Here is a 243,793-nt window from a genome sequence, read left to right as displayed (position 1 = left end):
TAACACTTTCTCATTTCTATAACTTTAACTCCTGGTTACTTTAGAAAATAAACTCATGTTTTTACTAAGACTACTAAGTACAAAACTATTTCATTTGTAGATACAGAATCCTACAAACATCTGCAGCAAGCCCACAAAGCACTTCTACTGTCCATACTGATATCTCAGTATCTAATATATACAAAATAGGTTTCTATTAAACAAAGGTATTCACACGTAGCTGCAGAAAACTTCATGCCATTAACAAAGGCTGAAATTTATAAATTAAAAACATTATAATCTATACATAATGTACAAATAGTCGTGCATTTTAAAAAGTCGTGCATGTCTCATACGACTAAATTTTCACAAGCAAAAAAAAAAAAAAAAAAAAAAAAAAAAAAAAAAAAAAAATAAATAAATTTTCACAAGCAAATGCTGCTGCGCAAATATTTGCTAATGCAAATGAATGGAATAGTATTAAGTTCTGCTTTAATATTTTAACCCCAAAAGTTGCAACTTTTGGTATTTTTCTTCAAAGTTGTCCAAAGTTGACATCTGTGAAAACACATCTCCATTTTTTTGCATCTCACCTGAGGTGTTCTACTGAGAACAAATTTTTTAAGCCTCAGGCACAACAAATATAAATAAAAAAACCAAACAAACAAGTATAAACACCTTCATCAGTTCAGCAAAAACTTCTAATAGAAGTGTTCAACTTTGCTTACTTAAAATAAAGTATTTTTCATTTTTCATGAATGTTTCATCAGAGTACGTATGAGTTTAAAATGTGTGAAATAAAATGCTTTTGTTTCTGGTTTTTGCTTCACTATTTCAGTAGGATATTTAAATTTTTGGAAAAACTGCACATAGTAGCCAAGAAAATGTTGCATGAACAAAAATCTTACATAATGAACTTACAAAATTGAACTTACATAGTAAATCACAGCCCTTCAGGGTTTGAAATGTTACCAACTTTTCAAACATTCAGTCTGAAATTGTGCTATATTTCAGAACTTATTTTACGATCAACAAATCCAGTGATGTGAGGGGGGAAAAAATCTTCAATTTTCTCTTAAAATACTAAATGGAATTTTCATGAGTTGGTGACCTCCAACGTGACTGCAAATTTTTTATTATAGAGTTCGCCATGCTACCAAGTTTCTCATGCATTTCAAACAGCTGGCTTCCTGAATAATTATGGAGATCTTCTGAATCTAGCTGAAGAGCAAGTGCACTAATCTGCGCCAGAAGATTTTTAGGTAATGGAGTTTCTAAAGCAACAGGATCAATTAAATCTAAAAGAAAAAGAAAAAGAAAAAAAAAAAAAAGCACAATGAAGTCTACCAGATAAACTTAGGTTGTATATACCTCCTTTTAAGTTAAAAGCTTAAGTGCCCAGAATTTAGGTTGAGAACTGCAGGCTAAGGTTATCACTGTTCCTCAAGGGAAACAAAACAACAGAAAAATCTACACCATAACTTATTCAGTGCCATTAAAGAAATGGTCAGGCGACTTCATTTTTATTAACAGCATAACTGGAACATTGTTTAGTTTATATCCTTGAGACCTTGATGGAGCAGCAGCTGACAATTAGAGAAAAACAACTAGACATACTTGGAAGTCAAATTAGTTACTTTTTCATGCACTTGGCCACACACACACACACACACACACACACACACACACACAAGACCTGTCAAATTAAGAGTATGGTCAAATTAAAACGAGAAGCGCATAACAGAAGTATTTCTTCAAAGTCAGCTGATCCTGTAAATAAAACAATCCTGCTTTGCTAAAACATACCTGAGGCAAGTCTTTCTTCATCAGAAGGGACAGATTTAGTTTGTATTCCATTTACTGTTTTTTCAGTAATATCAAAAACTGGAATCTCCTCTAGTCCACGAGACTTTACCTTGATTATACATAGGCCAGTAAAACAAAAACAAAACCAACAAATTGAAAAGTTGCTTTTAAAAAGACGAACAAAAAAAACAAAAACAAAAAAAATAAATAAATAAATAAATAAAAATAAAAAAACGAACAAAACTAACACTGGAAAAGAATCTAACATACTATGCTTCCTAGTCCAAAACATGACTATTAGCTCAGCTAATCCTGCCAAGAAACTAAGTTCTATTAACGACACACAAAATGGGATTATAAAGCACTTTCCCACCAAAGAGCTGGTTATGACTTTGTAGTATTTTCTAGTGGACTTCTCAAGAAATAGCTATGGTAGTCAACAAAATTACACTGTATTTCCCAAGTTTAGAAGGTAAGAAAATACAAGGCAGAGAGAGTGCCAAGCTTAAAATCATATGGACTTCTTTAAAAAAGAATGCAACTTTGAAAGGTGTTCCCAGGATTACTGATTAGTGATTGAGAAAATTCAGAAAATCAGCTTCAGGTTAGAGTTACCATACTGATGGGTACATCAATTCAACTCCTATGTAGATACTTAGGAGAAAAGAAAAACACGTCTACACAAAAACTTGTATAGGAGTGTACATAAGACCAAAAGTAAAAACAACCCAAATGTTAAGCAACTGTTAAGCAACTACGTAATCCTGGGGACAGAAATCCTTTGGTTGAAGTGGTCATCTATGGATGACCTAGATGTTGTATATTCACACAAGGAATATTATTCAGCCATAAAGAGGAATGAAATACTGATATATGTGACCTTGAAAACATTATGCTCAAAGAAGCCCGTCACAAAGACCAAGCTTATATGATCCCACTTTTATGAAATGTCCACAGCAGGCAGAGGCTACAAACTACTAATGTAGTCTTTGGATTACTTAAAAGAGTTTTAAAGATCACAAATAAATCTTTAAATCAGAGACTTAAAAAAAAAAAAAAAAAAAAAACAGCACAAGTCTTCAGTAGTTAGCAAACTCCACTCTTAGAAATTCTAATATAAACACTGGTTTTCAAGTTTAACGTACTGTTTACACTTATTCATAATTCTGCATAATTTCAATGGACACAAAAAGGGTCTCTGCAAAGGTTTCAGTAGTCTGAATCCTTCTGAAGTGATATAGTTTTGCACATATATTCTTATGAGGAGTTGGGAAGTAGAGAATCTTGAAAAATGTCTATGACCCAAAATATTTAATGTCCAAAAAGTTGTTAAGAACAAGAAAAATTAGAGTTGTGTTGGACATCAAAACTGAAATACTGTTAACTACAAATTTGCAAGATTCTCATTACAATGTTTAGATTTGAACATCCAGGTTTTAGGAATAGTATCCATGGAATCAATCACCAATTTGGTGGAAATGAGTGAGACAAGGAAGTAGGAGGAGAAATTTTGAATAAAGAAATACATTACATAAAACTGTACAAAAATCAAGAAGCCAACTTATCTGTGGAATTATAAAGTGATCTTTTAAAGTTACTCTTGACTGTGGGGGAAGGGAAGAAAAGGTGGCATAAAATGAGTTTTTAAGCAAGACTATCTACTGAGGTATCATTTATTTATATTTGATTTAGAACATCTAAGTTTACCTGCTGCTCGTGATAGACTCTAAGAGCCTTTCTTACATTGGACACTTTTGGAGAACGGATAGGAAGAGTTTTTATTTCAGACGCTGTAAGAGTACTCAAATCACCAATCGTTTTTATGTTCTTAGCTCTAATGAGCTGTCCTAGTCCTCTTGCCCTGAAGAGGTTAAGAGAAAAAGGAAAAACATCATCATATCCTTTTACAATCTGAATTTGATGTGTTTGCCTGGCTTAAGCAATAGCGTTGGAAAGAGACTAAGCCCAGTATGTGTCTCAGACTTCACTTGTATTATGACTTAATGGCTGCATGACACTGCTGGATTAACCTTTCTGAACTTCAACTTGTAAGAGTGGAAAAAATAATCAGACTCCTTATGGGATGAGCACTGGGTGTTATTCTGTACGTTGGCAAATTGAACACCAATAAAAAATAAATTTATTATTAAAAAAAAAAAGGATTAAATAAGAAGAGAACACATGCAAAGAGCTCAGCACAGCACCTGGCAAAAATTAAGCACACAATTATCTTAGCCATTACTGTATTATTATAAGACACTTTTCTTCCCAAATGAATTATTTCTAAAATAAAATGTGTGAAAGTGCATAGGAATCAATTCTAAATCTAAGAAGCCCAATCATTTAAATATTCCTCTTAAACAAGTGGCATCGTTTAAGTATAAGCCAGCATAAACAACTACTTACCACATGTTTGATGTAATCTGAGGTAAAATGATATCAACTGGAGCCACGCAGTTCACCAAAGCTGGGTAAACACTTTCTGTTGGACATGGCATAGACTCTTTAACCATTTCTGTAATCTTAGAATAAATTTCAAATCGTTAAATAGAGGTCACCTGACTGAACATGAAAATATAAAGTTGCTTGAAAACTAAATCACTTCTTACTAAACACTTCTTTGAGCTCTTAAATTTAGGGCTACGTGATCCTGGGGACAGAAATCCTTTGGTTGAAGTGGCATTATGCTAGACAGAAGAAAGGAGAGAAAAAAAACTCACTCAGAACCCTAGAAAACTATAATTTTACAAACTTTATTTTCATTACTTAGATTGCACTAATTTCCTACAATTTTGAGAAAATGGAGTCAACTATTAACCTAATCAATTGCTTTTGGGATTATCGCTGCCTTTTCCACCTCTTCATACTTGTTTACCATGTTGCAGACAAAACAATGTATCCACACCAAAGAAGTTTATTAATTTTAAGACAAATTGTACTATGCAATTCTGTACCTGCATACATATACACGTATTTTAAAGCCTGCAGCTTACCTTAAAATGTGCAGTAGGTGAAGTTTTAACACTTTTTACTATGGGAGAACTATTTGAAGAATGGGACCTAACATTACAGCATCGTCTATCAATGTCATCTGCCAATCCTGCTTGGTATATCGGATCCGCAAAGGAGACACGGCGAACCTGAAAACACGGGTCATGTTTTTATTCAACAAATTAAAAAAAAAATCACATCATAAATTCTCATTATAAGGTCCCCCCAAAATAGCATGTAGGATTAGAAGCCAGTGCACACAGCTGCATTTCCAAATGGCTCTCACAGATACTACTTAATACCACTGGTCATTCCAATTATCCACGTACTAAATGGTCTATACATAAAATACCAACAAAGACAGTGGTAGAAAATGAAACTGCGTATAGCAGTTGAAATCGTTATCATCAAATTCTACTTACCCTGTAGGCTTACACAGTGACTTAAAAATACAAGGAAAAGAAGTAGAAATAGTACTAACTGGTCTCTGGTGTATCACGCTAGCCCGTATACCCTTTAGAGGGTACCAGAGTCACAGCAATTTTTCATTTTGGCCTCTTCTAAACTCTTATGATCTGTTCATTCATTCAGCTATTTTTGATATAAATATGCAATAAATAATTATGCAATAAGGCATAACCACTAACCACGTATATAAATGTCTCCTGGTCTTGATTCCCAAGAATGGACAGATTTATACTTTCCTCCTATGGAAAACTAAAATGTCTTGCTGTTGCCTAAATAAAAATTAAATATGAGGTACACTATCAAACAAAACATACTGAAGAGGGCACGTCTGAGTGACTCAGTCGGTTAAATGTCTGCTTTCAGCTCGGGTCATGATCTCAGGGTCCTGGGGACACCCGCATCAGGTTCCTTGCTCAGTGGAGGAGGCCTGCTTCTCCCTCTCCCTCTGTTCTCTCACTCTCTCAAATAAATAAAACCTTAATAAATAAAATATACTGAAGACCTCAACCCCAATACATTCTATCTTCAGGCTTTATAAAAACTTCTATATTAAATACATACATATATATATAAAACCCACACACCAAGAGCCTCAATATAAAAGCAAAGCAAAATAAAGCCAAAAAACTGAGTTCTCAGTGTAAGATTTTTTCATACATCTTGAGGAACTCTTCACAATGGTGCTTGTTAAAGGCAAAAGTCTCTCTTCTATCACGCATGTCTGTATACACAAACACAGGTTCAATTTCAAAGTTAAAGAATGTTCACATCATACCTTTTCAGAACATGTCCTTTACTAAGGAGATGACAAGCTGAGCTCTGTAAGCATACGTAACTGACTTTTTAAATTTATTCATTCAACAAATGATGTGCAAGTTAGAGGGTCAGGAGCTGGAGCTAAAGCAGGTACATAGAGGAAATCCATGTTTACAAGCTAAAGGAGTCAGTTTAGTAAAGATGGGGAAATAAAATTATGAATCAAATCACATCCAGAAACTGATAAAAGCACAGCCTGAGACTTTCCTCATTAGCTAAGGTCTGGAAATAATAGTTTATAGAAACACTTCAAGGTGACAGACTGCGTAATGTCCTAGCACACAGTGAGTGCCAACTAAAGCTTATCAGTTTCTAAATGTTTCCTCATGTTATGAGCAAAAAAAAAAACAAAAAAAAAAAAATCCTAGGAGAACCTCATTAATGTATGTGGTTAAAGATCTTTAGTGTCCTGAAGTAAAGGACTTCAAGCCCCTTTATCAACCCTTCTTCGTCTGCGTGCTCTCTTCCCTAGTCACTGTGGCTGTTACTCAAAATGAGTGGTCCCATCAGTCTAAAGTCTGTCATTCACCAGGTGTCACTGTACGGCCAAAACACTCAATTAAACATGGGCTAGTGGGATCCCTGGGTGGCGCAGCAGTTTGGCGCCTGCCTTTGGCCCAGGGCACGATCCTGGAGACCAGGGATCGAATCCCACGTCAGGTTCCCGGTGCATGGAGCCTGCTTCTCCCTCTGCCTGTGTCTCTGCCTCTCTCTCCCTCTCTCTGTGTGACTATCATAAATTAAAAAATAAATAAATAAATAAATAAATAAACATGGGCTAGTTAATGTGCAGCCTCGATTCTCCTACCTTGTGAACAGGTGACGATATTTCATCTTCCTGAGGTCTTTTTAGTCCTCTCTTTAAAATGCTGGTGGAGGGAGAAGCCAAAGGAGACCAGACACAGCGTGTCTGCATGCCACTAGGACTGCCATTTGCTGATATAAATAAAGGATCAAGTTCCCTTAATTTCTGAGGAGATGCATTATTGTCTTCTGTTACTAGATCAGAGATGGCTGTTTCAGATGTCCGAGACTGGGAGGTTTCCTCCACTTTCTCTGAAGTATGGTGAACTTCCTGTAAAACTTCATCATTTCCCTCAACCATTCGATTGTTCTCTAATATGGTTTCTTCAGACTTACTAAATTCAGTATTTGTTTCAGTTTTGTTAGAGTCAACAACCTTCCCTTCTTCAGTGCTTATCTCCAGTGTGTTGGGAACAAAATTGCTGATTTCGGTAGCTGATGTCTTTGTTTCGGCTTCTACAGGAATAGTAGAGATTTTGGTCGAGTCCCCGTCCTCTGTTTCCCTAACTTGGTCCGTTTCACTGCTCACCTCACCAATCACTGTCTCTTCACAATTTTCGGTTTCAGCATTCACTTCTTCAGATGAGCCTGGACCAGATTCGTCACTTCCTTCATCTAATTCCCCGGCGGCTGTTTGTTTAGGTATCTCCACCTGAGCGTTCACTTCTATAGGTGTGGTATTATCAGAATGACCAATATCAGATTTAAATTCTTCAGCCTCCAGTTCTTCAGCTGTCTCCGCTTCAGATTCATCACTTCTTTCACTCTTTATCTCCATTACCTCTTCTTCAAGAACATCAGTTTCAGTACTCTTTTGTTCAGAAAAGCTAGCTTCAGATTTATCACTTTCGATATCCAATTCAATAGCTTCTGCTTCTTCTGGATCGAATTCTGCTTTAATTTTACATGCATTTGTTTCAGCACTGACAATGTTCTCTAAACTTACTTCCTTTTCCAAGACAGACTCTGGCTTTTCTTCGTTGGTCTCCAAGGCAGAACAATGTTCCAGTGAATTATCTTTGGAATCACTTAAACATGGGCTAGCAGTTTTACATTTCTTATTGGCTGGCTCTTGGCTTTCAAGAGATGTTGCTTCTTCAGAATCCATATCACAGGTTTCTTCAACACTTACAACTTCGGAAGGAAGAGGGTTTTGAGTAGGATTTTCTTTCAACTCCGTTTCAGATATAACTAATGAATCATTAATAGCATCATTCTCCTCCTTGAGATCCAAATGAAAATTCACACTATGATGTTCATCATCTAAAAGTTTTACCTCAGAGCACAGATTAGAAGTTTCTGATACAGTTACAGGTGTTTGCGTATCTGTCTTTTTGGTTTCACTGACCTTTACATCATAATTTTCTGTACTCTTTAGCCCAATGAATGACTTTTCCTGAGGCTGTGATTTTTCTCCACAGCAATCACAACCTTTAGATCTCCTTACCCTCTTACTTCTCTTATGCTGGCATTCGAGCATTTGTAAAGTTTTTTCAGAAAGCAAAGAAACGTCTGATGTCCCTGTTTTTGAGGATTCTCCCACAGTGTTATTTTCTACAGAATCTCGTTTTTGTAATCTCTTGCTGGCATTTCTAGTCCTTAGATTTGATTCTGGCACAGAAGGGTTTGAAAAGGAATATTCTGCACATTTGTTGGTTTTACTTTTTCCCTCATAAGTATTTGGTACATCATCAGAAACCTGCGATAAATCTGAAGACGCCGTAGAATCTTCAATAGTTACATTATTTTCCTCTTTCTGTTCACAAATCTGAGATTTTAGGTCTCTCTCTACTTCAGAATTAGCTTTGGGATCAAGTGTCTGGTGTTGGATATTTATACATTCCTGTTTTATCACTTTCTCCTCTGGATCTTCAATGTCAACACTATCGTTGCTTTTGTTTTTCCATTTGCCAGATCTCTTCTTTTTGGGACCTTCTTCTTTTGCCTCAGAACTATCAGATTCTGAGTTCTCAATGCTGGAAAGTAAACCTTGGGATGCTCTTCTGGTTTGATACCGTGTTCGTCCACTTACTGGTTTTTCAGAAGGCTTATCTGCAATGTCCTGGGCACCATCTCCCTCAGATTTAATATTCTCAAGGTCTAGCTTTCTTTTACTTTCATCAATTTCATCAATAGTGCTGGTTTCCCCAAAAGTCTTCTCATGTAAATTATTTCCTTTCTCAATTATATTATCCTGCACACTTTGTTCAAAAATCACTTTTGGCTTAGGTATCGCATCATCTTTTACATGCAATGGACTTTTCTGAAGGGTCTTTTCTTCTTCCTTACGTCTTTCTTTTTTTTGAGGATTATTTTCCTTTTCTTGGCTGTCAGTGGTAGGCTCTATTTCTGAACGTCGCCTTGAGGATCGTCTAAGGGTTTTTTGATTTGGAGTGATCTGAACAGGACTATCCTCATCTACGATTTGGTCTGCTGGTATTACAGCTGGGGGTGTATTTTCTTTGGATTCCAAACTGATTCCTGTTTTCTCTTCTACAGTATTGTTTTCTAGTAATACTGCATTTTCTATTGTTGGTTTAAGCATTGTATCCTCATTCTCCACTGCAGATTCAGAAAGGTGAGCCAGATTATCTAACACACATTCTGTTTGATTAAGCAAACCAGGTGGGTTATTTTCTAAGACTACTGTGCCATCAATAGATTCCTGAGTATTTTTCTCCTGATCAGATCTCATTAAGAGCTTAGACCTTTTATTCCCTGTTTGTTCAGCTTTATTCGACCTTCTGCTTGATTTCTTAATCCCATGCACTATTTTTTCAGAATCAGATTTTACAAAAGCCATTTCTCTTTTTTTTGCCTTTGGTGGAATATCTGTTTTATTCATGACTTCCTGGTTATTTTTCACTGTAACAGTTGAGGACATATTACTTAAGGGGGACGGACTAAAAGGTCTATTTTCTGAACCATCAAACTTCTCCAAAGTAATAAAGGTTTGCCTCCGACTTGTAGGCTGTGGGGGAGTTCCAGAAATGACGGCATTAGAAAATGAACTACTGTTGACACCAGAAGTATTTTCTGCACTAGATGCACATTTGGTGGTTTTCTTTGATGAAATTAAAGCTTTCTTTCTGGCATCATTATTACTGCTCAGTATTTTTGGATTTGTGTCATTAGAAACACACTCATTCGAAAGGGAAGCCTTTCCAAGATGTTCATCCGTACCACAGTTTTCTGTGACATCTTGAGGAAAGACAATGTCACTCTCTGTTTGTCCGTCCTGCACAGAAACATACACATGTATATAGATTAATGAAAAACAAGTCTGACTTTCTAGGAGAAATCTTAGTATGAAACCTCATTCGTTCAAAAGGTAATCACTGACTTTCAGTATTTTGCAAATATTCCAAAGTTGGTGATAGATGCCCATTAGTTTCTACTTATGTAATTTAATGTATTTATATTTAATAAATCCTACTATATTTACATACATACAGATACACATCCACATCCTCACACAGACACACATCTACAAACACAATGACTACAATTCAACCAAAGTCTATTAGATAGAGTTGAAGGATTATGCAATGTATTTTCAAATTAATACAAGAGACTTCATAAAAGGATAATGATTCTAAAAACCCAAAATAGGAAATACCAAATATACCTTAAATATCACCTTAGAATCTTCCTTTGATTTTTCAGTTAAAGTAGGAATTTCCCTGAAACAAACATGTATAAATTAAAATACTGTTTATAATTAAAATTAGAAAACCAGTTACTTCAACAACTTCCATACTTACACGGACTCTTCTTGAGTATACTGAGAAAAAGTGTCTTGTGAAACATCCAGATTATTATACATGGCAGGAATATCATACCTGAAAAAGAACTTACGTAAGTAACTTCAAAATGTGGTATTCCTACAATTAGAAATTAAACTTAAAATTGTATATCGAGTTATCTTTTAAGAACAATGTAATATTAAGACTTAGAAGTTTATTTTCCATTAACCATCTTCTCTCTCTCCAACACTACCTCCATTAATGATTCAGCTCTAAATGCGTAAATATTTGGTCCGTTACTAAGTAACAACTGTATACATTATGAAATGCAGCCTGCATGGCATAGTTTTTTGACATTAAAATATACCATTATTATACCGAGTATACTTGGTTCTAAACACAAAGTTGTAGTTAATTGCATGAAATCTAAGTGTGAATATAGAATACCAATTCAATATAAAAGACTACAAAACCTCTTTGTTTTGAGTACTTCTTTCTGATGTTCAGTTAGTATTCTTTCCTTTGATTCTTTTCCTTCTGGCGGTATAAACACAAAGTCAGTAGACTTTTCTTCTTCCAAAGGCATTTCACTCTTTGTTTTTGAAGAAGACGATTCTAATTTCAACTGCAAATTTATAAAAGACAAATGTATATTTGAGTTTCCAAATTATCTTCCAATATTACAAATCAATCTCTATCCTAGGTTATCTTAGTCAAGTAAAGTTCTTCAATAATGACTAGTTAAGTTTAAAGTTCAAACCTACAGGATATCCTAGGTTAATAATTAGTACAGTGTCCCTTGCTTTCATTCTACTTCTAGAAAACATTCAGAAAATAAAAATTATCACTACTCTTCAAAAAGTAGACAACTTACTTATAAACAAAGCACAAATATGCTTTCAGGCCAACATATGGAAATTAAGTAGTTTGGCAAGAAGAGAGAACATCAGCAGCTCTGAAGCTGAAGCACAAATTAAGTTAAATAAAAGTTGCCGGGATCCCTGGGTGGCGCAGCGGTTTGGCGCCTGCCTTTGGCCCAGGGCGCGATCCTGGAGACCCAGGATCGAATCCCACATCGGGCTCCCGGTGCATGGAGCCTGCCTCTCCCTCTGCCTATGTCTCTGCCTCTCTCTCTCTCTCTCTCTATCATAAATAAATAAAAATTTAAAAAAATAAAAAATAAAAGTTGCCAAAATAATACTTTCCATACAGTAACACTGTGACTGTTATTTTTACAAATTTTCAGTGCACTGGTTTTCATTCTATTTTATAGTTGCTACCAGACTGTGTTGGGAGTCATTCTTTAAAAATAGTATTTTTCCTTTCATTTTGCCAGGACCACAGTTTCAAGATTCTAGAATACCCTTACTGGAAGTCACAGAAGAGAATTATTGTCTGAAATCAGTTAACTGTCAACTAGTAAGATTATGAGTTTTAAATGAGGCCAAAATCGATATCTCACCTAAGCATTCTTTCAATAACGGAAGTTCTACAATGTTCTCTTATATGCTACCTATGCTGTAACTACTCATACCTAGAGTTCATTCCACTTCAAAGGGGCTACTGTACTTAGTGGATGCTACATATTAAGCAGATGTAACTTTAATAAGAATGAATCAGGGATCCCTGGGTGGCGCAGCGGTTTGGTGCCTGCCTTTGGCCCAGGGCACGATCCTGAAGACCTGGGATCGAATCCCTCATCGGGATCCCGGTGCATGGAGCCTGCTTCTCCCTCTGCCTGCCTGTGTCTCTGCCTCTCTCTCTCTCTGTGACTATCATAAATAAATAAACAAACAAACAAACAAACAAACAAAAAGAATGAATCATCTCCCAAAGTTTTTCTAGAGTTCCACATTATCCTAACAATCTTTTTAGTCTAAGCTCTATTATTCCCCTTTAACCCTTTTATTTAGCCTTTAATTGCTTTTTCTTTCAATTAAAAGTTGTTATGTTCTCAAGCTACAATATATCTTAATTTTGTAAGTTCTATTTAAGTTTGGAAAAACATACTTTGACTGGTGGTTTCATGTTTTCTTTTGCATCTTTTGTTTGTGCCAAAAAAGAATCTCTTCTTCCACTTGATTTTCTTTCCATGCCACTTATCTTCATATTTAACTGTGAATATTCTGTCTGTTTTATTAAAAATGAAACAATTTTTAAAGTGCAAATGTTGTATTTCTCCTTTCATGCTTTGAATATTCCAGTATAAATTCTCATTTCAAATATCAAATTCCTTTTATTATTCAAATCTCTTAAAATCATGTCAAAGAAAAGAGCCATTGTCTAATTCATGAACAGCAAACAGGCTTGGGATCTCTAACTTATACAGTAGCTATTTTGCACCATTTTAATAAATTTTTAAGTTCTGAATATTTTGAGAATTTTACAAATTCTAAAAATAAGATACAGCAAATAAATACTAAAAATGAATTAAATTAATGGACTTCAAGGACCCTCTTATTACTAGGAATATATCTAAGAAAAAATCACAGCCATAAAACTTTAAATATCAAACAATGAAATATGCATGATAGAAAATATTAACTGTCATGTCCCTTTCAGGCTTTTTCAAGACAAATTACACCAAACAAGTCTCAAGTCTAATCACCTAACAAAGTTTTAGCCAAAAATGAAAACTAGAGTGCTTAGATAGCTGTTAACTTTTTTCTCTTTTAGGTTCTAAACAAAGAACAGCTAGGCTCCACTTGCTGTTGAATAGGAAAAAGTTGTCTAAGAATGTCCTACCTCATGGATATGCAGTACCCATGCCTTTCCTCCTTGATCCTCAGATAGTAATTAAGTATTATTAGCCAAAGTAACCTTGTTCCAAATGGGTTATATGATAGCAAAGATGTGTTTTTCTGACAGAAGGAATGAGAGATTCGATGGAAAGAACTGAGAAAATGAAGGGTAGCTCTTGCTTAGACACAGACCAGTACCTATTATTCTTGGTTTACCTAAAGCAACACTTAACCAAGTTATTTTAATAATTACATTTGTGAGGGTATACACACGAAATGCCACAGTTCAAAAAAGATTATTAATGAATAAGAATCAGACTATTTACATGAGATTCTATGGTGAAATTTACCCTCCTTAAATCAGAAAATTATTTTTAGTCAAAGGGCAACAAAAACTAAAATAAACAAATGAAATTACATCATGAAATTAAAAACCGCTGCACAGTGAAGGAAATCATAAACAAAATGAAAAAGGAAATCTATTGAATGGGAAAAAAATATTCACAGATCATAAATCTGGATAAGGGGTTAATATCCAAAATATGTAAAGAACTCTCATAACTTAATATTAAAAAAAATGATTAAAAAATGGGTAGAGAACTTGTATAGATGTTTTACCAAAGACATACAAATCTGGCCAACAGGCACATGAGAATATGTTCAACATCACTATCATAATCAAGGAAATGCAAATAATAAGAGTAACAATCATGGAAATGGGAAGAAAAAAAGGAAGTGCCAACAAAGATGTGATGGAAAGGGAACCCTCGTACACTGCTGGTGAAATGTAAATTGGTGTGGCTACTATGAAACACAGTACGGAGGTACTAAAAAATTCAAAGGAGAACTACAATACAATCCAGCAATTTTATTTCTGGGTATTTGTCCAAAAAAGCCCCAAAACATCAAATTTTTTCCCCCAAAAAACACCAATTTGAAAAGATGTTCACCCTCATGTTCACTGCAGCATTATTTACAATAACCAAGATATGGAATCAACCTAAGTATTTCCTTAAAGATGAATGGCTAAGGAAGATATACCCACACCACCACCATGGATTATCATTCCACCATAAAAAGGAATGAAATCTTGTCATTTGTGACAACATAGATCAACCTAGAGGGTATTAGGTTAAGTGACTGCCAGATGAAGACAAATACTGTACAATTCACGAACACGTAGAATTTAAACTATAACATGAGCAAACAAACAAAACAGAAACAGACTCAAAGACAGGAAAGCAAACTGTTGGTTACCAGAGGGGGGGGATTAGATGAGGGCAGATGAATCTGGTGAAGGGGATTAAGAAATACAAACTTCCTGTTATCATGAAGATCATTTCACCGTGTATAAAAATATCAAATCACTAGGATGTATACCTGAAACAGGATTACTGTAGGTCAATTATACTTCAATTAAAAAAAAAAAAAAAAAAAAAAAAAGCATTTAAAGCCAGACAGTGGATTTCATAGGAAAACCCTACATTATGATGCTCTCTTGTGCTCAAGTTTTACTTGTTTATCACATCAGTAAAACATTCTAAGTTTTTGTCTTTTAGAAAATTACACTGAAATCCAATAAACAAACTACTCACACATCATTCAAAAGTAAAGAAACCTCAACTTACTGCATCTGAATATGGTCCACTGGATTCCTCCATAATTTCAACATTTTCCAAACCAGGTAAGAGAAGCAGAAATTTCTGTTTGGCTTGTCTTAGTACTGGTCTTTTAAAAAGTACATAAACATATATACCTTGAGTCAAGCAGGACTGGTCAATACTGATGACATGTTAACAAGAACACTTTAATTTTAAAGTGGCAAAATACATCCACCTTAAAGACTGTTTCTCACACTATATACACAAAACTGGGACAAATGTAGAATATTCGGTTATTTGCTAAACAATTCAGTTCCCAAATTTTCTTCTTAAAAAAATTTCCCAATTTTTATCATGCAAAATTTCAAGCAAAAGTAGACTATTATATTAAATTTGCATGTACACATCACCTAATTTCTTACCCTTTATATTTCTTTTTAAGGAAAATTTAACACTGCTCTTTATGTTCCTAAAACCAAGGTTACTCTAAGGACCAAAGTAAAAGGTCAAGTTACGTTTAATTAAATTACCACGTACTCCAAATAACATTTCAACTGAGGAATGCTCTGCAATGATTCCTCATAAGAAAAATTCACGTTAAAACCAAAATCTCGATTTACATGATCATAGTAAGTATATAATTTTGTGGTTAGCATACTTTAACTCTTCAGGATAAGTCAACATCGTCGCTTTAGCAAACGTGGCATTCCAGAACTGAGCACTTTGTTTTCTAATGTGTTTATTCTTGTGCAAAAATATTATGCACAACAATGGAGAGATCTGTTCAAGAAGTTCGCTGTCATAAGTTCCAGTATAGTTGAAGTGTAGACAAGCAATTATCTCTCCTAGTAGCTTTTCTAACTAGGAAAAAGGAAAACTTTATTAGGATAACATATAGAAATGTTCTTTTAAAAGAGGAAAATATAAAAGCACAAAGCATACTAAATTAAATAACTCACAAGTTACGATTTTAATTTTTTAAATTCAAATGTTTTTTTAAAAGCTCCACCAGTCTTCTTAAATATATGATTATAAACTGACAAATTAACAGGTGAACTTAACTGTAATTACTGTTATAAGACCTTGATTTCAAACTTATTTTCAATTAACAGAAAAAATTACATTTTTCTCATGAACAGAGATTAATAGTTGGCGACACAGGTTTTACCTATAAAATATCGGAACTAATTACCCTCCTATATAAAAAGGATCAAGATAGGAGGTGGGGAGTTACTATAAATTTAAAGCAACATTATTCCATTCTTTAAGAACTATGTGCCCAATGTCATGTTACTAAATGTCCATTAAAACTGGATGTATAATGCTTTTAAAAATCAGAACTATTCATCAAAGTATGTTTTATAGACTATTGTCCATTTTTACCTTGTTGCTCATACAACTATACACTTTAGGAACTTCATCAAGCCTGGGAAGAAAAACACAAGAGTACCACTTTTATTTTAGAAAGTCAAACCCAAAAATATGTAATGCAGCCATAAAAATGAGATCTGTGTAGTGATATAAAAAGGTGCCCCAAGACTTAATTTTAAAAATGTCAAATTATCAAACATTGAACATGAAACAAACTTATTTTTAAAAGTGAACCATAAAAAAACATCTAGAATAGACCTCAAAGTACTAATACTAGTTACCTATTTCTGCACCTCTTTTAAAAATGCATAAATTATTTCTGATTAAGCTTAAAAACTAAAAGATGTTAAAAGTTAATATATTTAGGGTTCTACTTTGCACTTTATAAAATTTGTTCCTAAAACTTCCTCCATGAATTTAGTTTATAAAACACAAGACTATTATGTTTGAGCCACATAAGTCTGCTAGAAAAGGCATCCATGAATCCTTTCAAATTGCTCTTTAAAGAATGTTATTTGGGGGGGATCCCTGGGTGGCTCAGTGGTTTAGCGCCTGCCTTCGGCCCAGGGCGTGATCCTGGAGTCCCGGGATCGAGTCCCATATCGGGCTCCCTGCATAGAGCCTGCTTCTCCCTCTGCCTATGTCCTGCCTCCATCTCTCTGTGTCTCTCATGAATAAATAATTTTTAAAAAAAAGAACATAATATTTAATAAAATTTTTTTTAAAAGAATGTTATTTGTGATTTTTCAAGGTTTTTTATAAGGCATTGCTTCAATTCAAATTTAAAGAATAATATAAATTAAATTTTTACAGGTAATTCAGAAATTTCAATGTGTATACCTTTTGAAAAAACAATCTGACATCTAGGACCTCTTTCTGCAGTAGTGGCAAATGTGGACATCGATGTGTGTACAAATATGTCCAACTGTAGTGTTGTTAAGTAAGGAGGGAAAAGGCTAGAAAAACATGTCCACTAAAGAAACTTCAGTACAAAGTTTTATGGAACCCTCTGCAGACATCAAAGAGAATGAGATTATTCTTAGATGAATGGTGTAAGATGCATACAATATTTAAAGTGCATACCATATACTTCATTGCAAAGTAGAATATCAGGTAGGCCTCATATATATACATCATCTGTTTAAACAGGTGTGCTCATTTGTATTAACAAATCTAAAAACATATGTACTAAATTGAAAAGGCGGGTTGAACTAGCACACAAAATTTTAAAATTCCCGATTTCTACATTATATTTATGTACGATGTGAACTATCTTTTCAACAAAAGCAGTTCAATATATTATACCCTTTACTATATTGTAATTCATAACAACAAGCTGACAGGAAAATGACAAGTTTGCTACCTAGATCTAAAGACATTTAATTTAAAGCTTTTAAGTAGAAATTCTAAATACTTACTTTAAGTTTTCATAAAATAATGCCAGAGGTCTTGTTAAAGTTGCAAATATTTTTCGGATCATAGAAGGTAAAGAAATACGTCCAAGTACATTAGAAAGAATACTGGTGATTGAGTTGCCAACAGTGAGGAGAGTATCAGAATGTACTTCCTTGAGGCTCAGAGTGTGGAAAGAATAGATCACTCTCACAATAAGTTTAAATAAAGAAGCCAATTTCCCTAGAGGCTCTTTCTTCTTTTTGGACCAATCTGAAGGTCTCTGTGGTGCTAAGATAAAATTGAATTTATTAAAAACTCAAGTACTTTGAAAAGTGTTACTGTACATCTTTACAATTTATCTCATTTAAATGGCATACATCTAAAATATAATGAATGATACATCTAAAATATCTATTTCTGTAAAGAGATACCCACAAATCTTAAAATGATATGCCACTAGTGAATAAATAGATCACAACATTGTCTGTAAAACCAAAGCAGAGACAAAGAAAAACTATTTGGCAGATCTAGAATAATTTCAGAAAAATGAGTATTTCCTCTAAGAAATTATAAAATGCATTTCAAATTTTTATATTCTCTGAATTTCAACAGCTCATCTGAAAAAAGTACTAAATTATATAAGATCGGCTCCTGGGGTGCCTGGGGGCTCAGTCGCTTAAGTCTCCAACTCTTGGTTTCAGGTCACATTATGATCTCACGGGTCGTGGTGTCAAGCCCCAAGATGTGCTCTGCGATAGGGGAGAACTATGCCTGAAGATTCTCGCCCTCTGCCCCTCTCCCCACTCACATGCATGTTCTCTAAAATAAATAAATCTTTTTTTAAAGACAGGTCCAAGAATTAAATTTTAAAAGTTAATTTTTAAAATAAACAAAATTTCCCTTAGAAATTATTGCTTCCTGGCTCATCTATAATACACTGAACCCTACAAATAACACAAGTCACAGATCCAAATCCTCAGGAAAACAGGAAAAAAGCCTAACTTTGAAGAAAAAGATGTATCTTAAAAGCACTGACTTTCCTGTGTTCTATTCTTAGATCCTGTCTCTCATTCAGATATCTACCTCTAGAGATAAAGCCCCATCTGTCAAGAATGTCATATATATTCCAAAATTACCTTTCTTTCCCTAAAAGAATCCATTTTCTTAAGGTAAAATATCTCAGACTTAAGAGAAAATTCTAAGTAAGTGCTTGTTAATGAAAAATATGTGGTGAAATGAAAAACAAATGTTACTTACTAACAAAAGAAGTCTATCTTGTTCCCTGGAATCAGTTTCCCAGACACAAATATATATTGTAACGGCCACCCAAAAATTCCAGGTCAGGATGTTAAGGCTGAGAAGACAGCCCATGAGTCAGGTGACACCTATCCCACACCTGTCTATTTAAGAGGATCCAGGAGCAGTAATATCTTAATAATAATGAATAGATCTCATTTCTAAATGCCATCCATCCTCAGCAAAAAGAACCATGTTCCTTGTAAATATGGTTGGTTCCAGGTTGAAAGAGAAGTATAGGATGAGCCTGATTATATTGTACCAAAGGTCTCAAAAAATAATGGAAATAATGAATAATGAATGAATAAATGTCATACAGGCCAACACGAGCATAATAAGTATCAATAACAATTAATTATTAACCACTGAATAACAGCCATAGGGGTATAAATAAAATTGAGGAGGGGCACCTGGGTGGATCAGTTGGTGAAGTGGTAAACTCTGGATTTTGGCTCAGGTCATGATCTCAGGATCTTGAGATTGAACCCCAGTTCGGCTCCCTGCTCAGTGAGGAGTCTGCTTGAGATTCTCTCCGCCTGCCCCTCCCCTAGGGTCATGTTCCACAGCACTCACGTGCTCTCGCACTCTCAAATAAATAAATAAACCTTTGGGGGGGGTGGGAAACAAAGCTACATCTTACATTAAGACGTCATTTGCACCTGGAAATGACTGGTGCCCAGTAGTGCTCAACAACTATAGAATGATTTTTTTTTTAAGGCCCCAATGTGGGGCCTGAACTCACAACCCTCAGTGTAGAACAATTTACAATGAACATATAAGTAACAAGGACAGCTTTTAGAATTAATGTAATTAAAGACAGAGGAGATAAGCATCTTGATACATTTTAATATAATCATATGAACAATGTGAATCCAGTAATCATCTTAGTGCTTTAGGCAAGATGCATTGATGGATGATAAATTCATGGGTCAAAGTTTGCTAAGAACCTGCCACAAAACATTAGTTTATTAGTCATAGCTACTAACTTAAAATAGAAAACCTGGCAGATACTGTCTTAACACCAGTAATGGGACAAATAAGAACAGTTTAACAAACATCAAAGTTTCCTCCCCAGATAATCCTTTTCTAAGATGGAATAAGTAAAATCACTGTTAGGCAATCTCTAAACTGGATAATATTGATCTGTTTTACACAAGGAGGAAAGATGTTTTGTGTGTGTGTGGGACGAGAGATCATGAGCATGGTCCAAGAACACATGAGCTTGTAGCATACCAATGTTGTACAATATAGTTGTAGGACAACCACATGTGACATAGTTACATAACATCAAAAGCAGGTAAAATGAGGTCGGAAAAGATACTAGGATTTGTCTCGACCACAGTTGAAGACTGCTGTGTTTATAAAATATTGGGTGAACAAAGTAAAAAAGTACTTACGTTTAATTTTGGGCTGATACTTAATATTGTATGGTGAGAAGTCGATGCAATCAACCATTACAGTAATTATATGAATGATCCTATCCAAAAATAATACATTCTAGGGAAGAATAATGAAGTATCATATTAGAAACTTTCAACTATTGGCATGGTTTCCAAAAATACTAAGGATCAACAAAAAATATAAGACTTTCACTTCCATATGTAACATACAAGGTACATTAATCAAGTACTCAGTTATGAATACTTTCTGGTTAACTGCTGTGTGCCAAGTACCATAATTTTTGTTTCTCAACATTTAGGGAAAATAATTCAGTTTTAAGATGCCCATAAGACTCAGCATATAAACCAATAAAATGAGAATGAAAAGCAAGATTCTTAATTAGATTCCTTATCAGATTCTTCATGAAAATTGTAGGTGTTCATTAAACCCAGTGATTAAAAAAAAAAAAAAGCATTAGAAAATGCATTCCACCTCCCACTATCGACTTTGATCAACAAACATGCACCATCATGAAGGATACCAGTCCCATGAAAAAGGTGTGCTAAATACTAACAGAACTAATCCATGAAGAAAAATCTAGTAACAAACAGAAGAAAACTTCTATGTTCCGGAGGAAATATTGACTTAAAAACACAAATTGTAAAAACAAAACCATTATAAAACATTTTCAGCATTTAAACTGCAGATGAGGGATCCCTGGGTGGCGCAGCGGTTTGGCGCCTGCCTTTGGCCCAGGGAGCGATCCTGGAGACCCTGGATCGAATCCCACGTCGGGCTCCCGGTGCATGGAGCCTGCTTCTCCCTCCCTCTGCCTGTGTCTCTGCCTCTCTCTCTCTCTCTGTGACTATCATAAATAAATAAAAAAATTAAAAAAAAAAAAAAAACTGCAGATGAAGTTAGAAATACCAAGCTCCTAGAAAGCAGTACTAAAACAAGTCACAAACAGGTGTAGAGATAAAAAAAAAAGTAAGGGATACAGAAGATCCCTTACTCGAAAGATCTAAAACCACCTAAAATGGTACTCAAAAACAGAAGGGACAAGAAGCACACAATTAAAGCAAGGCAATTTTCCTGAGAGGAAGGCACAGCTCTTTATACCAAAAGGGTCTATATCAAGGACTGAAAAGAGTAATTTAAAAAGATGCCCCCAGAGACACCCTGGTGAAATGTCTATATTCCAAAGATTAGAAAAAACTTATTTTATAGAAAATGAAAGAAAAAAAATTTCTCTCAAACTATGCATTTGCAAAAAAATGAGCTATAATTAATTATTCAAAACTCTGTGATATAAATTCTCTGGAATCTAAAATTCCTAACTAATCAATTGATTATGTACTGAACAAGGAGGCATCAGTCATACATGATTGTTGAAAAGTGGCTTTTTTAATTGAAGAACAGAATACACTGAAGTAAAACAAGGGAAAATAATAGGATACAGGAAAATAAGCTGAGCAACAAAATACTCTCAAACTTTGAAAACCTATTTATTTTCCAAGTTTTAGATTTTCAACGAAACCTGAAAGGTGGTAAATTTAAAATTCTTGGGATCTTTGCTTGCTGAGGTAGAATGGATATTAAGTCTTCACATTTGACAGATGAATAGAAAGTTTTAAAAGTAGCATCTGAAAGAAGCTAAGAATTAAAACACTTCTTACTTAATAGATCAAATATGTTTACTAAAGACTCCCATACTTCCTTATATGCTACAAGACACAGAAAAGTTAAAACAGATTGAGAAATATCTACCAAGAAAATCCTGAATCTGTACAATGGAAAAATATATACTAATTACAGTCAATGAACTTAGTGAAATACAACATGGATGAACCTTCCAACTAAAACACTATGCCCAAAAGACACACAGTAGGACTTTAAAATTTAATAAAGAAGAATACTAAACAAATATAAGTGTGGGTGTATAGTAAAAATATTTTAATGAAACAAGTTTTCAAAAACATTAGGACAGTAACCTACTCTTCAGAGAGAGAAGGGCATAGATTCAAAACGGATAGGGGAGCATCTGAGATGCTAACAGTGCTCTAATAACGGACCTTGGTGAGGTCTACAGAAGTATTTGATAATTTGTCAAATTGTACTGTTAAACGCATTTTGCTAAATTTCTCAGGAAGTTTTTTTTTAAAAAAAGATAAATTCTCAAAAAGGTGTGAGCATATTAATATTAATTAATATCAGGTTGGTAAAATGCAAAAGGCAGTAGAGAATAATTACCATGAAGATATAAAGTTACAAACATTAAGTATGACGGTGTAGCATTAAAACGTAATAAACATTTTCAAATACATCAAATTCACAATCAGGGAGACACTTTATGAAGGCTCTCAGAAACAGCTGGTAGGTGAAGATAGCACACTGGAGGATCCTAAACTCACCTCATCCCGCAAATACACCTAAGATCACACCCACAGCATGTCAACCCAGAAAATGACACAGAAACCGGCAGAACATACTTTCTTGTGGCTCAAGGTAGAGAAGAGGCCACATGGACAAAGTAGGAAGGGTAGAGATGCAGGTGGGAACCAACCGGACTCACCCAACATCCCCAGTAGGGAGGCCATTGCAGACACAGGGAAGGAAGCAGAGCAGACCCCAGCCCAGGCACCACAAAGATAAATCACCCTAACATTCGGCTTTGAAAATCTGAAGGGCTTATTTTGAGAGATTTTTGTTTTCTTTTTAAGATTTTATTTATTCATGAGAGACACAGAGAGAGAGGCAGAGACACAGGCAGAGGGAGAAGCAGGCTCCGTGCAGGGAGCCCGATGTGGGACTCAATCCCAGGACCCTGAGATCACAGCCTGAGCCGAATGCAGCCGCTCCACCGCTGAGCCACCCAGGGGGTCCCTTATTTTGAGAGTTCTTAAAATCAGTGGGGCTCAACACCTAGAACTTTAAAAAAATCAGCTGGCTGGGCTGGGACTGCCAGCAGAAACTGAGTCCCCACACTTAAAGGGACAGCATAACAAACAACATCACTGAGATCTAGCACAGATACAGCAGTTTGAGAAATGCCTCGAGTACAAGGGAAAGATATTTAGAACGAATCTCCAAACAAGTGCTGGAGGGGCCGTGATCTTTAGGAGACTTATCCAAGAGAAAAAGAGCTGGCAGGGGCAATTTCGCCCCCCAACCCCCAGGTTAAATACATGGACCTACTTTTTTTTAAGTCTACAAACTTCCAAAGGATTGCCTTTAAAGATCTAAGAGGTAGGGGATCCCTGGGTGGCTCAGTGATTTGACGCCTGCCTTTGGCCCAGGGCACGATCCTGGAGACCCAGGATCGAGTCCCGCTTCAGGCTCCCGGTATGGAGCCTGCTTCTCCCTCTGCCTGTGTCTCTGCCTTGCTCTCTCTCTCTCTCTCTCTCTCTCTCTGTGTCTATCATGAATAAATAAATAAATCTTAAAAAAAAAAAAAGATCTAAGAGGCAGCTATGAGAAAGTTGGCTCTAGGATAAGATCCTCATATTGTTTGTTTTTAAGATTTTATTTATTTATTCATGAGAGACAGAGAGAGACAGAGAGAAAGGCAGAGACACAGGCAGAGGGAGAAGTAGGCTCCATGCAGGGAGCCTGACGTGGGACTCGATCCCAGGTCTCCAGGACCAGGCCCTGGGCTGAAGGCAGTGCTAAACCGCTGAGCCACCCGGGTTGCCCAAGATCCTCATATTGTTAATCTAGAATAGCATAGGCACTGAAGGTATGCAACATAGTAGTAAAAATGTACCACCACTGTTAAGGGTCCTGAAACATGGACCTCAGTCATGTAGACCAAAGACACCAAACTGTTTTGTCACACTTGCTTTAGATTAGTCACTTATAAACTAAAAGCATTGTAAATGACAGTTCACAGACATCTCAGTTTATTTGAAAAGTATTCTTTAAAAATAACCAAGGTCAGTACTGGAATAAACTCACTGAAAAGCCTGAATCTTCTAAACTGGACATCATCTTGGAACAAAGTTCCTCACAACACAAATTCTCTTCTGCAGTTGCCACCAAAGCAGCACAGCGGGCAAATGCTCTATATAATTCTGACCAAGTTTTAAGTAAGGTCTTCATGGTGGCCTAAAAGTAACAATATAAAAGAAAATTTAAAACTGTATATCTACATATCAAACACCTAACAGAATGTATACTAAAAAACCACTGGAACATTTAAGGTGTCACAGAAGACTAGCATATAGTAAATTTACCTCCCCCACAGAATTCTATTTGAACTGTAATAATGCCACAATACCAGCAATTATCAAAGGTCAAGAGGAATTTCTCTCTTCCTTCAAAATTTTTCTTTACCCTAAACTGATTAAGTCAAAGGAACTCTCATTGCAGGAAAAATTACTGTAGGAATTCATTATAAAGGGTGAAAGAGCATTTTCTAAAAAAAAAAAGTAAATTCCTTAGGTAAAAAATTTGCTATTGCCTTACCACTGGAAATTTCTGTACTGAAAAAATATGGTGTATTGGTAATGTCAATGCACCATATATGGCACTAAAATTATGTTCTAAGGCATCACCTTGATTCACTTCATTGGTCTGAAACAAGAAAAAAATGAAGTTAGACAAATTACCATCTAATTCTAATCCTATGTAGTATTTATTATTTATAGTGAGATAGAATATGTCCCCCAGTACAGAGATGTTCAAGAGGTGGTAAATTCTTAACTCCTATAATTGTGAATATGACCTTATTTGGAAACAGAGACTTTGCAGACGTAATCAGGTTAAAATAAAGGCATCCTGGATTAGGATGGGCCCTAATCCAATAATTGGTGTTCTTGTAAGAAAAATGGAATTTGGATAGACAAAATAGAGGTAAGAATACCATGGAAGATGGAGGGAGACTGTGTCTATAATCCTAGGAACAATCAAGAATTGCCAGAACAAAAGGAAGGTAAGCAAGAATTCTTGCTTCAAGGTCCACAAGAAACCAGGCCTGCCAATACACAGATTTTAGATTTCTGGGTTCCAAAGATACAAGAAAATAAATCCTTGTTGTTTTAAGCCTCCAGCTTGTGATAACCTGTTATAGCAACCCTGAGAAACAATGCATGGTGTTTAAGTCCTAAAAAAGACTCCTAGAGGGAACTCCAAAATCCTTTACTATACACAGAAGTTAGGATTCAAGCAAGGACTTATAAACCTCTGCTATCCTTCAAACAGTAGGAAAGTAGGATTGTAAACTTTTTTCTTTCAGAAGAATGTCTAAATGATGTAACTGAACTTAGTAGTGAAAATAACTGACTACACTATCATTAATAAACTCTGGAGTATTCGTTTCATTTGAGAATTACAGTGAAGTATTTCCCAGAAAATACTTCCATTTAAAGACTGATAAAGCAGCTGATGAACCATTCATTAATTCTGACAAAAAAAGTTGAGCTCCACACGCTGCCAAAAAATGTCAGTTTATTAAATATTTATACGCAAGGATTAGTCAACTCAACAGATTACAGTTTAGGGACTACCATATGGCTTTGAGGTATTCACCAACTGACTTGCCCATGGAAATCTTAAGAATATACAATCTAGTCAAGATGACCATTATTATTCCTCATAGTAAAATACTGAAAAGAACTCAAAATACAAATATGAGAAGTTAAATGTAACAACATATCTGAGTTCTGGCTTTATAATCACTACTGGAGAAAAGGGAGCTCATGTGTTCCCATTAAGTTATATTTTCTCAAGTAAGGCAGAAATGCAACGAAAAGAAATCAACTAATATAAAGAATAGGAATCCCACAGAAAAAAATACTTCACATTTTTTCTATTCAAATTCAAACTTCTATTTATTGCTCCATGTGCTGTTCCAACAAGAAAAAAAGGAAAATATTTCTTAAGCTTTAACGGAAACATGCAGCACTTACGACATACCTGATTAATCAATTCGATTAATGGAGTAACTATAATACTCCACATTCTCCAGAGATGCTCCTTGTTTTCCAACAGCTTTGCGTTTTGGTTAATAACATTCAAAACAGAGTCACTGAAAGCTAATGGTGAAGTTGGACCAGAAAGGACACAGACTACAAGTGTTTCCAGATTGAGAAAAAACCTGAAGAAAAAATTTCGAGCCATGCATTAACTAGTGCTTTTTGCCAGAATATATGTTACGCTACTACAAAATCCTAAAAACAACTGACAACGAAACAAGAAATGATAAATTCCAAGCCTCACTTTGATTTAATTTAAAAAGATGATATAGCATATAAACTCAAAAAAGAATCTCATTCATCAAATAACGACCTTTCCAAGATAAATAAAAAGACTAGTTTCAATTACCTCTCATCTTCTACACCATATTCCAGCAGATTATTGTTGAAAATTAACCGAATTAAGAACAAAGCAGGAGTTCCCTGAAGAAAGATGGGAGATTAGTCAATCTTCTTGTTATAAGTATAACCTTGTTACACTTGTTTTCTACAATTATGTAAAGCTAATTTTAATTTTAAGCTAAAGAAACTTAACTTTTAATATTACTTAGGATAGGATACAACAGTAGCAAAAATATTTCTAAACTGCAAACAAAAATCATTATATTGATAGCTGTATATTAATGATGAAAAGCTTTTTATTAACAGCTATTACATCTACATGAAAAATGGAGGAATGGTATATTCCAGATATAAAAAGAACATGAAGTTAAAACTTGTTGTACCAATAAATACCTAACATCCTGTAGATATTAAGTTTATTTCACCATAATTAAAGCCACTATTATTATGCTTCCAAATTTTAAAATAGCAACCACTAATTACTATGTATAAGCAAATAAAAACTTTATTTCTATGACTTTTTGTGTAAATCAGAAAATAGTTCCATTAATAGTGCCATATTTAATTTTTTACATTAATCTATTACTTTATCAGTTTTTCCTCTAACATAATCAGCAAACCCAAACCAAATTCTCTCAAACTTTTAATCTAAGTTTTACAATTTTAAGGAAAAAAAACTATCATGGAATTTAATCTTTTGGCTAATTTAATTGCATCACTGCACTTAAGATACTTGCATTAAGAATATCCATATTAGAAACCTGATATGCTGGTGAACCTAATACTTTCTGGGGCAGTCCTTTAATTGTAATTTCCATGAGGACCTAAGAGAGATAAAAAGTTGTGTTGCAAATTAGCCACATAAATATTTCGCTTAGTAAAAATCCAGTACTGTTAACTATATTTTTCATTTAATAGTTTACTGTTAAGTAATGTTCATTAATATAACAGATTCTCAGTGCAAGAAGTTCGAATACAATGTTTATATATTAATGTATGTATTTACATTAGTTTTAAAAGTTCAAATATAGAAACAAAAAATAAAATGACAAAGTCCTCCTTTATCTCCAGGGAAAATATCAATACTATGAGTTTGTGAAGTTTATTTTTCTAGACTTTCTAAATTTCCATATATTTAAATACACAGTGAAACCAAACTTCCCAGACTATCTCATATATATTCTTTTATACCATTAATAACATACTGTGAGATGCTCTGCAATAAACCTTTATCTGTTAGAATTTTCACATCAATATATATACATAGGCATTCTTGGGACGCCTGGGTGGCTCAGCGGTTAAACGTCTGCCCTCTGCCCAGGGTGTGGTCCTGGACTCCCAGGATCGAGTCCCATATCAGGCTCCTGCATGGAACCTGCTTCCCCCTCTGCCTCTCTCTTTCTGTCTCTCGTGAATAAATAAAATCTTAAAAAAAAAAAAAAAAATATATATATATATATACATATAGGCATTCTTAACTGCTACATGAATGTGCATAGTTTATTCATCAAAACATTTTTCTATTAATAGCCCTTGAGGCCTTTTTTTAATGCCACAAAAAAAGATCTTCTGTAATGAATTATGTATCCACTAGTGCCAGAAGCAAGTATTTCAAGACTATTAACTGGAAGCTGGGTCTGAAGACACATCTCTCAAATATGACAGGGCCTATCAAACTGCCACTCATAATTATTATTATACTGCTATTAATCTGAACTACATAACAAGTGACATAATGACTTCACATAAAGGGTTGTGTTAGTTAAAATGTGCTTTGTTTGACTCTCTCACTTGAATCAGACACTAATGATCATAATACTAAACAGCATTTGTAGACTCATTTATTTTGTTCCTGACCAATCATGTTCTGCATACATTACTTATAAAGCTATTACTGTATTTCCTTCACAAAAGGGAAGAGTAGAAAAACTGAGCAAGATTACTCAGCTAATAAATGGGCAGGGAGAGTCAACCTACACTGCTCCAGAGCCCGTGCTGTTAACCACTATGATCTACTACCTTCTGGAAGACCCAGAAGGAATTTAAGTAGGGTACACTTTACTCCATCTGCGGGTATCTTGGGATACTATTATAAAAAGTACACCCAGTTTGTTTTTTCCTTCTCTACTATATAGGATAAAAATGGTGTTTAACGTCAAAGACATTACCTCAGTTAAACAGAGGTAACTTAAATTGCCTAAGTTCCCCAAGATTACCAGGTATTTTCTTAAAAGTACAAAGTAACAATTAGTGGAGCTCAGCAATCTTATAAAATTAGTGTTCACCTGAGTTTCCTCAGTTCAAGTTTCATGTCCTTTACCCCGTTTCCTATGTATGGCTCATTCTTATGACACTGGAAGATTTTTGTATCACCAGTATACTCATTTACTTTATTGAGGTTTCCAATGACTGGAGTCAATAGAATAACATTTATTACAGGGCTAAATTACTGATAAATATTGATATAAAATGTCTTTTTAAAACTCGGTCAGGAGACACCTGGGTGGCTCAAATGGTTAAGGATCCAACTCTTGGTATCAACTCAGGTCATAAGCTCAAGACCTTCCTGGGGATTCACACTCAGTGCAGTCTGCTGGAGATTCTTTCCCACTCCTCCCCCTCTCTTATTTCTCTCACTTGTATGCAAAGATTTCTCTAAAAAAATTTTTAATCTTAAGGAAAAAAAAAACGTGGTCTATGTAAGTATCTTCAATAAAAAATTCTATTTCAGAGTATGACTTTTGAGTTCTAGCACATAATTATACTTACCAGTGTTTTTGATACAGGAAATACTTCTGACTTCACTATGCTTTCTAAAGATTTTAATAAGAGGGTCAAAACTTCAGAACCTGGTCTCTCTTTTTTGTTACCTATCAAAAAGCAAAAGGAAGAATGTAGTTCTAAATATGCAAGTATTTTTATGGGAAAAAATATAGTATTTTTGGGAATAATAACATATGCTTAGCTATGAAACATTGATTTTTAAAAAATATATCAAACAGCTTTATTTAAAAGTAAAGTCCGGGGCACATGGGTGGCTCAATCGGTTAACCACCTGCCTTCAGCTCCAGTCATAATCCCACGGTCCTGGAAGTAAGTCTCACATCAGGCTCCCTGATCCCATAGGGATCCTCCTTCCTGTCTCCCTCCCTTCTCTCATGAATAAATAATTCTTTAAAATAAGATGAAAGTCTAGAACCTATACACTTCAAAAATACACTCTAAAAAATAGTATTTACAAAAGCCAAACAAAAATTTAGTGCTATAAAAATCATTTGATCAGTTATAGTAGTTACCTGATTCAATAACTGACTTCATCAAGCTTATCAGCTCCTTCCAAATAGCATTGACAACTACATCTGCCAAACAAAACAAACTTTAGAATACAGTAGATAGGACTATAAAAGCTCACCTTTTTATCCTTACACCAAATAAATAAGTTGAGCAATACTTAGAATATACTTCTTATAATATTCAACCTTATAATCAGTTTATGAAACACTATCACAACAAAGAATTATTTCTGCAAACTCATCAATACTGGGTCATGTAACTTAATTAACAGTGATTATTTTCTCTTTTTTTCTATTATCTGCATTTTCTTTACTGAACACCTTTTGCTTCTGAGACAAGGAAAAAAAAATCGAAATTTCAAAAGAACACCTGAAACATCCTAGAAAGAAATCTCCCAGCCAGTTAAATAGCTAACTATTTCACTTTTGAAATTTCATCTTAATATCTGATAGACCATCAGGACGCCCAGGTGGCTCAGCAGTCAAGTGTCTGCCTTTGGCTTAGAGCCTGATCTCGGGATCGAGTCCCATACCTGGCTCCCTGCATGGAGCCTGCTTCTCTCTATGCCTATGTCTCTGTCTCTCTCATGAATAAAATAAATCTTTAAAAAAAAAAAAACAAACAAACCTCTGGGGCAGCCCGGGTGGCTCAGCGGTTTAGCGCCGCCTTCAGCCCAGGGCGTGGTCCTGGAGACCCAGGATCGAGTCCCATGTAGGGCTCCCTGCAGGAAGCCTGCTTCTCCCTCTGCCTCTCTATCTCTCTCATGATAAATAAATAAAATCTTAAAAGAAAATCTGATAGACTATCACACACAGGAGGAGTTTAAGTGTAGATACTGGGGCCATAGAGCCCAAGTCTGAATCACAGCTCCACCACTTACCACGTGACGTTATTTACTTCTCTACATAACACAATTTCCTCAGCTGAGAATTGGACTAAAAGAGAAGGTTACTGTGAGGATTTATATGTAAAGTTCTTGGAGCGCAATTTGGCCAAAATATGGCACTATATAAATATTTGTTATTTTACTTTCTTTGTAAACACAGGATTAAACAAATAAAAAAATCTTCTCTTAAATATTTACCAGAAGCATCTTTTCCAACCGCAACAAAGCTATCATGAACAGCAGTGATAAGTGTATTTGCATGTTTGGAAAAAAAAGAAGAGCTGCTGATTAACGGATGTTCAAGCGGCTCTAAAATATAAAAAAGAGAAAAAAACAATTATGCCAAACCAAAGTTTTATGAAATAAACATCGTAATATAAAATTTTAGGTGGTCTGACATGTGTTTTCTATTAAAAAGATTTAGACTTATTTCATACATGATTACAGAATATTTTGGCTTTGGGGAAAATAAACATCTTCCCGCCTTAAAGAACCATGCTCTGAACGGTTTTAAAAAAATACATACATACATACATAAATACCTAAACTCAGTACGAGTTTGTTTTGCTTAGCAAAACTCAAGACTTCTGGACCCAACAAAAAATGAAGCAGCATTTCAAGTCCCAAAAGTTGAATAGAGGGGATTGTGGCCATTCCACCTAAATTTGAACTTAAATTCATCCGGGGAGTTACAGTAGTTCCAAATGGGGAAGCACCTTAAAAAAAAAAAAAAAAAAAAAGTTATAGTTGCTTAAATTACCTACCCAAATGAATATATTGTTGACTTCATTTCAATGAAACGTATCTTTATAAATAAAAAGGTTCTCTCAAATGAAAGTTGAATTTTTGCTTAAAGCCCACAACAGAGTTCCTAATTATCTTACTAGGTGAAGAACAAGATTAGTGTTATACATCATTTAAATGCATACAATTATGAAGCATTAATCTATACTTTGAAAATTATGGAGGCATTCCTGCCACTTAAATATAAAAATCTGACTAGAAGAGCTAACATAAATAGCAAATCATATTCTTTCAATGAAGAACATGATATACATATATATATGTATATACACGCACACACACTAAGCCACTTTAAAAAAAAAGGTTTTTTTTTTTTTAATTTGTTTGTTGGGGGCGGGGTACAGGGAGAGAATCTCAAGCAGACATTGTGTGGAGCCCAACTTGGGGCTAAATCGCATGATCCTGAGAACATGACCAGAGCAGAAATCAAGAGTCAACACTTAATCAACTGGGCCATCCAGGCAACCCCTAGGCAAATTTTTTTTTTTTAAACATCTGTTAAAATCTGTTTTTAATATAAGCTGTAAGATTCTGGTTCTGAAACAAATACAAGAGTCACTGTAATACACATCTCCCATGTATAGTGGAAAAACGTTGATCTTTTCCCAATTACAACAATGCAATTACAACAGCAACACGTAAGAAAATAATTAGTACAGAACAAACTTTGTGATTAGGAGTCAAAATTATAAAGTCCTTCATTTTATGTGAATAACTGAGTAAAGGCTTCATTCAAGTCCTTTTTAAAAATAAAAAAGAGGGGCACCTGGATGGCTCAGTAGTTGAGCGTCTGCCTTCGGCTCAGGGCGTGATTCCGGGGTCCTGGGATCAAGTCCCATATCAGGCTCCCCACAGAAGGCTGCTTCTCCCTTTGTCTTTCCCTCTTTGTGTCTCTCATGAATAAATAAAATCTTAAGAAAAAAAAGAAAAGAAAAAACCCCAACTATGTCTACCTCTTACCTTTGTGTATAGGAGTCATAGGACTTAAACCTGGAGAAGCAGCTACACGAGACGAACTGCCTTGAGCTGAAGCATTAGAATCGATGCTTATTGTACTTTGAATCAGAGGCACGCACACCTATTGGGGTTAAAAGCAAAAAAAGGGAAACTATCTCTAAACTACCTAATTGCCATATATTTTTAAAGTCTTGCATGATTACAGTTAAATTTAAGAAGTAATCTGAATTCTTTTGATATGCTGAGTCCTAGCTGTTTGGATGCACTGGCTAAAAACTAAAATTGAAAAAGTAAAAATTTTTATTACAACTTTATTTGCCCAATAAATGGGTACTATCTATAAATTTCAGCTCTAAATTCCAGATGGGAGATCAGACACCTAAATAATGCCTGAGTTTTAATGCTATCGGTACACTCATTTTAAACTTTTAAAAAATGCACCATAAAAAAATTTGAACTGAGACAACTTCAAACTTGTTTCTAATTATTCCAGTACCAATCAAATCTAGTCAATGCATAAATTATACCGATGAATGTGTGGGACAACTGGGTAAGATTAGGCTACTTAGGACTTCATAATGGTAGAACTTGGAATAATTATGTTCCCATTACATATTATCATTAGTGTCCAATTCCAATTAATTCATGCTGTCAAGCTGAAAAGCCTTAACACACTAAATGTAATGATTACAAGTCTAAAAATTTGCCAAAAAACATAATTTTATTATAAACCCAATTTCCAATAACATATTCACTACCATGCAATTACGTATAGACCAGAAGGACTACAGATTTAAAAAGTAAGATACACTTCAAAATCCCAGATAAACAATAAAGAAATGAAGAAGATAAAAGAAGTTATCAGAGCCATCTTTTTTTACTTATTATACAAAAACACAGAAACCAAGGATGGGACTAACTGCAAAACGAGGACAGTATACTTAAGATTAATAAGTCTTATATCTAAATGCCAGCAAGGATATCAAAACCTAAAAAAAATGTGTAAAATCATTTATAATACTAAAAAGCTATGCTGGGATCAAATGATTTGTTACTATTAGGTGGCCTAGAAATAGGAGATACAAAAGATATCCAACTTATCAACCCAGTGTAGAACTTGATTCCTATTTCAGTAATACTGATTTTATTCTCAATTACATTCTAAATCCTTTGAAATTTCTTTTAAAAAATTCTCAAAATGGCTTTAGAATAAGAATAGATATTTGAGTGATTGTTGGTTGAGAAAGCTTTAGAGGCTCCATTTCACACAACTGCAGAGTATTTTCTGAGGAAACTAAACCCAAGTTCTGTGTTAGGAAAAAATAATCTGTTATATATATAGTGTGGTCTGCTAATACAGCAAACTTAACACTGAAAGATTAGACTGTTAAGAATTTAAGAATGCATTAAGACACACCACACATTTTAGTCAACACTTTTATTACCTGTTCAAAATTGGCAGGAAGATGAGGTCCAAGTCTCATCAGTAGATACCACCAGACTTCTAGTTTTGTTAGTGCTAGAGTTTCTGTTCTCACATGGATGGAACTCAAAGGCTGCATTAACAACTTGAGTCTTTTTGCACTGCATAGTATTTCTTAAAATAAGCACATGGGTTAAAACATGTGAGAGCTAAAGACTAAATTTCAGGAACAAGTCTCCTTTATCATTGCAAGAGAATGAATTAAAAAATTTTATCACCAGCTTGTTAGACCTCAAAATTTAACTTGGACAGAGTCTACTGCAACTAGACTACATACAATTAGGCCAAAGAAATGAGAGGAAAAGAAAAAAAAAAGTAATGTGTATTAGATATTGTGTGTGCCAAGGACGATTTTCCTACCAAGGGACATTTGGCAACGTCTACAGTATCTCTGGTTGTTAGACCCGGAAGGCAGGAGAACGGAAGATGCTGCTGGTCTACTAGGTTACACATCCAAGGATCCTGCTAGATGGACCTTGAACACACAGGGCAGTCCTCCACAACAACTGTCCAGCCCAATGTCCCATGTGAGTTCAACAACTCGGGTACATAAGACAAGACTTCTGTGCTCAAGTAACTTATCAAAAGGACTTAAATAGGATCTTGAAACGTGTCAAGCCACATATCTGATGGGATGGCATTCATGTTTCTGACAGCTATTTGGCCATTTGACTTTCACAATTAATATTTCTATAAAGAAAATAAGGTCAAATCACTATGGGAACAAATTCTCAAATCCTTAACTTGTATTCTACTTATGAGAGGAGCTCCACAATAATATCCCTATAGCAGAAATTGCCAATCGCCATTCATTTTTAGATACAAGACCTGATTCAATCAGAACACCCAATTTTTTATTTCTTTATCTAGTCTCCCATTCAGCCATTCTACCCAATGAGATTTAAGAGCAACTGTATATGGAATCTCTAGAAGGCTCCAGAGATACATGGCTCAGCTGAGAAGTTAATTTTTGCTCTTTTGCCTTCTCCCCTTCCCATAATCTACAACCAAGTAGACTGAAGATGACCGAACAGAAAAGACGGGCATCTGATTCCCTAAGATTTCCTGGATCCGTAATACTAGGGATGGACTCGAGCTCTGGACTTATTTCAAATGAATTAACGTTTTATTTATCTTAAGTCTTCTTATGTCTATTTTATGCTTTAACACTCAACCATACATAATTGCAACAGATTAGCCTAGAACAGTAACTTACATTACCAGTTCATAAAGAACAAAAAGGTAACATTTGCAATTAAAATTTCTGCCTGGCAACATACTTTTACCAATATTTTTAATAAAATTACAGTTAACAAAAATAATCACCTTACAGAAAACAACAAAACGAGGAAGAGAAAGGATTATTAATGGTCTTTGGCAGAGAAAAATATACGATGAAACCAGTATCATTTAGCTGATCTATAAACATACAATATTGATTATATTTAAGATTAACTACCTAGGGATCCCTGGGTGGCGCAGCTGTTTGGCGCCTGCCTTTGGCCCAGGGCGCGATCCTGGAGACCCGGGATCGAATCCCACATCGGGCTCCCAGTGCATGGAGCCTGCTTCTCCCTCTGCCTGTGTCTCTGCCTCTCTCTCTCTCTATCATAAATAAATAAAAATTAAAAAAATAAAATAAAATAAATAAATAAAAAAAAAAGATTAACTACCTGATTAAGTAGGTACTCCTACTGACCTATTCTTGGGCTATATACTCATTCTCATATATATAGGTGACCTCTGAACAAGGGTTTGAATTGCATGGGTCCACTTATACACAGACTTTTTTTTCTTTTTACAGTACAGTACTACAAATGTATTTTCTCTTATGATTTTCTTGTCATTTCTTTGCTCTAGCTTACTTTATTGTAAAGATTAGAGCATGTAATACACATAGCAGACAAGATACGGGTTAATGGACTATTTATGTTATTGGTAAGGCTTCTTTTTTTTTTTTTTTTTTTTTTTTTTTTTTGTTGTTATTGGTAAGGCTTCTATAGTCAACAGCAGGCTATTTGCAGTTAAATTTGAGGGAAAGTGAAAAGTTACACGCAGTGGGATGTTGGTATCCCCAACCTTCCCACTGCTCAAAGGTCAACTGTGTATCAAACACCTCCACTAGACAATAGGAGCTAAGGTAAACCAAAAGGAATCACTTGTATATATTAATAACCCACCATTAGGCACGTTTGAAAGGTACTGAAAGAAAAAAGTTTATTGATCATGTTTCACAGCAATCAAAATGGTTTCCTATCATCTATTGGCTTATGTGACCTTTGATAAACTATTTACTCTCTCTAAAAGAGTGATCATCATAATAGACTGGAGATACTAAGTATGATCAAATTAGAGGTACCTGAAGTGCTCAACTAAGTGTTGGAACATACTAAGAAAGTCACAAATGCTATCTGTCACTTTGTTCAGTTTTTGAAATAGCTTAAAACAAATTTTGTATCTGTGATTTTTCAATAATGCCTAAGCTTTTAAATTCTATTTAGCTACAAGCTTATTTTCTTAAAAAAAAAAAAAAAATTTTCAAAAGGTTAAGTTTCAATATAGACTCCAAGAAATCGAAAAGGAAAAAAAGGAAAAAAAAAAAAAAAAAAAAAAAGAAATCGAAAAGGCCTTGTTCATCTCACTTGAGTAAAATTCATTTAAAAAAAAAAAAAAAGTCAATTTTAAAATATTACTTACCTGGATTCAAAGCAAAATTATCTATTAGACTCTTCCAAGCAATAAAAGCTATTTTTTTAATCATGGGTGCCCCACTACGAAATCCTAGTTCTTCCAGCTGTAACAGAGAATTAATGAAACTCCCACTTCGATGCAAGGTCTAAAAATGAAAAATCATTACAAAGTTATTTATCTACCTAAAACAATATGTAGATATTATTATTATTCATTTATCTAAGTCATTATTAGCTATGTAAAATCTTAAAATTTTAACGTTTAAAATGTCCTGAATCCTATATATGCACATTCAAAACTCAAGATCACAGAATCTAATCCTCCATCAATTAGATAACGGATAAACATTAGAGAAAATTAGGAAGGTAAGAGAAATCCCAAATCTTACCAACATAGTATCAAAAAAATGGTGTCCCTTTGGGGGGGAAAAAAAAAATCAGAGTATTTAAAATTTAAGATAAAATAAGAAATGTTGAACCTTGAAACTAATAAAAATAGCTTTTCCAAATACACTGAAATAAACAGGAAAAAGTTAAAGGAAAAAAGGACAAATGACAAGTAAACAACGCATCACAAAGAAACACATACATTAAAAAAATGAAACAGCAATTGTAGCTATAAATCACATATAAACTGAATAGCACATAAACAAACAGAAAGTAACTTGCTAAGAAAATCAAAGAATTCATAAAAAAGCTACTAAAGCTAGTAAAATAAATTCAGCAGTTACAGAGTATACAAGATCAAGACACAAAAACTAGCTGTGGTTCTACACAACAGCAACAATCTGAAAAGGTAATTAGGTAAGGAATTCCATTTACAATAGCACTGAAAAGAATTAAATACTCAGGAATAAATCAAACCAAAGAAAAGACTTCTACGCTACAAGCTACAAAATATAGCTAGAAAACATTTAAATAGACCTAAATAAATGGAAAGCCATTCCACATTAAAGTACAAAGTTTTAATACCATTAAAATGTTAGTGTTATACAGAGCAATCTACAGATTCAACAAAATCTCTATTACAAGTCCAGCAGCCTTTTTCACAAAAAAGCTCATCTTCAAATTCCTTATGGAATTGCCAAGAGCCCCAAACAGCCAAATCAATTTTGAAAGAATAAATTTAAAAGAACTTACACTTGCCTTCCAAATTTACTTCAAAAGTGAAATAAAATTAAAACATATGGAAATGGCATAAGGGACCCCGGGTCTCAAAAAGTTAAGCACAGTACTACTATATGACCCAGCAATTCCACTCTTACACATATATCCAAAAGAATGAAAAGCAGAGAATCCAACATATATTTGTACATCAATGTTTATGGCAGCATTATTCACAGTAGCCAAAATGTAAAAACAAGCCAAGTGTCTGCCAACAAATTATAATAAAATGTAAATAAAATGTAATCTAAATAAAAATGTTATAGAGTAAAATATTATTCAGCCCTAAGAATGAAATTTATTAAATGCCTGCTACTACATGAATAGAACTTGAAAAAATTACATATAGAGACAGCAAATAGAACAGCAGCGACCAGATGTTGGTGGTAGGGCAGTAGAAGGAGTCATCGTTTAACATGTATAAAGTTGGGAGATGATGAAAACGTTCTGGGGGACGCTTGGGTGGCTCAGTGGTTGAGCACCTGCCTTCAGCCCAGGGCGTGATCCTGAAGTCCTGGGATCAAGTCCCATGTCGGGCTCCCTGCCTGGAGCTTGCTTCTCCCTCTGCCTGTGTCTCTGCCTCTTTCTCTGGGTCTCTCATGAATAAATACATAAATAAAAAATCTTTAAAAAAAGAAAATGTTCTGGGTATAGATAGTGATGTTTACACAACTTGTGTATGTGTTCAATGCACTCAACTGTATACGTACGATGGTATGATAAATGTTTATTCGCTACAATAAAAAAAAAAAAAAATCCCTTCCCCTCAAAAGAAACAAACAAACAACCTGGCTTAAAGGCAAAACATATAGTTGATCCTCACTAACCATCAATGTTAAGTTCTGTGAAGCCCACCACAGAACAAGTACTGAGCCACTGCTCCTAGGGAAGATGCAGGTTAGGTTCCTATGAGAACTTTTCTGTCAACCAAATGACCTTAACCTTGTTTCCTATTTATTTCTGTTTAAAGATACCATATGTATTGTTGATTCACTAACACTGAACTCTTAGCCAGTAACACTGTACCTCACGCCTGAAGAGTGTGTACATAATATGTGTAATCTCTCCCAGGGCACATCACAGTCTTCCTGTGCTTAGGAACCATGGACAACACTTTGGCACTAAGCTTGGGGGCCATTTAAAACTAAATTCACCAAGGTAAACCACAAAATGTGGAAAATGTGTCACTAAGATTATGAAAAGGACATGTGGGGTTTTTTTTGTTTTTTTGTTTTTTTAAGATTTTGAGAGAGCACTCACAAGCAGAGGGAAGGGCAGAGGGAGAAGCAGGCTCTCCACTGAACAGAGGGCCCTATGCGAGGATGGATCCCAGGACCATACACCCTGGGATCAAGAGCGGAGAAGGCAGACGCTTAAACAGAGCCACCCAGGCTCCCCAAAAAGGACATACGTTAAAAAAAAAAAAAAAAAAGGGATCCCTGGGTGGCACAGCGGTTTGGTGCCTGCCTTTGGCCCAGGGCACGATCCTGGAGACCCAGGATCGAATCCCACGTCGGGCTCCCGGTGCATGGAGCCTGCTTCTCTCTCTGCCTGTGTCTCAGCCTCTCTCCTCTCTCTGTGTGACCATCATAAATAAATAAAAATTATAAAAAAAAGAAAAAAAAAAACATTGAGAGTTCAAATAAAAAGGCAGAGTATAACCTTGCTCTACCTCTGCTAGGAACCTGCATGCTGGTGGGACTCAAATTTATGCTACTCTATAGGTTTACAACTGACTGAAAAAGCAGAAGTACTTATTGTGGGTTTGCAAACAAACTTCGGTGAGTAGCTACATCTTCCTATATGGTATTCATGAATAAGAAATGAAAGGGTCTCACAGGTATAAACTGTAGACTTACCTTCCCAAGAAGTTTAACAAACAAAGGCCACAATTTTAACACGTAAGTTTCATTCTTACTCATAAATAGCTTATGGAGTTCTGAAAGTAGTTTCTGCAAACAAAAGCAAAAATATTTACCAAAAACACTCTTGAGAATACACAACATGCGGTTCAAACTGTCTCAGCTGAATTAACTTTTCCCAATGTTTTATTAGAAAAACTTTCATATACATAGTAAAGCTAAAAGCTTTACAGTGTATGTCCAAATATAAATAGCATTACCATCTTACTATGCTTATCACAAATCTGGCCATTATTTCATTCATCAATTCAGCTTAATCGTTTTCTACCAATACCCTTTTCCCTGAAAACTTCAGCATGTGTATCTTTAGAGTTCAAATGATACTGTTTTAACTCTTTACTCTTTAAAATATATTAATAACTTCATGGATAACAGCTGAGAACATTTTCGTTGAAATTTATAAAAAAAAATTCTATATACGCTTAGAAAATTAATAAACTTAGCAAAATAAAAAAAAATTGCAAAGACCCTGGAGCTACTTTATTAGGCTCCAAACATTACCATGAGGCCTCCTAAATTTTAAAAAATAAACAAAACCCCAGGCTTTCAAATATGGAAAGCTCCCTCACTACACCTGGATTACTGAAGGTTACCTCTGAACTAGTTTCCCTTCTACTCAATTCCCGTAGAGTCTATTTTCAACACTGGCACAGTGATCCCTTTAAAGTCCAAGTCAGCACATATAACAATCCTAGACTCAAAATCTTCAAAAATGGTTTTCAACAGAAGCCAGAGTGAAAAACAAATGTCTCACAATACTGCCCAAGGCCCTATGTGATTTGGCCCTGTTTCTCTGACGTCATGTCCTATCCTCCAATCCTCATTCACTCTATCATACTGGCCCCCTTGCCCAGGGTTCACTGAACACCAACACAAAACCATCAGAGCAGGGCCTTTTGCTCTCACACAGTTCCTCCTGCCTGGAATGACCTTACATTCCCTATCATCCAAGTACCTAATTTTTATACACTTTCAAATCACTGTTTAAATACCTATTCTTTTCCTCCCTCTGTCCAAAACACTTCCTCTCCAATGGCACTCTCCATCTAGTCTCTACAGTTCTCCATTACGTTCTTCGCGGATTATACCATATATTCTTTATTGCCTCTCCCACTAGACAGTAAGTGCCAAAAGTTTCTTCTGTTCACTGCTATATTCAGTGTCTAAAACAAAGGCCAGCATATAAGTGCTAATAAATATTTGTTACGAGAACAATGGTAGAATAGCCTAAAACCTGGGGCAAGTAATAACTTTAGGAAGCTGTACACATTACAGGCACGTAGGTGCTTTAAATTTATACCTATTGGATTACGTTAAAGCAACCCAAATAGCACTGAAATCAGTTAACGTTCTCCCTTTTCCAGAAATGCAATCTCTTTCAATCACTATTCACTGGGGATGAAATAAAATGCCTGGATCTTACAAATACCAAATAGACTCCTTAAACTGGGAGTAGTGTACCTATACTAACATAAACAATTACTTATGTTTTATTAAAAGTGGAACTTCCCAGATCATAATGCAATTATACCACTATGAGCCCTAAGTTTGGGCCAGAAACTTACAATGCAGTACTCAAAAAATCCTTATACAAAATACTTACAGTAGTCATAAGCTGCTCTGTGATAGATGCTATTTCTTGTTGTTTCTGAAGCAACAATGGCATTCCCATCTCTAGAGCAGTTGCTCCCCGCAAATGCACCTTTTGGGCTGAATGAACCACTAAAGGTATCACCAGTTTTGCCCACCTAATGGACTCTTCTCCCATTTGAACTGGGGCTTGTTCAATTAGTCTGTAATAGAGAAATCAATAAATAAATTGGCTTGACCTCACCTTTTATTTCCAAACTACTAGGAAAATAAGCAGCACATAGAAATATACCTAGTAGTGTCCATTTGTTTTAGTATACATATATGCATATACACAAATATAATCTTACTTACTAATTTATAGATTTCTGTATTATTTTTTATGAATTTTTTAAAATAAAAAAACACACCACCTTTTCTTCAGATTAATATTTAAAATATTAGTTTTTTTATAAAGTAAACTCAACATTCTTTGAGGACAGCCAGAGAATTGTGACATGTTATCATGCAAGACATCAGAACACAAATTAGGTTAAGCAAATAGCTCAATTACGGAAAACTTTGAAAGAATGAAAAACAAGGTAAGATAAAGCACATCAACAAAGTTTGTATGCTGTCAGCATATCCTTTAAAGAGAAGGGATGTATAGGAAGAAGGTAGAGGATTTTGCTGTTTTCCCATCTGCTAATGGCTGTTAATGCCTTCTTATACTCCCTATGGCCTATTTGGGAGCCTATTATTATTTTTTAAACTCTTCCAAGTTTTAATGGAAATAATTCAAAAAATCAGAATCATGTTAGCAGCAGCAATATAATCAAGACTTTATTTTTATGTATGCTCTACAACATGGGGATTGGACTCAATACCCCGAGATCAAGAGTATCATGTTCTACCAAATGAAACAGTCAGGCATCCCAACCAAGACTTCATTTGTAAGACTCAGTAAAAATAAAAACAAGAAAGAAACCTAGTAATATAAACACATCTACTACTTTTTCCTGTTACCTTTATTCCTTGAGACTTTTAGAAGACATTTTGTTCTTTTCATGTCTAATTCATATTCAAGTCCCCAAAGTCCATTTCATGTAGTAAATTCTAAATTTACTGAAACTATTCTTCCAAAACAGCAAATTCATACCTTATGATGACATTTAACGCTTCATAATCAACAACAGCAGAATGCATCTCTCCTCTATTAAATACTATTTCTAAAGAATCAATTATAGTGGATACCTAAAAAACAGAACCAAAGAAATACAAATCAAATAAGCCTGAATTTTTAAAGTGGTATGTGTTGAAAAAACATACAAAAACCATACTCACTACTTTGCCAATGACTTCAGCAGGAAACGTCTGCTTGGATATCACCCAAAGTGCCCTAGTACGTACATTTTTGTCTGGGCTCTTAACACTATCATTCAATTTTAAAAGCAGTTCTTGAATATCTGTCTCTGAAAAACGAGCAGCTTTAATCATGTGAAAGTTTGCATGTTTTAAAATCTCAACTACAGACACGGAAAAACATCATACTCTTCACTGTGAAAAAATTAAATGCATATCCAGAGAGATGGATCAGCGAACCAATGCTAATATCAAACTTCATCCCAAAACACAAAACTTAGGACAGATGGGAAGGGATACTCAGAGAAAATAAGCAACATACTCAATTTTGTGCAACTGAGAATATTTCACTGGTATCATTATATGTTGATACCATATATATAACAATTATCATTTATTGTTTTATTTAAACATTTAAGACAAAGATGCTATAAATCCTCCACCTTTGCTCTAAAATGGACTTCTATTTTAGACTGGGAACATGTGTACATATAAAAAAGGGCATAAACTTTACCATCACAGAAAAAGATGGTAGTAACTTTCTGGCATTTCCTATTCCCTATCTTGGATTTCCCCCTTTCTAGAGGTCACTTCCTAAGGTTCCCATTAAAATGGCAAACTACAAAGGAATAATTAAGGTCACTTGAAAACTTAGCTACTTTGGGTTCCAAATTATCCTAATACTACTATGTAAAAGAACTTTTTAATTCCAACACATTCATTAGTGCATATGCTTGCTCTATACAATAACCATCTAACTGTCGTTAACTTCCTAAGCAGATATACTTCTTAAAGGAGAAGGTTCATTTTTTGTTACGATCATTTCAAAATAGGTTTATATTCTCTTTAGAGCAAGCGTTATGTTTATCAAGTTAAAGCTATGTCTAGAAAAAACGAGCTTTTAAAAAACGATAACCCAAAGATTATTTCTTTCTCAAAAGCAAATCCTAAACTACAATTTACAAAAGTAATACAAAAGTAACAGTATTTTTAACTTTATCAAACTAAATTTATAAACTCTAAAAATATTTTTTGTGTCAGTGTCAGACATTTCTCAACCAAGTGCTAAAACATAAACTCTAAAAATATTATGCCATAATAAATTTACCTGATAATCCCACAGTAATTTTGGGATTATATAAACAAAACCCCAAAGCCTGTAGAGCAGCACTACTGAGGTCTGAATTTTGACTGGAAATGTGAATCTACAAAAACAAAAGGTACATTATAAGCAATTATGGTTGTAAATATATTCTCAGGGAACAAAAGTCGCCCAGAAAATAAAATTGTTTTAATCCAATCAACCAACAAATGTTTGAGGAATAAAATCAGGAGGCCATCTATACAACTTGGCAAAGAAAGGAAGAGCACTAGAAAGGGATCACACTAAAAAAGAATGTTTCTCTTAAAAAAAAACAAAAACAAAACAAAACAGCTCCACACAGCTGAAAGCAATAAAAGAGCCAACAAACGGAAAATGCTAAAGACACCTCCACAAAAGGTAAGCAAGACACTCAAAAACACAATCTAGCATCCTAGCTCTAGAGTAGAGTGACACTTCTAAGACAGAGCGTGTTGGAATGTAACGTTTACGGAAGATCTAAAATGATAGGAGCTTTAAACATTATCTCAATGTTTTAAAAGAAATCCCTATTTTGTAGACTGGAAAATCTGAATGATCAAATGGATCTGAACGAAATCCATAAAATCCCAAACCTGTCAAAGGTATTGTTATATTCCCTAACCCTACATTTCTTTGTAACTTTTTCTTGGTACCATTTCCTATTTCCTATTCCATTTCCTATTCCAAATTGAGTTCTCTTTAAATCCCCTCACTGCTCTGAACCAGGTATCTTTTTTTTTTTTTTTTTTTAAGATTTTTTATTTATGATAGAGAGAGAGAGAAAGAGAGAGGCAGAGACACAGGCAGAGGGAGAGGGAGAAGCAGGCTCCATGCCAGGAGCCCAACGCGGGACTTGATCCCGGGACCCCAGGATCGTGCCCTGGGCCAAAGGCAGCCGCGAAACCGCTGAGCCACCCAGGGATCCCCCTGAACCAGATATCCAAGGAATACTCAGCTATTTGCTGCTCTCGAGCAGGAAAAATAAGTATATAGACACTTCCCTGAGGTACTCTTTTTATAATTAAATGAAACAATTCAAAAAAACAAGCACTGGAGCATAGGACATTAAAACAACCAGTCCTAGGGGCAGCCTGGGTGGCTCAGCAGTTTAGCACCTTTAGCCCAGGGCCTGATCCTGGAGACCCGGGATCCCAAGTCAGGCTCCCTGCATGGAGCCTGCTTCTCCCTCTACCTGTGTCTCTGTCTCTCCCCCCCCCCCCCCCCCCCCCCCCGTGTGCCTCATGAATAAGTCCTTAAAAAAAATAAATAAGTAAAACAACCAGTCCAGGGAAACCTTGTTGGGACTCCTCCTACTTCCCTAAGAACTTTTTCTGTAACCTCACTTAATAAAACTCTATGGCGGGCAGCCCCAGTGGCTTAGCGGTTTAGCGCTGCCTTCAGTCCAGATCGCGATCCTGGAGACCCAGGATTGAGTCCCACGTCGGGCTCCCTGCATGGAGCCTGCTTCTCCCTCTGCGTCTCTGCCTCTCTCTCTCTCTCATGAATAAATAAAATCTTAAAAAAAGATCTCTATTAAAAAAATAAAAATAAAACTCTATTGCTTATTCACAAAAAATAAATAAAACAATTCAGACAACCACAGAAAGACAGTATTAAACATCTTAGACTGAGGGCTACTACTGTTAGCTCTTGGAAAGTAAGCAGCTGTGATCAACTTTTAAATATATATACCTTTAACTGTGTTGCCTTCAAGATTGTCGTGGGTGGGGTGCCTAGGTGGTTCAGTCCTTTAAGTGACCGACTCTTGCTTTCAGCTCGGGTCATGATCTCAGGGTCCTGGGATTGAGTCCCAGTTCCCTCTTTCCCTCCCCCAAGCTCTTAGGTGCGCTCTCTCTCAAATAAATCTTAAAAAAAAAAAAAAAAAAAAGTCATGGGTTCCAGAGCACCTGGGTGATTTGGTTGGTTAAGCACCCAACTCTGGATTTTGGCCCAGGTCATGATCTCAGGGTCACGAGACGGAGCCCCATGTCGGGCTCTGTCTGGGTCAGCAGAGTCTGCTTTATATTCTTTTCCTCTGCCCCTCTCCCTCTCTCTAATAATAAATAAAGCTTAAAAAAAATGTTGTGGGTTCCTAGACTCAACACTAATAGAATTCTAAACAATACAGAAACATGCTACAGTTCACCTAACCTGGCTTTTGTTCTAAAGGAATTCAATTATCTTTGCAGTACTTAATAACTCACCTAGAAAGCTCTTGTTGATTGTCAAGTTTCTGTTGACTTTCCTATCTAACCACCCACAGGCTTCCAAATAATTATTCATCAGACATTTAAGTTACAAACTCTATTAATTAACAGTGCAAGCAATAGAGTTCCTGATCCTGCACTTTCTCAAATACCAAATTTATGAAAATGCATGCTTTCATCACATCCAATAAACAACTGGAATGCCGAATATGATAACGAAGAAAAATGGGATATTACAATTAACACTGTGTAATAATATTATTAATAAGTCCCAAAACACTACACAAAAAAGTTCTTGCTTTACACAAACAAAAAGCACTGCTAACTAACAGGAATACTTCTGGGCAGGCAGTACCTTAAATGCCTAACATTTAGCTGGAAATCGTGCTAAAATGTACATTAGATATCATGACAGACACTTCTGTTTAAAAGCAAGAAAGTCATAGAAATAAGAACTCTGTGGAGATGTAATTCATCTTCATTCTAAAAAGAAGGAATGAATTTAGGGATGGGGGGGCGGGGGCTCAGCGGGTGAGCGTCTGCCTTTGGCCCAGGGCATGATCCTGGCAACCTGGGAATGAGTCCCAGTCAGGCTCCCTACATTGTGTCTCTGCCTCTCTCTCTTTCTCTCGCTGTGTATCTCATGACTAAATAAAATATAGATATATCGATAAATGGACACAGAGAAGGAATTTAGAAGTGTTAAGGACCGTCCCAAAGCCACTGTGTACTTGAGGATCAGATGTCCTCAGTCTGATGTTAAACTACAACACCTCCCTGCAAACAAGCAAGATAACCATAATAACGGGTTTTTAACCAGACAAGAGTAGCAAAAACTGATGGTGAGTGAAGATTAAAAAAAAAAAAAGTCACCACAAAATTGATCAGACAAAATTAAAGAATCATTTACTTATCAGAAGTACATTCCTACAAAAAAACAAACATGAAATAATCCGATAACTGCTTTTAAAATTTGGAGGAGCCTGGCTTGCTCAGTGGGCAGGAGCGTAGATCTCTTGATCTCAAGGTGGATTTGGAGCCCCACATTAGATTTAGAGATTACTTAAAAATAAAATCTTTAAAAAAGAAAAAAAAAAGAAAAGCGGGAAGCCTGAAGCCCAGGTGGCTCAGTGGTTTAGCGCCACCTTCCGCCCAGGGCGTGACCCCGCGGTCCCGGGATCGAGTCCCGCCTCCGGCTCCCTGTTTGGAGCCTGCTTCTCCCTCTGCCTGTGTCTCTGCCTCTCTCTCTCTCATAAATAAATAACATTTTTTAAAGTAAGTAAATAAATAAAAATAAAATCAATAAAACAAAAGCATAGATTTTTGTATTCAAGTGGCCTTGGGCAACATAGGGCAGATTAAACCAATTTGTTCTACGCAGTGGGGGTTCAAGAGAACCCTTACAGGGAGATGGAGGGTTAAGGAAGAGAAAACACGCAAGGTGATCAAGAAAGTAATCGGCGGGGGCAGCCCGAGTGGCTCAGCGGTTGAGCCTCTGCCTTCAGCCCAGGGCGTGATCCTGAAGTCCCAGGATCGAGTCCCACATCGTGCTCCCTGCATGGAGCTTGCTTCTCTCTCTGCCTGTGTCTCTGCCTCTCTTTCTTATGAATAAACAAATAAAATCTTAAGAAAAAAAAAGGAGGGGGGCGGAAATCCCTGGGTGGCTCAGCGGTTTGGCGCCTGCCTTTGGCCCAGGGCGCGATCCTGGAGTCCCGGGATCGAGTCCCACATCAGGCTCCCGGCATGGAGCCTGCTTCTCCCCCGGCCTGTGTCTCTGCCCCCCCCCCTCTGTCATAAATAAATCTTTAAAAAAAAAAAAAAAAAAGGAAGTACTTGGCGCCTAATAAATCCACAAACGGCCCTGTAGGAATCGCACTCTTATACCAAGCCTTTTTTTTTTTGGAGTCAGCTTAGAACTTTCCACCACACACATATAGACCAAAAAAAAAAAAAAACAACTATTCAGTAAACGGATACATACTTTCAAAACTCTGAGGAGCTGGGGAAGCCTTTTCTCGATTTCCGTAACGACTTCTTTCCCATCTTCTCCAGTCATTCGACTTAAAATCAGAGAGGACACAAGCTCACCCACATGGCGCGCGGAGGGCACGGCGGGGCGCCCCGCACCCAGGCCTAAGGACCCCCCCCCCCCCGAGGGCAGCGCCACGGGGCACCGCGCGTGACACGAACGCGCAGGAACGGCCGCCGAGGGGGCTTCCGCACGCACGGGGCGGGGGGCGGGGGGCGGAGGGGGCCACGCGACGCCACACGCTACAGTGAGCGGCCGTGGTTTTCCAACAGTTGTTACCCGGCGGGCGTCGGCACCTGCAGGGCGCGGAGGCCGGGGTCGTCGGGGCCCAGAGCCGCCCGCCGCCGCGCCCGCCGGACACCGAACTTCCAGCCAACTTCCGCGGCGCGGCTCGGGCGGCGGGGCCCACGTGCGGGCTCCCCGCCCCCCCCCCCCCGCGGGGGACCCCCGCCCCCCGCAGCCTCACCTGCTCAGGGCCAGGTAAGCGTCGGCCTGCTCTCCGGGCGCGGCGGACGCGTCGTCGAGCGTCTCCAGCAGCGGCGCCAGGGGGCTCCCGGCCGGGGCCGTCATGTCGGCCGCCCTGCGCACGGACCGGAAGAGGACGCGACCCCTTGACCGCCCGGCCTCCCGCCCCCGCGTCCGGGCCGCTAACCGCCCCCCGCGCCCCCGCCCGGGCCGCCCCGCCGCCGCTCTCCCGGGCAGCTCCCCACGGGGGGGGGCGGGGCGGCGGGCCGAGGTCCGCCCGCGGGCCCGGCGCTTACCCCACGCACGCACAGCAGGGCCGTGTCCTCCCGCGGCGCCCGACCCCGCCGAACGCGACTCCCCGGCGCGGCCTGTTTACTCTCGCGTGCGGCCCGCTCCCGGCGGGACCAAGATGGCGGCGGGGGCGGGCCCGCGGGCGCGCGGGAGTCGGGCAGGCCTGGCCGCGGAGCCCCGAGCGAGTCCAACAGGGCGGCGGCGCGCCGACGTCATCGATGGCCCCGCCCATCGCGGGGCCCCTCCCGGGGGCGGGCTCTGGCTGCGGACTGCGCCTGCGCCTGCGCCTGCGCCTGCGCCTGCGCGGGCGGGGCCTCGGCGCTCGGGCGGGGGCGTGTCCTTTCCTCCACGTCACTTGGCGGGAGGAGGTGGCTGCAGGGGCGTGACCCCGGGTCCCCGATCCTGTCCCCAGCGGGCCCCCCGCAGGGCGCCTGCTGCTCCCCAGGCCTGGGTCTCCGCCCCCCAACTCTGTGTCTCTTCAATGCATAAATAAAATCTTTTAAAAAAAAGACTAGAGTTGCATTTAGATTGCTGTGGATTCCAACCCTGGCTCTGTGTGACTTCAGCAAATTAGCCAACCTTACTTTTTTTTTTTTTTTTTTTAAGGTTTTATTTATGCAGGGAGCCCCCTGCGGGACCCACCGCTGAGCTGCCCAGATGCCCCATGACCAACCTTTCTAGGCCTCCGTTTCCAACTCCGGAAAATAGGGATGGTCAAGGTAACCACGGCAGGTGAAAGTGAAGTGAGAACAAGTAGGAAAGGAGCCCTGGGTGTTAATTGAATTTAAATTTAAAAAAAAAAAATTTTTTTTTTTTTTTTTTAAGAAGCCTTTGGTTTTCACATTTTAAGTGTTCATAACAATGGCCTGGGGATATTTGTGGTTAAACTGCCAGATTTCTGGGCCCCACCCTTAGACCTTGTGATTCCGAGGATTCAGTAGGTAGCTCCCAAAGATCTGCATTCTTTAATGTAGGCCCCAGGTGTTGAAGGGTGGGACTTGGCGGGGACTTCAGGCGCGGAGAAAGGACTGTGTATACTCTTGACTATTAAAGTATCACCCTCCCTTTTCCTAGGCCTCAGACCTGCCCACATCGCGCAGGATCAGACCAACCTCACACTGGGCATCTTATTTTTTGTTGTTGTTGTTTGCTTTACTTTTTTCTTTTTTTCTTTCTGATGCCACTATTATTTTTATTTATTTTTATTTTGTTTTATTTTTATTGCAGTCCAATTTGCCAACATATAGCGTAACACCCGTGGCATCTTAGACTCAGCAGCAAGCGGTTCTTCCACATTGGCCTCACAGGTTTCAGATCCCCCACCTCTCCAGCCTCCACTTACAGACTCTACAACTCTCAGCTGCAGAGGTGGGTGCTGCATTTTGCCCTTCTCCGCCTCTAGCCAGGTGTCTGCCAAACTAAACGCTCAATACAGAACATGTTTCTTAAGAAAAAAAAATGGAGGAAGAGAGGGAAGGAGACACACCGATTTTGTGAGCCAAGCTATGGAAATTAAAGACTTAAAAAACAGTGAAGAGTTGTAAGTCTGGGTAAAATGTAGAGACACTGTAGAAGTAATCATACAGAAAATTTTCAGCACAGCCTGATAATGAGTTCTATAAGCTTCAGAGGGGAAAGGGCTCATTTTGTGGGGTTTGGCAAGACAAGATACTTAAGGTAAAGAAGTTATTACACAATAAATGAAATATGGACAAGTTGGCAACATAAGATTTCAGTAAAGTAGACCTGTTGTAGGTTGTAGACCTGTTACTGAAAGTAAGAGAGTATCTTAAAACCATAATATTAAAAAAAAACACATAATATTTTTATGGTGGCTATGAGATTACTGAAAACACTGAGCTTGCCTTAAGACAGTACCTCCGCCCAGTCCTTCTGTGCCTTCCTGTGCTTTATTCTTCCAACACTATCACTGATACTGCATTATATACCTAGATTTTATTGTGTCTCTATCCGTGAGAATGGAAATTCCTTGAGTATAGGGACTTTGTTTTATTCATTTTTTTCCCTATTTATATCCCATTTACAAAGAAGAGGTTGGGGTGGTCATGTTGCTTGTACCTCTTTCGAATGCATAGTCCTGTGATCTTCCTAAAATGTTTCATAGTATTATTGTCACTACTGAGACTGAAATCCTTCCCATCAATCATAGAATAAATTTCAAAACTTTTGATGTAACACGTAGGCCTGTGATGATTGGGCCACTGCTAACGTTTCATCTCCACCCTTATCCCCACCTCAGCCAAGTTTTGAACAGTCTACCACGATCTCTAACTCTTCTGTCGTTGAAGATCTGTGGTGTTCCTTGTGTATAGAACATTAACTCCCTTTTTCAAGTGTGATAAATCAGAGTAGATTAAAACCACGCCTTTTTATTAAGTCCTTCCCGTTTATTCTTTCCCCAAGGAAAATTATTTAATTTTTTAAAATATTTATTTATTTATATATTCATGAGAGACAGAGAGGCAGAGATCCAGACTGAGGGAGAAGCAGGCTCCCTATAGGGAGCCCCACCTGGGACTTCATATCAGGACCCCGGGGTCACGCCCCAGCCCGAAGGGAGGCGCTCAACCAGCCACCCAAGTGCCCCTCCCCAAGGAAATTAAATGCTTCTGCCTTCATGCTGACATAGTTCCTTTTTTTTTTTTTTTTGGAAACCTGTTAAATATCTCAGTAATTTATTGTTATTTACTTTTTTTTTAAAGATTTTAAGTAATCTCTGCACTCAAAAAAAAAAAAAAACGTAATCTCTACACCAAATGTATACCTCAAACTCAACAACCCCGAGATCAAGAGTTGCACACTCCACAGACTGAGTCAGCCCCACGTCCTATCATTGTTCAGTTCTGTATGTCTGAGCGGCCAAGTGCAGGGTTGGTCTGAGGAGAATTAGTTGTAGCCTGATATCAATCAGTGCCCCCAATCTTTTTTGGTATTTTCTCATCTAAGGTGCTAAGAGATTACACAGAGTCTAGACAAATCCTCTTCCCCACCCAGACCCTTCTCTCCACACCCTTCCAAAGAGATTGTTATCCCTTTTCTTTTAAAAAAAAGGATTTTATTTATTCACAAGAGACACACAGAGAGAGGCAGAGACGCAGACAGAGGGAGAAGCAAGCTCCCTGCAGGGAGCCCGTGGGACTCCATCCCAGGACCCCAGGGTCACACCCTGAACTAAAAGCAGACGCCCCACCCCTGAGCACCCCCCTTCCCCAGGCATCCCCTTAAGCTTCTCTTTTGTAGAAATTCTGGAACTACTACCATAGATCTTCTCTTACTAGGCAATAAATTCATAGTACCAGGCATTCATTAAGTACATTTTGTTGTTGTTGTTATTTTTCATAATTACATTTTTAAAAAGATTTTATTTATTCATGAGATACACAGAGGGAGAGGCAGAAACACAGGCAGAGGGAGAAGCAGGCTACATGCAGGGAGCCCGATGTGGGGTCATGCCCTGGGCTGAAGGCAGATGCTCAACCCCTGAGCCCCCAAGCGTACCATATAATTACATTTTTAATTAAATTTTTTATGTATTAATTCATCTGTCCTTTCATCTAATTATCCAACCAATATACAATTCCTGTCTCTCTGCCTCTTCAAACCGTAAATCTCTTTTTCTCCTCAGAACGTCATAAAAAGCCTTGCACCTTCAATCCAGTGTCACTTCTAACTTGCACATTTCTGTCTCTAACCACCACATTACTCAGCAAATATCAAGCCTATAATCTTAGGTCTCTCAATGACAACTTTCTCCTACTTGCCCCCAGTAGTCCTAATGATATTTTCTATCTAATAGGTGTTAGACCTGTCCACCTAATATCTACCTGGGATCCCAATCTGTGGCCTGAACATAATCATTTCAAGATTATAAAATTGCTTTTTTAACTGCTTTTCATTGAGTGCTAGATGTTGTGTGTACATTATCTCATTTACTCCTCACAGTGGTTCTAAAACAGTGAAGTACTCTTCCTGGATTTACAAATAAGCTAAAAGAGTTAAATAGAGAACTTTAATGTTTTCATACAGAACTCCAAAGCTAACTTATTTAAGTGACATTCATTCATCAGCATTTAACGAGCTCTACCCTGCATAAAGCACCGTGGTGGTATGGTTTCATAATAGATGTATTCTTTTTTTTTTTTTTTTTTTTTTTTTTTTTATGATAGTCACAGAGAGAGAGAGAGGCGCAGAGACACAGGCAGAGGGAGAAGCAGGCTCCATGCACCGGGAGCCCGACGTGGGATTCGATCCCGGGTCTCCAGGATCGCACCCTGGGCCAAAGACAGGCGCCAAACCGCTGCGCCACCCAGGGATCCCATAATAGATGTATTCTTGAACATGGTTTAGAAGAATTCAGTATAAAGAGTCCTATGGAAGCTCACTGTTTACAGGACTCCTGTAGTTATTCCTTTAGTAAAGTATCTATCTGTGATCCAAATTACTGGAGTTAATGTAATAGCCCAGCTTTGGAACCAAATAGATGAGGATTCAAATAGTGGCTCTGCCACTGTGTGACTTAAGATCTTCAAGTAAAATACTTAACTTCACCATGTCTTCAGCAAATAAATGGAAAGAGGGGCACCTGGGTGGCTCAGTTGGTTAAGCATCCAAGCATCCAACTCTTGGTTTCCGCTCAGGTCTTGATCTCAGGGTCGTGAGATCAAGAACCCTGAATAGAGCCCGGCATCAGTCTCCTAGCTGAGCATGGAGTCCACTTGGGATTCGCTCTCCTTCTCCCTTCAGGCTTGTGCATTCAGGCTTGTGCATTCTCTCTCTCTCTCTCTCTCTCTCTCTTAAATAAATAAATACATCTTTTTTAACAAACAGAAAAACACCAACATCAAAGTTCAGTAAACAGTAACTATTATTGCCCATTGTCTAGCACAAATCCTAGCACATGGTATTTAATAAGTGCTTATTATAGGATTATGTAAGTAAAGTATATTAATTGAAAAGTTTATAAATTTTTGCTGAAATGTATTAATTAAATTTTCATCATTTAAAAGTTGTGGAGAATAAGGGTTCTCAGAGACATCTGCAACATTACCCAACATGGTAACTATTTTACTGGATTTATTTAAACAAAGATCCAGGGCAGCCCAGGTGGCTCAGTGGTTTAGCGCCGCCTTCAGCCCAGGGCCAGAACCTGGAGACCCGGGATCAAGTCCCACATCGGGCTCCCTGCATGGAGCCTGCTTCTCCCTCTGCCTGCGTCTCTGCCTCTCTCTCTCCCTCTCTGTGTGTCTGTCATGAATAAATAAATAAAATCTTAAAAAAAATAAAATAAAGATCCACTTTGAGGATGGGGGGGTGCTTTTTAATTCTGTGTTGCTGATTTTTCAACAAGTAATATGTGAAAAAAAAGCTTTATAAAGATTATTTTATCTTAACATTAGTTTATATACAGTGAGTATACACAGCTAATAACACACTCTGACTAGCTACCCTTACATACTCCACAATGTCATCAAATTGTAATAACAAGAAGTGCTTCGTTTTCATCTTTCCACTGGGCTGGACAAAGAGTTCCTATTATTTATGAACAAAGCAACTCTTTTTTAGATGGGAAAATTTAGCCCTTTTGAGTTGAAATGAAGAGAGGCGACAAACTGAATGTAAGGGCTAAACCTGGAGTCCTACTGATACGGTTTGAATCCTTCTTAGCTGTATGACTTTGGCAAGTTACTCTCTTGTGCCTCAATTTCTTTATCTGTAAAACGAGAGTAATTACCTTTACGTCGTAGGTGTCTGAAGTATGTGTAAGTTCATATGCAGAAATTGCTTAAACAGTGACATGTTATAAATATTCAGAAGATGTTAGCCAGAGAGACTGGTTTCTCAGGTTCAAGTAAGCCAACATTTATAAAACCACAAATGCTTCCCTCCAAAAAAACCCAAGCCCTATTTTCATTTAAATTGGTTTTCTAGTCCACATTAAAATATGAGACTACAGCCATCAACAATAATTTATTGTTCTATATCTTAAAGTGTGATTCCAGAATCATTGCATCAGAATCACAGGGGAACTTCCTTATAAAGCAAGTATCTGGTCCAGACCTGGCAGGCCTACTGAACCAGGAGTTCCAAGACAGCCCTGTAATCTGCATTTTATTTTTTTAAAAGATTTTATTTATTAGAGAGAGAGAGAGAGAGAGAGAGAGCATGAGTGCAAGCAAACGTGAGCAGGGGGGAGGGGCAGAGGGAGAAGCAAACTTCCTGCTGATTAGGGAGCCCCACCCACACTGGATGTGGGCGGAAGCCAGCCAGGAACTTACTGAGCCAACCAGGCACCCTCCATAATCTGCATTTTAATATGCACACTAAATGATTCTTTTTAACACAAAATTGAGATTCCTACTGTGTACAAGTTATAAATGTTCTTTAACTCTTATGGGAGAGCTCTTAACTATTAATTTTATTTGTAATTGGAAAAATAAAACTATTTTTAAAAGAACCAACTTAATGTACAGCAGAAACCCTTTGCCTATATCTCAAAACATTCGTGGAGAGGACACAAAAGTCTTTTATGAGCTCAAAAACTACAAAAATAATTGATACTGACACAAGCCTTGAGGAACCAAAAGGGAAAGTGACTCACTGTCATGCTTCAGGCCTTTCTAGAGAAAGAACATAATCACAAATTTAGAAATTTAATGTAATTTGAATTCATCACAAAGGGTATTCAAGGCAGGATTAAATCTATTTTTCTTGATCACTGAGTTAAGTTAATTTTTCTTAGACTATCCTATTAACATAACTGAAAATTTTTAAGCCCCCAAGTATAGTATGGATAAAACAGAATTTTGAAATAAATTTGTAAACTTGGTTGTCTGCTCTCATATGATACTTGTAGAAATACAAATTGGTACAATCTCTACGAAGGACAATGTGCAATATTTTTCAAAATTTCAAAATCCCTAAGTTTTTGATGTTGAAATTCTACTTGTAGATGATTATCCTACAAATGTACTCATTCATGTGCAAAATGAAGTATGAAGACTTTTGTCAGTTGCAGAGTTGTTTGTAAAAAAAGAAAGAAAGAAAGAAAAAAAATTAAAAACAACCAAAGAGGACATGGTAAATAGATTATGGTACATCCAGACTGTAAAATACTATGCAGCTCTCTATGTACTAATTAATATATAGTGATATCCAAAGTATGTTTAATAGGAAAAAAGTTCCATTGAAAAGAACCAATGTTAAAGGAATAACTCATTCTAGAGCTGAGGCTGAAAAAAATATAAAAGCCTGCAACATTTTTTGGTGTCAGAAAGTAAACAAACTGCTTAGGGGCACCTGAGTGGCTCAGTTGGTTAAGCGTTTGCCTTGGGCTCAGGTCATGATCCCAGGGTCTTGGGATTGAGTCCCCCATGGAGCTCCTTGCTCAGTGGGGAGTTTGCTTCTCCCTCTACCCCTCCTCTCTGCTCTTGCGCACTCACTCTCTCCTTCTCTCAAATAAATAGACCAACTCTTAAAAAAAGAAACAAATGCTTTAAAAAATATGGGAACATGTTAAAAGGACTCAGGAGATAGCTTGAAGGGGTTCTCTTGGCTGAATCTGGAACAATGGATCATAAACCATCAAATAAGAAAAGAATCCATGAGCCCTTAATGATGCTAAAAATATAAGTAAATAAAGGTAAGGGAGGGAATGACAAGAGTTAGGAAATCACCATTTTGCAACCGCGGTAGTGATAAATGATTCAGGCAATAATCATCAGTAGGTTCTAAAACCACCAAGCAAAAATCTGAGGGCGAACAGAGTCTTGAAATATCTAAGATAGTCACCAACGAGGGGCGCCTGGGTGGCCGAGTCAGGTAAGCATCCCGCCCTTGGTTTCGGCTCAGGTCCTGATCTCATGGGCTCTGCCTTAGGATGAGCTGAGCCTGGAGCTTGCTTGGGATTTTCTCTCTCCTCACCCTCCGTCCCCCCCTCTCCCCGCCTCACACATGCGGTCTCTCTCCCAATGAACAAACAAAATTTTTACAAAAAGATACCTACCAAGTAAGAAGAGACAAATGGTAACTTTACAGCAGAGACACCCAGGAAAAGCATCGAAACCGGTGCCAACTGACACGGTATTGCGCCTGCCAAAAATCTATAACCTGAATCTATCCACGAGGGAAGAATCAGAAAAACCATAATGAGGGATATTCTTTAAAAACAAAACAAAACAAAAAAGCAAAAGCCAAACAAGAAACTACCCTGTGCTCTTCAAATGACAGTGTCAGGAGAAACAAAGGAAAGCAGAGGGACTGTTTCAGAATTAAGAGGATTCAAGAAACATGACCATCGCAGTGCAATCCCCAGGGGTGTTAGTTAAGCAGCGGCTCCCGATTTCTGCTCAGGTGATGACCTGGGGTCTGGGACTGAGCCCCCGCCGGGCTGTGCCGAGCCTGGAGTCAGCTCGAGGATTCTCTCCCTCTGCCCTTCCCCCTACTCACACACTTTCTCTGTCTCAAATACATTAAAAAAATAATAATAATAAAATGCAATATGTAATCCTGGACCAATGCATTGTGGAAACAATACATTTTGCTTCGAAAGGGTAGTGAAATTTGAAGAAAGATTGTAAATTTTCTATACTTGACAATTATGCTACGGTTATGTAAGAAAATCAGAATAAGAAATTCCAACAAGTTTAGGAAAAGATTGATAGTTCTGTAGCCATAGGACCAGAACGAGTTTTAAACACATTCAGTGGATAAACACAAATCATCTCGGTGAACGGGCTTCCGCAAGCCAAGCAGTCATCATCGCTTCGGAAAGTCGGTGGAGCCGGGCTGCTGAACTCACTCCCAAAAAGAAGCCGCAGAGCACCCAGCAATCCACACGGCCACGGAGTAACCAAGCTGCTAGGGATAGTGCCAAGCTGCACGTGCCTCTGCAGCCCGCCCACCTTGGCCTCCACGTTTCCCAGAGACCCAGCAGTTTGCTTTGCTCAATTTTGCCTGACCAGTATTCATCTTTTTATTTTAAAAATTGAGTGGTAGGGACGGCTGGGTGGCTCAGTGGTTGAGCATCTGCCTTCGGCCCAGGGTGTGATCCTGGGGACCCGGGATCGAGTTCCCACGTCGGACTCCCTGCATGGAGCCTGCTTCTCCCTCTGCCTGTGCCTCTTCGTCTCTCTCTCGGTGTCTCTCATGAATGAATAAATAAAATCTTAAAAAAAAAAATAAAAATTGAGTGGTAGTTTCATTATCTTGTAATTCTTGAAGTTCCCCCCAGGTCATTTTGAAAATTCTTTGTTGGCAGAATTCCAGGTAATTTTTGGGCCAACGGTTGTGCTTGACTGGGCCCCTTGTGTCCAAGCTTTGTCAGTCAAGGTCAGCTGCTAAATGAATCAGTTTCAATAACCATTTGATCTCTTTTTTCACTGAATTTTTGTTAGTGTATTTGTAACCAAGTAGGTCTTTACATAAGATCATGAGGCTTAGGTTTTTGTTCTAAGTAATCAGACCTTTAGGTTTAGAATAACACCACTTGGTAATTACACCAAAGTGTGTAATGAGGTTATTAGACCTTTTGCTTTCAAATTCTACCATTTGAAAATGTTTGCCATCAACCTGCTTATTCTCCTGCTGCATGCTTTGGTTTTGGGGATGTGTTGTTGTTGTTGTTGTTTTTCTTTTTTTTTTTTTTTTTTAAGATTTTACTTCTTTATTTGACAGAGAGAGAACCAGACATGGAGCTCAACCCCAGGCCCCTGGCACCATGACCTGAGCAGAAGGCAGACACAACTAACTGACCAATCCAGCCAGGTGCCCCATCTTTCATTTTGATTCAGTCTTTTGCTCATGCATGATTTTGTATTCGTATGCACTGGCCATTTGAAAAATATTAAGTCATTGAGTTTTATGGATCTTCCAAACGTTGACAATTTGATTATATGTTACCAAATATCACATTTGTTTAATACCACTGTCAGCATCAGAAAGGTCTTTCTATTGGTATATACTTAGCAGTTGAATTTCTGGGTCATAGGATATGAGAACATTCAATTTTATAAGGCTATGACAAATTATTTTCTAAAGTGGTGTTCCCAATTTATAATCGCACAAGCAATTTTATAAAAGATCTCATTGGGCAGCCCGGGTGGCTCAGCGGTTTAGTGCAGCCTTCAGCTCAGAGCATGATCCTGGAGTCCCACGTCGGGCTCCCTGCATGGGGCCTGCTTCTCCCTCTGCCTGTGTCTCTGCCTCTCTCTCTCTCTCTCTCTCTCATGAATAAATAAATAAAATCTTTAAAAAAAAAAATCTCATTGATCCACATTTTTTTCTGATACTTGATAGTTTTAATTTGTACCAGTCACACTGTGTAAAAAAGTATCTCACCGTGGTCTTGAGCTGCATTTTCCTGATAATGAATTTGAGCAACACTTTATATTATTCTCTTATGTGAGATAGATGACATACCTTTTATTCTTCTCTTTTTTCCTGTTTTATTGAGATAATTCCCATTCTGTACAATTTACCCTTTTAAAGTGTACGGTTGAGGGACTTTTGATATATTCACAGGAGTTGTACAGCCATCATTGAAATCCAGTTTAGAACATTTTTATCACCTCAAAAAAAAAAAATCTTGGGGCGCCCGAATGTCTCAATCAGTTGGGCATCTGTCTTCAGCTCAGGTCCTGGGATTGAGCCCCACATTGGGTTCCCTGCCCTCTCCCTATGCCCCTCTCCTCCACTCATTCTGTCTTTCTGAAATGAATAGATAAAATCTTTAAAAAAAAAAAATCTTTGTGCTTTCTAACTATCACCTCCTTTGCCACCTAAAACCAGCAACCCCATCCCCACACAACCACTAATCTACTTTCTGTCTCTATAGATTTGCCTGGACATTTTATATAGAATCACATAATATATGACCTCCTGTGACCAGCTTCTTGCACTTAGTATTTTGTTTTCTAGGTTTATCCATGTTGTATCATCCTTTTTAATGCTAAATATCCCATTTGAATGGATATACCACATTTTGTTATCCATTTACAAATTCATGCACATTCAGAGTTAAATTAAAATCCTGGTCTAGCCTGGGTGGCTCAGTGGTTGAGTATCTGCCTTTGGCTCAGGGCATGATCCCAGGGTCCTGGGATCAAGTCCCATATCGGGCTCCTTGCGGGGAGCCTGCTTCTCCCTCTGCCTCTGCCTCTCTCTCTCTCTCTCTCTCTCTCTCTCTCTCTCTCTCGTCTCTCATGAGCAAATAAATAAAATCTTCAAAAAAACAAAACAAAAAAAATCCTTGTCTAGAGTAAAGTTAAGGGCTATAATTAAAGCACCTCCTAATCTTCAGAATGGCACAAATTTTACTACAGAATCCGAGACTCTAAAGATCTTTATTATTCTGGACTGTAGATCCATCCCAACTAATTTAAAGGGAAAAATGTTTGAAATCAGCAAGACACGAAAGAAGAGATTTTAAAAATATAGCGGTGAAAAACTTCTAAATACAAGGGAAAAAATATACTACATAAAGCAATTATAAAAGCCTTTTTTTTTAAACATTTATTTATTTATTTATGATAGACATAGAGAGAGAGAGAGAAAGAGAGAGGCAGAGACACAGGAGGAGGGAGAAGCAGGCTCCATGCCGGGAGCCCGATGCGGGACTCGATCCCGGGACTCCAGGATTGCGCCCTGGGCCAAAGGCAGGCGCCAAACCGCTGAGCCACCCAGGGATCCCCTAAAAGCCTTTCTTTTAAGGGTAGACTATAGACAAAGATTCAAAACTGTAACATAAGTAAAAATACAAGACAGACTTTAGGAAACTTTCAAACGGTCCTCTTGATTAGATAGAGTACCTGAAGTGAAAGGAGCCTTGCCTTCTGTTTTTATAAATGGTTCACACCTAAATTAGGCAATTTAATTAAAAAATTAATTAAAAATGTGAGATTGCCAATTTAGAGGATATCTAATATGTTGCTCAACATTTCTAGATAGCTTTAAAAAGTAACAAGCTAGAAACCAATACATCTTGTGGCTCTCTTGGTGAAATAACCCAAAATGTCTCTTCTCTAAGATATGGGAGCCTGTAGATAAGGATATTTATAAATATAGTGAGCAGAAGGGCCGTTAAACAAACTGTGTACCACACGGCAACTATCCATCCATAAATCTACCCAGTGATGCAGCTCCAAGGTAGAAGAGGGCACCTAATAATCCCCAGTCCTTGTTCTAATTCCCTAGAGGAACAAAATTCCTGTGTATCAGTCTATCTAACATTAGCTTCACCTCTATCACAGAGCAAAAATTTTAAGTTGTCTAAAAGGAAGAAAAAAGACAAATTGACTTTTTATGAGAAAAGAAGAAGTTTTTTATTAATGTAAAAATGACGGAATCAGAACTGTTTTAGAAAAAAAAATGAACAAGATAAATTTGAGTATATAGAGTAAATTCTGAAAGGCTCAAAGAAAAATAAACTTCATTTTCTTTGGTTTAATAGAACCATGCAAGTCAAAACCTTTAACAATTCAATGTCTTGGCTATAATTGATATTTTGAGAGGATTGTCAGAAAAATATTCTTGCGGCACCCCCGTGGTGCAGTTGGTTAAGCATCCAAGTCTTGGTTTTGGCCCAGATCATGATCTCAGGGTTATGAGATTGAGCCCCACTTCGGGGAGCCTGCTCGGGATTCTCTCTCTTTTCCTTTCCTTCTCCCTCTGCCCCTCCCCACACCCGCACTCTCTCTCTTTCTCTCTCTCAAATAAATAAATAATTCTTAAAAAATAAAAGACGAGAAATATTCTTACTCTCTGTGATATAGTATTGTGCAGAAAACAGTCAAAATAGCGGAAACAGAGTGCTATCCTTGAAAAGGCCCATTTTCGAGGTCGGCTCTTGGCTGGCATCTGGGAACTTAGGTTTCAGGAGGGTTCCAACATCAAATGATGAGAATGACTCACTGAACTTTTTGTACAAACGATATGTTTTTTGCTAAATACTTGCTTTTCCTTTTGAGAGCCTGGAATTTGGGTACGTGCCAGGCAGGGGCTCCCTACACAATTAGCTCCTACTGGAAGCCCAGGCACTGAATCTTTTTTTTTTTTTTTTTTTTTTTAAGATTTTATTTATTTATTCATGATAGATACATAGAGAGAGAGAGAGGCAGAGACGACACAGGCAGAGGGAGAAGCAGGCTCCATGCTGGGAGCCCGACGTGGGCCTCGGGACTTGATCCGGGGACCCCAGGATCACGCCCTGGGCGGAAGTCACTAAACTGCTGAGCCACCCGAGGAGCCCCCAGCACTGAATCTTTGATGAGTTTCCAGGTTTGGCACCATTGCATACACGTTGCCACAACTCGTTGCTAGGAGAATTAAGCACGTCCTGTGTGACTTCCCTGGGCGAGGACCCCTGGAAGCCTGCCTAGTTTCTCCCAGACTGTGTTCAAGTGCTTTTTCCCCTCGTTGATTTTGCTCGGTATTATCTACACTCTTTAGCTATGAGGACTGCTGTATGCTGAGTCCTGTGAGCCTTCCTAGTGAATCACTGTCACCTGGGGGTGGTCTTGGGGGTCTCTGATCCTACAAATGTAGTAAGTGAGATCTAGTTTTAGAGAAGAATATACTGCAGCTCTTATACCTGGTCAGATTATAGTGCACCTTGATGTGAGAACTCATATACTATATATGATTTGGGCAACTACCCTCCCCAAATAGTTTCGGTTCCAGAATTCCTAGGGATGAAAGACAAGACCCCACAGACCGGAAATTTTAACTTGGAGCAGAGCCCATAAGCTTACAGTTTGATTTTTTTCCCCCTTAATTACTTAAATCTTTATTTTTGTACAAACATGAACATGTTAGGCCATGCTCTAGAGATTTTAACTCATTAAAAAAACATTGCCTATCAAGCCTATCCCTTAAAGAAGCAGCAAAATAGAGGGTGGATGGGTGGGGGGGAAAAAAGAAAAATAAACTTCCTTGCCTCAAGAGCAATTACAGGCATCAACACATAAGTCAAAATAGCCTCAGATCTCATACTAGCTGTCAAGTCTATGTTGCTACACATGATAAATCACTGTGACTAGCAGACTCCACTCAATATTTTTTACTTATTAAGTAATTATGAATTATCATTATTTTCTCCTTATATAACCAAATACTGCTGTAGCAACTCCATAACCTTACCCTGTGAAGGAGAGTCCCATACATGTATAATCCAAGAAAATTTCCATGATCAGAACACAACTTGTTGTTGTTTGCTTTTTTGTTGTTTTTAACAACAAACTTACCACTTTTTTAAAATGAGAGATTTTTCCCCAAACTGAAGAATAAGAAACCAATCCAGTGTCCGTGCACTCCCAACTGCAGTCTTGATTTTGGGATACCTACTTCACCCTCAGACCAAGTTGGCTCCCTAGGAATCCAGTGGTGGTCTGTCAGTTAAGGCTTCCTCCCTGCTGGGTTTTCACTGCACCTCCTCCGAGTCTTAGGGATGGATTCTGCTGGCTTTTTCATCGTGGACATGGTCCTCTTCCCCTTCTTCCATTGCCATGGAAACATGGAAAAAGTGATTTAAGAAGGAGGTTGAGGATTATATTAAAAGTATGAAAAGGGGCACCTGGGTGGCTTAGTCAGTTGAGCGACAGACTCTTGGTTTCGGCTGAGATCATGATCTCTGAGTAGGAAGAGTGAGCCCATGTTGGGCTCTGAAATCAGTGAGGAGTCTGCCTCTCGTCTCCCTTTGCCCCTCCTCCAATCACGCACCCTCTTTGAAATAAATCTTTAAAAAAATGGGGCACCTGGGTGACTCAGTGGTTGAGTGTCTGCCTTTGGTTCAGAGCGTGACCCCCCCAAGGTCCTGGGATCGAGTCCCACGTCGGGCTTCCTGCATGGAACCTGCTTCTCCCTCTGCCTATGTCTCTGCTTCTCTATGTGTCTCTCGTGAATAAATAAATAAAATCTTTAAAGAGAAAGAAATAAAAATAAAAACTTACTATGAAGCTACTGTAATCAAGAGAACGTGTTATGGGTGAAAGATAGAGCTGTAGATCAAAGGTGCAAAATCACAGTCCTGAAAGAGACCCACACACGCATGGCCCACTGACCCTCCATAAAGACACCTCCACGTGAGATGACCTCCTATGCTCACCTGAACCTCCAAAAAGATGCAATTCAGTGGAGAAAGGATGGCTTTCATTTTCTTTTGTACTTTTAAGAATTTATTTTTATTGAAATATAGTTGATACCCAATATTGCATTAGTTTCGGGTGTACAGCATAGTGATTCCACAAGACCACACGTTACTCTATGCTCACTACACGTGTAGCTACCATCTGTCACCATCTGACTCTACTATAACACCACTACCCTGTTGCTCATGCTGTATCTTTTATCCCCCTTACTGATTCATCCCATAACTGCAAGGCTGTGTTTCCCACTCCCCTTCATGCATTTTGCCTATTTCCCCACCCCCCTTCCCTCTGGCAACCAATGATTTAATTTATAGGTCTGATATATTTTTTAAAGATTTTATTTATTTATTCATGAGAGACACAGAGAGGGAGAAAGGGAGAGGCAGAGACACAGGCAGAGGGAGAAGCAGGCTCCTTGCAGGGAGCCCGACGTGGGACTCGATCCCGGGTCTCCAGGATCAGGCCCTGGGCTGAAGGTGGGGTAACCCGCTGAGCCACCTGGGCTGCCCCTATACGTCTGATATTATGACAACTTTTTAAGAATTTTTATTCCAGTGTGGTTAACATAGAGTGTTATATCAGTTACAGGTGTACAGTGTAGTGGTTCAATAATTCTACACCTTACTCAGTGTTCATTGTGATAAGTGTACTCTTAATCCTCTTCTTCTAGTTCACCCATCCCTGCCCCACCCCCATAACCGTTAGTTTGTTCTCTGTGGTTCAGAGTCTGTTTTGTTTCTCTATTTTTTTTTTTTTGCTTTGTTTGTTTTGTTTCTTAAATTTCACATATGAGTGAAATCATATGGTATTTGTCTTTCTCTGACTGACGTCACTAAGCATTACACTCTACATCCATGTTGTCGCAGATGGCAAGATTTCATTCTTTTTTATAGCTGCTGAGTAATATTCATGTACATCTATGATATAGATATTGATAAAGATATTGATATGGATATATACCACTTCTTCTTTATCCATTCATCTATGGATGGGCACTTGGGCTGCTTCCATAGCTTGATTACTATAAATAATGCTGCAGTAAACATAGGGGTGCATATATCTTTTTGAATTAGTGTTTTTGTATTCTTTGGGTAAATACCCAGTAGTGGAATTATTGGATCATATGGGAATTCTATTTTTAATTTTTTGAGGAATCTTCACACTCTTTTCCACAGTGGCTGCATGAGTGCACGTTCCTACCAACAGTACACGTGGGTTCCTTTTTCTCTACATCGTTGCCAAGACTTGTTTCTCATGTTTTTGACTTCAGCCATTCTGACAAACGTGAGGCGATCTCTCATTGTGCTATTGATTTGCATTTCCCTTATGAGTAGTGATGTAGAGCATAAATTCATGTGTCTGTTGGCCATCTGTATGTCTTCTTTGGAGAATGCTCATGTCTTCTGCCAATTTTTAAATTAGATTCTTTTTTTTTGGTGTTGAGTTTAAAAGCTCTTTATGGGCAGCCCGGGTGGCTCAGCGGTTGAGTGACTGCCTTTGACCCAGGGCCTGATCCTGGAGACCCGGGATCGAGTCCCATGTCGGGCTCTCTGCATGGAGCCTGTTTCTCCCTCTGCCTGTGTCTCTGCCTCTCTCTGTCTCTCTGTGTCTCTCATGAATAAATAAATAGAATCTTTAAAAAAAATAAAAATAAAAGCTCTTTATATATTTTGTATACTGACCCTTTATCAGATATGTCACTTGCAAGTATCTTCTCCCATTCAGTAGGTTGTCTCTTAGTTTTGTTGATTGTTCCTTTGCTGTGCAGAAGCTTCTTATTTTGAAGTAGTCTTGGTCATTTATTTTGATTTTGTTTTCCTTACCTCAGGAGACATATCTAGAAGAATGTTGCTATTGCCAATGTCAGAGAAATTACTGCCCGTGCTGTCTTCTAGGATGTTTATGGTTTCAGGTCTCACATTTGGGTCCTTAATCCCTTTTGAATATATATTTGATATGGTGTAAGAAAGTGGCACAGTAAACAAACAAAAAATAAACAACAACAAAAAAGAAAGTGGCACAGTTTCATGCCTCTGCAAGTAGCTGTTCAGTTTTCCCAACACCATTTGTTGAAGACACCAGCTTTTCCCTATTGCATATTCTTTCCTCCTTTGTTGAAGATCAATTGACCATATAATGATGGGTTTATTTCTGGGCTCTCTATTCTGTTCTGTTGATTTTATATGTCTGTTTTTGTTCTGGTACCATACCATTTGATTACTACAGCTTTGTAGTCTTAAAATCTGGAATTTGTGATACCACCAGTTTTTCTTCTTCTTTTTCAAGATTTGGCTCTTCAGGGTTTTTTTGTGATTCCATACAAATTTTAGGATTATTTGTTCCTAAATAATTGGTATTTTGATAAGCATTGGATGAAATGTGTAGATTGCTTTAGGTCATATGGACATTTTAACGGTATTTGTTCTTCCAATCCATGTGCATGGAATATCTTTCCACTTGTTTGTATCATCTTCAATTTCTTTCAACAATATTTTACAGTTTTTAGAGTACAGATCTTTGACCTCCTTGGGGAAATTTATTCCTAGGCATTTCATTACTTTTGGTACAATTGTACATGGATTGTTTCCTTAATTTAGCTTTCTACTACTCCATTATTAGTGTATGGAAATGTGACAGATTTCTTTTTTTTAAGATTTTATTTATTTATTTGAGAGACAGAGAGCAAGCAAGCACATGGATGGAGGAGGGACAGAGGGAGAAGCAAACTGCCTGTGAGGCAGGGAACCAGATGTGGGACTCAATCCCAGGACTCTGGGATCATGACCTGAGCTGAGGGCAAATGCTTAACTGACTGAGCCACCCAGGTGCCCTACAATGGATTTCCTAATATTGATTTTGTATCCTGCGACCTTACTGAATTTATTTATCAATTCTAGTAGTTTTTTGGCGGAGTCTTCAGGGTTTTTAATAGGTAGTATGTTATTAGCAAATAGTGAAAGTTTTACTACTTCCTTATCAATTTAGATGCCTTTTAGTTCTTTTTCTTCTGATTGCTGTGGCTCAGACTTCCAATACTATGTTGAGTAAAAGTGATGAGAATGGACATCCTTGTCATATTCCTGAAATTGAAGGAAAAGTTCTCAGTTTTTCCCCAATGAGTATGATGTACACTATGAGTTTTTTAGATATGGTCTGTATTATGTTGAGATATGTTTCCTCTAAACCTAATTTGTTAAGGATTTTTTTTCCCCAAGATTTATTTATTTATTTGAAGAAAGAGAGAGCAAGCATTGTGGGGTGAGGGGCGGAAGGCAGAAGGAGAAGGAAAGAGAGAATCCTGAAGTAGACATTCCACTGAGCAAGGAGTCTGATGCGGGGCTTGATCCCAGGATCTGAGATCATGACCTGAGGTGAAATCAAGGGTCAGATGCTTAACCGACTGAACCACCAGGTGCCCCTACAGTCTTTGTTTTAAAGTCTACTTTGCATAACATAAATATTGCTACCCCAGCATTGTTTTCACTGCCATTCACATGATAAATGGTATTCCAGCCTTTCACTTTTAATCTACATTTGTCTTCAGGTCCGAAATGAGTCTCTTGTAGTCAGCACACAGATGGGTCTTGCTTTTTAAATCTGTTCTGTCACCCTGTGTCTTTTCATTGGAGCTTTTAGTCCATTTAATGTTCAAAGTATTTATTGATAGGTATGTACGTATATCATTTTGTTATTTGTTTTGTGGTTGTTTTTGTAGTTCTCTGATTTTTTTCTTCTCTGGCTTTCTCATAGTTTTCTGGCTTTCTTCAGTCATATACTTGGATTCCTTTCTCTTTACATTTTTGTGTATCTTTTACTGGTTTTTAGTGTTTGGTTGCCATTAGGTTTATGTATGCCATCTTATGCATATAGCAGATAGCAACTTAATCTACATTAAGGTGATGGTTGCTCTAGCCCAACCATCTTTTTACTCCTCTCCTTGCCACATTTTAGGTATACGGTGTCATACTTTACATCCTTTTGTGAATCCTTTAATTCATTTTTATAGATCTCTTTAATTGAACTGTTTTCGTGCTTCCCACTTTTCTCACTCCTACTTTTGGTCTTTCCTTTGCACTGAGAGTCCCCATTAACATTTCTTGTAGGACTGGTTTATTGGTGATGAATTCCTTTAACTTTTATTTATCTGGGGAATTCTTTATCTCTCCTTCTGTCCTGAATGGTAGCCTTGCTGGATAGAGTATTCTTGGCTGCAGATGTTTTTCTTCCAGAACTTGGAATGTGTACTGCCACTCACTTCTGGCCTGCAAATTTTCTGCTGAAAAATCAGTTGGTAGCCTTATGCACTTTCTCTCCTATGTAACTGTTTTCTTTTGCTGCTGTTAATATCCTCTATTCCGACTTTTTGCCATTTTAATTACTACTGTGTGTCTTGTTGTGGACCTCCTTAGGTGGATTTTGTTGGGGGATCTTTATGCCTTCTGTATCTGGACTTCATTCCTCCCACCCCCCCAGATTTGGGAAGTTTTCAGCTATTAATTCTTCAAATACATTTTCTGTACCCTCTTCTCTCTTTTCCCCTAATGGGATCCCTATAATGTGAATGTTATTATGCTTGATGGTCACTGAGTTTCCTTAGTCTATTTTCATTTATTTTTATTGGTTTTCTCTTCTTTTCAGCTTGAGTGCTTTCTGTTACTCTGTCCTCCAGAGTAAAACTGATCTGTTTCTCTGCTTCATCTAATCTATTATTTATTCACTCTAGTATATTTTTTATTTCACTTATTGAATTCTTCATCTCTGATTGGTTTATGTTTTCTATTTGTTCAGGGTCTCACTGTGATCCTCCAGTCTTTTCTCAAGTCCAGCGAGTATCTTTATGACCATTACTTTAAATTTTCTATCAGGCATATTATTTATCTCTATGTCATTTACCTCTCTTGCTGTGGTTTTTCTGTTCTTTCATTTAAGACATATTCTTCTGTCACCTCATTTTGTCTAACTTTCTATGTCTGTTTCTTTGTGTTAGGAAAGTCAGCTACAACTTCTGCTCTTGAAAATACTGGACCTATGAAGAAGTCCTATGGTGTCCTGCAATGCAGTGTCCCCTCTTCCCTGAAGGCTCCAGGGGTGTCTCCTATGTGTATTGTGTGGGCCCTGCTAATGTAATTGGGTCTAGTCATCTGCAGTGTCTCTCTTTCCCTGTTGTGGGCAGAGTTTGGTCCCTGTATTAGTGGGTTAGTCTGGGGCTGTCTTGGGCTTAATTTGAGTCACACAAGGCATTTTCCAGAGATGTGGTAGCACTGAACTGCAGGTGAACATGAGCATGGGGTGTGCAGTGTTACCACCATAGGAGAACATGGAGAGTGGGGCTTACTGTTAGCAAGTTAGGTAGGAGTGTTGGTGCCAGGATAGTTCCTGCAGGTGCCCATGTGTTTATGGGGGAATGAAGGAGGCAAGGGAGGTAAATCCCAGCTCTTTTATCTCTAGAGAAGTCTCCCAATAATCCCTTCCCATCCAGCACAGGTTCTGAGATTAGAAAATACATCTCCTTCCTACATAACCCTAAAGGTTTTCAAAGTGCTACTTCTCTGCTATCCCTCTGCAGGCTCTTCATTGTGTTCTCTCCTTAAGGGCAAGGACTCAGCTTCCTCTCTCCCTCCTGGCTCTCCCATGACCCCAGTGATTTTCCAAGTTCCAGGTTTTAAGCCCTGCTGATTGCAGGGCTGAAATTCAGCCCTTCTGACTTTCAAATCCAAATGCTATGGAGATTCATGTTCCCCACGTGGGCTTCCTGGTGTTAAGAGTCTTTTTCCCTCCCTCTCTGTGCCCATGGCTCCCTTTCTTGCACAGACAGTCCTACAGATTCATGTAGCTCCCACCCTCCAATCTCTCCCCTTGCCACCTTTTTTGATGTGGCTTCTCTACATTTAGATGTGGAGAGTGTATTCTACTAGTCTTTGGGCTATTTCCTGGGTTATTTACACTGATGTGTTATCTAGTTCTATCAAAGGAATGAGGTGAACTTAGGGTCCTCTACTCCGCCATCTTCCTAGGAAGTCTTCATTGTAACACTTGAAGATAGAAAATGTGCCACTGTTCAGTTTATTGCTTCTCAGCTCCAAATGCTGCCTTTATTGTCTGAAAATTGAGATGAGCCCTTTATTTTTTATTTTATTTTATTTTTTTTTGAGATGAGCTCTTTAAAATGTATCCCTTATAGATCTTGGAAACTAGCCCTTTATCTGATACGTCTTTTGCAAATATCTCCTCCCATTCTGCAGGTTGTCTTTTAGTTTTGTTGACTGTATCCTTTGCTGTGCAAAAGCTTCTTATCTTGATGAAGTCCCAATAGTTCATTTTTGCTTTTGTTTCTTTTGCCTTCGTGGATGTATCTTGCAAGAAGTTACTGTGGCCAAGTTCAAAAAGGGTGTTGCCTGTGTTCTCCTCTAGGATTTTGATGGACTCTTGTCTCACATTTAGATCTTTCATCCATTTTGAGTTTCTCTTTGTGTCTGGTGAAAGAGAGTGGTCTAGTTTCATTCTTCTGCATGTGGATGTCCAGTTTTCCCAGCACCATTTATTGAAGAGACTGTCTTTCTTCCAATGGATAGTCTTTCCTCCTTTATCGAATATTAGTTGACCATAAAGTTCAGGGTCCACTCCTGGGTTCTCTATTCTGTTCCATTGATCTATGTGTCTGTTTTTGTGCCAGTACCACACTGTCTTGATGACCACAGCTTTGTGGCACAACCTGAAATCTGGCATTGTGATGCCCCCAGATATGGTTTTCTTTTTTAAAATTCCCCTGGCTGTTCGGGGTCTTTTCTGATTCCACACAAATCTTAAAATAATTTGTTCTAACTCTCTGAAGAAAGTCCATGGTATTTTGATAAGGATTGCATTAAACGTGTAAATTGCCCCAATGTTTCTACCAGCAACGTCCACAATAGCCAAACTGTGGAAGGAGCCTCGGTGTCCATCGAAAGATGAATGGATAAAGAAGCTGTGGTCTATGTGTACAATGGAATATTACTCAGTCATTAGAAATGACAAATACCCACCATTTGCTTCAATGTAGATGGAACTGGAGGGTATTATGCTGAGTGAAGTAAGTCAGTAGGAGAAGGACAAACATTATATGTTCTTATTCATTTGGGGAATATAAATAATAGTGAAAAGGAATAGAAGGGAAGGGAGAAGAAATGGGTAGGAAATATCAGAAAGGGAGACAGAACATGAAGACTCCTAACTCTGGGAAAGGAACTAGGGGTGGTGGAAGGGGAGGAGGGCAGGGGGTGGGGGTGAATGGGTGACGGGCACTGAGGGGGGCACTTGGGATGAGCACTGAGTGTTATTCTGTATGTTGGCAAATTGAACACCAATAAAAAATAAATTTATTATTAAAAAAATAAAAATAAAAAAAAAATGTATCCCTTATGCAGAGTTGCAGATTGTTAAGCTGTGTCAGTAGAGGGCACTGAAGATAGGAGAGGAAGGAGCTTCCGTCTGGTTGCAGTGAGCTTATTCAGCAAGTTCCTGCATTGTGCAAGGCTTTTTTAGCATCCGGTTTCTACAGTGCCACTAAGTCAGCACCAGCTTTTCCTGGCAACCACCTCAGATGATTTTACAGTGGGAGGTCTTCCTTGAGACACATCTTTATGAACAGGCTTCCTGGGCAGGATGCTTTCTAGAAAGTTCCACCAGCTCTGTACCAGAGTGACTTATTTTACAGTCAGGGACCATTGGAGTCATTCTCTCCAGCAAGGTCTGGTTATCAGGGGGGGGGCGGGGAGCGACCCTTCCTCAGGTTCTCTGTGTCAGCCATAGGGATTGTGGTAGCTCCATTCATCTGCTTCTATCTTCTTGTATATTTACTTTCCACTACCCAATCCCTGTTGCTGCAGTCCCCTGTAGTAGTTAATATTTTTTTATATTACAGGTATCTCATTGAAATTTCTTTATAGTTTCTGTCTCCTGATTGGGCCCTAACTGATACAAATATAAAACATACATTCTCTATCACTTAACTCTTGACATATAGTAAGAATATATATGATAGCCACCATCTTAAAATTCTCCGCTTGATTTTATTATTTTTTAGCTAATTATATTTCATATATCATATTTCATTCTAAATAAAAGGTGAATAGTAGTTCATTCCTTCATTTAATTAGGGATCTTCTATGTGTCAGTCTGCATTGAAAGGGCCTATAGATACAATAGGAGAAAAAAATCCAGCAAAAATCACTATTCTCATAGAGCTCACATTCTACTGGGGTACCAAATCCAGGTAAGCAATTAAAATATGTAGTGTGCTAAATAGTGATAAGTTCTAAGAATAAAAATAAAGTAAGAAAGGGATATGAAATTTTAGGGACGAGTTAGCTGAAATGAAAGGCCCAGGAAGACTTTACTGAAATTGTGACTTTTGAACGAAGATTTGCAGGCATGATTGAGTGGGCCCTGTGGCTTTCTGGAAAGAATACTCGAGGTAGAGGGAACAGCATGGATAAAGGCCCACATTAGTACGCTAATATGTCAAGGTATAATAAGGACACCAGCGTGGCTGGGGCACAGATAATGGTGTTGGACGGAGTAAGGGAAGAAATAGGAGATGAGCTGACAGAAGTTGCAAAAGAGGGCCAGATGACAATGGGACGATTGACTTGAGCTTTTCTTCTGAGACAGGAGGCTACCAACATTATCAACAATATAATGTTATTGTAAGAGTTCTTGTTTCTGCTTACAAAATATTGATTACAAAAATATTTGGTATTTTATAATAGAAAAACAAAAAGAACCCTGTAAGATTGTTTTGTAAGTGATACCCCATTTGCAGCAACAGGGATAGAATTTCAGAAAACAATGTGAAAAGTACTTTTATACTATGTTTTACATGTAATTTTAATTTAAATGAACATCTCGATTCAATGAAATCTAATACTGTGTAAGATTCCTTGGCATCTTGAGAATCACTGTGAGGTTACTGAGCCTTAGGCAGTAATAGTCCTATTTACAATTGTTTGGCAGTCAAATAAATGCTCAAAACTTTTTTTTTTTTTTTTTTTTTTTTGTATTTTATAAATACTATTAAGAATGTGATTCTTCCAGTGGTGGCCCAAGAGCCAGGGAGTTTACTTTTATACAATTTAGGCTTTGTGGTATGTGATGTCTTCTGGGGGTTTTCTTTGTTGGACATTTGATCAGAAGGAAATTAAATATCTCTGAATGTATGTTTTAGAAATTTTGAAAGCAACATAAAATGTGAAGACAACTTGCCTGCATACTAAGAGCCTAGGAAAAATTTTTTGAGGAAGACTAGTTGTAAAGTATACTCCCAAAAAAATTCCTTGTCAAAAAATTATCTTTCCAAAAATATGAATTTGAATATCATATTAAATAAAATACTGAATACATACATATATGAATATCAGTATATTTGTTTTATTCTCAGAGAATGACATTAATATAAAGATCACATTAAATTGAGAGTAAGCATTACTTAAAAAAGGAACCTCTCAAATCTAGACATAAACATCACAAAGAAAAAGACAGAGAAATATTAATTTTTTAATATTAATAATTATATTGAGCATGTATTAAATGGAAAACATTCAAATAAAGTAGAATTTTGTCTTTTTTTTAATTTAAATTCAATTAGCCAACCTATAGTACATACTCAGTTTCTGATGTAGTGTCCAATAATTCATCAGTTGCATATAACACCCGGTTCTCATCACATCACATGCCCCTTAATGCTCATCACCCAGGTACCCCATCTCCCACCTACCTCCCCTCCAGCACCTCTCATTTTGTTTCCTATAGTTAAGAATCTCTCATGGTTTTTCTCCCTTTCTGATGACTTCCCATTTAGTTTTTCCTCCCTTACTATAGGATCCTCTGTGCTGTTTCTTATATTCCACATATGATTGAAATCATATGGTAAGTGTCTTTCTCCAATTGGCTTATTTCATTCAGCATAAAGCCCTCCAGTTCCATCCACATCGATGTAAGTGGTAATTATCCTTTCTAATCATTAATATATATATATATCTTCTTTGTTCATCTGTTGATGAACATCTCAGCTCTTTTCACAGTTTGGCTACTGTAGACATTGCTGCTATGAACATTGGGGTGCAGGTGCCCTTTTGGATCACTATTTTTGTATCTTTGAGGTAAATACCTGGTAGTGCAATTCCTGGGTTGTAGGGTAGCTCTATTTTTGACTTCTTGAGGAAACTGCATACCATTTTCCAAAGTGGCTATACCAGCCTGCATTCCCAGAAACAGTGTACGAAGGGTCCCTTTTCTCCACATCCTCTCCAACATTTGTTGTTTCCTGTCTTGTTAATTATCACCCTTCTCACTGGTGTGAGGTGGGATCTCACTGTGGTTTTGATTTGTGTTTCCTGATGGCAAGTGATGCGGAGCATTTTCTCATGTGCTTGTTGGCCACGTGTAGGTCTTCTTTGGAGAAATGTCTGTTCACATCTTCTGCCCATTTCTTGACTGGATTGTTTGTTTTTTGGGTTTTGGATTTGCTAAGTTCTTTATAGATCTTGGACACTAGTCCTTTATCTGATGTGTCATTTTCAAACATCTCTCATTCTGTAGGTTGTCTTTTAGTTTGGTTCACTCTTTCCTTTGGTGTGCAGAAGCTTTTTATCTTGATGAAGTCCCAGTAGTTCATTTATGCTTTTGTTTCCATTGCCTTTGGAGACGTGTCTATCAAGAAGTTCCTGCCGCTGAGGTCTAAGAGGTTGCTGCCTATGTTCTCATCTAGGATTTTGATGGATTCCTTTCTCATACTTAGATCTTTCATCGATTTTAAGTGTATTGTGAATGGTGCAAGCAAATGGTCCACTTTCATTTTTCTACAGATAGCTGTATAATTTTCCTAACACTATTTATTGAAGAAACTGTCCTTTTTCCATGGATATTCATTTGTGTTTTGCCAAAGATTAGTTGACTATAGAGTTGAGGGTCCATTTCTGGGATCTCTATTCTGTTCCATTGATCTATGAGCCTTTATTTGTGCCAGTACCATACTGTCTTGATGATTATAGTTTTGTAATAGAGCTTGAAGTTTGGCTTTGTGATGCCACCAGCTTTGGTTTTCTTTTCTCTCTTTCTTTCTTTTTTTGTTTTTTAAGATTTTATTTATTCATTCATGAGCCAAACAGAGAAAAAGAGAGGCAGACACACAGGCAGAGGGAGAAGCAGGCTCCATGCAAGGAGCCTGATGTGGGACTCGATCCAGGATCTGGGGATCATGCCCCCAGCCAAAGGCAGACGCTCAACCAGTGAGCCACCCAGGCATCCCAATAATTATTCTTCTAATGCATGAGCATGGAATGGTTTTCCATTTCTTTGTGCCTTCCTCAATTTCTTTCATAACTGTTCTATAGTTATTAGAATATAGATCCTCTACTACTTTAGTTCGGTGTAGTCCTAGGTATCTTATAGTTTTTGATGCAATTGTAAATGGAATCAATTCCTTAATTTCTCTTTCTTCAGTCTCATTGTTAGTGTATAGAAATGCAATTGATGGGCAGCCTGGGTGGCTCAGTGGTTTAGCACCGCCTTAGGCCCAGGGCATGATCCTGGAGACCCGGGATTGAGTCCCATGTCGGGCTCCCTGCATGGAGCCTGCTTCTCCCTCTGCCTGTGTCTCTGCCTTTCTCGCTCTCTGTGTCTCTCATGAATAAATAAATAAAATCTTAAAAAAAGAAAAAAAGAAATGCAACTGATTTCTGTGCATTTTTTAAAGACTTTATTTATTTATGAGAGACACACAGACAGAGGCAGAGACACAGGCAGAGGGAGAAGAAGCAGGCTCCATGCAAGAAGCCCGATGCGGGACTCGATCCCAGGACTCCAGGATCAGGCCCTGAGCGAAAGGCAGACGCTCAACTGCTGAGCCACCCAGACATCCCTCTGTGCATTAATTTTGTTGCTGAATTGCTGTCTGAGTTCCAGCAGTTTTGGGGCGGAGTCTTTTGAGTTCTCCACATAAAGTATCATGTTTTCTGCAAAGAGTGAGAGTCTTCTTCTTTGCCAATTAGAATGCTTTTATTTCTTTTGTTGTCTGAGCCTAGGACCTCTAGTACTATGTTGAACAACAGCGGTAAGAGTGGGCATCCCTGTCATGTTCCTGACCTCAGGGGAACATCTCTCAGTTTTTCCCCCACTGAGAATGATATTCATTATGGGCTTTTCGTAGATGACTTTTATGATATTAAGTTATGTTCTCTCTATCCCTATGCTGTGGAGAATTTTAATCAAGAAAGGATGTTGTATTTTGTCAAATGCATCAAATGAGAGGGTCATATGATTCTTAGCTTTTATTAATGTGATGTATCACGCTGATTGATTTGTGAATGTTGAATTCAGGAATGTTTATTCCTTGCAGCCCAGGAATAAATCCCACTTAGTTGTAGTGAATAATCCTTTTTTTAAAAAATAATCCTTTTAATGTACTGTTGGATCCTATTGCCTGGTATCTTGGTGAGAATTTTGGCATCCATGTTCATCAGGGATATTGATCTGTAATTCTTTTTGATGAGATCTTCATCTGCTTTTGGGATCAAGGTAATGCTGGCCTCATAGAATGGATTTGGAAGTTTTCCTTTCATTTCTATGTTTTGAAACATTCAGAAGAATGACTATTCCCCTGGGAAGCCATCTGGCCCTGGACTCCTGTTTTTCTGGAGGTTTTTGATGACTGCTTCAATTTCCTTGCTGGTTTTGGGTCTGTTCAGGTTTCCTCTTTCTTCTTGTTTCAGTTTTGGTAGTTTGTAAATTTCGAGGATTGGATCTATTTCTTCCACATTGCCTAATTTGTTGGCATATAGTTGCTCATAATATGTTCTCAAAATTTAATTTCCTTGGTGTTAGTTGTGATCTCTCTTCTTTCATTCATACTTTTTAAAAATTTTTTATTTATTTATGATAGTCACAGAGAGAGAAAGAGAGAGAGAGAGGCAGAGACACAGGCAGAGGGAGAAGCAGGCTCCATGCACCGGGAGCCCGACGTGGGATTCGATCCTGGGTCTCCAGGATCGCGCCCTGGGCCAAAGGCAGGCGCCAAACCGCTGCGCCACCCAGGGATCCCTCTTTCATTCATACTTTTGTTAATTTGGGTCCTTCCTCTTTTCTTTTTAATAACTCTGGCTAGGGGTTTACCCATCTTATTAATTCTTTCAAAGAGCCAGCTTCTAGTGTCATTGATCTATTCTACTGTTCTAGTTTCCATTTCATTGAGTTCTGCTCTAATCTTTATTATTTCTCTTCTCCTTCTTGGTTAGGCTTTATTTGCTGTTCTATCTCCAGTTCCTTTAGGTATAAGGTTAGCTTGTGTATTTGAGATTTTTCTAATTTTTTGAGAGAGGCTTGTATTGAAATATACTTCCATCTTAGGGCTGCCTTTGCTGCATCCCAAAGCTTTTGAACAGTTATGTTTTCATTTTCTGTAGTTTCCCCTCTATTTTTTTAAAGACTTCTTAAATTTCCTGGTTGACCAATTCATTCTTTAGTAGGACCTCCATGTGTTTTAATTCTTTCCAAATTTCCTCTTGTGATTGAGTTCAAGTTTCAAAGCACTGTGGTCTGAAAATATGCAGAGAATAATCCTAATCTTTTGATATCAGCTGAGACCTGATTTGTGACCCAGTATGTGATCTATTCCGTGTGCACTTAGGAATGTGTATTCTGTTGTTTAGGATGTAATGCTCTGTACATATCTGTGAAGCTCATCTAGTCCAGTATGTCCTTCTAAGCCCTTGTTTCCTAATTGATCTTCTGCTTAGATGATCTGTCCATTGCCGTGAGTGGGGTTTTGAAGTGTCCTACTATTATCGTATTATTTTCAATGTGTTTCCTTAATTTAGTTATTAATTGGTTGATATAATTGGCTGCTCCCAAGTTAAGAGCATAAATACTTATGACTGTTAGATCTTCTTGTTGGCTAGACCCTTTAAGTATGATATAGTGTCCCTCTTCATCTCCTACTGTAGCCTTTGGTTTAAATTCTAATTTGTCTGATATGAGGATTGCTACCTCAGCTTTCTTTTAATGTCCATTAGCGTGATTAATGGTTCTCAACCCCCTTACTTTCCGCCTGGAAGTGTCTGTAGGTCTAAAATGAGTTTCTTGCATACAGCATATAGATAGGTCTTACTTTTTTATACAATCTGATACCCTATGTCTTTTGATTGTAGCATTTAGCCCATTTACATTCAGAGTGACTACTGAAATACATGAATTTAGTGCCATTTTATTACCTGTAAAGTCCCTGTTTCTGTAGATTGTGTCTGTTTCTTTCTGGCTTATGTTACTCTTTGGCTCTCTCTTCTTTTACAGGATTTCCTCTTAATAGTTCCTGCAAAGCTGGCTTGGCTCAGTTTCCGTCTGTCCTGGAAGCTCTTTATCTCTCCTTCTGTTCTAAATGACAGCCTTGCTGGATAAAGCATTCTTGGCTGCATGTTTTTCTCATTTAGTACCCTGAATACATCATGCCAGCCCTTTCTGGCCTGCTAGGTCTCTGGTGCCAGTCTAATGTCCTACCCTTGTAAGTTGGGAACCTCCTGTCTCAAGTTGCTTTCAGGATTTTCTTTTTATCTCTGAAATTTGCAAGCTTCACTATTGTATGTCATGGTGTTGATTCATTTTAACTGATTTTGGGAGGAGTCTTCTGTACCTCTTGGATGTGAATGCCTGTTTCCTTCCCCAGGTTAGAGAAGTTCTCAGCTATGATTTTCTCAAATATACCTCCTGATCCTCTCTTTCTTCTCCCTTGGGCACTTCAATAATTCTGACTTTGTTTCATTTTATGGCATCACTAATTTTTTGAAGCCTCCCCTCCTGGTCCATCAATCATTTTTCTCTTCCTCGGCTTCTGTCCTTTCCATCAACTTGTCTTCTATGTCACTTACCTCTCTTCTGCCTCATTTATCCTAGCTATTAGAGCATCCAATTCAGACTCCATCTCAGAGCACTTTTTATTTCAGCCTGATTAGATCTCATTTTAGCACTAAGAGATTCTCCAGTGTCTTATGCTTTTTTCAAGCCCAGCTAATAACTTTTAATTGTTATCCTGAATTCCATCTCCAACATTTTACTTATATCCATATCAATTAGATCTGTAGCAAAGAGTATCACCTCTGGTAGTTTCTTTTGTTGTGAATTCCTCTTTGCAGTCTTTTGCCTAGAGAAGAATGGATGAACAAGAGAGTACTATCAAAAATATCAAACATGACCCAAGTGAAATGCACACTAGCCAAATCTGAAGAGGTCAGAAACCAGAAAAGAAAAGGAAAAAAAAAAATAAGGAAAGGAAAAGGAGAGGGAGAGAACATAATCTCACAGGGTGGACAAAGCAGGGTGACCCACTTGGTCCTGAGTGTATTTTGGTCTGTGTGTTAAAAGACACTAAATCCCAAAATTGTAAAGAAAACAAAATTTATATATATACAAAAATGAAATTGAATAGAGTGAGAAGAAGCCAAAAATGAAGAATATATCTATAAAATGTAAATGCAAAAAAATGGAAGTTAAAAGAAATCTTAAATCAAGAGTTGATACATCAATAAACTAGTTGAAAAGGGAAAAAAAGAAATGGAAAATTTTAAACTGAAAGGTAAATGAATCACATGAAAAAAACTCATGTACTATTTTCCCCTAGCGTTGGAGTTTTGCAGTCCTGTGAGGTGTATAAACTTGCTATCCCCCTGTCCTCCCAGCTGACCTTCTGGGGGAGGAGCCTGCTGCACTGATGCTCAGGTGTTTGCCGGGGCAGAGTGGCACCGCCCCTTGCCAGGGGACTGGGCTCAGTGTCAGCTCTTTCTGGTTGCTCTGTGTATGTTTTGTTCTCTGAAGGCTTTCTGCACCTCCTTAGGGGGTCAAAATGAAAATGGCTGGGCCCGAATCTCCAGCCCCCAAAACAAAAGATCACTGTCCCCTCTCTTCTGTAAACCCTCAGGGATAAGCAGTCTTCACCTGTGTGTGTCAGGGTGTCACACCGGATCCTGCTGGGGGAAGGCTGAGGGTCATCCCGTTACTGTCCTTTGCAGGCTCCCTTCCCTGAGAGCGTCACCCAATCAGGCTGTGGCTCTCAGTTATGGGGAACTGAGCTGAGAGCCCCCGTCCTGAGCTTGCTGACCATAACCAGTTTCTCCTCTCCAGGGCTTGGGAATTCTCCTGCCTCCAAGGATCCTGAGACCACACTGTCCCAACTAGGATTCTGCTCCCATTCACCACCTGCGCACATTTCAGGCAGGGATGTCACTCCTGGAGCAGATTTCCAGGTGTTCTGATTTTGTGCCTGGGGCTATACCAGCCTCCCATTTTGGATTCACTTCTCTGCATCTATTACCTTGCAGAAAGTGGTCACTTTTCTATGTGTAGAGTTCTAGCAATTCTTTTCTTACATTTCAGGTTGAATTCATGGGTATTCAGAATGATTTGCCAGTTATCTAGCTAAATTCAAGGGACCAGATGAGACAAGGTCAACTATCCTTTGCCATCTTGCTCCTTCCCCCCTCAAATAAAGTAGAATTACTAAAACATAAAGAATACTAAATTAGACATGCAAAAGGATGCTAACTTGAGAAAATTAAGTTTAGAAATTTTTTTTTACAAAATCACTTAGCGATTTACTCAAGAAAAATCATCTATACATAGTATAACTCTTCCTGTCCAATTATTTTTGTAGATCTCAGAATATAACCATAATGTATCTTAAGCCTCGGTAGGAAGGTTTATAAATGATTTGGCCAAAATTCCAGAAGTCGTTATAACCTCTCTCTGACCCTGTGTATCCTCCTTTCACTATATTATTGAGGTACAGAACAGAACAATCTAGGTCAGTAGTAATAGATGGCATTTAATATTGTTCTAAATATTTCACACATCTGAGTATTATTTTCAGGAAAATCTTAAGAGAATTCATGTTAATCATCATCATCATCATCAATAATAATACCTTATATGCTGGAATACACATGCTTTTCAAATTTACTCACCGTCTTCAATTTCCTTTAAAAAAAAAGATTTTATTTATTTATTCATGAGTAACACAGAGACAGGCAGAAGGAGATAAGCAGGCTCCATGGAGGGAACCTGATGTGGGACTCGATCCCAGGACCCCGGGGTCATACCCTGGGCCAAAGGCAGACGCTCAAATGCTGAGCCACCCAGGTGTCCCTAGTCTTCAATTTCCTATTTAAATTCATTCATTGAGACTTCCAAAGGAAACAAACAAACAAACAGAAAAAAATGGGGATTCTGAAAAAAGACCAATAAAGCCTATGGAAGTGAGGAAAAGAGAGAAAAAGAAAGAAAAGAAAAGAAAACAAAAGATAAGAAAAGAAAGGAAAAGAAAAGAAAATAAAAGAAAAGAGAAAAAGGAAAGAAAAAAGAAAGAAAGAAAGAAAGAAAGAAAGAAAGAAAGAAAGAAAGAAAGAAAGAAAGATAGATTGATTTCACGAGCAAGGAAGTAAAAAGGTATTAGGTATAGGTAGGAAAACATAAGCATAAGTGTTATGCTAGCCTTAAATAGTATCCAGGGATCCCTGGGTGGCGCAGCGGTTTGGTGCCTGCCTTTGGCCCAGGGCGCGATCCTGGAGACCCGGGATCGAATCCCACGTCGGGCTCCCGGTGCATGGAGCCTGCTTCTCCCTCTGCCTGTGTCTCTGCCTCTCTCTCTCTCTCCTCTCTCTCTGTGACTATCATAAATAAATTTTAAAAAAAATTTAAAAAAAATCTATTAAATAGTATTCAACTAAGTTAATTTTTCTAGAAAAATGGTTGTCTTCTACTTACTGCTTCTTGTTTATGCTTTGTCACTTCGAATTATACTTTAATCTCTCAAAGTATAAGCTTGCATGAAACTGATTAAGAGGTATATTAGCTTTCAAACACAGCCATAAAAAAGTATAACACCCTTCGCGGCTCAAAACAACACAAGTTACTATATTATGACTTTGTAGTTCAGAAGTCCAACATGGGTCTTTTTGGGCCAAAATCAAGGTGTCAGCAGGAATGCATTCATTCTGGAAGTTCTAGGGAAGAATCTCTTTACTTGGCTTTTCCAGCTTCTAGAATCCACTCACACTCCTTGGCTCACGGCTCCTTTCTTCCATCTTTAAAGCCAGCGACATTGCATCTCTCTGACCCTACTTCTTTTGCGACATCTCTTTCTCTGATTCTCCTTTTCTCATGCCTCCCTCATCCACTTTTAAGAGTTCTTGTGATTACATTGGCCAACCTGGATAATCTGGGATAATCCCCCACTTTAAGGCCATTACTTTAATCCTAAGGGCAAAATCCTTTTTGCCACCTAAGGTGACATATTCATTGGTTCTGGAGATTAGGATATAGCATCTTGGGAAGGGAGCACTACTCTGCCTACAACAAAAGCTTATATTTAAAATCCCATTCTCTGACCACTACCTCCTGTCTCTCTGCTGCATCCCCTCTCATCCTGTGACTCTACAACCTCTGAGCCTACCACTCCTTCACTGTCTCTCGTTTTCTCAAAGTCCTCTCTTCCCTCCTTATTAAACTAAATTCCATGGGTTATCATCACTGTCCCTCCTTTAGGCACATCCCCTACTCCCTTGCCCATCTCTTGTTCCACTCACTCGGTGAAAACCCAACCCTGATGACTCCAGCTCTCCCCTAGTCTGTCGTTGTCTTTGTGTAGCTGAACATGACTGAAGGAAAACAGCCTTGCTGACCGGTGTCCTATTCAAATCCATACCACAAACTTGACGTGGGCTCTTGATTCTATCTGGTATTCACATGTGATTTCCCTGGTCCATTCTCCTTCCCACTTTCCTAAGGGCCCTGGCATGCCTTCTCCTGTCTTCTCAGACCTCATACATTTATTTCTCCATCCTCGTTCTTGGCGTATGACTTGACTCTTTCTTTACTGCAAAATGCAAAACAAGCAGAAGAAAGCCCTGCACATTCCCACATATCTCTATACAGGTCAGCTTCTGTCCTCACATCCTACTTCCTCCTAATGGAACTTGAACTTAATGCCATCGTGATCTTGCATGTGGAAATGCATCTTTATTTCTAATAACTGTTGAATCGAGTCATTTTTTTTAATGGGTGTAGTTAGTAAACCACAGTAGCAACACCTGTGCTTTTATCATGAGTAAACATCTTAAGGATTTTATACCATGAAACAGTTTTTGCATCTACATCAGAATATTATAACACAAACATATCGCTACTTTAAAATTATGGTAGTTATTAAGTGTACTACTAGATATTATTTATGGCATTAGTATAGAAACACATGCACTAAAGTATCACAGATTTGATTTTTAAAATGATTTCATAACTGTGTTCCAAAATAATTGGTTTTCTTTATGCTCCTATGTATTTTATGCATTTGAAAACATAACAATGAGGGGGATGCCTGTCTGGCTTATTTTGTAGGGTATGCAAATCTTGATCTCAGGGTTGTGTGTTCAAGCCTCATGTTGGGAGTGGACCACATGTAAAATAAAAATAATTTAATTTAATTTAATTTAATTTAAAAATAAATAAAAACATAACACTGATAAGTGTGAATAGGTTTCAACTGTTAAAGGATTCATGGCATAAAAGAGAGACCATAGAGGGACTGTACTTGCTGTTATCTAAAGCCAGTCCCTCCATTTGTGCACTGGAACTAGGCTCCTCTCACCCATGAGGACAGATGTCCTCTTTCAGGCCTCCAGATCTATGCTCTGACTTCCTGATTTGGACCTGGAGCAGATCTCTGTGGACAGCACCGACCAGGTTTCCTTGTATCCTGATTTCTGCTTGAGTTTGGACAGTAAAGCACCAGCAGGACATCAAAGTATGGGAGGAGGGAGAAATTGGGATTCAGCTTTGGTTGCGCACCTCTTTCCTCTCAAGGAAGCTGGCTCTCTGGATTCATACATAACTGCCCCTGATTTTTCTCCTCCAGGGAGTTCTCCTTCTGTGGTGAGCATCTAGTGATTTACCTACCATCCTTTGAGAGCCTCTATAAGTCAGTCCTCACCTCTGTGATAATCTCTTCAGTTTCCCTCTTTTGAGTGTGTCATTTGCTTCCTGCCAGGACCCTAACTACTGCTCAGACTCAGAAAAATGGCCCCAGCATCTCTCCTTTCTCCATCTCTCCTACGTTCATTCCCATCAAGAGAGCCTTCTTTCAACCCAGTTTTCCTGACAGCTGCATTTCCATGATAGCCAGACTTAGGGTCTCCAGTGGTCTCCTCTACTTCACTCTATAGGACACTCCGGGGGGCCTTTGCCTCCACCCCCAAGACTGTTCCTCAAGGTCACGAACAATCTTCATGTTGATAAACCCCATGGTTATGCTTAGCGCTCATCTTGGTAGATCTACTGGCAGCATTCAACACAGTCAGATGCTCCTCCTTGATATGTTTTCCACTAAGTGTCTAGAACCCCAGAGGATACTCGGATACTCCTTCTAATTCATCCTTGACTCCTGCTAAGTCTTCTCTGCCGATCTTGCTCTTCCACAGTTCTCAGCCTTTTTTTTTTTTTTTTTTTTTTAATCTATACTCATTCCATTAGTAATTTAGTTAGGAACTCCCTCTAACCTATTTCTAATATGTAGTTTACTAATTTATCATGTTTGATTATTGTCTCTCTCCTCCCACCAGAATATAAGCTCCCCAAGCCTGGGGATTTTTGTTCACTTGGTTCTTGAGTGTTTCCTAAGTGTCCAGAACAGTGCCAGGCACATACATTTTTGTTGAATTTAATTGGATAGTAACCATTACCCCCTCATATAAAGGGTAACAATTATGACTTTTAACTTCTATGAAAGCAAAGCCGTAAAACAACAAGAATAAAATATTAATGAATGACTATATCAACCCGTAATGAGAATATTCACTCTAAACAAAAAGACAAGAGACCCCAGCAAGATCAGTAAGTGTGACAGTAAATAAAATTAACCTTTAATAAAAATTGTAAGAATCAAACTTCACATAAAATGAAATTGCAACATATATGACAGACATGAAATTATATATCTGATATATACTGATTTCTTTTAAATTAATAAAAGATTGTATAAGTAAAAAGGTGAAAGACATGAAAAAATAATTCACAAAAGAAATAAAAATAAATAAACCAACCATCAATCTCACTGTAAATTCAAACCATAATGATAAGTCACTTTTGCCCGTAAAAAAAGGAAATTGTATTTTTTTTTTAAAGCTGTACATTTATTACTTTTTAAAAGTAAACTCCACCCCTCAATGTGGGGCTCAAACTCATGACTCTAAGATCAAAAATTGCATGCTCTACTGATTGAGCCAGCCAGAGACCCTAAGAAAATTCTATTTTAACTAATATCTAAGCCAATAATTCTACTTCAAGGACCCTATCCCAAATAATTAGAGAGCTGTACAAATACATATGTTCAAGGATATTTATTGCACAATATTTATGAAAGCAACATAAAATTCCTACAATAAAGTATGGAGCAATCATACCATGGAATATTTTACAGCTGTTCAAACTGTTTTGCAGAATACTCAATGATATGGGAAAATCCTCAAACCATAAAGTTCAAGGTTAAAAATACTAAGATATTAAACTGTTCATGGACCAGGATCCCCAAATTTCAAATACAAATACGTATAGATACATATACCACAAATTAAAAAATAACTAAAAGAAACAGATATATAAATGTTAATGCTTGTTATTTTTATGCAGTAGGATTATGAGAGATTTTGTTTTCTCATTTAAAGCTTTCTGTATTTTCCAATTTCCCCCAAAGTATCAGATATTGCCTTTCACATTTAGAAAAATAATAAATAAATGTTATTAATAATAATATAAAAGTGAGATCAAAGGGCTTCCAAAAGATGCAAACAGAAACACTGAGTGTCCTTTTTTGTTTTATAAATGGCTAAATCTTCCAGCTAAAAAGTTCTTATTTCCAGTAGAAGTAGTGCTTGTGTTTTTTCCTTGACTGGATTTGGATAGAGGATCCACTGCAATGTACTTGATTTGGAAACCTCCCGCTGTCACTGAAGCATCACTTAGAAACTTCAAGGTCATGACATTTCCTGGGGAGGAGAATGCAAAAAAACAAAGATGTTACTCTGCTTTGATTTAGCTGGCAGTTCAAAGACTCCTCATTCTTACAGGAGAATATAAAAATTCGTGAACCAGACTCCCGGAATTGAGAGCTGGATTCTCAAGCTGTAGAGTCAGTGCTTCCTCTGCCGCGTGTAGCAGGGGGAGAGACTGTCCTATTCTCTCCCCTGGCCCTTCAATCTGTCCTTCAGGAAATTTTGTCTATTCTGTTTTAAAAGATATTCTTTTAAAAAATGAAAAAAAAAAAAAAAGGTATTCTTTAGGGACACCTGGGTGGCTCAGCAGGTGAGCATCTGCCTTCAGCTCAGGGCATGACCCCGGGGTCCTGGGATCGAGTCCCGTGTAGGGCTCCCTGCATGGAGCCTGCTTCTCCCTCTGCCTGTGTCTCTGCCTCTCTCTCTGGGTCTCTCATGAATAAATAAATAAAATCTTAAAAAAAAAAAAAAGCTATTCCCTTATAGAAGGAATGGCCACTGAACTACAGGAGAATGTCAGGCAGTTTAAGCCAATGAGATATGGGTGGATTATTTATAAATGATGTTAGGGCAACAAGCTTTATGTTGCAAGAAACAAAGCCACAACCCTAAATCCCTACTTTACACAGAGTGCTTAAATGCATTTAACCTGTGTTAAAGACCAAGCTGTGCTTAAAAATAAAAAGGAAAATGTTATTATATAAAATAAAATATGAGAATATTTTTTCTTTTTCACCAGGGAAAGGTCTTCTTAATCCACATCACAGATCCAGAATTCATTACAAAAAACCCCCAAATAACCCAAAAAACCCCACCTACATTGAATGCTCATTTTTGCCAAGCACAGCTTTAAGTGCCTTTCATCTATTAAGTCATTTATTCCCCACAACACTATGAGGTGGATATTATTAAAATATTTATTTTATAGGTGAAATTGAGGCATAGAGAGCCCGGTTTGAGTAGCTAGCCCAAGGGTGCAAAGCTAACATGGTGGAACCAGATTTGAGCCTGGTGCAGTCCACTACTTGCTCTTATCCACTACACTTTCCTCAGACTTGGAAGAGTTGCCTAAATTAAAAACAAACAAAAAATAACATTTCATAGGTTACTCAATATATACAAAGTGGCACTGTAGGGCCAGTGCCAATTTGGCAGCATCTACTGACACTTAAAATGAAATCACTTGTGCTTTCAGAATTTCACTTCTAGGAATCTACTCTTAAAAAAAAAAAAAAAGGAGCACTGCAAAGTCGAGGTTTAAAAATATCTGGTGAAATGGCCCAAAAAAGGGAAATCAGAAAAACCATCTTTAGGACTTTAAATATTGGTACATCCGTACGGCAACCTGTAGGCAATCATTAAAATGAATTTGGTGATCTACATCCTGTATGCTGACTTGGAAATATGTCCATGATATCTGTGTAAATACTGTTTATATAGGAAAACACCTGGCAATGGCCACTCTGCAGTCACTCACTGCCTTTCTTGGGTGCAGAGAGATGAGAGTGGGCATATTCTTACTTTATATACCTTTTATTAAAGTGGTGTAGTTTATGGGTAGTTTTTAGTTCATTCATTTTCTGATTTTGTTTTTTAATATAAATCTCCTCGCGTGAATAAGCACATATTTAAAAAGAAAACTAGATCAAAATGTTAACAGTATATCCTTGACTGGATTATGCTTCAAATATATTTTAAAACTTTTTCTATTACTTGGTATCAATTCCCTCCTCTTGCTGTTTTGCTGAATCTTTGGCTATTTTAACTGTGTCCTGTTCTGTGTGTTGGTTTATCTCTCTGAATAATAAATTGTGTGGGTTTTTTTTTTTTTTTCAATTCCTTGCAGTTGTGTTAGAAAAACACTGATTTGATTACGCTTGCAGTAAGTTTTTTCTATTTTAGACAAAACAAGAAAAATGTCAAGTTTCAGGCTTTGATTTTCCCTGTTTCTTTCTTTTTTTTTAAATAGAATTCTCACCCCCTGAACTACCTCCTACAGCTCCTATCTTCCTGTAACTTTCTGTTAACGTAAAATATGCTCTCAAGAAAAGAATGAGATAAACAATTTAATAGGCTGTCCTCACTAGGAAGATGCTAACACAGAATGAATAGCTTTTTTAGCATTAATCATTCAAGGACTGAATAAGGAGTTCCATCTCTTGTAATAATGACGCATAAATGAGAATTTCATGAGAACTCCGTGCACCTCAGGGCTAGGGTGTGGGAGTAATTCAGCTAGTGGTATTTGAGCTTAAGGACTACTTAGAAATTGCAATGCAGTGTATTTTGTTGTTTTTAGTTGCAAAAACATTATGATCATTTTTTTTTTTTGACTTGGAGGAAAAAGAGCAAGTAAGAATGCCAACTACTAGTGCTGGGGGTGGAAATAAAAAGAAAAAAAAAAAAAAAACAAGAACACCCAAGAAAGTGAAGATTCTTAGCTAGAAAATATCCATATAGGCCAATGGCAGTAGTATTGCTTGTTGAAGTAAATATATTTGACTACCAGCTCATTGCTCCAGGCACATTGTATAGAACCAAGTCACAATGGGTCCCCTGGGGAGCTCAGTAGGTGGGTCTCTGCCTTTGGCTCAGGGCGTGACCCCGGGGTCCCTGGATCGAGTCCCACATCGGGCTCCCTGCAGGGAGCCTGCTTCTCCCTCTGCCTGGGTCTCTGCCTCTCTCCGTGTCTCTCATGAATAAATAAATAATATCTTTAAAAAAAAAAAAAAAGAACCAAATCACAAAATTCACAGGAGTTAAAAAGTTCTGGAGCTCATTGCCAACCATAACTGGCCTTTTGAGGTTTACTATGCATAATTAGCATATTAAAAGCTCCCTGACATCTTCCAATAAAGAGACCAGTTTATCATTGTTCAAACTCAGGTTTCCCAAATTCGCTTGACCTTAGAGTTCTTTTCTCATGCAACACCTATTCAAAATGTGTCCTGCAGCTGTGTTCTTCACAGCCTCTGGGGAGTGCTGTACTAAGATACAAATGCACTAAGTGTGATAGTAAAATTTTTTCAGTGACAGAAGGTATTTTTTAAACTTTTGATACTTTTGAAAATACTTTTCAAGCCTTTACTGATGAAACATTTGGTCTTTTATAACCACGTGTTACGGACGTCATAACCGACAGCAGTGTTCGGGGGTTTGCAGATTCCAGACCATCTCAGACTGTGTTCCTGCACCTGATAAGTTTACACATTTTTAGTGTAAGGAGTTGACATTAGTCTTTAAGTGGAAACACTGCATTTTACAAGCTGGTGAGCTACCTCTGTCCCAATGGTTCTCTCAACTTTAATAAAGGAAATAGTAATAACTACTGGGTTCTTCACTTTCAGTGACACTGGGAAAACAAATCCCAGTCCTACACCTCAATTTAGAGCCATTACCTGTACTAATGATGTCTTCTGGAAGCTCATCTCCACAGTACCTGAAAGGAAATTTTTTAAAAAGAGAAGTCACACAAAAGAATATTACACAGCTACTGGACATGGCTCTGACCTGTATTTAAAGTGCTTTATTTTCCTAAGCAATGGCTCCTTTTTCTATTGTTTGGGTTTTTTTTTTTTTAAACTTGAATTTGTAAGGGGAAAAGAGGGATTAAAACAAAGTTGGTTGTTTGAAATGACCTCAGTATAAATGAGATTCTTTTTTTTTTTTTATAAATGAGATTCTTAAAAAAGAATATGTGGCATTTCTACCTTGTGTACTTGCAAAACTATTTGTGTAGTAGACAATTTTAATATGTTTGGAAAAATTTTAAATTTGATTCTGATTAATCCCATAAGTTTTCTTCATGGTTAAAGAGGACTAGGTGGATGGCTGATGGTATTAATAATCTGAATTCTAGAGTAGACTGATCTAAATGTGGAAAATTTTATTGGACTTCACAAGAGGGATTGATTTTTATCTGAATCATGACTTGAAAGGAACTCCCTTGTACATTACATAAAAGGGACGAATTTATCACATAATATAAATCCAATAAATAACAAATCAGTCTATTGAAAACCTTTAAAAAAACAGTGTATGATTTTATCTAGGGCTATAACTGATTTCTGAAACTAGGTTTAGAATGAAAATGTCACCTTGATTCTCAAGGTAGGATGTCCATTCTTTCAATAAATACTTTGCTCTTAATTTCTCCAACCCTGTTTCATCTCTTCTTCAAACTATGTTTTAAAACTATTTGCACTTTTTTCCCATAGCAGCAAGATAAAACAAAACAAAGAACTTCCCTCCAAAAATCATTGTCTATTTATGCAAGAAGTGCCTTTGTTTCTCTTTGTAGTTAAGTTACACATTTTTTTTTTAAGTAATTTTTTTTTTTTTTAATTTACTTGTGATAGTCACAGAGAGAGAGAGAGAGAGAGAGGCAGAGACACAGGCAGAAGCAGGCTCCATGCACCGGGAGCCTGATGTGGGATTCGATCCCGGGTCTCCAGGATCGCGCCCTGGGCCAAAGGCAGGCGCTAAACCGCTGTGCCGCCCAGGGATCCCCTTCTTTTTTTTTTAAGTTACACGTTTCAAAGTCACAGCAAACTACTGAGTGTATCATTTTTAAGTGTCCTCACTACTATTTTCTTTCATTTAATTATTGTTATGGATAATAGAAAATTGATAACTGATAGTCTATTAATAATGGATAGTCTCAGATATGCGTTATTTGGTAGGGGGCTAAATAAATAAAACACATAATTATATGCTCTGATTTGTAATATTTTGTGAGATAAAGTTTAAACTACACTGAAGATCTGGGATGGCAACACAGAACTGTATCCCAGCGTGTTGAAAAACCAAGGTAGAAATATTGAGGAAAGGAGCACTTGTTTTTGTGGCAAAGAAAGCTATTTTAGGGGTGCCTGGGTGGCTCAGTCAGTTAAGCATCTGCCTTGGGCTCAGGTCATGATCTCAGGTCCTGGGATCGAGCCCCACATTGGGCTTGCTGCTCAGTGGGGAGCCTGCCTCTCCCTCCTGCTCTCCCTCACCATCTCTTGCTCGCTCTCTCCCTTTCAAACAAATAAACAAAATCTTAAAAAAAAAAAAAAAAAGAAAGTATTTTAAAGACAATGTCCATTGTACAGGTTTAGGTAAATTTTGTGAGAAGGGGCTATACTTTGCTTAATTCTTACATTTATTTTTTTTTTTTTTTTTTTTTTTTTTTTTTTTTTTAAATTTATTTATGATAGTCATACAGAGAGAGAGAGAGAGAGGCAGAGACACAACAGGCAGAGGGAGAAGCAGGCTCCATGCACCGGGAGCCTGATGTGGGATTCGATCCCGGGTCTCCAGGATCGCGCCCTGGGCCAAAGGCAGGCGCCAAACCGCTGCGCCACCCAGGGATCCCCTAATTCTTACATTTATAATGCTTTAACACAATGCTTTGTACACAGAAGAAAGGCAATCGTTACTGAATTTATAATTAATTTTAGGAGGTTGATAGTAATTACAATACTTAAAAACCCCAACAAACTTCTCAATTCACATGTCTTCGTCCTCCTTTTGTTAGTTGAATTCTGAGGTCTTTTAATTTTTTAATTTTTTTTTTGAAAGTTTTGTTTAAGTAATCTCTAGACCCCACATGGGGCTTGAACTCAAGACCCTGAGATGAAGAGTTGCACACTTTTCTGACTGAGACGCCCTGAGGTCCTTCTAAATAGACTATTTGATTCTTACAACTTAACAGTAATCAAAAGTCAGCTGTCACTGTTTTAGTTATAAGAGCATGCAGCAGCTGACTGGCATCACCTATGAAGAAAAATCTTTGCTAAAAGGGATATGGTGTTGCAGGGAAGTAGAAATACTAGATAATCAATAACTGTGGGGACCTTAAAGAAAATTAAATATCAAACAAAACGTTGGAGGTATTTTTAACTCCTTAATATGGGAAACACATACCTTCCCACAAAACCATGGACGTCATCGTAACTGTCATATATTTCAACATAGTCAGCCAAGCAGGCTGGGTCATCCTCAAGGTCAAAGTCCAGAAAGCTCAGGTGAACACGCTGACCATACTTTACTCTAATGTGCCAGTAGCAGATCTGGTTATCATCATACTCATTTGGGAAGCCTGGAGATTTAAAAATTCGCTTTGGATCTGTAAAGACTCCACCACACTCCTTTGCTGAAATGGATACAATGAAAAAAAAAAAAAAAGAAAAGAAAAGAAAGAAAGCATTAGAAGAAATATAACCTCTGTTTTAAGCTAATATGCACTTCTTAGCTCCTATTTATTACTTTTAATGATATATTAAATATGTATTCTTACAGCTAAAGAATGAATGTTTTCATTATTCATCACTAAATTCTTTCAAATGAATATAGACTGAATTAAAAGATAAAATAGCAAGAAAAAATAGCAATTTAACTAATTGGGCTCCTATTTACTTTTTTTGCTTTTTATCTTCTTAGCTTAGAATGCACAAATCTCAGGGCTCAGTGATCTCAGGGTTGTGGGGTCAAGCCCCACACTGGGTGTAGAGATTACTTAAAAATAAAAAACTTTTTAAAAGAATGCGTGTCTCATGTGTACATGCTCATGTATTTTGATGACTGTGTATACCCACGTTACCAACAGCCCAATCAAGACGGCTGGGATTTTGTCCTTTGTGTTGTTTTGTCAACACTGTATCTTCAGAGACTTGGGCACGTAGGATAATGAGTCAGAAAAATTCTGTTTGGAAAATCATGATAGAATTTCAGGATCACAAGGGACCTTGAAGGTCATTCTAATCCAGTTAAAAGGAATAATTTATGACCATTCTATATGTCTTTCACTGGTTTTAAATTATCGCCTTAATCCTAATATTTGAGGATTTGATGGAGATATTCATCTTTGGTTTTTTCTTTTTTTCTTTTTTTTCTTTCTCATGTTTGGTTTTTTAAAGTCATTTATCATTTTATAGATTTCTGTCCTGCCTTCTAACTTGGCATGAGAACAAACAATCAACCTCTGCCAGAACCTGTGATTATATAGTGTGACCTGGTGGGAAATGTATGGAGAAGCCCTGGTTAATTTCAATTTCAGATCAAGTAAGTGTCTAATGTCTTGAAAAAAAGATCAATCTGGAAACTCAAAAGTAATGTGAATGTTGGTGGTGATGGGGACTGTGGTAGCATTTGAAGACATTTTTCATTATATCAGAGGCTTTTTCCAAGAGTCTTATCCTTTCAAATAGCTATTAAAAAAATTGTGTTAGAATTCTTAATGCCATAGAAGTTAAGGAAGCTTATCTCCCCAAGGGCCGAACAGGATCTTAGAAAGATAGAGGACTGACTAAGGAAGGTCAGGGATCTAGTCTGAGCTCTGTGACTATTCTATACTTCAAGTTTTTCATTGGTAAAGTAAATATGATCATGCCTCTCCTATAACCTACCTCACAGGGCTATTAAAGGATAGCAACATCAAAGATAACTTAAGGGTGTTAAGTAAAACGTAAGCTGTTCTTATTGTATTCTTGAATATTATATAATACTTAGGTTATATGTGTACATAAGCATGTACAGTGCCAGCTTTTGCAGTGATTTGCTCTGTCCCATACCATCCTATCTCCGCTGTCTATCCCATAAGATAAGGACACAATTCAAATATTGAGCTATTTGGTTGTCTATTTAGCTATCCAGCTCTGTGTTTTATTGGTTAATTATAATCATTGGTTTCTTTTTATGATATCATTATGATTTTTTCATTCCAATTATTTTTCATTGAACTGTTTCTCTCCCAGGGCTAGCTCAGGCTCACCACATCCTAAAAAATCAGCATGTCACTGAATCCAAAAGTAAGCTGAGAATTGAGTAAGAACAAGTCTCCCAGGATTCGGTACAAATATTCCCAGAGTAAAAAAGGATTCAGCTTGTCTGAGAAGTAAAAGCAATTTATAAAAATGTGTCAGTTAAGGTGGCGCTCTTATAAAAGGGCAAGGAAATACTGTAAGGAACTTTCCACTAGCACTTCTTCATCTCCCCTAGATCTTGACCTGTGGAAATGACTGAATAGATGCTCAGGGATCCTAAAGTCTATCAAGCAAAGGAAGAATCAGAGAATATACTTGGAAATAAAAGTGACTCTTGAGAGTAAAAAGAAGCCTGCTTGTATAAATATACTGAAGAAAAAGGAAGAGGGAGGACGAGAAGATATGGGAACTATTAACAATAAATAGAGAACTAAATATAACAGGTTTAACGTATGTCAAGGTGATTTGAAAATTATAGTCCTGCACAAATGCACTATACATATTTATTCATATTTTGTCTTAAGTGGGCATAGATGATGGCTCTAGGTTAAATTCTTTTCTACTTAGAATACAGATTAATTTGAGATAAAGATTAGTTACAAGCATGAGAAATGGCTCTCCAATGGTTAATATCATTAAATAATAAATTCTATAGTAATATGCTAGACCTTCACTATAACTCGCTGTAACTTCACTATAGCGACTTTCTTATAAGGTAGATTGACACAGGACAACACCTGAGGATGCTTGGGATCATAAATGTGAGGAAGACTTGGTAACATATTGTAATTCTTTGTAGTATCCTCCTGGGGGAAATGTACCAAAAAAGAACAATCTATTTTTTCTCCAAGAATATGAACAAAGAATAGCTCTTTATGGTAATTATGTTGAATCAATTTTCTTTTTTTTTTTTTAAAGATTTTATTTATTTATTTATTTATTTATTCATGAGAGATACAGGCAGAGGGAAAAGCAGGCTCCCTGCAGGGAGCCCGATGTGGGACTCGATCCCAGATCCCAGGGTCACGCCTTGGGCTGGGCAGACACTCAACCCTTGAGCCACCCAGGCGTCCCTAATTTTCTTTTAAAAATTTTCCTAGCTACAATCAACCATGGGAAAATATAAATAAAAATATACTATATAATAAAACTAGTATATCCAGTATATCATTGTGAAAACAAACCACAGAGTGAGGGTTGCTTAGTTTGGAAGTTAAAGAATTTATACACAAAAAGAAATTAGGGGAAAAGTTTACTTGGTCTCTTTTTTTCCTCCATTCTATCAAAGGGGTAATTTTGAACAGTTAACATTTGGTAGTATCACTTTGTTGTTTGGGCTAATTAACCATGACAAGTTTATAAGCTGCTTTTTTTTTTTTCCTTTGTGGTCAGGAATAGAAAAAAGACCTGAATCTGGGATCCTGCCCTGCCTGCTAATTATTGGATATCTGATTTGGGGTAAGTTATTTAATTATCCAATTTCCTGACTTCTAAAATGGGTATAACAGGGACACCTGGGTGGCTCATCAGCTAAGCATCTACCTTCTGCCCAGGATGTGATCCTGGAGTCCTGGCTCCAGTCCCACATCGAGTCCTGCGTCTTGGGAGAAGGGAGCCTGCTTCTCCCCCTGCCTGTGTCTCTGCCTCTCTCTCTGTGTCTCTCATGAATAAATAAATAAAATCTTTAAAAAATAAAATAAAATTGGTAGAACGATAGCTCCTTGCAGAGTCATCACGAACGCTGACGGTGTAGATGAGGAGCATGAGGCAGTGTCTGGCCCAGCATAATCACTCTGTAAATGGTTGTTGTTATTAATAGTCATCATCACCAAGTTGATTTATCTCTGGGAGAAGGAGCCATTTGTTTTTATTAACCTCTTAGTAACATGTAATGGTTTTAGCAAAGTATAAAATTATAATTTTTAACAAACCATGTGGGTTGTAGCAATAGGCATCCCATCTTTCACTCCTATTAAGACGGACTCCATAATCAATAATACCAGTTTTTCCAAATCCACAGTTGGGCCCCGGTTTCACAATGGGGTATCCAACTCTGCCCTTGGCCATCCACCCAGCAGCGCAGACGTGAAATCCTGCAAGAGAAGGAAAGGATTATGGACTAACCAGTAAACCCCTCAGCTGAGTGAAGGTCATCTTAACAAAAGTGGCCCCTTCTCAACTGCCCAAAGCCAGGTAGGTAAAAGGAGAAAAATGGTTTTCTTTCTTTAATTTTTATTATTTTGGAAAACGGTTCTTAAAAAAAAATAAAATAAAATTTGAATACATATAAAATATAACATCTGACTTTTACTAGAAAATGATGTCTTACTTGAAAAAAAAAAAAGAGGCAGATGGACTGGAAATCAGAATCCCATGGATGCGAAAACAATCCAAGTTCAGAGCTGGCTCCGTTTCCTAAATGACCTATCTAGTGCCATGAAATAATTTTTGAAATTACCATCAGTCCTGGAAAATAATTTTTTTTCAAATGATAATTTAATTAATTTCTATTCCAGGACCAATTAAGATTTGCTAATATGTCTAAAAATTTGAATAGGGATAAACGTGCTCATTAATTCTGAACAAAGTGTCAGCCCTGTTTTCCCTGCCCAGCTTCAGAGGCTGTTTCAATGTTGGCCGCTGCCACCCAGGAGCGGTTCTACTACAGGTCCGGGAAGCCAGCAATGGCTCGGCCTTTGTGTCTGTCGTGCCAGGTACCGCAACCCCAACTGCTCTGTGGGTCTAGACTGAGCAAGGTGCTGGCCGGACTTTGCAGATTTTTAGAGAACAGTTTTATTTTTGTCCTGAGAAATACGTATAATAGCAGCATAAGCTTTGCCAGGTGTTTTTTTGTTTTTGTTTTTTATCAGCAAAGGGGTTTCTTCAGTGGAGAAGAGAGTTCCGAATGGGGGTGGCCTTTTGGATTCTCTTGTAAATCCACGTAAAACCACCAGGAGAGATGATCATGGTGCATTTTTTTTTCCCCTAAAAAGAAGGAACTAGCACTAGTTAATCACTGCCTTTGCACCAGGTCTCTGGTCATCATCGTCTCAGTTTCTTTTTCCTGCCGTCTTACAACCTGCTTATCTTTCTTTTGATCCTCAAGTACAACTGCATTCTCCCACTTACCCTACAGAAATCGGGGAAAAGGGGTACCCGGGGAGCACAGTCGGTTAAGCATCTGACTTTTGGTGTCAGCTGGGGTCGTGATCTCAGAGCAGTGATTTCAGCGTTGGGAGATGGAGGCCGGCCTGGGGCTCCTCGCTCAGTGCAGTCTGCTTGCGACTCTCCCTCTCCCACTGCCCCTCCAACTCCCTGTACCCCCCACCCAACATGGGCGCGCTCTCTCTCTCTCTCCTCTCTCTCTCTCTCTCTCAAAATACATAAATCTTAAAAAAATTTTTTTTGAAAAAAAAAAAGTCACCAAATTCAGTATTTCTTCTACCAAGCATCAGTAGAAATTTCTTTGAAAAACTCATCACGGTATAACATTTCACATCAAAGGAAACCCAGGCGGGTGTTAAGATAGAGCAGTGGTACAAATGAGTAGAAGTATTAAATCAGGAAGGAATTGGAGTGATGTTGGGATAATGAGCCTTTGTTCTCCTCTGACTTCTAATTCTATTAGGTCACAATGTTTTGTGACCCTGGGTAAGTGGTGAGCACTAAGAACTCCCCCTGGTTCTGGGCAGAGCAGGTGGGCCGAGCCAGAGAGCAGAGAGGTCACGGGGCTTCGAGAACTTCTGGAAGCCCCGGAGAGAGACCCTGTGAAGGGGCCACAGGAAGGTGGGATCCCACCCTCCCCGGGGGTGAAAAAGGAGAAAATCCGTAGGTCACACGCGTTACCGATTTTGCGGGCCGCCTCCAGCTGCTTGTAGGTGGCGAGCCGGCCGCCCTCGAACTCGCACACGGCCTTGGCCTCGGCGTACGTGAGCCTGTAGCGGCCCGAGCGAGCTTCCCGGTGGTACACGCCAGCTGCCTGTTCTGCGAATTCACAAAAGGCCGTGAACACACTAGGTAGGATCCATCCTGGCAGAGCATCCATCCATCCTGGTGGCCTCCCCAGGGGCCTGCGCAGCCCTGCTTCCTGCCAAGGAGTTTCCTGGGCCAGTGGCCTCGGGTGGGTACGTTTCATGGTTAGAAAGCTTTTTCGGGGAAAATATGAATGAGGGGAATTTTAGAGAAATTTGAGGACATGGAGGAAACTGGAGGCTAACTTATGTTTCTGAACTGATGCCCTGAAAGAAAGCTGCAAACCAACACTGGGTTTCTGCACTATTGAAAGGTGACAAAGTTTTGACTTTTTTGGCTTTCTTTTTGGTCAGTTGAGAACTTGGAAGGGTAAACAGTGGGGGGGGGGGAGGGAGGGCAAGAGAAACCAATGGAAATTGATCCGCTCTGTAGGCTCACAAAGGTGGAAGAAAATAACCCAAAATATCCGTTTGAGGGAAGTGACTAATGCGACATAACTGAGAATTTAGTAAACAAATCAAAAACTACGGGAAGGTGTAAAGGAATCCCAAGCAAATAAGGACAGCGTTAAGGAAAAAAAATATAGATTCAAACACAGCAAAGAAAAAGTTGGGCACGGCGAACTACCAGTTGCCAAATTCTTTATCTGGTTTGTCTTTTTTTTAGTTTACGTGCTGTTCCCAACATATTTTAGGGTGTAAGTCAGAATGGATTGTCTTCCAGGACATCACTGTTTAAATTGTTTTGAGTTTGGAGTGCACTTTGCCATAGAAACAACGTGAGACGTTTTCCAGGACAATAATCATAACACCAGCTCTAATGGTTCCGTGTAGACGACCAGATTGTGATGAAATCTTGGTGCTGTGACCCGTGGTTCCGTGTAGATGACCAGATTGTGATGAAATCTTGGTGCTGTGACCCGGACAGCCCACCACCCATAAGGTCACTCCTGAGGAAGACACAGGTCCCTGGGCCCGCAGCAAGACACGGGCCCCCAGGCCGAGGCCGACACCCGGCCGTTCACGGAGATGCTGCTGCCCCCTTGTCCTGCCCCTGCGGCCTGCGAGGTGTCCCCACATTTCACAGTAAAGTCCCGACACTTATGCACCGAAGACCACGGTCAATCGGAAGCTCAAGGCCAGGGGACGCAAGGAACATCAAAGCTCCCCCCGTCCTCCGAAGGTCGCCTCCTGCCCTAGAGCCCCTCGTGTGGTGAAGCCTCCTTCACCGAACTGTGGCTGGTTTCCAATCTGGTTATTTTGAAAATATGCCATGTGGTTTGCCAAGTGCTGAGGATCGAGTCCTGGTCTCAGGCGACCCGGACACGAGTGGGCAGGCCATGGAAGCGCCTTTATTTTGAAGTAAGAGTACCAAGAGTTTTGGTAGAAAAAGGGGATGTGTTGAGCTTTCTCCTGTATCATATCAGAGATGATCAAAAATGTTAAAATTGTGTATGTTCCCTGAGAATATAGGCTATCCGGTCTTTACCAGTAGGAATTAATTTAACGTCTACACATGTTTCTCAAACTAAGATTTCCTTGTGTTTTACTCCCTAATCAAAATGTGACGTTCATAGGGAGAAATTAATTAACAGAGAGGTTTTTGAAAAACAATTTTAAGCTTTCGTCCAGGTGATTTTTCTTAAATTTCGAGTCCTAGAACTCATCTAGTAGTAAGATAGTAATTTAAATGGTGGAAATGTAGCCTTTTAGCATGTTATTTATTTATTTATTCATTCATTTTAGCATTTTATGATAGCGTTTTAAATTCATTAAATCGTATTCTATATTTTTCCTGAAAGAGCAACAAACTTCCTATTATTTTGCCTTTGAACAGTTGAAATCTCGTATGTGTTTGACAATTTTAAGTACACATTTATTTGAAAGTATTCCTCAATTCAGAATTTTAAACTACTAAGCTGGTCCTTTGTCCAATGAGTCATAATTTTAAAAGTTTTACCTTTCAGAAGGAATAATTTATTCATTTTTATAGCCCACAGTCATTCATTCAAACTGAGTCTTTAACCAACCCTTGTTCTCCTGTTAGCATGGGACGACAGGGGCACGTTGGCTCTAGTTTCTCCTCCTGGTTCTGTGACCTTGTACAAACGACTGCCTACACCTCGGTGTCCTCATCTATCAAATGGGAATAATGATAGCTTTGGAATATGTAAATCATTAAAACCTACGAGCATGACTTCTGGATCCTAGTAGGAGCTCAAGATAATGTTACTTGTTCTTCTTTTTTAAGATTCAATACAATGGCTGAAAAGAAGTGCTTACCTGGGCAATTTTTATTTTCATAATCTATGTAAATTAGTTGAAGTGTCTTGTCCTTATCATTAAAACATTTACTATTTAAGGAATCATAATTGCCATTTAAGGAACTGGAAGATGCCACAGTTAAAAATGAACCTTAGCGGTCCCCTGCTTTGACTTTCTCATTTTACTAGTATAGAACTGAGGCCAAAAGCTTAAAGTGCTTTGTTTTGTGATAGTTACTAGCAGATTCCTACCTTCCTACCCAACTCTCTTCCTTCTCTAAATAGTTCTTAATACCATATTGACCTAACCAACTGTAAACAATTTGTGTTAGCCTGACTGGTCAATAATTTGTCCCAGATTGAAGCAATTTGCAATTACCCTGAGCCTCAGATTTGCAGCATACACTATTAACATTTGGGTGCGCTCCCCTCTACCTCTAGGACAGAACTTCTATTGTCCATGTTCACATTTTTGTAATATACAGCATCACTTAAAAAAATACAACAGCTCCAAATTGCTTGATCATTAGAGATTTTGACAGCGTTTCAAGGTTTGTGCATGTGGATTTACATCTTACCAGCTTTACGGCAGTTTTTTCCACTTGTAACAAATGTGTATATTTCTTAGGTTTGGGGATGTGCAAGGAAATAAACAAAGAGACTTGTTCACTCCTCGAGAAAGTCCCAGACCCCATCTTGGCCAAACGGATCGCACTGTTCAGCATGAAACTAGTTCACAGGCTCAAGCTGAAGGGGGCAAGGCTGTGCATTGCAAATCGAGCTTTTTAATGAAATCCGCATGGCTGCAGTTATTTCCAGAGAGACACATGCTGAAAGGGAAAATATTCCACAGCCATGTGCCTCCTGGCAAGCATAAAACCAAGATCTAGGTTAATTTTGGTTTCTCTGTATTTCTTTACTTTATACAAGAATTTGTCGCTTTTCTCCTTGAGCGATTAAAATTTTTTTCACAATCGCACACAGTGATGAACATAAAGCAATGTTAATTTGTGGCCTGAGAAAGCATAGTTTAGAGTGCCATACAGGGTATTTTGAGTTTTCCCTATTTAGCCTTTTTTGGTCTATTGTTTATATTCACAGGCGCTTGTCATTCCTTACATTTAACAAAACAAAACAACACAAGAAACTTTCCTTGTCTAACAAAAGGGGTAGAAAAGTATTTATATGGATAGCTCAAGCAAGAGGAATCAAAGTGGTGAGACTCCATTCAGAAATACAAGCTTTTCTTCATTTGTTCTGCATTACAAGGTGGCTTTGCATCAAACCAGTCCAAAGATGTTTGGAAAAAGCAAGATATCCATTACAGGTCAGAGAACACAGGCACATGATTATAAAATCATTGTATATCCCAATTTACCTGTGATGTTTCTGTTGTGGTTACCTGCTATGAAAGCTGAATGCAAATGCATTGAAGTAAATACAAAATACGGTGTTATTATTTTGCTCAACTTCCCATACTCTATACCATCACATCTGCTTTGAAAACTATTTTTTTCATATGGAATATAAATATTAACTTCTACTGAATAGTTCACTTTATAAAAAACTATTTTTTAACTTTAGAAAGCAAGAACAGTCATTTTTTTTAAGGCACGTGCATTCCAATAGCTGTTTTTCCTCAGCATTTTGTTTTAAAACAGCAGCCTTGAACAGAACAGAAAACTTTACTTTTCTCCTTCGACTCACTTCTCCACTAATTCAAAGAAGTAACGCCCCCAATAAGAAAGCTCATGAGTGAAGTTTCTTACCAAGCCATATAGAGTTATGAAAAATCCCATTGTTGAATCCCCATCCGTGCGCCTCTTCCCACAGCAAGACAAATAAGGAAATAAAGATGATCATATCTTAGTTTGTAGAGAAGCAATAGCCTGTTAGAGGCTGCTCAGGATAAGCTCTCCAAGCAGAGGCTGAAATGTGACTGAAACATCTGGTTTCCACATCTTTTAAATGGTTTTTTCAACTGTGAGGTCAGCAAGTACTCTCCAATGGGGTTTTTCACTGTAGCGTTACACAATTAACTCAGTGTCTGAAGCAAATCCTCTGACTCATTTGCATTGGCAACCAAAATTAAGGATATAGCATGATCATCTACACTTTAAAATTCATGTACTTGGAAAGTGGTTCGTTCAGTCTGTCTGTCACACACATTTTTCAATTAGGAAGTTTGTGTAACTCGCTGTAGATTCAGCAGTGATTAAAACAAAAACAGAAAACTTCGGTAGGAATTTTAAGAGAAAACCCTGAATGTCTTATTTGCAGTAAGTCCATTATAGAGCGTGGGGTTTAGAGTCAAGCACTCATCTTGAACTTGACACTGGTACTGTTACTGTAATTTTCATTAAATATTGCCAAGCTTGTAGAGGAAATTTAAAACAAAGGTGTACATAGTTTGGTAAATCCTAAGCTGTCTCCAGTGATGTCTTTACCCTCTGTCTGTGTGTGTCCTGGCGTGGATCTCTTGCAGACCTTGGTTTATTGTGGTCAGCAGGTCAACACATCAACTTCCAGAAAAGTAGCTCCATCTCTGAGCTTGAGGACACATCCCAGCAGCTCTGGGGTACCTTATTATATAACACAAATTTCTTGAAGATCGGGGGAAAGGGATTGAGGGGGGTAGATAGAGCTAATAAAGACATGACCCTAGCTTCCCCCCACTCTAACTTTGAAGGTGATCAAAATAAAAGGTGGTAATTAATAGTAGTAAAGTCAGCATACCTTAAAATAGCTCAAGCTTTCCACTCCTTTTGTGGAGGGTCCGTGGATCTAGGGATAGGCCCATTGCTCTGATGCTAGTGCCATTTCCCGTTGACTGACAGCCATCTGGGGGCAACGTTTTAGTTTTTCTACTCTTGCTGCCAAATCGCTTTCCATTTGTTTTTATATTCATTTCTCTCGTGCTTTCTTCGTCCCTCCAGTGACTTGGAATCCTTTGAAAATGCCAACTTTCTGGACTTGCCTGGTCTGAAGTTAGCCTGGAATCCCCTAGGTGTCTTTGCACTGAACATTGAAGGCTTGCTCTCATCTCTCCTGGAAAGAGCAGTTGTGAGGACGCAAAATTCACTGGATGCTCGCTGAGGTATGCATAAAATTATTAGGGTTCAAAATCTCTATTTTGGCCCCACAACAAATGAGAAATGAGGGAATTGTATCCCAGCTCACTGAGAGGGTTAGAGAGTTTGAGTTTGGTACAAAAAAGGATATAGTCTAGACCACGTGGGTGTGACTGTGAGGAACACAGCCGTGGTCAGAGAGAACAGGATGAATGGATAGTTGGAAGGAACAAACCATGACATTTTTCTGGAAAGTAGAATTATATGAGTATTTTAAGTTTGCGGTTTAGGAAGTAAATATAACACAAGGAAGGCTGCAGCACAACCATCACAGCTTCCTCTTCTTTGCCTGGTCACATATTTCCGGCTGTGCCCTTTCCACATTTCTTTGAAATACCCAATTTCCCCTGGCTCTCATTTATCAAAAGTCACTCTCAGGAAGGGGTTGGAAATTAATCTTTACTTAGGTCAAATAATTAACAACAACATCTTTGTTTATTTGCATTTTAATGAAGCCCCAAGTATAGGAAGGTATGAGCGGTGTTTTAACATGAAAATTTAATGATTGCTTTGATGGATTAACCCAATCCAGGTAGAGGACTTCATTTCCTCTCCCCCAACTCCCCAAAATACAAATATTTCCCCTTACCTCCATACAATGTTTGGAAACCCTACCCTCCCTTTCATCAAGCAAATTGAAAACCGTGCCTAATAGATGTGGTCTCTGGTTTTGAGAGAGTGTTCATTTCTATTGTCAGACTGTTCTTTTGTTCTATTTCTATTGTGGAAGAAAAGAAGTGGATGAGGATTTTCTTTCTTTTTTTTTAATAATAAATTTATTTTTTATTGGTGTTCAATTTGCCAACATACAGAATAACACCCAGTGCTCGGATGAGGATTTTCTATGGAAAAGATGCAGTGGGGGATCGCCTGGGTGGCTCAGCGGTTGAGCATCTGCCTTTGAGCCTGGGGTGTGATCCTGGAGATCCCGGATCGAGTCCCACATCGGGCTCCCTGCATGGAGCCTGCTTCTCCCTCTGCCTGTGTCTTTGCCTCTCTCTCTGTGTCTCTCATGAATAAATAAATAAAATCTTTAAAAAAAGAAAAGAAAAGAAAAGATGCAGTGGGTATGAGTGGGAACTAAGGGGAGGACAAGTGGGGGAAGAAGAGTAGCAAAGGGAGTGTGGCTTATGAACTTCCCTTGGAAGTTGCCTAAGATAAGTAGGTATTCTTTCCAACTCTTAGCACTACCCAGGACGTGTATGGGGAGCGGAGAGAAGACACACTTTTCTCTTTAAAAAGTTCCTTTCAGGGGCTCAACAGATTACCAGTCAAATGCTCTACCTTTGTAGACCAATGCTGTGCCACACCTGCCTGCCCCAATCTCTTGATTGGCCCGTCCCAAGGTGTGCAGTGTCTCCTCTTGCTCCTGTCAGTTACTGACAGCACAGCAACACTTTTTCTTTTTTCTTTTTCCTCTTCTTTCCTTCTTCTTTCTTTCTTTTTTCTTTTTTTTTTTTGCAGAGGCAGCTCCCCTTTTGGTAGCTTTTCCACAATGTTCCAATACCCATATATCAAAGCAGCTACCAGATACCTAAAAACAGGATGGAGAGACCTCCACATCTGATTTGGTCTAAGCCTGCACTGAACAAGCTTGAGATCTCCTAAGCCAGCACAGTGGTTTAGTGATGTCACTGTTACACAAACTTAAAAAAAAAAGACTCTAAAATAGAATTTTAGATATCTGTCAGAAGATAAGAGGAGGCATATTAAGATTTTATTTTTATAAGCTCAGTCTCAGCTGGTAGGAAAAGATAGGAAGAAATGTCAGGTGGATGTGGATGGAGGAAGACAAGGAAAAGAGGGAAGAGAAACAAATTCCAAGAGATCTCATACATATCTGATGATATACTTTTAAAAAGACTGGATTTGAATAGCAAAATGTTGTAGGAAAATGCAATTCTTTGGCCATAGTATGAAAGCTAAAACACAAATTATATCATTTATTGATTATATTTTGTAATCTTGGAAAGAAAAAGGAAAAACAAGAGGAAAAGGAAAGGGTGGAGCTCAGTGAATTACAAAATATGTTAGCGAAAGACATCTTTAAGAACATTTCCAGTAAAGCTGTGAAATTATGCTACAGGAATGCCTCACCCATCCTAAAATCTTCATATGGACTAGTGCGGGAATAAGGACAATAATGGAAATTAAGATCATTCTAATTTAAAACAACTGGAGAGAATTTTTTTTTTTTTTGAGAGAGAGAGAAATTCTGATGCATGACGTAGAACAAGGTTAAATAAATAAAATATGGGGGTTCCTGATGGCTCAGTCGGTTAAGCCTCTGACTCTTGATTTTGGCTCAGGTCATGATTTCAGGGTTATCAGATCAAGCCCTGTGTTGGGCTCTGCGCTGAGGATGGAGTCTGCTTAAGAGTCTCTCTTTCCCTCTCCCGTGGCCCCCTCTTTCCCCCCAGCTTGCATATGTGCTCTCTCTTCTCTTAAAAAAAAAATAGGGATGCCTGGGTGGCTCAGCAGTTGACCTGCCTTCGGTGCAGGTCATGATCCCGGGGATCTAGGATCGAGTCCCCCATCGGGGTCCCTGCGAGGAGCCTGCTTCTCCCTCTGCCTGTGTCTCTGCCTCTCTCTATCAGTCTGCGTCTCTCATGAATAAATAAATAAATCTTTAAAAATAAATAAAAATAAAATAAAATAATATATGTGGCATTCCACTCATTAATTCAATAAATACTTAAGAATCTTCAAGTGGAAGGCTGCCAACTTTTACAGGGCCAGTGAGCAGGATAGGGCCTCCATTGAACAATGGCAAATATATGGAAAAGTGAAAGATTTAATTATTTTATATCAAAAAGCTTTTAGAAAGTGAATATGACACTGAAAGAGACCTGACGTTGGATTTCCCATAGAGGTGTGATAGTCAGTAGTAATGCCCACTGAGTGTTTCTGGTTCTCCATCTTCTGGAGGCACGTACGTACTCTATGGCTTTCCAGGGTTTGGTGGGATCATGCAATTGTTCCTGGGCCAATAAAATATGATCAGAAATGATATATGTTATCTCAGAGCCAAACACTTGATTGCCGATGCTCCAGAACCCTTTCCCTTGGCCCACGTGGAAGAAAACATTTGGGATGGTGGCTATTCCATCACTTGGATCCCTGATTAACTCCTGATGTTATGTTATATAGCATGAATGAAATATGAACCTTTATTGTTTTTTTTTGGGGGGGGTTGTTCCTACTGTTAGCATGACTTGATCTTTCCTGATTTATAGGAAGAAGTGAGCTTATATGGGTACTAAAGCAAAGGATAATTTCGGAAGACTGGGGGTCTATGGACGTTCAGATGCAAATATTAAGACAAGGACAAAGAAGAAGAGGAGGAGAGAAGAACAAGGAGGTGGAGGTAAAATTTTATTTACTTAACATCCTTCTCCTCATCCTACCTCCTTACAAAACGCAGTTCCCCAAATCTGCCTATGATCTGCCTTCCAAGGTTATTTACAGGTGTTCCCCTATATGCATTTATTCCAGTCAAACTGCTCCCTATGCCTGATAAGACCTGGAAACTCTACCTCCTTCTCCCCATCCCGTTGTCTCCCCTGACTCAGTGAGACGACCACAGAACTCATTGTTGGAAACTCAGAGACCACCTGGTTGGCATTTTACCAGTGTTGTGAATCCTTGCTATGCTGTCCCCCTTGTGTTGACCTGAAATCTTTCAGGTAAGTGAAAGATTCACTGCACTTAGGTGAGTGCAGCCTTCTTCAAAGAGAAGGATCTGTATCATCAGGGACAGCTTCACTTTTGAAGGAGGAATCATTTCCTCCTCCTCTGCCTTTATGTTCTGTTCCGTTGCTATGGGCAAGATCTTTGTGTCTCCTTCCACTCATCATCCCTTCTTTTAGTACAACAGGTGGGGCTAAAGGAAGGAGAGGAATCCAGCATGTCTCCCAGATGTCCTTTCACCACAGTTACCAAGCATCACTAGTGAGAGAAGTCCAAGACTTCCTCCTTGATTCCTCTCTTCCTCCTTGATTCCTCTCTTGCTCCACTTCCATGTGGCAGAGATTGTTAGATGATAACCACACCAGGTTCCCTTTCTATCTGGGCACAGTCATAGGCTACATTTCTCTGCCCCCCTCGGCGGGTAGGTGCATGGAGTAGATGGCTAAGTTCTACTTAACAGAGTGTGGGTTAATTTGATGTATACTAGTTTCAGACCAGACCCGTAGGAATTTCCAGCAAGTAGTCACTCATTTGCATCTGATGACTAAATGAGGACTTCCATGGCCCTACCTGAAAGTATAGTTGGAAGGTAGAAGAGCCCAATGCTCTGTGTGACCAGATAGAGAGAAGTGCTCCAGTCAGGAGTATCAAGCACAAGTTTACTGTGTCAAGCTATAGAGATTGGGATGTACTTGTTATCTTAATCAATATAATACCATCATATTGTATTAGACCTTCTTCTATCTGTATCCACCCTAGTCCATGATCTCATAGTCTCTTGTGTGGACTGTTATAAAAAAAAAAATCTTATTTCTCTTCTTCCACTCTTGTTCCCTTATAAGTCATCCTCTGCATAGCAGCTTGAGTGGTCTTTTAAGAGCATAAATCAGGACTTGTAATTCCCCTGCTTACAAACCTATTTCCTGTGGCACTGAAAATAACATCAGGTCTCCTGATGTTGGTTTCTAACCCCACCCTGCTCTGGTTCTCATCCACATCTGCAGCCTCCCCCACCCAGCTGTAACTTGAACGTGCCAAGCTCATTCTCACCAAAGGGATTTTGCAGTTACTGTTTTCTTTCTCTGGAATGACCTCTCCATCTCTCTTGTGCTCAAATCTCATATTAATTACTACCCTCTTAGGGAGGCCTTTGTTGCTCAATCTAAAGTAGCCTCCTGTCACTTTTTGGGGAGGATCCTATTTTTTAAAGGTCAAGTTTATTGAGATATAATTTACATATGGCCAGTCACCCTTTATAAGGTATACCGTTCTATGAATTTTGACAAATGCGTGCAATTCTGTAACTACCACAATCAAGATATAGAGAATTTTGGTCACCTGAAAAATTTCCCTCCATACTATCCTATTTTAAGTCTCTTCATTAAATTTGTTGCAATCCGATATTCCTTCTTATTTATGTATTAATTTATAATTTCATTCATTTGTTTTGTTATTTGTCATGTTCTACTAGAATATAAGCTCACAAAAGCAGGGACCTTACCTCCATATCCACAGTGCCAGGAATAGTACCTGGTATGTCATACTGTGAACAAATATTTGTGGAAGGAAAAAAGAAAGGAAAGACCTCTTTGAGTCATTGTATTTTCATATGTCCAATGAGATATGGTAATACCACCCCCTTAAGTGTACTTGTGAGGACCACAGGAGGTATGGACTCTAGAATCCTCTAGCATCACTACATAGATTTCCTGTTGCATTTGAAGGCAGTCTTTCTTGGCCTATTTGACATTTTCAATAGGATTGGTCTTTTCATTTTTCCTTTTGCTATTTTCTTCTGTGGTGCCATCTTCCACTGGTCCAAGGCTTCTCTCTCACTAGTGTTGACTATTCAGGTCAATGATCTCCCTCAGCAGCTTCCGTACTAGCAGGAAAGAGAAGCTTCTAGGTTTCCTTTTGTTCTGGCCAGCGATTACTTGTGTTTCTTTCATAGACCCATACTATATACAGAGGAAAATAAGGGATTGTCTCTCATTTCCTGTCTTTATGGCTCCAGTGACTCAAGAAACCAAGTGGTCCCCCTTGCTATGAGGTCCTGGGGTTCTTAAAAGGATTCACTCCCCTCTCTAAGCCCCATTCAGTGCTTTGCCTTGGCCCAAACCTCAAGAGGGTCAGCCCCCTACATGTCCTGACATCCTTCTCTGAGGGACCACTACTGTAATTATGTCCATTTAGCTTTAGGTTGCAGTTGTCAGGTTTCTTATGATGTTCAAATGAAAACACGTTGTCACTATTCTCTAGGTCACTTCTAAGGGGACCTTTATCTACATACACAGGAGACCTTTGTTTTAGCCAATTTATGTTGAGGACAAAGTACAGAGTACAGACTTTTTGCTGTAAGCAAAGCAAAGATAACCTTAAAAAATATACACCATCTAACCAAGATGCTCACTCTAGCACTGTGTATAAGAAGACAAATTAGAAGCAAACATGATGTCCATAGACACAGGAATGATTAAATAACTAGTGGTTCAGTCATATCATGGAACACTGGGAAACAGTGGAAAGGATGAGAAGGAATAATTCCAAGATTCATGAGGGACATTGTTTTAAATCAGAATTTTTTGAGTATTTATGTGACAGTGTCATTGAGTAATTAAAATTAAATTAACCTAGAATTTTTTTAACAAGCCAAATTTACTGGCTCTGTTATCTAATTTGAAACCTGGCAGAGAGCTTAGGGAGCCTCTTTCTAGCACCTTTATGTAGAGGACACATTCCCAATGTAGAAACATAGGCCCAGGGACTTTAACTGTCTTGACTGTTCTATTTATCGGAATCTGGACTAAGATCTGAGTCTGTGGATTCTTGCTCACACATCATTAATAAAGTCAATAGTACTATCTTCTGGCGAGGGGAAAGGCCTTCTTTTTTTCTGGAGCCTTTATACCTATCTAATACCCTGTCACTGCCCGGCCAACACTCCGAGATATTGATGGCCTAGGACCAAGAGGAGGCTGGCACATATATCATGCTTGGAAGGGATGATAGTATTGCTTAGAATAGGATGAAACATGGTAGCTAATCACAATAAATGCACTACCAGTCCGATTCTTTAGACAAAGAATTAACTTTAAACAGCATTTGGATGAGAGAATGTTGCGAGGGCCAACGTGTTCCAAGCAAAGAGAAGCCTACATGTGGAAGCTCAGAAACTAAAACCGCGGACTCCTGTGGAGAGCAGCAAGTTCTTTAGTATAGTTGGGGAAGGGAGCATGATAGGATGGGGAAGTGGTCAAGAAGAGATTCTGAATGTTATTCTGGAAGCTAGAGGACAATTCTTAAGGGCCAAGAAACTGTCTACAATGTTTCTTAATTGCCTCAAAGTCCAAGACTCTGGGAGAGTCCCCTTGTTTGTAGACTTTTATGACTCCTTAGACCAATTAAGTGCGTTTACCTGAGTGATTTAAGAACTACAATCTGTTTGAAAGGAAGAGACTTTTTAATTCAATGGCAAAGTGTGTATGTGTGTGTGTGTATTACCATATAAGGTATATCTTGCTATCAGGTGTTATTAGGAGAATAAACATTTTAAAATAAATACACATAAGGGATGCCTGGTGGTTGAACGTCTGCCTTTGGCTCAGGGCAGGATCCGAGGTCCTGGGATCAAGTCCTGCATCAGGCTCCCTGCATGGAGCCTGCCTCTCCCTCTGCCTGTGTCTCTGCCTCTCTCTCTGTGTCTCTCATGAATAAATAAATAAAATCTTTTTAAAAAATACACACAAGCACTCAAACATATACATATTTTTATTTTTTTTGATATTTCTTTTTTAAATTATTTATTTATTTATTATAGTCACACAGAGAGAGAGAGAGAGAGAGGCAGAGACACAGGCAGAGGGAGAAGCAGGCTCCATGCAGGGAGCCCGACGTGGGATTCGGTCCCGGGTCTCCAGGATCGTGCCCTGGGCCAAAGGCAGGCGCTAAACCGCTGCGCCACCCAGGGATCCCCCATATTTTTAAAATGATTTTTTACCCATGTTTCAACCGTTCAATCCAATGCACACCATTAGATTTAAAAGTCTCCCCTATAGGGATGCCTGGGTGGCTCAGCAGTTGAGCCTCTGCCTTCGGCTCAGGGCGTGACCCCGGGGTCCTGGGATCGAGTCCCACATCAGGCTCCCCACACGGAGCCTGCTTCTCCCTCTGCCTGTGTCTCTGCCTCTTTCTCTCTCTCTGTGTCTCTCTCTCTTTAAAAAAAATTTTTAAAAAGAAATAAAAGTCTCCCCTGTAGAAACAGATTATAGCCCTTACATTTCCTCTTTCTAGAAATTCTGCAGCTGCAACACAAGGAAAAATTCAGAAAAAATATATTTATAGATGGCCTAAAACCAGGAAAAAAATGCCATCATTAATCAGAAATTTCGAAAAACTCCAAAGAGAAACAGATGTGGTTAGCTGAGTAGAGAAAAATGCATTAGCAGGAAAGTATTTCTATTAAAAGTGGGATTAGTTCCAGTATTGCTCGGAATGCATAGCAATGGCTGTAACAAATAGAGAGGATCCCTGCAGCAACCATTAGTGTGATTGGGGAAGCATCCAGAATTCCCAACCAAGTCAGCCCTATTCTGGCAAGAGGAAGACAGCAGAACTGTTCCCAGCTACCTGGAGCAGTGAGGGTGGACACTTGGCCAGAGGAAGGGCAGTCCTCTGGGTGATTTTTTTACCCCAGGAAGGGAGGGGAACCGGTACTTACAGAAGATAAACTACTGTCATTTTTCAATATGCATCAGATTTTACCTCTTCCCAGCAATAACTGGTGCAGACTTGTTGAACAGAAGCAGAGTTCTCAGACTGGCAAACACGGGATCTCGGAGACACAGAATGAGCCGAAAACCAACGATCACCAACCATAGAGGCAAAAACCGCAACCATAAAATAGAAGCACTGAACTCAACTAACAAAACTAACATCTGAGAAAACCCAATTTATAGAGATAAGAGTGGATTATAATCATCAAACAAGAGCAGAATATTAGACAAGAGAACAGTGGATGATGATGGTAATGATAAAGGTGATCATTAAAATAAAAACTAGTAGGTGAGCTGAATAGCAGAATGGAAATGGACACAAGTGAAAACTGAAAAAGGGCCGGAGGGTTGAAAAGAGAAATTATCTCAGAGCCCAATGCAAAAGGACAGAAATATGAAAAGTGCGAGAAATGTCAAGGTACGATCTTTAGCTCTACAGTTTTCACACTCCGTCAGGTAGATCCCAAAACAATGAGGTTGAATATATTCTCGTGTGTTTATTAATCCACATGTATTTCTAGTTCTGGAGCTTCTTTGTTTATGCTAGGCTGAACCACCAAGGCTGATCTAGTTTTTTATTTTTTTAAGATTTTATTTATTTATTCATGAGAGACACACAGAGAGAGAGAGAGGCAGAGACACAGGCAGAGGGAGAAGCAGGCCCCACGCAGGGAGCCTGATGCGGGACTCGATCCCGGGTCTCCAGGATCACAACCCGGGCTGACGGCGGCGCTAAACCTCTGGGCCGTTAAATCAAGTTTTAACGATTGGATTGATAAGAACGTGACTGAGACTTGGCTGAGGTTGCCTTTGCACAAGGTCAAGGACACGACGTCGCAGGCGCAGGCACGCGTCCTCCAGGGCTCCTCACAGTTGCAGGAGCAGGCCCAGGGCTAACTGATCGGGGCTACCTGTGAGGATGTGGCATTCCTCAGATCAGGATATCCTAGTTTTGCCTTTTATCCCCATTTTCGCTTTGGTGGGGGAGGAAATAAGGATCAGAAATGTCGGCACTCCTGAATTCACGTTATGATCATAAAAGGGATTTCAAGTAGGACAACGATGCATGTTTCATTCTTGCCATGCTCTGGGCCCACTCACAGTTTCAGTGCTGGAGACCTGCCCATTGCTCGTCACACGACCTTTGCTGTTTTTCGTTCGGTGTTGATATTGGCCATTTGTAAACATGCCACATCTGTCTATGTCTCCCTTCCCCCCACTAGAAAAAAACCCTGTTATTCAAATTTTGCTCCCTCTCTCATCAAGAAACTTCCCTTTATCCTGTGTGAGTTAATTCTCAGACTTTGCTTTTTTTTTTTTTTCTTAAGTTCTTTTATTTTTTAAGTACTCCTTACACCTGACATGGGGCTCAAACTCATCCCCGAGACCAAGAGTCGCATGCATGCTCTTCTGACCAAGCCAGCCAGGTGCCCGTCTCGGGCTTTCTTTACAAGAGTTCCTTCTTATGTTAACAACATTTTTTTTATAATAAATTTATTTTTTATTGGTGTTCAATTTGCCAACATACAGAATAACACCCAGTGCTCATCCCGTCAAGTGCCCCCCTCAGTGCCCGTCACCCAGTCACCCCCACCCCCCGCCCTCCTCCCCTTCCACCACCCCTAGTTCGTTTCCCAGAGTCAGGAGTCTTCATGTTCTGTCTCCCTTTCTGATATTTCCTACCCATTTCTTCTCCCTTCCCCTCTATTCCCTTTCACTATTATTTATATTCCCCAAATGAATGAGAACATACAATAACAACATTTTCTGAATCAAAAATAAATTATGGGGCATGTCATTGACACATTAATGTTTGATGAGTAAATGAACCCACATATTCTTTGGAAACAACCCTGTTCTGGAAACACTCCACCACAAACATAACAGTTATTCCACTGAATTCATAGGCGTGGCTTGGGAAGCTTACCAATCTACCAATCATCATAATAACGATCATTTGCAAGAGGGAGATAGAATGGCGTGGGACGAAAATAAATCTGAAGTCAGTTCTGTTAGCTCTGTGACTGAGCTCATTGCTTCATCTCACTGACCTTCAGTTTCCTTGTCCGTAAAGTGCGGGTAGATATGCCCTGTGCAGGACTCTGGTGGCACGTACGGGGATGGCTTCCGGGACCAGGCGCGCAACCCATACCCGGTGCTCATTGCCTTGGTGCTCACGGCACATCTTCCTGCGGGGTTGTCGTCAGGGGTCACACTGGCGTATCAGGATCCAGGTAGCATTCTTAATTTGGAAAATTGGTTCCGGTCCACCACAACCAGTCCCTGGATATTTTGTTTACAAAGCAGAATAAAGTGTGAATCCATATTTTATTTTATTACTCTTTTTTTTTTTTTTATAAATTATTTTGATTTTTTAGTTTTTTTTTTTTTTTTATTCATGATAGTCACACATAGAGATCGAGAGAGAGAGGCAGAGACACAGGCGGAGGGAGAAGCAGGCTCCATGCACCGGGAGCCCGACGTGGGATTCGATCCCGGGTCTCCAGGATCGCGCCCTGGGCCAGAGGCAGGCGCCAAACTGCTGCGCCACCCAGGGATCCCTATTTTATTACTTTAAAAAAAAGATTTTATGTATTTATTTGAGAGAGAGAGCGCGAGCCCACCAGCAAGGGGGGTGGACCTAGGGAGAGGAAGAGCACCACTGGCCTGGATCTTACAGCCCCAGAGACCATGACCTCAGCTCTCAACAAGAGTCAGATGCCCCACGGACTGAGTCACCCAGGTGCCCCTGAATCCTTATTTTAAAAGGTCTTCTGTTTAAGTTGTCGTTATCCTTACATGTCCCCCCCCCCCGCCCCCAGAGAGCAGGTGGGGATGGCAGCAGGATTGCAAACCAGTTGGCAACTGAATGACTTCAAATTCTTTCTCCTTCCCTCTCTCTGTGGTGCCCTCCCTCGCTTCCCTCCTCTTCTTCTTCCTCAGCCTCCCCTTCTTTTTTTTTTTTTCCAGGTACTAGAATTAGGATTTTTTTTAAATTTTTATTTATTTATGATAGTCACAGAGAGAGAGAGAGGCAGAGACATAGGCAGAGGGAGAAGCAGGCTCCATGCACCGGGAGCCCGACATGGGTTTCGATCCCAGGTCTCCAGGATCACGCCCTGGGCCAAAGGCAGGCGCCAAACCGCTGCGCCACCCAGGGATCCCTAGAATTAGGATATTTTATTCTTTTCTTTTTATGCTTGTGTAGTTTTGAGTTCATCTACAATGAATACTTATTATATTCTTGATGATGAATAAATTATAAATATTTTCAAGGTAAATACAAATCAATGTTTTGATATTCAGGAATTTGAAGAAGTGGTTTTCATTGTTCTTTTCTCAAAACCATAAAACTTTATTCACTCTGTTTTGTCTATTAATTCACGTAAGTTACTTTTTACATTAATCTTTTGTTTTTATAAATTAATTTTTTATTGGTGTTCAATTTGCCAACATACAGAATAACACCCAGTGCTCATCCCGTTAAGTGCCCCCCTCAGTGCCCGCCACCCAGTCACCCCCACCCCCCGCCCTCCTCCCCTTCCACCACCCCTAGTTTGTTTCCCAGAGTTAGGAGTCTTTATGTTCTGTCTCCCTTTCTGATATTTCCCACACATTTCTTCTCCCTTCCCTTCTATTCCCCTTCTTAGTAGTGCATCGGGGACTCTGCAGGTGGACTCTCGTTATCGCCCTTCTGAGCTCGGCCGAGATGGGGGTGGGGGTGGGAGTGGGGGGGTGGGTCAATGGGGGGTAGGGTGGGGGGTGCCGTGTCTGTAGGGGCCTCCCGCTGCTGGCCAGCTGGTGCCCTTCTCTGTCAGAGCTTCCCCAGGCGAGAGAGGACATGGGTGACGGAGGAAGAGGCCTTGGAAGGGGCAGAGAGAGGGTCACAGGACCGGGGGTGGGTGGGGGAGGTCCAGGGAGCCAGCACACACCTGCTCTTCCCTTTCTTGGTTAACACCACCTGCTGCCAGTGCTCCCGGCCGCATTCGCATCTTGCTGTTTTGGGTTTGTTTGTTTTTTAACCCCCAATTCTCATTTCTGTCACTCTCCTGATGTGCTTATGGATGACTCGTTCTATAAGTTCATTTGTAAAAGTGGCAAACATACATTACTCCTTTATTAGAATAGAATTTTTCTCAAAATAGTCCATATAAGTATAAGAGAAATAGAATTATTTCATTCTTCAATACTTATTACAAGTGGTGGTATGACATCCTAGGCTGCTTGCCGCTGACCACCTCGTACCCATTTGCCCACTCTTTGCTAACTTGGCTGTCCTTATGCGTGGAATGAACTCCACTTTATTTTCCCAAATACTCTCTATGCCAGCCTTGTTTTTTCTTCTTTTCCTCCTCCTCCTCCTTCTTCCTTTTTTTTTTTTTTTTTTTTTTTGCCAGACTGGGGTTTTTCGGTGGCTGTGGGGTGGGAGTGCTATGGGTGGGCAATTGCTCAACTTCTCTCTACACTATGGTTTTAAAAGCCATATTCATGACCTCACCAAAAAGCAGATGATTTTCTCTTCTCGTCGTCCATTGGTTCTCAAATGATGAGGCCTTGTTTTCCAGGCACTATTTTCCACCCCTCCAGCTACATCAGAAGTTTCACAATTAATGAAAATACTTTGCCTTAACATGTCTCTGTTTTTGTGTAGTGATTCAGAAGAAGTGTGACTCTTACTGGAACTGTTGACTGTGCCCTGTGAAGCTTGATCACTTCAAAATCTTATCCAAGTGCCATCTCTTTTGTGAAGTGACATTTGCTTCCCGTGAACAATTAATCATTTGAACCATTTCTACCTTTGTGTTGCACACAAAGGGCGCGTCTCTACCATACGCGGTGTGACGTCCTTATCTGTGTCTTCCACGGAGACTGTGATAGGTGTGAATGTTTTAAGCGCATACCGCCAGCTTGTCCTTTGAAAAGGTTTGTGCTAATGCACACACCATCCTCAGTATGAGTTCCATTTTTCCTCTATTCCAACAAATCCTGGATAGCATGATTTTTAAGATCTTTGCTAATTGAGTAGGTCAAAATTGGCATCTCATTATTATTTAAATTCATATCACATTGATTACTTTTGAGATGAAACATTGAACAATCTATTTTGTATAGTAGTGGTTATTTGCATTGTGAACTAAATTACATTTTAGTGATTTTTTTAAAAGATTTTATTTATTCATTCATGAGAGAGACAGAGAGAGAGGCAGAGACACTGGCCGAGGGAGAAGCAGGCTCCATGCGGGGAGCCCGACGTGGGACTCCATCCCGGGACCCGGGGGTCACGCCCTGAGCCGAAGGCAGACGCTCAACGGCTGAGCCACCGACCCAGGTGCCCCTAAATTGTATTTTAAGGTCGATGTAATTCTCTTATTTTATTATGGTGTGCCCCACCCACCCCAATCTCTTACCCCATCCTATTCAGCACTTCCTGGGATTATGGTGCTTACTTTGCAAAATACTGAGCTAACGGTAATCTGATTAAATTACCGCATGGGAAGAAACTATCAGTGCTACATTTATTTTCCTGGAAGATCGTAGCACTGAATCGGTACTTTGTAATTATTTCTACCCAATCACACTACTTCTGAATTACACATCGCTACAAGTAAGTCCAATACAAATTTATTCCAGATGACTTGTCACTAATAAATCTGGAGAAAACTTGAAAAGTCCCTGGGAGTCAGTGGAAAATTACTTTTTATGGTAGTAAAATTTTACAATACGCTTTGCATATTTGTGTCAAAGAGTCTTATCAGGGAAGGAGGAAGGGGATCCAGAAAATGGTTAAGCTGATTGTCAACGTTGGATTTCACGCGAATTTTAATAGTTCCGTCTTAATGACAACGACGATGATGAGGCTAGCAACAATACAGCTAAGGCGCATTGAGTGTTTAAAAGGTGATGGGCATTACTCTAGAGGCTTTCCACATTTTAACCGATTTAGTCTTTATTACTCACTCCACCCTCCCCACCCTGCTCGGTTTCCTAGGAAGCTGAGGTCTGTAGACGCGGGCTTGCAGTGGCTGGCCATCTGGCCTTCAGCTGTCTGGGCGGTGAAGCATGAGCAGGAGACGGGGAGGCCGCAAACGAGAGGCTGGAGGATGTTTCTTGGCCTCTCTCCTGCCAGGTTGAGGCCCTTGTGTGCACCCTCTACTAGAAGGTTCCCCTTTCCCCTGGCCTTCTGCGTGCAGCTACTCTCCGGGTGCTGGGAACTCGTCCTCTCTGGCCCCGTGATGATGGTGTTCTCCCCACCTACAGCCAGTCCCCTCTTTAAACGTCCACCGTTATCCTCCTGGGGTTCACCGTCTCCTTCCTGCCAGGATCCTGATTGATATACTTGATTGATAATTTATAAAACTCTCAGAAATAATCCTCCTCGGAATTTTGATGGCATCTCTTCTTTGTGTGTGGTTTTTTTTTTAAATTTTTATTTATTTATGATAGTCACACAGAGAGAGAGAGGGAGGGAGGCAGAGACAGAGGCAGAGGGAGAAGCAGGCTCCATGCACCGGGAGCCCGACGTGGGATTCGATCCCGGGTCTCCAGGATCGCGCCCTGGGCCAAAGGCAGGCGCCAAACCGCTGCGGCACCCAGGGATCCCTCTTCTTTGCTTCAAGCTTCCAGTGTTGCTGTTGAGAAGTCTGACAATATTTTGATTCCTGAATTTCTATCTTCCCATTCCCAGATACTTGTTAAATCTTCTCTTTGTCCCCAGTGTTCAGAAACTGCACAAAGTTGTATCTTTCTCTTTTGTAAAGGAATTTTATTGAAGATTTCTTATTTTATTTTATTTATCTAACTTATTTTTAAAATATTTATTTATTCATGAGAGACAAGGAGAGGGAGGCAGAGACACAGGCTCCCTGCGGGGAGCCCGACGCGGGACTCGATCCCAGGACCCTGGGGTCACACCCTGAGCAGAAAGCTGACGCTCAACCCTAACTTATTTTTTAAGTACGTTCCATACCCACTGTGGGGCATGAACTGATGACCCTGAAATCGAGGCTCACGCTCTACCGACTGACCCAGCCAAGGGCCCCTGCGTCTTTAATGAGAGACTTTCCCACCACTGTGTTGGACAGTGGGTTCTTAGAACCTGGAAGTGTATATATAGTCTTGTGTATTGTGAATTTTTCTTGATTATTTTGCTGATGATTTTCTCCTCTCTGTTTCCCAAGTTCTCTCTCTCTAGCGTTCATATTACTGTAGGTTAGATGTTGGAACTCCTGTCTCTGTCTCTCCCTGGTGGTCTCTCTCATACACACACACACACACACACACACACACACACACACACTGACTGCTTGATAAATAAAGAGAAAGAAACCATTCCCAGAGATAGTCATCCTTTTAGGGACTCTCCTAAAAGGAGAACTTCTTATTTTACCCTCCAGTTTTCTTGACCTTTTGCATTTCTTTGTCTTTTTTGTTTGCTTTCTGAGAGATCTACCTCACTTTATCTTACAAAACTCTTACGGTTTTTCATTTCTATCATTTTTTTAAACTTCCTTTTTTTTTTTCTTCTCCTGGAATAAACCATGTTAAAAGTAGGTGTTTCTATTCCATGGATATAATAGCTCCTTTGAACTGTATGAGGATATTGGTTATGTTGGATTTTGAAGTTTTCTTTTCCCTGTTTAGTCTTTGTTTCTTCCAAGTTCCTTCTGTTCATTTGTTTTCATCATTGTTTTTCACATCGAATATTTCCTCCCTTTCTGGTAACCCTTGAGTGTTTGCTCATATTTAAGAATTGGAAGTAAAAACATGAATGGAAGCCCTGAGTGCCTGTGTGAGTTTTGCAGGTGATGACCTTCACTCTAGGCCGACCTGGCTGGGCTGTGTTGGGAAAGCCGTCAGTGTCCGTGTCTGTAGGTCTGAGCTCTTAGATCAGTCCTGTTTTCCAGATAAGAATCTTCCAGTGATTTGCTTGGCTGCCGCATCTGGGAACTGTTTGGGGGAAGGAGGCCAGGGCCTCATCCTTCATCATGCAAATATCCACTTAGTGCTCCTGTCTTTAGTACGTCGCCTCCATTCTCTGTTATAAATGATTTTATCCTGTCCAGAGATCCTCTGTTCTGCCCCCTTCAAAGAAAACAAACAAAACACGGTCCAGTCTTCCGTAGGGGAAGTGGAAGAGCAGTGGCCACGCTGATCAGGGTTAGGGCCCGGATCTGGGAGTTATGTTGATTCCTCAACACACTTTCAACCAATCCTCACGTTTTTACCACATTTACAAGTATATGGTACTATCAATTCCTGAGCTTTTTTTCTTTTTCTCTACAGTGTAGTGATTATGTCTCAGATTCCCTCACTTCTAGGGTAGGATTTAGCTCCCTTGTTCTGCTAAGGTGGTTGCCACTTTCATATCTGCTTCTTAGCTTCCAAAATCTTCATATGATATAAGGATCTTTCAAAATACATCTATATAATGTCCTTTTAGAGAAATCTCAGGAGGGAGAGAATATTACAACACTTGTTAAATCCACCATCTTTACCTTTAAAGCTGCTTATCGGGACACCTGGGGGGCTCAGGAGTTGGGTGTCTGCCTTCGGCCCAATAAATTTTTATTTATTTCTAAAGATTTTATTTCTATAGGCAGAGGGACAAGCAGGCTCCATGCAGGGAGCCCGATGCGGGACTCAATCCCTGGACTACAGGATCACATCCTGAACAGATGCGTAACCACTGAGCCACCCATACGTCCCAAGATACATTTTTCTTACAGGGAAATGAGTAATCTTGTGAAAGAACAGGAGAGACCCAAGAACTCTGCTCTGATATCGCTGTTAAAGCACCATATCGGCAAGTTAAAAATGAGTCTGTAATTGGGCTGGATAATTTTGCCTTTGGCCTTGGCCATCAAGCAAACCGGCATTTTGTTTTAGCACTCTCATCTACCACTTAAGTAACCTTCCACTTCATGTATCTCCAGAGGGGGATAGTGGCCACCTTGGCCTTGTCAGATTCAGAGGACATACGACCTTGGGCCCTCCTATTGGACACCCTGTCCTGTACTTGGTCATGCAACGTTGTAGAAACAGATGTAGGCCCAATTTGTCATAGAGGCAGAGGCCTTAATGTCCTGTTGGATGACCTTTGTTGGGGTATCTGTTGCTCTTCCTGGTCATACAGTCCTCCTTGGGATTATTCCCATTCCTCAAGCCTGGCCAACTGGACTCCCATCAATTTGGTCAGCCCTGATGACCTTCTAATAAATTACTCTTTCGCTTGAGAAAGCCAGTGTTGTTTCAGTTGCTTGAAAACAAAAGCCTTGGCTGATAAACACAGCAACTATAGGAAGGCAACTTGCAAGTGCCATAGGAGGCTGGGCAGCTAGAATGGATAGGCACAAATTCAACAAATCTTCAGAAAATAACTTTAAAAGTTTGCCCCATTAGGAACGGATTACCAGTATTCTCTGCTCATGAAAACAATAGTGGATTTTTTTTACAATCTCTGCTGGTTACAGTCAGGAGTAGGGCAATGCTTGCTTCTGTGCCTGCGAAATCCCGTGTTTGTTTAATCAGAGCCAAAGAGAATGACTCACTAATGAGCACCAGATTTGCCTTTGTCTAAAATGCTAAGGGAATTGGTTAGTAATATTTGGGAGCAATCCCTGAAAACAACAGCACAAATCTAAAAGAGTCTGATAAATTAAGTGGGGGAATTAAAATTATTTCGGGCTGTTAATATTATGTCATTCCTATATACTCAGTTACATCAATAGGTTTGATTTCCCTTTGGTAGGAGTTATATTATTTTGGCAGCAACCTAACACGAACACACAAAACATAACTTAAAATATCTTAAGTACTACTGAAGATGAATGAAAATGCTCATTGTAAAATAATTTCAAACAATACAGAAATATAAAGTGAAATCTGAAAGGCTTCTCTAAACCTTACCCTCCCCAACCTATGCCCAATTCCATTTCTTCCCCTTAACCTCTGTATGTGTGTGCTCGTCCAGGCCTAGCAGTGACTTGTTTCCACGTATCTCAACACACACACTTGTTTATCTGTGTTTGCTAGAGCATTTGAGCACTTCTCCTCATGTCTTTGTTGTGAAATTGCCTACTTATAATATCTGTCCACTTTCCCGTTGGGTTGCTTATCTCTTTCTTATTGATTTGCTTGAATAGCACATTCATAGTAAACCACTTTCATGCTATGCGGTAGAAGTCTGTACACAAATGGCAATTTCACCTCCTTACCCCCATTTTCTTTAATTGAAGCAATATAAAAGCCTAATGGCTTACTCAGCTTTTAAAATTGCAATGCCAAGGAGCTAATCAATGCCGGCCATATGCATTAATCTAATTTGCTCTATATATCTCAAAATAATTTAAAAAGACAAATTACTGAACTAATTTAACATTCTCTAGATAGCTCTTTTAAATTATACATGTTGAATTAATTTAAAAGAAGGTATTTGTAGACCTAGACAAGTTTATTCTAAAATTTATAGGAAAGGCACAGTCCTAGAGTAGCTAAAATGATCTCAAAAAAGACGAATCAAGTAGGAGGAATCACTATACCTGATATGAAGGCCTGCTGCAGCACTATCCTCATCAATACAACATGCCCTGTTAGAGAGATAGACAGATAAAGAAGCCAGAAATAGACCCACACAATTATGCCCAACTGATTTCTTTTTTTGGTCCAACTGATTTTTGACAAACATTAAACAGTAATTCAATTGAGGAAAAATGGGAAAATTTCCAACAAAAGGTGCTGGAGAAATTTGACATCCACAGGCCAAGAAAATGAACCAAGACTTAAGCCTCATATTTAATTAGAAAATAAGTCAAAATGGGTCATATACTCAAGGTAAAATGTAACACCAAAACTTTCAGAAAGAAGTAAAAGAGAAAATCTTCAAAATCTAGTACTAGGCAAAGACTTCAGGAATGAGAGACTGGCTCTTAGACCAGGACCCAAAACAATATTCACAAAAGGAAAAATGCATAAATTAGACATTACCCAAATGAAAAAAAAAAACCTTTGCTCTGTGAAAGATTCTGTTTGCAGGATGAAAACCTGGAAGAAAACTTTAAAATCCATATATCTGACAAAGGACTAATATCTATAATATATAAGGAACTCTCAAAACTCAACAGTAAAAAAAACAAATAACCCCATAGGAAAACGAGGAAAATTCATAAACAGAATGTGTAACTCACTGAAGAAAGTATACAATTGGCAAGTAAGCACATGTGAAAGATGTGCTAACATCCTTAGCCATTAGAGAATGCAGAATTAAAACCATACAATGGGATTTCACTCTACAACTATCAGAAGGGCTAAAATTAAAAATAATTACAACCCCAGATGCTGATGAGAATGCAGATAAACTGGAACACTTACACAGGAATGGTAGGCATATAAAACGGTAAGCTCATTCTGAAAAACGGATTGGCGGTTTCCTATAAAAATAAACGTGTAAAAGACAATCCTCAGAATATGAGAAAATAGTTGAAAATCGTATTTGTTACGGGTCTAATATCCAAAAAGTATATTCCTACAACCCATCAATAAAAAGACAACCCAATTTAAAAATTGAGAAAAGGGTCTAAATAGATATTTTTCCAGAGAAAATGTCCAAGTGGCCAATAAGCACAGGAAAAGATGCTCAATATCATTAGTCAATAGGGAAATACAAACCAAAACCACAATGAGATACAGCTTTATACCCACCGGCATGGCTAGAATAAAAAAAATCAGATAATAACAAGTATTGATAAGGATGTAGAGAAATCGAAACCTCCATACATGCTAGTGTGAATGTTAAGTGGTACAGCCACTTTGGGAAACAGTCTGGAAGTTTCTCAAAAATTTTTTTATTTTTTATTTAATTTTTTTACTTTTTACTTTTTTAAGTTTCTCAAATTTAACATGGAGTTACCATATGACTCAGCAGTTCTGGTCTCAGCACCTGTTCCCAAGATGCCCATACAAAACTTGTACATGAATGTTCGTAGCAGCATTATTCATAATAGCACAAGGTGCAAATAGCTCAAATGTCTATCAGCTGATGAAAGGATCACAAAATGTGACGTATCTATATAATGGAACATTATTCAGCCATAAAAAGGAACAAAGTACTGATACATGTTAGACCATGATGAACTTTGGAAGCATCATGCTTAGTGAAAGAAGCCAGTCACCAAAACCACATATTATATGATTATACGAAATGTCTGGAATGGGCATATGTGTAAAGAGAGAAATTACATTTTTGGTTGTTTGTTTAGGATTGGAGTATTTGGGGGGATGGGGAGTGATAGCTCAAGGCTGTGGGCTATCTTTTTGAGGCTATGAAAATGTTTTAGGGACGCCCGGGTTGACTCAGTGGTTGAATATTTGCCTTCAGCTCAGGGCGTGACCCCGGGGTCCTGGGCAAGTCCCACTTTGGGTTCCCCACAGGGAGCCTGCTTCTCCCTCAGCCTGTGTCTCTACCTCTCTCTGTGTCTCTCATGAATAAATAAATAAAATCACTAAAAGATGTTTTAAAATTAATTATAGTAATGGTTACATGAGTCTGTGAATATGCTAAAAACTACTGAATGATACACTTAAATGGATGAATTACATTTTGATAAAGCTGTCATAAAAAAATACCTAAACATGCAGCTACAGTACAACTCAAAAATTGTACTCTTGGGCATTAATCTTAGAGAAAGAGAAAATGTATGTCTCTTAAAAATCTGTACACAAATGTTCATAACAGCTCTATTTGTAACAGCCAAACAAGCAAACAACAACAATAACAAAACAACAACCCACAGGCTTCAAAGTATGAATGGTTAAGCAAACTATGATTCATCCATACTTTAGAGTACTACTCAGGAATAAAAAAGAATGAATTATTATTAATTATTATTTTTTAATATTTTATGTATTTATTTGAGAGAGAGCAGAGCAAGAGAGAGAGCACACATGAACTGGGGGGAGGGCAGAGGGAGAGGGAGAAGCAGGCTCCCCACTGAGCGTGGAGCCCGACACAGGGCTCCATCCCAGGACCCTGGGATCATGACCTGAGCCAAAGGCAGACGCTTACCCGACTGAGCCACCCAGGCGTCCCTAAAAATGAATGGATTACTGATACACACAACAACTTGGATGAATCTCCAGGCACTCACACTGAGCAAAGAAAGCTAATCCCGCAGATTCACATACTATGTTATTTCATTGATAAAGAATTATATAACAAAAAACTAGAGAAGTGGAGAAAAAATTAGTGGTTGCCAGCGTTCAGAGTTGGGGACGGGGAAGCAGAAGGAAGTGGGGAAGGCCGTATAAGGCAACGTTAGGAAACTTTCTGGTGAAGGAGTGGTCTGTGCCTTGACCATACCAATGTCAGTAGCCCAGTTGTGATGTTGTGCGATAGTTTTGCAAGATGTTACCACTGAGGGAAACTGGGTGTAGAACACAACCAATCTTCAGGTATTGTTTCTTACCACTTGCATAGGAATCTATGATTTTCTCAAAATTAAAGGTTTAATTAAAGGAAAAAAACCCCAACACAGTAAGAGCAGGAGTTTTGTTGAATATTTAACAGAAAGATCAGTTAAAATAATGGTAGATACCTTCAAGTCAGCTTTATATTCAGAAAAGTTTCTTCTTGGAAAGGAAGCATTCATTTCAACACTTTTTGAAAAATTTAGTTTTAAATTTTTATCAGAGTTAAGAAATCAGACAGTTGTATGAGACTTAAAATATAGCGGCTTCTTGCTTGACCTCTCTTTACTGTATTTTGTCCTACTCTCCAATACCTACTCTCAGAGTCAAGGTTTTAGAGTCTTTCAGTGGTTTTATTTATTTATTTATAAAATATTTTATTTTTTTATTCATGAGAGATATATATATAGAGAGAGAAGCAGAGGGAGAAGTAAGCTCCATGCAGGGAGCCTGATGTGGGATTCGATCCCAGGTCTCCAGATCAGGCCCTGGGCTGAGGGAGCACTAAACCGCTGAGCCACCCGGGCTACCATGTATCTTTTTTAAAAAAACTTTTTTTCTTTTTTTAAGATTTTATTTTTAAGTTATATCTTCACCCAACGTGGGGCTCGAACTTACAACCCTGAGATCAGAAGTCTCTCGCGCTCCATTGACTAAGCCACCCAGGCGCCCCCACCTCTGTATTACTCTCATAATAGCCCTATGCTGTAATTTCTTAATTTGTTCACTTTTAATTATTAGGGGTTGACTTTCTACCAGGAAAGGCAAGGCTTTAGCTGTCTTATTTCCTTCCTACCATCTTCACACTTCTCTCCCCCCATCTTCCCGATATAGTTACATCAGAAATGGGGACAAATTCTCCAGGTTCTTGCCTTGTTATAACTACATAAATACTCCCCTGTGCTGAGCCAGGCAGTATGCTACAGTTAAATATCCATTCCTGTAGAAGTCTTTGTTTTTGTCTGAAGATAATAATTGCCTTTTTAAAAATTGGCTTAGTTTTCTCTCCATGTAGCTATTTCGGTTCTAAACTTTTCACAGAATTATAAAATTGCTTTCACTGAAGGCAAACCTATGAACTAAACTATCCAAATGTGCTTGGACATGTCCCTCCCCAAGCCCCCTGCGGAAGAGGGAGGGTTCGTCACCTGGCTGTGCAGGGGCAGGGAGATCTGGAACCTTTTGTTTCCAGACTCACCCGCTCCCTGTATTCAGAGATAGCTTATTGCTCTCATTTCTGGGTTTTGCGGGGTTTGGCAACCTCGTCAACTTGCTTCTTGCCATCCTCCACCCCCGCCCTGCTGTAGATACTTCATCCCGCCTTTCTCTACTATGCGAAGTCAGTTGTCCTGTCTGTTGGGTTGACATCCTCCTGCTATGATCTCTTCTACCTTCACGTGTGGACTTTTTAGGTTTTCTTTAAAAAGAAATTTTTTTTTACCATCATTTCAGTGAGGTTTTGGGTAATGGCAATGGAGGGTAAACAGGTGTTTTACTTTTTCTTTCTTTCTTTTTTTTTTGTTTTACTTTTTCATATTTGAATGACAGTGCAAACATTTTGTATTCTAATATAAATATAAATGGTGCAGGCTTCCCGATGATCAAGCACCTGTATTCTTAGAACGTCCAAAGACAACTGTGGTGCTGTCTGCTAATTGTTCACCACTAATTTCTGGCCAATGGAATAAGTTAAGGATATGAGAACAGCAAATAAAGAGGAAGGGTGAAAAAAGAAGGAAAGAAAGAAAGAGAACTCATGAAGAATAACTTGTCTTCGGGTGATTTTATATTTCATTAAAACAAAATATCATTCCTTTAAGGTTGAGAGTGGAAAATTTTTCATTCTGCTTTTGGAACCCTTTCGAAAAAGATCTTCTGTGTATCAGATAACTTTGATTTTTTTAAGTGTGAAAATTTTTAAGAAAAGAGCAATGGCATTATGTTCTACTGGGTAGTTGACTAATCTTAGGTTTATCTTTTTTTATAATAAATTTATTTTTTATTGGTGTTCAATTTGCCAACATACAGAATAACACCCAGTGCTCATCCCGTCAAGTGCCCCCCTCAGTGCCCGTCACCCAGTCACCCCCACCCCCCGCCCTCCTCCCCTTCCACCACCCCTAGTTCGTTTCCCAGAGTTAGGAGTCTTTACGTTCTGTCTCCCTTTCTGATATTTCCCACACATTTCTTCTCCCTTCCCTTATATTCCCTTTCACTATTATTTATATTCCCCAAATGAATGAGAACATACAATGTTTGTCCTTCTCCGACTGACTTATTTCACTCAGCATAATACCCTCCAGTTCCATCCATGTCGAAGCAAATGGTGGGTATTTGTCGTTTCTAATGGCTGAGGAATATCCCATTGTATACATAAACCACATCTTCTTTATCCATCATCTTTCGATGGACACCGAGGCTCCTTCCACAGTTTGGCTATTGTAGGTTTATCTTTTATTACTATGAAAAGTGGAATGATTTCTTAACATCCTTACGTTTTAGTCAGACATGATATCATGCAAACTGATTGCATTTTTTAATAATAAATTTATTTTTTATTGGTGTTCAATTTACCAACATACAGAATAACACCCAGTGCTCATCCCGTCAAGTGAATGGGTGACGGGCACTGAGGGGGGCACTTGATCTGATTGCATTTTAAAATATATCTTCTCTGGTGAGTCAACATCTTCTAGGTTCTTGGGCTGGAAGATGATGTTAGGCTAGTATGTTTTGTTTAACATTGGCTGAAACAAGGTTTTTATAATTTTTACTTTTGAGAAATAAGCCTAGGTTACTTTTTAAGCATTAATTTTTATAATTTTTTATGGAGGTATCATTTGCATAAAATGCATGGACCTTACATGTTTCATTCAACAAATTTGGTAAAAGAAGATCTAGAACACTTTCAGCACTGAAAACTTTTCCTCTTGCTTCTTTCCAGATAATACCCTTCAAACATCCAGAGTTAAGTATTGTTCGGATTTCCGTCATCACAGGTGAGTTTTGCCTGTTTTGGACTCCATATAAATGGAATCCTGTAACCCGTATTCCTTTGCAGTTGCTTTTTTTTTTGCTCGTCATTATTGAGTAAGACTTCCTGAGATTCATCTATGTTTCTGTGTATATTAGTGGTTGCTTTTTTTTTGCTCGTCATTATTGAGTAAGACTTCCTGAGATTCATCTATGTTTCTGTGTATATTAGTGGTTTATTCTTTTTTTAAAAATTACTGAGTAGGGGCACCAGGATGGCTCAGTCGATTAAGCCTCCAAGTCCTGATTTCAGCTCAGGTCATGATCTCTGGGTCCTAAGATGGAGCCCCATACCAGGCTCTGCGTTTAGCCTGGAGTCTGCTTGTCCCTCTCCCTCCCCCTCTGACCTTCCCCTTGCTCACACTGTGTCTGTCTCTCTCTCTCAAACAAATAAATAAAATAAAATAATACTGAGTAGTATTCTATTGTATGAAAATATTATAGTCTTTAAATATATTTTCCTGCAGATAGATGCAGTGGGCAGCTGCTGTTGTGCTTCCCAGTGATCCTCACCTCTTGCTAATCATACCCTTGAGAGTCCCTCCCTTTGAGCATGGGTTGGACCTCTTGACTTTCTTTTAATGAACAATATATAGCAAGTATCATGGAATATTGCTTCCAAGATTTGGATGTAGGAAACTTGACTTCCTTCCTTCTCTCTTTCTCTCTCTCTGGTTCTTCTTGTTTCCTCTAATGAAGCAAGCCTCCGTGTTGTGAGCTGCCCTATGGAGATGTCCACATGGCAAGGGACTGAGGGAGACCTCCAGCCAACAGCCAGTGAGGGACTCAGGCCATCATTCCCATAGCCTGTGAGGAACTGAATCTTGTCCACAACCATGGGAGTAAGCTTAGAAATAGATCCTTCCCCAAGGTGAGCCTTGGGACGACCACAGCCACAGTCAGCAGCTTCATTGAAGCCTCATGAGAGAAGAGCGTGCTTCTTTTTGCTGAGATTCTTGACCACAAAAACTAGGAAATAATGTTGCTTTAATCCATTAAGTTTTGGGGTACTGTTTTTTTATTTTAAATATTTATTTATTTATTTATTTATTTATTTATTTATTTATGAGAGAGAGAGAGAGAGAGAGAGAGAGGCAGAGACACAGGAGGAGGGAGAAGCAGGTTCCCTGCCGGGAGCCCGATGCGGGGCTCGATCCAGGGACTCCAAGATCATGCCCTGGACCAAAGGCAGATGCCAAACTGCTGAGCCACCCAGGGATCCCCCTAGGGTAATGTTTTAATGCAGCAATGTGTAACTAGTGCAATAGACATTTGAAGTTCTTCCAATTTTTTGGCTATTATAAATAACACTGCTATGAACATTCTTTTAGTCTTTTTTTTTAAAACTTGTTTTATTCAAGATGTGTTTCCTGAAAATAACATGTAGTTGAATCCTTCCTTCCTCTCAGTCTGACAATCTTTACCTTTTTAAAAAAAATCTTTACATTTTAATTGAAGTGTTCAGTCTATTTGAACTTAATGTAGTTATTGATATGGTTGGATTTAAATTTACCATTTCATCATCTACTTCTTATTTATCCTACTTGTTCTTTTGCTTCTTTTTTCTTGCCTTCTTTTGGGCAATATCAATCACTATTTAATATTTCATTCTATTTCATCTATTAACATTTTTAGCTGTATCTCTTTAGTTTCATTCTTTAGCGGTTGCTCTACAGATTATAATATCCATCTTTAATTCATCCTAACTTCAAATAATATTATGCTATTTGACAAGTAATGTAAGGCTCTGCAACTGTGTACTTCTACTTACTACCCCTGTCTCTTGGGCACTTGTGATCATATGTTACTTTTACAATCTACTGCTATACTTTTTTGTTTTAAATATATTTAAATACACAAAGTATACTGAAAGCAAAAAGGATAGTAATGTATCATGCATATAGCTCAGTATAGCAAGCATAATAACAATATATCATCTCATATTTACCTAAATATTTACTGGTTTTGGTGTTCTATATTCTATCCTGGAGACCCAGGATTTCGTCTGATAACATTTTCCTCAGCTTTTAGCTTAAAGAATTTCTCTTAGTATTTCTTGTAGTGCAGATCTCTTGCAGAGAAATTCTCTTAGTCTTGATCTGCCTAAAAATGTCTTCCTTTTTATTTCATTTTTGAAGGTTGTTTTTTGTATATTTTGAATTCTGGGTTAAGAGTCTTCCTTCTCTAGTATTTTAAAGATGTCATTCCCTTGTCTTCTGGCCTTTATTGTTTTGTTGTTTTTGTTTTTTAAGATTTTATTTACTTATTTTATTTGAGAGAAACGGGGGGGGGGGAGAGCAGGGGAAAGGGCAGAGGGGGAGGGAATCTCAAACAGACTCTGCACTGAGTGTGGAGCCCAACATGGCGCTCCATCTCACGTCCCTGAGATCGTGGCCTGAGCTGAAACCAAGAGCTGAATCAACCGAGCCTCCCAGGTGCCACTACCCTCTGTTGTTTTTGATAATAAATTAGTCATAATTAATATTTTGCTTCTTTGTATATATGTCTTTTTTTACAGTTTGTTTTGAAGATTTTCTTATATTTGGTTTTTAGCAATGGACTATGATGTTCTTAGGTGTGTTTTATCTCTGTTTATCCTGTTAAATTTTACTGAGCTTCTTGGATCTGTGGGGTTTTAAAAAAAATTTAATTTTACAGACTGGGTGGCCCGGTCAGATAAGCATCTAACACTTGATTTCAGCTCTGTCTTGGTCTCTGGGTTGTGAGTTCAAGCCTTGTGTTAGGCTCTACACTGGGCATGGAGCCTACTTTTAAAAAATTAATTTTAGAAAATCTGTTTAAAAAGATTTTAAATAGGGATCCCTGGGGTGGCTCAGTGGTTTGGCGCCTGCCTTCAGTCCAGGGCGTGATCCTGGAGTTCTAGAATCAAGTCCTGCGTCAGGCTCCCTGTGTGGAGCCTGCTTCTCCCTCTGTCTCTGTCTCTCATGAATAAATAAATAAAATCTTTTAAAAAAAAGGTTTTAAATAAATTTGAGCTTTATTCATGAGAACGGTATCTCTAGTCTCCTGAGAGCAAGTAGTCTAGATGTGTGTAAGGTACATTATTGGTTCCATATGGACAGGACTTGGTGCCTACATGGCCATATCCATGGGATAACTTCTGCATTCAAAGGTTGAAAGACATAGTTCTGAATAAGGCTAGTGGCTGGGTTTCTTCCTTCTTCCAGGTTTTATGGAGGTGAGCCAAGAAAGCTGGCAGAAAGCACAAAGAAGGAAATGCCAAGGAGGTGCAAAGCCTGCAGAAAGCAATCATTCTAACCAAGTTAGTGTTTTGTCTCCACGGCCAATCCTTGTCAATATAATTAGATTACTGGTTTATTATAAATGGATACAACTCCGGAATCGCCAGATGGAAGAGACGCAGAGGGCAAATATGTAGGAAGGTGTGTGGAGCTTCCATGTCCACTCCAGGTGAGGCACTCTCCCTGCTCACCAGATTGGAAGCTCCTTTGAAAATTCTTGACCACTAACTCCTCACATACTTCTGACACAGACTGGCACAGAAATGAACTACTTGGTAAAAGAGGCAGGACACAGAGCATCCATTTCATTGCCACAAAGCTAAGCAAAAACAGTATGGTTTTGGGGCTGTTGTGACCAACTTCTCAATCATAACAGATGTTGCAATGGCCTATTTGATATGGGGCTGAAGGGGTGCAAGAAATCATTATAATAATGGCCTTCAATGAATCATGCCTCTGTGCCTCTGTCCCTATGTAATGTGACCTTGCACTCACTTCATCAAGAAATGAGTTTAACCCTCTGGAACCAGGGTTGGCCTTGACCATCATACTGTGAAGACACCTCATTTAACCTATTGAAGAATGTAGGCCTTCACGGAGGAGAAACATTGCTTTCTAGCCAAAGTCAGTGCTGTAGGCTCAGCGATGTAGTGAGGGCGACTCTTAACGAGAGAACACACTGAGGGTTGGTGGAGGGAGGTAGGTGGGGGATGGGCCAGATGGGTGATGGATGTTAAGGAGAGCACTTGTGATGAGTGCTGGTGTTGTATGTAAGCGAGGAGTCACTAAATTCTACACCTGAAACTAGTATTACGCCGTATGTTAACTACCTGGAATTTAAGTGCATTGAAAGATGCATTAAAAAAAAAAAAAAAAAAAGAAAAGAAATGTAGTGAGGGCACGTTGGACTTTCCAGGCCATCTTGACTTCCGCCTGCACAGAATCACATGACCAGCAGTCCAGAGTCCAGGTGAGGCAGCAGAACCAACCAGAATGCCGAACAGCAGAGTTAGAAGAAATAATAGATTGTTATCATGACCATCAGTAAACAATAGAAGGGTAGGTTAGGATGCTTTGCTGTGCAACTATAGGTAACTGAAACAGGAACGGGAGTGCTCTGCAGCAAACCCTCGAGCGTTGGTTTAAGGATCCAGCTGCAGGCAGGGCCTAGAAAGAGGGCAAGGAGACGGCTACTGGAGGCTGGAAGACCAGCGAGGCTAATTGCTAGTGAGGCTGCAAAAAAGGCAACTGCTAACATAGTGGTGGACCAGGTATCGACAGTCTCCCCTGTAGTTTGTAGAGAATGTACCTAGTAGATTGAAGCAGGCCACTGAGAACGCCGAGGGTACCAAAAGGCTTCTTTTCGTTTCAGGTGAAAAGACATTGCAAAATGGAGATGAACTGAAACAAGAACTATTGTATTTGCAAGGAGAATGCAGAGGAGACCTGGATAGCCCAAAACTTGCTAGCAGGTGCCACACGTTCACTAATTCCTAAATTATCTTCCTCTTTCCAAGCCTGCTTCTCTTCTTGTGCCCATATATTGGTAACAGTACCCGTAACATCAGACGTCCACATCAGAAACTGGGAGTATCTATAGACTTTTCCTTATTTATTCACGTATTCATTTACTCACTCATTCACTCACTCATTCATTCATTACGAACTCAGATACTTAGTGCTAGGGGACACCACTGCGTATATCAATCTTATATCCTACAAAACATATAGTTTGACAAACCCTAATTGTTCACCAAGTTGTAGTAATTCTGCTTCCTAAATACCCCTGGAATCTATCCTTTCTTCTCTATTCTCTCAGCCCTTACCTTAGTCCACTCGTCATCATCTGACTATTCAGTATTCTGCGTTCATTTTCCCTCTTTTATTCATCTGGTGTTCTTCTGTAAGAATGGTTTTCACAGGTAAGCCAGAGTGTTCTTCCTTTTTAAAAAAATCTCCCGGGGATCCCTGGGTGGCTCAGCTGTTTAGCGCCTGCCTTTGGCCCAGGGCGCGATCCTGGAGTCCCGGGATCCAGTCCCACGTTGGGCTCCCTACATGGAGCCTGCTCTCCCTCCTCCTGTGTCTCTGCGTCTCTCTCTCTCTCTCTCTCTCTCTCTCTGTCTATCATAAATAAATAAATAAATCTTAAAAAAAAATCTCCTATTGACACCTGCCTTCTTAAAATCCTCCAGGAAAAAGTTTAAATGCCCTGATTTGTTGGGAGCCCAGAGCCCATGTTCTCGGTCCTCTTTCTCAACTCCCTTTGTCTCTGGTCTCTCCTCTCCAAAATACATTTGGTGATTTCATTCGTCAAGATCATCTTCCCTGTGAGTCCGTCCCCAACCTTCTTCTGCACATCTCTAATGTAACACTCAGCACATGATGTTATAAATCTTTTCTTGGCTGTAGTCCCTACTCTGGAGCAGAAGAGACCTAAGTATCTGGAGGATAAGGATTTAGTTATATGAGTGTTTGTTTCCAAAATAGTACCTGGTATATAATAGAAAATCAATAAAAATTTTTTAATAAGTGAGTGTATGAATGAGCCTGTGTCGTGAACACAAGATTAAGCTCACCAATTCTGGAGTGACAGCCATCCTCTTTTATGCGTATATAGCAAATTTATTCATCAGTTATTTATTTCATGCCTACTTTATGCAGGGCATCAATCCCAGCACAACAATAAATGACATAAAAAGTCACCAATTTCATGGGGCTTACTCTAGTGGCAGTGACAGATAAATAAAGCAACAAATAAATGAACAAGGAAATTATCCAATAATAAGTGCTTTGCAGAGCCTCATCGTGGAGTGATATGATAGAGAAAGATTGGGTAGCAACTGGAAAACAAGATAAGGAAAGGGCTCTCTGAGGAGGTGATTTTTTTTTAAGATTTTATTTATTTATTCATGAGAGACACAGACAAAGAGAGAGAGAGAGAGAGAGGCAGAGACCCAGGCAGAGGGAGAAGCAGGCTCCATGCAGGGAGCCCGACGGGGGACTGGATCCCGGGACGCCAGGGTCACGCCCTGGGCTAAAGGCAGATGCTCAATCGCTGAGCCACCCAGTGGTCCCCGAGGAGGTGATATTTAAGTTTAGATCTGAATGATCCAGCTTAAAGTGAAGGAGCCAGCCTTGTAAACATCAGTGGCCAAGTGTTCCGGACAGATGAGAGGACTGGAATAAAAGTCATGGGGCAAGAATGAACTTGGTCTGTTCTTCAGGAACAGAAAGGAGACCACGAAGACCGAGCTAATGAAAATGAGAAGCAGGCCACAGCCGGTACTGTGTGGTTCTGGAAGCCGTTCAGGAGTCTGTGTGCAGTGGGCAGCTATTGGTTTTTAAGCAGGAGATGTCATGATTCAATGAAGGTTTTTAAAAGAAGTTTTTAAAAACTTCTGGTGGGTTAAGAGGGGCAACAGGGCATCATGTAAGGAGGCTACCACAGTTGTCCAGGGAGAGGAGATGGGGTGGTGGCATGGGCCACGGTGGTAGCAATGGAGAAGGAGAGGCAGTGTACCGATTTGGGAGCATTTTGGAGGTTTGCTCTTGAATTTCATGAAGAGAATGAAGAGATCTGAGCTTTCAAGGGCAATTGAATGAGTCTAAGTCCTTCATTCACCTTCGTTATGAGCTAAGTGTCAGTTGAGAACAGGGTGTAGAAGCAGACTCAAAGGTCTTGTTTAGAGTTATTGGGTAGAATGTGAAGGTGGGAAGAGTGTGTCCTTGGATGGAGCTTGCCCATGGAAACATTGAGTAGGCCCTTGAGGAAGGGAGTATCCTGCTATTGATACTAATGCGTCCGGGGCAGATGCTAACATAACAAACCAGCAGAAGGTGCATAGCCTACCTGTGCCAGCACTACAAGAAGTTGAAGATACTAACACAAAAACAACCAACTTCTGGGCTTTATTTTTTTTTTCTGCATCAGTGCCTGAGGTGAGGAGAGACAATGGGACATGGCTAATGACAGGATTTTTGAAAACGTCTTCTGAGAGAAGCACCGAGTTGCCCACCAGAGCACTTTTCTAGCCAATTAGGGAAAGCGCGAGTGTCTTAAGGACAAGGATCATGTCGTAGTCATCTTTGAAGTCCTACTCACGGGTTAGCGCTGACATACAATGAGCCCTAAGGGTCGACATGTTTGAATCGATAGCTCAAGCAGAGAGGAAAGTAACGGTTGTGGACGGTGCCCAGCATCTTCAACATTAGATTAGTGTATTATGCTTTGGCTTTGAGCCTATTAATATTAATAATCTCTCTTTCCTGGAAACATGAGGCCATGATCCATCTCATCATTCCATTTGCTTGATTAAGCCCAGTTCTTCGAAATATATTTCAAAATCAACACATGAGATTCTTGTTCTGTTGCAAAGTTTGTAACATTTGATCACTCATCTCCACTTCCATTCTGTTTGTGTATGTGACGCATCGGAACTTGGATCTTGGATCCAAGGCTAGGTGCGTACGTGTGCGTCAGGAGAAACTTATGGGACGGATGGACCTGCCTCAAAGAAGAGTGCCAGGCCAGGAGGAATCTCAATCTCCTTCTTCTGCTTCTCTCTGTCCAACTTCTCTTTGCTTTTACACAACGCGATCAAGTTCTCTCAAGACCTGAGTCTCCTCTTTGTTGAATTGTCATATGAAATGACTGGAACTCATTTCCCAAATAATGAGGGGAAGTTCCATGTGACATACAGAAGCCTGTCTTCTCTTTTCCCATCAATCTGAGAACAGTAAGGCTTTGTGCAAACAGTGACTGATCCTACCTACATCCTTCAACCACGCTAGACAAAGGCTCACATGTGAATGGGACTAAAATTTTTATTCTTGATTGTTGTAAGATACACATAAGTAGACTTTGCCATGAACCATTTTTTAAGCAGATTTTATTGACTTATTTGACAGAGAGAGAGAGAGCACAAGCAGGGGGAGCGGGACAGGGAGAGGGACAAGCAGACTCCCCGCTGAGCAGGGAGCCCAAGGTGGGACGCGATCCCAGGACCCTGAGATCATGGCCGGAGCCGAAGGCAGATGCTTAACCAACTGGGCCACCCGGGCGCCCACCACCAACCATTTTTATTTATTTATTTATTTTAATTTTTATTTATTTATGATAGAGAGAGAGAGAGAGAGAGAGAGGCAGAGACACAGGCAGAGGGAGAAGCAGGCTCCATGCACTGGGAGCCCGATGTGGGATTCGATCCCGGGTCTCCAGGATCGCGCCCTGGGCCAAAGGCAGGCGCCAAACAGCTGCACCACCCAGGGATCCCTACCACCAACCATTTTTAAGTGTGCAGTTTCCACTTTACAATTTAGTAGTATTAAGTACATTCTCATGTTGCACATCATCGCCATCGCCATCCACCCTGAGAACCAATGTCATCCTCCGAGGCCGAAACTGTATCCATCAAACAATCTCCATTCTCCCCACCTCCCACCCCTGGCCAACCTGCTTTCTGACTCTATGAATTTGACAACGCTAGGTACCTCACATAGCGGAATCATACAAGATTTGTTCATTTCTAACCAGCTGCTTTTTTCTTTTTTTTCCTAAAGACTATTTTTCAGTGATCTCTGCCCCCAACGTGGAGCTTGAACTCACAACCCTGAGATCAAGAGTTGCGTGCTCTACTGACTGAGCCAGGCAGGTGCCCCTTAACCAGCTTATTTCACTTGGCATGATGTTCTCAAGGCTTTTCCGTGTCATAGCCTATGCCAGTGTTTGCTTCTTTTTTAGAGCTAAATAATATTACGTTGTGTGTGTATATATATGTGTATATAATTTTTAAAATTCTTTCATCTCACTGAAAGTTTTTGGATGATAAGCTTTTTTAAAATTTTATTTACTTATTCATGAGAGAGAGAGAGAGGCAGAGACACAGACAGAGGGAGAAGCGGGCTCCCCGCGGGGATCCCGATGGGGACTGGATCCCGGGACCCCGGGGTCATGCCTTGGGCCGAAGGCAGGCGCTCAACCTCTGAGCCCCCCGGGCGTCCCTGGATGATAATTTTGTAATGCATAGGATTATATCATTCTGCTTTTGGAGCTTGGAAAAGTCACCACCGTTCCACTTGAAAGTTTCCCAACATTTCCAGATTTTATTTGACAGCCTAGAGTTCCTTGGGGCGTTTTATAATTGTCCGCTCTCGCTGCTGTTCTCCCGGGAAGTAAGGCCTCTCAGGGCCAGAGCTGTGGTGCCAACAGGGAGAGCATGAGGTCAGGCCCGTCAGTGGAGCAGGTGATCTTCCTCCGGGAGGTTCTCAGGTCAGTCCTCGTGGAAGGCCCCCTCGTCACTCTTCCCACAACGGCAGTGCCTGCTGCGTGTTGAGTGGACGCAGGTGCGAGCAGCAGCCTGGACTGCTTGGGCCACGTGACGCCGGAGGGAAGCTGAGCATCTCACGACGCGCAGGGGCGACTGCCACAGACCGAGAAACCACAGGAGATGGCCCGGCACCCTTCGCTGCCCCACCCCACCCCACCGTGTCCTGCCTCCTGGCTTGGCTTGGGGAGCACGTCATAAAGTAGCTCGGGGGGGCCGGGGCGGCTTCTTCGCAGGCCCTGTCCCGGCCGGGAGCCCTCCTGCATCTCTTGCATCTCCTGCTCAGCCTGGTAGGGCCCTACCCCCAGGTCGGCAGGCGCTGCCCCGCACAGAGTCGCCTTTCAGACACTTTCACATGTTGTCACAGTTGTCAAAGCAGATGAAAAATAGGGCTGCTGCTGAGTCACAGACTCCTCTGCTGCACACCCTCGCCCCAACACGGGGCCAGAGAACTGAGGCAATTTCTCCAAAGATTTTTTGGAAAGCAGTGACTTTCTGGTATTTCCCAGTCATATTACTTTGGTTTGTCTCCATAAAAGCGTAGGTTGGCTCTAATATTAATCAGCGTTTACAGAACTATTTTTCCCTTATTATTTTCTTCTGGGGTTCTCCTCGCTGTCCATCCCTAATGTCCCCGTAGTGGCAGTGCACTCCAAGAAGTTTCAGACAACAGAAACCAATGGTATAATATAGGATTTTCAGGACATCCACGGGGACCCAGCGGTGCAGCATCTGCCTGCGGCCCAGGGCGTGACCCCCGGGTCCCGGGATCCCGGGATCGAGTCCCACGTCGGGCTCCCTGCAGGGAGCCTGCTTCTCCCTCTGCCTGGGTCTCTCCCTCTCTCCCTCTCTGTGTCTCTCATGAACAAATAAATAAAAATTAAAAAAAAAAGATTTTCTACTTTTTCCCAAGCAGTGAAACAAGTCAGTATGAAATATGAGAAAGTGTAATTTTTCTAGACTTTCATGTCTCTACCAGAGCAGGGAGTTTCCCTCATAAATAAGGTCTCTTTTTCCTTCCAGAGACATTTATTCCATGGCAGCCGCTTAACTACCTCGGGGAATTGATGGAAGTCCATCTCTTTGAGTCATGGTGCGTAACTCAGTGGGAGTCAATTCCACACAGGGTTTCAGTGACGATGATCTCACGATTTTATGCCTCATGTCTACGCTTTAATTTCTGTACTGAGGTCGCTTTCCCTGATGAACAAAGTCCTGTCTAAGACCAAGTTGATCTTGCATTTTCGTGGGTCCCCTTACCCCTCCAGTTAGACATGAGCCACACCCTTCGTGTTTGGCATGTGGTGCTTGCTGATGAGTTCAGCGAGTCCAAGATGCTCTCCCTTTAGATTGTCACGGCACCTGTCCCTTGACATCCACAAATATAAACGGTAATAGGTGCACGTTAGCCGGAACCTCAGTCAGTGGCACAAGGTTTCTGGAGGAGACGGGCCACAATGGCGAGCCTGTGCCTCCCGGTGGAGGCAAGGAAATAAACGCTTTGATGTCGTGATGCAAGGGTTGGGAAAGGATGAGCTCTCCTGAAGCCCCCCTACTGGAATAGCGAGATGACATCAAAGTGGAGTCTGCGGTCCTAGGCTGTGGGGCCTTGGTGTACTCCAAGCTATTTGTCCTGTGCCAAGACGCTTTTTAAATATGTTTAGATCGGGGGCTCCTGGGGGGCTCAGTGGTTGGGCATCTGCCTCTGGCTCAGGGCATGACTCCGGGGCCCTGGGATCGAGTCCTACATCGGGCTCCCCACTTGCTGCTCGTTCTGCCTGGGTCTCTGCCGCTCTCTCTCTCTCTCTGTGTCTCTTATGAATAAATAAATAGAATCTTAAAAAAAAAAAAGAATACTTGAAATGGAGTCTGAAGAGCGCTGGGCCCTCTGGGCCCGTTGTCCCTCGGTGGAGGGCAGCTCGGGTAGGCACAGGGAGGACCGCGCCGCGTCCTGCGGTGGCCTCGCAGCAGGAAGGCGGCCGCATCCCGATACGGCCTGTCCACAAGGGCCGTAAGATGTGATGACCACGATGGCTGAGGCCAAGAGAGTGGGTGCATCTCAGCCTCGTTACTTCACTGGCTGGTCCTTACTTGTTCTCTCCGCTCCAGTCCATCAGCAAAGCAGGGCTTGGAGCCAGAACCCCTCCCAGGGTTTGGAGCCAGACGGTGGCACCGTCGCAGGCCCCCCGCGGGCGCTGTACCCTGCACATCCCGGGGGTCCTATGCAATTGCCCGGTGACTCCAGGAGAGCTTAGACTCTATTTAAATTATCTAGTTATTTTCTCCTCTCCCACGATCACCCCTGAAAACCAGCTCTTGTAATTGGAGCCTAAGTCCAGAAGACAACCCTAATAATCTTCTTCTACGTAGCATTCATTGCTCAAAAAGCATCTTTACATGTGCTAGTTCATTTGATCCTCACAAAACACCCTATAATTGTCAGGTAAATAGTATTTCACTTTGCCTTTGAGAAACGGAGAAACTGAGTCAGGAAGTCAAAGCGGAGTATGGCCAGAACTCACATTTTCTGGGCAACTCTTAGATGCCAGACCCACGACACGCGCCCGGGATCCCAGAGCCGGTGAGGGTCCGAGCAAACACCGCGCCGGTTCCCCGGTGGGTCCGAGGTGGGCAGGCGACCGCCTGTCCATCCACCTGAGAAAACTTTGCTTTGCCCATTGGCACCAAAGCCAGGGGCCTTATTCTTCAAATGGCTGAGAAACAGCTGAGGTCAGCCTCCCAAAAGGCGATAAGGTTTCCGCTCCAGCTCATAAGCATTAAAGGACCAACCAGGCAACAATATCCAAAGCAACTTTTACTTTTACTGGGGATGAAGCCTGTTTCTATCTGCTCTTGGCCAGGAGCGTCCGTGCCCTGAGGGGACGCACTAGCCGTGGCTGTACCTCCGGCCTCATCGGCAGGTGCCACGGTGTGCAGGCGGCGCCGTGAGAGCGCGCATCCTGTTCCGCTGCCCACCAGGGCAAAGGGGCTAGAAGGACTTGGAATGAATAATTAATGAAGGGGAAAGAATGGTCTTTTCTTTCTCTTTTTTAAGATTTTATTTATTCCCTTGAGGTGGGGGGAGTGGGAGCGGGGGAGAGGGGAACGGCCCCCACTGAGCAGGGGGCTGACCCGGGGCTCGATCCCTGCACCCCCCCGAGGACCCTGGCCCGAGCCGGAGGCAGAGCTCAACCGACTGGGCCCCCCAGTGCCCGGACTTTTCTTCCAAATTTCCCAGATACACTGGTCTTGTTCTTCCCCCGCTGCCCTGGCTTCTCCGTCCTTCCTCTTTCCGTCTCCCACATCAGCTTGACCCGTTCACCCTCGCAGCTGACGCCTTTCTTTGCACTATAGGGCGGCTGTGATGGCAGCAGGCCGCAGACACAGAGTTGGGGTTCCCTGAGGAGACGGCCCGGGACACAGCGACAGCTGTCGTCGTCCCACCACGGACACCTGGAGATGCCTTGCCTCCCACCTATGGACCCAATTCCCAGGCTGGCAAGCAGGAGCCGGCCCTATGCCCACTGACCAAGCCAGGACACGGAGAGCACACGGCACCTAGTACCCCTCCCCGGAAGGACCACTGCTGGGCACGCTCTGCTCCTTTAGTGACCCGGTTAGTCTACAGCCTTGCTGCTCTGAGGATAGTCCAAGAACCAGCAGCAGCAGCAGCACCAGCTACACCAACAGCACCAGCAGCACCAGGACCAGCATCAGCAGCACAAGCTGTACCAATAGCACCAGGATGACCAGCAGCAGCACCAGCAGCAGCGGGAGCACCATCAGGAGGACCACCAGCACTAGCAGCACCAGTAGCACCAACACCAGCACCACAAGGACCATCAGGACCACCAACGCCTCCAGCACCAGCAACACCATCAGCCCCAGCCCCAGCCCCAGCAGCACCAGCAGCCACAGGCCCAGTACCAGCAGCACCATCACCTCCAGCAGCAGCAGCACGACCACCACCACCACCAGCAGCACCACCATCACCATCTGCAGCACCAACAGAAGCACCACCAGCACCAGCACCACCACCACCAGGAACATGAGGACCAGCAGCACCACCAGTACTACCAGTACCAGCACCAGCACCAGCAGCACCAGCAGCACCAGCCCCAGCCCCAGCCCCAGCAAAACCAGCACCAGCAGCACCACCAGTACCACCAGCACCTGCAGCACCACCAGCAGCAGCAGCAGCAGTACCAGCCACACCGTCTGCAAGACGCACCAGGACCAGCATCAGCAGCACAAGCTGCACCAATAGCACCAGTACGAACAGTACCAGGACCAGCACCAGCAGCACCAGCAGCACCAGCAGCACCACCAGCAGCAGCAGCAGCACAGCCTGCACCAATAGCACCAGTACGACCATCACCAACACCAGCACCAGCACCACGAGCAGCACCAGCATCACCGGAAGCACCAGCACCAGCAATACAAGGACCATCAGGAGCAGCAGCACCACCAGCAGCAGAACCATCATCACCAGCACCAGAGCCACCAGCCCTACCAGCACCAGAGCAGCACCAGAAGCAACAGCTGCAACAGCACCAACACCACCAGCACCAGCATCAGCTGCATCAGCAGCACCAGCACCACCACCACCACTAGCACCAACAGCACCAGCACCAGCTGCACCAGCACCAGGACCAGCATCACCAAAAGCACCAGCACGAACTGCACCAGAACCAGCACCAGCAGACCAGCACCACCAGCATCAGCACCACCAGAAGCAGCACCAGCAGCACCAGCAGCAGCAGCACCACAACCACAAAATCAAAAACAACAGCACCAGCAGCACCAGCACCATCACCAGAAGGATTGTCAGACCAGGAGCACCGACAGCACCAGAAACAACAGCATCCCCAGCCCCAGCACCAGCAGGACCATCAGCAGCAGCAGCAGCACGACCACCACGACGACCACCAGCACCAATATCACCAGCTGCAGCACCAGCAGCACCACCAGCACTACCTCCAAGAGCAGCGGTAGCAGCATGACCCCCACTCCACCACCAGCAGCAGAACTGGCACAACACAACTACCACCAGCACCAGCACCACTACCAGGAGCAGCTGCACCAACAGCACCAGCAGCACCAGCGGTATCAGCAGCCCCATCACCAGAACCACCAGCTGCATCAGCAACACCAGCACCAGAACCACCAGCACCAGTTACACCAACAGCACCAGCAGCACCAGGACCAGCACCAGCAGCATAAGATGCTCCAATAGCACCAGGACGACCAGCACCAGCACCAGCACCGGCACCACGAACAGCAACAGCATGACCAGCAGCAGCAGCAGCACCAGCACTACAAGAACCATCAGGAACAGCAGCACTTCCAAAACCAAAACACCAGCAGCCTCTGCCCCAGCACCAGCAGCACCATCAGCAGCAGCACTGGCAGCACCAGCACCAACAGCACCACCAGCACCAGGAGCACCGGCAGCAGCGGCCAAGGAAGCAGCAGCACCACCAGCAGCACCACCAGCAGCTCCAGCAGGACCATCACCAGCACCACCAGGACCATCTACAGCACCAACAGCACCACCACCAGCTGCATCAGCAGCACCAGCACCAGCACCAGCAGCACCAGCTACACCAACAGCACCAGCAGCACCAGGACCAGAAGCAGCAGCACAAGCTGCACCAATAGCACCAGTACGACCAGCACCAGCACCAGCACCAGCACCAGTACCACAGGCAGCACCAGCAGCACTGGCAGCTCCAACACCAACAGCACCACCCGCAGCAGCAGCAGCTTCAGCAGCACCAGGAAGAACACCAGCTGCACCACTAGCAGTAGCACGACCAGCACCAGCACCAACACCAGCACCAGGATCAATACCAGCATCACGACAGCAACAGCACCAGCACCACAACGACCATCAGGACCAGCAGCACCAGGAAGAACACCAGCTGCACCACCAGCAGCAGCACCACCAGCACCAGCACCAGCACCACCAGCACCACTACGACAAAAAGCACCACCAGCACAACGAGCACCAGCAGCACCACTGGACCAGCACCAACACCATAAGCAGCAGCACCAGCAGCTCCAGCACCAGCACCAACACCACCAGCACCAGCACCAGCTGCATCAATGGATCCAGCACCAGCACCACCAGCCCCATTATCACCAACAGCACCAGCAGCTCCAGCACCAGCAGCCGCCGCAGCAGCAGCAGCATCACAAGCAGCACCACCAGCTCTAGCACCACCAGCACCTGCTCAGCAGCACTAGCATCACCCTCACCAGCACCACCAGCACCACCACCTGCTGCATCAGCAGCACCAGCACCAGCACCAGCAGCCCCAGCTACACCTACAGCACCAGAAGCACCAGGACCAGCATCAGCAGCACAAGCTGCACCAATAGCACCAGTACGACCAGCACCAGCATCAGCACCAGCACCAGGAGCATCACCAGCTACACCAGCAGCACCAGCAACAGCACCACAAGGACCATCAGGACGACCACCACCAGCAGCACCAGCAACAGCAGCAGCAGCAGCTGCAGCCCCAGCCCCAGCAGTAAGATGAGCACCAGCACAACTAACACCACCAGCACCACCAGCATCACCCTGGCCACCACCACCAACACCACCAGCATTAGACCCAGCAGCACCAGCTGCACCAACAGCACCAGCAGCACCAGCACCACCACCATCATCACCAGCACCTTTAGCACCAACAGCACCAGCAGCACCAGCAGCTCCAGCCCCAGCCCCAGCAGCACCAGCAGCTCCAGCCCCAGCCCCAGCAGCACCATCACCACCACCAGCAGCAGCAGCAGCACGACCACCACCAACACCAGCAGGACCATTACACCACCTGCAGCACCACCAGCACCACCAGCACTCCCAGCCGCAGCAACACCACCAGCACAACTGGTGCCAACAGCACCAGCAGCCCCATCACCAGCAGCAGCAGCAGCAGCAGCAGCACGACCACCACTAACACCAGCAGCACCATTAACACCACCTGCAGCACCACCAGCACTACCACCAGCAGCAGCACCACCAGCACAACTAGCACCAACAGTAGCAGCAGCAGCAGCAGCAGCAGCAACAGCAGCAGCACCAGCATGACCAGCACCAGCACCAGCACCAGCAGCACTAATAGCACCGGCATGACCAGCACTGGCACCAGCACCAGTACAATCAGCACCAGCAGCACCAGCACCACCAGCACCGCAACCACCAACACCAGCACAAGCAGCATCAGCAGCACCAGCACCAGCAGCACCAGCAGCACCATTAACAGCATCCCCAGAACTAGCAACACCGCAGCACCAACACCAGCAGCACCAGCACCACCAGCCTCAGCACCAGCAGCTGCAGCAGCACCAGCACGAGCACAGGACCACCACCACCACCAGGAGCAACAGCACCAGCACCACCAGCACCACCGGCACAAGCACCAGCACCAGTACCAGCAGCGCCAGCTGCACCAGCACCAGCACCAGCACCAGCACCAGCAAAACCAATAGCACCATCACGACCAGCACCAGCAGCACTAGCAGCACCAATAGCATCAGTAGGACGGGCACCTGCCTCCGGAACAACACAATCAGCACAGAGGCACCAGCACCACCAGAACCAACACCAGCAACACTAACAGCAGCAGCAGCAAGAGGAGCAGCACCAGCACCACCAGCACCATTAGCACCACCAGCAGCATCAGCAACCCCAGGATCACCAGCACCAGCACCAGCAGTACCCATAGCTCCAACACGACCAGCTCCTGCACCAGCACCAGCACAATCAGCACCAGCATCAACAGCAGTAGCAGCACCAGCACCACCAACACCAGCAGCATCAGCACCAGCATAGCAGCACCAGGAAGACCAGTACTAGCAGCACCATCAGCATCAGCACCAGCACCAGCAGCCATGGCAGAAGCAGTGCCACCAGGAGCACCACCAGCTCTAGCACCACCAGCACCAGCACCAGCAGCTCCAGCAGGACCATCACCAGCAACACCAGCACCACCACCTGCTGTATCAGCAGCACCAGCACCAGCACCAGCAGCACCAGCTACACCAACAGCACCAGCAGCACCAGCACCAGCACCAGCACCACGAGCAGCACCAGAAACACCGGCAGCACCAGCACTAGCACTGCAAGGATCATCAGGACCTCCAGCACCAGCTCCAGCTCCACCAGCACAACTAGCACCAAAAATAGCAGCAGCAGCAGCGCCAGCAGCACCAGCAATACCAGCACCAGCACCAGCAGCACCAATAGCACCAGCATGACCAGCACTGGCACCAGCACCAGCACAATCAGCACCAGCAGCACCAGCAGTACCAGCACCAGCACCACCAACACCAGCACAAGCAGCTTCAGCTGCACCAGCACCAGCAGCACCAGCAGCACCAGCAGCACCATTAACAGCACCCCCAGCACTCACAACACCGCAGCACCAGTACCAGCACCACCAGGACCACCAGCTCCAGCAGCACATCCAGCTAAAGCAGCAGCAGCACCTAAAGCAGCATCACGACCAGTACCAACACCAGCACCACCAGCACCACCAGCCCCAGCCCCAGCAGCAGCAGCAGCAGCACCAGCACCACCACCAGCAGCACTATCACCTCCAGCATCAGGAGCAGCACGACGACCACAAGCACCACCAACACCACCATCACCAGCTGTGGTACCAGCAGCACCACCAGCTCTACCACCACCAGCAGCGACAGCAGCACGTCCACCAGCACCACCACCAGCACCACCGTCAGCATTGCAGCACCAGCAGCACTGGCAGCACCAACACCAACAGCACCACCCGCAGCAGCAGCAGCTTCAGCAGCACCAGGAAGAACACCAGCTGCACCACTAGCAGTAGCACGACCAGCACCAGCACCAACACCAGCACCAAGATCAACACCAGCATCACGACAGCAACAGCACCAGCACCACAACGACCATCAGGACCAGCAGCACTTCCAGCACCAGCACCAATACCAGCAGCAGCAGCAGCAGTAGCTGCAGCCCCAGCATGAGCAGCACAAGTACCAGCAACACCAGCACCAACAGCACAAGCAGCACAAGCAGCAACATCACTATCAGCTGCACCCCCAGCACCAGCTGCACGAGCATGAGTCAAGCAACACCACCAGCACCAGCACCACCAGCAGCACTAGCAGCATCTCCACCAGCAGCAGCGGCAGCACCAGCACCAGCACCAGCACCACCAGCAGCTCGAGGCCCAGAACCTGCAGCACCAGCACCAGCACCAGAACCAGCACCACCACTACCACACTAAGCACCACCAGCACCACCAGCACCAGCAGCACCACTGGACCAGCACCAACACCACAAGCAGCAGCACCAGCAGCTCCAGCACCAGCACCAACACCACCAGCATCAGCACCAGCTGCATCAGCAGCACCAGCAACACCACCACCACTAGCACCAACAGCATCAGCGGCTCCAGCACCAGCACCACCACCCCCATTAACACCAACAGGACCAGCAGTTCCAGCACCAGCACCACCACCTGCTGCATCAGCAGCACCAGCACCAGCACCAGCAGCCCCAGCTACACCTACAGCACCAAGAGCACCAGGACCAGCATCAGCAGCAGAAGCTGCAACAATAGCACCAGTGTGACCAGCACCAGCACCAGCACCAGCACCACCAGCAGCACCAGCAACAGCATCAGCAGCAGCAGCTGAAGCTCCAACACTAGCAGTATGAGCACCAGCACAACTAACACCACCAGCAACACCAGCATCACCCTGGCCACCACCACCACCACCACCAGCATTAGACCCAGCAGAACCAGCTGCACCAACAGCACCGACAGCCTCAACACCACCAGAACCAGCACCACCTGCCCCACCAGCATTAGCACCAGCAGCACCATGTGCACCAACAACACCAGCAGCACCAGCACCACCACCATCATCACCAGCACCTTTAAGACCAACAGCACCAGCAGCAGCAGCAGCAGCAGCAGCAGCAACACCACCAGCAGCAACAACACCACCAGCGCATCAGCACCAGCACCAGCAGCTACAGACCATAACCATCATCACCAGCACCTCTAGCACCAACATCACTAGCAGCACTATCACCAGCACCACCAGAACCAGCAGCACCCGAAGCAACAGCAGTACCAGTAATGCACCACCAGGACCAAGACAAGCAGCCCTTTTAGCAACAGCACCAGCACGAGCAGCACCAGCAGCACCAGCACCACCAACACCAGCACCAGCAGCACCAGCAGCTTCAGCACCAGCACCAGCACCACCAGCACCACTAGCACAAACAGCACCAGCAGCAGCAACACCAGCACAGCAGCACCACTGCTCCAGCACCAGCACCAGCACCAGCAGCACCAGCATCACCAATAGAATCAGCACGACCAGGAGCAGCACCAGCACCACCAACACCAGCACCAGCAGCACCAGCACCTTCAGCACCAGCACCAGCACCACCAGCACCACTAGCACAAACAGCACCAGCAGCAGCAACACCAGCACAGCAGCACCACTGCTCCAGCACCAGCACCAGCAGCACCAGCAGCACCAGCAGCACCAATAGAATCAGCACGACCAGGAGCAGCACCAGCAGCACCACCAGTATTACCTCCAGAAGCACCAGCTGCACCAACAGCAGCAGCAGCACCAGCACCACCACCATCATCACCAGCACCTATAGCAGCAACAAAACCAGCAGCACCAGCAGATTCAGCATCGCCACCATCAGCACCACCATAATCACGGGCACCACCACCAGCACCACCATCGGCTGCATCACCAGCACCATCACAACAGCACCATCACCTGTTACACCAATAGCACCAGCAGCACCAGGACCAGCACCAGCAGCACAAGCTGTACCAATAGCACCAGCAACACCAGGAGCAGGACAAGAAGCACAAGCTGCACCGTAGCACCAGCAGCACCAGGACCATCAGGACCAACAGCACTTCCAGCACCACCAGCACCTCTAGCACCAGCATCAACAGCAGCACCAGAAGCTCCAGCACCAGCACCAGCAACACCACCATAACCACCAGCATCAGCAGCACAAGCTGCACCAAGAGCACCACCACCACCACCACCACCACCACCAGCACCAGCACCAGCAGCACCACTGCACCAGCACCAACACCACAAGCAGCAGCACCAGAAGCTCCAGCACCAGCCGCAACACCACCAGCACCAGCACCAGCACCAGCTGCATCAGCAGCACCAGCCCCACCACCACCACTAGCACCAACAGCATCAGCGGCTCCAGCACCAGCACCACCAGCCCCATTATCACCAACAACACCAGCAGCACCAGAACAAGCAGCAACATCAGCAGCAGCAGCAGCCGGGGCAGCAGCAGCATCACCAGCAGCACCACCAGCTCTAGCACCACCAGCACCAGCTCAGCAGCACTAACATCACATCACCAGCACCACCAGCACCACCACCTGCTGCATCAGCAGCACCAGCACCAGCAGCACCAGCTACACCAACAGCACCAGCAGCACTAGGACCAGCACCAGCCTCACAAGCTCCACCAATAGCACCAGTAGGACCAGCACCAGCACCAGAACAAGCACCATAATCTGCACCAGCATCACCGGCAGCAAGAGAACCAGCAGTACAAGGACCATAAGGACCAGCAGCATCAGCGGCTCCAGCACCAGCACCACCACCCCCATTAACACCAACAGGACCAGCAGTCCTGCACCAGCACCAGCACCACCAACAGTAGCAGCTTCAGCGGCAGGACCAGCACCAGCAGCACCAGCTACACCAACAGCACCAGTAGCACCCGGACAACCACCAACAGCACAAGCTGCTCCAATAGCACAACTACAAGCAGCACCAGCACCAGCACCACGAGCAGCACCAGCAACACCGGCAGCACCAGCACTAGCACTACAAGGACCATCAGGACCTCCAGCACCAGCACCAGCACCACCTGCAGCACCAGCATCCCCCGCCCCAGCACCAGCAGCACCAGCAGCTCCAGCCCCATCGCCTGCCGCACTATCACCAGCAGCAGCACGACCACCACCACCACCAGCAGCACAACCATCACCACATGCAGCACAAGCTGCACCACCAGCACACCAACCAGCACCTGCACCACCAGCAGCACCAGCATCACAGGCAGCACCAGCACCAGCACTACAAGGACCATCAGGACCAGCAGTACTTCCAGCACCAGTACTAGTGCCACCAGCATCACCAGCACCAGCAGCACAAGAGGCAACAGTAGTAGCAGCTGCAGCCCCAGCATCAGCTGAACGAGCATGAGCACAAGCAAAACCACCAGCACCAGCGGCACCAGCAGCACCAGCAGCATCAGGAGCATCAGGAGCACCAGCAGCAACACCCGCAGCAGCAACAGCACAATTAGCACCAGCAGCACCAGCAGAAGCACCACCAATACCAGCAACAAAACCACCAGCACCACTAACACAAAAAGCACCAGCAGCAGCACCACCAGCGCCAGTAGCACCACTGCACCAGCACCAGCACCACAGCAGCAACCCCAGCAGCATCAGCACCAGCTAAAAACCACCAGCACCAGCACCAGCTGCATCAGCAGCACCGGCAGCACCACCACCACCACCAATAGCACCACCAGCATCAGCGGCACCAGCACCAGCACCACCAGCAGCACTGGCACCAACAGCACCACCAGCTCTAGCACCACCAGCACCAGTTCAGCAGCACTAGCATCACCATCACCAGCACTCCCAGCACCACCACCTGCTGCATCAGCAGCACCAGCACCAACACCACCAGCACAAGCTACACCAACAGCACCAGCAGCACCAGGCCCAGCACCAGCAGCACCACCAGCACTAGCACCACCAGCACCAGAACAGCAGCACTAGCATCACCATCACCAGCACCACCAGCACCACCACCTGCTGCATCAGCAGCACCAGCACCATCACCACCAGCACCAGCTACACCAACAGCACCAGCAGCACCAGCAGCACCATCACTAGTATCACCACCAGCTGCATCAGCAGTAGCAGCCCCAGCACCAGCAGCACCAGCTGCACCAACAGCACTGGCAGCACCTGGAAACCACCAACAGCACAAGATGCTCCAATAACACAAGTAAAACCAGCACCAGTACCAGCACCAGCACCACGAGCAGCACCAGCATCACAGGCAGCACCAGCACCAGCATTACAGGGACCATCAGGACTAGCAGCACCTCCACGACCAGCAACACCAGCAGCCCCAGCACCAGCACCAGCGCCACCTTCAGGACCTGCAGCACCAGCAGCAGCAGCAGGACTACCACCAGCAGCACTGGCAGCACCAGCACCAACAGCATCACCAGCAGCAGCAGCAGCAGCACCAGCTCTATCACCACCAGCACCAGGACCAGCAGCACGAGAACCACCATCACCAGCACCACCAGCACCAGCAACACCCGACAGCAGCAGCACCAGCACCAGCGCCACCCGGTGCGTCAGGACCAGCAGCACTTCCAGCTCCAGCACCACCAGCAGCAGCACCAGCACCAGCACCACCCGGTGCGTCAGGACCAGCAGCACTTCCAGCTCCAGCACCACCAGCAGCAGCACCAGCAGCAGCAGGAGCACCAGCAGGAGGACCACCAGCTCTAGCAGCACCAGTAGCACCAGCACCAGCACCACAAGGACCATCAGGACCACCAACGCCTCCAGCACCAGCAACACCATCAGCCCCAGCCCCAGCCCCAGCAGCACCAGCAGCCACAGGCCCAGTACCAGCAGCACCATCACCAGCAGCACCATCACCAGCAGCAGCAGCAGCAGCAGCAGGAGCAGCAGCAGCAGCAAGACCACCACCACCACCACCAGCACAACTATCACTTCCTGCAGCAACAGCATGGCCAGCAGCACTACCAGCAGCAGCACCAGCAGCACCATCAGGAGGACATCCAGCACTAGCAGCACCAGTAGCACCAGGAGCAGCACCACAAAGACCATCAGGACCACCAACGCCTCCAGCACCAGCAAAAACAGCAGCCCCAGCCCCAGGACCAGCAGTACCAGCAGCCCCGGCCCCAGTACCAACAGGACCAGCACCGGCTGCATCAGCAGCACCAGCACCGGCTGCACCAATAGCAACAGTATGACCAGCACCAACAACAGCACCACCAGCACGACTAGCACCAACAGACCCAGCAACAAGATCACCAGCACAAACCACACCAGTACCACCAGCACCAACATCACCATCAGCACCAGGAGCTCCAGCACCCGCACCAGCAGCACCACCATAAAAACGGGCACCAGCAGCACATTCAGCCAGAGCAGCACCGGCACAACACTACCATCACCAGCACCAGCACCACTACCAGAAGCAGCAGCACCGGCAGCACCAGCAGCACCATCACCAGCACCACCAGCACAACCACCAGCTCCTTCAGCAGCCTCAGCATCAGCACTAGCAACACCCCTAGGAGCAACAAGACTATCACCTGCTGCCAGCACCAGCACAATCGGCACCATCAACACGAGCAGCACCAGTACCAGCACCTCCAACAGCAGCAGCAGCAGCAGCAGCAGCACCGTCACCAGCACCACCAGCGCCAGCAGCACCCAAACCACCAGCAGTACCAGTAACGACACCACCAGGACAAACAAGACCAGCAGCCCTTTTAGCACCAGCACACGCATGAGCACCACCAGCAGCAGCACCAGCAGCTCCATCAGAAGCATCACCAGTACGACCGTCACCAGCACCAGCACCAAGAGCAGCTCCAGCACCAGCACCATCATCACCAGCACATTTACCACCAACAGCACCAGCTGTACCAGAGCTCCAGACCAGCACCATCAGCACCACCATAACCAAGGGCACCAGCACCACATCCAGCCGCAGCAGCAGCACTGGCACACACCACCAGCACCAGCACCAGCACCAGCACCAATTGCAGAAGCAGCAGCACCAGCAGCACCAGCAGCACCATCTCCAGCACCACCAGCAACACCACTTGCTTCATCAGCCGCACAGGACCAGCACCAGCAGCACAAGCTGCACCAATAGGACCAGTACGACCAGTACCAGCATCAGCAACACCAGCACCAGCAGCAACAGCAGCACCAGCAGTACCAGCAGCAGCACAACCTGCACCAATAGCAACAGTACGACCATCACCGCACCATCACCAGCACCACGAGCAGCACCAACACCACCGACAGAGCAGAACCAGGATCACAAGGACCATCAGGACCAATAGCACCACCAACAGCAAACCACCATCACCAGCAGTACCAGCACCAGCAGCAGCATCACCAGCAGCACCGGCATCAGGATGACCACAACCACCACCACCAGCACCACCAGTACCAGCACCACCAGCACAGGCACTATGAGCAGCAGCCTGAGCACCACCAGCAGCAGCACCAGCAGCTCCATCAGAAGCATCACCACCAACCCCTCAACAACAGCACCAGCTGCACCAGCACCAGCACCTCCAGCTCCAACATTACCTGCAGCACCAGAAGCTCCAACCTCAACACCAGCAGCACCATCATCACCACGGGCTTTGGAGGCACATTCAGCCACAGCAGTAGCACCGGCACAAAATCACCATCACCAATAGCACAAGTACTACCAGTACCAGCACAAACACCACCAGCACCACAAGCACCAGCAGCACCAGAAGCATGAGCAGCACAAACTGCACCAATAGCACCAGTACGACCAGCACCAGCACCAGCACCAAGAGCAGCACCAGCACCACCACCATCATCACCAGCACATTTACCACCAACAGCACCAGCTGTACCAGCAGCTCTAGACCAGGACCTTCAGCACCACCATAACCAAGGGCACGAGCAGCACATCCAGCCGAGTAGCAGTACAGGCACAACACCACCAGCACCAGCACCAGCACCAATTGCAGAAGCAGCAGCACCAGCAGCACCAGCAGCACCAGCAGCACCATTATCAGTACCACCAGCACCACCACTTGCTTCATCAGCCACACTGGACAAGCACCAGCAGCACAAGCTGCACCAATATCATCAGTACGACCAGTACCAGCACCAGCAACACCAGCACAAGGAGCAACAGCAGCACCAGCACCACGAGCGGCAGCACAAGCTGCACAAATAGCACCAGTACGACCATCACCCGCACCAGCACCAGCACCACGAGCAGCACCAGCACCACCGGCAGCAGCAGCACCACCAGAACCACCAGTATTACCTCCAGAAGCACCAGCTGCACCAACAGCAGCAGCAGCACCAGCACCACCATCATCACCAGCACCTATAGCAGCAACAAAACCAGCAGCATCAGCAGATTCAGCATCGCCACCATCAGCACCACCATAATCACGGGCACCACCACCAGCACCACCATCGGCTGCATCAGCAGCACCAGCACCAGCACCATCACAAGTGGCACCTGTTACACCAACAGCACCAGCAGCACCAGGACCAGCACCAGCAGCACAAGCTGTACCAATAGCACCAGCAACACCAGGACCAGGACAAGAAGCACAAGCTGCACTGTAGCACCAGCAGCACCAGTACCATCACCACCAGGACCATCAGGACCAACAGCACTTCCAGCACCACCAGCAACATTACCAGCACCTCTAGCACCAGCATCAACAGCAGCACCAGCAGCTCCAGCACCAGCACCAGCAACACCACCATAACCACCAGCATCAGCAGCACAAGCTGCACCAAGAGCACCACCACCACCACCACCACCAGCACCACCAGCACCAGCAGCACCGCTGCACCAGCACCAAGACCACAAGCAGCAGCACCAGAAGCTCCAGCACCAGCCGCAACACCACCAGCACCAGCACCAGCACCAGCTGCATCAGCAGCACCAGCTCCACCACCACCACTAGCACCAACAGCATCAGCGGCTCCAGCACCAGCACCACCAGCCCCATTATCACCAGCAGCACCAGCAGCACCAGCACCAGCAGCAACATCAGCAGCAGCAGCAGAGCCGGGGCAGCAGCAGCATCACCAGCAGCACCACCAGCTCTAGCACCACCAGCACCAGCTCAGCAGCACTAGCATCACATCACCAGCACCACCAGCACCACCACCTGCTGCATCAGCAGCACCAGCACCAGCAGTACCAGCTACATCAACAGCACCAGCAGCACTAGGACCAGCACCAGCAGCACAAGCTCCACCAATAGCACCAGTAGGACCAGCACCAGCACCAGAACAAGCACCATAATCCACACCAGCATCACCGGCAGCAAGAGAACCAGCACTACAAGGACCATAAGGACCAGCAGCACTTCCTGCACCGGCACCAGCACCACCAACAGTAGCAGCAGCAGCGGCAGGCCCAAGCACCAGCAGCAGGAGCACCAGCACAACCTGCACCACCAGCAGCACCAGCAGCAGCAGCAGCAGCAGTAGCACTAACACCACCACCACCAGCAGCAGCACCAGCACCAGCAGCACCACTGCACCAGCACCGTCACCACAAGCAGCAGCTGCAGCAACTTCAGCAAAGTATCACCACCACCACCAACCACAGCACCAGCAGCACCAGCACCAACACCAGCAGCACCAGCAGCACCATCCCCAGCACCACTAGTATCACCACCAGCTGCATCAGCAGCAGCAGCAGCAGCAGCAGCAGGAGCAGCAGCAGCACCAGCTACACCAATAGCTCCAGCAGCACCCAGAGAACCACCAACAGCACAAGCTGCTCCAATAGCACAACTACGACCAGCACCAGCACCAGCACCACAAGCAGCACCAGCAACACCGGCAGCACCAGCACTAGCACTACAAGGACCATCAGGACCTCCAGCACAAGCACCACCACCACCTGCAGCACCAGCAGCCCCCGCCCCAGCCCCAGCAGCACCAGCAGCTCCAGTCCCATCGCCAGCAGCACTATCACCAGCAGCAGCACGACCACCTCCACCACCAGCAGCACAACCATCACCACATGCAGCACAAGCTGCACCACCAGCACACCAACCAGCACCTGCACCACAAGCAGCACCAGCATCACAGGCAGCACCAGCACCAGCACTACAAGGACCATCAGGACCGGCAGTACTTCCAGCACCAGTACCAGTACCACCAGCATCAGCAGCACCAGCAGCACAAGCAGCAACAGCAGTAGCAGCTGCAGCTCCAGCATCAGCTGAACGAGCATGAGCACAAGCAACACCAGCAGCACCAGCAGCACCAGCAGCAGCACCAGCAGCAGCACCACCTGCTGCATCAGCAGCACCAGCACCAGCACCAGCACCACTAGCACCAGCTACACCACCAGCACCAGCAGCACCAGCACCTGCACCACCCTCACCCCTACCACTAAAAGCACCAGCAGCAGCACCACCACCACCAGCAGCACCACTGCACCGCCAGCAGCACCACAAGCAGCAGCACCAGTTGCACCAGCAGAAGTATCATCACCACCACCACCAACAGCACCAGCAGCACCAGCACCAGCACCACTAGCATCACCACCAGCTGCATTAGCAGCTTCAGCACCAGCTCCAGCAGCACCAGCAGCAGCAACAGCACCAGCAGCACCAGGAACACCACCAACAGCACAAGCTGCTCCCATAGCACCAGCACGACCAGCACCAGCACCAGCACCACGAGCAGCACCAGCATCACAGGCAGCACCACCACCAGCACTACAAGACCATCAGGACCAGCAGCACCTCCAGTACCTGCAACACCAGCAGGCCCAGCACCAGCCCCAGTAGCACCAGCAGCACCAGCAGCCCCAGACCAGCACCAGCAGCACCATCACTTCCAGCAGCAGCAGCAGCAGCAGCAGCAGCAGCAGCAGCAGCACGACCACCACCTCCGCCATCAGAAACACCAGCACCAGCAGCACACCCAGCACCATCGGCAGCACCAACACACCACCAGCAGCACCAGCACAAGCATCACGACCAGAAGCTGCAACACTAGCAGCACAAACAGCACCATCAGCAGCACCACTAACACCAGCAGGTGCAGCACCAGCACCAGCACCAGCACCAACAGCACCAGCAGCTGCACCTACAGCACCACGAGCACCACCAGCAGCACCACCAGCTCCAGCACCACCAGCACCAGCACCACCAGTACCAGCAGCAATAGCAATGGCTGCATCAGCAGCACCAGCATCAGCTCAACCAGCACAACTAGCACTAACAGTTCCAGAAGCAGCAGCACCAGCAGCACCAGCAACACCAGGACCAGCACCAGCAACACCAGCACAAGCAGCATCAGGTGCACCAGCACCAGCAGCACCGGCAGCACCATCAACAGCACCCTCAGCACTAGCAACACCGCAGCACCAGTTCCAGCACCACCAGGAACACCAGATCCAGCAGCACCCCCAGGAACAGCAGCAGCAACACCTAAGCACCAGCACGACCAGCACCAACACCAGGACCACCAGCACGAGTAGCAGCAGCAGCAGCAGCAGCACCAGCAGGACCAGCAGCACCAGCACCAGCTCCTGGGGCAGCATCAGCAGCACCATCGCCAGCATCAGCCGCACTAATAGCAACAGCACCACCACCACCACCACCACTACCACCACCACCACCACCTGCAGCACCACCTGCAGCACCACCTGCACCTGCCCCAGCACCAGCAGGACCAATGGCAAGAGCACGACCAGCACCAGCAGCACCACCAGCACCAGTACCACCAGAACAAACACCAGCAGCACCAGCAGCACGAGCAGTACGATCATTAGGACCACCACCACCAGCACCACCATCAGCCTTGCAGCAAAATCCCAAGGCAGCACCAGCACCAACAGCACCACCAGCAGCAGCACCACCAGCACCAGCACCAGCACCACCACCACCACGGGCAAAGGACCAGCATCACTTCCAGCACCATCACGAGCAGCAGCAGCAGCAGCAGCTGCAGCCCCAGCACCAACACCACCAGAACCAGCACCAACTACATCATCAGCACCAGCACCAGCACCAGCACCACCACCACCACTACCACCAACAGCACCAGCAGCACCAGACCCAGCACCAGCAGCACCAGCACCAGCTGCACCAGCACCAGGACCAGCAGCACCAAAAGCACCAGCACGGCCTCCACCAGACCAGCACCAGCAGACCAGCACCACCAGCCCCAGCACCAGCACCACCAGAATCAACACTAGCAGCACGAACAGCAGCATCACCACAACCACAAAAACAGAAACAACAGCACCAGCAGCAGCTCCAGCCCCAGGAGGATCATCAGAACAGCAGCACCTCCAGCGCCAGAAACACCAGCATCCCCATCCCCATCACCAGCAGGACCATCACCAGCAGCAGCAGCACGACCACCACCACCACCACCAGCACCAATATCACCAGCTGCAGCACCAGCAGCACGACCACCACTAAATCCAGCAGCAGCGGCAGCAGCATGACCACCACCTCCACCACCAGCACCAGCACCACTACCAGAAGCGGCCGCACCAACAGCGCCTGCAGCACCAGCTGTGCCAGCAGCCCCATCACCAGCACCACCAGCACCAGCTGCATCAGCAGCACCAGCACCAGCACCCACAGCACCAGCTACACCAAGAGCAACAGCAGCACCAGGACCAGTGCCAGCAGCACACGCTGCACCGATAGCACCAGTATGGCCAGCAGCAACACCAGCACCAAAAGCACGAGCAGCAGCAGCATCACTGGCAGCACCACAACAGCACCACCAGGACAACCAGCCCAGCAGCACCTCCAGCACCACTACCATCAGCAGTAGCACCTGCAGCACCACTACCACCACTAGTACCACCAGCACGAACAGCTCCAGAAGCACCACCAGCAGCACCAGAAGCAACATCAACAGCACCACCAGCACCAGCAAAAGCACCAGCAGTAACAGCAGCTCCATCCACAGCACCAGTGCACCCCTAGGAGCAGCACGACCAGCACCAGCAACAGCACGACTAGCACCAACACCACTGGCAGCACGATCGCCAGCACAACCAACACCACCAGCACCACCAGCACCAACATCAACAGCAGCACCAGCAGCTCCAGCACCCGCACCAGCAGCACCGCCATAAAAACGGGCACCAGCAGCACATCCAGCCATAGCAGCAGCACCGGCACACAAAACCATCACCCGCACCAGCACCTGTACCAGAAGCAGCAGCACCGGCAGCACCAGCAGCACCATCACCAGCACCACCAGCAGCACCACCAGCTGCTTCAGCAGCTCCAGCCTCAGCACAAGCAACACCCCAGGAGCAACAAGACCAGCATCTGCACCAGCACCAGCACAATCAGCACCAGCAGCACCAGGAGCACCAGCACCAGCACCTCCAGCACCAGGAGCACCAGCACCGTCACCAGCACCACCAGCGCCAGCAGCACCCAAACCACCAGCAGCACCAGTAACAGCACCACCAGGACCACCAAGACCAGCAGCCTTTTTAGCACCTGCACACGCATGAGCAGCACCAGCAGCTCCAGCCTCAGCACCAACAGCACCCCTAGGAGCAACATGATCAGCACCTGCACCAGCACCAGCACAATCAGCACCAGCACCAGCACCACCAGCACCAGCTGCAAAAGCACCAGCACCAGCACCAGCAGTAGGAAAAGCAGCAGCACGACCTATACCATCTCCAGCAGCAGCAGCAGCAGCAGCAGCAGCAGCAGCAGCAGCACCAGAACCAGCACAATCACCACCAGCAGCAGCACCAGCATCTCCAGCAGAAGCATCACCAACAACAACAGCACCAGCAGCACCAGCACCAGCAGCACCAGCACCAGCACCACCAGCCCCACCAGTACCAGAGCAGCACCAACAGCACCAAATGCAGCAGCACCACCACCAGAGGCACCAACAGCAGTACCAGCAGCACCATCACCAGCACCACCAGCACCGGCAGTAGCCAAAGCACCAGCAGCTCCAGTAACGCACCACCAGGACCAACCAGACCAGCAGCCCTTTTAGCAAAAGCACGATCGTGAGCAACACCAGCAGCTCCACCCTCAGCACCAGCAGCACCCCGAGGAGCCACGCGACCAGCACCTGCACCAGCACCAGCACCATCAGCACCAGCTACACCAAGCACCAGCAGCACCAGGACCAGCGCCACCAGCGCAAGCTCCACCAGTAGCACCAGTAGGACCAGCATCAGCACCAGAACCAGCACCATGAACCTCACCAGCATCACCAAAGCACAGGCACCAGCACAACCAGCACCACCAGCACCAACAGCAAAGCAGCAGCACCAGAAGCCCCAGCCCCAGCACCAGCAGCACCATCACCTCTAGCAGGAGCAGCAGCAGCAGCACGACAACCACCACCAACACCAGCACCACCGTCAGCATTGCAGCACCAGCAGCACTGGCAGCAGCAGCACAAACACCACCACCATCAGGAAGACCACCAGCACCAGCACCAGCCCCCCCACCACCAGGAGCATCAGGACCAGCAGCACTTCCAGCACCAGCAGCACCCGCAATACCAGCAGCACCAGCACCAGGAGCAACACCCGCGGCAGCAGCCGCACCACCAGCAGCACCACCAGCTCTAGCACTACCAACACCAGCAACAGCAGCACCACAGCACCATCACCAGCACCAGTAACACTACCAGAAGCAGCAGCACCAGCAGCACCAGGAGCACCGTAAACAGCACCACCAGCACCACCACCAGATGCATCAGCAGCACCAGCAACAGAACCAGCAGCTCCAGCACCAGCTGCACCAGCACAAGGAACAGCAGCACCAAAAGCACCAGCACGACCTGCACCAGCACCGGCACACCAGCGCTAGCAGCACCAGCACCACCAGAAGCAGCACCAGCAGCACCAGCAGCAGCATCACCAGCACCACCTGCACCACCAACAACTGCCTCAGCAGCACCAGCACCAGCACGAGTAGCACTAGAGACACTAACAGCACCAGCAGCACCAGGACCAGCGCAAGAAGCTCAAGCTGCACCAATAGCAAAAGTGCGACCAGCACAAGAACCAGCAACAGCACCATGAGCAGCACCAGCATACACAGCAGCACCAGCACCAGCAGCAGCACAAGGACCATCACGACCAGCAGCACGTCCAGTACCAACAACACAATGAGCCCCAGCCCCAGCCCCAGCAGCACCAGCAACCGCAGCCTCAGCAACTGCAGCACCATCACCAGCAGCAACAGCAGCATGACCACCACCACCACCACCAGCACCACCATCACCACCTGCAGCACCAGCAGCACCACCAGCACTACCACCAGCAGCAGAGGCATCAGGACGACGACCACCACCAGCACCAGCACCACCGTAGGCATTGCAGCACCAGCAGCACTGGCAGCACCAGCACCAACAGCACCACCAGCACCAACACCAACAGCACCAGCACCAGCACCACCACAAGGAGCATCAGGACCAGCAGAAGCACCAGCCAACCACCAGCTGTAGCAGCAACACCATCACCAGCACCACCACACCAGCAGCACCAGAAACACCAGCAGCACCAGTAACAACACCACCAGGACCACCAAGACCAGCAGACCTTTTAGCACCAGCACAAGCATGAGCAACATCAGCGGCTCGAGCCTCAGCACCAACAGCACCCCTAGGAGCAACATAACCAGCACCTGCACCAGCACCAGCACAATCAGCACCAGCAGCACTAGCAGCACCAGCACCAGCACCAACAACACCAGCACCAGCAGCACCAATAGCACCAGCATGACCAGCACTGGCACTAGCACCAGCACAATCAGCACCAGCAGCACCAAAACCACCACCAGTACCACCAGCAGCACCAGCAGCAGCAGCACCAGCATGACCAGCACCAGCACCAGCAGCGCCAATAGGACCAGCACAGATATTTGGTTTTTAATATTCTTTAGATTACAAGCATGATGTTTTTGTTTCTTTTTTTTTTAAATGAAAAGTTTCATGTGAATTCTTCCATATTGGAAGGCTTGGATTTAAAACCTTTTGGGAACAACCAGTGTAATGGAGGAGCAAGACGGCGGAAGAGTAGGGTCCCCAAATCACCTGTCTCCACCAAACTACCTAGAAAACCTTCAAATTATCCTGAAAATCTATGAATTCGGCCTGAGATTTAAAGAGAGACCAGCTGGAATGCTACAGTGAGAAGAGTTCGTGCTTCTATCAAGGTAGGAAGACGGGGAAAAAGAAATAAAGGAACAAAGGCCTCCAAGGGGGAGGGGCCCCGCGAGGAGCCGGGCTGAGGCCGGGGCGAGTGTCCCCAGGACAGGAGAGCCCCGTCCCGGAGGAGCAGGAGCTGCACCGACCTTCCCGGGGGGAAAGGGGCTCCAGGGAGGTGGAGCAGGACCCAGGAGGGCGGGGATGCCCTCGGGCTCCCGGGGACACTGACAGACACCTGCGCCCCGGGAGAGCGCCCCGAGCTCCCTAAGGGCTGCAGCGCGCACGGGGGACACGGAGCAGCTCGGGGGGCTCGGGGGCGGCTCCGCGGAGGGGGCTGCGGGGCGGGAGCAGCTCGGGGGGGGGCTCGGGGGCGGCTCCGCGGAGGGGGCTGCGGGGCGGGAGCAGCTTGGGGGGCTCGGGGGCGGCTCCGCGGAGGGGGCTGCGGGGCCCCGGGAGCAGCTCGGAGGGGCTCGGGCAGAGGAAGAGGCTCCGTGCGGAGGCGGCTGCGCGGTTCCAGGAGCACCTCGGAGGGGCTCGGGCGGCAGCTCCGCGGAGGGGGCTGCGGGGCGGGAGCGCGAATCCACCAGCTCAGGCTCCGGAGCACAGGGCGCCGGGACACAGCCCAGGATCCCGCCTCCCCCGGGACAGGCAGAGGCCAGGAGGGCCCAGGACAGCGAGGACGCTCCTGCCCCAGCTGAGCAGATCAGCGGCCCCGCCCGGAGCCTCCAGGCCCTGCAGACAGAGAGCTCCGGAGCTGAATCCAGGTTTCCAGAGCTGCCCCGCCACTGGGGCTGTTCCTCCTGCGGCCTCACGGGGTGAACAACCCCCACTGAGCCCTGCACCAGGCAGGGGCACAGCAGCTCCCCCAAGTGCTAACACCTGAGAATCAGCACAACAGGCCCCTCCCCCAGAACACCAGCTGGACGGACAACTTCCAGGAGAAGCCAAGGGACTTAAAGTACACAGAATCAGAAGATACTCCCCGGTGGTTCTTTTTTTTTGTTTTGTTTTGTTTTGTTTTGTTTTGCTTTTTGATTTGTTTCCTTCCCCCACCCCCCTTTTTTTCTCCTTTCTTTTTCTTCTTTTTTTTTTTTTCGTTTTTTTTTCTTCCCTTTTTTTCTCTTTTTTCTTTCCTTCTTTCTCTCCTCTCTTTTTCTCCTTTTCCCAATACAACTTGCTTTTGGCCACTCTGCACTGAGCAAAATGACTAGAAGGAAAACCTCACCTCAAAAGAAAGAATCAGAAACAGTCCTCTCTCCCACAGAGTTAGAAAATCTGGATTACAATTCAATGTCAGAAAGCCAATTCAGAAGCACTATTATACAGCTACTGGTGGCTCTAGAAAAAAGCATAAAGGACTCAAGAGACTTCATGACTGCAGAATTTAGAGCTAATCAGGCAGAAATTAAACATCAATTGAATGAGATGCAATCCAAACTAGAAGTCCTAACGACGAGGGTTAACGAGGTGGAAGAACGAGTGAGTGACATAGAAGACAAGTTGATAGCAAAGAGGGAAACTGAGGAAAAAAGAGACAAACAATTAAAAGACCATGAGGATAGATTAAGGGAAATAAACGACAGCCTGAGAAAGAAAAACCTACGTTTAATTGGGGTTCCCGAGGGCGCCGAAAGGGCCAGAGGGCCAGAATATGTATTTGAACAAATTCTAGCTGAAAACTTTCCTAATCTGGGAAGGGAAACAGGCATTCAGATCCAGGAAATAGAGAGATCCCCCCCTAAAATCAATAAAAACCGTTCAACACCTCGACATTTAATAGTGAAGCTTGCAAATTCCAAAGATAAAGAGAAGATCCTTAAAGCAGCAAGAGACAAGAAATCCCTGACTTTTATGGGGAGGAGTATTAGGGTAACAGCAGACCTCTCCACAGAGACCTGGCAGGCCAGAAAGGGCTGGCAGGATATATTCAGGGTCCTAAATGAAAAGAACATGCAACCAAGAATACTTTATCCAGCAAGGCTCTCATTCAAAATGGAAGGAGAGATAAAGAGCTTCCAAGACAGGCAGCAACTAAAAGAATATGTGACCTCCAAACCAGCTCTGCAAGAAATTTTAAGGGGAACTCCTAAAATTCCCCTTTAAGAAGAAGTTCAGTGGAACAATCCACAAAAACAAGGACTGAATAGATATCATGGTGACACTAAACTCATATCTCTCAATAGTAACTCTGAATGTGAACGGGCTTAATGACCCCATCAAAAGGCGCAGGGTTTCAGACTGGATAAAAAAGCAGGACCCATCTATTTGCTGTCTACAAAAGACTCATTTTAGACAGAAGGACACCTACAGCCTGAAAATAAAAGGTTGGAGAACCATTTACCATTCGAATGGTCCTCAAAAGAAAGCAGGGGTAGCCATCCTTATATCAGATAAACTAAAATTTACCCCAAAGACTGTAGTGAGAGATGAAGAGGGACACTATATCATACTTAAAGGATCTATTCAACAAGAGGACTTAACAATCCTCAATATATATGCCCCGAATGTGGGAGCTGCCAAATATATCAATCAATTATTAACCAAAGTGAAGAAATACTTAGATAATAATACACTTATACTTGGTGACTTCAATCTAGCTCTTTCTATACTCGATAGGTCTTCTAAGCAAAACATCTCCAAAGAAACGAGAGCTTTAAATGATACACTGGACCAGATGGATTTCACAGATATCTACAGAACTTTACATCCAAACTCAACTGAATACACATTCTTCTCAAGCGCACATGGAACTTTCTCCAGAATAGACCACATATTGGGTCACAAATCGGGTCTGAACCGATACCAAAAGATTGGGATTGTCCCCTGCATATTCTCAGACCATAATGCCTTGAAATTAGAACTAAATCACAACAAGAAGTTTGGAAGGACCTCAAACACGTGGAGGTTAAGGACCATCCTGCTAAAAGATAAAAGGGTCAACCAGGAAATTAAGGAAGAATTAAAAAGATTCATGGAAACTAATGAGAATGAAGATACAACCGTTCAAAATCTTTGGGATGCAGCAAAAGCAGTCCTAAGGGGGAAATACATCGCAATACAAGCATCCATTCAAAAACTGGAAAGAACTCAAATACAAAAGCTAACCTTACACATAAAGGAGCTAGAGAAAAAACAGCAAATAGATCCTACACCCAAGAGAAGAAGGGAGTTAATAAAGATTCGAGCAGAACTCAACGAAATCGAGACCAGAAGAACTGTGGAACAGATCAACAAAACCAGGAGTTGGTTCTTTGAAAGAATTAACAAGATAGATAAACCATTAGCCAGCCTTATTAAAAAGAAGAGAGAGAAGACTCAAATTAATAAAATCATGAATGAGAAAGGAGAGATCACTACCAACACCAAGGAAATACAAACGATTTTAAAAACATATTATGAACAGCTATACGCCAATAAATTAGGCAATCTGGAAGAAATGGACGCATTCCTGGAAAGCCACAAACTACCAAAACTGGAACAGGAAGAAATAGAAAACCTGAACAGGCCAATAACCAGGGAGGAAATTGAAGCAGTCATCAAAAACCTCCCAAGACACAAGAGTCCAGGGCCAGATGGCTTCCCAGGGGAATTTTATCAAACGTTTAAAGAAGAAACCATACCTATTCTCCTAAAGCTGTTTGGAAAGATAGAAAGAGATGGAGTACTTCCAAATTCGTTCTATGAAGCCAGCATCACCTTAATTCCAAAGCCAGACAAAGACCCCGCCAAAAAGGAGAATTACAGACCAATATCCCTGATGAACATGGATGCAAAAATTCTCAACAAGATACTGGCCAATAGGATCCAACAGTACATTAAGAAAATTATTCACCATGACCAAGTAGGATTTATCCCTGGGACACAAGGCTGGTTCAACACCCGTAAAACAATCAATGTGATTCATCATATCAGCAAGAGAAAAACCAAGAACCATATGATCCTCTCATTGGATGCAGAGAAAGCATTTGACAAAATACAGCATCCATTCCTGATCAAAACTCTTCAGAGTGTAGGGATAGAGGGAACATTCCTCGACATCTTAAAAGCCATCTATGAAAAGCCCACAGCAAATATCATTCTCAATGGGGAAGCACTAGGAGCCTTTCCCCTAAGATCAGGAACAAGACAGGGATGTCCACTCTCACCACTGCTGTTCAACATAGTACTGGAAGTCCTAGCCTCAGCAATCAGACAACAAAAAGACATTAAAGGTATTCAAATTGGCAAAGAAGAAGTCAAACTCTCCCTCTTCGCCGATGACATGATACTCTACTTAGAAAACCCAAAAGTCTCCACCCCAAGATTGCTAGAACTCATACAGCAATTCGGTAGCGTGGCAGGATACAAAATCAATGCCCAGAAGTCAGTGGCATTTCTATACACTAACAATGAGACTGAAGAAAGAGAAATTAAGGAGTCAATCCCATTTACAATTGCACCCAAAAGCATAAGATACCTAGGAATAAACCTCACCAAAGATGTAAAGGATCTATACCCTCAAAACTATAGAATACTTCTGAAAGAAATTGAGGAAGACACAAAGAGATGGAAAAATATTCCATGCTCATGGATTGGCAAAATTAATATTGTGAAAATGTCAATGTTGCCCAGGGCAATATACACGTTTAATGCAATCCCTATCAAAATACCATGGACTTTCTTCAGAGAGTTAGAACAAATTATTTTAAGATTTGTGTGGAATCAGAAAAGACCCCGAATAGCCAGGGGAATTTTAAAAAAGAAAACCATATCTGGGGGCATCACAATGCCAGATTTCAGGTTGTACTACAAAGCTGTGGTCATCAAGACAGTGTGGTACTGGCACAAACACAGACACATAGATCAGTGGAACAGAATAGAGAATCCAGAAGTGGACCCTGAACTTTATGGGCAACTAATATTCGATAAAGAAGGAAAGACTATCCATTGGAAGAAAGACAGTCTCTTCAATAAATGGTGCTGGGAAAATTGGACATCCACATGCAGAAGAATGAAACTAGACCACTCTCTTTCACCATACACAAAGATAAACTCAAAATGGATGAAAGATCTAAATGTGAGACAAGATTCCATCAAAATCCTAGAGAAGAACACAGGCAACACCCTTTTTGAACTCGGCCATAGTAACTTCTTGCAAGATACATCCACGAAGGCAAAAGAAACAAAAGCAAAAATGAACTATTGGGACTTCATCAAGATAAGAAGCTTTTGCACAGCAAAGGATACAGTCAACAAAACTCAAAGACAACCTACAGAATGGGAGAAGATATTTGCAAATGACATATCAGATAAAGGGCTAGTTTCCAAGATCTATAAAGAACTTATTAAACTCAACACCAAAGAAACAAACAATCCAATCATGAAATGGGCAAAAGACATGAACAGAAATCTCACAGAGGAAGACCTAGACATGGCCAACATGCACATGAGAAAATGCTCTGCATCACTTGCCATCAGGGAAATACAAACCAAAACCACAATGAGATACCACCTCACACAGGTGAGCATGGGGAAAATTAACAAGGCAGGAAACCACAAATGTTGGAGAGGATGCGGAGAAAAGGGAACCCTCATACACTGTTGGTGGGACTGTGAACTGGTGCAGCCACTCTGGAAAACTGTGTGGAGGTTCCTCAAACAGTTAAAAATATACCTGCCCTATGACCCAGCAATTGCACTGCTGGGGATTTACCCCAAAGATACAGATGCAGTGAAATGCCGGGACACCTGCACCCCGATGTTTATAGCAGCAATGGCCACGATAGCCAAACTGTGGAAGGAGCCTCGGTGTCCAACGAAAGATGAATGGATAAAGAAGATGTGGTTTATGTATACAATGGAATATTACTCAGCTATTAGAAATGACAAATACCCACCATTTGCTTCAACGTGGATGGAACTGGAGGGTATTATGCTGAGTGAAGTAAGTCAGTCAGAGAAGGACAAACATTATATGTTCTCATTCGTTTGGGGAATATAAATAATAGTGAAAGGGAATATAAGGGAAGGGAGAAGAAATGTGTGGGAAATATCAGAAAGGGAGACAGAACGTAAAGACTCCTAACTCTGGGAAACGAACTAGGGGTGTTGGAAGGGGAGGAGGGCGGGGGGTGGGAGTGAATGGGTGACGGGCACTGGGGGTTATTCTGTATGTTAGTAAGTTGAACACCAATAAAAAAAAGAAAAAGAAAAAAAAATAAAACCTTTTGGACTTAATAATGAACTAGTTGTCAAGTTTTAAGAGAACTCATTTTCGTAGGTCCGATGAAAACTTCTAAAAATAAATACTTTCAGTAGTCGACGTGGGGTTGCTTAACAAGCTGACGGCAGGATATGCATTAGAGATAGTGTTTCATTAACTTGTTTGTTAGTACTTGTTCATTGTGGAAATGTGTACTTGACTAAAATCATATATGGCTCTGGAAACCACTTTTGTAGTTCAGGATATACGATGTTTGTGTGTGTAAGCTTCTGAAATTATTGCATTTAGATTAAAATAAGAAAACTGCAATTAAGGGGATTACTGAATATTTCTCTGTGAAATAGCGTTTTGTGTGCTGCTTATAAACATAAATCGGTATGTAGGAGAATTTCACTTTCTTAAACCGTCAATACAATGGATAAAATGAAAAATTAGATTTATAATTGAATTTGACTGTGATTTATCAGGTTTTTCTCCCCATTACTAGTAATATAACTTTGGCTGCTTAATTTCATTAACAAATTTTTCTGTATTAAAAAAACAGCACCAGCACGACCAGGACCAGCACCATCACCAGCATTATCAGCACCAGGAGCACCAGCAACACCATCACCAGCACCAGTACCAGCTGCAGCAGCAGCAACACCACCACCAGCAGCACCAGCAACACCAGCAGCAGTACCAGCACCAGCTCCAGGAGCACCAGCAGCAACACAAACTGCACCAATAGCACCAGTACAACCATCACCAGCACCAGCACCAAGGGCAGCACCAGCACCACCACCATCATCACCAGCACATTTAGCACCAACAGCACCAGCTGTACCAGAGCTCCAGACCAGCACCATCAGCACCACCATAACCAAGGGCACCAGCAGCACATCCAGCCGCAGCAGCAGCACCAGCACCGGCACAACACCACCAGCACCAGCACCAGCACCAGCACCAATTGCAAGCAGCAGCACCAGCAGCACCAGCAGCACCAGCAGCACCAGCAGCACCACTTGCTTCATCAGCGGCACAGGACCAGCACCAGCAGCACAAGCTGCACCAATAGCACCAGTACGACCAGTACCAGCACCAGCAACACCAGCACCAGCAGCAACAGCAGCACCAGCAGTACCAGCAGCAGCACAAGCTGCACCAATAGCACCAGTACGAGCATCACCCACACCAGCACCAGCACCACGAGCAGCACCAGCACCACCGGCAGCACCAGAACCAGCATCACAAGGATTATCAGGACCAACGGCACCACCAACAGCAAACCACCATCACCAGCACTAGCACCAGCACCACCAGCAGCAGCACCAGCAGGTCCAGCAGTTGCATCACCACCACCACCAACAACAGCACCAGTAGCACCAGCACCAGAACTAATAGAATCAGTAGCAGCAGCACCAAAACCACCACCACCACCACCAGCACCAGCAGCAGCAGCACCACCAGCACCATCCGCACCACAAGCGCCACAAGCAGCAGCACCACCACCACATGCTCTAGCACCACCAGCACCAGCACCAGCAGCACCAGCAGCACCATCACCAACACCACCAGCACCACCACCTGCTGCATCAGCAGCACCAGCACCACCACCTCCAGCACCACTAGCACCAAAAGCACCAAAAGCACCAGCACCAGCAGCATCAGCAGCAGCAGCAGGACCAGCTCTAGCACCACCAGCACCAGCTCAGCAGCGCTAGCATCACCATCCCCAGTACCACCAGCACCACCACCTGCTGCATCAGCAGCACCAGCACCAGCACCACCAGCACCAGCAGCACCAGCACCAGCACACCAGCGCTACCAGCACCAGCACCACCAGAAGCAGCCCCAGCAGCACCAGCAGCAGCATCACCAGCACCACCTGCACCACCAACAACTGCCTCAGCAGCACCAGTACCAGCACGAGTAGCACTAGTGACACTAACAGCACCAGCAGCACCAGGACCAGCGCAAGAAGCTCAAGCTGCACCAATAGCAAAAGTGCGACCAGCACAAGAACCAACAACAGCACCATGAGCAGCACCAGCATACACAGCAGCACCAGCACCAGCAGCAGCACGACAAGGACCATCACGACCAGCAGCACGTCCAGTACCAACAACACAATGAGCCCCAGCCCCAGCCCCAGCAGCACCAGCAACCGCAGCCTCAGCAACTGCAGCACCATCACCAGCAGCAACAGCAGCATGACCACCACCACCACCACCAGCACCACCATCACCACCTGCAGCACCAGCAGCACCACCAGCACTACCACCAGCAGCAGAGGCATCAGGACGACGACCACCACCAGCACCAGCACCACTGTAGGCATTGCAGCACCAGCAGCACTGGCAGCACCAGCACCAACAGCACCACCAGCACCAACACCAACAGCACCAGCACCAGCACCACCACAAGGAGCATCAGGACCAGCAGCAGCACCAGCCAACCACCAGCTGTAGCAGCAACACCATCACCAGCACCACCACACCAGCAGCACCAGAAACACCAGCAGCACCAGTAACAACACCGCCAGGACCACCAAGACCAGCAGACCTTTTAGCACCAGTACAAGCATGAGCAACACCAGCGGCTCGAGCCTCAGCACCAACAGCACCCCTAGGAGCAACATAACCAGCACCTGCACCAGCACCAGCACAATCAGCACCAGCAGCACCTAAACCACCACCAATACCACCAGCAGCACCAGCAGCAGCAGCACCAGCATGACCAGCACCAGCACCAGCAGCACCAATAGGACCAGCACAGATATTTGGTTTTTAATATTCTTTATTTTTTTTTATTTATTTTTTTTATGATAGTCACAGAGAGAGAGTGAGAGAGAGAGAGAGAGAGAGAGAGAGAGAGGCAGAGACACAGGCAGAGGGAGAAGCAGGCTCCATGCACCGGGAGCCCGACGTGGGATTCGATCCCGGGTCTCCAGAATCGCACCCTGGGCCAAAGGCAGGCACCAAACCGCTGCGCCACCCAGGGATCCCCTTTAATATTCTTTAGATTACAAGCATGATGTTTTTGTTTCTTTTTTAAATGAAAAGTTTCATGTGAATTCTTCCGTATGGAAGGCTTTGATTTAAAACCTTTTGGACTTAAGAATGAACCAGTTGTGAAGTTTTAAGAGAACTCATTTTCGTTGGTCCGATGAAAACTTCTAAAAATAAATACTTTCAGCAGGAGCACCAGCAGGAGCAGCACCAGCAGCTCCATCAGAAGCATCACCACCAACCCCTCAACAACAGCACCAGCTGCACCAGCACCAGCACCTCCAGCTCCTACATTACCTGCAGCACCAGAAGCTCCAACCTCAACACCAGCAGCACCATCATTACCACGGGCTTCGGAGGCACATTCAGCCACAGCAGTAGCACCGGCACAAAACCACCATCACCAATAGCACATGTACTACCAGTACCAGCACCAGCACCACAAGCACCAGCAGCACCAGAAGCATGAGCAGCACAAACTGCACCAATAGCACCAGTACGACCATCACCAGCTTCAGCACCAAGAGCAGCTCCAGCACCACCACCATCATCACCAGCACATTTACCACCAACAGCACCAGCTGTACCAGAGCTCCAGACCAGCACCATCAGCACCACCATAACCAAGGGCACCAGCAGCACATCCAGCCGCAGCAGCAGCACCAGCACCGGCACAACACCACCAGCACCAGCACCAGCACCAATTGCAGAAGCAGCAGCACCAGCAGCACCAGCAGCACCAGCAGCACCACTTGCTTCATCAGCCGCACAGGAACAGCACCAGCAGCACAAGCTGCACCAATAGCACCAGTGCGACCAGTACCAGCATCAGCAACACCAGCACAACCACCAGCTGCATCAGCAGAACCAGCCTCAGCAGCAGCAGCACCAATAGCAGCATCACGCCCTGCCCCAGCTCCAGCACCAGCAGCACAAGCAGCACCAGCACCAGCACCAGCAGCAGAAGCACCAGCAGCTCCATCAGAAGCATCACCACCACCACCAACAACTGCACCAGCAGCACCAGCACAGCACCAGCCGCACCAGCATGACCAGCACCAGCAGCACCAATAGCACCAGCATGACCAGCACCGCCACCAGCACCAACACAATCAGCACCACCAACACCAGTAGCAGCAGCAGCACCACCACCACCAACAAAAACATCACCTCAGCAGCAGCACCAGCAGCACCAGTACCAGCACCACCAGCACCACGTGCACCCTGAGCAGCACCAGCACCAAGAGCAGCACCAGCAGCACCAGCCCCAGTCCCAGCTGCACCAGCACCACCAGCAGCAACACCACCAACGACAACAAAAAACAGCACCACCAGCACCAGCACCACCCTCACCACTAACACAAAAAGCACCAGCAGCAGCACCACCAGCACCAGCATTACCACTGCACCAGCAGCAGCACCACAAGCAGCAGCACCAGTTGCTCCACAGAAGCATCACCACCACCACTACCACCAATAGCACCAGCAGCACGAGCACCAGCAGCACGAGCACCAGCTGCACCAGCACCAGCAGCACCAGCACCAGCACCAGGACCAGCAGCACCAAAAGCACCAGCACGACCTGCCCCAGAACCAGCACCAGCAGACCAGCACCAGCAGCACCAGCACCATCAGCACCACCACCTGCTGCATCATCAGCAGCAGCCCCAGCACCAGCAGCACCAGCTACACCAACAGAACCAGGAGCACCAGGACCAGCATCAGCACCAGCACCACCAGCACCAGCACCAGCTGCGTCAGCAGCACCTGCACCAGCACCCGCAGCACCAGCTACACGAACAGCACCAGCAGCACCAGCACAACCAGCACCAGCACCAGCTGCATCAGCAGCACCTGCACCAGCACCCGCAGTACCAGCTACATGAACAGCACCAGCAGCACCAAGACATGCGCCAGCAGCACATCCTGCACCAATAGCACCAGTACGGCCAGCATTAGCACCAGCAGCACCAGCAGCACCAGCAGCACCAGGACCACCAGGACCACCAGGACCAGCAACACTTCCAGCACCACAACCATGGCAGTAGCACTGGCAGCACCTCCACCACCGCTAGTACCACCAGCACGACCAGCACCAGCAGCACCACCCGCAGCACCAGAAGCAACTTCAACATCACCTGCACTAGCATCAGCAGTACCACTCACAGCATCAGCACTAGAGCCAGCAGCACCATCAACACCAGCAGCACCAACAGCACCATCATCAGCACCACCAGCACCAGCACCAGCACCACCAGCACCACCATAACCACGGGCACCACCAGCACATCCTTCAGCAGCCGCAGCCCCGAACCCAGCAGCACCAACAGCCCCAGCACCATCACAGGCAGCAGAGCAGCAGCAGGATGACCACCATCCACCAGCAGCACCACCAGCAAGAGCAGCACCAGCAGCAGTACCACCTCCACCAGCAGCACCGGCAGCAACAACACCACCATCATCACCAGCACCTCTATCACCAACATCACTACCAGCACCATCACCACACCATCAGCACCAGCAGCACCCGAAGCACCAGCAGTACCAGTAATGCAATACCAGTACCACCAAGACCAGCAGCCCTTTTAGCAACAGCAGCAGCACGAGCAGCACCAGCAGCACCAGCAGCACCAACACCAGCACCAGCAGCATCAGCAGCACCAGGACCAGCAACAGCACCACCAGCAGCACTAGCACAAACAGCACCAGCAGCAGCAACACCAGCACCAGCAACACCACTGCTCCAGCACCAGCAAACCAATAGAATCAGCACGACCAGGAGCAGCACAAGCAGCACAAGCTGCAACAATAGCACCAGTACGACCCGTACCAGCACCAGAACCAGCACCAGTACCACAGGTAGCACCAGCATCACCTGCAGCACGAGCACCAGCAGCACCAATAGCACCAGCATGACCAGCACCGGCACCGGCACCAGCACAATCAACACCAGCAGCACCCAAACCACCACCACTACCACCAGGAGCACAAGCTGCACCAATAGTACCAGTTCGCCCAGCACCAGCACCACCAGGACCAGCACCAGCACCACTAGCAGCAACAGCATCGCCCTAGGACTAGCATCAGCACCACCATCACCACCACCAGCTGCACCAGCACCAGGAACAGCAGCACCAAAAGCACCAGCATGACCTGCACGAGAACCAGCTCACCAGCACCATCAGCACCAGCACCACCAGAAGCAGCACCAGCAGCAGCATCACCTGCACCACCAGCCCCTCCACCAGCTGCATCAGCAGCACCAGCACCAGCACGAGTAGCACTAGTGACAACAACAGCACCAGCAGCACCAGTACAAGCACCAGAAGCATAAGCTGCACCAATAGCACCAGTATGACCAGCACCAGCACCAGCAAGCACCACGAGCAGCTCCAGCACCAGCATTATGAGGATCATCACGACCAGCAGCACTTCCAGTACCAGCAACACCATGAGCCCCAGCACCAGCACCAACAGCACCAGCAACTGCAGCCCCAGCACCACCAGCAGCATCACCAGCAGCAGCAGCAGCAGCAGGAACACCACCAGCACCACCGGCACCACCATCACCACCTGCAGCTCCAAAAGCACCACCAGCACTACCACCAGCAGCACCGGCATCAGGACGACCACAACCACCACCACCAGCACCACCAGTACCAGCACCACCAGCACAGGCACTAGCAGCAGCAGCATGAGCACCACCAGCAGCAGCACCAGCAGCTCCATCAGAAGCATCACCAGTACGACCATCACCAGCACCAGCACCAAGAGCAGCTCCAGCACCAGCACCATCATCACCAGCACATTTACCACCAACAGCACCAGCTGTACCAGAGCTCCAGACCAGCACCATCAGCACCACCATAACCAAGGGCACCAGCACCACATCCAGCTGCAGCAGCAGCACTGGCACAACACCACCAGCACCAGCACCAGCACCAGCACCAATTGCAGAAGCAGCAGCACCAGCAGCACCAGCAGCACCATCTCCAGCACCACCAGCAACACCACTTGCTTCATCAGCCGCACAGGACCAGCACCAGCAGCACAAGCTGCACCAATAGGACCAGTACGACCAGTACCAGCATCAGCAACACCAGCACCAGCAGCAACAGCAGCACCAGCAGTACCAGCAGCAGCACAACCTGCACCAATAGCAACAGTACGACCATCACCGCACCATCACCAGCACCACGAGCAGCACCAACACCACCGACAGAGCAGAACCAGCATCACAAGGACCATCAGGACCAACAGCACCACCAACAGCAAACCACCATCACCAGCAGTCCCAGCACCAGCAGCAGCATCACCAGCAGCACCGGCATCAGGATGACCACAACCACCAGCACCAGCACCACCAGTACCAGCACCACCAGCACAGGCACTATGAGCAGCAGCCTGAGCACCACCAGCAGCAGCACCAGCAGCTCCATCAGAAGCATCACCACCAACCCCTCAACAACAGCACCAGCTGCACCAGCACCAGCACCTCCAGCTCCAACATTACCTGCAGCACCAGAAGCTCCAACCTCAACACCAGCAGCACCATCATTACCACGGGCTTCGGAGGCACATTCAGCCACAGCAGTAGCACCGGCACAAAATCACCATCACCAATAGCACAAGTACTACCAGTACCAGCACCAGCACCACCAGCACCACAAGCACCAGCAGCACCAGAAGCATGAGCAGCACAAACTGCACCAATAGCACCAGTATGACCAGCACCAGCACCAGCACCAAGAGCAGCACCAGCACCACCACCATCATCACCAGCACATTTACCACCAACAGCACCAGCTGTACCAGCAGCTCCAGACCAGGACCATCAGCACCACCATAACCAAGGGCACGAGCAGCACATCCAGCCGAGCAGCAGTACAGGCACAACACCACCAGCACCAGCACCAATTGCAGAAGCAGCAGCACCAGCAGCACCAGCAGCACCAGCAGCACCATTATCAGTACCACCAGCACCACCACTTGCTTCATCAGCCACACTGGACAAGCACCAGCAGCACAAGCTGCACCAATATCACCAGTACGACCAGTACCAGCACCAGCAACACCAGCACCAGGAGCAACAGCAGCACCAGCACCACCAGCGGCAGCACAAGCTGCACAAATAGCACCAGTACGACCATCACCCGCACCAGCACCAGCACCACGAGCAGCACCAGCACCACCGGCAGCAGCAGCACCACCAGAACCACCAGTAATACCTCCAGAAGCACCAGCTGCACCAACAGCAGCAGCAGCACCAGCACCACCACCATCATCACCAGCACCTATAGCAGCAACAAAACCAGCAGCACCAGCGGATTCAGCATCGCCACCATCAGCACCACCATAATCACGGGCACCACCACCAGCACCACCATCGGCTGCATCAGCAGCACCAGCACCAACACCATCACAAGTGGCACCTGTTACACCAACAGCACCAGCAGCACCAGGACCAGCACCAGCAGCACAAGCTGTACCAATAGCACCAGCAACACCAGGACCAGGACAAGAAGCACAAGCTGCACTGTAGCACCAGCAGCACCAGTACCATCACCACCAGTACCATCAGGACCAACAGCACTTCCAGCACCACCAGAAACATCACCAGCACCTCTAGCACCAGCATCAACAGCAGCACCAGCAGCTCCAGCACGAGCACCAGCAACACCACCATAACCACCAGCATCAGCAGCACAAGCTGCACCAAGAGCACCACCACCACCACCACCAGCACCACCAGCACCAGCAGCACCGCTGCACCAGCACCAAGACCACAAGCAGCAGCACCAGAAGCTCCAGCACCAGCCGCAACACCACCAGCACCAGCACCAGCACCAGCTGCATCAGCAGCACCAGCCCCACCACCACCACTAGCACCAACAGCATCAGCGGCTCCAGCACCAGCACCACCAGCCCCATTATCACCAGCAGCACCAGCAGCACCAGCACCAGCAGCAACATCAGCAGCAGCAGCAGAAGCCGGGGCAGCAGCAGCATCACCAGCAGCACCACCAGCTCTAGCACCACCAGCACCAGCTCAGCAGCACTAGCATCACATCACCAGCACCACCAGCACCACCACCTGCTGCATCAGCAGCACCAGCACCAGCAGTACCAGCTACACCAACAGCACCAGCAGCACTAGGACCAGCACCAGCAGCACAAGCTCCACCAATAGCACCAGTAGGACCAGCACCAGCACCAGAACAAGCACCATAATCCACACCAGCATCACCGGCAGCAAGAGAACCAGCACTACAAGGACCATAAGGACCAGCAGCACTTCCTGCACCGGCACCAGCACCACCAACAGTAGCAGCAGCAGCAGCTGGCCAAGCACCAGCAGCACGAGCACCAGCACAACCTGCACCAGCAGCAGCAGCAGCAGCAGCAGCAGCAGCACAGCACTAACACCACCACCACCAGCAGCAGCACAATCAGCACCAGCAGCACCACTGCACCAGCACCGTCACCACAAGCAGCAGCTGCAGCAACTTCAGCAAAGTATCACCACCACCACCAACCACAGCACCAGCAGCACCAGCACCAACACCAGCAGCACCAGCAGCACCATCCCCAGCACCACTAGTATCACCACCAGCATCAGCAGCAGCAGCAGCAGCACCAGCACCAGCACCAGCACCAACAGAACCAGCTACACCAACAGCACCAGCAGCACCCAGAGAACCACCAACAGCACAAGCTGCTCCAATAGCACAACTACGACCAGCACCAGCACCAGTACCACGAGCAGCACCAGCAACACCGGCAGCACCAGCACCAGCACTACAAGGACCATCAGGACCAGCAGTACTTCCAGCACCAGTACCAGTACCACCAGCACCACCAGCACCAGCAGCACAAGCAGCAACAGGAGTAGCATTGCAGCCCCAGAATCAGCCGAACAAGCATGAGCACAAGCAACACCACCAGCACCAGCTACACCACCAGCACCAGCAGCACCAGCACCAGCACCAGCACCACCCCTACCACTAAAAGCACCAGCAGCAGCACCACCACCAGCAGCACCACTGCACCGCCAGCAGCACCACAAGCAGCAGCACCAGTTGCTCCAGCAGAAGTATCATCACCACCACCACCAACAGCACCAGCAGCACCAGCACCAGCACCACTAGCATCACCACCAACTGCATTAGCAGCTTCAGCACTAGCTCCAGCAGCACCAGCAGCAGCAACAGCACCAGCAGCACCAGGAACACCACCAGCAGCCCAAGCTGCTCCCATAGCACCAGCCGACCAGCACCACCACCAGCACCACGAGCAGCACCAGCATCACAGGCAGCACCACCACCAGCACCACGAGCAGCACCAGCATCACAGGCAGCACCACCACCAGCACTACAAAGACCATCAGGACCAGCAGCACCTCCAGTACCAGCAACACCAGCAGGCCCAGCACCAGCCCCAGTAGCACCAGCAGCCCCAGCAGCACCAGCACCAGCACCAGCAGCACCATCACCTCCAGCAGCAACAGCAGCAGCAGCACGACCACCACCTCCGCCATCAGAAACACCAGCACCAGCAGCACACCCAGCACCATCGGCAGCACCAACACACTACCAGCAGCACCAGCACAAGCATCACGACCAGAAGCTGCAACACTAGCAGCACAAACAGCACCATCAGCAGCACCACTAACACCAGCAGGTGCAGCACCAGCACCAGTACCAGCACCAACAGCACCAGCAGCTGCACCTACAGCACCACGAGCACCACCAGCAGCACCACCAGCTCCAGCACCACCAGCACCAGCACCACCAGTACCAGCAGCAATAGCACTGGCTGTATCAGCAGCACCAGCACCAGCTCAACCAGCACAACTAACACTAACAGTTCCAGAAGCAGCAGCACCAGCAGCACCAATAGCACCAGCCTGACGAGCACTGGCACCAGCACCAGCACAGTCAGCACCAGCAGCATCAGCAACACCGGCACCAGCACCACCAGCACCAGCACAAGCAGCATCAGCTGCACCAGCACCAGCAGCACCAGCAGCACCATCAACAGCACCCCCAGCACTAGTAACACCAGGACCAGAACAAGAAGCACAAGATGCACCAGCAGCACCAGCAGCCCGAGCACCAGCCAGCAGCACCATCACAGGCAGCAGAGCAGCAGCAGGATGACCACCATCCACCAGCAGCACCACCAGCAAGAGCAGCACCAGCAGCAGCAGCAGCAGCAGCAGCAGCAACAACACCATCGCAGCATCAGCATCAGCACCAGCAGCAACAGACTATAACCATCATCACCAGCACCTCTAGCACCAACATCACTAGCAGCACCATCACCAGCACCACCAGAACCAGCAGCACCCGAAGCAACAGCAGCACCCGAAGCAACAGCAGTACCAGTAATGCACCACCAGGACCACCAAGACAAGCAGCCCTTTTAGCAACAGCACCAGCACGAGCAGCACCAGCAGCACCAGCACCACCAACACCAGCACCAGCAGCATCAGCAGCACCAGGACCAGCACCAGCACCACCAGCAACACTAGCACAAACAGCACCAGCAGCAGCAACACTAGCACCAGCAGCACCACTGCTCCAGCACCAGCACCAGCAGCACCAATAGAATCAGCACGACCAGGAGCAGCACCAGCAGCAGAAGCTGCACCAATAGCACCAGTATGACCAGCACCAGCAGCAGCACCACTGAGCAGCACCAGCATCACCAACAGCTCCAGCACCAGCATTACGAGGATCATCACGACCAGCAGCACCCCTAGGAGCAACACGATCAGCACCTGCACCAGCACCAGCACAATCAGCACCAGCACTACCAGAAGCACCAGCACCAGCACCACCAGCACCAGCTGCAAAAGCACCAGCACCAGCGCCAGCAGTAGGAAAAGCAGCAGCACGACCTACACCATCTCCAGCAGCAGCAGCAGCAGCAGCAGCAGCAGCAGCAGCACCAGAACCAGCAAATCCCCACCACCAGCAGCACCAGCATCTCCAGCAGAAGCATCACCACCACCAACAACAGCACCAGCAGCACCAGACCCAGCACCAGCAGCACCAGCACCAGCTGCACCAGCACCAGGACCAGCAGCACCAAAAGCACCAGCACGGCCTCCACCAGACCAGCACCAGCAGACCAGCACCACCAGCCCCAGCCCCAGCACCACCAGAATCAGCACTAGCAGCACGAACAGCAGCATCACCACAACCACAAAAACAGAAACAACAGCACCAGCAGCAGCTCCAGCCCCAGAAGGATCATCAGACCAGCAGCACCTCCAGCACCAGAAACACCAGCATCCCCATCCCCAGCACCAGCAGAACCATCACCACCAGCAGCAGCACGACCACCACCACCACCACCAGCACCAATATCACCAGCTGCAGCACCAGCAGCACCACGACCACTACCTCCAGCAGCAGCGGCAGCAGCATGACCACCACCTCCACCACCAGCACCAGCACCACTACCAGAAGCAGCCGCACCAACAGCGCCTGCAGCACCAGCTGTACCAGCAGCCCCATCACCAGCACCACCAGCACAAGCAGTACCAGCACCAGCACCACCAGCAGCAGCACCAGCAATAGCAGGAGCACCATCAGGAGGACCACCAGCACTAGCAGCACCAGTATTACCAGCACCAGCACCACAAGGACCATCACGACCACCAACGACAACAGAAGCAGCAACACCATCAGCCCAAGCCACAGGCCCAGCAGCACAAGCAGCCACAGGCCCAGTATCAGCAGCACCATCACTAGCAGCGGCAGCAGCAAGACCACCACTACCACCACGAGCACAACCATCACAACCTACAGCAACAGCATGACCAGCAGCACTACCAGCAGCAGCACCAGCAGCACCAGCAGGAGGACCAGCAGCACGAGCAACACCAGTAGCCCCAGCACCAGCACTACAAAGACTATCAGGACCACCAACGCCTCCAGCACCAGCAACAACAGCAGCCCCAGCCCCAGCACCAGGAGCACCAGCAGCCCCAGTCCCAGTACCAACAGGACCAGCACTGGCTGCATCAGCAGCACCAGCACCAGCTGCACCAATAGCAAGAGTACGACCAGCACCAGCAACAGCATGACTAGCACCAACACCACTGGCAGCACAATCGCCAGCACAACCAACACCACCAGCACCACCAGCACCAACATCAACAGCAGCACCAGCAGCTCCAGCACCCGCACCAGCAGCACCACCATAAAAACGGGCACCAGCAGCACATCCAGCCACAGCAGCAGCACCGGCACACAAAACCAGCACCACCAGCACCAGCAACCACTACCAGAAGCAGCAGCACCTGGCAGCACCAGCAGCACCATCACCAGCACCACCAGCAGCACCACCAGCTGCTTCAGCAGTTCCAGCCTCAGCACAAGCAACACCCCTAGGAGCAACAAGACCAGCATCTGCACCAGCACCAGCACAATCAGCACCAGCAGCACCAGGAGCACCGTCACCAGCACCACCAGCGCCAGCAGCACCCAACCACCAGCAGCACCAGTAACAGCACCACCAGGACCACCAAGACCAGCAGCCTTTTTAGCACCAGCACACGCATGAGCAGCACCAGCAGCTCCAGCCTCAGCACCAACAGCACCCCTAGGAGCAACACGATCAGCACCTGCACCAGCACCAGCACAATCAGCACCAGCACTACCAGAAGCACCAGCACCAGCACCATCAGCACCAGCTGCAAAAGCACCAGCACCAGGACCAGCAGTAGGAAAAGCAGCAGCATGACCTACACCATCTCCAGCAGCAGCAGCAGCAGCAGCAGCAGCAGCACCAGAACCAGCACAATCACCACCAGCAGCAGCACCAGCATCTCCAGCAGACATCATCACCAACAACAGCACCAGCATCACCAGCACCAGCAGCAACAGCACCAGCACCACCAGCCCCACCAGTACCAGAGCACACCAAAAGCACCAAATGCAGCACCACCACCACCAGAGGCACCAACAGCAGTACCAGCAGCACCATCACCAGCACCACCAGCACCGGCAGTAGCCAAAGCACCAGCAGCTCCAGTAATGCACCACCAGGACCAACCAGACTAGCAGCCCTTTTAGCAAAAGCACAAGCATGAGCAGCACCAGCAGCTCCCACCCTCAGCACCAGCAGCACCCCGAGGAGCCACGCGACCAGCACCTGCACCATCAGCACCAGCTACACCAAGCACCAGCAGCACCAGGACCAGTGCCACCAGCCCAAGCTCCACCAGTAGCACCAGTAGGACCAGCATCAGCACCAGAACCAGCACCATGAACCTCACCGGCATCACCAAAGCACAGGCACCAGCACAACCAGCACCACCAGCACCAACAGCAACAGCAGCAGCACCAGAAGCCCCAGCCCCAGCACCAGCAGCACCATCACCTCTAGCAGCAGCAGCAGCAGAAGTACAACAACCACCACCAGCACCAGCAGCACTGGCAGCAGCAGCACAAACACCACCACCATCAGGAAGACCACCAGCACCAGCAGCAGCCCCACCACCACCTGGAGCATCAGGACCAGCAGCACTTCCAGCACCAGCAGCCCCTGAAGCACCAGCAGCACCAGCACCAGGAGCAACACCCGCGGCAGCAGCCGCACCACCAGCAGCACCACCAGCTCTAGCACTACCAACACCAGCAACAGCAGCACCACAGCACCATCACCAGCACCAGTAACACTACCAGAAGCAGCAGCACCAGCAGCACCAGGAGCACCGTAAACAGCACCACCAGCACCACCACCAGATGCATCAGCAGCACCAGCACCAGCACTACAAGGACCATCAGGACTAGCAGCACCTCCACTACCAGCAACACCAGCAGCCCCAGACCCAGCACCAGCAGCACGAGCAGCCCCAGCACCAGCACCAGCGCCACCATCAGGACCTGCAGCACCAGCACCAGCAGCAGCAGCAGGACTACCACCAGCAGCACTGGCAGCACCAGCACCAACAGCACCACCAGCAGCAGCACCACCAGCACCAGCACCATCACCACCTACCACCAGGATCATTAGGGCCAGCAGCACTTCCAGCACCAGCACCAGCAGCACCAGCAGCAGCAGCAGCAGCAGCAGCATCACCACCAGCATAACAACAGCATCACCAGCACCAGCACAATCAGCACCAGCAGCACCACTGCACCAGCACCATCACCACAAGCAGCAGCTGCAGCAACTTCAGCAAAGTATCACCACCACCAACAACAACCACAGCACCAGCAGCACCAGCACCAACACCAGCAGCATCAGCAGCACCATCCCCAGCACCACTAGTATCACACCAGCTGCAGCAGCAGCAGCAGCACCAGCAGTAGCAGCACCAGCACCAACACCAGCAGCACCAGCAGCACCATCCCCAGCACCACTAGTATCACCACCAGCTGCAGCAGCAGCAGCAGCACCAGCACCAGCAGCACCAGCACCAACACCAGCAGCACCAGCAGCACCATCCCCAGCACCACTAGTATCACCACAAGCTGCAGCAGCAGCAGGAGCAGCACCAGCACCAGCAGCACCAGCTACACCAACAGCACCAGCAGTACCCGGACAACCACCAACAGCACAAGCTGCTCCAATAGCACAACTACGACCAGCACCAACACCAGCACCAGCACCACGAACACCATAACCTGCTGCATCAGCAGCACCAGCACCGGCACCAGCAGCCCCAGCTACAGCTACAGCACCAGGAGCACCAGGACCAGCGCCAGCAGCACAAGCTGCAACAATAGCACCAGTACGACCTGCACCAGCACCAGCACCAGCACCAGCACCACGAGCAGCACCAGCAACACCAGCAGCACCAGCACTAGCAAAACAAGGACCATCAGGACCACCTCCACCAGCAGCACCAGCAAAAGCAGCAGCAGCAGCAGCTGCAGCCCAAGCACCAGCAGTATGAGCACCAGCACAACTAACACCACCAGCACCAACAGCACCACCAGGGCCAGCACCACCAACACCGCCAGCATTAGACCCAGCAGCACCAGCTGCACCAACAGCACCAGCAGCACCAACACCACCAGGACCAGCACCACCTACACCACCGCATTAGCACCAGCAACACCAGCTGCACTAACACCACCAGCAGCACCAGCAGCTCCAGCAGCAGCACCAAGCAGCACCACCATAACCTCGGGCACCACCACCACATCCAGCCGCAGCAGCAGCACCGGCACAACACCACAAGCACCAGCACCAGCACCACTTGCAGAAACAGCAGCACCAGCAGCACCAGCAGCAACATCACCAGCACCACCAGCAGCACCAGCAACACCACCTGCTTAATCACCAGCACCAGCACCAGCAGCACCAAGTACACCATCTGCACCAGCAGCCCCAGGGCCAGCACCAGCAGCACCAGCTGCACCAGTAGCACCTGTACGACCAGTACCAGCATCAGCACTACCAACACCAGCAGCACCAGCAGCAGCAGCAGCACAAACTGCACCAATAGCACCAGTACGACCATCACCATCACCAGCACCAGCACCAAGAGCAGCACCAGAACCACAGGCAGCACCAGCACCACTAGCACCACCAGCATTAGCACCAGTAGCACCAGCTGCACCAACAGCACCAGCAGCACCCGAACCACCAGCACCACCAGTAACAGCACCACCAGGACCACCAAGACCAGCAGCCCTTTTAGCACCAGCACACGCATGAGCAGCACCAGCAGCTCCAGCCTCAGCACCAGCAGCACCCCAGGAGCAACACGATCAGCACCTGCACCAGCACCAGCAAAATCAGCACCAGCCCTACCAGAAGCACCAGCACAATCACCACCAGCACCAGCACCAGAACCAACACCAGCAGCACCAGCAGCAGCAGGAGCACCATCAGGAGGACCACCAGCACTAGCAGCACCAACAGCTCTAGCACCACAGGCACCAGCTCAGCAGCTCTAGCATCACCAGCACCAGCACCACCAGCACCACCACCTGCTGCATCAGCAGCACCAGCACCAGCAGCACCAGCTACACCAACAGCACCAGCAGCACTAGGACCAGCACCAGCAGCACAAGCTCCACCAATAGCAGCAGTAGGACCAGCACCAGCACCAGAACGAGCACCATAATCCACACCAGCATCACCAGCATCACCAGAACCAGCACCAGCGCCACTAGCAGCAACAGCATCACCCTAGGACCAGCATCAGCACCACCAGCACCACCGCCTGCTGCAACAGCACCAGGAACAGCAGCACCAAAAGCACCAGCATGACCTGCATGAGAACCAGCACACCAGCACCACGATCAGCACCAGCATCACAGGCAGCACCAGCACCAGCACTACAAGGACCATCGGGACCAGCAGCACCTCCAGTACCAGCAACACCAGCAGGCCCAGCACCAGCACCAGCAGCCCCAGCAGCCCCAGCACCAGCACCAGCATCACCATCACCTCCAGCAGCAGCAACAGCATGACCACCACCACCGCCACCAGAAACACCAGCACCAGCAGCACACCCAGCACCATCGGCAGCACCAACACACCACCAGCATCACCAGCACCAGCATCACTACCAGAAGCTGCAGCACTAGCAGCACTAACAGCACCATCAGCAGCAACAGTAACACGAGCAGGTGCAGCACCAGTACCAGCACCAACAGCACCAGCAGTTGCACCTACAGCACCACGAGCACCACAGGTAGCACCACCAGCTCCAGCACCACCAGCACCAGCAGCAAGCACTGGCTGCATCAGCAGCACCAGCACTAGCTCAACCAGCACAACTAGCACCAACAGTTCCAGAAGCAGCAGCACCAGCAGCACCAATAGCACCAGCATGACCACCACTGGCACTAGCACCAGCACAATCAGCACCAGCAGCACCAAAACCACCACCAATACCACCAGCAGCACCAGCAGCAGCAGCACCAGCAGCACCAGCAGCACCTCCTGCACCATCATTAGGACCACCACCACCACCAGCACCACCGTCAGCATTGCAGCACCAGCACCACTGGCAGCCCAAGCACCAACAGCACCACCAGCACCAGCCCCAGCAGCACCAATAGCAACAACACGACCTGCACCAGAGCCAGCACCAGCAGCACAAGCAGTACCAGCACCAGCAGCACCAGCAACAGCACCAGCAGCAGCAGGAGCACCATCAGGAGGACCACCAGCACTAGCAGCACCAGTAGCACCAGCACCAGCACCACAAGGACCATCACGACCACCAGTGCCAACAGAACCGGCAAAACCATCAGTCCAAGCCACAGGCCCAGCAGCACCAGCAGCCACAGGCCCAGTACCAGCAGCACCATCACCAGCAGCCGCAGCAGCAAGACCACCACTACCACCACCAGCACAACCATCACGACCTGCAGCAACAGCATGACTAGCAGCACTACCAGCAGCAGCACCAGCAGCACCAGCAGCACCAGCAGGAGGACCACCAGCAGTAGCAGCACCAGTAGCCCCAGCGCCAGCACTACAAAGACTATCAGGACTACCAACGCCTCCAGCACCAGCACCAGCAGCACCAGCAGCCCCAGCCCCAGTACCAGCAGCAGCAGCTCCAGCTGCATCAGCAGCACCAGCACCAGCTGCACCAACAGCAACAGTACGACCAGCACCAGCAACAGCACCACCAGCACGACTAGCACCAACAGCACCAGAAGCAGGATCGCCAGCACAACCAACACCACCAGCACCACCAGCACCAACATCAACAGCAGCACCAGCAGCTCCAGCACCCGCACCAGCAGAACCACCATAAAAATGGGCACCAGCAGCACATCCAGCCACAGCAGCAGCACCGGCACAACACCACCATCACCCGCACCAGCACCACTACCAGAAGCAGCAGCACCAGCAGCACCAGCAGCACCAGCAGCACCATCACCACCAGCACCACCACTTGCTTCATCAGCCGCACAGGACCAGTACCAGCAGCACAAGCTGCACCAATAGCACCAGTACTACCAGTACCAGCACCAGCAACACCAGCACCAACAGCACCCGCAGCACCAGCACCACCACCGCAGCACAAGCTGCACCAATAGCACCAGTATGACCATCACCCGCACCAGCACCAGCACCAGCACCAGGAGCAGCACCAGCACCACCAGCACCACCAGCATTAGTACCAGAAGCACCAGCTGCACCAACAGCACCAGCAGCACCAGCACTACCACCATCATCACCAGCACCTTTAGCAGCAACAGCACCAACAGCACCAGCAGCTTCAGCACCAGCACCATCAACACCACCATAATCACGGGCACCACCACCAGCACCACCATCGGCTGCATCAGCAGCACCAGCCCCAGCACTAGCACAATAGCACTAGGTACACCAACAGCACCAGCAGCACCAGGACCAGGACAAGTAGCACAAGCTGCACCAGTAGCACCAGCAGCACCAGCCCCAGCACCAGCAGGAACATCAGGATGAACAGCACTTCCAGCACCACCACCAACATCACCAGCACCTCTAGCACCAGCATCAAAAGCAGCACCTGCAGCACCACCATAACCACCAGCACCAGCAGCACAAGCTTCACCAAGAGCACCAGCACCACAAGCACCAGTACCAGCCGCTCCAATAGCTCCAGCACCACCACCACCACCACATGTAGCACCAGCTGCACCAGCCCCAGCACCAGCAAGACCAATACCACGAGCATGAACAGCACAAGCACCAACACCAGCACCAGCACCACCACTAGCACTACTAGCACCAACAGCACCAGCAGCACAAATAGTACGAGCATGACAAGCACCTACACCAGCACCAGCACAATCAGGACCAACAGCACCAGCACCTGCAGTACTAGGACCATGAACACCAGTACAAGTAGCATCAGCTGGACCAGCACTAGCACCACCAGCACCACTAGCACCAACTGCACCAGCAGTATTAGCACCAGCACCAGCAGCATCAGCTGCACCTGCACTAGCAGCACCAATAGCACCAGCATGACCAGCACCAGCACAGTCAGCACCAGCACCAGCATCACCAGCACCACCAACACCACCACCAGCAGCATCAGCAGAACCACTAGCAGCACCACCAGCCCCACTTGCACCAACAGCACCAGCAGCACCACCAGCAGCACCAGCAACGCCAGCTGTTCCAGCACCAGCAGCATCAATAGCACCAGCACGACCAGCAGCAGGACAATCAGCAGCACCAGCAGCACCATCACCAGCAGCACGATCACCAGCACAAGCAGCATCAGCTAAACCAGAACCATCATCACCAGCACCACTAACACCAACAGAACCAGCAGCCAGCACCACACCAGCAGCACGAGCAGCGCCAGCATCACCAGCTGCACCAGCACCAACATCACCAGGACCTCCAGGACCAGCAGCATCTCTTGCACCAGCACCAGCAGCACCAGCACCATGAGTCGCATGGCATGACCAGCCCCAACCCAGCACCAGCAGCACAACCACCAGCACCAGCAGGACCACCAGAAACACCAGCACCAGCAGCACACCCAGCACCAGCAGTATCACCCCCAGCACCAGCACGACCAACACCAGCTCCAAAACCAACACCAGTGCCACCAGCAGCACCACCACCAGCAACACCAGCATAAACAGAAACACCAGCACCAGCAGCACCATCACCAGCATCACTAGCTCCAGCAGCACCTGAAGCACAAGTAGCACCAATACCCACACCACCAGGACCATCAAGACCACCAGCACTTCCAGTACCAGCACAAGCACAAGCAGTATCAGCGGCTCCACCCGCACCACCTGCTTCACCAGCAGCATCGTCAGCACCAGCTACAGCACCAGCACCACGAGCAAGCACCAGCAGCAGCAGCAGCAGCAACACCCGCAGCAGCAGCAGCACAACCAGCAGCACCACCAGATCTAGCACCAACAGCACCAGCACCAACAGCACCAGCAGAACCCTCACCAGCAACACCATCTCCCGCACCAGCAGCACAAGCAGCACCAGCACCATCACCACCAGCAGCAGCACCAGCAGCTCCAGCAGAAGCATCACCACCACCACCACCACCAACACGCCAGCAGCACCAGCAACAGCAGCACCAGCATGACCAGCACCAGCACCAGCAGCACCAATAGCACCAGCATGATCAGCACCGGCACCAGCACCAGCACAATCAGCACCAGCAGCACCAAAACAACCACCACTACCACTAGCAGCACCAGCAGAAGCATCACCACCAGCACCACCTGCACCACCAGCACAACTAGCAGCACCAGCAGCACCAGCAGATGCAGCACCACGACCACCACCAGCAGCAGCAGCACCACCACCAACAACAAAAACAGCACCACCAGCACCAGCACCACCAGGACTACGAGCAGCCCCAGCTGCACCAGCACCAGCACCTGCAGCACCAACAGCACCAAAACGATTAGCAGCAGCACCAGCAGCACAAGCTGCTCCAGCAGCACCAACACCAGACCCACCAACACCACCAGTAGCAGCAGCAGCTCCAGCAGGACCAGCCACACCAGCTCCATCACCATCGGCAGCATCAGGAGCACCAGTAATGCACCACCAGGACCACCAAGACCAGCAGCCCTTTTAGCACCAGCACAAGCATGAGCAGCACCAGCAGCTCCACCCTCAGGACCAGCAGCACCCGGAGAAGCCACGTGACCAGCACCTGCACCAGCACCAGCACCAGCACCATCAGCACCAGCAGTACCAGCACAATCAGCACCAGCAGCACCATCACCAGCACCACTAGCAGCACCACCAGCACCAGCTACACCAACAGCACCAGCAGCACCAGGACCAGCACCACCAGCACAAGCTCCACCAATAGCACCAGTGGGACTAGCACGAGCACCTGCACCGGCATCACGAGCAGCACCAGCATCACAGGCAGCAGCAGCACCAGCAGTACAAGGACCATCAGGACTAGCAGCGCCTCCAGTACCAACAACACCAGCAGGCCCACCCCCAGCACCAGGAGCACCAGCAGCCCCAGCCCCAGCAACAGCAGCACCATCACCTCCAGCAGCAGCAGCACGACCACCACCACCACCACCAGCACCACCAGCACCACGTGCAGCACCAGTAGCACCACCATCACTACCACCAGAGCACCAGCACCAGAACCAGCAGCACCAGCTGCACCAGCACCAGGACGAGCAGCACCAAAAGCACCAGCACGACCTGCACCAGAATCACCACCAGCAGACTAGCATCACCAGCACCAGCACCACCAGCAAAACTACCTGCTGCATCAGCTGCACCAGCACCAGCTCCAGCACACCAGCTACACCAACAGCACCAGCAGGACCAGGTCAAGCACGAGCAGCACAAGCTGCACCAATAGCACCAGTACACCAGCACCAGCACCAGCACAACCTGCACCAGCAGCAGCAGCAGCATCACCACCAGCACTAACATCAGCACCAGCAGCACGAGCACCAGCACCAGCAGCACCAGCAGCACAACCAGCAGCACCACCAGCTCTAGTACCACCAGCTCAGCACCAGCAGCACCAGAAGCACCATTACCTGCACCACAAACAGCACCAGCATCACTGGCAGCACCAGCATCAGCACCACAATAACCATAATACCAGCAGCAGCTCCATCCCCAGAAACACCAGCATCCCCAGCCCCAGCTCCAGCAGGACCATCACCAGCAGCAGCAGCACGACGACCACCACCACCCCCAGCACCAATATCACCAGCTGCTGCACCAGCAGCACCACCAGCACTACCTCCAGCAGCAGCACCAGCAGCACCACCACCGCCACCACAACCAGCAACCGGCACAACACAACTATCACCAGCACCAGCATGACTACCAGAAGCAGCCGCACAGGAGGACCTGCAACACCAACAGTACCAGCACCACCAGCATCAGCACCCACATCACCAGCTACACCAACAGCACCAGCAGCACAGGCTGCACCAATAGCACCAGTACGGCCAGCACCAGCACCAGCACCAGTAGCACGAACAGCACCAGCAGCACTGGTAGCACCAGCACTAGCACCACCAGCACCACCAGGACCAGCACCACCTGCAGCATCAGCATTAGCACCAGCACCAGCTCCACTAGCACCAAAGCACCAGCACCACCAGCATCAGCACGAGCAGCACCAGAATCACCGGCCACATCAGCACCAACATCACCAGGACCTCCGTACCAGCAGCACCTCCAGCACCAGCACCAGCATGACCAGTACCAGCATCAGCACCACCAGCACCAGCAGCACCAGCACCAGCAGCACCAGCACCACCAGCAGCACGAGCTGCCCCAGCATCACTGGAAGCACCAACACCAGCACCACCAGGACCACCCGGACCCACAGCACCTCCAGCACCACTACCATCAGCAGTAGCACCTGCAGCACCTCCACCACCGCTAGTACCACCAGCACGACCAGCACCAGCAGTACCACCAGCAGCACCAGCAGCACCAGCAGCACCAGAAGCAACATCAACAGCACCACCTACACTGGCACAAGCACCAGCAGTACCAGCAGCTCCATCCTGAGCACCAGCTGTACCCCTAGGAGCAGCACGACCAGCACCTGCACCAACACAGGGACAATCAGAAGCACCACCAGCACCACCACAAGCTGATCAGCAGCACCAACACCAGCAGCAGCACCACCAGCTACACCAGCTCCAGCACCAGCAGCACAAGCAGCACCAGCACCATCACCACCAGCAGCAGCACCAGCAGCTCCAGCAGAAGCATCACCATCAACAACAACAACACCAGCAGCACCAGCACCAGCAGCAACAGCATGACCAGCACCAGCACCAGCAGCACCAATAGCACCAGCATGACCAGCACCGGCACCACCACCAGCACAATCAGCACCAGCAGCACCAAAACCACCACCACTACCACCAGCAGCACCAGAGGAAGCAGCACCAGCAGCACCACCTGCACCACCAGCACAACTAGCAGCACCAGCAGCACCAGCAGATGCAGCAGCACCACGACCACCATCAGCAGCACCACCACCACCAATAAAAATAGCACCAGCAACACCACCACCACCAGGACCACGAGCAGCCACAGCTACACCAGCACCAGCACCAGCAGCACCAATAGCACCAGCACGACCAGCACCAGCACCAGCAGCACAAGCTGCACCAGTAGCACCAACACCAGCACCACCAGCACCACCACCACCAGCAGCAGCAGCTCCAGCAGGACCAGCAGCACCAGCTCCTTCACCATTGGCAGCATCAGCAGCACCAGCACCAACACCAGCACCAGCACCAGCAGCATCAGCACTACCAGTACGAATTCCACCAGCACAAGCACTAGCAGAAGCAGCACCAACACCACCAGCAGCACCAGCACCAGCACCATCAGCAGCATCAGTAGCAGCAGCACCAGCAGCATCAGCACCAGCTGCACCAGCACCAGGACCAGCAGCACCTAAAGCACCAGCACGACCTGCACCAGCACCAGCACCAGCAGACCAGCACCACCAGGACCACCACCACCATAAGCAGCACCAGCAGCACCAGCATCTCGACAGCACCAGCACCAGCACCACAAGGACCATCAGGACCAGCAGCACCTCCAGCACCAGCAACACCAGCAGCCCCAGCCCCAGCTCCAGCCCCTGCACCAGCAGCACCATCACCAGCAGCTGCAGCAGCAGAATCTCGACCACCACCCCCACCCCCAGCACCACCACCACCTCCAGCATCACCACCAGCACTACTACCAGCAGCAGCAACTGCAGCAAGACCACCACGACCAGAAGCAGAGCTACCGTCAGCATTGCAACACCAGCAGCACCGGCAGCACCAGCACCAACAGCACCACCACCACCAGCCCCACCAGCACCACAAGCAGCACCAGCAGCACCAGCACCAGCAGCTGCACCTCCAGCATCGCCTGCACCATCAGCACCACCAGTAAGAGCAGCACCAGCAGCAGCAGCACCTCAGCAGAAGCACCAGAAGCAACACCACCACCAGCAGCAACAGCACCAGCACCACTACCAGAGGCAACACCAGCAGCACCAGCAGCACCACCACCAGCACCACCACCACCACCAGAAACACCAGCACCAGCAGCACAGCCAGCACCAGTTGCAGCACCAACACACCAGCAGCAGCAGCAGCACCAGCAGCAGCAGCAGCAGCAACATCACCAGCAGCAGCACCATCAGCACCTATAGCACCAGCACTACCAGCACCAGCACCAGTAGCACTAGCTGCACCAGCAGCAACTACACCAGCACCACCAGCACCACCAGCAGCATCAGCAGCAACACCAGCACCAACTGCATCACCAGCACCAGCTGCAGCGGCAGCATCAGCAGGACCAGCAGCACCAGCACCAGCAGCACCAACAGCATCAGCAGCACCATCACCAGCAACAGCAGCAACAGCTGCACCAACACCAGCACCACCAGCAGCAGCAACAGCAGCTCCAGCCCCAGCACCAGCAGCACCATCACCAGCAGCAGCAGCAGCACGACCACCACCACCACCAGTAGCACCACTACCACCACCTGCAGCAACAGCAGCACCACCAGCATGACTGACACCAACAGCATCAGCAGCCCCAGCAGCAACACCATCATCAACAGCCCCTCTAGCACCATCATCACTAGCAGCTCCAGCACCAGCACCAGCACTAGCAGCACCACCATCACCACGGGCACCAGCACCACATCCATCCGCAGCAGCCACACCGGCACAACACCACCATCACCAGCACCAGCAGCACCAGCAGCACCAGCACCAGCACCACCAGCACCCTCACCAAATGCATCAGCAGCACCAGCACCAGCAGCAGCAGCTTCACCAACACCACCTGCACCAGCACCAGGACCAGCAGCACCCAGCACCAGCACCACCGGAAGCACCACCAGCAGCACCAGCACCAGCACCACAAGCAGCACCATCATCACCGGCAACACCAGCACCAGCATCACAATAACCGTAAGACCAGCAGCAGCTCCAGCACCAGAAACACCAGCATCCCAGCCCAGCACCAGCAGGACCATCACCAGCAGCAGCAGCAAGACCACCACCACCACCCCCAGCACCAATATCACCAAATGCAGCACCAGCAGCACCACCAGCACTACCTCCAGCAGCAGCAGTAGCAGCATGACCACCACCGCCACCACAACCAGCAGAACCGGCACAACACAACTACCACCAGCACCAGCACCACTACCAGAAGCAGCCGCACCAAGAGGACCAGCAGCACCAGCAGTACCAGCAGCACCATCACCAGCACCACCAGCACCAGGACTAGCTGCATCAGCAGCACCAGCATCAGCACCTGCAGCACCAGCTACACCAGGTCATGCGCCAGCACCACATGCTGCACCAATAGCACCAGTACGGCCAGCACCAGCACCAGCACCAGCAGCACCACCAGCACTGGCAGCACCAGCACCAGTACCACCAGGACCACCAGGTCCAGCAGCACCTCCAGCACCAATTCCCGCACACCAGGACCAACAAGACCAGCAGCACTTCCAGCACCAGCACAATCACCAGCAGTACCAGCAGCTCCAGCATCAGCACCAGCTGCACCCCTAGGAGCAGCAGGACCAACACCTGCACTAGCACCAGCACAATCAGCACCAGCAGCACCAGCAGTACCAGCACCAGCACCACCAACACTAGCACCAGCAGCACCAGCATAGCAGCACCAGGACGACTAGCACCAGCACCAACAGCACCAGCCGCACCAGCAGCAGCAGCACCACCACCAGCATCACCACCAGCTCTAGCACCACCAGCACCAGCACCAGCAGCCCCAGTAGGACCATCACCAGCACCATCAGCACCACCACCTGCTGCATCAGCAGGACCAGCACCAGCACCAGCAGCACCAGCTACACCAACAGCACCAGCAGCACCAGGATCAGCTCCAGCAGCACAAGCTGCACCAATAGCACCAGTACGAACAGCACCAGCACCAGCACCACTAGCAGCACCAGCAACACCGGCAGCACCAGCACTAGCACTACAAGGACCATCAGGACCTCCAGCACTAGCACCAGCACCACCAACAGCAGCAGCAGCAGCTGCAGCCCCAGCATCAGCTGCACGAGCACCAGCACAACCCCACCACCAGCACTACCTGCACCATCAGCACCAGCAGCAGCTGCCGCAACAGCACCAGCACCACCACCATCATCACCAGCACCTCTAACACCAACACCACCAGCACCACAGGCACCAACAGAACCAGCACCACCTGCACCACCAGCATTAGCACCAGCAGCACCAGCAGCACCAGCAGCATCATCACCAGCTCCACCAGCAACACCACCTGCCTAATCAGCAGCACCAGGACCAGCACCAGCAGCACAAGCTGCACCAATAACACCAGTCGACCAGTACCAGCACCAGCACCATCAGCACCACCATAACCACGGGCATCAGCAGCACATCCAGCCGCAGCAGCAGCACCGGCACAAAACCACCAGCAGCAGCACAAGCACCAGTTGCAGAAACAGCAGCACCAGCAGTACCAGCAGCATCAGCAGCAACATCACCAGCACCACCAGCAACACCACCTGCTTAATCAGCAGCACCAGGACCAGCACCAGCAGCACCAGCTACACCATCTGCACCAGCAGCCCCAGTACCAGCACCAGCAGAACACACTGCACCAATAGCACCAGTGCGACCAGTACCAGCACCAGCACCAGCACCACCAGCAGCACCAGCAGCACCAGAAGCAGCAGCAGCAGCAGCAGCACAAACTGCACCAATAGCGCCAGTACGACCAGCACCAGCACCAGCACCAAGAGCAGCACCAGCACCACAGGCAGCACCAGCACCACCAGCACCACCAGCATTAGCACCAGCAGCACCAGTTGCACCAACAGCACCAGTAGCACCAGCACCAACACCATCATCACCAGTACCTTTAGGATTACAGCACCAGCAGTAGCAGCAGCTCCAGCACCAGCACCATCAGCACCACCATAACCAAGGGCACCAGCAGCACATCCAGCCGCAGCAGCAGCACCGGCACAACACCACAAGCACCAGCACCAGCACCACTTGCAGAAGCCGCAGCACCAGGAGCACCAGCAGCACCAGCACCATCACCATCATCACCAGCACCTTTAGCACCAACAGCACCAGCAGCCCCAGCAGCTCCAGCACCAGCACCATCAGCACCACCATAGCCATGGGCACCAGCAGCACATACAGCCACAGCAGCAGCACCGGCACAACACCACCACCACCACCACCAGCACCAAAACCAGCATGACAAGGACAATCAGGAGCAGCAGCACCTCCAAAACCAGCAACACCAGCAGCCCCGGCCTGCAGCCCCAGCAGCACCAGCAGCTCCAGCCCCAGCCCCAGCAGCACCATCACCACCAGCAGCAGCAGCAGCAGCAGCACGACCACCAGCACCAACACCAGCAGCACCATTAACACCACCTGCAGCACCAGCAACACCACCAGCACAACTGGCGCTAACAGCACCAGCAGCACCAGCACCACCACCATCATCAAAAGCACCTCTAGCACCATCATCACCAGCAGCACCAGCATCTCCAGCACCAGCACCACCAGCACCACCAGCACCACCATAACCTCGGGCACCAGCAGCACATCCACCAGCAGCCACAGCCCCGAACCCAGCAGCACCATCAGCCCCAGCACCAGCACCAGCAGCACCATCACAGGCAGCAGAGCAGAAGCAGGATGACCACCATTCACCAGCAGTACCAGCAGCAACAACACCACCAGCAGCATCAGCACCAGCACCAGCAGCAACAGACCATAACCATCATCACCAGCACCTTTAGCACCAACATCACCAGCAGCACCATAACCAGCACCACCAGCACCAGCAGCACCCGACGCACCAGCAGCACCAGTAACGCACTACCTGGACCACCAAGACTAGCAGCCCTTTTTGCACCATCACCAGCACAAGCAACACCAGCAGCACCAGCACCACCAACAGCAGCAGCAGCAGCAGCAGCAGTAGCAGCACCCGCACCACCATCAACACCAGCAGCACCATGGGCAGCACCAGCAACACCAGCCCCAGCAGCACCAGTGCCACCAACAACAGTCTCACCAGAACCAGCACCACCAGCAGCAGCAGCAGCAGCAGCAGCTCCAGCAGCACCAGCAGCAGCACCAGCACCAGCAGCACCAGCACCACCAGCACCACCAGCAACAGCATCATTAGCACCAGCACGTCCAGCACCAGCACCAGCAACACCACCACCAGCAGCACCAGCAGCAACACAACCATCAGCACCAGTGGCAGCAGCACCACCAGCACCAGCAGCACCAGAACCAGCGGCACCTCTAGCACCAGCACGACCACCATCAGCACCAGCACCAGCAGCAGCAGCAGCATCATTAGGAGCAGCAGCAGCATTAGTAGCAGTGGCAGCCTCTGCACCAGCCGCACCAGCAGCCCTCCCCCACCAGCACCCCCAGCTATGCCAGTACCACCAGCAGCATCAGCAGACCAGCAGCAGCAGCAGCAGCACGACCACCACCACTAGCACCACCAGCAGCACCAGCAGCACCAGCAGCACCACCTCCACCACTACCAGCACCAGCTTCATTAGCAGCAGTATTTTATTCACTTAGACAAACGTTCATACACTAATGTTTTCATTAATATGAAAACCCATACCAGGGGGTTATGACATTGGGCCTAGAGTATCGGACTTCCCCCCTTGCATCTAACCACCAGTTAGGAAGAAGGAGCTATGTAGCACCTACTAGGTATAGTTACTGGACTAGTAACTAGGTGATGCAAAAAAAATTTTTTTTTGAAGCTTTGTCTTAAAACTAGTTCTGGAAAAAAAAAAAAAAAAAAAAAAAAAGCACTTCTGTGGGTAGGAAGACAAAGGAGAAGAAAATGTCCGCAGTGTACAGAATGGCTGCAGCCACTACTTGCTGAGCTGGGCAGGGTGAGCCTGAGTGAGGGCAGCTCCATCCCCCAGCCCAAGAGACTTGTGGAGGGGGGGGGGAGCCTCAGTGACCTGAGCAGGCCCTAGGCCCCCACTTGACACCAACGGCAGGTCTAGCCGTGTCGTATTGCATACTTGATAGAGAGAAAGGGATGGGACACTTACTTTACTTTTTAAAAATCTGCTGCTTACTGTTTTATTTTTTCCAGCTTTATTGAGATAAAATTGGCATAGAACACTGTACAGACATTTTAGACACGCACGTCCTGTTGATCGGATATACTTATGTATTGCAAAATTGTTTCTCTCCCTGTGTCTTCCTGAACATATATATATGCATTTGATCTAAGATTTCATTTTCGTGACAAATTTTCAAATTGGATTTATCAAAATCTTTCTTTTATCTAACGTAATATATTCCAATAAATAATAATAAAAAATCTCATTAAGATCAAGAAGGCAATTCTGCATACAGAATGTGTCCACAATTCAATGACCTGTTACATGTTGTGTTTCATGTCCACATAATTAAAGTATTTATTATTTTCCTTTAAAAATATTCCCCATGTTATTATGTATGGGGTTAGCCCTGAGGAGTTAAGTACATTGATTTATTTTCTGTATCTATTCCTCATCGCAGCACATAGTGAGTGTTTCTTCGAGCTACTGAGGCCATTTCAGATCCCTGTCCTTAGCGACACCTGCACTTCTGTCCCCCAGAGCTGCAGGCCCCTGGGGCCCCATGGGATTCCACCGACTGGGAGGATCGCAGCCAGTCTGACTTCCCCTAGGAGGACCTGCAGCCCAGGTCACCACGGTCTGGGTGGGGACAGCACAGGCTGGAGGGAAAGGGAAGGCAAGGGGCACCCAGGGCTCAGGGGTGAGCAGCTGCCTGCGGTCCCAGGGCGTGACCCCGGGTTCTGGGATCGAGTTCCGTGTAGGGGTCCCACAGGGAGCCTGCTTCTCCCTCTGCTGGTGTCTCTGCCTCTCTCTGGGTCTCTCAGGAATAAATAAATAAGTAAAATCTTAAAAAAAAAATAAAAGGAAGGGCATAGTAAAAGGGATTTCAGGTAGTTTCCTCATTTGCATGCCCACAGAAGTCTTGGTACCTCCCTAAATTGTCTCTTGCTCCAGGGGGTGGTCACCCCCCCCCCCCCGGCCACCCTCCCCTGCATCCCCCCCCATCTCAGGCTGCCTCCTCTAACTTTAAGAGTCACCCTAATTCCCAAAGAGGAAACCGAGATGGGGGACCAGTCCCTCCCTTGTGTTTTGCTCCCTCTTGCCTGCACCTCTTCGTTGTGCCCATCACACTGTGCTAGTAACCAGGCTGTGTGTGTGTATGTGTGTGTGTGTGTGTGTGTGAATTTATAGAAAAATCTGGGAGGAGTTCGTTGGCACGTGGTGGGAAGGAGAAGCATGTAAGGGGGTGTGCATCTGCTGTCAGGCAGCGCAGATTTGTGTGAGCGTCCCAGACATCTCTGTGCGACGCCAGATCCACTGAGTGTGTTACAGACACTCAATGCTTTCTGATATTAGGATTCACGTTTACGATTTAGTGTAGGGAAGGAAACAGTTTTCCTGTACGTCCTTGGGGTCCCTGGGTGGGGCTGAAAATGAAACCGACAAAGAGATTAGCAGGAGAGAAGGATACACGTGTGTTTAACACGAGTTTTATGTGTCAGGAGAACCTTCAGGCGGAAATAGAGACCCGAGGGAACAGTGAGGCCTGGGCTCGAATGCTGGACTCACGCAGGCTGCACGGTCACGAAGGAACTGTGTTAGAGCAGAGAGTACGCAGCAATCGGAGTGAACTGGGGGAACTTAGTGAATCCTGCATGTTAGGGTTCCTCTCTGTGTCCCTTTGTCTTCAGAGATAAGAAGGCAGGCGCTTCTCAGAGGAAGAGGGTGGAGGTAGGGGAAGAGCTCCTAAGGATCTTGCTCCTACTGTTCTCTGCAACTTCAGTTTAAAATATTCAATATGCCCTATTTTCAAGCAGCCTGTCCTGAAGCCCATCATTAGTGAAGCATCGCTCAAATTGCATCACTCAAATTAGAAACTCTGAGATTTTAATACTTGCTCCATGAAAAAAAGGAATTTAGTGGTCAAATTAGTTTGATAAACTCAAGGTGGAATGAAGTTAAACTTTGTAATGTGTGCTTTATTTTTTTATTTTTTATTTTTATTTTAATTATTATTATTTTTTTTTTGTAACGTGTGCTTTACTCTCGCCCTGCAGTACCCCCTCCCTCGAACCTCCGAGCGTGCCGATGTGCGTGGTGAATCTCCAAAAGTGAATCCGGTATTCGACATTTCCCAATCCCTTTTGGCCACGGCATTCTCTCCTCCTCAGGCGCCGGGGAACACAGTGTGGAGACACTTGATTTCATGGTTGAAAGTAAAACACGTTACCAGCGTCATCACCCATTAACTGCCTGATTTTTATCGCGTCCGTAAGCCTTGCTGTCTGCATCTGCACACGAGGGTGATTCCTCTGTCTCATATTGCTGGCCAGACCCAGACGTCTAGAAAACGTTCGGGAGTCCCGGTAGATGGACAGTTAGCATCGTTAGTAACCCCAGAGCTGCCCATTCATCTTCAGAGCCGCATCGCCTTGCAGAGCACCGGGCGCCCCAAAGCCTTCCCTCCTGCTGGTGGCCTTTGCCCCTTAACAGCACCCGCCAGTGTCTGGCCGCCGCCCTGCCGTTTATCATCTGCTTGTGAAAAACATAAATGAGACAAAGAAGAAACAAGGCTGAAGTAGGTAACCGTCCAGGGCTCCTGGTCTCTAACATGCCCAAGTGGAGCGGAAGGAATGCTCAGGTGGCAACAGATACGGGCTTTGAGCTTTCTTACCGGGCTGATGAGGACAAAAGTCCTTGTCACGCGCTCCTGTATTTTTTCACTTAGAAAAGCAGCTGCATTGCCATCGGTATTCTTGACGTACGTGGATCTGACGTGTGTTGACCCGGTGTTCGGCCCGCTGCGCTCAGTACCGTGTGGCCGCAGCACTGTCTCCCGGGCTGGGTGCCCCGACGTCCCGGGGATGCACCTGCCGCCCGACCGCTACCTGGGGGCCAGGGCAGCTGTGGGTGCTTCTGGGAGGAGCAGTAAGAAACGCTGGGTTCTTGAAATGAGCCAGATGTTTTCATTTTCAAAGGAAAAGATCACACTTAGGGAAGTATGTATGTATTTGCGAGCTTCCCAACAGAAAGCTGCAAGAGAACCTTCCCGGGCCACGGAAGCCAAGGGGACAGCGCGGCCTTCCCCGCCTGGGGCTCGCAGGTGGCGCAGGAGGCTCAGGCCCGGGCTCGGGGCCCAGCGGCTGCACCTGTCGGCTACGCACCTGCAGGCGAGGGTCAGCGCCCCGGGACCTGCTGCCCCGCGGACGCGCCTCCCCCGGGCCTTCCTGCCTTCCTGCCCACCTTCCCAACAATACGTCCAGTAACACGCGCACAGAAGGAGTGATTTTTCCTTAGAATGGGTGCCCGTGCACCCTTCAGGAATACTTTTTGGACACACTCAAAATGAAAACAAAACGGCCGCCTCTTGCACAAGAAGCCACGGCCCCTGGGGTCCCGGCCTCTCACTGGTGCCAAGGCTCGGCCTGGCGCCCCTCGGACCTGCTGCGGCCCAGCCTCCCCGGCCGCGCCCTCCTGGGACCTGGGACTCCGCGTCCTTACAGGATCCTATCGATTTGTTCACGGAGACCCGGAGACCAGTGGGGGCAGGGGGGGACGGAGGGGGGCCCGGGGGAGGGGAAGGCCCGGGGGAGGGGGAGGGGGAGGCCCGGGGGAGGGGGAGGGGGGCCGCGGGGAGGCGCTGCAGGCTCCGGGCCGCCCCCGGGGGTCCCGCCGACGCCCCCGCGCAGCCCCCGCCCGCAGCGCCCCGGTCCCCGGCCGCCGCCCGTCCGCGGGGAGCCCCGAGGCCGCGGGAAGCGAAAGTGAAAGTCCTGCGGGAGGCGCGCCCCGGGGAGCGAGCGGGCAGCCGGCCTGAGCGTCCGCCTCGGGGTTCCCGCCGCCTCCGGGCCCCGCCGCTCGCCCCGACGGACGCCGCCTGCGCCCGAGGTGGGTGCGCCCTGGGCTGGGGGTGCGGGGGCGGGGCGGGGCGGGGGGCGCCCTGCGGGGCGGCCCGGCTCCCGGGGAGGCCGCGGGGGAGGCGCGTCGGGGCGGGGGCAGCGGCCGGGTCCCCGGGCGGCCCGAGGCGGCCGCGTGCGCAGGCGCCCCCCTCCCCTCCCCTCCCCTCCCGTCCCCGCCCCCGCCCCTCCTGAACCCGGAAAGGCCCGAGTCGCCTCCCGGCCGCGCAGGGGGCCCGGACTCCGACCCCTGGGGCCTCGCGCGCCGGGGCAGCTGCGGGGGCGGCTGCGGGGGCTACGGCCACGCCTTCCTCCTGCACCACTTGCGACTGGCAGCTCCGTCCGGTCCCCGCGGCCCGCGGCACAGACGCCCTGGGGGCAGGCGGGTGACACTGCTGGGGGCTGCCGAGGTGACGGGGGCGCTGCCGGGGGGGGGGGAGGAGCTGCCGGGGTGACGGGGGCGCTGCCGGGGGGGGAGGGGCTGCCGGGGTGACGGGGGCGCTGCCGGGGGAGGGGCTGCTGAGGTGACGGGGGCGCTGCCGGGGGAGGGGCTGCCGGGGTGACGGGGGCGCTGCTGGGGGAGGGGCTGCCGGGGTGACGGGGGCGCTGCTGGGGGAGGGGCTGCTGAGGTGACGGGGGCGCTGCCGGGGGAGGGGCTCCTGGGGTGACGGGGGCGCTGCCGGGGGAGGGGCTGCCGGGGTGACGGGGGCGCTGCCGGGGGAGGGGCTGCCGGGGTGACGGGGGCGCTGCCGGGGGGAGGGGCTGCCGGGGTGACGGGGGCGCTGCCGGGGGAGGGGCTGCCGGGGTGACGGGGGCGCTGCCGGGGGAGGGGCTGCCGGGGTGACGGGGGCGCTGCTGGGGGAGGGGCTGCCGGGGTGACGGGGGCGCTGCCGGGGGAGGGGCTGCTGAGGTGACGGGGGCGCTGCCGGGGGAGGGGCTGCCGGGGTGACGGGGGCGCTGCTGGGGGAGGGGCTGCCGGGGTGACGGGGGCGCTGCCGGGGGAGGGGCTGCTGAGGTGACGGGGGCGCTGCCGGGGGAGGGGCTGCCGGGGTGACGGGGGCGCTGCCGGGGGAGGGGCTGCTGAGGTGACGGGGGCGCTGCCGCGGGAGGGGCTGCCGGGGTGACGGGGGCGCTGCCGGGGAAGGGGCTGCCGGGGTGACACGGGGCGCCGCGGGCCGAGGGCCTACCTCGGTGACGGTGGCCGCCGACGTAGTGGCTGGAAACCGCACATTCCGTGCCTGAGGAGCCTGGCCTGTGGCTCCGGTGCTCCCGGGTCTGGGTTCGAGTCCCGCGCCAGGCTCGCCGTCCCGCGGGCGCTGTGCTCCTCGGCGCGGGGCCACGGGGTGTGGCTCAGGTAGCAGGTAGCGGAGTAGAGTCTTCACAGAGAAGCCGGGAAGGGCGCGAGAGCGGTTCGGCCGACGTGCTCCGCGCCTCCGGGGGGGGGGGGGTTGGCCCCGCGGTGGGTTGGCCAGGCCCGTGGCCCGGGGGGGGGGAGGGAGCCGCCCCGAGGCGCGGCCGAGCGCGTGCAGGGTCTGTGTCCCCCCGCGCGGGGCGCCCAGGTCGCGCTCCCAGGGCCTGCGCCAGTGCGGAGCGGCCGTTCGGGTCCCCGTCGGTGTCGGAGGCGCGTGTTCTGGACGCTGCTTGTGTGCACAGAACTTTTTTTTTTTTTTTTTTTTTTGCCAGTTTTCTATTTTTTTTTTTTTTTTTAAGGAGGAATCAATCTTTTCCCTGTTTCTTCTACAAGAAGAGTGAGCATCTAGCTACTCGGAATTTGAGAGGATTATATCACGAACCAGTTACTAAAGTGCTTCTAGGACATAAAGACGTGATACTCCTTTTCTCATGTTTGATCTGGGACCTTTCCATCTCAGTGAATTCATTTGCAGGCAAATGTCCTTTATTTTTTTATTTTTTTTATCTTTATTTTTTTGTGTGTGCCATGGATTCCTTCCCAGTCTGATAAAGCCCGTGGGCCTTTAAAAAAAATAGTTTTTAAATGTATAAAATAAAATACATAGAATTACAAAGGAAGCCGATTATATTGAAATACGATGACGAGAATATTAAAAACATCTTTGACATAGTAAGATATATCGACCCATTGCAGTGTATTATAAGACCTGGTGGTGAGTTTAATGACTCTCATAATTTTGAAGGAAGGTTTTACACAAACAGCATTTCAGGATACCTGCAAGAGTTACAATGATTTTTGAAGATATTTGTGCCATTTTGGCAGCTTCGGTCACAGGTGCTGCAAAGACCACGTGGCTTGTTATCTGTACTCATATGTGAAGAGAATACTAACTTTTAATCAAAGATTATTAGAAGTAAAGATGTAATTTTCTTCCTGTTGAGGTTTGTGGACTAGGGAGGATTTGTGAAAATGTACGTGTGAGGGGCTCCGGGGTGGCTCCACCGGTAAAGCATCTGACTCTTGATTTCAGCCTGGGTCTTGATCTCAGGGTCAGGGGTTTGAGCCCCACCTTGAGCCCCATGCTAAGTGTGGAGCCTACTTAAAAGTTTTTTTTTTTTTTTTTTTTTTTAAAGAACTACGGTAGGAACGCCTGGGGGGCTCAGGGGGTGAGCGTCTGCCTTGGGCTCAGGGCGTGACCCCAGGTCCCGGGATCGAGTCCCGTGTCAGGCTCCCTGCATGGAGCCTGCTCCTCCCTCTCCCTGTGTCTCTGCCTCTCTCTCTGTGTCTCTCATGAATAAATAAATAATATCTTTAAGAAAAAAAAAACAATGAACTACTATACGTGTAGAGGAGAGGTATTTGAGGGGGGCCTTTTTACTCCATTTACATTTGGGAAATGCAATAGGAAGAATTAGATGTTTAATCAAAACCTTTGAAAAGACCAAAATTGAAATCTTTTCAAATGGGGCATCATATTATGATTAAGATATGAAGCTCAAAGGAATATTAATGCCTGCTATTTTCTATTATTGTGTTGAAAAGCAAAGAATTTTTAGAATTCTTTTATACATTTATAGACACTACAGTTATTTGAAATATAGACTTCGTTCAAATATAAGCCACATGACAATAAAGGCTTTGATGATAAGAAAAAAGTTATAGCAAAGAAGAGGCGTTTCTTCTGTTAAAGGGTAAAAGTTATTTCTTTCTTCTTGAATTTATATATATGTACTATTTTTAAAAATATTTACTTTTTACAATAATTAGGTAATCATGGCACATAAAAGACGTAGGGAAAAACGAGTTTTGGATCCTTGGTCAAATGAAGAAGTAACGAAAAATGAACTAAGAAAGGTAAATATTACTAGATATTGTTAAAATTATTTTATATCTATAAGTTTTGCAGTGAAGCATGTTTTATATGTGTTTGCCTAACATTACTTTGAATTTGGGAAGATATTAAGGTTTTCTTTCTTTCTTTTTTTAGATATTAAGGTTTTCAAGCATTTTTCTTCCATTATTCAAGTCTCACAGAAAGAATCATTTCTATTCTTTCGTTGTAAGGCTTAGAATATTAGCTATCTTTTCCTCCCCTCCTTCCTTTCTTTGATTTGCACCTAGAAGTTAAGGACTTAGTTAGCAATTATCTGATCAGACCCAAGAGGGGAGGGAGACTCAGGTGGCTTGAGCCACTTACCCAGGGCCATATGTCTGGCATGTCTATACTGTGGGAATCACAGGGAAAAAAAAAATTTTAATTGACCCCAAATAACATATGTCTACAATTACAGTACAATTTCCTTATTTACTTATTTTTTTTTAGAAATTTATTTATTTCAGAGAGAATGCAAACAGGAGCTGCTGGGGGTGGGAGTAGAGGGAGATAGAGCCCCAAGGTGAGTCCAAGCCGAGTGCAGAGCCCGACACTGTGGAGTCTCAGGACTCGGAGATCATGACCTGAGCTGACACCGATCAGACGCTCAACCGACTGTGCCACCCAGGTGCCCCTAGCTTAAAAGTGATATTGTTGTCACAAATGGCCAGGAAGGCAGTTAATAAGGTTGAGGTCTGGCTCTCAATCCGTGCTCTACAAAATCTTCTGTGACTTTGGTCTTGTGTGAAAGGTAGTTTCACTGCTTGTATAGAGGAGATAATAATACTTGTCAGAAGTAGAAGAATCAATAGGTGATGATGTCTTCCTTCGCCTTTATTAGGGTGATAGGAATGTAGCTTCTTGGATTCATTTAGAAGAATGAGGTCAGCGGCTGTTTAATTTTTTGGTGCTGTTTGATTTTTTTAGAGACTAACTGACAGATTCACAAAGGAAAATATTCAACTAAAGGAGGAGATCCAAAGGCTCGAAGCTGAGTTACAAGAGGCCACTAGAAACTCCCAGGTATCTCTAATTATTTTATGTGTCACATTTTTAATTGACACCATTCTTCAGAAAAGCCAATTTAATGATACAGAATTCACCTTTGAAACATTGTGGTCATTGTCTCTCTGTGTCAAATAAATAAAGTCTTTAAAAAAAATAATAAAAAACATTGTAGCCCTTGATGGCACCATGGTTTGTAATAGCTCTAAAATGAAAACAACTCAACTCTCCATAGTAGAATGAATTATTAATTTGAAGTGTATTGACAAAATGGAATACGACACAGTGACAATGAACAGAATAAAACCACATGCAAGCCTCATGGATGAACTTCGTAAGCACAGTGTTGAGCCAAAAAAGATAAACGAGGGCATATCGTATGCTTGCATTTAAATAAGCACAAGAGCAGGGTGTTAGAAGTTAGCATCTGGTTGCCCTTGGAGGCAGGTAGGAACTGCAAGGGAACCAAAGGAGGCTTCTGGGGTGTTGGTCATGTTCTGTTTATTGATCAGGGCTCTGGTCACATGCGTGTGATCACTTTGTAAAATTTCATCTGGCTGTATATTTCTGATAATGCACATTTAAAATTTTTGTATATGCTTTTATTTTTTAATGTATGTGTACGTTAATGCAAAAACAAAAAAAAATATTGGTCGTTATCAGTCACTTTTGGATCAAATTATTGGTCTTCTCACTAAATTCCTTTATTGCTCTTCTAATCCAAGTAATTTAAATGAATTTCACAGTTTTTTAAAAAATCGGACATATGTCTTCAACCATTTAAATTCTCTCCGAAATTTTCCTGTATTTGAATTAGACATCACTTTTCACCCCTTTTTGCTTTTCTTTTTTTTTTTTTTTAAGATTTTATTTATTTATTTGAAAAAGAGCGAGAGAATGAGAAAGAGAAAGAGAGAGAGAGCATGAGCAGAGGGTAGGGGCACAGGGAAGGGGGAGGAGCAGACTCCCTGCTGAGCAGGAGCCGATGCTGGACTCGACCTCAGGACCTGAGTCAAAGGCAGACACTTAGCCGACTGAGCCACCCAGGTGCCCCTCTCCCCATTTTTGTCCATAACAACTCATTGTTCAGACAAACAAACAAACACCTGTATTTAAACAACTTAAATGTTTAAAACGTTGTCACTTTTTGTTTCTGAAATGCGGGGTAGGATATTGAATATCTGGAAGTGGGGTTCCCGTGTTTATGGGACGTAGGGAACACTCCGTTACCGTCCTGGCTGGAGAGGAGTCACTTCACCCTCTAACTCACGGGGCCTTGGGAACCCAGCCAGCTCAGCCAGTCCAATTTCCAGAGGACTGAAATTGAGGTCTAGAGAGCATAGGTGAGTTGCTCCTGGCCAAGTGTGCCCAAGACCAAAATCAGGCACTGATTTTTTTCCAGAAAGCTCTCGACTTTTCAGAGTATATTGGGTATTTCCACATTATTGGGAAACACTGCCTTTTCTCAGACACTGCCAGTTGTTTTGAAATTGGACTTACAGTAATCAAATTCTACAGAGGTTATGTGTGAAGATACAGGGCAAATGTGAGAAATGTGAAATTAGGTCAAATAACTTATTGACTCTTTCTAACCCCTTTGTGAGAACACAAACATTTTCTTGCAGCGTGTAAAATGATTATGGGAAATAGAAATGCAAACAACATGGGGCGTCTGGGGGGCTCAGCGGTTGAGCGTCTGCCTTCAGCCCAGGCCGGGATCCCAGATTCCCAGGATCCAGTCCCACGTCGGGCTCCCCGCAGGGACCTGCTTCTCCCTCTGCCCCTGTCTCTGCCTCTCTCTCTGTGTCTCTCAGGAATAAAAAAAGAAAGAGAGGAAGAAAGAAATGCAAACAACAGATTCATTTGTGCATTTATATATAGTTGCGTATGTCTTACGAATTTTGTTGGTGGTGTCCCTTCGCATTTTTACAGACCTAAGTTTGATAATGGTTAAAAAATTGATGGGCAGGTGTTGGAGAAAGGGGAATTTAAATTTGATAATTAAAACATAATTCAGGAGACTTTCTTTTGGGATGAAATTATCTGGGTTAGCTATCAAAATACACATGGCATATACTCAACTATTTTATACTGCTTTGTCGTGAACGTATGTCTAATGATTCCCTTGTAACAGAGCCTATTATTAGTACGGTTGTTTAGGAGGTGCTCCTCTACAGGAGTGATGTAGGCTTTAGAATCTAACACCATACAATATTGGCTAGTTTAAATATTGATTAGAAAAAGTGAGAGATTATATATTTATAATTTCATCTGGGAAATAATATTAAAGGATCAGCATCTGATTACATTCCTGAGTACTTACCTAGGAAGAAGTAATTAGTAATTACTAAAGATATTAAATAAGACTGCACTTGGTATTCTGTGGGATTCTGAAATCAGTGGAGGATGAATTATTGGACGATCAAATCACATTATCACAAGAAGGGCTTAAGTTATTTCTTGTCTTGATTTTAATCAAACATTTCTGTTTAAATTAGATTAAAGAGGATATTCCTGAAACAAAGGTGAAGTTCACATCTTTAGAGAACCCTGAGACTGACAGCCAGTTTTTAAACATCTCCTGTTCATTTCAAGTGAGCTCGCCAATTTTTTATGAGCTACAGAAAGGGCAAGCTCTTATCACCTTTGAAAGAGAAGAAGGTATGAGTAATGTTCAAAAATTTGACTATGTTGGGGATCCCTGGGTGGCTCAGTGGTTTGGCGCCTGCCTTTGTCCCAGGGTGCGATCCTGGGGTCCCGGGATCGAGTCCCATGTCGGGCTCCCGGCGTGGGACCTGCTTCTCCCTCCTCCTGTGTCTCTGCTCTGTCTCTCTCTCTCTCTCTGTCTATCATAAATAAATAAATAAATCTTGAAAAAATTTTTTACTATGTTGCTTTTGGAAATCGCTGAGACTTCCAAAGAGCTTTCTTAGATATTTGGCTATTGCTTTAAAGTTTTTACATCTATCATCTCATCTCATCTCATCTCATCTCATCTCATCTCATCTTATCTCATGGCGATACCTTGGGGCAGACAGGATTATCCTCATTTGATGATGAGAAAACTGGGACATTAACTGCCGTGAATGTGATCACCTGTTGAGAACATGACGACCCTGGGACTCAAGCCCAGGTGTTGTGACGTCCAATACCAGTGTCTCTCTGCTCCACCTGCTACCTCCAAATGGTGTTAGCAAGAATGTCTTAAGCTGATAGAGCTCCATGGAGTTCCCCCAGAGTTCTCACAGATGGCTCCTCTTACGCTCACGTGACCGAGAGGAGAGTTACTATTTATTTACTTATTTTTAAAGATTTTATTTATTTATTCATGAGAGATATATATAGAGAGAAGCAGAGATACAGGCAGAGGGAGAAGCAGGCTCCATGCAGGGAGCCCGACAGGGGACTCGATCCCGGGTCTCCAGGATCATGCCCTGGGCAGAAGGCAGGCGCTAAACCGCTGAGCCACCCAGAGATCCTGAGAGTTACTATTTACATATTATAGCTAAGGACACAGATTCTTGGGTGTGTAAGTGACTTGCCTAAGGGTACATGACCAGTGAATGGAAAGAGCCCAAGAGTCAGCGATTTGGAAACGGGCCCTGACGTTTGCTGAGTCTGCTGTAGGACCCTGTTCCGAGCCGGAGGCACGCTAGGGAGGACAATCTGGCCTTCAGTGCCAACGTTGCCCATTTCTAGATATGGGATTTGGGTTGGGTTCTTTCTGAATCTCAGAGTTTTCTGACAGGCCTTGAGACAGTGCCTACTTTATGGGGTTGGGCTGAGGATTAAATCAGAAATGCTGTTACACGGTGTCTGACACAAAATAAACAGTAGATGTTAGCGGTCATCATTGCCACTCCTTGGGAGTTTTCCAGATAAGGAAACTGAAACTTAGGAAAGATAGAGAACTTGTTCAAGGTCCATACGGTTAAAAATCGCGAAACTGAGAGCCATACCTGTGAACCCATGCGCATTGTACTGGACCAACAGTCCTCGCAGCAGGTCACTCTCTCCGGCCTTTATTCTTGTATCTGTCCAGTTATGGGGTGGGATTGGACGGTTTTAAGCCCTTCCAGTGCTCAGATTCTGAGAATCTAGGATTATAACTTGTATCTCCTTAGACCTGGTCTGTCACTACAGCCTGAATAGAAATATTAAAAAGAAGAGCATCTTAGCAGATCAGCATATGCATCCACTGTCGGTTCACCTTGGGTCCACCTGGGTCCGCGCTGCAGCCGAGGGCAGAGACGGGGGCCAGGGGCCCTGTGTGGGCAGTTGGCAGTGGTAACGGAGATACACCCAAAAGACAGAAGAGGGGATGTGGGAGGCGGGAATTCTCAGCTGCGTCAGATCACCAGATGTTGGAGGCTGGGGAGGAGGGTGTGGAAGAGAAAGAGGATCATCTAAGGATGACTTCGTTGGCAGTGTCTGTTATTGTTGCCTGTTGTCATTAACAAAAGAAAGTCATAATTCAAGTTATGGAGTCATATCGTGGTACAGTGAGTGTGAATTCCCACATGGCTGCGCCCTGCCTCTCGGCCTGTTTCGTCCTTCAGCCGCGGTGTGTCTGGTTGTCACGAACACATGAGATTTGTCAGGCCGGGGTGGGCATCCCTTATCTTTGTGACAAATTAGTGTAAGCGGCCCTGCATTAACCACTGAAACGTTATAAGCTCTCATGTCCCACAATTAGAAATGAAATGCACACCCACATTCATTTTAAACTGAAATGTCGCTGCTGTCTGGATTTCTAATGATTTGGGGCATAACTACAGTACCGAGCCTCTCCCATGCGCACAGATAAATTAGCTTTGATAGTTTTGTGATTGGTACAGGCTATCATCTTTTTAAATAAATGATCTCAAGACATTCTAGCAAAAGGAGAATTCCTCATTAAACACAGCCAAAAATAAATAAATCAATAAACACAGCCAAAAAATAAAAAAGACTCACACTTTGATGTTCAAGCTTATGTGGTCTTTAATGTGTCATCCTTAGGAAAGACGAAAATGAACATTTATTTCTTTGGTGTTTATAGCATATCAAAGAGGAGTGGCAAATGATAAATAAGATTGTCAGAATGCCACTGGCCCACACAACTTTTTCCGGCTTACTCAACGCCGAAGAAGTTTCTGGCTGTGCTTTAATTAATGCACTAAGGGAATTCTCTCATCATTCTGTTAACAGGAATTCCAAAGGGCGTGTGGCTGAGCTGAAATACTAGATGAATTTCCGAAGCATCACCAGGCTTATCTCTTAAGAGATGAATCTGGAACTTGATGAGATTTTCTACATTATACTTTTTTTCCAGTTTTGCTGAGAAATCATTGATACATAACACAGTCTAAATTTCAGGTGTATGGCATGGTGACTTGCATATATTGTGAAATGGTGACTGAAGCAGGTGTAGCCAACATCTATCTTCTCATATAGATGCAATAAACAGAGCTCTTATAGATTCAACAAAAAGGGCAAAAAACTTTTTTTGCTTGTAATGAGCATGCTTAGGATCTGGTCTCGTAATAGCTCTCCTGGATACCACACAGCAGCGTTAGCTGTGGTCACCATGTTGTACATTACATCCCTGGAACTTATTTATCTTTTAACTGGAAGTTTGTACCTTTTTCACTACTTTGTGATTTTTGCTGATATATTTTGACATTTTGATATTAATATATCTATTTGCCACTTCGGTGACAAGACCATTATCACTTGAAAGTCCTAGGAAAATTTTTTAAAACATTAGATCCTTTAAGATTAAAGGACATTTAAAATACCTATAATAATTTGTTTCTTAAACCAAAAATGAAAACATCTATTAAAATCCTGGCAATTAGGGGGATCCCTGGGTGGCTCAGCGGTTTGGCACCTGCCTTTGGTCCAGGGTGTGATCCTGGAGTCCCGGGATCGAGTCCTGCATCAGGCTCCTGGCATGGAGCCTGCTTCTCCCTCTGCCTGTCTCTGCCCCTCTTTCTGTCTCTCTATGCCTCTCATGAATAAATAAATAAATAAAATCTTAAAAAAAAAAAAGAAAGTTAAAAAAAAAAAAAAACGGATTCCAGCTCAAACTTCTCAGCCTTAAAAAATAAAAAAAGATCCTGGCAATTAATACTCCGAAATTATTTTTCAGTTGCCCAAAATGTCATCAGGATGGGGAAACATCATATACATATAGAAGATGTAGATGTGGAGGTTGTGGCCAAGCCAGTTCCATTAAATTCAGGAGTCAGATTCCAGGTAACATGGTGATTAAGGCTTGTTAGGATTCTGTTGGGTGTGAACACTCTTCTCATCCATATTCCTGAACATGAACTGATTTCCCAGGTCCATGAAGAAGTGTCTAAGGTGAAGATCAATGTTAGTGAAATTCCCGACGCACTGCCTGAGGACCAGATGAGAGACAAGCTGGAACTGAGCTTCTCTAAGTCCCGGAACGGAGGTGGAGAAGTGCTGTGTGTGCAGTACCATAGGCCATCCCACAGCGCCGTGGTCACCTTTATGGAGGCTGGAGGTAGTCACCCGTGGAGGCAGCTACGAAAGACTCTACCACTCAATCATGTGCTGCCTTTTCTTTTCTTTTCTTTTCTTTTCTTTTCTTTTCTTTTCTTTTCTTTTCTTTTCTTTTCTTTTCTTTTCTTTTCTTCTTTTCTTTTCTTCTTTTCTTTTCTTTCTTTTCTCCCCCCCCCCTTTTTTTTAACATGTATTTATTTTAGAGAGTGAGAGAGAGCAAGGCGGGAGGGGCAGGGAGAGGGAGAGTCTTTGGCAGCCCCGTGCTGGGCGCAGAGCCCCGTGGAGAGGCTCCATCTCACAACTCTGAGGTCAGGACCTGAGCAGAAACCAAGAGTGCGACACTTAAACAACTGTACCACCCGGGCACCCCTATGATCTGCCGTTTCTGAAAGTATTCCTTTTCTGTTCTTTTTTTTGGAATTTACTTGACAGCATAATAATAGGGGATTTTTAAAAAATGTTATAAAATGGTAGGGTCCTGAAAATGATTTCTGTGAATGCTACTGAGAATAATACTACATATAACAGGTACTTCAATCCTAGTGCATCCTCATCCTTCATCCTAGTGCCCAAGGACATGGGCATGTATTTCCTCTGAACCGCAGCACAACTCTGGAGATCCGTGTTATACTCACTTTATTGGTGAGGAAACGGAGTCCTAGGGACGGTAAATAACTTACCCCCAATCACAGTGAGTATGTGGCAGAGAAATCTACAAATGCATATATAGAAAACCGTCACTTCCATCCCATCAATTTTGACAGATGAGGGTCTCTTAGGTGGAGAGAATAGATTGAGGGAAGACAAGCTGTTACCTTTATAGGTAGAAATGGATTTTTACTAAATCATCTGAGCGAGATTTACATTCTTATGATTAAAAATATAAAATTCTACAGATGCTTTTGTTAACGTGCCCAAGTGATTCTCCAAGGAAAAAATATCTTACTCCAGTTAATCCAGTTTTTAGGGTTTCTCCTGGGATTGCACATGTAATAGAAATCCAGCGATACAATTTAAAAAACACTGTTTTTCATAAGAGAGTAACACATTCTTTTCAAAGAAAATTGAGATAATAGAGAAGAGCATTAATTTAGTAAAAATGCAGACATTTCACTACACTTCCCTTCTTCTACTGTGTAGTTAGTTATGGTTAGTTGAATGTCTTTCTAGATCTTTCTGGAATTGCTGGAGCATATGGTGATTCTATGTTTAATGTTTTGAGGAGCTGCCATACTGCTTTCCACACTGGGTGTAGCATTTTATGTTCCTACTAACAGTGAACCAGGGATTCAGTTTCTCTACATCCTCACCAGCAGGGGCCTGCTCTCAACCACCGCACCATATTGCTCACCCGAGATGGACTGGGGAGAGGAGAAAAAGCAAAGCGATAGGATATTCCTAAGAACTGTTTCCGCTAAACTTTATGCAATCTGAAACATTACCTATTTTCCCTCTAGGAGAAAAATCCTGCTAAAAATAAGTCTGGTTATTCTTTGTGTTAGAGGAAACTGATGAATTTTTGTTATTTGCCTTCACTTTTTAGATGACATCCAACCGCCCCACCCCGCCCCCGTTGATTAACATCATTATATCAGTTTACTGAATAATATTATATATTAGGTGCAGGACACCTAAGTAATTTTATATATAAAAATATAGGAATAAAATAATTTATTATATATTGTGTGTATTGTAAAAAATATATATGTATAGTATTCTAATAATTTTCAATTATGCTTCTTGAGAAACTGGGAAACTAACATGTTGTTAGAATGAGGGGGTTACATTTTTGCAGGTGGTTATTGCATTTTGTGTACCTCAGGGTAGATCTGTCTGAGGCCATCACAGCCCTTGCACTGATTGCAGTGGATAGTTCAAGACGGAAGGATCTGTTTAAACCCATTATTGTTTGGACTTATATTTTTCAAAATACACAATTTTGTATTTTTGTGTGTACTGTGGATCGTAGAATTCTTAAGAACATAATCACTCAAATTCACTGTTTAGTGTGGTGTTCTGTTTGAAGGAAGTTTTAACTTCGGTTAAAAATGTCTGTGATATAAAAAAGAAAATGATTTTTTAAAAATTTACTTCCAGTTGCTGACAAGATTTTGAAAAAGAAAGACTATCCGCTTTATATAAATGAAAACTGCTACAACGTCATTGTTTCTCCATACACAGAAACACATTTGAAACAGTTTCAGGTAAAGTCATCTCTTTTCTTTCATTTTGGGAACTTACTGCTCAACCCCGCCCCACAAAAAATAGAAAAGTTGTGAGTCTGCTAATGTTGAATCTTATTAGTGAGCAATAGCAAAATAGTTTCTTCATATCTGCTTGCTGCAAAATAAGTTTCTCTTTTTAAAAAGTACTTTAATGCAAAACTGTACCATATTCGATTCCTTACACACTTTTTTAAAACCTGAAATTACTCAGATAATGGCATCATATTTTTGCATGTGGAGACATAGCTGCATTTCTCTCATGTCTTTACTGTCATTGGGCATTAAATCTAATTCTTTCCACTCATTTTCTCTGAACTCACTATGTTTACCCTGACCTGTTCCTTTTCTCTGTGGCTTCCTTGGGTATTATTTCTTTTTTCCTTTTTTAAATTTGCAGTAAGCAAAGTTTTGTTTCAAAATTGTATTTTGCTGTATAGTTCTTAAAATATGTTATAGAACATCATGTAGGTATTCTTTAATATTTTAACATATTTTTTTTTATTTTTTATTTTTTAATAATAAATTTATTTTTTATTGGTGTTCAATTTGCCAACATACAGAATAACACCCAGTGCTCATCCCGTCAAGTGCCCCCCTCAGTGCCCGTCACCCAGTCACCCCCACCCCCCGCCCACCTCCCCTTCCACCACCCCTAGTTCGTTTCCCAGAGTTAGGAGTCTCCATGTTCTGTCTCCCTTTCTGATATTTCCTACCCATTTCTTCTCCCTTCCCCTCTATTCCCTTTCACTATTATTTATATTCCCCAAATGAATGAGACCATATAATGTTTGTCCTTCTCCGATTGACTCATTTCACTCAGCATAATACCCTCCAGTTCCATCCACGTTGAAGCAAATGGTGGGTATTTGTCGTTTCTAATGGCTGAGGAATATTCCATTGTATACATAGACCACATCTTCTTTATCCATTCATCTTTCGATGGACACCTGGAAAACTTGTGTGGAGGTTCCTCAAAGAGTTAAAAATAGACCTGCCCTACGACCCAGCAATTGCACTGCTGGGGATTTACCCCAAAGATGCAGATGCAATGAAACGCCAGGACACCTGCACCCCGATGTATATAGCAGCAACATCCACAATAGCCAAACTGTGGAAGGAGCCTCGGTGTCCTTCCTTGGGTATTAAACGGAACCCCCCTCCACCTGGTCACCCTCTTGAAAGCCACTCAAATGCTCAGTTCTTAGTTTTGCTCCACATCCCCCATTTATGCGGCCACTCGGTGCTTCTGCTTGCACCTCTGACTGTCTTCTCCTGGTCCTTCTGTCCGCAGCGATGCCTCTTTCCTCTGCTCGTCCTAATGCCACCGGTTATCTTCCCGAAACTCAGACCCGCCTCGGATATTCTCTTCCTGCAGCATCTCCCTGAGGCTCTTGTCTCTTCCAAGATAAGGACCCAAATATTAGGCAGAGCTTATCAATATGAAGTTTTAGACCTCAAAGCTCTTGGAACGTTTTCTATTCATCTTTTAAACTTTCCTTCTTAGATGTTTTCGGGAATATCGGAAAGGACGGTGCTTCTGACTGGGATGGAAGATCTTCAGATGATGGATGAAGAAATTTTGCAGGATTTAGTTAACATTCACTTTCAGCGGGAGAAGAACGGAGGTGGAGAAGTAGAAGTGGTCAAATGTGCTCTAGACCAACCTTGCATAGCGTACTTTGAAGAATAGAGGCTGGTAGAGCCTCTGAGCCCAAATCACCGTCAATATGTGACAAAATAAATATCCTTTTCCTTTAAGGATATTAAGACCTGAATTCTTTAGTGCCCATTTATTCTTATATACAAAATATATTTCCGTGTTTTTGAATTCCTCTTTGTTTCAAACTCTGGGGCATGTTCACAATACGTACTATGTGCACTGTATTAAAAACAGTTCTGTTTATTCATAAGTTATGTGGATCGGGGCCACGTCTGTTGAAATCAACCATAAGTGATGCAATTGTCCCCCTGCTGTGTTGGCTCTTTTGGTCAGGGGCATGAGGGCCAATTCTCTTTTGGCCCTGGATCCACCAGTATGCAGACTTGACTCTGAACATTTCCCCCAAAGAAACGTTATATTCAGCTCTTTGTGATTTTTGTAGACTTTGAATTTCAAGGGACTTCAAGAGCAATCATTTCCCACTTTCCCATTGTGTAGTATGTTGTTCCACAGCCCCAAAAGTATTTTTCAGAGCTGAGTGTGGTCTTTTCACATAAATTTTCTTCGCCCAGAGTGCCAAGTGTCCCGATTCTTTCATCCCCAAGTAGAACTTGCAAAGGCCATAATTTCCCTTCTTTTACACTTTTAATGGAAAGAATAAGGGAATGCCATCCTTGGAATAAAGGGAGAGGTAAATGCAAAGCTAGAGGCTCATCACTCATGCTAGATGCTAAGGAATGCCTGAAGAGGAAAGCACAGCAGCTGCCTTTTAGGGGCTTACATTTTAGTTTGAGAGAGACCCAGTTCATTAGCATCCCACTGTTTCTAAGTTGTAGAAATTAAACAGTGAAATGCAAGGCTCTTATTTAGAGAAGGTAAAATTCTCTTTGGTAAAGAATGTTTGAACAGCTTTTATCCTAATATGGTATGTTACATAAAGAGCAAACAGTGGAAGTAAGTTCATATTAAAATGCTGGCAGAAATGAATGTTTTTTAAAAAAATTCTAAGCCTAAACCTACCCAGTGCTGCCTGCCATCTAAAATAAAGGGAAAGCTAAAAGCAAAAGAAAGCAAAACAAAACCCCAAAACCGAAAGACGCTTGTTTTGTTTCTGATATTTTAACGGTTTTTAAAAAATTAAATTCAATTTGCTGGGCATACTTGGGTGGCTCAGTTGGTTGAGCATCTGCCTTTGGCTCAGGTCATGATCTCAGGGTCCTGGGATCGAGTCCTACAGGAAGCCTGCTTCTCTCTCTGCCGCCCCACCCCTTCTGCTCTCTCTCAATTGCCCTCTCTCTCCCTTGCTGTCTTGCAAATAAATAAATAAAACCTTTTAAAAAATAAATTCAATCTGCCAACATATAGCATATCACCCAGTGCTCATCCCATCAAGTGCCCCCCTCAGTGCCTGTCACCCAGTCACCCCGTCCCCCCGCCCTCCTCCCCTTCTGCAACCCTCCGTTTGTTACCCAGAGTCAGGAGTCTCTCATGGTTTGTCTCCTTCTCTAATTTTTCCCACTCAGTTCCCCTCCTTTCCCTGATAATCTCCTTCACTATTTCTTATATTCCCCATATGAGTGGAACCATATGATTGCCCTTTTCTGATTGCCTTACTTCACTCAGCATCATGCCCTCCAGTTCCATCCACGTTGAAGCACATGGTGTGATCCATCGTTTCTAATGGCTGAGGAATATTCCACTGTATCCATAGACCACAGCTTCTCTATCCATCATCTGTCAGAGGACACCGAGGTTCCTTCCACAGTCTGGCTATTGTGGACATTGCTGCTAGAAACATCAGGGTGCAGGTGTCCCGGCGTTTCACTGCATCTGTATCTTTGGGGTAAATCCCCAGCAGTGCAATTGCTGGGTCATAGGGCAGGTCTATTTTTAACTGTTTGAGGAACCTCCACACAGTTTTCCAGAGTGGCTGCACCAGTTCACATTCCCACCAACAGTGTAAGAGGGTTCCCCTCTCTCCACATCCTCTCTGACATTTGTTGTTTCCTGCCTTGTTAATTTTCCCCATTCTCACTGGTGTGAGGTGGGATCTCATTGTGGTTTTGATGTGCATTTCCCTGATGGCGGGTGACGCGGAGCATTTTCTCACGTGCTTGTTGGCCGTGTCTATGTCTTCTTTGGAGAATGGCCCATTCATGTTCAGAGTAACTACTGAAAGGTATGAATTTAGTGCCACTGTGTTACCTATACAGTCCTTGTTTCTGTGGATTGTCTGTTTCTTTGGGCTCCCTCTTTGCTTACAAGATACCCCTTACTATTTCCTGCAGGGCTGGCTTGGTGGTCACATATTCTCTCAGTTTCCGTCTGTCCTGGAAGCTCTTTATTTCTCCTTCTATTCTGAATGAGAGCCTTGCTGGATAAAGCATTCTTGGCTGCAGGTTCTTCTCATTTAGGACCCTGATTACATCAGGCCAGCCCTTTCTGGCCTGCCAGGTCTCTGTGGATGGGTCTGCTGTTAATCGAATATTTCTCCCATTGTATGTTAGGAATCTCTTATCTTGAGCTTCTTTCAGGATTTTCTCTTTATCTCTGAAATTTGCAAGCTTCACCATTATATCAGGGTGTTGATCAGTTTTTATTGATTTTGTGAGGGGTCCTCTCTTGGTTATGAATACCTGCTTCCTTTCCCAGATTAGGGAAGTTCTAGCTATGATATGCTCAAATATACCTTCTGGTCCTTTACTCTCTCTCTCTGCATCCTCTGGAATTCTAATAATATGGACTTTTTTTTTCAAACTATCACTTAATTCTTGGAGTCTCTCCTTGTGGGCTCTTAGTTGTTTTTCTCTTTTCCTCAGCTTCTTTCCTTTCCATCAACTTGTCTTCTCTGTCATTTATTCTCTCTTCTGCCTCATTTGCCCTAGCTGTTAGAGCATCCAGTTTAGACTGCATCTCAGAGCATTTTTAATTTTGACCTGATAAGATCTCATTTCTGCTCTAAGAGATTCTCTACAGTCTTTTATGCTCTTTTCAAGCCCAACTAGTGACTTTATAATTGTAATCCTGGACTCTATGTCTGACATCTTGCTTAAATCCATTCTTTCTTTCATGGTGAATTCTTCCTTCTAGTCATTTTGTCCAGTGAAGAATGGCTGTGTGATTCAGCAGAGTAAAATTATCAACCATGACCCAAACAAAATACACACTAGATAATTCTGAAGACATTAGGAGCCAGAAATTAAAAGGAAAAAGACAAAGAAAACAAAAAAACAGAGAGAGAGAGAGATTGAGAGAGAGAAAGAACAAAAAAAAAAAAAGTATTGGATTGGAAAGGAGAGAGAACATAGTCTCTTGGACTGGACCAGGGCGATCCACTTGGTTCTGAGTGTATTTTGGTCTCTGTGTTTGAAGATACTAAATTCAAAATCTATTTAAAAAAAAAGCAAAAGTTATATATATGCAAAAAGAAAATTGAATACAGTGAAAGGAAGCCAAAGGTGAAGAATATATCTGTAACATGTCATTGTAAAATACAAAAATCAAAAAAGAAAAGACCTAAAAAAGAGTTGATAAAATAATAAATTAGTTGAGATAGGAAAAAACGAAAAAATACTGGAAACTTAATCTGAAAGATAAGAGAGAAACCTCGAGTCCTAGATACTATTTTACCCCAGTCCTGGTGTTTTTCAGTGCTGTTTGGTCAGGAGACTTGCTGTTCCCCTGTCCTTCCAGCTGGTGTTCTGGGGGAGGGCCTGCTGTGCTGATCCTCAGGTGTGTGCACCTGTGTGGAGCTGTGCGGCCCCGTTCCAGACGGCTTGGTGTGAGCTGTTGGCGGTGTGAGGTCTCCACTGCCTGAAGGCTTTCCCTGCGTCTCTTGAGGGCGAAAGGGAAAAAAAAAGAAAGCCCAGGAGCCAGGAGGTCCCAGCGTGTGCCCACCTCCAGATGCTGTTGCCCCCGTCCACCCAAACCCTGCTGGGGGCAGGTGGAAGGGACGCTGCTTTGTGCAATTTGCAGGATGCAGGGGAAGGTTCTGCACTCATGTGGACCACCCCCCCCCCCCCCCACTTGGCTTGTGCACCTTGCAGGGCCCTGGCATGGAGACCTTGACCCAGGGGGTGCGCCTCTGCACAGCCTCCTCCAGGGAAAGCAGGGCCCCTTGCTGCTCTCCTGGCCTCTGCACGACGCTGCAGGTAGTGTAGACCAAGCTGAGCCTCCCGCAGACCTACGGCCCAAACCTGCAGCCCGCTGTGGGGCTGGGGCGGCCGCGTAGGCCGCAGGGCCTGTCCTCCCTGTGTCTTAGACATACTGGGCCACCGCCGCTCCTGCACCTGCCGCCTCTGGGGCCCCGTCCAGGCAGGAGCACACTTCTAAAGGCCCAGGCTCAAGCCCCAGGGCTGAGCCCTGGTCCTGCAGCACCCCAAGGCTCCGTCCCCCGCCCGGCCTACCTTTTCCGCCCTCCTATTTGTAGAGTTCCAGTGTTCTTCCTTCACGTCTCAGGTTGGGTTCTAGAGTGTGCAGGGTGGCCTGAGGGTCATCTAGCCAAATGTAGGGGACCAGATGCCATGAGGGCTCCTCCTCCGCCGGCATCTTACCTCTCTGCCTTGGTTTTAGGTGTGAAGGCTGTTGTGCTACTGTCAGAAGTACTCACTGCTTTCACTTTTCTCTTCGGAATTAGAGATTGTGTCTAAAAACTGGGCAAGTTATAATAAATCTTCATCTTCACTGTTTTAGGGGGAAACAATCTCTCATATGTTACTTCTTTGGGAATTGAGGGTATAAAATTATTTCAGGCTCCTCAAAATATTAAGAAAAATTTAGAGGACGTATCTAATTTTGATTGCTACGATCTCACTGGCATACAAGGTGTCATTTTTATAGTCTGAGGCTGACTGCGAATTAGAAATAATTTTTTTTCCTAGTATTAGGACAAAGTTTGAAATAGTCACTTCTGTTTCTTTTGAGGGGCCTTCTTCAGGAAGTAAAATAAATGATTTCATTCAATTCTAAATATCCACAATGATTTTTTGTAATAAGTATTACTTATTGTGGAAAATTAGACTTTTCCCCTGGGCTCCTTTCACCATTGCATCCTGGGGTGACCTGGCTAGATCCCAGAAATCAAGCATCAGTTCTCCTGCTTATTTCTAGAGTTTTAGAGATTTTATAGGAGGAAAATTGCCTTTGAAAATTTACCGAAAACTGTATTGGCTACTGCATATTAAGTTAGGAAGCCTTAAACTGTGTGTGTAGGATGAGATCGTCCCACTGAATGTGTGAAAAGACACTGTCAACATGAATCAGGAAAGATGAATACGTGGAATCACAAGTCCCTCTTGCCCTTTGTGGATTTATTAGTCAAAATAGCCTCGGTTATGCTGTCCTAACAACTCCGGATCTCAGAGGCCTAACAAAACAGAAGTTCAGCTCTCATTTGTGTTGAATGTCCAACACAGGTTGGTAGGGGAGTCTTTTTGTCCGAATCAAGAAGGCCTCATCTGGAGACACACTTCCAGAAACAAGCAAGTGGGGAAAAAGGAGTCTGCGGTGTCTTGCTCCAGGAATTAAATGCTGCAATTTAGAAGTGAGGATGTCATTTTGTCTCACATCTCATTGGCCAGAAACAGTCATCTAACTTCCCTGAGCCGTAAAGGGACTGGAAAATTCTGTATTGTAAAAATGAGGAGAACCAGATACAGGTGAGTCAGAATATTATTGAGTGTAGTCTTTCCTGTCCTACTGATCGTCAATATTTGGATAGCTCTCTCTTTTATTTATTTATTTATTTTTTTAAAGAAAAGACAATGTTTTTATTTCTTTACCAGCCCAGAACAGCAGGGCTTTTTTTTGTATTTTTTTTTTTTATTGGAGTTCGATTTACCAGCATATAGTGTAACACCCAGGGCTCAGCCCGTCGTGCCCCCCTCAGTGCCCGTCACCCTGTCACCCCATCCCCCCACCCACTTCGCCTTCCACTACCCCTTGTTCGCACACTCACACTCACACTCACCCATATCCCAGTGAGGAAAACCAAAAGTCGCACTAAGTCATGGCATCAAACTTAAAGTGCGTGAAGTCCAGGGTGTATATGGTAGTTTCTATATCCTTTTTATCCAGTGCCCCCATCCCACGGGGTATAGTAGTGGAACTAGAACAAGATGACTGCAATACATTCTCTCAAATTTGGAAAAGGGCATGATCGGGGGACATGCAGCGGTCTCTGGGCCGAAGCCATTCTGAAATCCTGCCGAGAAGATGCACGCTTTATACACCTTGAGTGTGGAATTTTGATTAGGCCATGATTCCACTCTGGAAATTTCTTGCTCGTTGTCCTCATAGCTCCTGGACACTCTCCTTCTTCTCCAAATCTAGACTATATCCTTCTTGGAGGCTGAGACGCGTATTCATTCAGTACACTATGATCAATGCTTGGGACCAAAATTTTTAAAGTTTTGAAAAATTACAGTCTCTTTACTCTGGCTACTGACTAGTTGGCTGTTACAAAACCCTAATAGTTCAAAACCCTAATAGGCTTCTAATCCATTTTATCTTGGTCAGCTTACCCGTGCTAATAGCCACACCCATAGTTTTTTTCTAGATTTACTTTTTAGAGCTGCAATTCTCTGCTTTCTTGGCCCTATTCCCTTCCTCTCTTTACTTCACTGTAGGTACTTTGGTTTACCAGACCACTTTGTTTCTTTTCCCTGAGCCAGTTTGTCTAGTTGAAAGGGCTTACTGCATTCAGCAACCTTAATTGTTGTTGTTGTTGTTCTGAGGGACCTTAATCTGTTCAGAGACCCAAAGCTTGATTTGATTCTTGATTTGATCCTTGCAATAAGGCAGAATTCTAATCAGCCTTTGTCACACAAAGGTCTTCCCATATGAGAATGAGAAATCTTGTTACTTCCAATCCTGTAAGTTCCCATATTTCTGGATTTCTCTATTCCCATTCGTTCTGGCTTTCCAACTGACCAGTTTTTTTCTAAGCTCATTTCTTTTTTATATGACTTTGTCAAGTGCACTCAATAGTAACAGACATATGCTACTAATTTGGTTTTTCACACCCTTTAAAAAAAAAACAACAACTACAAGCTAATTAGGTACGTTATCTGCCTTCCAAGCTATCACATGTGACAGTTTTACCAAATGTTTTTCCATTGCATGATATGGGTCACCATCCTTCTAACCTCTGATAATTATCCTCTAATTACCTGCCCCTAAACCAAAGCCATGCATTTTAAATTATGTTGTGAATTGCCTTTTTTTTTTTTCCTTTTGACGATAGCAATGCTCCAGAATACCAATTCTGTATCAGTCAGGGTAGACTATACACTGCTGATATGGCAAATTATCTCTAATTTTCAGAGACCAAATTTCACTGCTTGGTCATGCTACGTATCCATGATGGGTCAACAAAAAGAATGCTCAGCATGGACATTCAGAGGAACAGTAAGGACTATTTCATTGCTACCTTTCAGCATTGAGTACTATTCCTTTTAAAATGATTTTCTTTTCATGTTATTTTTAGAAATCTTCACAATGTACAACACGTCTTATGAAACAAAATAATTAACAAGATAAGGTGAACTATCTGGTAATGGGTTTTATTTTTGTTTTTTGGCATCACAAATTAAAAACATCCAGGAAAATGTCAACCAATTTGATTATACTTAAGCTATGATTCAGAGGAAAGTACAGTGAAATCGGAGGCCTCATAGCTGGAGCTGCAAGAGATTAAAATATTGTTTTGGATGCAGTTTCTGTAATAAGTTGCTGGAATTATTATGACCACATTTGGAGTCATGTTTCCTTGAGGATTGTTTGGCACTTTAGGGGAGGAAAAAGCTTTCCCTTCACCTCCAAGTGTCCCTGGCCAGTAGGGACTAGCCAAATTAACAGGAGAAAAGGATAGAAATGTATTTAATATAAATTTTATGTGATACAGGCAGGAGCCTTCATAACGAGATGTAGACCCAAAGAAATGATTAAACTTGAGTGGCTTTATGTTAACGTTGGTGAAGAGTATAAAGTCAGGAAAAGTCGAAGATGATAGGACAGAGTGTGGGAAGGAAAGGAAAACAGCACGGCCTATTCCTTCAGCGTCCTGTGTCCCTTTGTCTTGGGAGGTAAGGCTACGCCTTTCTTCTGGATACAGAGGGGAACGAGGGTTACCTAAGACACAGGACTGGTTTTGACCTGCTTCAGGGGAATGTCAGAGAGTCCTTCCTGCTCATGTCCTTTCTCTTCTTCCTCAGTCTGACATACGCAGTGCGCCGAGGGGCTGCATTCTGCGGGCAGCCTTGTCCTGCGTCCCGTCAGCACGTACGAGCTGCAATAGTTGGAACACGCGAGGGTAAGGGTTGTTCTGAGTCGGTGCAGGACACACATGGGTAGAGCTGCCTCCCTGACACTGCTCCTAGATCTCTCCGTAGCCCCGGGAGAGGGTCCCAGCTTGGATGCTGGTGCTCACGTCCACTTACAGTTCACCTCGATTCCCATCTCCAGCCCAAGGCACCTCTTTACTCCTTTCTCTGTTTATAGGTTCGTCTTTCCTGGTTACACAGAAGTCTATAACGGATGACCTTTTGTGTCTGGTTTTTTCACTTCAGTGTTTTTGAGCTTCATCTTTGTGGGTTTTTTTTTTTTTTTATAAATTTATTTTTTATTGGTGTTCAATTTGCCAACATACAGGATAACACCCAGGGCTCATCCCGTCAGTGCCCACCTCAGTGCCAGTCACCCAGTCACCCCCACCCCCCGCCCACCTCCCCTTCCACCACCCCTAGTTCGTTTCCCAGAGTTAGGAGTCTTTCATGTTCTGTCTCCCTTTCTGATATTTCCCAATCATTTTTTCTCCTTTTGAGCTTCATCTTTGTACCATGCATTAGTATTTCATTCTCTTTTATTGCTGTCTACCTTTACATTGTGCGTATATACTGCGTTTTGTTTACCCTTTGAGCAATTCATGGTCATTTGGGTTATTTCTACTTCTTGGCTATTTATTATATATAATGTCATGAACACTGGCAGTCTTAGTTCGGACGTGTTTTCATTTCTCTTGGGCAGTGATTAGGAGTGGAACTTCTTGGGTATGTGGTAAATGTATGCTTAACTTTTTGAGAAACTGCTAAAATATTTTAAGAGGTGGCTGTAACATTTTACTTTCCCACCAGCAATGCCTGAGAGTTCTCCTTACTCCAGGTTCCTGACAACATGCTATTATCTGTCTTTTTGATTATAGCCGTTTTAGTCAGTGTGGAGTGCCATGCCATTGTGGTTTTAATTTGCATTTCTTTAATGACTAATGATGCGGAGTGTATTTTTATGTGCATATTATCCATTCATGTATCTTCCTTGAAAAGAGATCTATTCAGTTTTTTGTCCATTTTTTAATTGGGTTGTCTTCTTATTTTTCCATTAGAAGAGTTCTTTGTATATTGTCGATACAAGTCTTTTATTAGATGTGTAATTTGCAAATATTTTCATGGCGTTCTTGTATTCTAGTAGAATATACTAGTGATCATATGCTAGGTGATATTGCTGAAAATCCCCAGGGACGCCCTGTTCTGAGTATGGAGTCCTCTGAACTGAGAGCCCGAAACATCATTGGGATCTGTTCACCCTTACTCAGCCCATGAGCTGTTCCGTCCTCCCTGGGGGTAATTTGGGATAGATGAAGCCTGAGCTATGATTCAGGTGGGTCTGCCTGGGCAAGCACCGGGAAGGAATTATGGGTCCACTTCCCTAAATGGCTTGGGGAGCAAATCGAAACCGTGAACTAGAAGCTCCTTACCTGGATAATATAAGAAGGTCAAAGAGCGGGCTCGGGGAAGGATCTATTGCAGTTGGTGCTCTGTGTCGTGCAGTAATAGCATATGCTCCTAGGAGTTGAATCCCAGCTCAGGTGTATGTGGGAAGGCAGGACTCACTCCGTCGTGGCCCCAGTGTTATTGCCAGTGTTTAAAATTTTTTTTTAAAATGGTGAGTTTTTTCTTATTCTGACCACAAAAGTAGGGGATGTGTTTCTTATTGGCTTTTGTAACTTGGACTCTACAATCAAGAGAACATACAGTCATCTCCAAACTGTTATATTTCGTGGTTAGCTTAACTTGCTTTTTTTTTTTTTAAAGATTTTATTTATTTATTCATGAGAGATACAGAGACACGGGCAGAGAGAGAGGCAGAGAGATAGAAGCAGGCTCCACGCGGGAGCCCGACGTGGGACTTGATCCCAGGTCTCCAGGATCATGCCCTGGGCTGAAGGCAGGTGCCAAACCACTGAGTCACCTGGGCGTCCCAGCTTAACTTGTTTTTAAACTGAAATTTTTAGAATTTGTATCTCCCATCTCTTCCTTTGTGACTGCCATTGCTCTTAGGCCTTTCTAAAATCAAATATTAACCAATGTTTTCCATTTATAAAAAAAAATTTATTTAAAAAAAATTAATTTCATTTAATTCTCAGACTCATGTGGGGTTTATGTTAGTAGATGATGTGAGGCAAAGCCCTATCCCTAATTTTTTTTCAAGTATCTTATCAGCTATACTATCACCTTTATTGAAAAAAATAGCTCTCCCCTCCACTGGTGGGTGGTGATGCCTGTATTAAATAGAATCTTATTTTTATGTTTAAAAAGTATCCTACTGTTTTTCTTATAGGCATCAGTTTTGAAAGGCAAGGATTCCAAAGTTTCTGAAAGAACGGTCGTGGTTGCTGGTCATTCGGTTGGCCTTTTTAATGATCAATTCCAGACCACAGTAGTGAAGACTCACTTCCAAGCTATTAAGAGTGAAGGCAGAGTTGATGAAAATGTGGTATATCCCACAAGACCCAGGAGAGTTGCAAATGTGACATTCAAAGAAAAAAAAAAAGGTATTTCCAAGTCAACTTTTGTCATCTTAGAAATACTTCTGTAATGAAATAAAAAACTGAATTTCATTAAAAATGATTCATGAGATTGATAAAGTTCAAAGTAGCTTTTTAAAAAGATTTTATTTATTTATTCATGAGAGACACAGAGGGAGAGAGGCAGAGACACAGGCAGAGGGAGAAGCAGGCTCCTTGCAGGGAGCCCGACGTGGGATTCGATCCCGGGACCCTGGGGTCACGCCCTAGGCCGAAGGTGGCGCTAAACCACTGAGCCCCCCAGGGCTGCCCTCAAAGTAGCTTTTTGAAAATATTATCCTATTCTGAATATAAAAGTGGAACAATATTACACTAACATGAATGTATGTGAAAATAGCTCATGATAAAGTTGTAGTAACTGCCTAACTCTTGAAGACTTCTTTTTTTCTATATTTGAAATCTGTCTAGCTTTTGGGGGAAAAAAGTAATACATTTTATTGTAGAAAACTTGTAAAATACAGAAAAAAATCCACAAAGATAATGTATAATCTCACCAATGATTTAACTGCTTTGGAATATTCTTTCTTTAAAGATTTTATTTATTTATTCATGAGAGACACAGACAGAGAGGCAGCGACCCAGGCAGAGGGAGAAGCAGCCTCCCCACAAGGAGCCCGATGCGGAACTTGATCCTGGACCCCACGATCACGTCCTGAGCCGAAGGCAGATGCTCACCCGCTGAGCCACCCAGGAGTCCCTGCTTTGGGAATTTTCAAGTGGCTTCAGCAGTATAATCATACTGTATGCTTCTCTTTGTGCAAACCAGCAAAAGGATATTTTAGTGTAGCATTGGCTTTATCGCTGGCAAAGTTGGATCGGAGAAATGTGGCTTGGATCTGAGCTCAGGTCGAGCCATTCTATTCCACACCCCATCCTTTTTTTTTGTTTTAAATTTTTTTTTCCACACCCCATCCTTGACATAAGTGAGGACATTGGGTGTGCAGACCTGGAGGTGGGGGGAGGGGGCTTGATGGTTCAATGACTGGCAAAATAGGTTGACAGAGAAAGATGTCTTGTGCCAGCACCTTGGATGTAAAATACCACATGGTATTGGAAGTAGAAGAAAGGCCTGGCTTTGCGTGAGGCAAAGATAGGATCTCGAGAGAGACCTAGGAGACTAAGGATTGTCAGCACCTCGTCTGTCACCCTTAGTTAAGTCATTCCTTCTCAATGGGGGGTGATTAGGTAGGGAGGTGGGAAGGGCTCCTTATTATTTCTCTAACAGGACTGTAGTGTTTTTATTTTTATTTTTTAAAGATTTATTTATTTATTCATGATAGATACAGAGAGAGAGAGAGCGAGGCAGAGACACAGGCAGAGGGAGAAGCAGGCTCCATGCTGGGAGCCCAACATGGGACTCAGTCCTGGGACCCCAGGATTGCGCCCTGGGCCAAAGGCAGGTGCTAAACCGCTGAGCCACCCGGGGATCCCCAGGCCTGTCGTGTTTTTAGAAGTCAACTTTTCCAACATTGCATTGGTAACTCAGAGAGAGAAAGAGAAGTTTCATTCATTCATTCGTCCACAAAGATTTGTGAGTGCCTATTATTTGCAGGGGACCACTTCAGGCCTTCAGGATACAGCAGTGAGTGAAGGAGGCAAAATGTTTTCTTTCCTGGAGCATACATCCGGGCAGGTGAGCAGATGAGAAAGAAACAAATAAATGAATATACGTTATATTGGGTGTTTCACTCATTTGTATACTTATACATATTTATATATTCATATTTATGTTTATGTATTTATTTTTGTATGTTAACATACGGGGGGAGTGCTGGGGAAAAATATAAGAGAGAATAAAGGGATGGAGCGTGATGGAGAGTGCCATTTTATTAGATAGAGTGGGTAGGGACATAGCCTCTTTAGATGACATTTGAGCAGAGACCTGAATGAGGTAAGGAAATGACTCATGCAGAGAAGGAATAAGAATGTTCTAGGCCAAGGGAAGGACCGGGAAAACTTCACCGAGAGGGTAGCATGCTGGGCATTTTGAAGATAGTAAGGTGGCCCGAGAGGCTGGAGCAGAGTGAGCAAGGCGGAGGGTAAAGGGAGATGTGGCCAGATGGGCAGCTGGGGGCAAGTTGATGTTAAGCAGCCTAGAGGTCAAGGCAAGGCGTCTGGATTCTATTCTGGGCGAGCTGGAAAGCCATCAGAGGGTTTTGGACAGACGACTGACAAAGTGTGACTGCCTTGTCTTAGGTGGTCGCTCTAGCAGCGGCAGGAGAGCAGGAGCTACTAGTCCTCGCTGGTTTTCTCTGCGGTGGTAACAGGGCTGGTCGTTGGGAACTGGTGGCCATTCGGGATTTGCTTTCAGACTGGGTGTCGCTTTCTGGGATATTGAACACTGGAGGAAGAGCACTTTTGGGGGCAGCCCGCATGGCTCGGCGGTTGAACGCTGCCTTTAGTCCATCCAGGGCGTGATTCTGGGGTCTCAGGATCGAGTCCCGCATCGGGCTCCCTGCATGGAGACTGCTCCTCCTCTGTCTGTGTCTCGGCCTCTCTGGGTCTCTCATGAATAAATAAAAAAAATCTTTTTTTTTTTTTTTTAAAGAGTACTTTTGGAAGGGGGATAGTTATCTCAAGAGTTGAATTCTGGTCCCTGAGACGTTTATTAGGATAATGAAATAGAGATTTCTACAAGCACAGGGAGGTCAAGGCCAAGGATAGAATTTGCCAGTGATGCATCTAGAGAGAGCAGCTAAAGGCGTGAGACTGCAGAGGTCACCCCTTGGCTGGGTGTGCGTTTGCAAAGAGGTCCAAGGCCCGAGGCCCGAGACATGCCAACACCTAGAGAAGGGGAGGAGGAAGAGAATTAGCAAAGGAGGTGGTGAATTAGAGGAAAAGCAGGAGGGTGTGGTATCCTGGATTCAAGAAGCGGAGTCTCCTCATGGCCATAATCACCGTATGGAGAGTGTCCTTTGAGGTTTTTGGTTTCTATTCATATATATATACACATGCACATTTGTGTGTCTTAAAAATTAGGAATAGGATCATAGGCACACATAAAATGAGCTGTGAAGTAGAAGAGAGAACTATTTCAAGGTTGGCTGTCAAGGAAGAGCAGAGAGGAGCGGCCGGGCAGGCTGAATAATGGGCTTGGAGGTTCCTGGCCCCATAGTTGAGGCCGCCGTGTGTGCGGCCACCTGGGCGCTGGGCCTGTCGGCGGCAAACAGGATGGCTGTCGCGGGCGCTTGGGGTCCGCTCAGGGCGCAGACTGTCATCCTGGTGCGAGGGTGAGGCGTGCTGGCTGGGCCGTGGCCTCCGAGGGTGCCCTATGTGGGGACACCAGACCCCCACTCCGCGACCCCCGGAGGGAGAGGCCGGCGTCCAGCTGGGAATCCGGACCCTGGCACGGCCCCCTGGTGGCGGGCTCTCCTCTCTGTTGCCCTGCTCCTCGGGATGCTCTCAGGCGGCAGGGGGCCCGCGTGCTTGACCCAGGCTGTCAGGTGTCGGGGGCAGGGGGGACGACACTTGGGGACAAAGAGCCAGCCAAGGCAATGCCCAGAGGGCGCCTGGGGGGCAGGAGAGGCAGAGGTGAGAGCAGGCTCGGCCTCCCCCGGGCTCGGGGCTGGGCTGTGAGGCTCCAGAGCCCGGGTGCAGCGGGGGGGCCAGGGCGCAGCAGGGGACCAGGGCGCAGCAGGGAGGTAGGATGCAGCTGGGAGGCAGGGTGCAGCTGGGGGGCCAGGGCGCAGCGGGGAGGCCAGGGTGCAGCAGGGGGTGGGGGGCAAGGTGCAGCTGGGGGCCAGGGTGCAGCCGGGAGCTGGGGCACAGCGGGGACCAGGCCGCCACCAGGGACCAGGGCACCGTGGCCTGACAGGCCCAGCAGTGCACGGTGCTGATGGCTTTGCCCCGAATACCACAGTGTCTCCAAAAGTGTTCGGCTGCCTGTGCCTTGGGGACTGCGGGGAGGGGGGCCCTTGAACCCCGAGACAGTGCTGCAGCCGCCCCCCACGCTGGTGCCCAGTGCCCAGGCCATCTCTCTCCCTCTCTCTCTCTCTCTGTGCCTTCAGGTCGCCCCCCTGTGGAGCCGAGCTCGGCCTCCCGGGTGCGGGGTCCAGGCTCCCCGAGGGGCCCTGAAGAGGAGGATCCCCATGTCACCTGCGCCCCTGGGCCCCGTGGATGCTGTCGGGCCAGGACTGTTTCAGGCTGTCCGGAGGCTCAAAGAACCTGTGCTCCTGGAAGCAAGTTCTCTTTTAGCAAAAACCAGGAATTCCATGGGGGAAGAAGGGGTGGGAGGGCGCCTGCAGCGAGCAAGACCGCGGGGGGCACAGGCCGCAGGCCCAAGGCCGCCTGCTCTCCACACGCGTCCTTCCTTTACTGCAACAGGCCTGAGCCCTACGAAGCGCCCTGACAGTGCTGAGTGTCCTGGGAGGAGAGCCGAGGGCCAGGTGAGCCCCCGGATAGGACGCTCCAGGAGGCTGCGGCCAGGTGAGCCCCCCAACAGGACGCTCCAGGAGGCTGCGGCCTGGCAAGGACGCGGTTGTCAAAGGACTGAGGAGTGTTCCCTGCTCCTCACATCAGCCTAGGAAGGGGACACGGACTCTGGAGGAAGGAGGCCGGGCACCAGGGGTCCTCGCGCGGCCTGCCAACCCCTAAGTTCCAGGTTCCCTCAGGTTCTGGTCACGTTTTATGAGACGCACCTTGACCTCATTGCATCGCCTTCTGACACACACTTGCTCCAAAAAGAGGTCGTGGACTCGAGGCTGACGCGGTGGCGGGGAGCCGCCGTCCTCATCCGGCCGCGCTGCGGGGGACAGTCAGCACCGGGCCCTACGCTCGGCTCTGCGTCCCGCGGCCAGGGAGGAGGCTGCCGGGACACTCAGCCCATCCGACTCCAGAGGGAACACTTACACCTCGACACTTTGGAAAAAAATCTCATTAAACTTTGAAGAACCTCACTTTCTCTGCACCCCCAAATTCTTAGAGAAGTAGCTTTAATTCCAACATAGAAGACGTCTGGAGGATGGCTATGCCTGTGGCATTCACGGTTCGTGTTTACGCCGAATACAACCAGGAGGCTGGCAAAGCTCACTCAGGAAGCTGCTTAGACTGAACGTACTTTTTTTGTTTAAAGATTTAATTTATTTATTCATGAGACACACAGAGAGAGGCAGAGACACAGGCAGAGGGAGAAGCAGGCTCCATACAGGGAGCCCGACGTGGGACTCGATCCCGGGACCCCGGGGTCACGCCCCTGGCCGAAGGCAGATGCTCAACCGCTGAGCCCCCCGGGGGACCTCCCCGATTGAAAGTACTTCTGAAGCAGGTAATCATTACTTAAATCTGATTGATATGAGGCTATTGGACAATATGGGACATTTTTATTGTTGCTTATTTAGTCTATGTAACATATGGAAATTGTTGGTTCTGTTAGAATTATGAAGAATTACAAAGTAGGGTTTCTTTTTTCTTTATTCCCCCCTTTATGTTATAATTGTGTGGTTAAAGTAATGGCATTTGAGGAATAAAATCGTGAACGTTTCCTTAAAGATGACAGAAGGATTTGAAAATTCATTACTGGAAAAGGGAAATGAGAGTTTGTAAGTCGTCTGGTTGTCTAGGATTCCCCTGAATTTAGCTCTGGGATAGTTTTAAGTACCTGGTGCATATTGTCCTAGGATAATGAAATGCATTCATCTTGTTCATCTTGGTCAATAAATGTGGTCGTAATGATGGGAACTGTTTATATCAAAAGAAAAAGTGTAACACTATATGCTTTTATTTTTCTGAAACCCAAATATTTCCGTCTTTTAAAATACGGTATTCATTGTCGTTTGAATTGCACTTTTTTTTTTAAAGATTTTATTTATTTATTCATGAGAGAGAGAGAGAGAAGCAGAGACCCAGGCAGAGAGAGAAGCAGGCTCCATGCAGGGAGCCCGACGTGGGCCTCGATTCCGGGACCCCGGGGTCACGCCCTGAGCCGAAGGCAGATGCTCAACCACTGAGCCACCATTCAGGGACCCTGGGGGGCTTCAGGTCAGCCCCCTACCAATTCAGGGACCATTCAGGCGTCCCTGAATTACAGTTTTTATCACGAGAATCTGCTGTTTATATCAAGTGCCCAGTAAGATGTCTTTCAATTAAAAAGGTGCCTCGTTTTTGTTTTGCTCCTAGGAGTTTGTCTCAGTCTGGGTCCGGTCAGGAGGGAGAAGGCACACGGTAATTTGAACAAGGAAAGTTCAAAGAATTGTTAACCGTAATAAGGGGTTGGGATAATGAGGGACTGGCTAGTATGAAATAAAGAGACCTCTAAAAAAATAACCGGAATCGCGGTTTAGATAAAGCACCCGTGGAAGAGTCCCCCACCTCCCATGCCAGGATGGAGCCCTTTCTGGAGGGTTTATGCCAGGGGATCTTGCTGGAAATCCATCCTTGAGGTTGCTGGAGGGAACTATTCAGAGGAAGGAAGTGTCTTAGCACACCACAAAATGCATGGGGCGTCGCTGGGGGAGCTGCCAGGGGCTGGGTGCTGCGTGCTGCGTGCTGCTGGCCCCTTGCTCTCCCGGGTCCTGGGTGCTGGGGCTGGACTCTGGAGCTGCTGCTCACGCTTCGTGAGCCTAATGTTGGGGAGGCTGCTCATGCTGCAGAAGCTGGGTCCCCGGAGAAGCTTCCTCTGCGGAAAACCCGGATCCCTAATAGCCTAATAGCCAGCTCTGCGCTGGCTCAAAGCAGGGACAAGACTCTCCTCCGGCGGCGGTGTCCCCCCAGTGCCCTCTACTGAGAGGACTTAACATCCCAGATCCGTATGCACAGAGTAGGCACGTAGGATGGGCTTAGATTAGCAACAGCCGATAAACCGATAACTGACAGTTTGATTTGATACCTACTGAGCCTTTAATTATTATCAGAAATTTGACACTAACAGAAAAGTCTTTAAACAAAGAGCTAGACCAGAAAAATGACGCTCATTCTATTATCCAATAGACGCTGATTCACGAGTATGGATACAGCATCTTCTGCTGGAGTTTATGGATTTCAGATGTTTTTTGTTTTTTGTTTTTTGTTTTTTTTTTACCTATTGCTGTGCATTCTAGAGCTTGTCTAACAGGATTTCCCTTATAATATGCTCCTTGTATAATCCATCTCTTTCTTTAGTAACAACTGACATTTTTTAAAAAAATGACTTAAATTAGAATTTATTTTTGAGGGTTGCCGATACCCAGGCTGATGATGCCGATTCCATCCTGGTGTCAGGCCTGAACCCTGTTGTATGAGTCTGCCACTTGGAGAAAAACCTACCATTTAGTCTGATAATAAGTTGGTACTTTTCAGAGAGGCTGCACCATAGTGAAGGGGGCCATCATCCAGGTGAAAAAAAAAGAAGACGGAGGAACGAGCTTCAGATCAAGACAGACAAAGAAGTAGAGTGGAAGAAAGGGTTCCAAGGCATTTGGGTAAGAAATGCATCCAGAAATTCTCGTTGAGCTTGTCCTCTGGGACAACTGTCATGCAGTGTTCTGGAGACAATGGTGGGACAAAGGACGGAAGCGTCACGGATTTTCTAGAAGTCCCTGCTTAGTCTGCTAGAGAAGGCAAGCAAGCCCCTACCTCAGTGCTTGCTGCAGAAGTAGCTGGGGTCCCGTGAAGGGACTGTCAGTGTTTACCTAGGGCATGTCCATCATTTTCAAATTATTAGCATAGTTTTCATAGAAAAAGATAGTGAGCATGTGTCACAGTTTTATTTGCCTTATTGAGGAGTAAACTAGTAGAATCACAATCCTGGCTGTAAAAGAACATGAGAAACGGGATTTAAAAATCAGTAGGCAGAAGCATTGTTCATAAAGACTGCTAAAATAGAAACAAAGCTGATCAATGTCCAATAGTGCTATAATACCGTGGTTTGGGGGGTCGTTTTCTCTGCTAGACAGAAAAAAATAATCCCGCTTTATCATGTTTTTTAGGAGTTAAAATTCTAACTGTACTGAGTTGTAAAATGTCAGGGCCCCAAACAATTGTGATATTAAGTGAAATGAAGTTACATACCTCAAAGGAGATGACCCACTAGTGGGCTTACTGGAGCATGTCTAACAAGGCATTAGAAGGTCCCAGAATTCTTTTTTGCCTTATTTCTGTGTTTTGAGTAATTCTCTTTAACCAGGGTCAGAAGCAGCTTCCCAGAGGTTATGAGCTGATGGGGGGGGGGGGGGGTGGTGTTAGCCTGGTGAAGGGATGGGGAGGGAGCGTAGAACAGCACTTGGTTTGGTAGATGAATGCCAAGTTTAGGGATGGATGAATTTTTTTTAAAAAATTTTTTTTAGGGATGGATGAATTTTGACAGCTTAGTTTTTATAATTTTTATTTGACGGGCAGGATTCCTTGATTCATCAATAAGAAAGCCACCCATACAAGGGTGTAGAGGGAAGAAAACATCTAATTTCCTTTGTGAATCTCTCCATATTCACCACCATGTTGGTGACACTGTATAGATTTTTCCAAAGACAGTGATTTAAGAAACTTAACCTATCCTGCCTAGATGTCCTTACTGTAGGACCCTTTGCTGGTGTAAATGCTGGTCTAGGAAAATACACACTCAACTCCGGGAGGCTCTCTTCTGCGTTCTTCACCAACCCCTCTCTTTCATCTTTTACTTCTTCCAAACTGAGTGATTCTGGGAGAGTTCCTAACCCTTCTCGCTTCTGTGTGCATAACCGTAACCGGAAAACTGTACCTATTTTCACGGGGTTATTGTGAGTTTTAGAAATCATAAAAGGTAGGAAGTGTTCAGAGCTAGTAGTCATTATTCTTAAGAACTTAGCCAAGGAGAGCTCCCTCTGCTCGGAGCGCCTCATCTCAGGGGCGGCACCAACACGTTACTCCAGCTAGAAAACCAAGAGTTCTTTTCCACCTCTTCCTCTTCTCTCTATTACCTTAGATGAGGCTCATGTCATTTCTTGCCTGGTTTGGTGGGTTGAAGAGTGTTCCCTCCAAATTCAGGTCTACCTGGAGCTTATTTGGAAACAGGGTCTTTGCAGACGTGATTTGCTAAGATGATGTCATGCTAGGTTGGAGTGAGGCCTTAACCCAGGAGCTGGTGTCCTTATAAGAAAGGGAGGGGACACTGAGCCTCAGAGGAGAAAGGGTTAAAGGGGGTGGGCTGATGGGCTGTGAGCCAAGGAATGCCGAGGGTGACTGGGAACCTCCCGGAGCTGAAAGAGGAAGATTCTTCCCTGGAGTCTCCAGATGGAGCAGGGTCTGGCCAAGCCGCAGCCTTAGACTTCCGGCCTCCGGAACCCTGAAAGAAGTTTCCGTCGTTTTAAGCCACCAACTTTGTGGTGTTTTGACAGCAGTTCTAGGAAACCGATACACATGGCTTTCTTTCAAAAAAGTTCTTTTCAAAACAGCTGCCGGGAGCCTCCGATCCGATCCTTGCTGTTGGTTTTGCGTGTGGGACCCTGTTGTATGCTCTGTACCCCCCTCTCGTGACTGCATTTCATGGTACATTTTGTTTGTGGGTTTCCCGTATCCTTTTCCTACTATGTGGTCTCCTCCAGGCCAGGAATTTCATCTATTTCTACTTGATTCATTCTCTGTTTTTAGCGCTGTGAGCCTGGCACATAGTAGACATTCCACAAATACTTACGAGGTATATGAACAATGTTTGAGCTCCCCACAGAATCTATACAGGGCTTTGTACTGAAATGAGCATCCCCTAAATGTGTGCTTATTGGTCCAGGCATTTGTCTATACAGTCTTCCCACTTGCCGGCATCATAATACTGATATTTATCTCTTACCCCTTGAGAGCAAGCCCTCAGTTCCTACTTACAGGATCTCCTTCAATGTAGGGAACTCTGGCAAGACAACCTCAAGCAACGAGAAATTTCTCTCTTTTATATTCTTCTCATGCGGGTTGCTCAGTAATGGCTCAGGGCAGGAAGGCCCTGAGCACATTCCCTGAGAGGGCCCGGGATGGTTCTTCCCATTTGTCCAGTTCCTGACTGGGTTTCACTAGTGAGCCAAGAAGTCCCTGGTGATTTAATGAGATGGTTATGAAGATTTGCTAGTTGTCTACTCTTGCATCTGGTTATTGGAGATAACCAGGAGGTCGGGGAGGGGGGGCTTCTCAATGTGTATAAGCAGTTTGTCCATTAATGCTCGAGATAGTCAAACATTTACCAGTAGAAGATACCACATGGCATATGTACGTGTGTCAAGAACGTCCCGCAATACCGAGAAAACTAATAGGAGTAGAGCCCCCTTTTGATTTCCTAAGAAATTTAATGTTGGAGGAAATTAATCTAACAAATATTTTACAGATTCAGATATTACAAGAGTATTAACATAAAGAGTAGGGTCTTTCAGGGGGTGGATGGGAAGATGGATAAAGAATATAAAAAAGGCTTTTTTTGTTGTGATGGGAGAAAACTGTTTATTTTTTTATTTTTATTTTTTATTTTTGAGAAATCTGTTTAAAATAGTATGTGATTTCAGGGAAGGAATAAAAAAATAAAATTTAAAAGGGGTAGCATTTTGAGGGGTATGTGTGAATGTTGGGAAGAATAACTGGCTCCAGAAGAAGGTGGATTTTTATAGGTTAACTGTTTAAAGTATATAACAAGTATCAGCCAAAGGAGACAGCTTACCCTCCTTCTTTCTACTTGGCAAGGTGCCTCTTTGAGTGAAAAATTCTGCAATTTCCTGCTCTTTCTCTCTAAATGACCAAGCATCTTGAGGTCTATCTCCATACCAGCCCTTGCGTTTGTTTCCTCTCCTCCATTCTTTTTTTTTTTTTTTTAAGTTTTTTTTATTTATTTATGATAGTCACAGAGAGAGAGAGAGAGGCAGAGACACAGGCAGAGGGAGAAGCAGGCTCCATGCACCGGGAGCCCGACGTGGGATTCGATCCCGGGTCTCCAGGATCGCGCCCTGGGCCAAAGGCAGGCGCTAAACCGCTGCGCCACCCAGGGATCCCCCTCTCCTCCATTCTTTATGCCACCGCCTTTGCTTTTGCTTCGGGCCTTTATAAATAATAAGAGGAGCGTGGTAAGGAAGGTGCTGCTTGTTGTTCTCTTGTTAAAGGATGGGAAAGAGAGGCGGTCTCCCCGGATGTACAGAGGTAGAGCTGAAGCAGGGTTCACGGTTTCACTGCGTAATCCTGCGACACAGGATATCAGAATTGTGTCTTCATGTTTTTCATCTCTGGGGGAAGAGGGAGTGATTTTTTTGGGGTGATTTTTGTGACAATAGGTGACTCTACCTGTTGATCCCCTAAAGGCCGAGTCCGCCTTTGTGTTAAAGGCACACTTGACTCTAGCTTTCCTCCCCGGGATGACTTGGCCCAGGTTAGAGTAGATTCTTGGAGTTTTCAGCTTCCACCCGATTGTTTGGCTGCCAGCAGGGCAGGGCTGGGCAGTGGGGCGTCCGTGCAGTTCGCTGTATGTCAGGCAGGCCCCAGGACACTGCTCTCGGCCCTTGTAGGTGCTCTCCTAGGTTCTATCAGAATGCAGTGTAAAGTGAGATTACATTCTATTTCAATATCTAAATGAACGACTCCCATCGTTATTTTTAGCCACCGTGAGGCCTTTAGTCCCTGGGGTCCTCCCTCTTTCCAGTTCTAGAAGCCCTGGGGATGCACACCCAGCAGAAAGGTTGGGGCGAAGGAGAGAAGCCTGGTGAGCCCGCTGTTTGTCCCGGGAGCCATCCTGCTGCGCCGTTCCAGGGAACCGTGTAAACGAAGGCAGGCTCATATCTCCAGAAATGGAGCCTATTTGGGAGCAGCGGGGCAGCCCGGCGGGTTGGGGAGCGCGGTGCCCGCCGAGGGGCCGCGAGGGGGGAGGGGCGGCTGGCGGCCCGCAGCACCTGGACTTGGGGGGTCTATGGGCCTGGGGGGATGCGCTTCGGGGGGCAGATGGGCCTGGGGGGGCGGGGGGGCAGATGGGCCTGGGGGGGTGCTGGTGGGCAGTGGGGGGCACGGGCCTGGGGGGCGTGGACGGGCCTGGGGGGGCGGTGCTATGGGCCTGGGGGTGCAGGGGGGCAGGGGGGTGCTATGGGCCTGGGGGTGCAGGTGGGCAGGAGGGGTGCTATGGGCCTGGGAGGGGCAGGTGGGCAGGGGTAGCTATGGGCCTGGGAGGGGCAGGTGGGCAGGGGGGTGCTATGGGCCTGGGAGGGGCAGGTGGGCGGGGGGTGCTATGGGCCTGGGAGGGGCAGGTGGGCAGGAGGTGCTATGGGCCTGGGAGGGGCAGGTGGGCAGGGGGGGTGCTATGGGCCTGGGAGGGGCAGGTGGGCAGGGGGGGTGCTATGGGCCTGGGAGGGGCAGGTGGGTAGGGGGGGTGCTATGGGCCTGGGAGGGGCAGGGGGTGGGGGGGCACGGGCCTGGGGGAGCGGACGGGCCTGGGGGGGCCTGGAGGGGGGACAGGCGGGGGAGAGGGGGCTGCGGGGCCTCTGCTCCGGGAAGCGGCTTGGGCAGAACCCGGGCAGGTCGGCGCTGCCTCCTGAGGGCTCCTCCGGCCCGACCCGTTCTAGGTGGTCGCCCTTCTCCCGAGGCTGCTCGCCGGCGTGGGGTGTGCATGGGGTGGGGGTGGGGGGGAGTAGTCTGCAGGTGAAGAAAGAAGACTCTGCCCGGCTGGGCCTGCGTGCAGGTGCGGGTGCGGGCGCGGAGCCGAGCGGTAGCGGAGCTGGGGAAGCCCCTGCCCCCGGGGTGCGCATCCCTCTTCCCCCCTTCCTCCTCCCCCTTGGGGCCCCTCCCCGAGCGCCTGCCCCCCCACCCCGTCCCGCAGCGCACCGTGGGGGCCTGGCACCTTGGCGGTGAAGGCGCCCTTGCAGGGGCCCTGGGTGCCGACTTCCCGGTTCCCCGCGCCCCCGGGCCGTCCCCGGGCCTGGATCCGGAGCGCCGCCGGGTGGAGCGCGGGCTGCGGAGACGCGGCTCCCTGGGGGCCCAGGTGCCCGAGGGGGAGTCGGGGGCCGCGGGGCGCCGTGCAGTGACCCCGGGGCGGGGCGGTTCCAGGTGGCCTCGGAGTGCCCGGCCCTGGCTCATCCCTCCCCGGCGCCCACCCCGGCGCCCCTGCCAGGTGCAGCAGCCCACGCTGTCCCGAGACCTGAGCTGCCGGGCGGGCGGGCCCTTGACCCGACCCGGTAACCTGCCAACAGACTCTCTGGGCCCCATTACATCCCAGGCGCCCTGGGGGAGGGGCAGGTCAACTCGGCCCGCCAGGTCAGGTCAGGTCAGGTCAGGCCAGGTCGGGTCAGGTCAGGTCAGGCTGGGTCAGGTCAGGTCAGGCTGGGTCAGGTCAGGTCAGGCCAGGCCAGGTCAGGTTGGGTCAGGCCAGGCCAGGCCAGGCCAGGTCAGGCCAGGTCAGGCCAGGCCAGATCGGGTCAGGTCAGGTCAGGCTGGGTCAGGTCAGATCAGGCCAGGTCGGGTCAGCAGGCCAGGCCAGGCCGGGCTCAAGCCAGCCTGCAGATTGAGTGTTTAATCAGGACTGTAGGGGCTTTGCTGTTGAGCTTGGCTTTTAGTGAAGAATTCGAGGGGGTAGTGTTTTCCGGAGTTCGTGTTCTTCTGACACACTTGAGAGGATTTCTCAGGAGTGTAGACCAGTCTGGAATAACCAAGGTACTACTACCCTGAGAAGTTCCTTACGAGGGACCTTGGGGGGTTCACCCAGCATCTAGGAGATGGGGTTCAGTTGATACCCTGCCTCCCTTTCGCTTTTATTCACCTTTACTTCTTTCAGGAGTGCATTTTAAAAAATGATCTGTGACAGAGCCATAAGAATTTTTGAACATAAATAACAAAGATATCTTTAAAGCATTTTGGCAGGAAATGCAGGCATATCCATATACTCATACATGGGAAAATCATTCAGGGAAAACAAGGCTTGCTTAATTAGGTATGTCTTTACTTGCCCTTGCTTTCTTTTTTAAGATGCCAATCATAACAATTTGTATAATCAATCATAATTTTTAAACAGAGTAATTTAATGTATGTGAATTATATGTAATAGTGTCTATGCCCCCCCTTTTCTTACTACCTGGTTCTGTGTCCTAGTCTTAAGAGTTTTTGTAACCTGTGTATGTGTTTTTCTTTCACTTTATCTCTCTCTTCCGTTCGGTCGTTCATCATCTTGTGCAATGACAAAAGCAACTCTAAGACATCGACTTGCTTTTAGAGAAATCCCCGTGCACCCTCCGAAATACAATAATAAATGATATGTAACAGTAGTTTGAAATAAAGGAGCTATTAAAACAGGGGTATCATGGATAGGGCAGCCAGATGTTCTGGAGGAAATGATGGTGATGCTACTTTGAATGATGGATGATGACACCTTCCATGATAGGAAATATCGTGAGGAACTGACTCTCGACTTGGCATTACCTGTCACCTTCCATTATGAAGAGGACGAAACTAATTCCCCTTCTACCCTGTAGGAAACACACAGCCACAGGTCATAGCATGGAACTATTTACATCCGGATTTTTTTCCTGTTTTAGTCGGTTTGAGTTGGGAGACAGCTGCTCTGTGAACAGGCACTAGAGGGAGCCAGACCCCTGTGGATGAATTCTTGGTCCTTGCTGGATGGAGCAGTATCCTCGCCCACAAACTTTTGAATTTAGTGTTCATTTTAGTCCACAGGCCTGGTTACATGTGTACCTGAAATTTAAAAACCACAGAATTTAGAGAGTCGACTGTTACACATTCAAAGGGACTTGAGGGACCTATTATCTAAATACAACCTATGGACCTTGTTTGGATCCTGATTCAAGAAACAAACCAGCTTTAAAAAGATCTTTGTGGGACAGCTAGGGAAATTTGAACAGGGACTAAGTATTATATCATGGAATTGTTGTTAATTTTATTAGATGTGATAATGGTATCTTGGTGATGTTAAAAAGCCCTTTTTAAATGCCATTAAAGATACATATGGAAGAATTTTGCATGACATGATATGATGCCTATAATTCACTATAAAATATGAGAAAGAAAATGTGTGTATATGTATGTGTAGATGTAACAAGAGTGATGACATCTTGATAATTGCTGGGTCTGGGGTTCATTATACTATTTGTTCTACTTTTGTGAGTATTGGAAATTTCCCATCAAAAGTAAAAAAAACACACACAGTATTTTCTTACAATTTATACTTATGGTTTAATTTGTGATCATCTACTGTTTATGTGTATTTCTTAGGTTACAAAGTCAGGTATCCAAGAAAATGTCATCTTTTCCCTCGAAGGGTAGCAGATTATGCTAGTCCAAAATGTGACAGTTGGAGTCCAGGACATTCCACCCCAAATGTGCTGTTACGGTGTATTGATTATTTTGAGCTGAAGGCACTTGAAAAACACCAAATGTAGGCAGTGGCTTTCTCTAGACTCTCCTATCTGCCCAAAGACACATTTTCCAAAAGGAACCCAGATGTCATAAATCTCGCTGAGTTTCGTCAGCCAGGGACTATTGACTCTTGTCACAGGAGAGGAATTAGAAGTTATCATATTCAGATGGACTTTGTCACAAACTATCATCATACCTCCTATGTGTTCTGCTAAGGACTCATTTATCTTTCCTAAAAAGGATTTACTTTCCTCTAAAAGGGCTACATGCCTCCTCCCCGTTCCCGATTAATATGGTATTTAATCCTCGTTTCTGAGCCGTCTTGAGGAATTACTTTTTTCCTGGTGTTGGGCATGGATTCCACGTTAATAAACTTCTGTTTGTTTTTCCCTTGTTAATCTGTCTTTTATTACAAGGGTCTCAGCTAAGAACTCAGAAGGGTAGATGGAAAATTAATTTCCCTCACCTATGCCCCCGCCCCGTAATATAATCTCTATTTGAGTTTCTATTCCACTAGATATCTGAAACTAAATATCATTTAATTTAGAGCAATCTCACATTGCTGTAAGTTGGAAAGTTAATTCAAGATACTCTTAGTCAGTTCTGGGTTTTAGCACCGGCGTTGGCACAGCAGTGCAAGTAGTGAAAGCCGGTGAGTGAGAAGTAGTGGTGGTGAGGTGGGAACTGGTCCGTGGTTGTCGTGTCTGTGGTCGGATGCCTAGGAGGACGATGTTGATCTTTCCGGTCAGTTTGTCCCGCAAAGGACAGCCACGTTGCCTGATGCTCGGCGGCAAGCCTTCTCTTCTGCGTTGCCACCCCTCTCCTGCAGTGGGGGAAACATCCAGAGGTTTTCCTATCCTACTCTGGCTTTCTCAGCCCTGCCTATGCAGCCATTGCTGCTCTACTCCTGTGCCACATTTGTCATG

The 243,793-nt window shown here is 45.0% G+C and overlaps 6 protein-coding genes and 4 long non-coding RNA genes across 15 annotated transcripts; 7 read left to right on the top strand and 3 right to left on the bottom strand.

Moving 5' to 3' along the window:
* Positions 1-454: 454 nt before the first annotated feature.
* RIF1 (replication timing regulatory factor 1) lies at positions 455-49,108 on the bottom strand. 4 transcript variants are annotated; one of them, XM_025432016.3, is made up of 36 exons: positions 48,960-49,108; positions 48,665-48,778; positions 48,151-48,229; positions 43,948-44,044; positions 42,822-42,949; positions 42,637-42,731; positions 41,512-41,701; positions 39,846-39,938; positions 36,830-36,968; positions 34,095-34,246; positions 32,653-32,770; positions 31,431-31,604; positions 31,087-31,197; positions 30,005-30,067; positions 29,478-29,578; positions 27,446-27,532; positions 26,716-26,789; positions 26,308-26,488; positions 24,859-24,966; positions 24,349-24,498; positions 20,412-20,511; positions 17,742-18,006; positions 16,336-16,378; positions 15,611-15,813; positions 14,980-15,079; positions 12,621-12,740; positions 11,084-11,235; positions 10,629-10,706; positions 10,493-10,547; positions 6,869-10,102; positions 4,779-4,925; positions 4,395-4,472; positions 4,192-4,307; positions 3,493-3,646; positions 1,786-1,894; positions 455-1,277 (listed from the first exon to the last, which is right to left on the bottom strand). In XM_025432016.3, the coding sequence occupies exons 2-36, from the start codon at positions 48,766-48,768 to the stop codon at positions 1,063-1,065; spliced, it is 7,413 nt and encodes a 2,470-aa protein (XP_025287801.1). In that variant the 5' UTR covers positions 48,769-48,778; positions 48,960-49,108; the 3' UTR covers positions 455-1,062. The 4 variants fall into 4 exon arrangements, with proteins under 4 accessions (XP_025287801.1, XP_025287810.1, XP_025287820.1 ...); XM_025432025.3 differs by having other exon boundaries at positions 27,470-27,532; XM_025432035.3 differs by lacking the exon at positions 4,395-4,472.
* On the top strand, positions 48,404-95,381 carry LOC112649657 (uncharacterized). 3 transcript variants are annotated; one of them, XR_007403788.1, is made up of 6 exons: positions 48,404-48,678; positions 49,561-49,673; positions 50,182-50,322; positions 58,648-58,737; positions 93,091-93,217; positions 95,311-95,381. It is a non-coding gene; the product is annotated as an uncharacterized LOC112649657 (long non-coding RNA). The 3 variants fall into 3 exon arrangements; XR_007403789.1 differs by lacking the exons at positions 58,648-58,737; positions 93,091-93,217; positions 95,311-95,381 and adding an exon at positions 53,142-54,199 and having other exon boundaries at positions 48,410-48,678; XR_007403787.1 differs by lacking the exons at positions 93,091-93,217; positions 95,311-95,381 and having other exon boundaries at positions 48,411-48,678; positions 58,648-59,161.
* Positions 85,024-102,111, bottom strand: TNFAIP6 (TNF alpha induced protein 6). Its single transcript, XM_025432002.3, has 6 exons — positions 101,923-102,111; positions 97,765-97,902; positions 95,850-96,011; positions 92,081-92,309; positions 89,572-89,612; positions 85,024-86,167 (listed from the first exon to the last, which is right to left on the bottom strand). The coding sequence occupies exons 1-6, from the start codon at positions 102,014-102,016 to the stop codon at positions 85,998-86,000; spliced, it is 834 nt and encodes a 277-aa protein (XP_025287787.3). The 5' UTR covers positions 102,017-102,111; the 3' UTR covers positions 85,024-85,997.
* On the top strand, positions 95,673-107,273 carry LOC118351493 (uncharacterized). Its single transcript, XR_004806985.2, has 3 exons — positions 95,673-96,111; positions 103,090-103,250; positions 106,521-107,273. It is a non-coding gene; the product is annotated as an uncharacterized LOC118351493 (long non-coding RNA).
* A 9,367-nt stretch (positions 107,274-116,640) lies between these two features.
* On the top strand, positions 116,641-137,930 carry LOC112649638 (uncharacterized). The gene is made up of 5 exons (XR_003129699.3): positions 116,641-117,075; positions 128,152-128,206; positions 131,429-131,523; positions 132,876-132,975; positions 137,063-137,930. It is a non-coding gene; the product is annotated as an uncharacterized LOC112649638 (long non-coding RNA).
* Positions 137,931-138,333: 403 nt separating this feature from the next.
* On the top strand, positions 138,334-142,213 carry LOC125753059 (uncharacterized). The gene is made up of 2 exons (XM_049097363.1): positions 138,334-138,919; positions 141,181-142,213. Exon 2 carries the CDS (start codon positions 141,572-141,574, stop codon positions 142,091-142,093), a length of 522 nt encoding a protein of 173 aa, XP_048953320.1. The 5' UTR covers positions 138,334-138,919; positions 141,181-141,571; the 3' UTR covers positions 142,094-142,213.
* A 7,291-nt stretch (positions 142,214-149,504) lies between these two features.
* On the top strand, positions 149,505-150,182 carry LOC125753049 (uncharacterized; the record flags this gene model as incomplete). Its single annotated transcript, XM_049097345.1, has 1 exon — positions 149,505-150,182. A coding segment is annotated over one exon (585 nt), but the record flags the coding sequence as incomplete, so codon positions are not given.
* Positions 150,183-174,603: 24,421 nt separating this feature from the next.
* On the top strand, positions 174,604-175,715 carry LOC125753048 (uncharacterized protein DDB_G0271670-like; the record flags this gene model as incomplete). Its single annotated transcript, XM_049097344.1, has 2 exons — positions 174,604-175,001; positions 175,124-175,715. Coding segments are annotated over 2 exons (990 nt in total), but the record flags the coding sequence as incomplete, so codon positions are not given.
* Positions 175,716-198,202: 22,487 nt separating this feature from the next.
* LOC112649635 (uncharacterized) lies at positions 198,203-201,634 on the bottom strand. The gene is made up of 2 exons (XR_007403803.1): positions 200,834-201,634; positions 198,203-200,691 (listed from the first exon to the last, which is right to left on the bottom strand). It is a non-coding gene; the product is annotated as an uncharacterized LOC112649635 (long non-coding RNA).
* A 588-nt stretch (positions 201,635-202,222) lies between these two features.
* NMI (N-myc and STAT interactor) lies at positions 202,223-216,992 on the top strand. Its single transcript, XM_025431975.3, has 8 exons — positions 202,223-202,462; positions 205,234-205,320; positions 206,267-206,362; positions 208,843-209,005; positions 212,478-212,584; positions 212,672-212,858; positions 214,955-215,061; positions 216,587-216,992. Exons 2-8 carry the CDS (start codon positions 205,240-205,242, stop codon positions 216,770-216,772), a joined length of 927 nt encoding a protein of 308 aa, XP_025287760.1. The 5' UTR covers positions 202,223-202,462; positions 205,234-205,239; the 3' UTR covers positions 216,773-216,992.
* Positions 216,993-243,793: the final 26,801 nt, after the last annotated feature.

This window comes from Canis lupus, chromosome 19, assembly GCF_003254725.2.
Source record: "Canis lupus dingo isolate Sandy chromosome 19, ASM325472v2, whole genome shotgun sequence".
In the NCBI taxonomy this organism is placed as follows: Eukaryota; Metazoa; Chordata; class Mammalia; order Carnivora; family Canidae; genus Canis; species Canis lupus.
Note: the sequence above shows the minus strand (reverse complement) of the source record. Positions and strands in the feature narration are given on the sequence as shown.

What these genes read in the sequence shown, in the direction of transcription:
- TNFAIP6 (XM_025432002.3), bottom strand. Translation starts at nt 102,016, where the DNA reads ATGATCATCTTTATTTCCTTATTTGTCTTGCTGTGGGAAGAGGCGCAC. An exon ending in TCATAACTCTATATGGCTTG is followed by an intron (nt 97,903 to 101,922) that starts GTAAGAAACTTC and finishes GTGAATTCGCAG; the next exon opens with AACAGGCAGCTGGCGTGTAC. An exon ending in AGAAGACATCATTAGTACAG is followed by an intron (nt 86,168 to 89,571) that starts GTAATGGCTCTA and finishes TCTCCTCCCCAG; the next exon opens with GAAATGTCATGACCTTGAAG.
- RIF1 (XM_025432016.3), bottom strand. Translation starts at nt 48,768, where the DNA reads ATGACGGCCCCGGCCGGGAGCCCCCTGGCGCCGCTGCTGGAGACGCTC. An exon ending in GAAGTCAGTTATTGAATCAG is followed by an intron (nt 29,579 to 30,004) that starts GTAACTACTATA and finishes GCTTTTTGATAG; the next exon opens with GTAACAAAAAAGAGAGACCA. An exon ending in CACCTACTGCACATTTTAAG is followed by an intron (nt 4,473 to 4,778) that starts GTAAGCTGCAGG and finishes TCTTCTGTCTAG; the next exon opens with CATAATGCCACTTCAACCAA.
- LOC125753059 (XM_049097363.1), top strand. Translation starts at nt 141,572, where the DNA reads ATGACCAGCAGCAGCACCAGCAGCAGCGGGAGCACCATCAGGAGGACC.
- NMI (XM_025431975.3), top strand. Translation starts at nt 205,240, where the DNA reads ATGGCACATAAAAGACGTAGGGAAAAACGAGTTTTGGATCCTTGGTCA. An exon ending in AGGCCACTAGAAACTCCCAG is followed by an intron (nt 206,363 to 208,842) that starts GTATCTCTAATT and finishes TGTTTAAATTAG; the next exon opens with ATTAAAGAGGATATTCCTGA. An exon ending in CACATTTGAAACAGTTTCAG is followed by an intron (nt 215,062 to 216,586) that starts GTAAAGTCATCT and finishes TTTCCTTCTTAG; the next exon opens with ATGTTTTCGGGAATATCGGA.